The sequence below is a fragment of the Ornithorhynchus anatinus genome, chromosome 10 (genome assembly GCF_004115215.2).
Source record: "Ornithorhynchus anatinus isolate Pmale09 chromosome 10, mOrnAna1.pri.v4, whole genome shotgun sequence".
Taxonomy (NCBI): domain Eukaryota; kingdom Metazoa; phylum Chordata; class Mammalia; order Monotremata; family Ornithorhynchidae; genus Ornithorhynchus; species Ornithorhynchus anatinus.
Genome location: NC_041737.1, coordinates 56,902,956 through 57,138,773, shown reverse-complemented (window position 1 = coordinate 57,138,773; position 235,818 = coordinate 56,902,956). Strand labels below are relative to the sequence as shown.

General features: G+C 59.9%; 11 protein-coding genes across 18 annotated transcripts; 4 read left to right on the top strand and 7 right to left on the bottom strand.

Moving 5' to 3' along the window:
- Window positions 1–2,184: 2,184 nt before the first annotated feature.
- Window positions 2,185–4,777, bottom strand: MFSD5 (major facilitator superfamily domain containing 5). Its single transcript, XM_029072820.1, has 2 exons — window positions 4,713–4,777; window positions 2,185–3,686 (listed from the first exon to the last, which is right to left on the bottom strand). Exon 2 carries the CDS (start codon window positions 3,650–3,652, stop codon window positions 2,300–2,302), a length of 1,353 nt encoding a protein of 450 aa, XP_028928653.1. The 5' UTR covers window positions 3,653–3,686; window positions 4,713–4,777; the 3' UTR covers window positions 2,185–2,299.
- Window positions 4,778–27,100: 22,323 nt separating this feature from the next.
- Window positions 27,101–51,873, top strand: RARG (retinoic acid receptor gamma). 2 transcript variants are annotated; one of them, XM_029074035.2, is made up of 8 exons: window positions 27,101–27,306; window positions 42,854–43,002; window positions 43,108–43,249; window positions 43,561–43,736; window positions 45,241–45,417; window positions 49,981–50,185; window positions 50,505–50,663; window positions 51,410–51,873. In XM_029074035.2, exons 1-8 carry the CDS (start codon window positions 27,123–27,125, stop codon window positions 51,592–51,594), a joined length of 1,377 nt encoding a protein of 458 aa, XP_028929868.1. In that variant the 5' UTR covers window positions 27,101–27,122; the 3' UTR covers window positions 51,595–51,873. The 2 variants fall into 2 exon arrangements, with proteins under 2 accessions (XP_028929868.1, XP_028929869.1); XM_029074036.2 differs by lacking the exon at window positions 27,101–27,306 and adding an exon at window positions 37,471–37,767 and having other exon boundaries at window positions 51,410–51,872.
- A 2,830-nt stretch (window positions 51,874–54,703) lies between these two features.
- On the top strand, window positions 54,704–69,245 carry ITGB7 (integrin subunit beta 7). 2 transcript variants are annotated; one of them, XM_029072739.2, is made up of 15 exons: window positions 54,704–54,869; window positions 57,295–57,504; window positions 60,052–60,295; window positions 61,121–61,291; window positions 62,035–62,276; window positions 62,941–63,099; window positions 63,934–64,029; window positions 64,630–64,719; window positions 65,375–65,512; window positions 66,149–66,342; window positions 66,861–67,075; window positions 67,178–67,397; window positions 67,654–67,889; window positions 68,519–68,679; window positions 68,972–69,245. In XM_029072739.2, exons 1-15 carry the CDS (start codon window positions 54,798–54,800, stop codon window positions 69,092–69,094), a joined length of 2,571 nt encoding a protein of 856 aa, XP_028928572.1. In that variant the 5' UTR covers window positions 54,704–54,797; the 3' UTR covers window positions 69,095–69,245. The 2 variants fall into 2 exon arrangements, with proteins under 2 accessions (XP_028928572.1, XP_028928571.1); XM_029072738.2 differs by having other exon boundaries at window positions 57,292–57,504.
- Window positions 69,246–70,667: 1,422 nt separating this feature from the next.
- ZNF740 (zinc finger protein 740) lies at window positions 70,668–77,628 on the bottom strand. 4 transcript variants are annotated; one of them, XM_029074157.2, is made up of 7 exons: window positions 77,567–77,628; window positions 75,722–76,029; window positions 74,702–74,851; window positions 73,891–74,019; window positions 73,492–73,612; window positions 73,240–73,358; window positions 70,668–73,042 (listed from the first exon to the last, which is right to left on the bottom strand). In XM_029074157.2, the coding sequence occupies exons 2-7, from the start codon at window positions 75,728–75,730 to the stop codon at window positions 72,953–72,955; spliced, it is 618 nt and encodes a 205-aa protein (XP_028929990.1). In that variant the 5' UTR covers window positions 75,731–76,029; window positions 77,567–77,628; the 3' UTR covers window positions 70,668–72,952. The 4 variants fall into 4 exon arrangements, with proteins under 4 accessions (XP_028929990.1, XP_039769242.1, XP_028929991.1 ...); XM_039913308.1 differs by having other exon boundaries at window positions 73,891–73,977; XM_029074158.2 differs by lacking the exon at window positions 77,567–77,628 and adding an exon at window positions 77,411–77,488.
- An 8,653-nt stretch (window positions 77,629–86,281) lies between these two features.
- Window positions 86,282–95,451, top strand: CSAD (cysteine sulfinic acid decarboxylase). Its single transcript, XM_029072958.1, has 15 exons — window positions 86,282–86,374; window positions 87,048–87,179; window positions 87,279–87,405; window positions 87,499–87,589; window positions 87,714–87,823; window positions 88,250–88,365; window positions 89,823–89,902; window positions 90,185–90,239; window positions 90,889–91,005; window positions 91,149–91,213; window positions 91,855–91,936; window positions 92,686–92,885; window positions 93,331–93,382; window positions 93,818–93,907; window positions 95,199–95,451. Exons 2-15 carry the CDS (start codon window positions 87,054–87,056, stop codon window positions 95,370–95,372), a joined length of 1,485 nt encoding a protein of 494 aa, XP_028928791.1. The 5' UTR covers window positions 86,282–86,374; window positions 87,048–87,053; the 3' UTR covers window positions 95,373–95,451.
- Window positions 95,452–104,213: 8,762 nt separating this feature from the next.
- SOAT2 (sterol O-acyltransferase 2) lies at window positions 104,214–119,962 on the bottom strand. The gene is made up of 15 exons (XM_029072675.1): window positions 119,796–119,962; window positions 119,289–119,344; window positions 118,860–119,002; window positions 118,124–118,183; window positions 117,840–117,947; window positions 115,007–115,298; window positions 114,193–114,262; window positions 112,881–112,959; window positions 111,738–111,783; window positions 111,493–111,622; window positions 110,063–110,160; window positions 108,594–108,692; window positions 107,040–107,175; window positions 106,233–106,378; window positions 104,214–104,432 (listed from the first exon to the last, which is right to left on the bottom strand). Exons 1-15 carry the CDS (start codon window positions 119,905–119,907, stop codon window positions 104,382–104,384), a joined length of 1,626 nt encoding a protein of 541 aa, XP_028928508.1. The 5' UTR covers window positions 119,908–119,962; the 3' UTR covers window positions 104,214–104,381.
- Window positions 119,963–121,889: 1,927 nt separating this feature from the next.
- IGFBP6 (insulin like growth factor binding protein 6) lies at window positions 121,890–127,486 on the bottom strand. The gene is made up of 4 exons (XM_029073769.2): window positions 126,987–127,486; window positions 125,073–125,185; window positions 124,303–124,419; window positions 121,890–122,211 (listed from the first exon to the last, which is right to left on the bottom strand). The coding sequence occupies exons 1-4, from the start codon at window positions 127,291–127,293 to the stop codon at window positions 122,089–122,091; spliced, it is 660 nt and encodes a 219-aa protein (XP_028929602.1). The 5' UTR covers window positions 127,294–127,486; the 3' UTR covers window positions 121,890–122,088.
- Window positions 127,487–133,988: 6,502 nt separating this feature from the next.
- Window positions 133,989–151,002, top strand: SPRYD3 (SPRY domain containing 3). The gene is made up of 11 exons (XM_029073767.1): window positions 133,989–134,023; window positions 137,446–137,592; window positions 138,757–138,832; window positions 138,920–139,044; window positions 139,158–139,293; window positions 139,418–139,606; window positions 146,701–146,850; window positions 147,162–147,219; window positions 147,792–147,911; window positions 148,949–149,115; window positions 150,074–151,002. The coding sequence occupies exons 2-11, from the start codon at window positions 137,465–137,467 to the stop codon at window positions 150,206–150,208; spliced, it is 1,284 nt and encodes a 427-aa protein (XP_028929600.1). The 5' UTR covers window positions 133,989–134,023; window positions 137,446–137,464; the 3' UTR covers window positions 150,209–151,002.
- A 909-nt stretch (window positions 151,003–151,911) lies between these two features.
- Window positions 151,912–175,283, bottom strand: TNS2 (tensin 2). Its single transcript, XM_029072929.2, is given in 36 exon segments — window positions 151,912–152,224; window positions 152,320–152,349; window positions 153,209–153,277; window positions 154,452–154,620; window positions 154,795–154,872; window positions 155,482–155,559; window positions 155,663–155,755; window positions 155,867–155,929; window positions 155,932–155,991; window positions 156,141–156,230; window positions 156,409–156,795; window positions 156,852–156,856; window positions 156,992–157,163; window positions 158,474–158,840; window positions 158,842–159,074; window positions 159,076–159,307; window positions 159,309–159,692; window positions 159,694–159,716; window positions 160,245–160,263; window positions 160,265–160,362; window positions 160,650–160,779; window positions 161,860–161,935; window positions 162,122–162,183; window positions 163,836–163,873; window positions 163,876–163,946; window positions 166,385–166,468; window positions 167,728–167,792; window positions 168,495–168,617; window positions 168,715–168,765; window positions 169,186–169,357; window positions 170,117–170,166; window positions 170,268–170,306; window positions 170,438–170,476; window positions 171,366–171,403; window positions 171,806–171,914; window positions 175,195–175,283. Coding segments are annotated over 36 exon segments (4,014 nt in total). The 5' UTR covers window positions 175,270–175,283; the 3' UTR covers window positions 151,912–152,082.
- A 15,368-nt stretch (window positions 175,284–190,651) lies between these two features.
- On the bottom strand, window positions 190,652–207,084 carry EIF4B (eukaryotic translation initiation factor 4B). Of its 3 annotated transcripts, none has more exons than XM_029073849.1 (15): window positions 206,982–207,084; window positions 201,947–202,087; window positions 196,392–196,600; window positions 196,174–196,290; window positions 195,851–195,905; window positions 195,074–195,205; window positions 194,199–194,318; window positions 193,887–194,063; window positions 193,576–193,804; window positions 192,812–192,903; window positions 192,455–192,710; window positions 192,303–192,364; window positions 191,777–191,888; window positions 191,298–191,361; window positions 190,652–191,124 (listed from the first exon to the last, which is right to left on the bottom strand). In XM_029073849.1, the coding sequence occupies exons 1-15, from the start codon at window positions 206,992–206,994 to the stop codon at window positions 191,050–191,052; spliced, it is 1,854 nt and encodes a 617-aa protein (XP_028929682.1). In that variant the 5' UTR covers window positions 206,995–207,084; the 3' UTR covers window positions 190,652–191,049. The 3 variants fall into 3 exon arrangements, with proteins under 3 accessions (XP_028929682.1, XP_028929683.1, XP_028929684.1); XM_029073850.1 differs by having other exon boundaries at window positions 192,455–192,677; window positions 206,982–207,083; XM_029073851.1 differs by lacking the exon at window positions 193,887–194,063.
- Window positions 207,085–221,748: 14,664 nt separating this feature from the next.
- KRT18 (keratin 18) lies at window positions 221,749–231,120 on the bottom strand. The gene is made up of 7 exons (XM_029074168.2): window positions 230,617–231,120; window positions 225,354–225,436; window positions 224,965–225,121; window positions 224,367–224,531; window positions 224,125–224,250; window positions 223,427–223,650; window positions 221,749–221,932 (listed from the first exon to the last, which is right to left on the bottom strand). Exons 1-7 carry the CDS (start codon window positions 231,055–231,057, stop codon window positions 221,800–221,802), a joined length of 1,329 nt encoding a protein of 442 aa, XP_028930001.1. The 5' UTR covers window positions 231,058–231,120; the 3' UTR covers window positions 221,749–221,799.
- Window positions 231,121–235,818: the final 4,698 nt, after the last annotated feature.

Sequence of the window (235,818 nt, the reverse complement as noted above, 5' to 3'; positions counted from 1 at the left end):
CTTTTTTATGGTATTTGTTACTCAAACAATCAGTGGTATTTATTGAGCGCTTACTTTGAGCAGAGCGTTGTATTAAGCCCTTGGGAAGGTAAGACAGAATTAGACCTTTTTTTTCCCCAGCTCTTAATGAGCTTACAGTCTAGAGGACTAAGCTCTAACTGCATGTCGGGCCCTGGACTAAGCGCTAGGGTAGATATAATTTCATCAGGATGGACACAGTCCTTGTCCCACATGGGGCTCACGGTCTCAATCCCCATTTCCCAGATGAGGTAACTGAGGCCCAGAGAAGTGATGGGATTTCCCCAAGGTCACACAGCGGACAAATGGCGGAGCTGGAATTAGAACTCCCAGGTCCGGGATCCATCCGTCTCCCAGGCCATTTTGCTTCCCTGGTATAATGTATTTCAGTGTTGTCCTCCTCTGCGGCTTGTAAATTCCTCCGGGGCAGGATTCATGTCAACCGAATGTCTTAATCTCCATTTTACAGATGAGGTCACTGAGGCTGGGGGAAGTGAAGTGACTCGGCCTAGGTCACACGGCAGACAAATGGAAGAGCCGGGATTAGGCCCCAGCTCCATCCACTAGGCCATGCTGATTCCCACTACATCACGGGCTCGGAAAGTCCAAGAGGACAAGATACGTTCTCTGCCTGGGAGGGGCTGATGCTCCATCGGAGGCAGTGAGAGGAGCTGTGTCTTAAACACCAACAGCTGAGCCGGTGATGGAGACTCGGACGACCCTCCCCAGCGCTTAGCACAGCGAGGAGCGGCGTGGCCCGACGAGAAGCGGCTCGGTCAAGTGGCTTGAGCCCGGGCCTGTGAGTCGGGACCTGGGTTCTGATCCCGGCCCCGCCGCCTCTCTGCTCTATGACCTTGGGCAAGTCGCTTTGCTTCTCCGTGCCTCATGTCCCTAGTTTGAAAAATGGGGATCAAGACTGTGAGCCCCAAGTGGGACGGGGACCGTGTTGAAGCTGATCAGCTTGTATCTGGCAGGGAACGTGTCTGCTAATCCCGTCGTAGCGTACGCTCCCAAGTGCTTAGGACAGTGCTCTGCGTGTGGTAAGCGCTCAATAAACAGCACTGACTGATCTACCTCAGCGTTTAGTACAGCGCCTGGCACAGAAGAAGCGCTTGGCAAACACCATAAAAACAGTAAAAAGCGCTCGGCACGTAGTAAGAGCTTAGCGGGTCCCACGGTTATTATTACTATGGAGAGGGGAGGACCCAGGAGGAAGCCCGCCAAAGCCTCCTGCAGGACTTCAGGACCCAACCTCCTCCGGGAAGCCTTCCCAGCTTCACCCCGGCCGACTCCCCCGTGACCGCCGGTTTGTCCGCGCCCCTTGGCATTGAAGAGGTCGGGTGGGTTTTCGGCTTCTGCCCGGCGGTGAGGCCCGGAGGTGGGGCGGGAAACCCGGCTCCGCCTCGCCACCTCCCCGCCCCCCGGGCTCTCGGTCTCCCCGCCCGGCCCCCCCCCCGGGCCGGTGCCCCGGCCCCCGCCGCGCCCCGCGGAAGGCCGCCCGCCCCCGCATTCTCCCCGCGGGCCCGATGTTATCTCCGCTCTCAGGCCGAGACACGCCAGGGCCGGGGACGTGGGTCGGGCCGGGCGGTTGACACGGTGGGGGGAGCGGAGCCGGAGGGCCCCCCCGCCCGCCCGCACCTTCTGGACCTCCCGGGCCGGGGGCGAGAAGCGGCACCCAGAAAACAGCAGGACGAGGTCCCCAAGGGGACGGTCCCCCTCGCCCCTCCCCAGCCGGGCCGGCAGAAGCAAGCGCGGCCCAGTGGGCAGAACCCGGGCCTGGGAGTCCGAAGGATCCGAGTTTCATCTCGGCTCCGCCGCTCGTCCGCTGTGTGACCTCGGGCGAGTCGCTTCGCTTTTCTGGGCCTCCGTTCCCCGCTCTGTAAAACGGGGATGAAGCCCGCGAGCCCCGGGTGGGACAGGGACCGTGTCCAACCCGATTAGGTTGCATCTACCCCAACGCCTGGTTCGGCGCCTGGCACGTAGTAAGCGCTTAACGAGGACCGTAAGAAAAAAAGGAGAGCCCGCCGGGCCTAGGGAAGTGGGGACCCCCCCCCGGGCCCCGCCGGGCGGGAGGGGGATCCGCATTCGGCCCCCCTCCGAGGGAGAAGGGGAACCCCCCCCCCCCGACCCCGGGGCCCCGTCGGGGGAGGGAGGACGGACTCGACGTGCGGTCGCAACGGTTTATTGGAAAACGGGATTCCGCGGGAGGGGGCGGGGCGCGGCGGGCCCTCCCCCGCGCCCGCCGGTCCGCCCCGCGGCCCCCCCCGGGGTCCCGGGCGGCTCAGAGCTCGGGGGCGCAGGGCTCCCCGGCGGGCGGGACCACCCTCATCTCGGCGTCGTGGCGCACCAGGGTGAAGAGCCCGACGACGGCCAGCAGCGCCAGCCCCATGACGCCGGCGCAGGCGGCGAACATGTGGCAGGTGCCCGTCCCGCCGTCGCTGCCGTGGAGGACCAGGAGGCCCAGGCAGGCCAGGAGGTGCAGGGGGACCCGGAACCAGTTCAGCACCCCGGCCCGCTCCGCCTCGGGGATCACCTTCCGGCGCAGGAAGCCCACGGAGGGGAAGTAGAGGCCGCAGGCCAGCTCGATGAGCAGGAAGGCCACCAGGGACTCGGCGGGCCGCTCCTGGCCGGGGCTGGTGGAGAAGCTGAGCATGAGCAGCGAGAAGACCACCAGGAGCACGGCCAGCGAGAGCAGGTGGACCGGCTGCAGGTGGTAGCGCTTGGAGGTGGCCGCCCGGTAGAGCGAGGCGCCCAGCAGGCCGGCCGCCATGAAGCCGGAGAAGACGACGCCCAGCGGGGCCCCGTGGGGGTCCAGGACGGGCGTCCAGAGGAAGACGAAGATGTAGACGACGCTCTCGAACAGCGCCTGGACCGTCCCCAGGAGCAGGACGCGGCGGTCCGCCAGGACGCAGCGCAGGCCCCCCAGGCAGGTGCGGGAGAAGGGCCGGGGCCGGCCGTGGCTCTCGTCCCAGTCCCGCAGGGCCAGGCCCCCGGCCAGGGCCAGCAGGGGGACGGCCGCCACGAAGGGCGCCGCGGGCCCCAGGCCCAGCCCGCCGGCCGCCGCCTCGGCCGCCAGCCCGGCCCCCACGGCCAGGACGTGGTTCCAGAAGGCGGCCCGGGCGAAGGTGGCGGGCACCCAGTCGGGCGGGAAGTCGTGCCGCTCCAGGTGCTCGTGCACGTACCAGGCCTCGAAGGCCGAGCCCAGCAGGGCCGAGGCCAGGCCGCCCAGCGCCCGGCCCAGCAGCAGCACGAAGTAGTCGCGGGACAGCTTGGTCAGGCAGCAGGCCGCCGCCGTCAGGGACGAGAGGACGCAGGCCCGGCGGCGGCCCAGCCGGTCCGCCAGCGGGCCGGACACCAGGCCGAAGAGGACGGCGCTGGCCAGGCCGCAGACGTACAGGATGGCGATCTGGCCCTCCAGGAAGCGGTAGTGCCGGTACAGCTTGTAGAGGTAAGGGGCCTGGAGCCAGTCCGCCGCCAGAGCCGGGAAGTACACCCGGAAGAAGCCCCGCTGGAAGCGGACGAAGGCCGGGTTGCCGCCGGGCGGGCCGGGGGGCCGGGCCCCGCAGGCCCACAGCTCCAGGCCCAGGCAGGAGGCCAGCAGCACGGCCAGGGACAGGTAGGCCGCCACCAGCATGGTCGGTCAGAGCATGGCGCGGGCCCGGGAGGACCTGCGGGGGGGAGATCGGGAGGGGATCGGGGTCAGGCCGGCCCTTGGGCCCCGGGACGGGGCGGCGGCGCCCGGGGTTGGATTTGAGGGTGGCTCCGCCATCCCCAACCCTCCTGACACACAGGCCCGCGCGCCCCACCCCGCCCCCGCCCCCGACCGGAGGGACCAGTCAGGCTGGTAGGGAGGGGCGGGTACGAGGCCGGGGATGCGAGGGGGACCGTCTCCTTTGGGCGAGTCACTTCGCCGCTCTGAGCCTCGGTTCCCTCCTCTGGAAACTGGGGATGGAGACCGTGAGCCCCACGGGGGACAACCTCATCACCTCGCGCCCCCCCCTCCCCCCCCGCAGAGCTTAGAACAGTGCTTGGCACATAGTAAGCGCTTAACAAATACCATTAATAATGTTGGCATTTGTTAAGCGCTTACTACGTGCCGAGCACTGTTCTAAGCGCTGGGGGAGATACAGGGTAACCAGGTTGCCCCACGTGAGGCTCACGGTCTTAAGACCCCCCCTCCCAAGTCCCTTCCTTTCATCGCCGGGGCCCCCTCCCCAAGCCCCAAACACCCCCCCCCCCCGACACATACACACAGGAGCGGCTGGTGGGCAGGGCGGGTGCCCAGGGCAGGGGTGGTGGGGGTGAGCATCTCCTGGGGGAGACCCCCTCTCCAAGTCCCTTCTGTTCTTCCCCAAAGCCCCCTCCCCAAGCCCCAAACACCCCCAACCCAACACACAGACACACACAGACAGGACCAGCAGGTGGGGAGGAAGGGGTGCCAGGGCGGGGGTGGCATGGGTGGGCATCTCCTGGGGGAGACCCCCTCTCCAAGTCCCTTCTTTTGATGCCCAGGGCCCCCTCCCCAACCCCCAAACACCCCCCAACCCAACACAGACACAGACAGGACCAGCAGGTGGGGAGGAAGGGGTGCCAGGGCGGGGGTGGCATGGGTGGGCATCTCCTGGGGGAGACCCCCCCCTCCCCCAAGTCCCCTCCCCAAGTCCCAAGCCCCCCCCCGGGTGGATGCCATCTACCTGCGGGCCCGGGGGACGGTGAGGTCCGGTCCGGTCCGGCCCCGCCCCCCGCTCTCCCCCGGGCCACACTTCCGGGAGGCCGCTGCGGGCGGCGCCATGCTGGACCCCCGTCACGTGACGAGGGCGCCGCTCTTCAGCCCCACTTCCGGGGGGAGGCCGAGGCCGCCGCGGGGGCCGCCATGATGGACCCCCGTCACGTGACGGGGGCGCCCGCCCCGTAGCCCTGCCCTCATTCACTCATTCATTCACTCATTCATTCACTCATTCATTCACTCATTCACTCACTCATTCATTCACTCATTCATTCACTCATTCATTCCTTCGTATTTACTGAGCCCCCTCCTGGGTGCAGAGCGCCGCACTAAGCGCTTGGAAAGTTCGATTCGGCCACCCAGAGAGCCCATCCCCACCCCACGTTTGGCCTCCCTCACGGTCTAGAGGGGCAGACGGACGGGAAAACAAACCAAGTGGACAGGCAGCAAGAGCATCAGAAAGAGATACATAGAATTATAGGCACATCATTAATAAAATAAATAGAGCGATAAATACGTTCCAATAGCGCCTGTGGGGAGGGGAAGGGGGTGGAACAGAGGGAGGGAGAGGGGCGATGAGGAGGGGCAACCATTCACTCACTCATCTTGATTGGGCCTTGACTGCGTGCAGAGCACTGGACTAAACGCTTGGGAGAGGACAGTACCGCAATATAACAGACACATTCCCTGCCTTCCCTGACATTTCTTGAGCTCTTACTGTGTGCAGAAGGCCCATCTCCTCCAAGAGGCCTTCCCAGACTTAGCCGCCCCATAGTAACGGCTTAACAAATAATGTTGGTATTTGTTAAGCGCTTACTCTGTGCCGAGCACAGTTCTAAGCGCTGGGGGAGAGACAGGGTCATCAGGTTGTCCCACATGAGGCTCACAGTCCCCATTTTACAGATGAGGGAACTGAGGCACCGAGAAGTTGTGACATATACCATCTATATCATTACTATGACATTTTATTTATCTGTAGTTTTGTCTGTCTCCCTCCGCTAGACTGTAAGCTCACTGTGGGCAGGGAATGTCACCGTTTACTGCTCAATCTTAGTTTCCCAAGCCCTTAAGCACTGAACCAATCCAATTGCATGAATGAATGCAGAGCATTGTACTGAGAGCTTGGGAGGGGACAATACACAATAGAACAGACACATTCCCTGCAATCCATGGTATTTACTGAGCACTTACTGTGGGCACAGCACTCAACTAAGCGTTTGGGAGCTGGGAGCGTAAACACATTCCCCGCCTCGATGGATTGGTATTTATTGAGTGCTTACTTTCATTCAGTCACCCAATCGTACTTATCGAGCGCTTACTCTGTGCAGAGCAATGTACTATGTGCTTGCAAGAGTTCAATATAAAAATAAGCAGACATGTTCCCCACCCACAATGAGCTTTCAGTCTAGAGGGGGAGGCAGGCATTAATAGAAAAAAATAAAGGACGGGTATCAACATAATAATAATAATGGTGGTATTTGTTAAGCGCTTACTATGTGCAGAGCACTGTTCTAAGCTCTGGGGTAGATACGAGGTAATCGGGTTGTCCCATGTGGGGCTTACAGTCTTCATCCCCATTTTCCAGATGAGGTAACTGAGGCCCAGAGGAGTTAAGTGACTTGCCCAAGGTCACACAGCTGATAAGTGGCAGAGCCGGGATTAGAACCCACTCCCTCTGACTCCCAAGCCCGGGCTCTTTCCACTGAGCCACGCTGGAGCGAGTCAGGATGACACAGAAAGGAGAGGGAGAAGAGGAAAGGAGGGCTTAATTAGTGCAGAGTACTGTAGTAAGCGCTTGGGAGAGGAGAGCATAACAGAATTGCCAAACACGCTTCCCGCATCGATCGATTGGAATTTCTTGAGTACTTACTGTGTGCAGAGGACTGTACTAAGCGCTTAGGAGAGTACAAAAGAACGGAATTAGCCGACAGGTTCCCTACATCAGTCAGTGGTATATACTGAGCACTGGCTGTGTACAAGCAGAACACTGTACTAAGCGCTTGGGGAAGTATAACAATATAACAGACGCATTCTCTGCCTACATCCAGCTCACAGTCTAGAGGGGGAGACAGACGTTGAGTTGATAGAAATAAATAAATGACGGTTATGGACGCTGTGGGGCTGGGAGCGGGGATGAATAGAGGGAGAAAATCAGGGCGAGGCAGAAGGGAGCGGGAGAGGAGGAAATGAGGGCTCAGTCAGGGAAGGCCTCTTGGAGGAGATGGGGTTTTGAAGATGGAGAGAGGGATTGTCTGACAGATATGAAGAGGGAGGGGATTGGGGTTCCTCCATCCTCCAAGCCTGGGTCTATGGTGAGGCCCCCCAGTGCCTTGAGGGTGGGAGGGACTGGTTGGGAGTTGGTGGGCATGCCAGCCCCCCACAATGAGCTCCCTGGCACAGGACAATGGCAGACGGGGGTCATTAGGTGCCCCTCCCCTTCCCCTTGCCGGAAGATGGCATCCGCCTGGGTTCCCGAGCGGCAGAGAGCCAGGAGAAATAACACTAATGGTTTGGGTATTCGGTAAGCGCTTACTATGTGCCGGGCACTATTCGAAGCGCTGGGGGAGATCCAAGCTAATCGGGTTGGACACGGTCCCTGATCCACGTAGGGCTCACAGCCCCCACCCCCATTTTCCAGATGAGGGAACTGAGGCCCAGGGAAGTGAAGTAAGTCCGAGGTCACACAGCGGACAGGTGGAGGAGGTGGGATGAGGATCCAGGTCCTGCTGACTTCCAGGCCCGGGCTCTACCCACTAGGCCACGCCGGTGGAGCGGGCAGAGGGCTGGCCGAGGATGGAGTCTTGAGGGTTGGCCTTCAGCTCTGCGGGGCGAAACAGACAAAGGGATGAGAGAGAGCCCTCTCCCCACCTCATCTCCACTGTCCTGACTCTGTCCGGCGGTCAGTCAGCCAGCTGGTCGTATGTACCGAGCGCTTGCTGTGTGCGGAGCACTATATTCACTCATTCGATCGTATGTATGTATGATCTTGATTCTATTTATTGGTATTGTTCTTGTCTGTCCGTCTCCCCCGATTAGACTGTAAGCCCATCAAAGGGCAGGGACTGTCTCTATCTTGTTACCGATTTGTCCATTCCAAGCGCTTACTACAGTGCTCTGCACATAGTAAGTGCTCAATAAATACTATTGAATGAATGTATTGAGCGCTTACTGTGTGCAGAGCACTGTATTCATTTGATCGTACGTATTGAGCGCTTACTGGGTGCAGAGCACTGTACTCAGAGCAAGCGCTTGGGACAGTAAAATGCAACCACAAACAGACACATTCCCTGCCCACAACAAGCTTACAGTCTAGAGGGGGAGACAGTCATTAACAGAAATAAATGGTGGTTATAACGATAATAATAATGATGGTATTTGTTAAGCGCCTCCTTTCTCTTCTACGGCCCACCCCGAACGCTCCGCTCCTCTGCCGCTCACCTCCTCCCGGTCCCTCGTCCTCGCCTCCTCATCTCCGCCAAACTCACTCTCTTCCCCTCTTCAAAGCCCAACTGAGAGCTCACCTCCTCCAGGAGGCCTTCCCAGATTGACCCCTCCTTTCCCTCCACCTCTCCTCCCTTCCCCATTCCCCCTCCTCCCTCCCTCTGCTCTACCCCCTTCCCTTCCCCACAGCACTTGTGCATATTTGTATATATTATTTATTGCTCTATTGATTTTATTAATGATGTGTACAGATCTATGATTCTATTTATCTTGATGGTACTGATGCCCGACTACTTGTTTTGCTTTGCTGTCTGTCTCCCCCCTTTTAGACTGTGAGCCCGTCATTGGGCAGGGATGGTCTCTCTCTGCTGCCCAGTGGTCCATTCCAAGCACTTAGTACAGTGCTGGTCACACAGTAAGTGCTCAATAAATACGATTGAATGAACGAATGAACGGAGAAATTAAGCAATTTGCCCAAAGTCACACAGCAAGCATCTGGCAGAGGGAGTTTAGAACCCAGGTCCTTCTGACTCCCAGGCCCGGACTCTAGCCTCTAGGCCGTGATGCTTCCCGACCTGATTAGCTTGTGTCTACCCCAGCATTTATTAATAATAATAATAATAATAATGTTGATATTTGTTAAGCACTTACAATGTAACAAGCACTGTTCTAAGCACTGGGGGAGATACAAGGTAATCAGGTTGTCCCACGTTCGTTCATTCATTCATTCAATAGTATTTACTGAGTGCTTACTATGTGCAGAGCACTGTACTAAACGCTTGGAATGTACAAGTCGGCAACAGATAGAGACAGTCCCTGCCGTCTGACGGGTTTACAGTCTAATCTCACAGTCTTAATCCCCATTTTACAGATGAGGTAACTGAGGCACAGAGAAGTGAAGTGACTGGCCCAAGGTCACACCGCTGACAAGCAGCAGAGCCGGGATTAGAACCCACGACCTCTGACTCCCAAACCCGGGCTCTTTCGACTGAGCCACGCTGCTTTGACACTTAGATAGCGCTCAACAAATATCCAGAAGAAAATTTAAAAACAAAATCCCCAAACGAGCTTCTAGTTTAGACGTCTTGTGCTTTCCCAAGAGCATAGTAAGCACTCAATAGATCGATCCATTGTTTTTATTGAACGCTTACTATGTGCAGGGCACTGTACTACGCGCTTTGGAGAGCACCATAGAATTAGCAGACCCGTTGTCTGCCCACAACGAGCTGACAGTCTGGAGAGGGAGACAGACATGAGCAAAAGTAGCGTGGCCTAATGGGTAGAGCACAGGCCTGGGAGTCAGAATGTCCTTCATTCATTCAATCGTATTTATTGAGCGCCTGCTGTGTGCAGAGCACTGAACTAAGCGCTTTGCGTGATCTGGGGCAAGTCGCTTAACTTCTCTGGGCCTCAGTTCCCTCATCTGTCAGATGGGGTTTAATAATAATAATAATAATGATGGTATTTGTTAAGCGCTTACTAAGGGCCAAGCACTGTTCTAAGCACTGGGGGAGATACAAGTTTATCAGGTTGTCCCACGTGGGGCTCCCAGTCTTAATCCCTATTTGACAGATGAGGTCACTGAGGCCCAGAGAAGTGAAGCGGCTCGCCCAAAGTCACCCGGCTGACAAGTGGAGGAGCCGGGATTAGAAGACGGTGAGTCCCACGTGGGACAGGGACCGTGTCCAACCTGATTAGCTTGTATCTACCCCAGTGCTTAGAACAGTCCTTGACACATAGTAGGCACTTAAACACCATCATCGTTACTATTATTATTAATAAAGTGAACTCCAATATCATTGATTGACTACAGTGCTCTGCAAACAGAAAGTGCCCAGTAAACACCACCGATCGATCCTCACCAGCGGGAGTTGCGGAGGAGAGGGCTCTCTCGCCGGCCACTGCCACAACCGGCCGAAACGCAGCAGCCACAGGGCCCGCGGCAGCGGACAGACCTACGACCGCGACCTTGGCGGCCCTTCGGGAGGGGAGGGGAGGGGGCGACGGGGTCCCGGGCCCACGCGGGGGGAGGGCAGAGAGTCTGCCCGGCGGAGAGGGAAGGGGTAGGGGGGTGGCAGGAGGGGCAGAGCCAGGCGGGAAGGGGACGGGAGAGGGGGGCGAGGGGGCAGCCGGCGGGACGGAGAGGAGGGTGGAAGGGGGTCGGGGGGCGACAGAGGGGGCAGAGGCAGGCCGAAGCGGGGCAGACCGATGGGGCGCAGGCTGGAGGAAGACGGGTAGAGTAGGGGCAGGAGGAAGGGGCACACAGGGGGCAGCTGGGAGGGGGCGGGGGGCACAGGGGGCAGTTGGGAGGGGGAGGGGGGCACAGGGGGCAGTTGGGAGGGGGAGGGGGGCACAGGGGGCAGTTGGCTGGAGGAAGGGGCTGGTGGGGAAGGGGTTCCTTGACCCCGGGTCCCAAGCAGAAGCCCAGAGAGAAGTCCATGCGGTGGCTGGAGGAGGTGGTGGGGAGGGGGCTCGTGAGGGCGGGGGCGGGAGAAGAAGACGGGCCGGGAGAGGCCCGGAGGTGGAGGGTGGCGGGGGAGAGGGAGGTGGCCCGCTAGGGATCCGCAGGCTGAGCCGGGTAATCCCGGCTAATCCTGAGCAGGGCCCGGACCTTTCTCCCCCTCCCCTGCCAGGGAAGGCAGAACTCCCGGAAGGCGGGAGAAGCGGCGCGGCCTAGTGGGTAGAGCCCGGGCCTGGGAGGCAGAAGGACCTGGGTTCTAATCCCGGCTCCGCCGCCCGTCTGCTGGGTCACCTTCACTTCTCTGGGCCTCACTTACCTCCTCCGGAAAAGGGGGATTAAGACCGTGAGCCCTATGCAGGACAGGGGTTACGTCCAACCCGATCGGCTTGTATCCACCCCAGTGCTTAGTACGGTGCCTGGCACATAGTAAGCACTTAACAAGCGCCAACATAATAATAATAATGATTATAACTGAGGGAAGACTGAGGAGGTAGACCCTCTCCCCAGCGTTCCTCAGAGGGCTACGCCCCATCCATGTTGAGGAGAAGTCCATCTTTTTTTTTTCAGTGGTATCTGTGACACACGTACCGTGTGCCAGGCACTGTACTAAACCCTGGGCTGAGATACAATTTCATCAGGTATCCCTGTCCCACTTGGGGCTCACACTCTTCATCCCCTTTTTCCAGATGAGGGAACTGAGGCCCAGAGAAGTGAAGGGACTTGCCCCAGGCCACACAGCAGACAATGATCATCATAATAATAATTGTGGTATCTGTTAAGCGCTTAGTACGCGCCAGGCACCGTACTAAGCCCTGGAGTAAGAAACAAATTAATCAGATAGGACATAGTCCCCGCCTCACAAGGGGCTCACACTCTTCACCTCCATTTTCCAGGTGAGGCGACTGGGGCCCAGAGAAGTGAAGTCAGTTGCCTAAGGTCACACAGCAGATTAGAACCCACGACCTCCCCGAGCTCTATCCCTAAGATCACTCCTTTTCTCTTTGAGGACACAGTCCTCCTCCGACTGTGTGTATCCACCCTCTCTGATGACTTGTCCTCTCCCAAGCGCTTAGGGCAGTCCCCTGCACACAGTAAGCGCTCAATAAATACCATCGATCGATGGATCGATCGATGGGGGTGGGGAGTGGGCAGGGTTGGTGACAGGGTCACTTCACCGGGAGCGTCTAGAGACTGCAGGCCCTCCAGACACCAGCAGGGGGCCCCCTTTGTCGGGGGAGTCCACACAGTAGCCTCATTCGTTCACTGGAGGCTTATTGAGCGCTTCAGGTGTGCCCAGCACTGTACTAAACGCTTGGGAGAGTACACCACAACGATAAACGGTCCCATTCCCTGCCCGCAACGAGCTCACACCCAGGTGGCCACACACGGACACACACGCCAGTGTGGGCTCCACGGTTCATACCGGAGGCCAAATCAATCCATCGGTGGAATATACTGAGCGCTTAGTGTGTGCGGAGCCCTGAACTAAGCGCTGGGGAGAGGGCAACGGCATGGCAGAGTGAGAAGCAGCATGATATAGGGGATGGAGCCCGGGCCTGGGAGTCGGAAGGTCGTGGGTTCCAATCCCCACACCTCCCCTTGTCAGCTCTGTGACCTCCGGCCAGTCGTTTCACGCCTCTGGGCCTCAGTTCCCTCATCTGTAAAATGGGGGTGGAGACTGGGACCGGGACTGTGTCCAACCCCCTTTGCTTGTATCCACCCCAGCGCCTAGGTCAGTGCCTGGCACATAGTAAGCGCTTAACGAATACAATAATGATTGTTATTATTTCAACACATGGTAGAACAGACATATTAATAATAATAATAATGGCATCTGTTAAGCGCTTACTATGTGCAGAGCACTGTTCTAAGCGCTGGGTTAGACACAGGGTCATCAGGTTGTCCCACGTGAGGCTCACAGTTAATCCCCATTTGACAGCTGAGGGAACTGAGGCCCAGAGAAGTGAAGTGACCTGCCCACAGTCACCCAGCTGACAAGTGGCAAAGCCGGGATTCGAACCCACGACCTCTGACTCCCACACCCGGGCTCTTGCCACTGAGCCAGGCTGCTTCTCTAGACTGGGAGCTCACTGTGGGCAGGGATTGTCCCTCCTTGTGGTTGTGCCGTCCTCTCCCAAGCGCTTAGTACAGTGCCCTGGACGCAGTAAGCGCTTGAGAAACACCGTTGAGTGAATGAATTCCCCCACGGTGGCCCCACGTGCAGGGTCTGCAGACACACACACACACACACACACACAAACTCACACAAGGAGTCACAAACCCTTGCGCAGACACACTCCCTGCCTCCGAGGCTCGAGGGAGGGGGGGAACGTGTTGAGACTCGTTGGGCGGGAGTGGGGAGAGAGGCCCTCACCCTGGCGGGGCGGGGGAAGCCAATGGGGTGTCCATCGCCCTGTTGGAAAACGGGGTCCCCCCCCTTGTCCTCCTCACAGGGGGGACCCCATTTTCCCACCCACCGGCCTCTCCGGGCCTCCCCTCTAGGAGCTGAGGAATAGATCTGTTTATCGTTGCATCGTCCTCTCCCAAGCGCTCAGTACAGTGCTCGGCACACAGCCAGGGCTCAGCAAATAATTATGGTAGTTGTTCAACGCTTCCCATGTGCCAGACACTGTATGAAGCGCTGGGGTGGATCTGTTTATTGTTGTAGTGGCGTCTCCCAAGCGCTCAGTACAGGGCTCGGCACGCAGTTAGGGCTCAACAAATAATGATGGTAGTTGTTAAGCGCTTCCTATGTGCCAGACACTGTATGAAGCACTGGGGTGGATCTGTTTATTGTTGTATTGTGCTCTCCCAAGAGCTCAGTACAGCGCTCTGCACACAGGGCTCAATAAATAATAATTCTGGTAGTCGTTAAGCGCTTACCGTGTGCCAGACGCTGTATTAAGCGCTGGGGTGGAACTGTTTACTGTTGTATTGTCCTCTCTCAAGCGCTTAAGTACAGTGTCTGCACACGGTAAGGGCTCAATAAATAATAATTCTGCTAGCTATTAAGCGCTTACCGTGTGCCCGACACTGATATAAGCGCTGGGATGGAAACAAGCCGGCCACGGTCCCCGGCCCACGTGGGGCTCACAGTCTCCATCCCCAATTTACAGATGAGGTCACCGAGGCCCAGAGAAGTGAAGTGTCTCGCCTAAGGTCACACAGCAGACGAGCGGCGGAGCCGGAATTAGAACCCGTGACCTTCCGCCTCCCAGGCCCGGGCTCTAGCCACCGCGCCACGCTGAAAGGGGAGGAGCGGGAGCCGGAGGTTGGCATCACCGGGGGAAGCCGGCAACCCGTCGATCAATCCGGGGGATTTATTGAGCGCTTACTGTGCGCAGAGCGCCGTACCGAGCGCTTGGGAGGAAACAACGGACCCTTCCCTGCCCACGACGAGCTTCCAGTCTAGAGAAGCTCAGAGAAATTAATAAATGCCCGATAAGGCCGTAAGGGCAGGGGGGCAGGAAGAAAGGAAGCAAAGCCCGGGAGACTTTTCATTCAGTCCTGTCTATTGAGCGCTTGTGTGCAGAGCACTGTACTAAACTCTCGGGAGAGGACAATATCCCAATGAACTTGCAGGTGACTCGCAGGCCTGGGGATGGAGAGGTTGGTCCCGGGGGTCAACGTGGGGGTGAGGTGGGGTGGTCTCGGGGGCGAAGAAGGGGGTCTGCGGCCCCGGGGGACGGGTCGGGCCCAGGGGACCCAAGTGTCGCGGCCTGGGGCGGACGACACCGAGGGGGAATGGCCCCTTCCTACAAAACATGTTTTCTTCTCCGGTCCCCGGGCGCCTGAGCCTCCTGGCTTTAATGAAGCCCCTGGGGACCCCCGAGCCGCCCCCTCCCCCCCAGATCTGCCCCCCCCGGGATGTCAGCAGGTAGGAGGACCTGCTGGGGGGGGGAGGGAAGGAAGGGGGGAGACCCCCAGATTGACCCCCCCCACCCCACCCCGGCCTGCGCCTAGAGGGTCCTGAGGCCTGGAGGTCTAGGGGGGAAAGGGGAGGGGGCGTCCCTCAGAAGTCCAGGAAGGGCCTCTGAGCTGGACGACTCAGACGCCTGGGTTCTGGACCCCCCCCCCATGACGTCACCCCCAGGGCTGAGTCACCGGGCCGGGGTTGCCATGGTGAAAAAGGGGGGTGGGGGGGACCGGGCGAGGGGAAAAACAGGCGGGGGCCGGGGGGAGGGAGGGGAAGCCAAGCCTCCCCCAGGCGGTGCCCCCCGACCCTATTTGCTTTGACCCCCAGCCAAGCACATTCACACTCTACACATCCCCCTCACCGGTCCTGGGGGTGGGGGGGCTTCCCCGGCTCTAACCGGTGGGATAATGGGGGGGGGGGACAGGGGAGGGTCCCAGAGCCGCAGAGACAGGGAGAGAGGCCGTGTCCCCGTCCTGTCCCCTCTGTCCAAGGTGGGACTCCGGGGGGGGGGGGGCAAAAAAAGGGGGGGACGGTGGAGAGTCTGGGGGCAGTCGAGGGGAGGGGTGGGGGATAGGAAAGGGGTTTGGGGCTGGGGGGGTTGGGGGGGATCGCCCCGCCCATCCCAGGCCCCAAACAGCAGCCTCATTGACGGGCAAACTCAATGCAGATGTGCGGGGGGGAGGGGGCGGGGGGGGGGGGTGGGGCTGCTCCGCCCGGATCCCCCCAGCGTCGAAGGAGTTAACCCTCCCTTCCCCCCCCTTCCCTCCCCAGGAGCCAGGACGCCTGGGTCCTCGCCCTCCCCGAGGCCTGAGGCTCCCCGGGCAACCGTGCAAAGTCAACAACCGTGCGGGGGAGGGCCCCCCCCCCCCCCGGGGCAACCCGGGGCCCCGGCCGGCCCGGGCCCCGGCCCCCGGCCCCTCCCTCCTGCCCCGGGATGCAGGCCAGTGAAAAAAAGGATGGAAATCGAGTCGGGGGGGGGGGTCCTCCCCCCCCCCGCACCCCTCCCGGACCCCCTCCGGACCCCAGGGGTCCCCATGTCATCGACTGAGCGTTTACTGTGTGCAGAACGCTGGACTAGGGACGGAAATCAAATCAGGGGGTCCTCATCACCCTCCGGGACCCCTCCCGGACCCCAGGGGGAGAAAGGGGATGGAGACCCGGGGGTCCCCATGTCATCAACTGAGCGCTTACTGTGTGCAGAACGCTGGACTAAGGACAGAAATCAAGTCAGGGGGTCCTCACCCCCTTCCTCGCCCTCCCGGACCCCGGGAGGGGAAAGGGGATGGAGACCTAGGGGTCCCCGTGTCGTCGACTGAGCGCTTACTGTGTGCGGAACGCTGGACTAAGATGGAGATCGAGTCGGGGGTCCTCACCCCCTTCCTCCTCACCCTCCCGGACCCCAGGCAGGGAATGGGGATGGAGACCCCGTGTCATCGACTGAGCGCTTACTGTGTGCGGAACACTGGACTACGCGCTTAACCGACACCATAATTATTACGGGAGAAGCAAGGTGGCTTAGTGGACAGAGCAGGGGCCCGGGAGCCAGGAGGGCCTGGGTTCTAATCCCAGGTCCGACCCGTGTCTGCTCTGTGACCTTGAGGAAAAATTCACCTCGCTTCTCTGGGCCTCCGTTCCTTCATCGGTCAAATAGTGATTATTGGTATCTGTTAAAGCGTTTACTGTGCGCCAGGCACTGTACTGGGCGCCGGGATGGAGCCAAGGAAACGGGGCTGGACACGGTCACCTGTCCCACGTGGGGCTGACGGTCTCAATCCCGGCTTTATAGATGAGGTCACTGAGGCACAGAGAATAATAATAATAATATTAATAATAATACTAATGGTGTTTCTTCGGCGCTTACCACGTGCCGGGCATTGTGCTAAGCACTGGGGCGGAGGCAAGCGATTGGGGCTGGACACGCGCCCTGTCCCACATGGGGCTCGTTCTCCTCATCCCCATTTTACAGATGAGGGAACTGAGGCACAGAAAGGGAAGTGACTCTCCCAAGGTCACACCGCAGACAGGCGGCGGATGAAGGGTGTGAGCGCCATGTGGGACAGGGACTGGGTCCAACCTGATTAACGCGTATCTACCCCAGCGCTTAGAACGGTGCCTGGCACGTAGTGAGCGCTTAAGTCCCATAATTTATCATTATTAATATTAAGTGATTGGGAGAGGCCAATAGAGTAATAAACAGACGCATTCCCTGCCCACAGGCTGGAGCTGTGGCTGGGATCTGGGTGCGGATTCCCTCTCGGGTTCTCCCTCCCCGCTGCTATCGGGGAGTGGCACTTTGGGCGGAGAAGCAGCGCGGTTTAGTGGGCAGAGCCCGGGTTTGGGAGTCGGGGGACGCGGGTTCTAATCCCGGCTCCGCCACTTGTCCGCTGGGTGACCTTGGCCAAGCCACTTCACTTCTCTGGGCCTCAGTTCCCTCATCTGGAAAAGACTATGAGCCCCAAGTGGGACAAGCCGATTACCTTGTGTTTACTCCAGCGCTTAGCACGGTGCTTGGCACCTAGTAAGCGTGGAGGGGGGGCAGGGCCAGGCCACGTTGGTCCCGCCCCCCGGCCCACCTCGGTCGCTCTGCTCACTCACCCGAGGGATAATAATAATCATGTTGGTATTTGTTAAGCGCTTACTATGTGCAGAGCACCGTTCTAAGGGCTGGGGGAGATACAGGGTCATCAGGTTGTCCCCCGTGAGGCTCACAGTTAATCCCCATTTTACAGATGAGGTCACTGAGGCACAGAGAAGTGAAGTGACTCGCCCACGGTCACACAGTTGACAAGTGGCAGAGCCGGGATTCGAACCCACGGCCTCTGACTCCCAAGCCCGGGCTCTTTCCACTGAGCCACGCTGCTTCTCTAAAAATAAGAGGCATAGAGAAGTTAAGTGACTTGTCCAAGGTCACACAGCAGACAAGTGGTGAAGCTGGAATTAGAACCCACAACCTGTGACTCTCAAGCCTGTGCACTTTCCACTAAGCCACACTGCTTCCCAAGGGATGATTGATGGGAGGGACACACACACACACACACTCACACACACCCTCACACACACACACACACTCTCTCTCTCTCTTTCTCTCTCTCTCTCTCTCTCTCTTTCCTCCTGCTCCCGGAAACTGAGAGTTTGCAACTGGGATGGAGCTCTGGACACCCACCCAATCCCAGGCCTTCACACAGACAACCCCCTTCCCCCCCACCCCAAAACACGCACACTCACACAAACATACACTCCCACACAAACACACATGCTCACACCCACACCCACACCCCCAACACCCACACACCCACACAGAGTTTGCAGTTGGGATGGAGCTCAGGACACAGGCACAATCTCAGGCCTTCACGCAGATCCCCCCCCACTTCCCCCACCCCCCCCAAAACACATACATACACACACTCATACACACACACAAACATACACTCTCACACAAACACACACGCTCACACAAACACACACACAGAGTGAGAGTTTGAAGTTGAGATGGAGCTCGCGACACACACACAATCCCAGGCCTTCATGCAGACCCCCTCCCCCCAAACACACACACACTCATATACACTCACACATACACACACTCACACAAACACACATATACACACACTCCCTTTCCTCCTGCTCCCGGAAACTGAGAGTTTGCGGTTGGGATGGAGCTCGCGACACACACACAAAATCCCAGGCCTTCATTCATTCATTCAATAGTATGTATTGAGCGCTTACTATGTGCAGAGCACTGGACTAAGCGCTTGGAATGGACAATTCGGCAACAGATAGAGACAATCCCTGCCCAATGACGGGCTCACAGTCTAAGACCCCCCCCCCCTTCCCCCAAAACACACACAGACTCATATACACACATATACACACACTCACACCCACACCCACACAGACATAAAGACATATAGACAGGAAAGCTGCACGGCTTAGTGGCTAGAACCCAGGCCTGGAAGTCTGAAGGTCGTGGGTTTAAATCCCGGCTCCGCCACTTGTCTGCCGGATGACCTGGGGCAAGTCACTTCACTTCCCTGGGCCTCGGTGACCTGGCCTGGACAGTGGGGTTGGAGGCCGTGAGCCCCGCGTGGGACGGGGACCGTGTCCGACCGCATTTGCTTGTATCCACTCTAGCGCTTAGATCAGTGCCTGGCACAGTGTAAGCGCCTAACAAATACCATTATTATCATCATTGTTATCATAATCACATCGACACAGGGGCTTTCATGCTGCATTGTCCTCTCCCAAGCGCTTAGGACAGTGCTCCGCACACTGTAAGCACTCAATAAATACGATTGAATAAATGAATGAGTGAATGCAAGTCCCACAGAATCCTCTCGGGAAAACACAGACACACAATCAACCGCACAGACCCATGAACCCCCCCACAACACACAATCACTCACAACGGTGCAGAATCGCCAATGTAATCGTCCCTTGGCCCCCTCTCCTTCCCTCCTTCTCCCCATCTCTTGGGCCTCGGTTTCCCCAATTTCCAGCTCTGGTGGGGAAGGGAGGGGAGGGAAAAGGAGGTTCAGAAAGGTTCAAACGGAGAGGCGGGAGCTAAGACCCTTTTTGTCCGCTGAGCACATCACGGGAGCGGGGATAGAAAGCAGGGTGGCCTAGTGGCTAGAGCCCGGGGCCTGGGAGTCCGAAGGACCTGGGTTCTCAACCCGGCTCTGCCACCCCTCTGCCGTGTGAAATTAGGCAAGTTGCTTCACTTCTCGGGCCTCAGTTTCCTCGTCTGTAAAACGGGGAGTAAAATTGTGAGGCCCACGTGGGACAGGGACTGGGTCCAACCCGATTAGCCTGTATCTACCCCAGTGCTTAGTCCAGTGCCTGGCACATAGTAAGCACATAACAACTACCATAAAAAAAAGACAGGGTAGTCTGGGGGAGAGGGGCTTCAGAGAGGACCTGTTTCATTGCCATCCGCCCTCCTACAATCGGTCATTCGGTCAGTCGGTCGTATTTCCTGAGCGCTCACTGTGTGCAGAGCACTGGACTAAGCGCCTGGGAGAGGACGATAGAACAATAAACAGATAGGTTCCCTGTCCACAACGAGCTTACCGTCTAGAGGGGGATCGATAGAAATAGAGGGGGAGACCGATATCAACACAAATACATAAATAGAGGGGGAGACAGTTATTAATGTAAATAGAGGGGGAGACATAGTATAAATAAATAAATAAATAGGGGAGAGACAGATATTAATATAAATACATAGGGGGGAGACAGATATCGATGTAAATAAATAGAGGGGGAGACAGATATCACTGTGGGTGTACATTCCAACTGCTTAGCACATTGCTTTACACATAGTGAGCGCTCAATAAATACTATTGAATGCATGAACGAATATCAATATAGACACATAAACAGAGGGGGAGACAAATATGAGGGGGAGACAGATATCAATACAGAGGGGTGACAAATGTTAACATAAATTAATAGAGGGGGAGACAAATATTAATCTAGAGGGGGAGACAGATATCAATATAAATAGAGGGGGTGACAAATGTTAACATAAATGAAGAGGAGGAGGCAAATACTAATATGAACGGGGGGGAGACAGATATCAATATAAATAGAGGGCGTGACAAATGTTAACATAAATGAATAGGGGAGACATATTAATATAGAGGGGGAGACAGATATCAATAGAAATAGAGGGGTGACAAATGTTAACGTAAATGAATAGAGGGGGAGACAGATATCAATCTAGAGGGGGAGACAGATATCAATAGAAATAGAGGGGTGACAAATGTTAACGTAAATGAATAGAGGGGGAGACAGATATCAATCTAGAGGGGGAGACAGATATCAATATAAATAGAGGGGGTGACAAATGTTAACGTAAATGGAGGGGGAGAGAAATATTAATATAAGTGGGGGGGGAAGACAGATATTAATATAAGTGAATAGAGGGGGAGACAGGTATCAGTAGAAGTATATAGAGGGGGAGACAGATATCAATATAAATAGACGGGGAGACAAATGTTAATATAAACACATAAATAGAGGGGGAGACAGATGTTAATATAAATGAATAGAGGGGAGACGGATGTTAATATAAGTTAATGGGGGGGGGGGGGGGGACACGAATGTTAATACAAGTTAATGGGGGGGGACGACGAATGTCGATATAAATCGAGGGGGAGACGAATGTGAATATGAACGAATCGAGGGGGAGACGAATGTTAATACAAATGAAGGGAGGGGGGGACCAATATTAACACGGGGAGGGAGACAGAGACGAAGAGGAATAAATAAACGGAAGCGGGGAGACGGAGGTGAATAGGAGCGAATAAACGAGGGCATCACAGATCTCTCCGTCCCCCGTGGCTGCGGTGGTGGTCCCCCCCGCCTTGGGTGCCGCCCAGTTTGGGAATCTTTGGAGGGGGTGTCCGGCCGCCTGAAAGGATCCTGCCGGGATCTGCCGGCATCACCTGAGGTCGTCCCGTCCCCGGCGGGCCCTCCCGGGCCAGGCCCCTCCCCCGGGGTCGGAGGGGACGGACCCAGGTGTCCGGACGCCCCCTCCTCCTCCTCCTCCCCCACCATGGGGAGGGGCGGGCACCGCAGGGCCGGGCCGGGCCGGGCCGGGCCGGGCCGGGCAGGCGGTGGGCAGAGGAGGAGCCAGGGGAGGGGGCGGAGGAGGGACGAGGGGAGGGGAGGGGGGCGGGGAGAGAGACACACACACACACAGAGACAGAGAGAGACACCGAGAGAGAGAGACAGAGAGAGAAAGCAAGCAGCTTTTTGGGGCGTGTGGAGTGGTCGTGCGGTGCGGGAGCGATGTGCCGGGCATTTTCGGGGCGTCACGCGTCGGGGCAGCCTCCGGCGGGACCCGGGACGTCCAGCGCTTAGCCCCGTCCCGTCCCGTCCCCCCCCGCCCCCCCCCCGGTGAGTGCGGGGCCGCCGGGGGCGGGCACGGTGCCCGCCGGGACGGGGGGGGGGGACTGGCAGATGGGGGAGGAGGGGGGTCCCCCCCCCCGCTTCAGCCCTCGGCTGGGGAGGGGGCTTCAGCCCCAGGAGATCCCGGCCTCCCAGTCCTGGGGAGAGGGGAGGGGAGGGACGGGACCCCCGGCTTTCCCCCCGGGGTGCTGGGGGGACTCCCGGGAAGCCCCCGGTGACCCGGATCCCCCGCTCCCCTACAGCGGCCGCCTCGGGGACCCCCCGCCGCCCCCCCTCCCCGCCGCCCCCCGTCCAGTATGTAGGAGCGACGCCGTGGCCGCGGCCGGTGGGTAAGTCATTCGAGGGTGGGGGGCCGCGGGGCGGGCTGGACCCCCCGCCCCGGGGCCCCAGCCGGGCTTCTCTCCGCCCCGGAGCCAGTCCTGGGGGGGGGGGGGGCGGGGGGAGCACCCCTCCCCCTCCCCCAGGCCTGGAAGGGCAAAAGGAATGACGGGTCTTGGCCCCCTCCCCCCCCCCCCCCCAGCCTCCTCCTTCTCCTCCCCGGGCACGCCCCCCACCCCTGGCTCCAAAAGCCACCAAACTGGCACCTCCAGTTTCCTCTGTGCCTGCGGCCCGGGGGTGAGGAGGGGGCGGGGAGGGGAGCCGGGACGCCTGCCCCTCTGCCCCGCCCCTGCCCTCCCATGCCCACACACCCCACACCGCACACACACACACACACACACACACACATTCCTCGGCGGGCCCCGCCCCGGCCCCCCCCCCCGCCCCTCCCCCAGGTGGGCACCTGAGGCCGGGGGACCCCGGAGGGGGAGGCTGCGCCCAGGTGCCAGGGAGGGGCGCCGGGCAGGGGGAGCCGGAGGAGCCGGAGGAGGCGGGGACGCCTGGGTCCCGGCGGCCTGGAGATGGGGTCATGGAAAAAGGTGGTCGGGATTTAGACGGAGCAGGGGGAGAGGCGGACAAGGCCGGCTTTGTTTCTGGGCCCGGCCACAGACGGGCAGGGCTCTGTATACGCCCCCCCCGTCCCCTCCCCCCCCCCACCTCCCCCCACTTTCCCTTAGACGCCCCCACCCGGACCCCCCGCCTCGCCTCCAAAAGAAGCTTCATTGTAAACCCCCCCCCCCCAGACCCTCCAAGAGAAGCTTCGTTGTAACCCCATCCCGACCCCCCTCCCCACTCCGGCCCCCCTTGGGGAACGGGACTGGGGCGGCCCTGGAGGGGGTGGAAACCTTTCCCCAGGTGAACCCGGCCCTCCGGGATCCCTCCCTCCTCGCTAGGCCCCCGTCCCCCCTAGGCGGGAGGGAGGGGGAAACTGAGTCCCGGGGGAGGCCGTCTCCCCCGCGGCGTTCCCCCGTCGGGGGGAGAGAAGGGGAAATCGAGGCCCGGGCGGGGAGTCCCGTCTCCTGGGGTGGGTCGGGGGAGGGGAAGCCCCGGGCGGCGCCCAACAGGTTAACGCGGCTGGAATGTAACGGGGCCTGTCCCGCGGGACCGGGCCCCACCGGACCCGACCCGACCGGACCCCCGGAACCACGCCGGCGGCCGCTCCGACCCGGGCGGCCGCCCCGGACGGGAGGGGAGAGGAGGGCGTCGGGGGTTGAAGGTCCGGAGCTGGGAGGCCGAGGGTCCGGGGCTGGAGGTCAGAGGCTGGGGGTCAAGGGCTGGAAGTGCAGAGCTGGGGGGCTGAGGGTCTAGGGGCTGGAGGTCCGGAGCTTGGGGGCTGGGCGTCCAGCACTGGGGCTAGAGGTCCAGAGCTGGGGCGCTGAGGGTCCAGAGGTCTGGGGCTGGGGGATGGAGGTCCAGAGTTGGGGGTGGGGGGCCGAGGGTCCGGAGGTCTGGGGCTGGAGGTCAGGGGCCGATGAGGGTCACGGGCTGGGGGTCTGGAGCTGGGGGGCCGAGGGTCCGGGGGTCCGGGGCCGGGGGCCGCGGGCAGACGGAGGAGCCCGGTCTGTGGGTCAGTGCGGTTCGTGGGTCGGCCCTCCCGCCGGTCAGCCGGTCCGTCCGTCCCCCCGGCCCGGCTCCGGCTTCCCGGCGGCGGGGAAGGCCGGCTCGGAAACCTTGGGCCCTACCGGAGGGGAGAGAGACGCAGAGACGGAGGCAGGCGGGCAGAGACTTGGCGAGACTCAGAGACAGGCGGGGAGAGGGGAACGCCGCGACCCGGAAGCGGGATGGGGACGGGACGGGGCTGCAGAGACAGACCTGGAAAGAGACGGAGGGAGACTGGGAACCAGAGAGATGGAGTGGGAGAGAGACAGAGAGATGCGGAGATTCGGCAGATCCAGAGACGACAGGGCCAGGATGGGAGGAATCGGACCCAGAGACGCGGCGCCCCGAGACAGGCGGAGACTGAGAGATCCACAGAGACGCAGGGGCAGAGACGGGCAGGGACCGAGGGCGACGGGCGCACGGAGACACAGAGGAGGAGAGACGCAGAGATTTGCGGAGACCGGGGCAGGTAGAGAGGCAGAGACAGCGAGACAGAGAAATTTGGCGCGATCCGGAGACATGCAGAGATGGAGAGACAGAGAGATGGAGATGCGCAGGGGCCGAGAGGGCAGATGAGTGGAGGCGTAGAGACACAGAGACATGTAGAGGTTGAGAGACGGAGATGTGCAGAGATTAATAATCGTGGTGCTTGTTAAGCGCTTACTAGGTGCTAGGCTCTGTACTAAGCGGTGAAGTGGTTACAAGCAAATGAGGTTGGACACAGTCCCTACGTGGGGTTCCCCGTTTTACAGATGAGGGAACTGAGGCCCAGAGAAGTGAAGCGACTTGCCCGAGGTCACACAGCAGACGGGCGGCAGAGCCAGGATCAGAACGCTTGACCTTCTGACTCCCGGGCCGGGCTCTGGCCACCAGGCCGTGCTGCCTTCGTGGGGATGCAGAGACAGGGCCAGAGAGATGCAGAAAGCGAGAGATACAGAGACCCACTCACCGAGGTGCACGGAGGGAGAGACAGAGAGACTGAAACCCAGAGACACGCAGAGAATGAGAGGCAGAGAGATGGAGACGTGCAGAGACGGAAAGGGCAGAAAAACGACCCCCCCAGCCCCACAGCACTTACGTATATATCTGTAATTTTATTTATTTATCTCTCTCTATTGCCGCATCGTGCTTTCCGAGCGCTTAGTGCAGCGCTCTGCACACAGTAAGCACTCACTAAATACGATCGAACGAATGAATGTATTTGTTTTGACGTCTGGGTCCCCCCCTCTAGACTCTAAGCCCGTTGTGGGCTGGGAACGTGACCGTTTATTGCCGTATTGTACTTTCCCAAGCGCTTAGTCCGGTGCTCTGCACACCGTAAGCGCTCAATAAATACCTACAAAAAAAGAGTCCCAGAGACCTCTACCGATTGAGAGACACAGAGACTAAGATGTGTGAAGACCGAGAGGACAGACGTGCAGAGATAGCCAGACACAGAGACTTGCAGGGCCCGAGAGCCCCAGAGATACGCAGAGACTCAGAACAGACACAGAGAGGCCCCAAGAGACCAAAGACGGAGACCGAGATTCATTCAACCGTATTAATCGAGCGCTTACTGAGTGCAGAGCACTGGACTGAGCGCTGGGCGGGCACACGGGGAGGGAGACCGAGACCTGCAGAGATTGAGAGGGACAGAGAGGACAGACACACAGAGACTGAGAGACACAGAGACCGAGACACAGCAAGAAAACGATGCCAGGATGGAGGCTCGTCCAGAGATCCTCCCTGCCTCCCTCCTCGTCTCTCCATCCCGGCTGCTTCCTCCAACCCTTTGCCCCTGCTTTTTTTTAAAATGGTACTTGCCAAGGGTTTACACTAAGCTAAGCACTGGGGCAGATACAAGATCATCGGGCCAGATACAGTCTCTGTCCCACATGGGGCTCTCAGTCTAAGCAGGAGGGAGAATGCGTATTTTCATCCAAATTTTGCACTTGAGGAAACTGAGGCCCCCAGAATAATAATAATAATGATGGTATTTCTTAATGGTTTCAGCGCTTAGAATGGTGCTTGGCACACAGTAAGTCCTTAATAAATAGCATCATTGTTACTTTTGTTATTAAGCGCTTACTATGTGCCGGGCACCGTTCATTCAATAGTATTTATTGAGCGCTTACTATGTGCAGAGCACTGTACTAAGCGCTTGGGATGAACAAGTTGGCAACAGATAGAGACAGTCCCTGCCGTTTGACGGGCTTACTGGGGGTGGATCCAAGCAAATCGGGTCGGACACAGTCCCTGACCCCTGTTTCCATCCCCATTTTCTAGCTGAGGGCACTGAGGCACAGAGAGGTGAAGTGACTTGCCTCAGGTCACGCAGCAGGCAAACGGGGAAGCCAGGATTAGAACCCAGGTCCCCTTTACCCAATAGGCCACGCTGCTCCCCCTCCACCCCGTTGTTACCCCTCCCACCCCCGCCCCCTGGGGCAGCCTCCCCTCAGTCCTGCTGGAGACTGGTCCTCTCCTCCCCTCCGCAGTCTCCCCATTCATTCGTCCGATCGTATCTATTGAGCGCTCGCTGTGTGCAGAGCCCCGTACTAAGCGCTTGGAGAGTACGATTCGGCGCCGGATAGAGACCATCCCTGCCCGACAGCGGGCCCGCGGTCTGGGAGGGGGAGACGGACGGCGAAACGAAACAAACAGACGGGCATCCGTCGCACCGAATACCCCAACCCCTCCGTCCCCTCCTTCAGAGTGTTGCGGAGACAGAAGAGGTCCCGGGGCGAGTGCGGAGAAACCCCCGGGTGGGATGGCGGGGAGGGAAGAGGTTGGGGAAGCAGCACGGCCTAGCGGACGGAGCCGGGGCCTGGGAGTCAGAAGGTCACGGGTTCTAATTCCGGCTCCGTCGTGTGGCCTTGGGCAAGTCACTTCACCTCCCTGGGGCTCAGTGACCTCATCCGGAAAATGGGGATAGAGACGGTGAGTCCCACGCCGGGCAGGGACCGTGTCCAATCCGATTTGCTTGGGTCCGTCCCGGAGCGTAGAACAGTGCCTAGCACATAGTAAGCGCTTTACAAATGCCCAATTATTATTATTGGGGGAGAGACGGGGAGAGAGACGTCTTCGGGGATACGGCCGGAAAAGGGTCAGGGATGCTGTCAGTTGGGGTCCGGGAGGCATCCCGCAACAGGACCCTGATTCCCCCTACCCCTCCGATTCCGTCCCCCTTCCCCGCTCCCGGAATTCCAGCTCCCCGGGCAGCAGCTGGAGAGGAGAAGGCTTTGGGGCTCAGGGAGGGGCCGGGGAAGGACGGATCTGGGGCGTGGGGGAAGGAGAAGGGTTGAGAGAGGCTGCTCGAGGGGGCAGGGGTCACGACGAGCAGCCCGGCCTAGTGGAGAAGGCCCGGGAGCCAGAGGGCCTGGGTTCTAATCCTGGCTCCGCCATTTCCCTGCCCTGTGACTGTAGGCAAGCGGCTTCACTTCTCTGTGAAGCGGGGGTTGGAGTTTTTGTGGGGAGGGGTCCCCGGCTCACGCTTCCTCCTCTCTCTTTCTCTCTCTCTCTCTCTCTTCCCCGACCCCCACAGGACCTTCAGAGCCCCAGAGCCCGGGAAGACCCGGCCGGGTCCGGGCACGGAGCCCCCCGGGCTGGGGAGGCGGTTATGGGCGGGGGGCGCCGCTGAGGGTCCCCCCCGCCCGGCGCGGACCCAGGAGGGCCCGTCTCCCTGCGCCTCCGTCATGGCCGCCAACAAGGAGCGCCTTTTCGTGGCAGGGGCCCTGGGGCCCGGGCCGGGCTACCCGGGGGCCGGCTTCCCCTTCGCCTTCGCCGGGGGCCTCCGGGGGTCTCCCCCCTTCGAGATGCTGAGCGCCAGCTTCCGGGGCCTGGGCCAGCCCGACCTCCCCAAGGAGATGGCCTCGCTCTGTGAGTCCGCACCCGGGGGTCCGGAGGGTCCGGGAGGGGGACGGGGGTGGCCGGCCCGGTCCGCCGGGGGTCCCGGAGGGAGGTGGCCACGGGGGCGGAGGAGGAGGCTTGAACGCCCCCCCGGGTGGGAGGGGGAAGAGGTGGGTGGCGGGGGGCGTCACCGGGGCGGGGGCGGAGGCCGCTGGGAGCGGCGGGTACCCACCCGGCCGAGCCGGGGCGGCGGGGCTGGGCGGCGTGGGCTCCTCCCCGTCCTCATGGGGCCTGGCGTCGGGCCTGCCCAGGCGGCGAGCCCTAACACGCCCCCGCCCCCTCTTCGCTCGCTTCTACTTAACCCCCCGTGGGTGGATGGCGGTCCCCGCCCCCGGCCCCGAGCTCTCCCCGGAGACCCCGGGGGTCTCGACGGAGACACCCCCCGCAAGCCCCGTCGCCAGGCTCCTGCCCGCTCCCCCGGTATCCTTGCCCACCCTCCTGCCCTCGGGCCCGTGAGAGGCAGAGCCGGGCAGGTGGGCCGGGCGGGCCGGTGGCGGCGGCGCCCCGGTAGCCCCCCGAGCGGAGCGGGGAGCTGGGAAGGGGAGGAGGAGGAGGTCGGTGTGTGAGGAAGGGGCACCGAGAGGGAGGCAAGGAAGAGGAGGGGGGACCGGGCCTGGTTGGCAGTGCAGTTGGAAACAGTGAGATCATCTGGCAACTCTGTGTGTGTGTGTGTGTGTGTGTGTCTGGGGTGGGAGGAGGGGGGAGTTGTGCATCCGCGTGAGTGTAGGCCTGTGTAGGAGTGCGTGGGGGTCCGTGTCTAGGTAGGAAAGTGTGTGTCTGGGGGAGTGTGCGCCTCTCTGTCGGAGCGTGCGTGGATCTCTGTGAGTTTAGGCCGACGGAAGAGAGCGTCTCCGTGCGTCTGTGTGTTTCTGGGTGTCTGGGTGGGGGTGAGCTCACGTAGGAGTGTGGGGGGTCTGTGTGAGTTTCTGTCTAGGTAGGAAAGTGTGGGGCGGTGTGTGTGCCGCCATGAGTGGGTGGGAGTAGGATGGGGGGGGGTCTGGGGGACTTTATGGCTAACGTAGGAAAGTGTGGGTCTGGGTGTGTGTGGGTCTGGGTGTGACTGTGTGTGTCGGTGAGTTTATGCCTATGTAGGAATGTGTGTGTCTGTGTGACTGTGGGTCCGGGAGTTTATGCCAATGGAGGAATGTGTGGGTGGGTCTGTGTGAATGTGTGTGTCAGTGAGTTTATGCCTATGGAGGAGTGTGTGTGTCTGTGTGTGTGGGTCGGTGACTTTATGCCTATGTAGGAATGTGTGTGTGTGTGTGTCTGAGTGTGTGTGTCTGTGTGACTGTATGTCCGTGAGATTATGCCTATGGAGGAATGTGTGTGTGTGTCTGGTGAATGTGTGTGTGTCAGTGAGTTTATGCCTATGGAGGAATGTGTGTGTGTGTGTGTTGGTGACTTTATGCCTATGGAGGAATGTGTGTGTGTGTGTGTGTTGGTGACTTTATGCCTATGCTGGAATGTGTGTGTGTGTGTTGGTAACTTTATGCCTATGCTGGAATGTGTGTGTGTGTGTCTGAGTGTGCGTGTGTCAGTGAGTTTATGCCTATGGAGGAATGTGTGTGTGTGTGTGTGTGTTGGTGACTTTATGCCTATGCAGGAATGTGTGTATGTGTGTCTGAGTGTGCGTGTGCATGTGTCGGTGAGTTTATGCCTATGGAGGAGTGTGTGTGTGTGTCTGTGGGAGGTTGTTTATGTAGGAAAGTGTGTGTCTGTGTGAGCGTGTGTCTCCGTAGAAACGTGTGGGCGTCTGTGTGACTTTATGTCTACGTAGGAGACTGGGTGTGTGCGTCCCTATAGGAGTGTGTTTGTGCGTCTGGAGAAGTGTGTGTGTGCCTGTGGGAGCTTATGTTTATGTACGGAGTGTGTGTCTCTGGAGGAGTGTGCGTGCGTGCGTCTGTGTGAGTCTACGTCTACATAGGAGAGTACGTCTGTGTGAATGTGTGTGTCTGGGTAAATGTGTATCTCTGTAGGAGTGTGTGTCTGAGTTTATTTATGGAGAAGAGGGTGTCTGTGGGAATATGTCTGTGTGAGTGCGTGTCTATGTAGGACAGTATGTATTTGTGTAAACGTCTATAGCTGTGTGAGTGTGTGTTTCTAGAGTAGGAGTGTATCTGTGGGAGTTTGTGTAGGAGTTTGGTTGTGTGTGGATGCGTCTGTGAGTTTGCGTCTAGGTAGGAGGGTGTCTCTGTGATTGTGTGTCTAAGTTTACGTCTATGTAGGCCTGTGTATCTGTGAGCTTATGTCTGTGTGAATGTGTGTTTGTGTGTGTATGCATCTGTGTGTGTACAAGTGTGTGAGAATGTGTGTCCGTATATCACTGTATGTCTGTGAAGAAGTGTGTGTGTGTGTACGTGTGTACATTTGGGTCCCTGTATGTGACTACGTATGGGTATGCAGATCTGTGCATTCGTTTGCAAGTGTGTGTGCCTGTCTGTGTGCACCTGTCCGGGGGGGAGGAGGTGGGGGGTTTCTGTACACGCCCAGCTCTTTATTTCTCTGCTGCTGCTGCTGCTGTGAGGGGGCGAGGAGGCATGTAGGAGCATGATACGCTATGTGCCTGGCATGTGCTAGGGATGGCCCATTTGTGGCATGTGCGTAGCGTGTGGGGGCATGTGGCAGAGGCAACCATTCCCACCACACACACACACACACACACACACACACTATTCTGGACAGAACAGGCTAGACTGCTTCCCGGCCCCCTTCCCCTCTCCACCCCAGACCCACCCCCCTCAGCCCCAAAGCCTCCTTGGACCACCCCCTTCACCTGATCCCACCAGTCCATCGTATTTCCTGAGCCCTTACTGTGTGCAGAGCACTGTACTAAGCGCTTGGGAGAGGACGTTATAACAGTAGAACAGACACATTCCCTGCCCACAACCAGCTGAGAGTCCAGAGGGGGAGACAGACACAGCCCCCTTCTGGGGGACCCCCGAGGAGAGGGCGGGATTCCCCGTCCCCCCCCAAACCTGCCGGGGCAGCCGGATCGGATGGGAGGGAGTCCCGAGCTGGGATTCCGGCCTCGGCCTTCATTCGAGGGGTGGAGAGGAAGAAGAGGAGGTGGAGGAGGAGAACTTTTGGGTCTGGGGTCCCCCAAGCAGGGAGAATCCCCCTTCCAGCTTAGAGAAGTGTAGCTTTTCCTGTTACTGCCCACTCTTCTCCCAGGGAACGGATAGGACGGGGCAGGGGGCAGGACTACTTGGGGTGGGGCCCTAGGGGACAGGGCGCCTGGGTCCCCTCCTCAGTGGCTCCCTGTAGCCTTTCCTTCTCACTGGGGATGGGGTCAAGGGCGAGGTCACAGATCAAGTTGGGGTCAGGGGTCCCCGGCTGGGCTCCGGGGCTTGGGTTGGGGAGGGAGAGGGAGCTAGGGGAGTGGTGTGTGTGTGTGTGTGTGTGTGTGTGTTGGGGCAGGGTGCGGGTGTGGGGGGGCGGCAGAGGAGGAGGGTGCGGCTGATGGGGAGGCAGGCCTGGGCAGAGTGGCGATGGCTGCTGCGGCAGGGAGCGGGAGGTGGCGAGGGGGAGGGGGCCCTGTGTCCCAGCAGGTCTGGGTGGGGCCCGGGGAGGGGGCTCGGGGCGGGGGCTCGGGGGAACGCAGAGGTGGGAATAAAGGTGAGCGAAGGGTCGTGGGGGGGATGCTGGGGAACAACACGGAGGATCCCCCAGAGGGCCCGGGCCTGCAGAGACCTCCCCCCCCCCCAGAGGGGCACAGGCCTGTAGAGATCACCAGAGGCATAGGGCTGCAGAGACTCCCCCGCCCCCGGCCAAGAGGGCACAGGGCTGTAGAGATCACCAGAGGGGCCCAGACCTGCAGAGACCCCCCAGAGGGCACAGGGCTGAAGAGACCATCAGAGGGCCCAGAGCTGCAGAGACCCCCAGAAGTCGTAGGGCGGCAGAGATGCCCAGAAGGTACAAGGCTGCAGAGACACCCCCCCCCCCAGAGGGCACAGGGTGGCAGAGACCACCAGAGGAGCCCAGGCTGCAGAGACTGCCTTAGTGGCTAGAGTCTGGGCCTGGGAGTCAGAAGGTCATGCGTTCTAATCCCGCCTCCGCCACACGTCTACTGGGTGGCCTCGGGCAAGTCACTTCACTTCTCTGGACCTCAGTTACCTCATCTGCAAAATGGGGATGAAGAGTGTGAGCCCTACATGGGACCCCCAGAGGGCACAGGGCTCCAGTCTCCCAGAGGGCCCGGGACTGCAGAGGGACCCCCAGGGGAGCCCATCCTCCTGAGACCCCTTAGCTACCCCCATTCCTCCCCATGTCCCCCCAACCCCGAGGCTCCCTCTGCAAACATGCCCCCAATCCCCGTTTACCTTTCCACGGGTGGGTGGGCACGGATCAGTCAGTCAGTCGTATCCACTGAGCGCTTACTGGGTGCGGAGCTTTGTGCCGAGCGCTCGGGAGAGGACATTTTCCCTCCCCACAACGAGCTTACAGTCCTGCAGGGGAATGGCTGAGGTGAGGGAGAGTTTATCTCGACCGCTCTTATCCACATGTCACCTCCCCCACTCCTAAAGGCTTATAATAATTAATAATCATTAAGCACTTACTATGTGCCAAACACTCTACTAAGCGCTGGGGTTAGATACGGGCAAATCGGGTCGGACGCAGTCCCCGTCTCACGTGGGGCTCACGGTCCCCGTTTTCCAGATGAGGGAACCGAGGCCCAGAGAAGTCTAGTGATTTGCCCAAGGTCACGCGGCGGGCAAGTGGCGGAGCCGGGATTGGAACTCATGGCCTTCTGAGCTCCGGGCAAGGGGGTTGGGAAGCTGAGGGTTGGACTCCCTTTGGGACCGGTTTTCTCCGCTGTGGTCCCCGGCTAGTCCCAAGTGAGCCTGCCCTCCTTTAGGGAGCTGGCGGGGAGGGGGCTTGGGGGAAGTGGTAGAGAGGACGCAGAGAGCTTAGACTGAAGTCATGTTTGAATTTGGGGCGGGGGGCTTGTAGGGGCATGCGAGCGGGTGGGTGTGGGGCTGCGGATGTGTGTACATTCCTCAACCAGGGCATGTGAGCGCGATGGTGTGGCCCTGCGTAGGTCTCTGGAGGGGGGCTTCCGATAGAGCCGTGCGTGTCTGCCCAGGGGGTGGGGGTCAGAGGGCAGGGGTCAGAGGGCGAGGGATAAGGGCAAAGAGCCTGGGGGGGGGGGGATCTCCTCAGGCTCCGGGACCGAGGTGTCAATCAATCCATCCAGCGATCAGTGGTATTTATCTAGCACCTCTTACTGTGTGCAGAGCTTGGGAGGGCACAATAAAACAGAGTTGGTAGATGGGTTCCCTGCCCACGGGGAGCTGACAATCTAGAGGGGGAGACAGACATTAATAGAAATAAATTGATTACGGATGTGGACCTAAGTGCTGTAGGCCTGGGGATGAAAAAAAAGGGTGCAAATCCAAATAAAAGGTCTCAGCTCCCTTCTCTCCCCTCTGTTTTGCACACAGTAAGCGCTCAATCAATATGAATGAATGAATGTGAATGAATGAATCCCCCTCCCCCAAACCTGGGCTGGAGGCGGGAACGCCAAGGGGCAAAATACCAGAGATGGAAAGCCCCAGAGCCCTTGGATTTGCACCGTTTATCCTCCCCTCCCTCGGCCCCACAGTGCCTATGTCCTTATCCAAAATGTATTTCTATTCACGTCTGTCTCTCCCTCTAGACTGACAGCTCGTTGTGGGCAGGGAATGCGCCTACCAACTCTGTTATACTGCCTTCTCCCAAGCGCCTAGTACATCCAGTAAGCCGTAATACTACGGCTTGAATCAGAGATCCAGGGACAGGAAGGGACACAGAGCGGAGAGGCGTAGATGCAGAGAGATTCAGAGAGACAAAGGAAAGCCCAAAGAGACAGAGACGTGTCAGAGAGAAAGTCACCGGTGGAGAGATGGAGAGGCAAAGGGAGGAGGAGGAGAAGGGTCAGGTCAGGCGGCTAAGGAGTCTCTCCAAGAACAAACCGCAGCCACCTCCCTCCTCCTCCTCCTCCTCCCTTCCTCCTCCTCTCTTGATCCTCCTTCTCCCACTCCTCCCTTCCTCCTTCACTCCTCCTCCTGATCCTCCTCCTCCCGCTCCTCCCTTCCTCCTCCTGATCCTCCTCCTCCCGCTCTTCCCTTCTTCATCCTCCTGTTCCTCCTCCCTTCCTCCTCCTTCCGCACCTCCTCCTCCTTCTCCCACTCCTCCCCTCCTCCTCCTGATCCTCCTTCTCCTCCCGCTCCTCCCTCCCTCCTCCTGCTCCTCCCCTCCTGCTCCTCCTTCCCTCCGCTGCTCCTCCTCCTCCTTTTCCTCCTCCTCCTGCTCCTCCCGCTCCTCCCTCTCGGGCTCCGGTGCCGACGCCGACACAAACGGGGCTTTGATTGTAACAGGAAGCCAGGCCGGCGGGGCGGGGAGAGCAGGGGAGGAGGAGGAGGGAGGGAGGGAGGCTGGAGAGGAGGCCGGAGGGGAGAGGACAGGCCAGGCCAGGAGAGAAGGGAGGCCGGCGGGGAGCCGCCCCCACAACTGTCCCATCCCCGTCCTCCCCATCCCCGCCTGGGCCTCTCCCCCTTTCTTCCTCCCACCCCGGGGGTCCCCTTTCTTCAGTGCCCCTCCCCCCCGCCCCCCCCCCGTGTCCCGCAGAGACCCGAGGCCGAGTGTCGGCCCTCATCCGGGCCCCCCACCCCCGCCAAGCCCCCCGGACCTCTTGCTAGGGTGGTCCACCCTTCGTGGGCAAATCTCCCTGTCTCCCCCTCCCCCCATTCCTCCAGCCCGGGAGGCCCAAGCTGGGTTTTTTGGGGGGGGGGGGACAGGAGGGGGATGGGGGGTGAGTCAAGCAGCCCCCCCCCCCCCGGCCGGGCACATCTGGTTCTCATGAAACGCTAGAAGGTAATGGGCCTAATTGCCGCAATAAGGGCTGGGGGGGCCCGGGGCCAGGTCCCCCCCGCCCCCCGCCTCTCTTCCCTCTCTCCGCCCCCCAACCCTCCCCTCCCGGCCGGCTGTGCCAACCCCGGCCGGGGGGCGGGAGGGGGGGGTCGGGGATGCTGGGAAGGGGTGGGCACGGTGCCCCCCTCCTCCCTGGGAGTCCCCCTAGCCCCGGGCAGGGGGGCCGGCCGCTGGCCCGGCTTTCCCGGCCCCCACATACCAGCCCAAACCGCCGCCCCCTCCCCCAGTACCAGCTTCCGGCCCCCCCCCCCCACGGCAGCCCCCCACCCCCAACTCTGTGCCCTCCCCCTGCGGGCCCCGCCAGCTTCTGGTTCTAATTACCGGCTAGGCCGCCCGCCTTAATTGAGACCTTTTGGATTTCGGGGAGGGAAGTGTATGAGTGTGTGTGTGTGTGTGTGTGTGTGTGTCTGTGAATGCGCAAGTGTGTCTGTCGCCGCCCCCACCCCCGGACTCGAAGACCGCCAAGGGACGGGGTGGGTCGTTTAGGGCACATCAATATGTGTGTGTGTCTTGCCACCTCTTCCCTAGAAGCATTCATTCAATAATAGTACTTATCGAGCGCCGACTATGTGCAGAGCACTGGACTCAGCGCTTGGAATGGACAACCCGGCCCCATAGAGGCAATCCCTGCCCAATGACGGGCTCGCAGTCTCCGGCAGCGTGGCTCAGTGGAAAGACCCCGGGCTCGGGAGTCGGAGGTCATGGGTTCGAATCCCCCCGCTCCACCATCCCTGCGTCAGCTTTGTGACTCTGGGCGAGTCACTTCGCTTCTCCGGGCCCCCGTGACCTCATCTGTGAAAAGGGGGATGGAGACCGTGAGTCCCACGCCGGACGAGCTGCTTTCCTCGTATCCACCCCAGCGCTGGGCACATAGTGAGCGCCTAACAAATACCGCCGTTGTGATTATTCCCCGGGACTCGAAGGCCGCAAGGCGAAGGGGGTGGGGAGGGTCGTCTAGGGACCGTCAACCATATGTGTGTTTGTGTGTGCTTGGGTGGGCCGCGGCCCCCTCCCCAGAACGGGAAGGCTGTGAGGGGACCCAGCACTAAACAGATACCATTATTATTATTATTAATAATAATGTGGGCTTGTGTTGTTGTCACCGCCCCTTCCCCAGAACTAAAAGACCCCCACGCCCCCTCCCCAATCTCGACCCCGCCCTTTAGGCCCCTCATTCCTCGTCGCGTTCCTCCCGCCCATTTCCAGGCCCTGTCCCCGACCCCCCGACCAGCTCCAACCCCTTCCCCTCCCGCCCCCCAAGCAACCCCAGTTGCCCCCCCCATCCTCACCTGCCCCAACCCCTTTCTTTCCCCTCGTCTTCAGGCCCCGCCCCCAGCCACCCCAGAGCCCAGGCTTAGGAGTCAGAAGTCATGGGTTCTAATCCCGGCTCCATCACTGTGTGACTTTGCCCAAGAAGCTGACTTCGAGAAGCGGCGGGGCTCAGTGGCAAGAGCCCGGGCTTGGGAGTCAGAGGTCGTGGGTTCTAATCCCCACTCCCGCCGCTTGCCAGCTGTGTGACTTTGGGCCAGTCACTTCACTTCTCTGCGCCTCAGTTCCCTCCTCTGTAAAATGGGGATGAAAACCGTCACCCCCACGTGAGACCACCTTGTATCCCCCGGCGCTGAGCGCATAGTAAGCGCTTAACCAATACCACCATTTAAGTGACTTCGCTTCTCGGGCCTCGGTTCCCTCCTCTGTCCAATGGGGATGAAGACGGGGAGCCTCGCGCGGGCCAACCTGATGACCCTGCCTCTATCCCAGCGTTTAGAACAGTGCAGTGCACATAGTAAGCGCTTAACCAATACCAACATTATTAAAAAGGGGATGAAGACGGTGAGCCCCACGTGGGATGACTTTGTATCTCCCCCCAGCGCTTCGAACACAGTCGGCCCTTCAGAAATGCCTTCGATATTTGGTGCGTGTCTCCCCCCCCCCCCCGCCAGGTCCCGACCCCAATTCTTTTCCCAGGCCCCTCCCCCTTTCTTCCCCCCACCCCTCGGCCCGGCCCGGCCAGTTCCATTGCATCAGAGATTCTTAGAAGCGCCGGGGCCCCGCCCTGCTCCACCTCCCTCCTCCGGGGGTGTGTGTGTGTGTGTGTGTCCATGTGTGTGTGCATGTGTGTGTGCATAAGGTCTGTGTGCGTGTGCATGTGTGCAGGGCGTCGCTCCCACTCCCTGTCCCTCGGCGGCCCCGAGGGAGCGTCTAAGACAGAGCGGGGACGGACGAGAAAAGGATGGCCAAGGGGAGGATGGCCGAGGGAGGCCGAGGGTCCGGAGGGGGGCGGTTTCCGGGAGTGGCCGTCGCTGGCTTGCTGTCCCGGGGCTGGGCCTCCCCTCGTCCTCGTCCCGCCCGGGAAAACTCCTGACGTGGCCCGGCCTCACCTCCCTTCGGGCCTCGCACCCCCGAGCTATCTCAGAGGGACCGGGGAGGGGGGGAACACGCCTGGGTGGGGGGAAGCGCTCCCTAAATAACTATTGCGTGAAGGGGTGGGGGTCTCGGGGGCGGGGGGAGGACGAAGAAGGAAGTCGGTGGTGGCAGGGGGAGGCGGGGTGGGGCCGGGGAGCCGGTCCTGGCGGCGGCGTTGGGGCGGGGCGGGGTCAGGGGGAGGTGAGCGAGCGAGCGAGCGAGCGAGCGCGCCCGCCCGCCCTTCCTCCCTCCCTCCCGGCCCGAGGGGGGTTCCCGCAGAGTTCACCGCCGACGGCCGCGCGCACGCGCACGCGCCGCCCGGGGGGGGGGAGGGGCGGGCAGGGAGGGAGCGAGGGGGCGGCGCGCGCCCAGCCGCAGGAATGTGCCCCGGCTCCCCGTCTGCGCAGGCGCGCGGAGGGGCCGGAGCGGGGGGGGGGGGGGGAGGCCGAGCGCGCGCGGCGGCGCCCGGCCAGCCTCCGACGTGGGGGGGGGGGTGCGCGCGTGCGCGGGGGAGCGGCGGGCTGCCCCAGCGCGCGCGCGTGGGCCTGCCGCCCTCCCCGCCAGGGGGCGTCCGCGCGCACGGGCCTCCTGGCGGGGGAGGGGGGGGGGCAGGGCCGGCGGCCGCGCGCCTCCCGGCACGTGCGCGGCCGCCGAAAGGCAGGCGGGCTCGGGCGCGCCCGCGGGCCGGGGCGTGCACGTGAGCGGCGAGGGCGGGGGGGGGCGTGGACGCGCCTTCGGGCCCGCCCCCCCACCCGGCTCCACCCCTCCCCCCACCTCCAGCCCCTCCGGGATTTTTTTTTTTTTTTGGGAAGCCAAGGTCTCCCCGGTGCGGGCCGACCCCCGAAACCACCTCCATGCAGCCGGCCGCCTTGCGCTAGCCTCGCCCCCTCCCCAGGAGCGGGGAGCCGCTGGGGAGGGGGGAGGAGGAGGAGGAGGTCAGCTCGGCCCCGGGGGCCTCGAAGCCCCCCGGTGTCCCCGAAGCCCCCCGGTGTCCCCGGGCCCCGGGCGGCGCTATGTACGACTGCATGGAGGCCTTCTCCGGGACCGGCTTGCTGCGCAAGAACGGGGCCAGTCCTTGCTTCGCCGCCGGACTCGAACCCTTCTCCTGGCCGCAGTGTAGGTGGCCGGGGGTCACCCGGCGGGGGGGAGGGAGGTCTGGCCTTTAAATCTGCACCCACCTCCCCCGAAACGAGGGGCTGGGGGTGCTCGCCGAGCGGGGCCGGAGTTGGGGGGCAAATGGTGTGGGTGCGTTTGGGGATGGGGCGGGAGCGCTTGTGCGTCCTCGCATTTGGGGAGGGGGCCGCGGAGGCCCCCGTGTCGTGTGGCCCCAGGGCCTGACACCCCCCCCCCGCCCCAAACACACACACCGGGAGGTAATGGGGGGGGGGTCGGGAGAGTGACTTTGTGAACCGGGATGGGGGTGTCGTGGGTGGGGACACGGGGGAGGGAGGGGTTAATAGGTGCGGGGTGGCTCTAGGGGTGCGTGGGGGTGTTTGTGTGTGTTTTGGGGTGGGCGTCGGTGGCTCCGGGTTTGTCTGCGTGGCTCCAGACCCCTTTGGGGAAGTTTGTGTGTCCGCGGGTTGTGGTGGGGGGGGGGGTCCCGCTGTTGTGCGCGCGATTTGCTGTTGTGGATGTTTGTGGCGTGAGTCCGGCAGGGCGTGTGTGTGTCCGCCGCGGGTGGGGGCCGACGGGGAGGAAAGTGATGTGAGCCGACTGTGTGGGTGTATATCCTGTGCCCCCTCGGTGACTCTGGGTGTGGGTCTGTGTGTGTGTGTGTGTATGTGTGGGTCTGTGCGCTCACCCTGCTTGCAATTCTCGGGTGGAAGGAGAGGGGAGGAGCCGGGCCTGGTTTCAGAACTTCAGAGAGGAGGTGGGGGACGGGGGGGGGGGGGAGTTGTGTGTGTGTGCGTCTGTGTGTGTGTCTGCGTGTGTGGTGTGTGTGCCTCGTTTTTGCACGCCCGTGTGATCTCTGGAGGTGTAGGGTGGAGGGGTGGGAGGCCGGTGCCTTGGGAACTTTGGAAAGACAGAAAGTTTTTTGGGTGGAAAGTGTCCGAGCGTGCGTGTCTGTCTGTCTCTCTCTCTGCATCTGGAGAGGTGGCGTGGCAAGACGTGCTGGAGGAGGGTCCCCGGGGGGAGGGGGTGTCATCGGTTAGGGGGTGCAGGGTTGGGGGCTCAGGGGAGGGGGGAGGCAAGGACTTGGAAGCCGGTAATAAAAGGCCTGGGAACAGGAGGTCATAAAAACGGCAGCAGATGAGAGGGGCAGCTTTGAAGCGTGGGTTGGAGAGAGGCCGGGGGTGGGGGCGTGGGGGAGGAGGGACCAGGAGTCCGGATTTGGGGGTGTGGAGGGGGTCCCACCGGGGCCCGGCAGGAGGGAGCGCCCTGTCCCCTCCGTCTCTCTCCTTGGCACCCACAGGGGCTGTTTACCAGCCGAGGCCGTTTCTGGTTCCAGAGCAGAGCGGTCAGATCTAATGACAAGGGGGGGGGTGTGTGTGAGAGAGTGTGTATGTGTGGGGGGGTGGGGGTGAAGGAGCTGGGGAGGGGGTGGCCGTGGGGGCAGGGGCTTCTTTGGCAGGTGAGTTTGTCTCTAACGTGGGTGCGTGTGCCCATCTCTGTGGGCCGGGGGGGTGTGTCTGCTGGTGGGGGCTGCCAGCTGATTTTATGTTGTGTGTGTGTGTGTGTAGGAGCTGGGGGTGGTGGCCGTGTGGACGGGGGCTTCTTTGGCAGGTGACTTTGTCTCTAACGTTTGTGTGCGCCCATCTCAGTGTGACAGGGGGGGTGTGTGTGTGTGTGTGTGTGTGTCTGTCTGATGATTGGGAGTGCCAGGTGTTTTTGTGGTGTGTGTGTGTGTAGGAGCTGGGGGTGATGGCTGTGTGGACAAGGGCTTTTTTGGCAGGTGAGTTTCTCCCTACCGTGTGTGCCCATCTCTGTGTGATGGGGGTGTGGGTGTGTCTGCCTGAGGGGGGTACCAGGTGTTTTTGTGTTTTGTGTGTGTGTGTGTCTGGGGGGGGGTGGCTGTGTGGGCAGGGGCTTCTTTGGCAGTTGAGTTTGTCCCTAAGGTGGGTGTGTGTGCCCATCTCTGTGTGAGCGGGCGGAGGGGCGCCTGCGGGTCGGAGGGTGCTCTGTGTGTGTGTGTGTGTGTGTGTTTGGCGGGGGGCGGCGGGGGTCCCGCAGGGGCGGGCGGGCTGCGGGGCTGGAGCCGGGATCACAGCTGGGAGCGTTTAGGCGGTCCCGGAGTCCGTTTGAAGCTCGGCGGCGGTGGCGGCGGCGACCCGGAGGCCCGGCGGCCCGGAGGCCCGGCCCAGCCGGCCCCCGGCCAGGAATTTCCTCAATTTCAGCAATTCGGGCTTTAAAACCATGTCCCGGCTCCACCCCGCCGCCCCCTGCCCCCCGTCCCCCGCCGCCGGCCGGCCGAGCCCGGGCGGGCGGGCGGGCCGCCCCGACCCCAGCCCCGGGGAGGGACCCCGGCCGGGACGGAGGCCATCCCCCGCCCTGCCCGCCCCCCCACGACGCACACACTTAAAAATGCCCGGGTCCCTCTCCTGCCGCTCCGGGGTGCCCGGCTGGCACTGCCCGCGACCGCTCCCCTCCCCCTCCGCCCGGTGCCCGCCCCACCCGGCCCTTTCGCAAGAGAGGAAGCCGGGCGGAGGGCTGCGGACAGAGTGGACACCCCTGCCCCGCCCCCGGGCCCGGGCCGCCCATCACGGGGACCCAAGCGCCCTGCCTTCCCGGTTCGGCCCTGGGTCCCAAGTTAACCGCCCCAGCCGGAGGCGGGGGAAGAGACGAGATGGCGGCCCGGGCGGGGAGACGCCGACCCTCCGTTCATCCCCCCGGCACCCACCGTGACACCCCTCAGACCGACTCCCCCCCCCGTTGCTGGCCCCCCGGCCTACGGGGCTCGCCCCGACCCGCTCCCCGGGGCTCTCGCGGGGACCTCAGGTTGCCAACTCCCTCGTGCTGTTCTCCACCAAGCCTTTAGTCCAGTGCTCTGCCTATAGTAAGCACTCGGAAAATACCATCGATGGAGCTGATCCATCAGCGCGGCTTGGCGGACAGTAATAATAATAATGACGGCCTTTGTTAAGCGCTTACTACGTGCCAAGCACTGTTCTAAGCGCTGGGGGGGGATACAAGGTCATCAAGTAGTCCCACATGGGGCTCACAGTCTTCATCCCCGTTTGACAGATGAGGCCCAGAGAAGTGAAGCGACCGGCCCGAAATCACACAAATGGCGAGCGGCGGAGGCGGGATTAGAACCCACGACCTCCGACTCCCAAGCCCGGGCTCCTTCCACGCAGCCACGCTGCTTCTCTAGATAGAGCCCGGGCCTGGGAGTCGGAAGGTCGTGGGTCCTAATCCCGGCTCCGCCGCTCGTCTGCTGTGTGACCTTGGGCGAGTCACTACTCTGGGCCTCAGAGACCTCATCTGTAAAACGGGGATTGCGGCTGCGGGCCCCGCGTGGGACGAGGGACTGTGTCCGACCCGATTCGCTCGGGTCCACCCCGGCGCTTAGTACAGCGCCCGGCACTTGGAACGCGCTTAACGAAGACCGGGATTATAATTACAGACACCGTAATTATCATCGGAGGGAGACACGGGGCCACAGGTGGCGGACTGTCGATCAGTAGTAGCGATCGATGGCTTACTGTGCGCGGAGCCCCGTGAGCCCCGATTATCTTATATCTACTCCAGCACAGTGCTTGGCACATAGTAAGTGCTTAACGAATGCCGTTATTATTTAGCATTATCATCGTCGTCGTCATCGTAGGGGATTTAGGGGATAGGGGATTTAGGGGATAGGGGATTTAGTCAGCACCAACCCTGCCCTCAGGCCCGTAACATCTAATGGGGAAGGCGGACCCAGGTACTTACTGAGCACTTAGCGTGTGCAGAGCACTGTCCTAAGCGCTTGGCAGAGTGCACTTCCACAGAGTCGGTGGACGCGTTCCCTGCCCGCAACAAGCTCACCGTCTCGAGGGTAATTTCTGTGCGGAAAGAGCCGGGGCCTAGGAGTCAGAGGACCTGGGTTCAAATCTCAGCCCTACCGCTTATCCGCTGCGTGACCTCCGGCGCATCGCTTCATTCCTCTGTGCCTCGGTTCTCCTCGTCTGCAAGATGGGGGTTCGATCCCCGTTCTCCCTCCGGTTCCATGTGGGAGCTGATTATGTGCTCCAGCGCTTAGCTGAGTGCCTGGAACATAGTAAAGTTTGAACGAATCCCACAGTTACCGTGAATATTAGGAAGAGGTACGGTGTCTGGTACATAGTAAGCGCTTAAGTACCACAATTATTATTATCGTTATTACTGGGGGATGTACAAGAGAGCTACATTTGGGGGGCGGGGAGCAGGGCTCACCCCAAACCAGGATCCCCGTGTCCTGTCGGTCCCTGGCTCGCGGGCACACGTGTGCCCTCCCGGCCCCCTCCCCTCTATATGCCCGCTCTCCCGGACCCAGCCCCTCCCACGCCCAGTCGGAGCCTGGCTCCCACCCCGGATCTCCCCGCCCCGCAACCTTACCAGGCTGCCCAAGAGTGCTTTGAGATCCCATCTCACACCATACGGGGGGAGGGTCACAGGTTGGGGTGGCGGCTGGGTTATCGTGGGGTAATGATGATGATGGGCTTTTCTTCAGGGCTTACTAGGCACCAAGCCCTGTTCTAAGCACTGAGCACCCAGCAGGGGGTGATTTTTCCTTTGCTTCTCCGTTGTATCCGTTGAGCACTTACTACGTGCCGGGCACCGTACTGAGCACCGGGGAAGATACGAGCCCATCAGGTCGGACGCAGTCCCAGTCCCACATGGGGCTCGGAGTCATCACCCCCAGTTGACGGAGGAGGGAACGGAGGCCCGGGGCAGTGAAGTTCATTCGGTCCTACCTATTGAGCGCCGACGGTGCCAAGCGCTTGGGAGGGTGCGGTGTAACGACAGATAGACACATCCCTGCCCGCAGCGAGCTCACGGTCTAGAGGGGGAGACAGATGGTCATCTAAATGAGTGAATGGATAAATAAATTAGAGCTGTACACCGGAGTGACTCGCCTCGGGTCACCCGGCGGACCGGAGGCGGAGCGGGGATTCGAAGCCAGGTCCTCCGCCTCCCAGGCCCGGGCCGACTGGGTGATGGAGCGGGGCTAGAAGGGAGACGGGAGAGGCGGGGCGGGGGTCCCCCCACGAGCCCCCGGGTGGACGGCGCCTCCCTCCCGCAGCGGTGGAGACCCAGAGCACGAGCTCCGAGGAGATGGTCCCCAGCTCGCCCTCCCCGCCCCCGCCGCCCCGCGTCTACAAGCCCTGCTTCGTGTGCAGTGACAAGTCCTCGGGCTACCACTACGGCGTCAGCTCCTGCGAGGGCTGCAAGGTGAGAGGCTGGGGCGGGCGGCCCCTCGGTCCCCCCCCCCCGCCCCCGGGCCCCGCTTGGCCCGGGCGCGCCCGGGTGACCCCCCCCCCCGGCCCGTGCCCGCAGGGGTTTTTCCGGCGCAGCATCCAGAAGAACATGGTGTACACCTGCCATCGCGACAAGAACTGCATCATCAACAAGGTGACGCGCAACCGTTGCCAATACTGTCGCCTGCAGAAGTGCTTCCAGGTCGGCATGTCCAAGGAAGGTAGGAGGCCCCGGCCCTGCCCGCCGACCTCTCCCGCTCGGTCGGGTGCCCGAGGGGGGCCGGGGGAGGGTCCCCGGCGCCCCCCGGCATTGTGCCGGCCACGGCTATAAGTAGATATCCTGCCGTCCGCGTATCCTCCCCGGCTCGCTGGGGTGACAGGAAGGGCAACTGGAGCCGCCCGGGCTGGGGCGGGACGGGACCGGGGGGAGGGGAGGGTCCGGTCCCTCCCCCGGGCTCGGCGCGGACCCCGGGGAGGGGGGCGGGACGGCCGAGGCTCAGCCGGAGTGGGGGACTGTTCCCGGGGGTCCCAGCGGTGCGGAATGACCGGAACAAGAAGAAGAAGGAGGTGAAGGAGGAAGGCGGGGGCGGCGGCGCCCCACCGGACAGCTACCAGCTGAGCCCCCAGCTGGAGGAGCTGATCGCCAAGGTCAGCAAGGCCCACCAGGAAACCTTCCCCTCCCTCTGCCAGCTGGGCAAGTACACCACGGTGAGCGGGCACCCCCTCCGGGGCCGGGCTGGGGGCGTTGGGGCGAGGGCGGCGGGAAGCCGACGGGTTCCCGGAAAGGTTTGGCCAGGTAGACTCTAAGCTCTCTGGGGGCGGGAGACGTGCCTGTCGCCTTGTCCTCTCCCAACTGCTTAGCACAGCGCCCTGCACACGCTAAGCGCGGGCCCGGGAGTCGGAAGGTCGCGGGCTCCAATCCCGGCATCGCCACCGCTGGGGACCTCGGGCCGCTCACTTCATTTCTCTGGGTCTCAGTGACCTCCTCTGTGGGGGTCGAGACCCTGAGGCCCACGTGGGGCAGGGACTGTGTCCAGTCCGATTTGCTTGTAGCCACCCCAGCGCTTCGTACGGCCCCTGGCGCATCCTAAGCGCTCAACGAATGCCGTAGTTATGATTATAAATACGGCTGAATGAAAGGGGCAACCAACGGGTTGGAGCGTGGCGGGCTGAGGTTTTGCTAATGAACTTCCCCATTCGACTGCAAGCTCGCGTTTCAAACTCCGCTCTTCCCCCCGTCCCAGCCCCAGAGCACTTAGGGATAGATCTGTAATTTAATTTATTTGTATTAAGCGACTGTGAGCTCGCTGTGGGCAGGGATGGTCACTGTTTATTGTCGTATTGTACTTTCCCAAGCGCTTAGTACAGTGCTGTGCACAATAAGCGCCCAGTAACGACGACCGAATAATAAATACGACCGAATAAACGCAGTCCTGGCTCCAGCAGTATCACTGGTGGAGGGGCTTCATCCATTCAGTCGTGTTTATCGAGCGCTTACTGTGTGCAGAGCACTGTACTGAGCGCTTGGGAGAGCATGATATAACGATAAACGGGCACGCTCCCGGCCCACGGTGAGCTTACAGTCCAGGGCGGAGACAGACACGAACAGAAAGAAATAAATGGCAGATAGGGACGTAGGTCCAGCGCTTAGAACAGTGCTCGGCACATAGTAAGCGCTTAACAGATACCATCGCCGTCGTCATCAAGTGCAGCGGGGCTGGGGGGTGGTGGTGACCGAAACCGCTGTCAGACGGGGATTTCCACTGAGCAGAAGTGGGCTCGAGAGGGCCAGAGTGCGAGCTGGGGTGCGGTGGGAGACGCGAGCGGATCGGTGGGATTTGGGAAGGAAGGGGCAACTTTGGAGGTTTTAGGGGAGTCGGGGGCGGGAGGCGGGAAGATCTGAGAGGAGGCCCAGACCCCGTTAAGAAAAACCCCCAGGCTACCAACGATTCATTCATCCAGCCGTATTTACCGAGCGCTTACCGTGCGCGGAGCACCGTGGCCGGGGCTTGGGAGAGCCCGATGCAGCAATAAACAGACGCGTTCCCTGCCCACAGTGAGCTTAAGGCCTGGAGGGGGAAAGGATGGAAATGGTCGCGCCCTCCCGGGGCGAGGGGTGGGCGCCTCCGGAGCGATGACGGACGGGGCGGGGGAGCCCCTGGGGTTCGGAGGGCGAGGGGGCTGCTCACCCTCGCCCGCCCCCCACCCGCAGAACTCCAGCGCAGACCACCGGGTGCAGCTGGACCTGGGGCTGTGGGATAAGTTCAGCGAGCTGGCCACCAAGTGCATCATCAAGATCGTGGAGTTTGCCAAGCGGCTGCCCGGCTTCACCACCCTCAGCATTGCAGACCAGATCACCCTCCTCAAGGCCGCCTGCCTGGACATCCTGGTCAGAGCCCCCTCCCCCTCCACCCCCTGGCCCCCCGGCCCCCCGGCAGGGAGCCCCGCGGGGGACGGGGCCGTGTCCAACCCGCTCGGCCGGGATCCGGCGCTCGCCACGTCTTCATTCGGGCGCGTCCTTTTGAATGCTCACCGTGTGCGGGGTGCCGTACTGAGCGCTTGGGAGAGGACGATAGAACAATAAACGGACGCGTTCCCCGCCCACGAGGAGCTGACGGTCTCTCGGTGCATCCCGCCGTTCCGATTGTTTATGGTTCCTGGAATCCACCGTGGCCCAACCCCCAAATTCAAGGGCAGAGAGGTCCCGGCCCGGGCTTGGGAGTCAGAGGGTCGTGGGTTCTAATCCCGGCCCCTCCACTTGTCTGCTGCGTGACCTTGGGCGAGTCACTTCACTTCTCTGGGCCTCAGCGACCTCATCTGGAAAATGCGGATTGAGACCGTCGGGCCGGGACCGTGTCCAACCCGATTTGCTCGTATCCACCCCAGCCCTGAGTACGGTGCCTGGCACATAGTAAGCGCTTAACAAATGCCATCACCATTATTATTAGCGGGTAGAGCCCGGGCTTGAGAGTCAGAAGGACCTGGGTTCTGATCCCAGCTCTGCCACTTGTCTGCCGGGTGACCTTGGGCGAGTCACTTGACTTCTCTGGGCCTCAGTTACCTCATCGGGAAAACGGGGATTAAGACCACGGGCCCTATGTGGGTCAGGGACTGTGTCCAACTCAGTTACCTTGTGTCTACCCCACTGCTCAGTACAGTGCCTGGCACATAGTAAATCCTTAACAAACACCACAGTTATTATTATTCATATTATTATTAATTAATATTATTAATAAAGCCCAACTGGACCCTCGGACCCAGGGAGACCCCATCCTCTCCCCCCCTCCCCCTTTTCACCCAAGATCCCACCTCCAGCGCCTTGAGACTGTGAGCTCACAGTCAGCGCTCAGTCGAGGCGATTAATAATAAGATCCCGTATTGGGTGAGGGGAGCCGATGTGTTAACGATTTGTACATTCCAAGCGCTTAGTACAGTGCTCTGCACATAGTAAGCGCTCAATAAATACTACTGAATGAATGAATGAGCAAGAGAGGCGGGATGAGACGGACCCTGGGCGTCCATCCAGTCGCTAGTAATTCATCAATCAGTCGGTTGTATTGATTAAATAATTAGTAGTACTTATTCTACTAAGTCCCGGGGTAGATAGAAGATAATCAGATCAGACACGATCCCTCTCCCACTTGGGGCTTCAGAGTTTAAGCAGGCTCTTGATTTAAAACTAAAATTGAATCCCCATTTTACAGATGAGAGGCCCAGAGAAGTTAAGTCACTTGCCCGGAGCCAAACAGCGGACAGTCCGTCAGTGGTACTTACTGAGCGCCTGTGACCTTCAGAGCACTCTTCTGTTCTGATTCCCGGCTCTGCCCCTTTTTATATTATAAATTCATCCATTCGGTCGTTCGGTCGTATTGATTGAGCGCTTACTGTGCGCAGAGCACTGTACCAAGCGCTTGGGAGAGTACGTTGGGCAGGGATCGTCTCTATCCGTTGCCGAATTGTACGGTCCAACCGCTGAGTAGAGTGCTGTGCACATAATAAGCGCTCAATAAATACGATGGGATGAAGGAACAGCAAGCGGTCACATTCCTGCCCACAATGAGCTCACTGTTTGTGTTAATGTCTGCTCCCTCTCTGGACTGTAAGCTCCCTGGTGGGCAGGGAACGCGTCCACCAGTTCTGATATATTCTCCCAAGCGCTTATTACAGCGTTCAGGGCTCGATAAACACGGCTGATCGACTGCTCCCGCACAACGGAATTAGCCGACGGGTTCCCCGCCCATAACGAGTTTACAGTCTAGAGGCGGAGACGAACGCTAATAGAAATACACAGGTAATTTTTAATGTATGAAGTGGCAGAGGTGGGATTTAGAACCCAGCTCCTCTGGCTCCCGGGCCCGGGCTCTGACCGCTAGGCCACACTGCAGCTACACTTGGGAGAGTATCATACGATAGGGTCCACAGACGGGATCCCCGCCTTCAAGAAGCTTACAGTCTAGACGGGGAGACGGACGTTAAAATAAATCACAGATACACCTTCTGTGTGCCGAGCACTGTACTAAACGCTTAAGAGAGGGCAGTAGTGTGAATAGACCTGATCCCTGCCCACTAGGAGCTTACGGACTAAGAGGGGAGATCGAGGCAAAGAGTAAAATACCCAATCCCAGAAGTGGTAGACCTGATCCCCCCAGCTCAGGGAGTTTACGGTCTAGCCGGGGAGACTGATCTGCCCCGGTGGGGAAGGGATATTCCTAGTTCAGACATCTCCAACCCCTGATCTCTCTCCCCCTCTGCATTTCCTCTTGCCCTCAAGACATCTCGACTTGGATGTCCTCCCGTCAGCTCGAGCTTAACGCGTCCAAAACCGAGCTCCTTATCTTCCCACCCAAATCCTGTCCTCCCCTTGACTTTTCCCCTCACCGCAGACGGCACCCCCATCCTTCCCGTCTCCCGAGCCCGAGACCTTGGCCTTTTCCTCGACTCCTCTCGCTCCTTCGACCCTCGTATTCGATCCGGCGCTAAATCCCGTCGGCCCCACCTTCGCGACGGGGCTAAAATCCGCCCTTCCCTCTCCATCCAGACTGCTATCACGTGAATCCCATCACTCATCCTCTCCCGCCTGGATGACCGCATCAGCCTCCTTGCTGACCTCCCAGCCTCCTGTCTCTCCCCACTCCAGTCCGTACTTCACTCCGCTGCCCGGATCGTTTTTCTTAAAAAAATGTTCAGGACGTGTCTCTCCACTCCTCGGTGGTTGCCCATCCACCTCCGCATCAAACAAAAACTCCTCACCAGTGGCTTTAAAACACTCAATCCCCTCGCCCCCTCCTACCTCACCTCGCTACTCTCCTACTACGCAGCCCGCACGCTTCGCTTCCCTAATGCCAACCTTCTCACTCTGCCTCCATCTCGTCTGTCTCGCCGCCGACCCCGGCCCGCGTCCCGCCTCTGGCCTGGCACACCCTCCCCCCTCAGATCCCACAGACAATTCCTCTCCCTCCCTTCAAAGCCTTACTGAAGGCCCATCTCCTCCAAGAGGCCTTCCCTGACTTAAGCCCCCCTTTCCTCTTCTCCCACTCCCTTCTGCAGCGCCCTGACCTGCTCCCTTTTGTCATCCCCCCTCATTTATTTCTTTCTATTCATGTCTGTCTCCCCGCCTCTAGACTGTCAGCTCGCCGTGGGCAGGGAGTGTGTCTGTTTATCATGTATTGTCCTCTCCCAAGCGCCTAGTACGGTGCCGTGAACCCATTCTGCCCCCCGGTGCCCCCCGAACCTGTCTCCCCCCCGCTCCATCCCCAGGAGCCTCATGAATGAATGAATAAGGAATACGGACCTAAGAGAAAGTATTAAACAATGACGGCGCACTGGGGTTTGAGGAGTTGGCAAGACCGCGATAGGGAGGGGGGGAGAGTCAATCTGTGAAGGCTTCCTAGAGGATGTGGCTTTTTTAGAGGGCCTTGGCAAGGGCATCCTGTGGGTACAGAGTGAGAGTGTCAGAGGGGAGGGTCGAAGGCAGGGTGGTGACAGGAGTGAGGAGAAAGAGCGGTAGCTAGCGGCAATATATTTGACTGTGGGTCCCGTCCCGCTAGACCGTAAGCTCCTTGAGGGGAGGGATCATGTCGACCTATCCCGTTTGTATTATAATAATTGTGGTATTTGATAAGCACTTACTCTGTGCCAAGCACCGTCCTTAGCACTGGGGTAGGTACAAGAGAAGCAGGTCCCACGTGGGGCTCGCAGTCTAAAGAGGAGGGAGAACAGGGACTGAATCCGCGTTTTACAGATGAGGCACCGAGAAGTGACTTGCCCGAGGTCACGCAGCAGACGGGTGGGAGAACTGGAATTAGAACCCAGCTCCTCTGATTCCCAAGCCCGTCTCTCTTTCCACTAGGCCTTGCTGCTTCTCTGTTGTACTCTCCCAAGCGCTTAGCCCAGTGCTCTATACCCGGTGAGCTCTTGGAGGCCAGGGGTCAAATCTTCCTACTCTTAATAATAATGGTATTTGGTAAGCGCTTACGATGTGCCGAGCACCGTTCTAAGCGCCGGTGTCGTACTCTCCCGTGCACTTAGCACAGGGCTCTGCACCCCGTGGATCATAAGCTCTTCGAAGGCAAGGATCCCGTCTACCTACCTGGGCCTAGTGGATGGAGCAGGGCCTGGGAGTCGGAAGGACCTGGGTTCTAATCCCGGCTCCGCCGCTTGTCCGCTGTGGTGACCTTGGGCCAGTCACTTCTCTGGGCCTCGGCTCCCTCACCTGTGAAACGGGGACGAAGACCGTGAGCCCCGCGTGGGGCAGGGACCGTGTCCCACCCCATGACCTCGTAGGTACCCCAGCGCTTAGAACGGTGCCTGGCACGTAGTAAGCGCTTAACGAGTATCGCGATGGTTGTCATTATCCCTCTTGCGAGTGGTGGGCACCCAGTAGAGGCTGCAGCGTCCCTCCCCGGGTCCCCTGAGGGGTGTCCGCGGGGCTGAGCGGTCCGGCTGCCCGCAGATGCTGCGGATCTGCACACGGTACACCCCGGAGCAGGACACCATGACCTTCTCGGACGGGCTGACCCTGAATCGGACACAGATGCACAACGCCGGCTTCGGCCCCCTGACCGACCTGGTCTTCGCCTTCGCCGGCCAGCTGCTGCCCCTGGAGATGGACGACACCGAGACCGGCCTGCTCAGCGCCATCTGCCTCATCTGCGGAGGTAGCCGGGATGCCCCCGACCCCATCCCCAGGACCCCCTTGCCCCACCCGTGCCCCCCAAAACCGTCTTCCCCCCCGGCCCGTCCACGGGAGATCCGTCCTTCCGCCAGAACCCCCATCCACCTGTGCCCGCCTCCCCCCATCCCGTCCCCGGGACCCCCGTTTCCACACCGAGGACGCCCCGTCCTCCCCAGATGCCCCCGGTGCCCCCGGCCCGCATCGGTCCCGATAGCCGCCTCCAGCCTGCCCGCTCCCAAGAGGGGCGGGACCACCCCACCCCGTCTCCATCCCCCCCACCTCGTTGCCCGCCCCCCGCCCAGACCGCATGGACCTGGAGGAGCCCGAGAAGGTGGACAAGCTCCAGGAGCCCTTGCTGGAGGCCCTGAAACTTTACGCCCGGCGAAGACGGCCCAGCCAGCCCTACATGTTCCCGCGCATGCTCATGAAGATCACCGACCTCCGCGGCATCAGCACCAAAGGTGGGCGCCGGCCGGCCCCTGCCCGGCCCGCGGGTGGCGGCACCGGCAACCGGGGCCCGGCCTTGGGGATCCTACGTTTCCCCCACGCGAAGCGCACGGCGGGCTTCACGGCGTGGCGGAAAGAGCCCGGGCTTGGGAATCGGAGGTCGTGGGTGCCGATCCCGGCTCCGCCGCTTGTCAGCTGGCCGACTTGGGGCAAGGCGGGTCACTTCCCTGGGCCTCAGTTCCCTCATCTGGAAAATGGGGATGAAGACTGGGAGCCCCACGTGGGACAACCTGATTACCCTGTATCTCTCCCAGCGCTTACAACAGCGCCCGGCACATAGTAAGCGCTTAACGGATACTTATTATTCACAGCTCGGGTCTAGCGGCGTGGTCTAGGGGCCAGACCTGGGCCTGGGGGTCGGAAGGTCACGGGTCCTCATCCCGCCTCCCCCAGTTGTCCTCTGGGTGATCTCGGGCGAGTCGCTTGACTTCTCGGTGACCTCATCTGGAAAAGGGGGATTGAGATTGGGAGCCCCACGGCGGACAAGGGACTGGATCCAACTGGCCCAGGATAATAAGCGCTCAACCGATATTCTTATCAGATACCCTCGCTATTAGCGAAGCGCAGGATCCGATCGGCCAGAGAGGAAAGGGCAACCCTCGAGCTGGACCGGGCCGCGGGGCGGGGGGAGGGAGAGGCCGGGAGGCGGGTGAGTTGGGGGGTCCCCCGCGCGGGCTCACGCCGCCCCGTCCCCCGCCAGGCGCAGAGCGGGCCATCACCCTGAAGATGGAGATCCCAGGCCCCATGCCGCCCCTCATCCGCGAGATGCTGGAGAACCCGGAGATGTTCGAAGACAACGGCGACGCCAAGCCCGGACCCCCCGCCGACCCCCCCAGTGAGGACGACAGCCCCGGCGGCGGCGAGCCCGACGAAGACGCGCCCTAGGGGACCCCAGAGGGGGCCGCGCGGGGCACCGCACGCTCCGGGGTGGGGGCGGCTGTCGGGACCGGGCGTCAGACTCTGCCCACCCTCCCGTCCCGGCGTTGCCTTCGCCCCCCGCCCCCGGTTTAGGCCAAAGTTTCTAGCCCCCTCCCCGCTCTCCTCCACGTTGCACTTGTGACCTCCTCTCCCCTGACGCCCCCTCCGTGCCTTGGGGGACGGGGGACGGCAGCGGGAAGGCCCGGACGATAAACCTCGAGGTTTGGGGGGGGTGGGGGGAGCCTGGGGCGCCCAGGCCCCGGGGGGCTGGGTTCGGTGCTGAGGTGGTGACCTCCCGCCCCCACCCCCGCCCCCACCCCAGCCAGGTGCTTCTGAGACAGCGAGAACACTAGTGACCAAAATTGGGGGGGTGGGGGGAGCAATACAAAGGGGTCTTGGGGGAGCTTCCGGCCCCCCCCCCCGCAAATCCTTCGGGGGGCCCGGAGCGGGCCGGGGGCCGGCCCGTTCCGTCTCCCTCCGCCCCGCCCCCACGCCCTCGCCCCCCAAACTCCAAGCCATGTGCCTTGGCCCCCTCCCCCCGCCCCACATCTCAGCCGTCCGGGGCGGCTCCCCTCCCCCAACACTACAGAGGGGCCCGGGTGGGGGTGGGGGGGGTCCCCACCTCCTGCCCCGACCCCTCGTTCCCCAGTGCCTTGATCCCCTCAGAGCAGCTCGGCCCTGGGCGGGGGGGGGGCCGCTTGGCTGTCCCCCTCTTCTCCCCCTCCCACCCTCTCCCTCCCCCCCACCCCAAGACGAAGCCTCTATTTATTTATTAGCTTTTGTTTACATCCCGGACTTGCCCTTGACCTGTCCCCCCCCCAGCCAGCCCAGGGCCCCTCCCTCCGACCCCGCCCCCAGCCCCAGTTTGTATTTAGCTGCCAAATACGCCTCCCCCCCCCCCCCCCGCCCGTCCCCCCAATTCCCAGCCCCCTTCGTTTACACCCCCCTCCCTTCGCCCGCTGTATTGCTGAATCGCTGAGTTTTCTATTTTTGCAAAATAAAGTGATGGAAACTCGAGGGTCCCGGTCGGAGGTGGTGAGGGGGAGGACGTTGGGGGGGGGAAGGGGGATGGGGAACGGCGGCCGCCAGGGGGCGCTGCGGCGGGTGCCGCGGCCGATGCCGCCGCCAGGGGGCGCTGCGGCGGGTGCCGCGGCCGATGCCGCCGCCAGGGGGCGCCGCCTCCCCTGCGGTGCGCTGAAGGGCGGGGCCGCGGCAAGCGGAAGGAGAAAGTCAGACCCGAGAGGAAGCGGGTGGGGTGTCACCATGGCAACGGTGAGCCGGGTGGGGGCCAGGCCTCCCCGCTCCCAGATGATGGTTAGTAGTAGTGGTGGTAATTGTATCGATAATGATGATAGTCCTTGTTCAGCTCTTGCTTCGTGTCCAGCCCTGTCCTAAGCGCTGGGGTGGACATCAGGTTGGACGCAGACCCCCCTCACCCCCATGGGGCTCCCAGGCTTCATCCCTATTTTCCAGATGAGCCAACTGAGGCCCAGAGAAGCGACTTGCCCGAGGTCATAAAGCAGATAAGTGGCGGAGGCTGGGTTAGAACCCAGGTCCTTCTGGCTCCCAGGCCCGGGCTCTTGCCTCTAGGCCCCGAGGTCGCCCCGTCCCCAGGAGGGAGACTGCTGGGGGGGGGGGGTCCCTGGTTTATACCCTCCCTTTTCGGGGTCCCAAGGCAACCCCCTCCTCTGCGACCCTTCCCCACAGGCGCCCGTTTCCCTCCCGGGACCCCCCGGGGTCCCCACTCCCTTCGTCACCTAGTATCTCTGCGCTGAAGCCCCCCTCCCTGAAATTTATATATATATGGTATTTGTTAAGCGCTTACTACGTTCCGGTCACTGTAATAATGATAATAATGTTGGTATTTGTTAAGCGCCTACTATGTGCAGAGCACTGTTCTAAGCGCTGGGCTGGGGGAGATACAGGGTCATCAGGTTGTCCCATGTGGGGCTCACAGTCATCCTCCCCATTTTGCAGATGAGGGCACTGAGTCCCAGAGAAGTGAAGTGACTGGCCCACAGTCAGCTGCCAAGTGGCAGAGCCGGGATTCGAACCCATGACCTCTGACTCCCAAGCCCGGGCTCTTGCCACTGAGCCACGCTGCTTCCTGCTTCTCTGTATTAAGCCCTGGGACGATACAAGCTTATCGCGTTGGACACAGTCCCTGTTAATTCCTCTCAAACGCTCAGCTGATCTGCATATAGTAAGTACTCAATAAATACACTCGACCGAGTGACTGTCCCTCACGGGGCTGACGATCTGAGGCCCAGAGAAGTTCAGCGACTTGCTCGAAATCCCACAGCTGATGAGTGACGGAGCCAGGATTAGAACCCACAACCTCTGACCACAACCTCTGCTCTAGCCACTAGTCCACCCAGCTTTCCACACCAGATTCTTGCCCCTTCTTCCTCGGTCCCTCCCGCCCCAGCCCCTTCCCGCTGCTTCTTCCCCCGAACATTCCCCGAACTCCTGCACCCTCCCAGGACCGAGGCATTCCTTCATTCGATCGTATTTATCGAGCGCTCACCGTGTGCAGAGCACTGTACTAAGCGCTTGGGAGAGTTCAGTAGAACACTAAAAAGACACGTTCCCTGCCCACACCGAGCTGACCCGTCTAGAGGATGTGCAGTTCCCCCTCCCCCAGACCCTCGGCATTTTTTTGGTTCGTCGGTTTCTGTTAAGCGCTTACGGTGGTTTTTGTTAAGCGCTTACTACGTGTCGAGCACTGTTCGAAGCGCGGGCATCGGTGCGACTCAATCAAGTGGGGCCCGGGCTCAAATAGGAGGGAGAACCATCCCCGAACCCACGGGTTCTAACCCCACTCTGCTACTCGTCCGCTGCGTGACCTTGGACAAGTCCCTTCACTTCTCTGGGCCTCAGTCACCTCACCTGTAAAATGGGGATGAAGACCGTGAGCCCCACGTAGGGGAGGGATGGTGTCCAACCTCACTAACTTGTATCTACCCCCGGGCTTAGAACAGCGACTGGGACGTAGTAAGGGCTTAACGCCACAGTTATTAGGATTCTTTTACGGTTGAGGAAACCGAGGCCCGGATTAGTGACTCGCCCAAAGTCACCCAGCAGGCAAGTGGCGGAGCCAGGATGAAAATTCTGCTTTCCTCCCCGTCTCTGAGGCTTTGCCGCCTGTCCCCCCACCCCCTCCCTGCGGCATGTCACTTCCTCTCCTTTCTGCAAAGAACGGGGGCCGCAGAGGCAGCGGCCGGAGGAAAGTCACGGTACCTGTGAGTAGGACCCCCCGCTCCCCCCTCCGCCGAACCCCACCGTTCCTCTCCCTCTGATCCCTCATCTCTTCACCTCCGCCCCCTCCTCTGCCTCCCGCTTGCGCTCCGGCTGCCCCCCGACACCCCATCCCTGCCCCCCGAGATGCCCGAGCCCCCGGGGGTCCTGGCGGTGTTGTTCTTCCCCCTCCCCTCCGACCCAGCGCACCTGGGCCGGGGCTCCCAGGGGAGAAGGGAATCGGGGGTGCGGGGCCGCTGATTGACCCCCGCTTGATTCGGGGGCTCGGCCTTCCCCCTTCAAGCACCCCAGGTCGGAGAAGCCAGGCGTGGGCTCCCTTGGGGGTTCCTCACTCCCACTCCGGCCCATAGTGATAACTGTGGTTTTGGTTAAGTGCTTATTAGGTGCCAGGCACTGTACTAAGCGCTGGGGTGAATGTAAGCAAATTGGGTTGGACGCAGCCAAGCACATCACTCTCTTCCCCCCTTGACCAACTCCTCTGGGGGGGGGGAGGGCGGGGAGCTGGGACCCCCAGGGGGACGCAGACGCCTCCCAGCCCCTTGATTGTGACACCCCACTTCTCCCTCCCCTCCCCAGCGGCATGCTGACCCAGTGTGGGGACGGAGGGACCACCTGGGCCCCTGAAACCCGGGTGGGCTACCTGGAGGAGGGGGTGGGGCCAGGCAGGGGCTACAAGGGCCTCCTCTGCCTCTTTGGGGCTCAACTCAACCCCCACCCCCGCCGTCCCCCAGCTACTCTAGGGGTGCGGGAGGAACACGGGAACTGGTCCCAAAGTGGTTCGGTGTCGGGGGGAACCCAGGAGGGGAGAGTCGGTGGGTCTGAGTGCTCTGAGCGCTCACTGTGAGCAGAACGCTGTACTAAGCGGCTGGGAGAGTAGAACACAACAATAGAAGAGACGCATTCCCTGCCCACAACGAGCTTAGGGTCTAGAGGGGGAGACGGGCGTGAAGAGAAAGAAAGAAATCGAGGATCTGGACGTAAGCGCAGGGGGGCCGGGGGGGAGGCATGAATAAAGACGGCGAGAAAACGGGGTGGTGGGAAATGACTCAGAAGAGAGACAACCCTGTTTGTGGCTGAGACCGCAGCACCCAGAGATGAGGAGGGGAGCCGGGTGGGGCTACATCCCCCCCACCCCCAGACCCTCAGCCCGTCAGGCCGTCAGGGAATGCGTCTGTTTACTTGTTCTGTTGGACTCTCCCAAGCGCTCAGTACAGTGCTCTGCACACAGTGAGCGTTCAATAAATACGATCGGGTGAATGAATGAACCCAGGCAGACTGAAGGCCTGGCTGACCCCTCCCCACACCTTAGATCACTCCCACCCCAGGACCTTCCATCCCTTCCTCGGGGTGGGGGTGGGGGGTCCGTCTCTGAGGACCCCTCTAGACCGTCAGCTCGTTGTGGGCCGGGAATTATTATAATTAATTGTATTTATTGAGCGCTTACTGTGTGCAAAGCACTGTCCTAAGCGCTTGAGAGAGGACAGTGTAGCATCAGACACGTTCCCTGCCCACAACGAGCTCACAGTTTAGAAGGGGATGCGCCTACGAATTCTTCGAGGAGAGTACCTAGGGCTCCTCTCGCTGCCCAAGCTCCAGCGGTTCTATAGGTTGGAGGGTTAAAACCACTCTCGCCCAGGGACACGTACTGAGCGCCTACCGTGCCCCGAACACCGTGCCGAGCATCCCCTAGACTTAGCAGATCACCCCGCCCTCAAGAAGCCCACAGTCTAATGTGGGCGGGGGAATGTGTCTGTTTACCGGTCGGTCGTACTCTCCCAAGCGCTCAGTACAGTTGCCTGCACTCAGCGAGCGCTCAGTAAACAGCGGGGATGGATCGGCGGGTGTGTCCCCGGGTTTCCCCGGCCAGGAGGACCTCCCTGTCGGGACACCCGGAGAGGCTCCCGGGGGCAGACCAGTCCAGCCTCCCTCACTCTCCCCACCTCCCCGTCTCCCCGGGCCGCCCGCCGGAATTCCTTCCCGGTGTCTGAGCCCCATCCCTCCTGCTGCAGCCAGTCCGACCCCCACATCGGGCCCGCGGGGAATTGGGAGATGCCTCCCCGCCCCATCCTCCTCGGCCCCCTCTTTTTCCCCTAGCCCCAACGCCCCTTCTGCCCTCTGAACCCGCCCCAAGGCCTTCACGTGCCTCCCCCCCGCCACGCCCCAGCGCCGCTCCGACCCCCGGGATCTTTTCCGGCCCTCCGAAAGCATCCCGGGTCCGGACCTCGGGCTCGGTTCCGACTCTCTCGCTGCCCTTGCCCCGTCCCCACACGCGAACACACGCACACACCCTAGAGGGGGAAGTGAAACTGGGTGGGGAACCAAAGCCGGTGTGGGAACAAAGCTGGGGCGTCTCGGCTGACCTCCCCGTTGCCCCCACCCCCGCGACCCGCTCTGTCCCCGTTTCAGCAGGCCATGACCCCTGGAGCCGCGGCCCTGGCCTTCGGGCTCCTGCTGGGGCTGGGCAGCAGCGAGGTGGACCGAGAGGAGAAGGCGGCTCCCAGGAGCCTGGAGGAAGGGGACCCCAAAGCCAGGGTGAGGTTCCCCGACTCCTGCCCACCGGCGTCCTCCTGCAGAGAATGCATCCTTGCCCACCCGAGCTGTGCCTGGTGCAAACAACTGGTGAGGTTCCCCCGGCCCCGTTTCCCTCTCCCCACCTCGCGGTTGAATCTTGGCGGGGGCGAGCGGGGAGGAGAAGGGAGTGGGGCGAAGCCGGCGGGACGTCTGACAGCTCTGTCGCGGGCAGGGAGCGTGTCTACCAACTTGGTTGGGCTGTAATCAGTCGACCGTTATTGATCGAGCGCTCACCGTGGGCAGAGCACTGTACGGAGCACTCGCTATACCAGACGCATCCCCTGCCCACAACAGGCTTACAGTCTAGAGGGGAAGACGGTCACTGATAGAGATATATAAATGACGGACCTGGACATGAGCGGCGTCGGGCCGGGCGGGGGGGGTGAATAAAGGGAGCGAGTCAGGACGACGCAGAAGGGAGAAGAGGAATGGTGGGGTGGGGGGCTCAGTCGGGGAAGCCCTCTTGGAGGAGACGGGCTTTCGGCGAGGCTTTGACGGTGGGGCGAGTCATTGGTTTGAGGAAGGAGGGCGTTCCAGGCCAGAGGCAGGTCGGGGGCGAGGTAGACGAGAGAGGCCGTACTCTCCCAGGCGCTCAGTACCATACGACGCTCTGCACGCGGTAAGCGCTCAGTACCCGCGGTTGATCGATTGATAGGAGGAAGGAAGCAGAAGTAGGATGTGTGTGTGAGAGGTAGAGATGACGAAAGAAACAGCCCGAGAGACGGGCCGAGAGACAGCAGGCAGAGACTGAGTCAGCGGGGCCCAACGGAGACAGGGCCGGCCTCCCGGAGTCAGAGGACCTGGGTCCCGATCCCGGCTCCGCTGGGCGGCCTTGGATAAGTCTCTTCACCTCTCTGAGCCTCAGTTTCTTCTTCTGTAAAATAGGGACGAAAAACCCCTTGTTCCTCCCCCTTAAGGTGTGATGCCCAAGTGGGTCAGGGACCACGTCTGACCTGATTATCTTGTATCTGCCCCGGCGCTCAGCTCATAATCAGCGCTTCACCGGTACCCCGGTGGGTAGGATAGTAGTAATGGTATTTATTATTAAGTATTTAGTACGTGCCCGGCACTGTACTAACTGCTGGGGTGGATACGAGCAGATCGGGTTGGACACAGTCCCTGTCCCGCGTGGGGCTCACGGTCTCCATCCCCATTTTCCGGAGGAGGGAACTGAGGCCCAGAGAAGCGAAGTGACTTGCCCCGGGTCACCCTGCGGACGAGTGGCGGAGCCGGGATTAGAACCCGTGACCTGACTCCAGGCCCGGGTTCTATCTGCTACACCGGGATCAGAGAGACGGAGATGGGGTTAAAGGCGGCGTGGCCTGGTGGAAGGAGCAGGGGCCTGGGAGTCAGAGAACCTGGGATCTAATCCTGGTTCTGCCAAATGCTGGCTGTGTGACCTCGGGCAAGTCGCTGTGCTTCAGCTCTCCTGCTCTCCCTCCTGCTTAGACTGGGAGTCCCATGTGGGACAGGGACCTTGTCTGACCTAATTCACCGAACCAGAACAGAGTTGGACGTGGAGAAAGCGCTCAACAAGTACCGTAAACACAGGCATCTTTAGTCCCCGCTGCTCCCTAAGCACTTTAGCACCCTGCCCCGTGTCCAGGAGTTACTGACTGAGCACTTACTGTGTGCAGAGCACTGTACTAAGCGCTTTGGAGAGCACAATACAATGACTCTTCCCCCCCTTCAAAACCTTATTGAAGGCCCATCTCCTCCAAGAGGCCTTCCCAGCCTAAGCCCTTCTTTTCCTCATCTCCCACTCCCTTCTGCGTCGCCCCGACTTGCTCCATTTATTCACCACCCCCCCCCCCGCCTCAAGGCATTTATAACCATAGCTGTCATTTTATCTATTTAGATTGATGTCGAACTCCCAGGCTCTAGACTGTGAGCTCATTGTGGACAGGGCCCGTCACTGTTTATTGTTGTAGTGTACTTTCCCAAGCGCTTAGTCCGGTGCTCAGCACACAGTAAGCGCTCAATAAAGACGACTGAATGAACACAACAATGTAACGGACACATTCCCGGCCCAGGACGAGCTTGCAGTCCGGAGGGGGATGAAGCTGTCTGATGAGGGAGGTGATCAAGTACACAACAGATGTAATTGGGTGACCCCCGCCCCCCGCCCCAAAATGCTACAGCTGGGATGGGGGGGGCGGGGAGGCAGCTTGGGCAGGACCGGCTTCTGTCCAACCGTTTCCTTCCCCGCAGGTTTCTCACCCACCACCCTCCCCCTTTTTTGGTCTTTGAGGTGGAGGCCCGGAATTGGGGTGGGGTGGGGTGGGGAGGGAGGACCACCTGACAGTTTCCGGGGAGGAAGGGGATCGGGTCTGGGGGGCGAGGGGGGAGTGTGATGGGGAAGGGTACGGGGGAGCCCCCCTCCCCTTTCCTGTGCTGCGGTTCCCACGCTGGGACAGGAAGTGGGTGTTGCTGGGGGTGGGGGGGATGGGGGGATGCACCAAAAAGCAGAGGGGAAATGAGGGAGCAATGGGGGGCTCGGGGGTCAGACCGGCGTCCCTAGAGTAGGGGGTTCCGGGGGTGGAAGGGGGAGGGGGGAGGCCGTGCCCTCTGACCCCTTCCCTCGGCGTCCCGCAGGACTTCCAGGCGGCGGAGGAGTCGGTGGGGCGTCGTTGCGCGGTGCGGGCAGAGCTGCTGTCCCGGGGCTGCCGGGCCGAGGAGCTGCAGGAGCCGCGGGGACAAGTGCACGTCCTCCGGGACTGGACTCTGGGACAGGACCCCGGCCCAGCCGCCCGGGCCGGGGCCGCCGGGCCCGAGGAAGGCCAGGCCCGGCAGCCCACCCAGCTGGCCCCCCAGAAAGTCCGGATCCTGCTGCGGCCCGGTGAGGAGGGGCCGGCGGGGGGGGGGGTCCGTAAACCCGAAAGCCCGAGTTTACAGTCTAGAGGGGGAGGTGACAGCCTTAACCCCCATTTTACAGGTGAGGGAACTGAGGCACAGAGGTGCAAAGTGACTGGCCCTAAGGACGCGAGGCAGACGAGTGATGGGGCCGGGATGAGAAGCCAGGTCCCTCGGGCTCCCAGGCCCGGGCGCTAGCCGTTCGTTTATTCATTCAATCAATGGTATTTATCGAGCGCTTACTGTGTGCAGAGCACTGTATTAAGCATCTGGAATGGACAATTCAGCAATACAGAGAGACCATCCCGGCCCAGCAACGGGCTCACAGTCTAGACCGTAAGCCCGTCATTGGGCAGGGATGGTCTCTGTCTGTTGCCAAATTGTCCATTCCAAGCCCTTAGTACAGTGCTCGGCGCATAGTAAACGCTCGATAAATACTATTGAATGAATGAATAAATAAAAGAGGGGAGACACACAGCAAAACTAAACAAGGAGACAGGCATCAATAGCATCAAAATAGCCGTCAGGCCAAGCTGCGCCCTCTGACCTCATAACCCGCTGCTGTCCCCTGGGCTCCCCATGCCCCCTCCTCGTGACCCCCTCCCCTTATTCTGGCTGCCCCCTCCCCTCCGCCCCACCCTCCTCAGGTCCCAGCTTCCTTCTAGCCCCGTCCCCTACGTCCTTTGCCCGCCCCTGCCCCTGGGGTCCCTGGCCCGGCCCCTGGGGGTCCCGCCTACCCCCCCGGGGGGGGGGTCCCCGTCCCGTGTCCGGGCTGTGCCTGACGGGCTGCCCCCGTCTCTCCCGGGCCCAGGGGAGGAGCAGCGGCTGAACGTGTCCTTCCGCCGGGCGGAGGGCTACCCGGTGGACCTGTACTATCTCATGGACCTCAGCTACTCCATGAAGGACGACCTGGACCACGTCCGGCGCCTCGGGGACCAGCTGCTCAACGGCCTCGCCGAGGTCAAGGGCTCCGTCCGCATCGGTGAGGGCCCCCGGCCACCCCCTCGGGATCTCGGTTAAGCACCCGCTAGGCGCCAGGCGCCGTTCGAAGCATCGGGGTAGGATCGAGCTAATCAGGTGGGACCTAATCGACTCGTACCCATCCCCGCGCTTAGAACGGTGTTTGTCCCATAGTAAGTGCTTAACGAGTACCATAAAACAAACACACTGTCCCACATGGGGCTCACCATCGGTCGTATTTACTGAGCGCTGTGTGCAGAGCACTCAACTAAGCACTTGGGAGAGTACGATATGACGATATGACACATCCCCTGGCCACAATGAGTTTACCGTCTAGAGGGGGAAGTTACAGCCTTAATCCCCGTTTACAGATGAGGGAACTGAGGCATGGAGATGTTAAGTGACTTGCCCAAGGTCACACAGCAGAGAAATAGTGGAGGTGGGATGAGAATCCAGGTCCTTCTGGCTCCCAGGCCCGGGATTTAGACATTAGGCCACACTGCACCTTCTGTCCTCATAACCCACCGCTGTCCACTTGACCCCCATACCGTCAAAATCCCCGTTGCCCCCACGACCCTTTTGCCCCCCACTCCCCTGCCTCCCGGGAACTCCTTCTACTCTCCATCCTCGGGTCCACGACCCTCCTACCCACCACCCTTCGTGAAAAGCAGTACTTAACAAATGCCATCCTCCTTCTCATTATTATTATTATTATGTGACCCCTCCCCCGCCCGCCTCCCCCCCACACACCCATTCATCGCTCAGGTTTCGGTTCGTTCGTGGACAAGACGGTGCTGCCGTTCGTAAGCACGGTGCCCGCCAAGCTGCGCCACCCATGCCCGGACCGCCTGGAGCAGTGCCAGCCCCCCTTCAGCTTCCGCCACGTGCTGCCCCTCACGGCCAACGCGTCCGAGTTCGAGCTGGAGGTCGGGCGGCAGAGCGTGTCCGGCAACCTGGACGCCCCCGAGGGGGGCTTCGACGCCATCCTGCAGGCCGCCCTGTGCCAGGTAGACGGGGCCGAGCGGGGTCACCACACGGGGTGGGCGAGGGGGGCACCGGGGCACCGGGGCACCGGAGCGGGGGGCACAGTGGGGTCCCGTTTGAGGCATCGATTAGTCAATAAAAAGTATTTACTGAGCACTTAACTATGTGCAGAGCACTGTAACGATAATGATATCTGTTAAGCACCAGACACCGTATTAAGCGCCGGGATGGATACGAAGAAATCAAATTGGACACAGTCGCTGCCCCGCGTGGGACTCACGGTCTCGATCCCCATTTTACAGATGGAGTAACTGAGGCATAGAGAAGTGAAGTGACTCGCCCGAGGCCACGTAGCAGAACCGGAATTAGAACCCACGACCTTCTGACTCCCAGGCCTCTAACCGCTGTACTAAGCGCTTGGGAGAGTACAGTTCGAAAGAGTTGGCAGGCAGGGGCGACCTAGCCTGCTCTGTGACCCTGGGCAAGTCACTTGACTCTTCTGTGCCTCAGTTTCCTCATCTGTAAAAAGAGGACTCAATATCTGTCTCTGTCCCTCTAAGACCGTGAGCGCCGTGGGTGACCGTGTACTTACAGCATCCCCCCACCCTAGTGTTCTGTACGGCGCTCGACACAGTGTTTGAGAGCGATCGTCATGATTAATATCACCGCTATTATTACTATCATCAGAAGCAGATCGGCTGGAGGAACGTGTCCCGGCTGCTGGTCTTCACCTCCGACGACACCTTCCACATGGCAGGTGACGGCAAGCTGGGTGGCATCTACATGCCCAGTGATGGGCACTGCCACCTGGATGCCCAGGGCTTCTACCACCGCAGCCATGACTTTGTAAGTCTTCCCTTTCTCTCTCTCCCCCGTCCTTCTCCCTCTCTCTCTCCTTTCCTTTCCCTCCTTCTCCCTCTCCTTACCTCCCCTTCCCTTCTTCTCTCTCTCTCTCTCTCTCTCTCCCTCCTTCTCTCTCTCCCCTTCCCTTTCTCCCCTCCCTTCTTCCCCCCCTTCCCTCCCTCCCCTTCCCTTTCTTCCCCCCTCCTCTCCCTCCCCCTTCTCTCCCTCTCTCTCCCTCCCTCCTTCCCTCTCTCTCCTTTCCTCCCTGTCCCTCCTTCTTTCTCTTCCTCTCCCCCTCCTTCTCTCTCCCTCCCTCTTTCCCTCCTCTCTCTTTCCCTCCTCCATCTCTTCCCCTTCCCTTCTTCCCTCCCTCTCCCTCTCTCCCTATTTTCCTCCCCCTTCCCTTTCTCTCCCTCCTCCTTCTCTCCCTCCCTTCCTCCCTCTCCCTCTTTCTCTCCCCTCCTTCTCTCTCTCTCTCTCCATCCTTCCCTCCATCTCTCCGTCTCTCCCTATTTCCCTCCCTCCCTTTCTCTTCCCATCCCTCTCCCCCCGCCCCTCCCTTCCTCCTTCTCTCCCTCCTCCTCCCCCCGCCCCCCCGCAGCCCATTGCCACCACCCTTCCCGGTAGCCCGGTCCTTCGATGTCCCCAACCCCTGCCCCTCCCCACCCTACCATGCCCCGGCCCCAGCCCTTCCCCACCTACTGTACCTCAACCCCTACCCCATCACCGGACCCCAGCGCTCTCCCCCCGAGTCCCTCCCAGCCCAGGGGCCGACCCCCCGGTTCTCCCTCCCTCCCCTCCCCCCTTGCCCCCTGGGCTCACCCCCTTTGCCCTCAGGATTACCCATCAGTGGGACAGGTGGCCCAGGTTCTGTCAGATGCCAACATCCAGCCCATTTTTGCCGTCACGGCCACGACCCTGCCCGTCTACCAGGTGAGTCCCCTCTCTCCCCGGCCCCCCCAACCCCTCTACCTCCTCCTTCCCTCCCCACCCTCCTCCAGGGGCCAGGCCCACTCCAGGCCACCTCTTCCAAGGAGCCTGCCCCGATTCCCTCCTTCTGGGCAACCCAACCAGCCCCTTCAAACCCCTCCGGCCTCCTCCTGCCCCGACAGAGCTTAGTACAGTGCCCGGCACGCGATAAGCGCTTAACAGATACCGTAATTATTATAATTACCTCGCCAGTCCCTCCCCACAGACAGACAGGTTGGGATTGTCAGTCCATTACTCGGGAGTATTTATTGAGCACTTAGTGTGGGCAGAGCACAATAAGGCGGAGTTATCGGACACTCCCCTGTCCACGACGAGCTTCCACAGTCTGTACATCTGTCCCGGGAGCTCCCTGGAGGCGGAGGACGGGGTGGGGGGGTCTGAGCTCCTCGGGGCGGGAGAGGGGGTGGGGGTCTGCCCTCTGACCCAGGCCCTACACACCCGGATCCGGGCTCGGGTCCCGTGTGCGGATGTAAGGACTGCCAGGCCGGGAGGCCCAGGAAGCGGGAGTCTGATGGGCCTGCCTCTCCACACCCCCCTCCCCAGGAGCTGAGTAAACTGATCCCCAAGTCAGCAGTCGGGGAGCTGAATGAGAACTCCAGCAACGTGGTGGATCTTATCAAAAATGCCTACAATGTAAGGGCCTTCGGGTGAGGGGCAGGGGTGGAAAAGGTGGGGTCAGAGAGAGGGGCCGGCCGTGGGGACGAGCGGGGACAGGGAGGGCTCGTGGTGGGCTTGTGAGGGGGAAGGGACGGGGATTTGGGGGTGTTTTGGGGGGCGGATTGGTGGGCTGGGAATGGGGAATGGGGCAGAGGGGTGTCGAGGCAGGGTCTGGAGCTGATGGGGTACTGGGTGGGGGGCTACAGGGGCGGGCTGGGGAGTGGCTAGAGCCCGGACCTGGGAATCAGAAGGACCTGTGTTCTGATCCCGGCTCCGCCACTTGTCCGCGGCGTCACCTTGGGCAAGCCACTTACCTCTCTGGGGCTCAGTGACCTCGTCTGTAAAATGGGGGGTAAGGCTATGAGTCCCACGTGGGACCGCCCGATTACCTCAGGTCTACCCCCGTGCTTAGAACAGTGCTGGGCACATAGTAAATGCTTAACAAATACCATCATCATCATCATGTGGGACAGGGACTGGGTCCAACCTGATTAGCGTGTATCAATCCCAGGGCTTAGAACAGTGGCTGGCACACTGTAAGTGCTTAACAAATACCATTAAAAAGTTGAGGGGGGGAGGGCCACGTCCCCTCCAGACCTCACGTCCTCCCCTTCTCTCCCCTCTCCCCTAGAACCTGTCCTCCACCGTGACCCTGGAACACTTAGATCTCCCCCCCGGGGTCCACATCTCCTACGAATCCCGCTGCGAGGGCTCGGAGGGCACGGGGACCACCCGAGGAGAATGTAGAAACGTCCAGATCAATCAGACGGTGAGTCCAGGGCCGCGGGAGAGACGAGGAGGGATGGGAGAGACCGAGGGGATAGGGGAGGGACGGAGAGGAAATACAGATGGGGACAGGTGTGGGGAGAGAACAGAGGCGTGGGAGAGATGGGGAGAGACCGAGAGGCGTGGGGAGAGATGGCGAGAGACCGAGGTGTGAAGAGAGATGGGGAGAGTCTGAGAGATGTGGGGAGAGATGGTAGAGATGGGGAAAGACTGAGAGGAATGGTGAGAGACAGGCGCAATGGGAAGAAGCCAAGAGGCATGGAGAGAGATGGGAGACAGAAGGTCCTGGGTTCTAATCCCACATGTCTGCTGTGGAGCACTTCCCTTCTCCGTGCCTCACTTACCTCATCTGTGAAATGGGGATTATGACCACGAGCCCCTTGAGGCATGGGGAGAGATGGAGAGAGACTGAGAGGTGGGAAGAGACCAGAGACGTGGGGAGAGATGGGAGGAAAGGGGAGAGACCGAGAGGGGTGGCGGAGGGGCTTGCGGGGAAGGCCGGGGTGGGTGTGAGCCTGTCGGCCTGACTGTCCGTCTGTCTGTCTGACCCTTCGGTGTGTCCGTGTGCGTGTTTGCCCGGGGGGGGTGGGGGGGGCGGCGGTACATGTGTGTGTGTTAGGTGCAGTTCACAGTGACGGTGCGGGCGGACGGGTGCGTGGAGCACGGGCACACAGTGCGGGTGCGGGCCCTGGGCTTCATGGAGGAGCTGCACTTGGTGTTGGAGCCCGTCTGCGACTGCGCCTGCGGGGACCCCGAACCCTACGCCCCACACTGCGGACAGGGCAACGGAAGCCTGCACTGCGGGGTCTGCAGGTGACCGCCCCCCGCCCTCCTGACCCCTGAAATCCTTGATCCTCACCCTCTGAATCCCGGATAATCCAACCCGATTCCCCCCTCCGCCCCCGGTCTCCCGCCCTCCTGATCCCTGAACCCCGACCCTCACCCTCTGAACCCTGGACATACCAAACCCCGAACCTCCCCCATCCCCTGATCTCCCGCCCTCTTGACCCCTGCACCCTCACCCTCTGAACTCCAGATATCCAGACCCCCAAACTCCCAACCCTCTGAACCCCCCCACCTTCCTGATCCCTGAGCCCCGACCCTCACCCCCTGAACCCCAGATATCCCAACTGCTGAACCTCCCCAATCTCCTGGTCTCCCACCCTCCTGGCCCCTGACCCACTGACCCTCACCATCTGAACCCCAGATACCCAGACCCTTGACCTTCCAACCCTCTGAACCCCCTGACCCCCTGAACCCCGGACATCCCGCCCCCCGCGGGCCTCCCGGAGGGCAGGCGGGAGTCCGACGTGCCCCGTCCCCTCCCTCAGCTGCTACCCGGGCCACCTGGGTCCGTTGTGCGAGTGCAGCGCCGGGCTGTCGGAGCCGGCCGCCGGCTGCCGGGGCCACAACGGGACCGGCCCGGTGTGCAGCGGGCAGGGGCGCTGCCAGTGCGGCCGCTGCCGCTGTCACGGCCAGGCGTGGGGACAGTTCTGCCAGTGCCACGACGAGAGCTGCGAGCGGCACGAGGGACGTCTGTGCGCAGGTATCCGGCCGGGGGGACTCGGGGGTGGCGGGTGACCCCGGCCGGGGGGGGTCCGGACCGGGCGAGGCCGAGCCCCCTCCCGCTGCCCTCCTGTCGCCCCAGGCTTCGGCCGCTGCCGTTGCGGCCGCTGCATCTGCCAGGCCAACTACACGGGCAGCGCCTGCCAGTGCAGCCTGGACACCGCCGCCTGCGCCGGGCCCGACGGGCAGCTGTGCGGCGGCCACGGACGCTGCAGGTGCAACCAGTGCGAGTGCGCGCCCGGCTACTTCGGGCATCTCTGCGAGCGCTGCCCGGGCTGCCGTACCCTCTGCGAGAGGTTCCGGTGGGTGCCCGGGGCAAGGGCAGGGCAGGGCGGGGGAGGGGGACGCCGGAGGTCCAGGGGAGGAGGGCAGGGGCCTGGGGTCCTCGTCTTAAGAGCCTCTGGGGGCGGGAAGGGGAAAAGGGAGGGAGGGCCTCCTCCAGGATCCGGCCTACCGCCCTGGATCTGGGTTCCCCCCCATATTCCGGCCTCCCCCCGGATCCGGGATCCGGGATCCGTCCTCCCCGCCGGGTGGTGACGCGGCCTCTGGGCCCGACAGGGACTGCGCCGACTGCGGGGCGTTCGGAAAGGGTCCGCTGAGCGCCAACTGCAGCCTGGCCTGCCCCAACGTGACCGTCACGCTGAGCCCTCCCAGCCCCAACGACCTCCAGCAGGACGGCTGGTGCAAGGAACCCGCCGCCAACCACGACGACCAGCACAACCGCCTGCTCTTCTTCCGCGTGGAGGGGGACCAGGGCGGGGGCGCCATCCGGCTGCTGGTCAGGCTGCCCGACGGTCAGTCGGACCCGCCCGGGCACCCGGGGGGGCAGGGAGGGAGGGAGTCAAGGGCGCGGGGACCCCAAGGAGAGACCATTCGTTCATTCGATCGTATTTACTGAGCGCTTACCGTGTGCAAAGCGCTGTACTAAGCACTTGGGAGAGTACGGTACGCCGACAGACACACTCTTGCCCATACGAACTCACGGTCTAGAGGGGGAGATAGACGTTAATATAAATAACTAAATAAATTACATATAGAGGAAGATCCATATGTGCTGCGGGGATGGGAGGGAGGATGAATGAAGGAGCAAGAGCGGCGCAGAAGGGAGTGGGAGAAGAGGAGAGGAGGGTGCAGTCAGGGAAGGCTTCTTGGAAGAGATGGGCCTTCAGTAAGGCTTTGAAGTGGGGAGAGAGGAATTATCTGTCCCAGAGGAGGAGGGAGGGCGTTCCAGGCCTGAGGCGGGATGGGGGCGAGGGGTCGGCGGCGAGATAGGAGGGACCGTGAGACGGTCGGCCTTAGAGGAGCGAAGTGCCCGGGCCGGGTCGGAGTAGGAGAGTAGCCGGTTGAGGTCGGAGGGGGCGAGGGGATTGAGTGCCCCTGGAGCCCCTCCCCCCGTCAGCATGCCCGCCCGTCCTCCCCGCAGCCGGCCCGGACCGGGCCAGAGACATCGCGCTGGGCTGCGTGGGGGGCATCGTGGCCGTGGGGCTGGCGCTGGCCGTGGCCTACCGCCTCTCCGTCAACTTCTACGACCTCAGGGAGTTCAGGCGCTTCGAGAAGGAACAGATGCAGTCTACGTGGAGCCCGGTAGGCCTCGCACCCCACCCTCCCTTCCCACCCCTTCCCATCCCCTGTCCTTCCTTCATTGGAAGCTATTTATTGAGCGCTTATTGTGTGCAGAGCACTGTACTCAGAGCTTGGGAGGGAACACTCCAACAATCGCACAGTGACATTCCCCGGCCACCCCTTCCCACCCCCTGCCCTCCTCTTCCATCTCGGCCCGCCCCCGCCCCCCAGGGGTCCGGACCCCTTCCCCCATCGGCTCCCAGGGGTCCCCACCCTGGCTGACCCCCACCCCCCTCCCTCTCTCGCTCAACAGGAAAACAACCCCCTCTACAGGAGCGCCGTCACCACCGTCGTGAACCCCTACTTCCAGAATTCCACCGGGGACTCCCCGGCAGCCTCCGCCTCCTCTCCCGCCCCGGGGAGACCCCTGTCCTAGGCCTGCGGTGAATGAGTTGGCACAGACTGGTCGCCCCGGGGGGGCACAGGGGGTACCCGGCCGCCTGTGGACAGAGCGCGGGGCTGGGAGTCGGAAGGCCGTGGGTTCTAATCCCCGCTCCGCCCCTTATCTGCCGTGTGGCCTTGGACAAGTCACTTCACATCTCTGGGCCTCATCTGTGAAACGGGGATTACGACCTTGAGTCCCATGCGGGACGGGGACTGCGTCCAAACCGATTTGCTTGGATCCCCCCCGCCCCCCCAGCGCTTAAGACAGTGCCTGGCACAGAGTAAGTGTTTAACAAATACCAGAGTTATTTTGACAAATATTATCTACCCCAGCGTTTAGCTCACATTAAAACACTGCTTGTTATTACCTCCTAATACCTGGCTTCGTCCCACATACTTGTGTGTTTGTGGTTAGGCACCTCCCCCTGGCCCCTCCTACTGTTTGCACATCTGACTCCCGAAAAGGATGGGCTACCTCGAGGCGAGAGTGGCCTGGGGGGGGGGGGGGGGGAGGCGGGTGGGAAGGGGGAAACCCCTAGAAGAGGAGTAGCGTAGTGGCTAGAGCCCAGGCCCCGGAGTCGCGGCACCTGGGTTCTAATCCCGGCTCCGCCACTTGTCTGCTGGACGGCCTCGGGCGAGTCACTTCACTTCTCCGGGCCTCGGTTCCCTCATCTGCGAAAGGGGGATTGAGACGGCGAGCCCCAAGCCGGGCAGGGACGGTGCCCAACCTCATTAGCTTGTACCGACCACAGCGCTTAGAAAGGTTTGACACGTAGTAAGCACTTAACAATACCATTATTATTAACATGAAATCCAATGCCACCGAATGATAGTAAACACATAGTAAGCGCTTAAATACCATCATCATCATCATCACCTATCTCCCTCATCCCCCGCACCCCTCATCTTCCCGTTTCCTCCCAGCGCGCCCTTCCTCCTAAGCTCACTCCCACCTGCTGCAATAGGTTGGGTGGTCCCCTTCTGGCTCGGACTGTCCCCGGCAGGATGGTAAGAGCAGGGCAGGGATGGAGCTTGGTTCGAATCAGGCAGTGTGGCCTAGTGTGAGGAGCAAGAGCCTGGGGACTCAAGAGACCCAGGTTCTAATCTGGCCAAATGACTTGATTTCTCGGGGCCTCGGTTTCCCCACCTGAAAAATGGGGATCCGGCACCCGCTCTCCTTAGACCGTGAGCCCTCGGTGGGGACAGGGACTGTGTCCGACCTGATTATCTTCTATCTACTCCAGAGCTTAGAACAGTGACTGACACACGATAAGCCCTTATCGAATACCGTAACGATAACAAATACCATCAAAGTAAGCTGGAAGGCAGGGAACGAATCCGCCGACTCTTGTACTGACCTCTCCCAGGCGTGCTCAAGAGTAAGCGCTCAATAAATACCATAATCGTAGTAAGTGCTTAACGGATACATCAGTCAAGGAAGCAACTCTGCTCCTCGTCCAAACCCCTCTCTCCCCCCGTCACAGAAGTAGAGACACGAAGTAGAAAACCCCCCCCCGGACTTTTATTTAAATATCCTAACTAGGTCACAAAGGAACAGACGGTACTTCCATCGTAAAAAGATACAAGTTTATAACATCTTATAAAAACTACCATTTAAAAGGGTCCTGCTCCAGAGAGCTGGCAGCCCCCTGCCCCTCCCACCCCACCTCCCGTCCATAGCAAAATAAGTATATTAAAAAAAAGGGGAGGGGAAGGGGCCGAGCGACACCATCAGTAGCTGAGCAGGCGTGGGCCGGGCCTGGGTCCCCGGACGCAGAGGTAGAAGGGGGAGGGGTTGGGAGGATCGTGCCAGGCCCGAGGTGCCCCTCCCCGCCCCCCAATCGTAACAGCTTCTCCCTGGTGGTTTCCTGGGGCTGGGAGGGTCCCCGCCCCCAAAACCTCAGCACCTGCTCCAACGGCATGACCCCCGTCACTCCCCCGACCCCCCACGGCCGTCCTCGCTTCAGGACGGAGCTGAGGCCTTCCCCGCCGGGAGGCGGGGAGGCTCAGGGCTACCGGGACGGAGCCCCCCCATCTCCCCTCGAACCCTCCCCCCCAATCCTGCTTCTCCCCAGAGCTCCCGGGCCCGACGGGCCGACCGGGCCGTGCGAGAGCCCGCCTGGGGAGAGCCGGGGGCTGCCACCGAGGGGGGCGGATGTCGGGGAACTCCTGGGTTCACAGTACGGAAAGGCCCACGGGAGCAAACCTTTGTCGGGGGGAAGAGCGGGACGGTCTGTGACTGAATCCCCACCCCACCCCGGAGGGAGGGGGAGGGCACACCAGGGGTGATGGGTACGTGAGTGAATCCTAGGGGTGATGGATGAAGTATACGTGAAGGAACCCGGGGGAGGGGTGTGTGTGTGACCGTATGTATGTGTGCGAGACAGAGACAGAGAGAAAATTCCTGGTGTGACAGATGGTTTGTGTCTGTGAGTGTGAGAACTCCCGGGTGATATACATTGGGGTGTGGGGTGGGAGAAAGAGAGCCAACTCCAGGGTAATAGATATGCGTGTGTGAGTGTCTGTGAGAGACAGAGAGAGGAAAAGAGACAGAACTTCAGGGATGAGAGTGTGTAAGTGTGTCAGAGAGAACTTCAGAGTAAACGGGGGGGAGGGGGGGAGGTTGTGTGTGTGTGTGTGTCAGACACAGAGGAAGCGAGAGAGAAATCCAGATCTTTCAAGTACACCTCCGCCCCATCTCTGAGCGGTCCCTCCCCTAACAGTGCTAAGTAGCTCCCCGCCACCCTCCCGCCCCGGCCTTCCCGAGGGGGGTTTCCCCCAGTCTAAGCCGCGATGCCTACCGTCGCTCCCCCCCACCGGGCCCTCAGCATCTTGGGGGGACGGGGCGGGGCCGAGACGCACCCCCCGATTTGGGAACAGAGTCCGGCCCGCCGCCACCCAGGCAGGTCACGCACGCCAACCGTGGGAGCGAGGGCAGGGTTGGGGCGGGGGCCGTCTCTGACCCGGAAGACCAGACGCCATCTCTCAACCCCCACCCCTCAGCAGTGTCCCCGGGGTCAGGGAGCTGCCGGTTCCATCCAAAGACCCCCCCCCCCCCGGGGTGACCAGCGGTTCTCCCGGACCTCTGCTTCTGCCCACACCGGCGGCCCCGCTTAGCCCCGTGTGCCCAGGGGCGGGGAGGTGCCGGCCCGGGCCCCGGCCCCTCCCCGTGCCCGGTTTTGGCAGAAGGCACTTGAGCCGGCCCGGGCAAACCCAGTGGGACAGCCGGGCCCGGGGTCGAACCTACGTGGGCCGGTGGCCGCTTCCCAGCGGGACGCGGGGCAGGGGGTGGTCGGCCGGGTCCGGGCCCACCCTCTCCGCGAGCGTCCGGGGTCGGCTCCTCTCCCCGGGCGGCTGTGGGGGCGGGGCTCCGCCGCCGACCGCCGCGGGGGGCTGCCGGGGACGGATTCTGGGCCTCGACGGCTGCTGGGCGGCCCCGAGAATCCCCAACCCCGTCTCCCCCTGCCATCCCAAGATGGGGCTCAAATTGCTTTTGGATTATTTGAAATTTAGAAAAAAACAAGAGAGGAGGGAGGGGCAGAGAGGGGGAAAAAAAAAAAGGCAAGATCTGGTCCTCTCCCCTCCCCCTGCCCTCTTCATTTCTCCCGGGGGGTGGGGAGTCCAGGGCTCACGGCTCAGTCTTGCAGCCTCGTGGCGGTAGATTGCGGCGTCAAGGGAGGGGGAGGCCGGGAGGGCAGTCGTCCCCCCGGTCCTCGCCCGCTCCTCGCCCGCCGGCGCCGGGCTAGGGTGGGGGCTCGGGGTAGGAGAGGAGTCGGGGGAGAGACGTCCCGGCGAGGCCGGATCCGGGCGGCTCGGTCCCGTCCGTTCCCGCCGCCTCGGCCCCCCGCGCCTAGAGGGAGAACTGCCCCTCGGGGGTCTTGGAATGGCAACCCTGGCACATCCGCTTGTGTCTGAGCAGCCGGTCTGTGCGGGAGAAGCTCTGGGGGAGGGACGCCCAGAGACGCCGGGGTGGGAGAGAGAAAACGAGAGAAGCCGGTCAGCCGACTGGCGGCCGGCGCGCCCCGTCGCCCCAGTGACCGCCCCGGGGAGGAGGCGGGCGCTTGACCTTGGAACCCCAGGGACGGCGGCCCACCCTCCCCCTCGCCGGGCCCCTCCCCTGGGCCGGGGGCCGGGTACCTGCTGGCAGCGCTCACACTGGTAGGGTTTCTCCCCGCTGTGTACGCGTTTGTGGCGTTCCAGGTGGTACTTCTGGATGAAACGCATGTCACACTCGTCACACTCGAACGGCTTCTCGCCTGCGGCGGGAGGGGAGGACGACGGGGTGACTCTCGGCGGGCGGGCGGGCTTCCGTCCGGCCGCCCGGCCGTCCCCGCCCGGCCCGCCCGCGCGGCCCCCCGCCCCTCCCCGGGCCCCGCCGCCCCCGCTCACCCGTGTGAATGAGAATGTGCCGCTTGAGGTGGTAGCTGCTGCGGAAGGCGCCGAAACAGTGCTCGCAGATGAAGTTCTTGGGATTCTTGTGCTGGAACGAGCCGTTCTGCTCCACCACCACCTACGGAGCCGGTTTTGGGGGGTGGGGGACAGAGACGGTATGTGGGGGGGTGAGGGGGGAGCGGTCCGTCACCGGTCAGGGCCCATCGCCGCCCCCGCCCCGCTCCAGAGCCGCCGGGGACCCTCCCTGGGGGACAGCGCGGCCTCCACGCCGCGGAGGGATGCCCTCGATGACGCTGGTCGGGGGCGGGGGCCTCGAGCTGGAACCTCAGAAGCCCCCCGCCCCGCCCGCACCCACCCACCCCGCCCTCCCCCGGGGAGGGGGTCCCGACCACCTGCCTTTTTAAGGGACTTTTTCGAATGCGAGGCCTCGGCCGAGCTGCCGTCGTCCTTGCGGCTCCGGGACTTGTCCTCTTTCCGGTGTCCCTGGCGGACGACACCGGACCCTCTCTTGCTGACCATCTCTCCCTGCCGGACACACATCAGACCCTCTCCCATTGACCATCTCCACCACGCCGACCACCACCCCCTCCCACCCTCCCCGGACGCGTACTGGTCCCGCTCTTCCCGGGCGCCTCCCCCGAGCCCCCCGCCCCACCCCGCCGGGACCCCCGCCGCTGGGGTGTGTGGAGGAGGAGGAGGAGGATCTGGAGAGAGGCTCCGGCTCCTCCTTCAGACCCAGGAAGCCTCGGGAAGGGGATTGGGATCACTCCCCTGCCCCCCCAGCCCGTGCCAGGGCAGCAAGGTAACCATCGTAATACCGATAACGACAACGGGACTTGTTGAACGCTTACTACGTGCCAAACGCTGTTCTAAGCACCGGGGTAGATGCAAATTAATCCGGTCGGACACAGTCCCTGTCCCACGTGGGGCTCCCAGTCTTCATCCCCATTTTCCAGATGGGCCCAGAGAAGCGAAGTGACTCGCCCAAGGTCACGGAGCAGGCAAGTGGTGGGGCCGGAATCAGAAGCCAGGTGCCCTGACTCCCGGGCCCGGGCTCTATCCCCTCGGCCACGCGGAGGTCAGGCCGGGGGCGGGGCCGGGGCCCGGGAGAGGTGGGTGGGAGGAAGGGGGCGGTCGGGCCTGAGGCCGGGGCCCGGGCCGACCGAGCGCGGCGCCCCGCTCCGCCCCTGCCCGCAGTGGCCCCTACCTGGCCGGAGCAGCGCAGGGCGTCAGGCCCACCGGCGTGCTCGCCGTTCTCCGCCTGCTTGCTGGCGATCTGGCTCAGCATCATCTTCTTACTGGCGGCGGTGGGCACCAGGCTCACGCCCGCGAGGCCCGCGCAGGCCAGGAGACTCGCCTGGGGGCGGGCGGGGCGGGAGGCCAGAGGGGAGAGGGTCAGCCGCCGGCCCGGGCCGGGGAGGCGGACGGGCCCGAATCCGCCTCCGCTCCGGACCCCCCCTAGACTGGGAACTCGCTGTGGGCAGGGAATGCGTCTACCGCCTCAGTTCTATTGGACTCTCCCAAGCGCTCAGTACAGTGCTCTGCACACGGTAAGCGCTCAATAAATACCACTGATCTCTAGCTCAGAGCCTTATTGAAGGCCCATCTCAGACTAAGCCCCGCTTTTCCTCATCTCCCACTCCCTTCTGCGTCGCCCTCCCTCCCTTCGCCCTCCTCGCCCCCCCAAGCCCCACTGCACTTATTCATTCATTCAATCGTATTTATTGAGCGCTTCCTACGTGCAGAGCACTGTCCTAAGCGTTTGGAATGACTTATGTACACATCTGTAATTTTTTTTATTTCTATTGATGTGCCTCCCCCGCTCTAGACTGTGAGCTCGCCGAGGGCACGTCACCGTTTATTGTTGTATTGTACTTTGCCAAGTGCTCAGTACAGTGCTCTGCACACAGTAGCGCTTAATAAATACGACGGACTCAGATTGGCAGCTCCTCCGGGGCAGGAAAGGGATCTCCTCCCACCAATGCCCGGAACATTGTAAGCGTGACCCGTCTCTCCCTTTAGGTGTGTGTGTGTTGTTGCCTCCATCCTTTTGGCCGTCCTACAGTACCCTAGAGAGACGTGTGTGTACGTGTGTGTTGGGGGGCTGTGTTTCCATTACGCCCCCCGAGCCGCCCCACAGCGAACAAATAGCCCAGGGATCTGCGGGTGGGACGGGCTTCTCGCCGGGGGGCGAGTGTACGGTGCCAAATCGCCGCCCCCGACTCACCTGAGCCATGTTGTCGCCCCGCTTGCCGAAAGTCAGAGTTCAGTAGCCGAACGCTCCTGCCGTCACCGGGAACGCAGAGCGGAAGGTTCTTCAGGGATTCATTGCGACCGTCTCCCGCCGCGGGGCCTCCACCTGCCCGCCATGTTGGCGCCTGAGGATGCCAGCCAACTTCCGGTGGTCTCCAGGCCAGGGAACGGAAGCGGGCGAGGGGAGAGGGGCGGCGCGGGCAGACACTCCCAGATTCCTCTTCTCACACCTGCCCAATCCTCGCCCGGCCCGGGCTGCGCGATTCCTCTGGGTCCAAAGACCTGCAACCGGACATTCGTTCATTCGATCGTATTTACTGAGTGCAGTGTACCGAGCACTGTACTGAGCGCTTGGGAGAGTACGATATGACAATAAAAGGACACATTCCCTGCCCACAGCGAGCTTCCAGACGCAGGGGCCGCCATCAGCGGCGAGACGGAGTAGATTTAGCCTGAGGAGAAGATCTTCCTGGGGGCCGGCCACCATGGAAGAGGTGATAGCTGAGGGCTCTGGGGTCTCCATCCCCAGATGGACACTTTCATTCATTCAGTCGTATTTATTGAGCGCTTACTGTGTGCAGAGCACTGTACTAAGCGCTCGGGAAGTACAATTCAGCAACAGAGAAGCAGCGTGGCTCAGTGGAAAGAGCACAGGCTTAGGAGTCAGAGGTCACTGGTTTTCAGCCTGGCTCAGTGGAAAGAGCCCGGGCTTGGGAGTCAGAGGTCATGGGTTCTAATCCCGGCTCTGCCGCTTGTCAGCTGTGTGACCTTGGGCAAGTCACTTCACTTCTCTGGGCCTAAATTCCCTCCTCTGTAAAATGGGGATGAAGACCGTGAGCCTCACGTGGGACAACCTGCTGCCTTTCTATCTACCCCGGCGCTTAGAACAGTGCTTTGCACATAGTCAGTGCTTAACAAATACCACCATTATTATTATTCTCTGGACCTCGGTTCCCTCCTCTGTAAAACGGGGATGAAGACCGTGAGCCTCACGTGGGACAACCTGCTGCCCTTCTCTCGACCCCGATGCTTAGAACGGCGCTTGGCACATAGCGCTTAACGAATTAGACTGTAAGCCCGTCAAAGGGCAGGGACTGTTTCTGTTACCGATCTGTCCATTCCAAGCGCTTAGTCCAGTTTTCTGCACATAGTAAGCGCTCAATAAATACTATTGAATGAATGAATACCAATATTACTATTATTCTAATCCTGCCCCCCCCCCTCCTGCCACCTTGGGGGATGGGGGGGGCACCCGGTGACCACCGGAAGTCCCCTTTTGAGCTTCCCCGGCCTGTGATTGGACGAGCCCGGCGGGGGGGGGGGGGGGGGGGGGGGAGGGAGGGGGCGGGGCCCGTCTCCACCAACCCCCGGGGAAGCCGGACGTGAAGCCCCACAATGTGGGGGCCGGTAGGGGGCGCGCGCCCGCGGGGCGCAGGGGGCTGGGGGCGCGCGCGCGTTGCGTGCGCGCCCCCGCGGGGCCCGGGCGGCGCGCGACGGGGGGGCAGAGGGAGCGCGCGCCGCCCCCGCTCCTTCCCCCCTCCCTCCCCCAGAATGCCCCTGGCGCGCGCGCGCTCCCCCCCCGCCCCCCTCCCTGCGGGGCCCCCCGAGCGCGTGAGGGGCGCAAGGCGCCGCCCCCGCCCCCCCCCCCCGTCGGGGCTCCTACCTGCCGGCCTCCGCCTCCGCCCGCTCGCCGGCCACCCTGTTCCCCCCCTCCCCCCACGCCGGGACGGGGCCAAGTTTACAAACAGCAGCCCCGGGCCCCGCTCCCCCGGAACTACTCGCCCCCCCTCCCCCCCACCCCCTTCGCCGCCCCCCTCACCTCCGAACGGCCGCATCCACTTCCGGCCCCGACCGAGGGACCGGCCGGGGGAGGAGGTCACTGAGGGGAGAGGCGCCTGCGCAGTCGGGGCGGCGGCGGGCGCCGGACGCCATGTTGGAGCCGGGCAGGCGGGGTCACGTGGGGGCCCTGCGCATGCGCGCCGTCCCCTCAGGGACCCGCCTCGCGTCTCTGGCCGTCCGTCCATCGAATAATCGATCAATAAAGCCTATTTAGCGAGCGCTTAGCGTGTGCAGAGCACTGCACTACTCGTTGTGGGCAGGAATGTGGCTGTTGTTTTAGTGTATTTTCCCAGACGCTCAGTAGAGTGCACACAGTAAGGGCCTCAATCAATACAATCGAATGAATGAATCTCCCCCAGCGCTTAGCACAGTGCACTTAACAAATACCACAATATCAATAATTATATAATATTATAATATATAATTATATGATTATTATTTCCATCTAACAACCTTGGTGGACACATCGGCTTAAGAAGGAGGAGCAGCGGGGTTCAGTGGAAAGAGGCCCGGCTTGGCAGTCAGAGGTCATGGGTTCGAATCCTGGCCCTGCCCCTTGTCAGCTGGGTGACTGGGGGCAAGTCAGTTCACTTCTCTGGGCTTCAGTGACCTCATCTGGAAAATGGGGATGAAGACCAGGAGCCTCACGGGGGGCAACCTGATGAGCCTGGATCTCCCCTAGCAGCGCTTAGAACAGTGCTCTGCACATAGTAAGCGCTTAACGAATACCAACATGGTTCTAAGCGCTGGGGGAGATACAGGCTCATCAGGTTGTCCCTCGTGAGGCTCCCGGTCTTCATCCCCATTTTCCAGATAAGGTCACCGAGGCCCAGAGAAGTGAAGTGACTTGCCCACAGTCACACAGCTGATAAGTGGCAGAGCTGGGTTTCGAACCCATGACCTCTGACTCCCAAGCCCGGGCTCTTTCCACTGAGCCATGCTTTTATATAGAGCATTTGTTAAGTGCTTACTCTGTGCCAGAAACTGCACTGAGTGCAGGGGCAGATTCAAGGTAATCAGGTTGGACACAGTCCCGGTGTTAAATGGGGTTCACGGCCTTAATCCCCATGTTACAGATGATGCAACTGAGACCCAGAGAAGTGAAGTGACTGGCCCAAAGTCACAGAGCAGACAGGTACAACTGTGTGGCCAAATAGAAAGAGCCTGGGAGTCCGAGGAGCTGGGTTCTAATCCTGGCTCGGCTACCTGACTGCTTAATGACCTTAGGAAAGTTGCCCACCTCCAATTGCCTCACTTTCCTCCTCTGTAAAATAAAGATTCAATACCCATTCTCCCCCCTACTCAGACTATGAGCCCTGTGTGGAACCAGGACTGTGTCTGAACTAATAAACTTGTGTCTGCCCCAGTGCTCGACACATCGTAAGTGCCTAACAACTATTATTGTTATTATTATTGTTGTTTTTATCATTATGAATAGCTCAGTATGCAGAGAGGGAAAGTACCGTAAAGAGAAAGGCAAGACACACCTAAACACACAGAGACATATGAAGCAGAAGAAGGAAAACAAAAGAAACCTAAATTCCCAAACCTATAATCGCAATAATTTTAGGGGAGGTGTGGAGGGGTACCTGGGGGTGGAGGCGGAGAGAGGGGAGAATAATTAGGGAGAGAAGAGAAACCTGGAGCATTTTAGCAACAAGAAGCCAAAGACCCTGGGGATGGGGGAGAGAGAGAGAGAGTTTAGTGGAAACATGTGCCTGGTAGCCATAGGACCTGGATTCTAATCCTGGCTCTGCCACTTGCCGGCTAGGTGACCTCTGTGCCTCAGTTTTCTCAATGGCAAAATGGGTGTTCAATACCTGTTGTTCTTACTTGGACAGTGAGCCTCATGTGGGACAGGGACTGTATTTGGTCTGATTAACTTGTATCTACCCCAGTGCTTATAACAGTGCTTGACATAGAGTAAGTGCTTAGCAAATACCATAAAAAAAAAGAAGGCTGGGAGTGGAGAGGACAAATCTGTTCAAATGTACTTCAGGGCACAGCCTTTACAGTTATGATCATTATTATCAGTATCTATTGAGCACCTACTGAGTGTAAAATCCTGTATAAAAGAAGGGCTTGGGAGTGAAAGGATGCAGTTTTTTTAATGGTATTTGTTAAGAGCTTACTATATTCCAAGAACCGGATTAAGCTCTGGGATAGATACAAACTAATCAGGGTGGACACAGTCCATGTCCCCCACGGAGCTCACAGTCTTAACCCTCATTTTACAGATGAGGTACCTGAGGCCCAGAGAAGTGAACATTAATAATAATGAAGGTATTTGTTAAGCGCTTACTCTGTGACAAGCACCGTCCTAAGCACTGGGGTAGATACAAGGTAATCAGGTTGCCCCTGTGGGGCTCACAGTCTTAATCCCCATTTTACCGATGAGGGAACTGAGGCACAGAGAAGTAGCTTGCCCAAGGTTACACAGCAGACAAGGGGTGGAACTGGGATTAGAACCCATGTCCTCTGGGCCTCGGCTTCCTTATCTGTAAAAGGGTGAGTCAAAACCCGTTCTTCCCTCCTGCTTAGATTTTGAACCCCTTGTGGGACAGGATCTTTGTCTACCCTGATTAATTTGTACCTCCACCAGCCCTTTGTACAGAGGAGGCGTTCAATAGATAACACAATTATTAACAGTGTCTTCCTCTCTGTTTGAAAATCTCCACCTTCAAGCACTAGAGGGCGCCCTTCACGTTGGCATTCATTCATTCATTCAGTCAGTCAATCGGTCAGTCAGTCATTCATTCGTCTTTACTGAGCCCTTATTGAGTTCATAGCGCTTACTACGTGCCAGGCACTGCACTGAGGGCTGGGATCAAGGCAAGATAATGGAGTTGGACACAGGCCCTGACGCACAAAGGTCTCACAGCTTGAATCCCGCTGCCTCAATTCCTCTCTGCCAATTCTCTCCTTGACCCTCTCCAATCTGGCTTCCTTCCCCTTCGCTCCGCAGAAACCGCTCTCTAAAAAGTCGCCAATGATCTCCTTTTTGCCAAATCCAACTGCCTCTACTCCGTCCCAATCATCCTGGACACCTCACTGCCTTGGGCACTGTGGACCACCCCCATCTCCTGGAAACATCACCCAACCTCGGCTTCACGGACACCGTCCTCTCCTGGTTCTCCTCCTACCTCTCTGGCCGCTCATTCTCCGTCTTCTTCGTGGGGTCCTCCTCCACCTCCCACACCCTCACTGTGGGGGACCCTCAACGTTGAGTTCTGGGTCCCCTTCTACTCTCTGTCTCCACCCATTCCCTTGGAGAACTCATTCACTCCCAAGGCTTCAACTCCCACCTCTAGGCGGATGATTCCCAAATCTCGTCCATCTCGCCGCCGATCCCTCGCCCACGACCTGCCTCTGGCCCGGAACGCCTTTCCCCTTCATACCTGATAGACGATCGCTCTCCCCACCTTCAAAGCCTTGTGAAAATCCCATCTCCAAGAGGCCTTCCCCGACTCAGCCCTCATTTCGCATACTCCCTTTCCTTTCTGCATCACCCTTGCACTTAGATTTCCTCCCTTTATTCACCCCACCCTCAACCCCACGGCACTGATGTCCGTATCCATCGTTTATTTTGATGTCTCTCCCCCGCTCTAGACGATGATGATGGTATTTGTTAAGTGCTTACTACATGCCGAGCACTGTTCTAAGCAATGGGGTTGATACAGGGTCATCAGATTGTCCCACTTGGGGCTCACAGTCTAGACTATAAACTCCTTACGGCGAGAAGTATGTCTAGCAACTCTGGCGTACTGTACTTCTCCAAGTACTTGGTATGGTGCCCTGCACACGGAAAGTGCTCAATAAGTGCGATCGATCGGTTGATTGACTGATTGATCCTTCTGCATGTAGGGAGGACACCCCCCCCCCAATCCCCTCCTCCCCTCCGGTCCCCGGGGCCTTCTCCCATGAGACCAGCCTCTCCCAGCCCCTTCCATCCCATTTCCTCAAAGGCTCAGAGGGATTTTCCAGCTGTAAAGTCCCTAAGGTTTCCCTGCTTGGGAGCCTCCTAGGTCCCTGGGGCAACGAGCCAGGGACAGGACTCAATTCGGCTCAGCCCTCAGTGGCTTTGGGCCAGGTCTTTCCAGATGGAATATCCCCCCACCCCACTCCTGCCCCTCCAAAAAACCTTTCTCCCCCACCAATTGGTGTCTGCTTGGTCCTGGTGCTGCAGGGACCCCCTGCCCAGAAATGCACTAGAACCTGTTCTCCCCTGTTCCTTCTCCCCAACACCCTCCCCTCATCTTCCTCCACCCCACCTTCCTTCCCTAAGAATAATAAGAATAAGAATTGTGGTATTTTCACTCATTCATTCAATCATATTTATTGAGCGCTTACTGTGTGCAGAGCACTGTACTAAGCGCTTGGAGAGTACAATTCGGCACCAGATAGAGACAATCCCTACCCAACAAGAGGCTCTCAGTCTAGAAGGAGGGGAGACAGACAAAACAAGTAGACAGGCTTCAGTAGCATCAAAATAAATAAATAGCATTATAGATATCATTTGTTAAGCGCTTCCTATGTTTCAAGCACTGTACTAAGCACTGGGGTGGATACAAACAAATCGGGGTAGACACAGTCCCTGTCCCACAGTCTCAGTCTCCATTTTCCAGATGAGGTAACTGTGGCCAAGAGAAGTAAAGTGACTAGCTCAGGGTCACCCAGCAGACAAGTGGCAGAGCCGGGATTAGAACCCATGACCTTCTGACTCCCAGGGCCGTGATCTAGCCACTAAGCTGCACTGCTTCTCCCCCTCATTTTCCTCCTTCCCACCTCCCTCTCCCCACCTCCTTCTCCCCCCACCAACTTCCCTTCTCCCAACTTTCCTCCCCCACCATCCTCCCCCCACCTCCCTCCCTCCACCTCCCTCTCCCTGACCTTCCTCTCTCCACCTCCCTCTCCTCACCTTCCTCCCCCTGACCTTTCTCCCTCCACCCCCCCCCCTCAACTTCCCTCCCCTCCACCTTCCCCCCATCTTCCTCCCCCCCACCTTTCTCCCTGCACCCTCTAACCTGATGACCTCGTCTCCGCCCCCAGCGCTTAGAACAGTGCTTGGCACATAGTTAGTGCTTAACAAATACCATCATCATCATCATCACCCCCACCCTATCCTCCTCCCCCCCATACACACACCTCCCTTTCCCGGAACAAGGTTGGGGCAGCACTGAGGGGCTCCCCAGGAGAAGAGTGAGGAGGAAAGGAGGAACGGGACGCAGAAAGGAAGGCTCTCAGGAGCCGGAACAGATAGGGATTGCAGCGGGAGGGAGCTGGGTTAGACCTAAGGGTGGACTTCCCGATTTTCGGGGTGGGCAGGTGTTGGTTGGGAGGGCAGCCCTGAGTCGAGTTTCTGTCCCCTGGAGCCAGGAATGCCATCTGTGGGTCAGGCCCCGGGTGGCTCAGGACTTCCCCAGTCCGGCGTGGAGGCAGGGGGTTGGTCTCTGAGTCCCAACAGTTGGTTTCCCCCTTCCAGCCCAGGGGGGAGGGGAAGAGTTGGGGGCAGAGGGTGGGGTGAGGGGGTGGAGGGCCGTGGCTGACTTCTGGCCTATTTTACTTTTCCATGTTTTCTCTAGGAAAAAACCCATTGTGAAACTTGTTGAGGGCCAGGAAGGCAGTTTGGCTGGTCTCTGGGTCAGGAGGGCAGGTGGTGTTTGTGAAGCCAAGCTAACCGATGGAGAGAGATAAGCCCTTTGAAGATTACATTTCTTTTCAAAAGGGTGATGAGGTGGAGTCTATCAAGGTCTAAGCCGGCTATCAAGGCCACAGCCCGTCTGGCCTGGGCACTGACCTGGAGAAGATCTCCGATTGGGGGTGGGGGGTGTCTCTGCCTGTGGGGGTCTCGGACTGGAGGGGGTCTCTGAGCAGCTCGGAGGGGGTCTCTGACTAGAGGGGGGTCTCTGAGCAGTTTGGAGGGAGCACTGAGGCTCGGAAGGGTTAGAGGGTTTCGCCGTTTGTGGACTCCCTTCCTCTTGTCGCCACTGCTTATCGCAGTGAGGTCTCACGCCAAGCAGCGTGGTCTAGTTGGAAAGAGCCCAGCCCTGGGAGTCAGAGGACCTTGGCTCTAAGCCGGGACCTGCTGTGTGACCTTGGGCAACTCACTTTACTTCTCTGCTTCAGTTCTCTCATCTGCAAAATGGAGATTCAATACGTGTTTGAATTCTTTTTTTATGGTATTTAAGCACTTACTATATGCCGGGCACTGTACCAAGTACTGGAGTAGATAAAAACTAATCGGGTCCCATAGAGTCCATGTCCTACACGGGGCTCCCAGCCTTAATCTCCATTTTACAGATGAGAGAACTGAGGCCCAGAGAAGTGAAGCAACTTGCCCAAAGTCACACAGCAGGCAAGTGGTGGAGTCGGAATTAGAGCCCGGTCCTTTTAGCTCTCAGGCCTGTGGCTCTATCTACTAAGCCACATTGCTTCTCTCTCCTACTTAGACCATGAGCCCATGTGGGACCCGATGATCTTGTATCTACTCCAGTACTTAGTGCCTGGCATGTAGTAAGCACTTAAATACCACAATTAGTTTCATTTTTATTATTAATAATAACTCGTAAGGTGCAGGGCCTAGAGAAGCAGAATGGTGGGGAGGGTGACTGTCTGGGTGCCAGCCCAAACCCCTCACCATCGTCACCCATCCAAGCCCCTTCCTTCCCCGGGCCCACCGCTCCTAACGAAGCCCCCCGGTGAAGCTGATGATGACGACGATGATATTTGTGAAGCGCTTACTATGTGTTCTAAGCGCTGGGGTAGATCCAAGCTAATCGGGTTGGACACAGTCCCTGTCCCGCGAGGGGCTCACAGTCTTAATCCCCATTTTACAGATGAGGGAACGGAGGCCCAGAGAAGTGAACTGACTTGCCTAAGATCACACGACGCGCCAGCCATCTGACGGAGCCGGGAGTGTCGTGAACGGCCTTGACCCTCGGATCCGGGGCAGGGGTGAGTTGTGGCGGGCCCAGCCGGACTGGCAGAGGCCGACGGGCACCTGGGCCGGCTGCCACCCTGGCCCGAGCCGCGAGACCAGAAAGACCCACGGCCCCAACTCTGTCTCTGCTCCATCCCACAGCTGTCATTTATTTATTTGTATTAATGTCCGTCTCCCCCATCTAGACTGTCGGTTCGTCGTGGGCAGAGAATGCATCTGCTTATTGTTGTAGCCTCCTCTCCCGGGTGCTTAGTAAAGTGCTTGGCACATAGGAAGCGCTTAAAAAATTCCATTAGCAAAAAAGAGGGCCGGACCGGTGCTACTGTCCACGTGCTGACTGAGGCGGGGGTATTCTATTCACTCATTCGTTCAATCATATTTATTAATATGAGCCCCACGTGGGACAACCTGATCGCCCTGTATACCCCCCAGCACTTAGAACAGTGCTTGGCACATAGTAAGCGCTTAATAAACGCCATCGTTGTTATTATTAATAATAACAACTAATAACTGTGGTATTTGTTAAGTGCTTATTACGTGCCAAGCACTGTTCTAAGCACTGGGGTAGATACAAGGAGAAGCAGTGTGGCTTTGTGTAGAGAACACGGGCCTGGGAGTCAGAAGGTCATGGGTTCTAACCCCGGTTCTGCCGCGTGTCTGCCGTGGGACCTTGGGCAAGTCACCTCACTTCTCTGGGCCTCAGCGACCTCATCTGTAAAATGGGGATTAAGAGTATGAGCCCCGTGTGGGACAAGGACTGTGACTCACTTGTACCTACCCCAGTGCTTAGAACAGCGCTTGGCACATAGGAAGCGCTTAACCAGATCCATAAAAAGAATTATTATCCTACAAGTTAATGAGGTTGGACACAGTCCCCGTCTCACCGGGGGCTCACAGTCTTCCTCCCCATTTTACAGATGGGGTAACTGAGGCCCAGAGAAGTGAAATGGCTTCTCCAAGGTCACCCAACAGACGAGTGGAGGAGCCGGGATTAGAACCCATGACTTTCTGACTCCCAGGCCCGGGCTCTGCCCACTGGGCCACTCTGTTTCTCTCGCTTCTACTTTTGCCCAGCTGGACACTCCTTAACAGGGCCGGCGGGGGATGGGGCACGGACGGATGCTGGGAGCAGGGCTCGTCCTTGGGGGGGGGGTCTCAGTCAGAACTCGTGTCCAGCTTGCTATTCATTCAGTCAATCGTATTTAATAATAATAATTAACAATTACGGTACTTGTTAAGCACTTACTATGTGCCAAGCACTATTCTAAGCAGCGGGGTAGATACAAGTTAATCAGGTTGGACACAGTCCCTGTCCACTCACAGTCTCGACCCCCATTTTAGAGATGAGGTCGCCGAAGCCCAGAGAAGCGACTAGCCCAAGGTCGCCCAGCGGACAAGTGGCAGAGCCGGGATTAGAACCCGTGACCTTCTGCCTCCCCGGACTGGGCTCTATCCACTTCTCCGTGCTGCTGTTTGCTTGTGTGCAGGGCACCGTACTAAGCGCTCGGAAGAGTACACCACGACAGTAAACAGGCCCATTCCCCGCCGACCAGACCTGCCCTTGACGAGGGGGTGAACGGCCAATATGGCAGCCTTCAATTCTGACCCACTCTCCCTCCCTCCCTGACCGTTACCCCCTCTCCCCCGCCCCCAACTTTACCCCCCTCCCTCCCCGGGGCTGGTGTGCTTCCCCGGAGACTTATCTCACGTCCTCTAAATCAAATCCAATAAGTCCCATTGCTACCAAAGGTCAGCGGATAGGCTACTGTGGGCCATGTGACCCTCAACCTATACTTGGGCCCCTGGCCTGGGTCCTGCCCACTGCCCTGGCTCTGCTGCTCTGCCGAGGTAGGGTCCCAGCCTGCCCAGATTTGGTGGGGAGGGGGCAAGAGATAGGGGCTGGGACACGGGGGGGTACTTGTCGTGGGGGGGCACAGGGCTGGAAACCCTGGGAGGGGTCGGGGTCTTGAAGGGGCAGGGGCAGAGTTTGGGAACACTGGAAGGGGTGGGGGGTCACCCAGAGGGGGAGGGCCAGGGGCTGGGAACCCTGGGAGGGGTGGGGGACTTTTCAGGGGGAGGGCCAGAGTCTGGGAACCCTGGGAGGGGTGGGGGCCTTTTAGGAGGGGAGGGACGGTGGCTGGGAACACTGGGAGGGGTGAGGGTCTTTTAAGGTGGAGGGGCAGAGTCTGACAACACTCTGAAGGGTGGGGGGGGTCTCATAGAGGGGGAGGGACAGGGGCTGGGACCCCTGGGAGGGGTGGGGGGTCTTATGGGGGGAGGGACAGGGGCTGGAAATACTGGGAGGGGTGGGGGTCTTGTGAGGGAGAGGGCCAGAGGCCGGGAATACCGGGAGGGGCGGGGGTCTTGTTTGGGGGGGGAGGGACAGGGGCTGGGATTACTGGGAGGGGAGGTGAAAGGGCCCTGTAGGGGAGAAGGGGAGTATTCGGGGCCCCTGGGGGAAGAGGGTCAGGGTCTGGGGGCGTCTCTGGGGTGGGGGGGTGTCTCACGGTGTCTCCCCCAGATCCCGATGGCCGATCCGACTCTCCTGTGGCGGCGGGACGGGGACCCCGAGGCCGACGAAGCCTTGCTGCGGGCTGTCCTGCAGCTCCTCCTGGACGAGGCCGTGCGCCGGGGGACCGATGCCTCCGAGAAGGTGGGCGACCCCGGCCCGCGCGACCCCCGGTGACCCCTCCCACCCCCCTCCACGCTCTCCCCCCTCTCCCCACCCGACCCCCCGCTCTCCCCCTCCCAGGTCTGCGAGTGGAAGGAGCCCGGAGAGCTGCGAGGCCTACTCGACCTGGACCTGCGGCCCGAAGGGGAAGGGGACCAGCGCATCTTACAGCGCTGCCGGGACATCATCCGCTACAGCCCCAAGACCTGTGCGTCCCGGGGCGGGCGGGCGAGGGGGTCAAGGTGGGGAGGGGGGCGGCACCCAACCCAGCTGCAGCTCGGCCTTCGCCCCCTCCCCCCAGGTCACCCCCGCTTCTTCAACCAGCTCTTCTCCGGGCTGGACGCCCACGCCTTGGCTGGGCGTTTCATCACCGAGACCCTCAACACTAGCCAGTAAGGGGCGGGGGGTGGGGGGCGCCGGGGTGGGGGTGGGGGGGTGCCCTAGGAGGGGGAGGGGCTTGTCCTGCCTCTCTCCCCCTCCATCCCAGCCACGTGATGTCCAGCCTCTCCCCCTCAGGTACACCTATGAGGTGGCCCCTGTGTTCGTGCTGATGGAGGAGGCCGTTCTGCAGAAGCTGCGGGCGTTGGTGGGCTGGACCAACCCCGGGGGAGGGGTCTTCTGTCCCGGTATCCGGACTCTTCCCCCTCTCCGCTGTCCTTTGACACCCCCCCTTCATTCAAGGGTATTTACTGAGCGCCTACTGTGTGCAAAGCACTGTACTAAGCCCTGAGCATAGCGCTTACTGGGTGCAAAGTGCTGTACTAAGCTCTTAGCACTGTTACCAAGCGTTTAGCACCGTTACTAAGCGATTAGTACAGCGCTTACCGTGCGCAAGGCCCTGTACTAAGCACTAAGCACAGCGGGTACTGTGTGTAAAGCACTGTACTAAGGGCTTAGCGCTATATAACACTAGACAGGCCGGAGGCAAGAAGCGGGTAGGGTCGTCCCCAGCCCCTTCGACTCCTGGCGCCCCCTGCCGGTGCCCTGCGGTATATGTGGGTGGGGGTCGTGGGGAGGGGTCGAAGGTCAGGCCCTGTGTGCAACCCCTGCAGGCGGCTCCATCTCCAACATGTACGCCCTCAACCTGGCCCGGTATCGACGTTTCCCCGATTGCAAGGAACGGGGCATGCGGGCACTGCCCGCGCTGGTGCTGTTCACGTCGCAGGAGGTGCGGGAGCGACCCCGGGGGCAGTGGGGAGGGGGTCGATCTGGGGCCCCCGGCCCAGGGAGCTGCTCCAGACACCTCTAACTCCTCAGTGTCCCCCAGACAGTTATTTTCCCCCGCTGGGGAATCCCCTTGCTGGCCCCCTTGCCTTGCCCCGTCTCCTGCCCACCTTCCATCCCACCTCCTCAGTCTCCTGCCCCCCAACTCCAGCCTCAATCGATTCATTCAATCGATTTATTGAACGCTTACCGTGTGCAGAGCACTGGACTACGCCCTTGGAACAATAAACAGTGACATTCCTTGCCCACAACGAGCATACGGTCTGGAGAGGGGGAGGCAGACATCAATAGAAATAAATCAATGACAGACAGGGATATAAGTGGGGTGGGGCTGGGGGGGGGGGAAGAACAAAGGGAGCAAGTCAGGGGGACGCAGAAGGGAGTGGGAGGAGAGGAAGGGGGGGCTAAGTCTGGGAAGGCTTCTTGGAGGAGGTGTGGAGGAGCTCCACACACCCCTGACCCCTCGGTGGCCCCCAGAAAGATTTTTTTTCCAGGAGGAATCTCCTTGCTGGCCCCCTTTCCTTCCCCAGCTAGCCTCTTCCTCCCACCTCCTCCTGCCCCAAGACCCCCATCCTCGTCCCCACCCTCCTGCCCCCTCTAGCCCCCGCCTCACCAATCTCCATCCCCAGCCTCAAACAGTGGAATTTATTGAGTGCTTACCGTGTGCAGAGCACTTTACTAAGCTCTTGGGAGAATACGATACAATGGGCAGATGCACCCTCTGCCCACAGCGACCTTATAGGAGTCAGAAGGACCTGGGTTCTGATCCCAGCTCTGCCCCTCGTCTGCTGTGTGACCCTGGGCAAGTCACTTAACTTCTCTATGCCTCAGTTCGCTCGTCTGTAAAATGGGGCTGAAGACCGTGAGCCCCATGGGGGACAGGGACCGTGTCCAACCCCATTAGCTTGTATCTACCCCCACGCTTACAACATTGCCTGGACCAAAGTAAGGGCTTAACAAATGCCATTATTTTTATTTTACAATACAACAGATTAGACCGAGAGCCCCAGGCGGGACAACCTGATCACCTTGTATCCTCCCCACTGCTTAGAACAGTGCTTTGCACATAGTAAGCGCTTGACAAATGCCATCATTTATCAGACCCGTTCCCAGCCCAGAATGAGCTTACAGCCTCCTGCCCCTTCTCCCTCCCACCTCCTCAGTCTCCCGCCCCCAAACCCCAGCCCTTTTAATAATAATAATAATAATAATGATGATGGTATTTGATAAACGCTTACTATGCGCCAAGCGCTGTTCTGAGTACTGGGGTGGTTAAAGGCAAATCAAGCTGGACACAGTCCCTGTCCCGTGCTGCAGCGATGGCCCGCGCAGGGCTCGGCCCTCTCAGCATCCTCCAGGCTCGGCTCACCTCCCCTCCCCTCCCTCTCCCGGTCTCCCCAGAGCCACTACTCCATTCAGAAGGGGGCGGCTTTTCTGGGCCTGGGCACTGACAGCGTCCGGCTGGTCAAGGCTGACGAGAGGTAAAGACCTGGGCCCTGTGGTGGGCGGCCGAGCCGGCCCCGGCCCCCGTCCTCCCCCCGCCCCCAGCCCACGCGGCCTGCTTCTAGGGGGATGCCGCCCCGGCCCACCTCGCTCCCCTCCCCCGTCACTCTTTCCCTCGTGTAAGACCCCAGACCCCCTTCCCCATCCCCAGCCTGCTGCCCGCTCTCCCTCCCCGCTCCTCACTCTGTTATCCCCGAGCCCTTTTCCAGCCTCCAGGCCCTTCCCGCCCCTTCCTCACCCAACCCAATTCTCCTTCTTAGGGGGAAGATGATCCCCGAGGAGCTGGAGAAGCAGATTGAGCAGGCGGAGGCCGAGGTGAGCCGGGCAGAGGGTCCCGTCGCCCCGGACCGGGCTGCGGACCACACTCCGCTGACCGCTCTCCTACCTGACCTCCTCTTCTCCAGCCCAGCTTCCCTCTCCTCCCTCTGAGCCTGGGCCCGAAGCGCCTCCTCTCCTCCTCCCTGGGAGCGGTCTCTCCCTTCCTCCGGCCAACTCTAGGAAGCCTTCTCTGCTTTACACACACACATACCTATACATTCTCTCTCTCTGTCTCTCTCTCCGTGTCTCCGTGTTTCCGACTGTGTCTCTCTGTCTCTCTCCAACCCTCCTGCCCCGACTGTACCTCTCTGGATGACGACTGTCCGTGTGTCTGTCCTGCTCCCGCCGCTGCCTGACGACATGCCTCTGTCTCAGAAGCAGCGTGGCCTAGGGGAAGGAGCCCGGGCCTGGTAGTCAGAGGACCCGGGTTCTGATCCCGACGCTGCCGCTCGCCCGCCGGGTGAGCTGGGGCAATCGCTTCAGTTCTCTGGGCCTCAGTTCCCTGATTGGTAAAATGGGGATAAAGTACCTGTCCTCCCGTGAGGACCGCGTCTAATGGGGCCCCCCCAGATTCTAACTCACGGCTCCGGGCCCGAGCGTGGACTTGACCGAGTGTCCGACCCCCCGACCCCCGGCCTCTCCCCAGGGCACGGTGCCTTTCCTCGTCTGCGCCACCTGTGGCACCACCGTCCTCGGTGCCTTCGACCCGCTGCCCCCCATCGCCGACGTGTGCCAGCGTCACGGGTTGTGGCTGCACGTCGATGTGAGTGCCCGGGGGTCCCGGGGAGGTCTGTGGGGAGGGGCCGCGTGGGAGGGCCGCGGGGGAAGGCCCCCGGGGGATGCCCCCAGAGAGGCCGGGCTGGGCTGGCCCCACCCACCGTGCCCCTCTCTCCCCCTCCCCAACAGGCAGCGTGGGGCGGCAGCGTTCTGCTTTCCCAGGGGCACCGGCACCTCCTGGACGGGATCGAGAGGTGGTCGAGGCCCCAGGCTGGGGGGTGGAGGGGAGGGCAGGTGAGCGGGTGGGGTCACCGGGCCCCGGCCTGGCTGGATCGGACTCTGCCGGTCAGCCCCGGGGCCCGGACCTGGGGAGGGATGCCAAGGAGAGGGTGAGCCTGGCTGTCCGGGCAAGCGGCTGTAGCAGAAAAGGCTCGGGGTCGTGGGGTGAGGGGCGAGGCCCAGGCGGAGAGGTCGCGGATGGGGGCTCGGCGGCGGCTGAGGGAGAGGAGCAGGGGCCGGGGAGAGGAGATGGAGAAAGGAGGAAAGGACTGACTGGGGGCTGAGGGGATTTGGGGGGAGGAGGCGGGGGCCGGCTGGGGGTTTGGGGGAGAGAGAGGGTGGAGACCGGCCAAGGACTTAGAGAGCTCGGAACTAGGCAGGCGTGGGAGTTGGGCTGGGGGGGGCCTGGAAGTCAGATAAGGGAGACGGAGGGGTAAGACGGGGGCTTGGGGGTCAGGCTGCGGGGGAGAAGATAGGCGCAGTGGGAAGGAGCGGTGACCGCCAGGGCCTCCCGGGGGGGATTGGGCAGGGACCGGATACACCCCCCGCCCACCCAGGCTGGGGGTGGGCCCGATGCCAATGCAGCGTCCCTCTCCCCTGCCCTCCCTGTCCCCAGGGCTGACTCAGTGGCCTGGAACCCGCACAAGCTGCTGATGACTGGGCTACAGTGCTCCGCCCTCCTGCTGCAGGACTCCTCTGTGAGTGCTGGTCCAGACCCACTCCCCGCTGGCCGACCCGTCCCCCTCTGTCCGGCCGCAGCCCCTCAGTCCCCACTGCCTGGCCCTGGCCCCTTCAGTCCACCCCAGCCTGGCCCAACCCCTCCGTCCAGCCTCGGCCCCTCACTACCTTGTGCAGCCCGGTCCCGGGAGCCTGAGGGGTTCATTTATTCTTTCATTCTTTCATTTAATTGTATTTCATTTACTCATTAATTCAATCATATTTACTGAGCGCTTACTACGTTCAGAGGACTGTTACTAAGTGCTTGGGAAAATACAATAAAACAATAAATGGACACATTTCCTGCCCACAGTGAGCTCACGGACTAAGAGGGGAAGACAGATGACAGTACAAATAAATAAAATCACATTACACATATATACATAAGTGCTATGGTATTTACTGAGCATTTAACTGTGTGCAGAGCACTGTACTAATCGCTTAGGAAAGTACAATAAAACAATAAATGGACCCATTCCCTCCCCACAATGAGCTGGATAAACTAGATCTCCCATCTCCATATGCAGGCAGAAACTGCAGCAAGAGGGATGAAGGTCAGACACGAGGAAGGCCTTTCACCTACTGGGGTGGGAGATTCGGGGATGGGAGGCCGAGGGGGTGTTAGAGGGTCATTTCTTCCCGTCCCCTGCCCCCCGGACCTAAAGAGGGAAGAATGGCCTCTTTCCACCTCAGGATTTGGAGCTCACTGTTTCTCCCCGCCCCCTCCCAGGACCTGCTGAGCCGATGCCACGGGGCGCAAGCCACCTACCTGTTCCAGACGGACAAGTTCTACAGCCCGACGCTGGACACGGGTGACCGAGCCATCCAGTGCGGACGCCGCGTCGACTGCTTGAAGCTGTGGCTCATGTGGAAAGCCCAGGGCGGGCGGGGGCTGGGCCTCCGTGTGGACAAAGCCTTCGCCCTCGCTCGGTACCCGGGCCCCGGGCCCCGGTGATGCCCTCCTACCCCTCCCGTGCCCCGCCTCACCCACCAGTGTCCCCTTCTGCCCCTCTTCAGCTCTCCACCCGGGGCGGGTGGTCCCGTCCGTCGGTCCGACTGCCACCCACCGTCTCTACCCGCCTGGCTGTGATTCTGCTCTTCTCTCACGGTCTCCGTGAGACTGTCACTGTCACTGTCTGTCACGGTTTGTCTGTCACGGTCTGACGGTGTCTGTCAGGGTCTGTCTGTCCTGCTCTGTCACCGTTTTTGTCCGTGACACTGTCTGTCGCTGTCTCTGTCTCTCTGCCGCTCCTTGAGAGTCTCCTGGGAAGTGAGTTTGTCTGTCTGGGGGTTCTGTCTTCCCCGTCCGGCCTCCTGTCTCCGACCCGTGACCCCGGTCCCCCAAGGACCGACAACGCTCCGGCCTTCCCCGCAGGTACGCTGCCGAGGAGATAAAGAAGCGGGTTGGCTTTCAGTTGGTCATGGAGGTGCGTTTCCCCACTCTCCCCTCACCTCCTCCTTGGACGCCCTCCTCCCCCCCCCAGCTAGTGACGTCCAACCTTCTCCCCTCTTCTTCCCCCACGCCCCTGGATGGCCCCTTCTCCCTTCCTCAGACCCTCCCGCCACAGACACCCCCTCATCCCCTCCTCAGACAATTCCTTCTCTCCTCCTCTGCCCTCCCACCCGTGAATGCCCCCTTATGCCCTCCTCAGACCCTCCTACCCACGGACAGCCCCTTATCCCCTCCTCAAAACCCTTCTGACCCCGCCCCCCTCCTCTGCCCCCCCGACCAGACACCCCCTTCTCCCTTCCTCTGCCCTCCCACCCGTAGACACCCCCTTATCCCCTCCTCTGCCCACCCCCTGCCCCCTTGGACCCCTACTTCTGCCCTCCTTAGGCCCCCCTCCCTCTTTTCCCCCCAGCCCGAGTTCCTCAACGTGTGTTTCTGGTTCGTGCCACCCAGTCTGCGGGGGCAACAGGAGAGCCCCGACTACGTGGAGAGGCTGGCCAAGGTGGGCATCTCCGGGGGCGCCCCTCACCCTGCCCCCAAGCAGGACCGGGTCGGGCCGGGCCGGACCGGGCGGGCTGCAGGGCAGGACCCGGCCGCTGGGGGGCGCAGGCTTTGTCTGTTGCCGCCACCTGGTGGCGACTGGCGGGATGTCCCTGTGCCCAATTCCTCCTCCGAGTAATAATAATAATAACGTTGGTATTTGTTAAGCGCTCGCTATGTGCAGAACACTGTTCTAAGCGCTGGGCGAGATACAGGGTCATCAGTTATCCCACGTGGGGCTCACAGTCCTCATCCCCACTTTCCAGATGAGGAAACTGAGGCCCAGAGGTGTGAAGTGACTTGCCCAGAGTCCCGCAGCTGACAAGTGGCAGAGCCGGCATTCGAACCCATGCCCTCTGACTCCCAAGCCCGGGCTCTTTCCACTGAGCCACGCTGCTTCTAATAATCGTCGCATCTGTTAAGCGCTTACCGTGTGCCAGGCACTGTACTAAACGCCGAATACAAGTCAATTAAGTTGGACCCAGCCGCCGTCCCTTGTGGGGCTCGCGGTCTCAATCCCCATTTTACAGACGAGGTAACTGAGGCCCAGAGAAGTGAAGTGACTCGCCCGAGGTCACACAGCGGACAAGTGGCAGAGCCGGAATTAGAATCCAGGTCCCGTGACCCCCGGGGCTGGGCTCTTTTCTACTCGGCCGCGCTGCTTCTCAGGCAGAGGGGTGACCTCGGGCAGCTTCCACTCCCACGGTAGCCGACACCCCATCTGTAATTTGGAGATTAAGACTGTGAGCCCCACGTGGGACAGGGACTGGGTCCAACCTGATCAGCTGGAACCTACCCCCACTCTTAGGACACTCAGTACTGAGTGTTCACAATGTGCAAAGCACTGTACTAAGCCCCTGGGGGGCCCACAATATAACAGAGTTGGGAGACAGGTTCTCTGCTCACAAGAGCAGAGAGAAGCAGCGTGGCTTAGTGGCAAGAGCCCGGGCTTGGGAGTCAAGAGGTGGCGGGTTCCAATCCGGCTCCGCCACTGAGCAGCTGTGTGACTTTGGCGAAGTCCCTTGACTTCTGTGTGCCTCAGTTACCTCATCTGGAAAATGGAGACTGTGAGCCCCACGTGGGACAACCTGATTACCTTGAATCTCCCCCAGGGCTTAGACCAGCGCTCGGCACATAGAAAGCGCTCAAATGCCATCGTCATCATCATTATTATTACTGTACTTTCCCAAGCCCTTAATACAGTGCCCCGCACACAGTAAGCGCTCAATAAATCCGATCGACCGTCCTGCCAGGTGGCCCCCACTCTGAAGGAGAGGATGGTGAAGTCCGGCTCCATGATGATCGGCTACCAGCCTCGGGGGAGGCTCGCCAACTTCTTCCGCCTGGTCCTGGGCAACCCGGCCGTGACCCCGGCAGACGTGGACTTCGTGCTGAGCGAGCTGGACCGGCTGGGTCGGGACCTGTGACCTCGGCCGGCGGCCGCCCGCCCCTCCCCACGCGTCTCCCTTCTTTCCCTATAAAGTCTGAGCACCGATGAGAATAATAATAACACTGGTATCTGTTAAGCGCTTCCTAGGTGTCCAGCACTGTTCTAAGCGCTGAGAGAGATACGAGGTGATGAGGTTGACCCGCGCGGGGCTCACGGTCTTCATCCCCATTTGACAGATGAGGGAACTGAGGCACAGGGGAGTGGCTTGGCCAAGGTCACACGGCAGACGAGGGGCGGAGCCCGGATTCCTGCCACTACGCCACGCTCCTTCTCGCTACATCACGTACCCTCTTGGCTCTCGCGGGGAGTTACGAGCCAGATCGCTGGGGTCCATCTCATAAATTGGGTTGGGTTGATGGTTCGAGAGGCTCCCAGCCTGGAGTGAGGGAGAGGCAACAGACCCTTCCCTACTGGCACCAGAAAACATTCATTCAATCCTATTTATTGAGCGCTTACTGTCTGCGAAGCACTGTACAAAAATCTGGACAAACACCCTGCAAAACATCCTCTAAAAATTGGCAATCAATCGACGGTGTTGATGGAGCGCTTAAGGGGTGCAGAACACTGTACTAAGCGCTTGGGAGAGGACAAGCGGGACGGGAAGCGGCGTGGCCTAATGGATAGAACACGGCCTGGGGGTCAGAAGGATCTGGGTTCTAATCCCACACTCATCTGCTGTGGGATCGGGGCAAGTCACTTAATTTCTCTGTGCCTCAGTTACCTCATCTGGCCAAGTGGGACAGGGACTGTATCCAACCTGATTAGCTGGCATCTCCCCGCGGCGCTTAGAACAGTGCTTGACACATAGTAAGCACCTAAATTCCCTCATTATTATTATTATAATTCCAATGTAACAGAGCTGGTAGACCCGTTCCCTGCCCACAAGGATGACTTGTCTGCTGTGTGACCTTGAGCAAGTCGCTTCACTTCTCTGTGCCGATTACCTCATCTCTAAAATGGGGATTCAGAATAAGAGTGGCATTTGTTAAATCACTCACCATGTGCCGAGCACTGTACTAAGCGCTGGGGGGGGGGGGGAGATACAAGATCATCAAGTCCCACGTGGGGCTCACAGTATGAGGAGGAGGAAGAGAAAACAGGTATTGGAATCCCCATTCTGCAGATGAGGGGACCGAGGCACAGAGAAGTTAGCCAAGATTACACAGGAGATGAGTGGTGGAGTCAGGATTAGAACCCAGGTCCTCTTTCCCTTAGGCCGCACTGCTTCCGGTGGGTGACGCTAGTGGTAGAAATGACAGTAATTGCTAAGTGTCTACCTGGTGCACAGCACTGTTCTAAGCGTTGGGAAAGAGTACAGAGATAGGAATTAGACATGGAACGTGTATCTTGAGACGCTCAGTCTATAGGTCAGGGAGGGGACTGGAGACAAACACATCCGGAGCAACGAAACAATAAACCACTAAAACAGCATAAAGGACAGAGAAAAGCAGTGTGGCCTAGTGGAAAGACCTCAGGCCCGGGAGTCAGAGGACCCGGGTTCTAATCACAGCTTCACCGCTTGTCTGCTCTGTGACCTTGGGCCAGTCACTTCACTCCTCTGGGCCTCCACTCCCTCACCTGCCAAATGGGGATTCGATACCTGTCCTCCTTCCTCCTTAGTCTGCCCCCCGTGGGACCTGATTATCCTCTAGCTCCCCCAGCGTTTAGTGCAGTCTTTGATTCATAAATAAGCGCTTAAATACCTCACTCGTTATCATCAGAAAGGATGGGGACAAATATGCAATATGCAAAATAAAAACGGAAGTCAGTAAGGATCTGGGGTGGGAAGATCAGAATTCCAAGTCTCCTGCTGCAGATTGGTAAAAGTAAGAAGACATTTTTATTGAGCTGCCAGGAGGGATAACAGGTTGACTTAAACACTTAAGTAACATTGCCTGCCCACGTCTTTGGCGGGGACAGAAATTGTAAGAAAAGACACTTGATCCGTCACGGTAAAAAATACGGTTGGGGAAAAAAGAAAGATTTCCTTTCGGAAGATCCCAGCTTCCGCCGTCCTTCGCGAAGCCGTGTGACCTATCAGGATAAAGTCCGGGCCTGGGAGTCGGAAGGATCTGGGTTCTCATCCGGGCTCCGCCGGTTGTCCGCTGTGTGACCCTGGACAAGTCATTTCACTTCTCCGGGCCGCAGTTCCCTCATCTGTAAAATGGAGATCAGGGCTGTGAGCTCCACGTGGGAAAGGGACTGTATCCACCCCGATTAGCTTGTATCCACCCCGGCGCTTAGTACAGTGCCCGGAATATACTAAGTACTTAACAGATACCCCAAATATTATTGTTGTCTGCTGGGTGACCTTGGGCGAGCCACTTAACTTCTCTGTGCCTCAGTTCCCTCATCTATAAAATAGGGATTAAGACTGTGAACGCCATGTGGGGCAACCTGATGACCTTGTATCTAACCCCGCACTTAGTGCTTGGCACATAGTAAGCGCTTAACAAATGCCATCATTATTCGTTATTATGATGATTATCTGTAAAACGGGGATTAAGACTGTGAGCCCCACGTGAGGCAGGAACCGTGTCCAACCCGATTATCTCATATAATAAAGTATTTGTTAAGGGCCTGCTAGGTGCCGAGCGCTGTTCTAAGCGCTGGGGTCGATACAAGGTAATCAGGTTGTCCCACGGGGGTGGGCTCACAGTTTGAATCCCCATTTTACAGACGAGGTAACTGAGGGCCGGAGAAGTTAAGGGCTCGCGGTTTTAATCCCCATTTTACGGACGAGGTAACAGAGGGCCGGAGAAGTTAAGGGCTCCCAGTTTTAATCCCCATTTTACGGACGAGGTAACAGAGGCCCGGAGAAGTTAAGGGCTCCCGGTTTTATTCCCCATTTTACGGACGAGGTAACAGAGGCCCGGAGAAGTTAAGGGCTCCCAGTTTTAATCCCCATTTTACGGACGAGGTAACAGAGGCCCGGAGAGGTTATGGGCTTCCAGTTTTAATCCCCGTTTTACGGATGAGGTGACAGAGGGCCGGAGAAGTTAAAGGCTCCCAGTTTTAATCCCCATTTTACGGACGAGGTGACAGAGGCCCGGAGAAGTTAAAGGCTCCCAGTTTTAATCCCCATTTTACGGACGAGGTGACAGAGGCCCGGAGAAGTTAAGGGCTCAGACTTTTAATCCCCGTTTTACGCACGAGGTAACTGAGGCCCAGAGAAATTGAGGGCTCCCAGTTTTATTCCCCATTTTACGGACGAGGTAACAGCGGCCCACAGAGGTTAAGGGCTCCCGGTTTTAATCCCCATTTTAGGGACGAGGTCACAGAGGCCCAGAGAAGTGAAGCGGCTCGCCCAAGGTGACGCAGCGGACAAGCGGCGGAGCCGGGATGAGAAGCCACGTCCTCTGCCTCCCAAGCCCGGGCTCTTGCCACGAAGCCGCGCCGCCCCCAGGACCCGCCCCGGCGCCCCGTCCAGCGCCCGGCCCGACGGCAAGCGCGTAACAGACGCCGCCTTCTTCCCCCCGCCCCCCGGCCCGCCGTCGGTCCCCCCCCGGGCCCCGATACCCGGGTTGGCCGGTCAGGGCCGGTCCAGCAGCACGGCCAGGGCCTCGGGGTCCACCGGCGAGTCTTCCTGGCTGAGGAGACGGAGCAGGCGGGCGGGCGTGGCCGCGGGGCCCTCGCGGTTCCTCCAGAGCATGAGCATGGCGAAGACGCGGGCGCCGGCGGTGCCGTGGTCCTCCTCCACGCGGTCCAGCTGGTGCCGCCGCAGGTCCAGGAACTCCACGCCCACCTCCCGCCACTGCCGTCCCAGCTTCCGTGCCAACCTCATCAGCTGCCGCTGGCTGACCACGCGCTCGCCTGCCGGGGGACGGGGGGCAACCCGTCAGTCACGCCGTCCGTCGGCCGTCTCGAGCGCTCCGCCGCCGTGCCGGCGGAGCGCTCACTACGTACTAAGCGCCGGCCGCAAGCCAACAGGGTGGGAAGCGGTCCCTGGCCCGCTACCCAGAAGCGAAGTCGCTTCACTTCTCTGGGCCTCGGTTTCCTCAGTTGTAAAATGGGGATAATAATAATAATAATAACAATGTTGGTATTTGTTAAGCGCTTACTATGTGCCGAGCACTGTTCTAAGCGCTGGGGGAGATTCGGGGTAATGAGGTTGTCCCACGTGAGGCTCGCGGTCTTCATCCCCATTTTACAGATGAGGGAACTGAGGCACAGAGAAGTGAAGTGACTTGCCCACAGTCACACGGCTGACAAGTGGCAGAGCCGGGGTTCGAACTCATGACCTTTGACTCCCAAGCCCGTGCTCTTTCCACTGAGCCACGCTGGGGATGAAGCCCGGAAGCCCCACGTGGGACCGTGTCCAACTCGATCACCTCGCACGATAATAATAACGATGGTATTTGTTGAGCGCTTACTATGTGCAAAGCACTGTCCTAAGCGCTGGGGGGACACAAGGTGATCAGGTTGTCCCACCCGGGGCTCACGGTCTTCACCCCCATTTTACAGATGAGGTCACTGAGGCCCAGAGGAGTAATAATGTTGGCATTTTTAGTAATGTTGGTATTTGTTAAGCGCTTACTAGGTGCAGAGCACCGTTCTAAGCTCTGGGGGAGACACAGGGTCATCAGGTGGTCCCACGTGAGGGACATTTTACAGATGAGGCCACCGAGGCACCGAGAAGTGAAATGACTTGCCCAAAGTCACACAGGTGGCAGAGTCGGGATCAGAACCCATCCCGGCGCTCAGTCCAGTGCTCGGCACACAGAAGCGCTTGAAGCAGCGTGGCCTAGCGGAGCCAGCCCGAGCCGGGAAGTCGAAAGGAGCGGGGTTCGAATCCCGGTTCCGCCGCTTATCCGCCGTGTGACCTCGGGCAAGTCGCTTCCCTCCTCTGGGCCTCGGTCACCTCATCTGGAAAATGGGGATTGAGACCGTGAGCCCCGTGCGGGACGGGGGCTGCGACCAGCCCGATTAGTCTCTATGGGCGTGTGGGTGATGATAATAACGATGGTGTCTGTTAAGCGCTTACTATTCATTCAATACTATTTATTGAGCGCTTACTATGTGCAGAGCACCGTACGAGGCGCTTGGAATGTATAATTCGCCAGCAGATAGAGATAATTCCTGCCCAACGACGGGCTCACAGTCTAAACCTCTAGTTCGTGGCTCCGTGGGAAGAGCCCGCGCTTGGGAGCCAGAGGTCATGGGTTCGAACCCCAGCTCCGCCACTTGTCAGCTGGGTGACTGTGGGTGAGTCACTTCACTTCTCTGGGCCTCAGTTACCTCATCTGGAAAATGCGGACGAAGACCGTGAGCCTCACATGGGACAACCCGATTGCCCTGCATCTACCCCAGCGCTTAGAACAGTGCTCCGCACACAGCAAGTGCTTAACAGATACCAACATTATCGAGTCAGGGTGACTCTCCCCGGTGCTTAGCACAGTGCTACGCACAGAGTGAGCGCTCGGCAAATTTGTTCCCTTTTTTAACGGTATCTGTCAAGGGCTTACGACGCGGCAGGTCCCGAACTAAGCACCGTGGCACCGGTTAAGCGCTTACTACGTGCCAGGCGCTGTACTAGACGCTGGGGCAGAGCCAAGCTCATCGGAGAAGCGGCGTGGCTCCGCGGAGAGAGCCCGGGCTTAGGAGTCGGAGGTCGTGGGTTCTAATCCCGGCTCCGCCACCCGTGAGCTGTGTGACTTCGGGCCCGTCGCTTGACTTCTCGGTGCCTCGGTGACCTCAGGTGGAAAATGGGGATGAAGACTGGGGGCCTCGAGCGAGACCACCCGATTACCCCGTATCTATCCCAGCGCTCAGAGCGGTGCTCGGCACATAGCAGGCGCTCAACGGATACCAACGTTATAGGTTAGACGCAGCTCCCGTTCCACCCGGGGAAGCACGGTCTTCATGCCGCTCGCTCCGTCGTACTTTCCCGGGCGTTGGGTACGGCGCTCCGCGCGCGGCCAGCGTCCGAATGACCGAACCGCGGTGGAGGAAAGTGAGAGAGGTGAAGTGACCCGGGCCGGGTCGCCGGGTCGCCGGGTGACGGGGCCGGGATTGGAACCCGCGACGTCCGACTCCCAAGCCCGCGCTCTCTCCACTGAGCCACGCCGCTTCTCCGCTGAGCTTGGCTCTGCCCCGGCGTTCGGCACAGCGCCCGGCCCGTGGTAAGCGCTTAGCTTCTCTGTGCCTCGGTCACCTCACCCGCTAGGGCCCGAGCGCTCCATCGGCGGAGGCCCCGCCGCCCGACACCCGGGGTCCCGGCCCTTACCGCTTTCCGAGGTCAGCGGCGGGTCGGGGGCGTCCCCGGGGGCGGCGGCGGCGGCCTCTGGGGCGTCGTGCAGCCGGTCCAGGAGGTGGAGGGCGGGCATCTGGCGCAGGACCCGGGCCACCACGGCCAGGGCCCGGTTGGCGTAGTGGCCGGCCAGCAGGCGGGGGAGGTCCTCGCACGTGGCGGGCTGCAGGACCCCCCAGCCCGGGGGTCTCCCGCCCGCCTGCCGCAGGAGCAACTTGAACTTGCGGAGCTGCCCCTCGTCCAGCTCCTGCAGCACCGCGTAGATCCGCAGCTCCGGACACATCGCGGCTCACACGCTCACCCGCCGATGGACCGATGGACGGACGGACGGACGGACGGACGGACGGACCGACTGCCTGCAACGGTGGGGGTTGGAGATGTGCGGGGGACGGGACCCTCCCACACTCCTCCTCCTCCTCCCCTTGTCCCCCTCCCTGTCCCCTTCCTCTTTCTGCCCCCCCACTTCCCCCTTCTCCTCCTCCCCCAACTCCTGTCTCTCCTCTCCCTCCTCCTCTTTCCTCCTCCTGTCCCCTCCCTCCCCCTTTTCGTGCGCCCCCTCTCCCTCCTCTTGCCTCCCTCCTCTTCTCCCGCCCCCTCCTCCTCTTCTCCTGCCCCCTCCTCCTCTTCCCGCCCCCCTCCTCCTCTTCTCCTGCCCCCCTCTTCCTTCTCTTCTCCCGCCCCCCTCCTCCTTCTCTTCTCCTGCCCCCCTCCTCCTTCGTCCTCCTCTTCTCCTGCCCCCTCCTCCCGCCTCTCCCTCTCCCTCCGGCCCCGCTCCTCCCTGCTCCTCTTCTCCTGCCCCCCTCCCCCTCTTCTTGCCCCTGCCCCCCGACCGGCGGCCCCCGGGTCCGGCCTGTGCTGACCCCTCGGCCTGCTCCGCCGCCGTTGTCCGGTCCCGCGCTTTTGGGCCTCTCCGGGAGCCGTAACCCTGCCCCCACCCCCGTCCCGCCCCCATCCCCACCCCCTTCCCGCCCCTTTAAGTCACCGCTCTGCCCACACAATAAGCGCTCGGTAATAATCGTGTTGGTATCCGTTAAGCGCTTACTCTGTGCAGAGCACTGTTCTAAGCGCTGGGATAGATACGGGCTCCTCAGGTGGTCCCACGTGAGGCTCACAGTCTTCACTTTCATTTTCCAGATGAGGTCACCGAGGCCCAGAGAAGTGAAGGGACTGGCCCACAGTCACACAGCTGACAGGTGGCGGAGTCGGGATTAGAACCCACGACCTCTGACTCCTAAGGTCTTTCCGCTGAGCCACGCTGCTTGAGCGATTGATCGAGAGAGAGGGAGGGTTGGGGAGGGGGGCGCCGGGGCCCCCCTTTTTCCTCCCTCTCCACCTCCGGGGCCTTCGGGTCCGGCAGCCAAAAAAATGGTTTTTCTTTTTTCCCTTTCGTTTGGCCTTTGCTAGGCGCTTACCGTGTGCCAGGCACCGTACTAAACGCCCGGGGTGCATCAGGTGGGACGCGGTTCCTGTCCACAGTGGGACTCACAGCCTTAATGAATTGTCCGTTCCAAGCGCTCAGTCCAGTGCTCTGCACCTAGTAAGCGCTCAATAAATACTATCGAATGAATGAATCATGACCATTTTACAGATGAGGAAACCGAGGCCCGGAGAAATTAAGCGACTCGTCCAAGGTCAGCCAGTCGGGCGAAAGTATTCACTGAGCGCTTCCCGTGTGCGGAACGCTGGCCCAAGCGCTTGGGAGAGGGCAATGTAACCATAAACGGACACAGTCCCTGCCCACGGAGGGCTTACAGCCCGGAGGCGGAGACGGACGGGAACGGAGATGAATAAATTCGAGATATTAACCATGGTCTTTGTTAAGCGCTTATTATGTGCAACGCACTGTTCTAAGCGCTGGGGGATACAAGGTGATCAGGTGGCCCCACGTGGGGCTCACAGTCTTCATCCCCATTTTACAGATGAGGTAACTGGGGCCCAGAGAAGCGAAGTGACTTCCTCAAAGTCACACAGCTGACAGGCGGCGGAGCCGGGATTAGAACCCGTGACCTCTGACTCCCGAGCCCGGGCTCTTTGCACTGAGCCACGCTGCTTCTCTAGATTTGGGCAGAAGTGCTGTGGTGCTGGGGGGAAGGGGGCCTGATTATCTTGTAAGTATCCCCGTACTTAGTACAGTGCTTGGCGCACAGTAAATGCTTAACAAATATTATAATAATAATGTTGGTATTATTGGGCTTCAGAAGGTCTTGGGTTCTAATCCCACCTTTGCCACCTATCTGCTGGGTGACCTCGGCCAAGTGCCTTCCCTGCTCTGGGCCTCAGCGACCGCCTCTGTGAAATGGGGATGGAGACTGGGAGCCCCACCGGGCCTGCGTCCAACCGCGTTTGCTTGGATCCACCCCAGCGCTTAGTACAGTGCGTGGTAAGGGCCTAACAAATCACCATCATCATCATCATCATCATCATCATCTTCATCATCATCATTATTATTTGCAGGGATTTCAGCCCCCCGCCCCGGTGGCTGCAGGGATTTCAGGGTTCTACCGTGGCGCTCAGTCCAGGGCTGAATAAATCGGAGTGAAGACACGAACGTTTGGGGGGGTCGGAGTTTATTGGAGGTTGTCTGGGGGGGTCGAGGCCCGCCGGCCTTAGCCCCCTCCCCCGCCCCCGGACCCCAGGGTGGGATGGGGGGATGGGGGGAGCTCCCTTCGGGCCGGGGAGGGGCCCGCGCCGGAGAGGTCGGGGGTCGCAGCCGGTGGCGGTCGGGGGTCGCGGGTCCTAGACGTGGCAGGACCAGGAACGCGGTGTCACCAGCTCCCAGAAGGTGTCCTGCGGGGGGGGGCGAGGACATGGGGGGCGGGGACTCGTTGATTGATAATAATACTGGTATTCTTGAAGCACTCACTAAGTGCCGAGCGCTGTTCTAAGCGCTGGGGGAGATACAAAGCAGTGAGGTTGTCCCCCGTGGGGCTCCCAGTCTTCACCCCCATTTTCCAGATGAGGTCACTGAGGCACCGAGAAGTGAAGTGACTTGCCCAAAGTCACCAAGCCGACAGGGGGCGGAGCCGGGATTCGAACCCATGACCCCTGACTCCTAAGCCCCGGACTCTTTGCACTGAGCCACGCGTTGATGGGGAGCGGGGGCGGGGTCACGGGGAGATAATAATAACAATAATAATAATACTGTTGGTATTTGTTAAGTGCTTACTGTGTGCAGAGCACTGTTCTAAGCGCTGGGGGAGATACAGGGTCATCAGGTTGTGCCACGTGAGGCTCCCAGTCTTCATCCCCATTTTACAGATGAGGTAACTGAGGCCCAGAGAAGTTAAGTGACTGGCCCACGGTCACACAGCTGACAAGCGGCAGAGCTGGGATGTGGTTCTGGGGGCGGGGGTCGCAGTGGGAGGCAGGTCCGGCTTCCTTTTGGGCAGGGAACGGGTCTGTCACATTGTCCTGGTGTCCTCTCCCAAGCGTTTAGTACAGTGCTCTGCACACAGTAAGCACTCAATAAACTCGATTGAATGAATGAATGAATGAATGAATGAATGAATGGGGGCGGGGGTCAGAGTGGGGGGTGGCTCAGGGGGCGGGGTCGCAGGGCTACTTAGACCGTGAGCCCCATGTGGGACAGCGCTTATTACAATGCTCTGCACATGGTAAGCGCTCAAGAAATACGACCGAAGGAATGAATTGTTGCTGAATTATACTTTCCATGCGCTTAGTCCAGCGCTCTACACACAGTAGGCGTTGGATAAATACGATTGAATAAATAAATTGTAGCTGAATTATACTTTCCATGCGCTTAGTACAGCGCTCTGCACACAGTAGGCGTTGGATAAATACGATTGAATGAATAAATTGTAGCTGAATTATACTTTCCAAGCGCTTAGTCCAGCACTCTGCACACAGTAGGTGCTCAATAAATACGATTGAAGGACTGAATCGTTGCTGAATTGCACTTTCCAAGCGCTTAGTATAGCGCTCTGCACACAGTAGGTGCTCAATAAATACGATCGAAGGACTGAATCGTTGCTGAATTGTACTTTCCAAGCGCTCAGTACAGTGCTCTGCCCACAATAGGTGTTCAATAAATGCGATCGAAGGAACGAATCGTCGCCGAACTGTACTTTCCGAGCGCTCGGTACCGCGCTCCGCACACAGGAGGCGTTCGATAAATAGGATCGAAGGAATGGATCGTCGCTGAATCGTACTTTCCGAGCGCTTGGCACAGTGCTCCGCACACCGTAAGCGCTCAATAGATGTGGATGTGGGCGGGACCGGGGATCCGGGTTGGAGCGGGGGCGGCAGTGGGAAGCAGCTCCGGCTTCTTTTTGGGCAGGGAGTGGATCCGTTATATCGTCCTAGTGTGCTCTCCCAAGCGTTCAGTCCAGCGCCCTGCACACAGTAAGCACTTAATAAACACGGTTGAATGAATGAATGAATGCAGGAACGAATGGGGGGACGGGGTGGCAGGGCTACTTCTCCTGGGAGCCGTGTCTCACCTCGTTAACTTGTGCCTACCCCAGCGCTTAGGACCGTGTTTGACGCAGAGTAAGCTCTCGACAGATACCTTCGAGGAAAAGGAAGGAGAGAGGCAAGGGGGAGGGGGCGGACGGGGGAGGGTCTCACCTCCGTGGGCGGGCAGTGTCGCCGAGCGTACCACTCCTGGCAGTAGAGGCTGACCTGGATGCCCTGACCCACGAACAACATCGTCCACATCAGCACGTTCCACACCGGGCCTTTCCGCCTGTCGTTCATCGTGAAATTCAGCACCCCTGAGGGGGGAGGGAACGAGAAAGAGCACAAGCGTCGCGTCCCCAGTTAATCAATCCATCCATCGATTGCATTTCCTGAGCAAAACTCAGCACCCCTGAGGAGGAGGGCGTCATGTCCCCAGTTAATCAATCCATCAGTCGATCGTATCTGTCGAGCGCCCTGTCGTTCATCGTGAGATTCGGCCCCCCTGGTGGGGGGAGTCCCCGGTTCATCCATCCATCAATCAACGCGTCGATCAGTCGGATTTGTTGAGCACCCTGTCGTTCACAGCGAAATTCGGCACCCCCGAGGAAGAAGGGGGCGTCGTGTCCCCGATCAATCAATCCATCCATCCGTCCGTCCGTCAGTCGTATTCGTTGAGCACCCTGTCGTTCGTCGTGAAATTCAGCCCCTCTGAGGAGGGAGGGAGCGTCACATCCCCAGTCGATCAATCCATCCACGGTATTTAGCGGGCACCCCGTCGTCCATCGTGAAATTCAGCCCCCCCCCGAAGAGGGAGTGTCGCCTACTCGATCATTCAGGCGATCGTACTTATCGAGGGCCCCGTGGATCATCCCGAAATTCAGCCCCCCGAGGAGGGAGGCGGCGCCACGTCCCCGATCGATCGTTCCCCCGGCCCCCGAGGTCCCCGAGGCCCCCGAGGCCCGGGGCCTCGCCCACCTCCGAAGCCGAGGAAGAGCAGCAACATCACGGGGTAGAAGAAGCCGAGGACGAAGCAGAAGATGTACTCGTGAACCAAGGCCGAGAGCAGGAACACGGCCAGCATGGCCGGCCCCCGGGACCGGATCCGGAGCAGCTGGCGGGGCCGGGGGGGGGTGGGGGGTGGGGGGGAGAGCCCAAGTGAGGTCTCCCCTGCCTCCTCCACAGCCATCTCACCCCCTGCTCTTCCCCTCTCCCGCCCCGCCGCCGGGAACCACCGGGAAGGGAGCGCCGAGCGGAAGACGGTAGGAAATAGGCCTCGACCGCAGTGGTGGGGAGCGAGGGTAGACCGCGAGGATGCCTCTTGACAGGCGGAGGTGGACGACGTGTGGGTGGGGGGCGTCCCCTCCCCTCCGGCCCACCCTCTGTCCCGAGTCAGGGGTGCAGAGGCGGGGGGGAGGTCACCCATTCCCCGCCCCGGGGCAACCAGCGGACGCTCCCTGGTTGTCAGCAGGGCCGCTCAAACCACGCCGGGGGTCCCCAGGGTAAGTCGGGGATCGGGAAAAATAATAATCGTGGTATTGGTTGACTGCCAACTGTGTCCCGAGCACTGTACTAAACACTGGGGTAGGTACAAGATAATCAGGTCCCACGTGGGGCTCTAAGTAGGAGGAGCAACAGCTATTAGACGCCCCTCAGTGCAGGAGGGGCGTCTAAAGCCAAACCACTTGGAGCCCGAGACGGGGAGAGCTGAGAGGGGAGGGGGCCGAGGGCAACTCCGGTGGTTTTTACACTGCGAGACAGACCTGGTTATGTACAGCGCTTAGTACAGTGCTGGGCACTCAGTAAGTGCTTAACAAACCATATTATCATCATCGGGAGAGGAATCCTGCTGCTGCTAGTTAAGTGCTTACGATGTGCCAGGCACTGTCCTAAGCATTAGAGTAGTCATTCATTCAGTCGTATTTATTGAGCGCTTACTGTGCGCAGAGCACTGTACTAAGCGCTTGGAAAGTACAAGTTAATCAGGTTGGACACTGTCCCTGTCCCACAGGGGTCACAGTCTAAATAGGAGGGGGGACGGTCAATCGCCATTTTACAGACGAGGAGAGAGAGGGCCAGAGAAGTAAAGCCATTTGCCCAAGGTCACACAGCAGACAATAATAATTATGGTATCCGTTAAGCGCTTACTATGTGCCGGGCACTGTACTGATGTCAATATCTGTCATTTATTTATCTCTATTAACGTCCGTCTCCTCCTCGAGACTGTAAACCCGTCGTGGGCAGGGAAGGTGCCTGTTTATTTTTCTCTTGTCCTCTCCCAAGCTCTTAGCACAGCGCTTTGTACTCAAGAAGTGGCGGAGCCGGGGTTAGAACCCAGGTCCCCTGACTCGCGGGCCCGGGCTCTTTCCACCCCGGGCCCCGCTGCGTCTCCCGGAATCCCCTCCGGCCCCGAGACCCGCCCCCCCACCCTCGGGTCCGGGGCGGGAGGGACCCCCGGAGAGGGGCGCCCCCTTCCGTGGGCCCGTCCCACCGCCCCCGTGCCCTCGCGGCCGGCCCCCCTCGGCCCGGTACCCGCAGGCCGTCCTGGTAGATGTAGCTGTAGAGCCAGTCGTGCACGACCACGTTCCAGGTGCGGTAATAGTTGGAGAAAGACGTGGAGTTCCACCAATCCTGCGGGGGCCGGGGGGACTCGCCATCACTCGGCCGCCCCCTCCGCGGCCCTCTCCCCTCCTCCCCGCCACCGGCCCCGGGGCTCCCTCTCCCTCCACCCCCCTTCTCCCTGCCCACCCCTCCTCCCGGCTCCCCCTTTTTCTTCAGAGAAGCGGCGCGGCCTAGCGGGCAGAGCCCGGGGGTCAGAAGGACCCGGGTTCTAATCCCGGCTCCGCCGCTCGTCCGCCGTGTGACCCTGAGCGAGTCACTTCACTTCTCTGGGCCACGGTTCTCTCATCGGCCGAATGGGGATGAAGAGTGCGAGCCCAATGGGGGCCGGGGCTGTGTCCAACCTAACTTGTATCTATCGCGGCGCTTAGAACGGTGCCTGGCACGTAGTAAGTGCTTAACAAGTCCCATTATTATTATTATTCTCTGGGCCTCAGTTACCTCATCTGTAAACGGGCACTGTGACCGCGAGCCTCGTGCGGGACGGGGACCGTGTCCAACCTGACTTGCTTGTATCCACCCGGCCGCTTAGTATGGCGCCTAGCACAACGTGAGCGCTTAACAGATACCGCCATCATTATCATTATTATTGTCTTGTATGGCATCTGTTAGTGGAAAGAACCCGGGCTTGGGAGTCAGAGGTCATGGGTTCGAGTTCCCGCTCTGCCACTTGTCAGCTGTGCGACTGTGGGCAAGTCACTTAGCTTCTCTGTGCCTGAGTTACCTCATCTGTACAATGGGGATGAAGACCGTGAGCCTCACGTGGGACAACCCGGTGACCCTGAATCTACCCCAGCACTTAGAACGGTGCTCTGCACATAGTAAGCGCTTAACAAATACCCACGATATTATTATTACGCGTCCAGCCCTGTTCTAAGCGCTGGGGTAGACACAGGTTAATCAGACCAGCTACGGTCCCTGTCCCGCATGGGGCTCCGAGTCACAGTAGGAAGGAAAATAAGTATGGAATCTCCATTTTACAGATGAGGAAACTGAGAGAAGTGGAGTGACTCGCCCGAGATCACACAGCAGGCAAGCGGCGGAGCGGGGATTAAAATCAATTTTCTCTGGCTCCCGGCCCCGGGCCTTTTCCCCCACGCAGCTCACGATCTAAGTAGGAGGGAGAACAGGTACGGAGTCTCCGTTTTACCGACGAGGAAGCAGGCCCAGAGAAGCGAAGTGACTTACCCAAGGTCACAGAGCAGACGAGCGATGGAGCCGGGATTAGGAGCGAGGTTCCCAGGCCCGGGCCCCATCCATTAGGCCGCGGCCGCTTCCCCTCTCGCCATCTGCCCTTCCTCCCGCCCTCCCCCCCCCCGCCGTTCCCCCGGCCCCAACCCGCCAACCCAAAGGGACCCCTCCCCTCTCCCCATCCCTCCTACCCTGTAAAACATCCTGTCTGCGAAGCGCAGCATCTCGGCAAAAGCGTTGAGCCAACAGTGGAGGAACGCGTAGAACATCAGCAACAGCATGAAGATGCCTGCCAGCCACAGGAAGGTCAGAGGGCGTCGATCTGTCAGTCGATCACTCGATGGCATTTATTATCACAGTTATTATTGGTACTGTCGTTACTATTAATAATAAATCGCGGTCCTTGTTAAGTGCTTACTCTTCTAAGTGTTGAGGTAGACACAAGGTCATCAGCTTGGACCCGGTCCCCGTCCCACGTGGGGCTCACAGTCTTCATCCCCATTATACAGAACCGAGGCCCGGAGCAGTGAAGTGATAATAATAATAATTGCGGTATTTGTTAAGCGCTTTCTATGCGCCAAGCGCTGTTCGAAGCGCCGGGGTAGATACGGGGTAATCAAGTTGTGCCACGTGGGGCTCCCTCTTTGAATCCCCATTTTACAGATGAGGGAACTGAGGCACAGAGAAGTGAAGTGACTTGCCCAAGGTCACAGAGAAGTGGCGAAGGCGGGATTAGAACCCACGTCCTCTGATTCCCGAGCCCGGGCTCTTTCCACTAAGCCACACTGCTGACTTACCCGAGGTCATACAGCAGACAAGTGTTATTATTATTATTATTGTTATTATCTTGTGTCTACCCAAGCGTTGAATACTCAATGAGCTTGGCACATTATAAGTAACAGATACAATTATTATTATTAATGCCTGGCTCCCTCGCTAGATTGTAAATTTCTTGAGGGCAGGGACCCGATTGACTAATTCTAGTATATACCCGAGTGCTTAGTGCACAGTGTTTTGCACCTAGTAGGAGCTGGGTTGATTCGATAGCGCTCTGGACTGTAAGCTCGTCGTGGGCAGGGAAGGTGTCTGTCATACCGTCGTATCGTGTGAAGCAGCGTGGCTTAGTGGAAAGAGCCCGGGCTTGGGAGTCAGAGGACGTGGGTTCTAATCCCGGCTCCGCCACCGGTCAGCCGTGTGACTTTGGGCTAGTCAAGTCACTTCTCTGGGCCTCAGTGACCTCATCTGGAAAATGGGGATTAAGACTCCGCGCCCCATGTGGGACAACCTGATTACTCCCTATCTTCACCAGCGCTTAGAACAGTGTTTGGCAGATAGTAAGCGGTCAACAGATACTATTATAATTAATAATAATAATATCGTACTCTCCCAAGCGCTCAGTAGAGTGCCCCGCACACAGTAAGCGCTCAATCAATGCCATCGACTGACTGACCGACTCAGTGAAAACCGTGAACGTTAAATGGTCTTTTCGCTGCGCCCGGATGCTTTCCTGCGCCTTCCCACCCTCCCCCTGTTTTTTGCCCCCCATGCCAGTCTCCCCCAGGGCCTCCCCTCCCTCCCCGCCCCCGGGGTCCCCCTCCTGCCCGGCCTCCCCTCTCCGCACCGGGCAGGGTGGCGTGGAAGATGGAGAGGACCAGGGTTCGAGTGCTGAAGGGCTCCCGGCTCATGTTGGTGAAGACGGGGACGCAGAGGCGGCCCAAGATGAAGCAGGCGTAGAGGACACAGCCGCAGGCCTGGGGGAGGGGGCACGGACACCCCGACATCGCTTCGGGGGTCCCAGCCCTTCCCCCTCCGGACCCCCCAACCGCTCTCTCCCCCAGCCCACTTGCCCTCCCTGCAGGGTCTGACCTGAGCAATGTTCTTGGCTACGTAATTCCATCGGACGGAGGGCGTCCTGGTTGCGGGGAGGGAGGGGAGAGAGTCGTCGCGGCCGCCTCTGCCTCGAATCCCGCTGACACTGGTTTCTGGGGTCCCCCACCCCCGCTGGCTCCCCGAGTCACGACCCTCCCCCAGGAGAGGCCTGAGGGAGGCTTGGGATTCCCTGGACAGCACGGCCTGGGAGTCAGAAGGGCCCGGGTTCTAATCCCGGCTCAGCCGCCGGTCTGCCGGGTGACCTTGTGCAAGTCACTTCCCTTCTTTGGGCCTTAGTTTTATTATCATTTATTATTTATTATCATTAAGAGAAGCAGCGTGGCTCAGTGGAAAGAGCACGGGCTTTGGAGTCAGAGGTCATGGGTTTGAATCACAGCTCTGCCACTTGTCAGCCGTGTGACCGTGGGCAAGTCACTTAACTTCTCTGCGCCTCAGTGACCTCATCTGTAAAATGGGGATTAAGACTGGGAGCCCCACGTGGGACAACCTGATCCGCCTGTGTCTACCCCAGCGCTTAGAACGGTGCCGGGCACCGTTCTAAGCGCTGGGGTAGATGTAAGTTCATCAGGTTGCCCCACGTGGGGCTCGCAGTCTTAATCCCCATTTTACAGATGAGGGAACTGAGGCACAGAGAGGTTAAGTGCCTTGCCCGAGCTCACCCCGCAGATAAGTGGCAGAGCCGAGATTAGAACGCATGACCTCTGACTTCCCAGCCTAGGCTCTTCCCACTAAGCCACGCTGCTGCCCGTATTTCATTATTAGACTGTAAGCCCGTCACCGGACAGTTGCCGAACTGTCCATTCCAAGCGCTTGGTACAGTGCTCTGCGCATAGTAAGCGCTCAATAAATACTACCGAATGAATTATTATTTATTATCAAATGCCGTCGAGTCGTTTCCGAGGTAAAACGGGGGCGAAGGTTGTGAGCCCCCTGAGGGACAGGGACGGTGTCCAATCCGATTAGGTGGTATCCGCCCCAGCGCTTAGAACAGTGTTCGACACAGAGGAAGCTGCCATTAGCTTACTACCCTTCCAGACCCAGACGGGGCAGGACGGGGGGTGGTCCGGGGGTCACGGGGGGAAGGGGTCGGGGTCGAGGGGGGTGGGGCTGGACTCTTACCTGGGGTAGCTCTCCCTGTAGATGAGCGTGGGGCAGAAGAGGAAGTAGAGGTAGCTGGAAAAACTGGGGGCTCGTGACCCTTAATAATAATAATGGTATTTGTTAAGCGCTTACTATGTGCCGAGCACTGTTCTAAGCACTGGGGTAGACATAGGGGAATCAGGTTGTCCCACCTGGGGCTCACAGTCTTAATCCCCATTTTACAGATGAGGGAACTGAGGCACAGAGAAGTTAAGTGACTTGCCCACAGTCACACAGCCGACAAGTGGCAGAGCTGGGATTCGAACTCATGAGCCCTGACTCCAAAGCCCATTCTCTTTCCACTGAGCCACGCTGCTTCTCACCTGGAGGACCCTTCACCTGGAGGGGCGGGTTGGAGGGCAGGGGGCAGGGGGCAGGGGGCAGGGGGCAGGTGGGAGGAGGAGGAAGAAATCCTCCTGACCCTCTCGACTGTCAGCTCGCTGCGGGCGGGGAACGGATCTGTCATGTTGTTCCGTCGTCCTCTCCAAGCCCTTAGCGCAGTGCTCGGCACACAGCAGGCGCGCAATAAACACGACTGACTGACTGGGTTAAGTCGCTCGGCCTCTCTGGTCCTCGGCTTCCTCTTCCCCCTGAGACCGTGGGCCCCTCTGGGACGGGGACCGAGTCCTGTGATTCTGTATCGATCCCAGCGTGCGGCGCAGGGCTCGTTCAGCCCTCCGTCCCTACCGTAATTATCAGGGTGATTACCGTAATTACCCGGCTTCTACTCCAACCCGGGCCGCACACTTCGCTCCTCCAATGCCAACCTTCTCACCGTCCCTCCGTCTCCTCTATCTCGCCGCCGACCCGTCGCCAACGTCCCGACTCTGGCCCGGGACGCCCTCCCTCCTCAAATCCGACAACGACTACGTCCCGCTTCAAAGCCTTCTTGAAGGCCCGTCTCCTCCGAGAGGCCTTCCCGACTAGCCTTCCTCTCCTCTTCTCCCGCTCCCTTCTGAGTCGCCCTGACTCGCTCCCTTCTTCATCCCCCCTCCCGGTCCCACCCCGCTTATGTCCATATCGGTCATTTATTTCTTTCCATTCACGTCTGCTTCCCCTTCTACACCTAAGCTCGTCGTGGGCAGGGAATCCGTCTACCTATCGTTCTCTTGTCCTCACCCCATCGCACAGTCCAGTGCTCTGCACGCAGTAAGCGCTCAAGAAATACGATCGAATGAGTGACCGACAGAGAGGTTGGCATATATTGGGCAGACGGAGGAAGGGAGGGTGCCCAAAGGAGATTGGGGTCTGGGGGGGGGGGGCGGTGTCTGAGAGGGGTCTGGGCACTCACCAGCTTTGCTGAAGAGGATGTCGGGAGCGACCTCCCGCAGGAAAGAGTAACTTTTCATCAGAAACCGGACCTGGGACAGGGGCGAGGAGCTCTGAAACTCAGAAACTGGGGGGGCCGGGAGGGAAACTCTCCAACCTACCCACCCTCACCCCCAGATGTGGGGCTCTAGAGCCCAAAGATCCATTTTCCTGGCTCCTAAGACAATCCTCTAGACCGTACGCCCGTCGTGGGCAGGGACTGTGACAGGTTATTGTTGTACTGGACTCTCCCAAGCACTTAGTACAGTGCTCTGCAAACAGTAAGTGCAGCATGGCCTAGTGGCAAGAGCCCGGGCTTGGTAGTCAGAGGACGTGGGTTCTAATCCCGGCTCCGCCACTTGTCTGCTGTGAGATCTCGGGCAAATCACTTCGCTTGTCTGTGCTTCGGTCGCCTCATCTGTAAAGTGGGGACTAAGACCGTGAGCCCCAGGTGGGACAACCTGATTACCCTGTCTCTACCGCAGCACTTAGAAGAGTGTGTGGCGCACGGTCAGCACTTAAATGCTGTTATTATTATTATTCTCATCATTAATAAATGCAGTTGAACCCTCCTCATTTGCACGGCCCCACCCGCCACGTGTAAAGGACACCTCTGCTCACGTGCTTAGCTGCCTCCCCTTTGTGCCAAGAATTGAGTGTCGTTTGCATAGCCCTCCAATCACCTTGGTTCCCACGCTCCAGCGCCCGCCCCTCGAGCGCCCAGGACACGTCCCCAGGATGCGGGGGCGCGGGGGGGTCTTCCCGTCCGTGCCCCCAGATCAGGCCCCACTCCCTACCTGCTCGAAGACCAGGACGCAGCGGGAGGCCGGGGAGAGCTGGTACTCCAAGGCCACGTAGATGGGGAAGGCCACCAGCACGACGGCGTGCCCGGCCGTCAGCAGCGCCCCCAGCCCGGCCGTGCCCAGCAGCCTCCAGCGCAGGGTGGGCAGGGTGGGCAGCACCGCCACCCCCACCCTCAGCACCTGGTAGGGCACCAGCAGGGTGTACAGGAACATGGGGATCCAGGTGGCCAGGGCCAGAGGCAGCTGCCCAAAACTGAACATCAGGAGATCCAACTCCAGCACCAGCCTGAGAAAGAGGCAGGGAGGGGGGCATCAGGAGATCGGACTCAAGCGCCAGCCCGAGAAGGAGACGGGGAGGTTGGCATCAGGAGATCGGCCCCCAGCGCCAGCCCGAGAAGGAGGCAGAGAGACTGGCATCTAAACTCAATCCCTGACCCTCACGGAGGGCACGAATCGGGCACAGAGACCCAAACATATTCTTCCAAGATGAGAAGCAGCGTGGCCTAGCAGATAGACCCCCGGGCTTGGGAATCAGAGTTAAGCTCGTCATGGGCAGGAATTGTGCCCGCTTATTGTTATATTGTACTCTCCCAAGCGTTTAGTACAATGCTCTGCACACAGTAAGCCCTCGATAAATGACTGAATGACCGACTGAATGAATGACCAGGATTCTAATCCTGGTTCTTCCACTCGTCTGCTCTGTGACCTTTCATTCGTTCATTCAACTGCATTTACTGAGCGCTTACTGTGTGCAGAGCACTGTACTAAGCGCTTGGAAAGTACCTTGGGCGAGTCACTTCTCTTTTCTGGCCTCAGTTACCTCACCTCTAAAATGGGGATTAAAACTGTGAGCCCCAGGTGGGGCCTGCACTGTGACCTAATTCGCTTGTATCTAACCCAGTGCTAAGTACAGTGGCTGGGGCCTAGCCAGCACTTACTAAATATTATAGGAAATAACAACAATAATAATAATGATAAGGAAGCAGCCTAGCCCGGCGGAAACAACATGGACCCGGGTTTTAATCTCCGCTCCGCCACCCTGGGCGAGTCGCTTTTCTTTGTCTCAGTTATCTCATCTCTAAGATGGGGCTAAAATCCTACTCCATCCATCCATCACTCACTTATATTCAGCGCTTACTGGGTGCAGAGCACTGTTCTAAGCGCTTGGGAGACACATAAAAGACACATTCCCTGCTTGCGATGAGTTCACTGTCTAGACGGGGAGACGGACATTAATATAAATAAATGACAGATATGTAGAAAAGTGCTGTGGGCTGGGAGGAGGAATCAATAAAGGGAGCAAATCAGGGTGAAGCAGAAGGGAGTGGAAGAAAAGGAAGCGGCACGGCATAGCGGATAAACCCCGGGCCTGGAAGTCAGAAGGTCATGGGTTCTAATCCCGGCTCTGCCACTTGTCTGCCGGGTGGCCTCGGGTGAGTCACTTGACTTCTCTGTGCCTCGGTTCCCTCATCTGCCAAATGGGGATTAAGACCGTGAGCCCTCTGAGGGACAGGGACTGTGTCCGACCCGATTTGCTTGTAGCCACCTCAGCGCTCAGTACAGTGCCTGGCACATAGTAAGCGCTTAACAGGTACCATAATAATTGATAAATAGGAAAGGAGGACTTAGTTAGGAGAGGTCTCGTGGAGGAGATGCGCCAGCGATTAGGCTTCGAAGGTGGGGAGAGTGGTGGATGTGTTGGCTATGAAGGGGAAGGGTGTTCCGGGCCAGAGAAGTCGGGGGTGAGAAGTCGGAGGCGAGATAGACGAGATGGAGGCACGGTGAGAAGGTTGGCATTAGAGGGGCAAAGCGTGAGGGCTCGGTCGGAGTGGGAGAGTAATAACAATGATAATAATAATGTTGGTATTTGTTAAGCGCTTACCGAGCATGTGCCGAGCACTGCTCTAAGCGCCGGGGGAGATCCAGGGTCATCAGGTTGTCCCACGTGAGGCTCCCAGTCTTCATCCCCATTTTACAGATGAGGTCACTGAGGCCCAGAGAAGTGGAGTGACTTGCCCACAGTCACACAGCCGCCAAGTGAGAGTAGCCAGGTGAGGTAGGAGGGGGCGAGGGGATTGACCGCTTTAAAGCCGATTGAGGAGGACTTTCCGTCTGATGCAGACTTAGCCTTGGACTGTGAGTGCTACGTGGGACGGGGACTGTGTCCGACCCGATTATCTCGTACCTACCCCAGCACTTAGAACAGTGCCTGGCACATAGTGAGCACTTAACAAGCACCGCAATCATTATTATTACAGTGCCTGGCACATAGTAAACGCTTAACAAATTACCACGATTCTCATCATTCTTATTACTACGGTGCTTGGCACGTAGTAAGCGCTAAACAAAAACTACAATTATTATTATTATTACAGTGCTGGGCCTATAGTAAGCGCTTAACTTTATCCATTCAATCATATCGATTGAGCGTCGATTCATTCGTTCATCCGATAGTATTTATCGAGCGCTCACTGTGCGCAGAGCACCGTACTAAGCGCTGGGAATGGACAACTGGGCAACAGATAGAGACCGTCCCTGCCCAGGGATGGGCTCACAGTCTAATCCGGGGAGACAGACGGCAGAGCAAAACAGAACGAAACAAAAACAAGACAACATTATCGGGATAAATAGAATCAAGGGGATGGACACCTCATTAATCAAATAAATAACACAAGTGAGCACAGTGCCGAGGGGAGGGGAAGGGGGGAGGGGGAGCAGAGGGAAAAGGGGGGAGCTCAGCTTACTGTGTGCAGAGCGCTATACTAAACGTTCCCTGCCCACGACAAGCTTTCGGTCAACAAATAACAACGGCAGCCATCCCCCTTACCTGCCCTTGTCGATGAAGTCTATAGCCAGCGCGCTGATGATGAAGACGCACAGGGTAGCCACGAACATGTGATAGATGGTTCGGAAGTGCTCCACCTCCATCAGCTCACTGCGAGGGACGGGAGGAAGGGAAAAATCCATCCCCTCCCATCTGTCAGACCGATTCCTCCCCCGGGGGCTTTCTTCCCTTTCCCAGCTGGAGGCCCCGCAGGGCTGGGGAGAGAACCCAGGCATCCTGGCTCCGAGCGGGCCCCCCTCTCCCAAGTCCCTGCCTCCCGGACTCACTCCAGCAGCGACACGCGGTCCACAAAGACTTTCTGCTTCCACACGGAGGCATCCTTGGTCCTGGGAGGAGTAGAGGAGGGTAGGAGCAGGGGAGGGAAGGGATTAGGGTCGACCGGGGGGGGGGGGGGGGGGAGGGTCAAGACAGGAGCCGGGAGATGGGGTGGGGCCAGGTCAGAGCAGGGGCAGAGTGACGGGGTGGGACCGGGACACGAGGGGTGGGACAGGGCCCGGGGAATGGGAGCAGGGGGTCGGCGAGGGGGCGGGCCAAACTGGGGGATCGGGGGAGGTGCAGGATGATGATAATAATAATAATAATAGTATTTGTTAAGCGCTCACTAAGTGCCGAACACGGTTCTGAGGGGGTGGGGCTGGGACGGGGCAGATTTGGGGTCAGGGCCGGGGCAGAGTGACGGGGTGGGGTTGAGTCGGGGGCAGACTGGGGGTCAGGGTAGGGGCAGGATGATGGAGGGCTAAGGCAAGGTGATGGGGCGAGGCTGGGTTAGGGGCAAACTGGGGGTCAGGGTAGGGGCAGGGGGATGGGGTGGGGCCGGGGCAGGGTCAGATGGAGGTCAGGGTAGGAGCCGGGGGATGGGGCGGGGGCCTGGACGGGGGCAGACTGGAGGGCAGACCTGGGGCGGGGGGTAAGGGGCAGGGGCAGGGGTCCGGGCCGAGGCAGGGGCAGGGGCAGGACTGGGACCAGGGTCGGGTTTCGGGGTTCCCCCGCCCCTCTCGTCACCCGCCGTGGTTCCGGGGCAGAGCCGGGGCCGGCAGCAGACCCCCTCCGCGGGTCGGGCAGGACCGGACCCCTTCTCTCACGGCTCGGTCCAGCAATTCGGCCAGCTGCAACTGCGCCTGTTCCAGCAGCTCCGCCTTCACCTCCTGCGGGGTCGAGGCAGGCTGACCCCTGACCCCCGACCCCAGACCCTCAGCCCGTTACCCACCGCTCCGGCCCCTCGCCTCTGTGTCTGTGACACTGCTCTGGCGTCCTCTCTCCAGCGCTTAGTACAGCGCCCTGCTCACAGCCAGTCGATAGTATTTATCGAGAGCTTACTGCGTGCAGAGCGCTGTACTAAGCGCTTGGGAGAACCGATAGAACACTAAACGGGTAGATTCCCTGCCCGCGACGAGCTGACAGTCTCACGGGGGAATTTACACCCAAACTCACCTCCATGTGTCGAGTCCACTGCAGCAGGTCGGGGGCTACCTCCTGTCTGGAGTCTTCTGTGGGGAGGAGGGGAGGTCCCCGAGTGGGTGAGGGGACACCCTGGTCTCCCGTCACCCTCCTCCCACCAACCCCCATTCCTCCCACCCGCCGTGCCCAGGGATCCGAAGCCACCCCGGCGCCCCTCTCCGCTCCTTTCCCTTCCGTGGGCTCCGCCCAAACCAGGCCCTCTGCCCCCCCGGAACCACTGACCACCGAGAAGGGTGAGGATTGGGGAGGGGGATCCGGGGCTGGAGGGTTGCTGGGAGAAAGGCAGGGATTTGAGGGGGGCGGGGTCCGCACCCGGGCGCCGGCCTCCCCTCTGATCTCCCCCCATCCATCCGTCGAGCGATCGATCCACCGTATCGATCGAGAGCTTACCGCGCGCAGCCCTCGGGCGAGTCCGATACAACAGAATCGGCAGACGGGTCCCCTGCCCCATAAGGGGTTTTGGACCCTGCCCCAGCTCACCTGCGAGGGTCCCCCCGGCTCTCTGTTCCCCACTCCGCCCCCGTCTGTGCCGGGGCCCGGGGCCCTGGGGGCCGCCAGACCCCCCGGGACTCTCCTCCTCCTTCGAGGCCATGGAGGGTGTGAGCAGGCCGCTGGGTCCGGGCCGCCCGATGTTCTGCCCCGGGTTGCCAGGCTGGGTTGTCAGCTGACGCCGGGCAAAGGCGGGGGCGAGGGGGAGGGGGTTAAAGTCCTTCTCCTGTGGGCTGGGGTGGCCGCTGATTAGATTATCTTATCTGCGGGGATGGGGGCTTCTTCCGGACTCTGCACCCCCACCTCCGCTGTGCCAGTGAGTGGGTGGCGCGGGGCGTGGGTACGGCGGGCATCACCCTCCTCCCACCCCACGAGCCCCCGGCTGGGGCTCCCGGGTTCCCGCCCACTGGCTCTTGTCTCCGTCCCGGCCCCCTCGGCACCCTGTCCCAGGCCCCCCTACCCAATTCCCCCCCATTGCCTCCCACCCCGACCCAGGCCCCCTTTCCATTCCACGCCCGTCGTTCCCCAGGGACGGGGACCGTGTCCGACCCCATACGCTTGTAACCGCCCCAACTGCTTAGTACAGTGCCTGGCACATAGTAAGCGTTTAACAAATGCCATCAATATTATTATTATTACAGCCCAGGCCTGGGAGTCAGGAGGCCGTGAGTTCTAACCCCGGCCTCCGCCACTTGTCTGCTGTGGGACCTCGGGCAAGTCGCTCACTTCTCTGGGCCTCGGTTCCCTCATCTGAAGAACGGGGATTGAGACTGTGAGTCCCCACGTGTGGGACAGGGACTGTGGCCGAACCCGATTTGCTCGCATCCGCCCCGGCGCTTAGTACGGTGCCTGACACATAGTAAGCGCTTAACAAATGCCACAATTATTATTATCATTGGTGGTTGAACTGGCTTGGGCCTTGCCCACCTTAGCAGCTCCATAATCTGGGGGTTGGGGCAGCAACCCAACCTCATCCCTGGGCATCTGAGGCGACACCTCCCCTCCCTCCACCCCCAGTCAGACCCGGCACGGCCCCAGCTTTCCCTCCTGGGCCACGGGAGAGGAATACGGAGGTGCTTGTGGACATGGACATGGGTGAGCTGTGCTCTGGGAATGGGGTGTGGGGGGGGGGCGTCGCCTCTTTTCCCCACTTCTCCATGAAGAAAAATCCTCTCAGATCCCCATTCCCCGGGTACGAACGCCACCCCGGGGCCGGGGAGGAGGCGAGGACCGGCCGGTGAAGGACAAAGATCGGCACCCTCGGGCTGCCCCTTGCCACCCGGGTCTCTCCGGATTCCTGTTTGCAGCAGGAAGGATTGAAGTTAGACTTTAGAAGGAACGCCCGGACGGGCGGGGTGTCGCCCGGCCCCATCTCGCCTGCCCAGGCTGGTACGGGGCGGGGAAGCCAAGGATGGGAGTGGGGAGGGGACAGCCGGGCTGGCATTCGCAAGCAGTGTGAGTGATATTATGGTATTTGTTAGGTGCTTACGATGTGCCAGACACTGTACTAAGCGCTGGAGTACACTCCCTTCTGCGTCGCCCTGACGTGCTCCCTCTGTTCTCTCCCCCCAGCCCACAGCCCCGACGTCCCTATCTGTCATTTGATTTATCTGCATTGATGTCTGTCTCCCCCCATCCCCCCTCAGACTGTGAGCTCACTGCGGGCAGGGAACGTCGCTGTCTATCGAACTGTACTCTCCGAAGCGCTTAGTACAGTGCTCTGCGCACAGTAAGCGCTCAATAAACACGATTGAATGGATGTGAAGGGGAGCAGGAAGCAGGGCGCAGAGACCAGCACGCGGACATAAAGACCCCCCCCCCGAACTTTATTCCCAGCAATGCCCTGTTACAATACCATTAACTTAATGACCACCCACCCCCTCGTCCCCTCCCCCACCCCCGGCCCCCCCCGGCGTCTCTCTCCATCCCCGTCAGCTCAATCAGTCACCCAGGGGCATTTGTTGAGCGCTTACTGTGCGCAGAGCACTGTCCTAAGAGCTCGGGAGGGTCCGGTACGATAGAGTTGGTGGACAAGACCCTGGCCCACAAGGAGCTCACAGTTTGGAGGGGGCAGCCACTCATTCATTCAGTCGATCGTATTTATTGAGTGCTTACGGTGTGCAAAGCGCTGTACTAAGCGCTTGGGAGAGTACAATCAGGACCCCTCTTCTGGCAATAAATAACTCACGCGGGCCCTTCGCCACAGCTCTGCCAGGAGGTGCCCCCGGCCGTGGGGAGGGGGGAGACCCGCACGCCCTGCCGCCGGCCCCCCCGGCCCCCCCTCTCAGCTGGAGGGTCCCGGCGGGCACGGGGAGGGGCTGTCGGGGCCCGCCGGACTGGGGAGAGGCTGACCCTTCCGGTCCACACACCAACATGGGCCTCGACGCTGTCCCGTGGAAGATTTACACTGCGGAGAGACGGAGACAGAGACGGTCGGGGGTGGGGGGCCGGAGGCGGGGATGGAGACGAGGACGCAATCCGAGAGACAGGCACCCCAGAGATGGAGACGAGCTGAGGGAGACAGAGGCGGTCCGAGACGCGGAGACACAGGCGCACGCAGAGGACCGTCCGATCGAGTCGGGGGCCGTTGAAGAGAAACGGAGTCGGTGAGTCGGTCAGTCGTATTTATTGAGCACCTACTGGGTGCAGAGCACTGGACTAAGTACTAGAGAGAGGACAGCACAACAATAATAATAATAACGTCCCCCGAGAGGCAGGGCCGGAGACATCTCGATGGCCGTCCCCTTCTAGACCGTGAGCTCATGGCGGGCAGGGAGAGTCACTGTTTATTGCTGGATTGTACTTTCCCAGGCGCTTAGTACAGTGCTCTGCCCACAGTAAGCGCTCAATAAATACGAATGAATGAATGACAGAGAGAAACACTCCTACAGCGACGGAGAGTGACTGAAGCCATCAGAGAGTGGCAGAGACAGTGCAACAGAGACAGGCAGAGAGATATGCTCGTACTCAGAGAGAGTCTGAGACAGAGATAGACAAGCGGCAGAGACAGTCCAAGAGATACACAATTACAGAGACATTCAGAGACAGAGAGACACATGTTTAAAGACTATAAGTTAGTTGTGGGCAGGGAATGTGTCTCTTTATATCGTTAGAGGGTACTCTCCCAAGTGCTTCTCTCTGTATTCAATAAATATGATCGATTGATGGAAAGGCAGTGTGAGAAAGACATCGATCGAACGTATTGATTGAGTACCTACTACGCGCACAGCACTGTAGTAAGCCCTTGGGAGAGCATAAGCAGATATGATCTGGGGCCCATAACGAGCTTACAGTCTAGAGGGTCAGAGAGACAGAGATATGGGGACAGAAAATCAGAAACATTCGAAGATAGTCAGGGAGAAAGAGGGAGAGAGAAAGAGAAAGAGGAAGAGAAAGAGAGAGGGAGGAAGGGAGAGAGAGAGATGATGATGTTGATGATATTTATTAAGCTCTTCCTCTGTATCCAGCACCGTACCGGCGCTGGGGTAGATATAAGATAATCAGCTTGGACACGGTCCCTGTCCCACGTGGGGCTCACAGAGATTAATAATAATAATGTTGGTATTTGTTAATTATGTGCAATAATTTGTTGTTATGTGCCAAGCACTGTTCTAAGCGCTGGGGTAGACACAGGGGAATCAGGTTGTCCCACGTGGGGCTCACAGTCTTAATCCCCATTTTACAGATGAGGTCACTGAGGCACCGAGAAGTTAAGTGACTTGCCCAAAGTCACACAGCCGACAAGTGGCCGAGCCGGCATTCGAACCCATGACCTCTGACTCCAAAGCCCGTGCTCTTTCCACTGAACCACGCTGCTTCTCTATTCCATTCCCCTTCTCTCTCCCACTTAAACTGGGAGCCTCATGTGGGATTTGATTGTCTCATATCTACCTCAGTGCTCAGGACAGTGCTTGGCACATAGTAAGCACTTAATAAATGCTATTATTAGCAATAATAATGACGACGATCATCAAAAACACCGATTGACTGAACCAGAGAGGAAAAACAGAGACAGTCACAGACGGAGGATGAGAGAGAAAAAAACCAAGGAAGTTTAAGTGGAAAGAGCCCGGGCTCGGGAGTCAGAGGTCATGGGTTCTAATTCCGGCTCCTCCGCTCGTCAGTTGTGTGACTTTGGGCAAGGCACTTAACTTCTCTGGGTCTCAGCGACCTCATCTGTAAAATGGGGATTAAGACTGTGAGTCCCACGTGGGACAACCTGATCGCCTTGTATCTCCCCTCCCCAGAGTTTAGAACAGTGCTTCGCACATAGTAAGTGCTTAACAAATGCCATCATTATTATTATTTAAGCTCCAAAGACCCCCAGAGACCCATAAAGGTGCAGAGACAGTCAGAGAGAGATAGAGAGAGACCCAGAAGGCAGAGAGAGGGGGAAACTGAGTCGGGGGGCGAAGGCAGAGAGAGGCCGACGGGAGGGGGGTCGGGGGTGACGGGCCCGGCCCTGGGGCGGGGGCGGGGATGGGGTGGGGGTCCCGACCTGTCTCCGGCGGTAGTGTCCGCGGTGGTCGCAGTTGGGGATGTAGATATCTCCCCCGCGGAAGACGGCGGCCTGGAGCCGGCGCAGCACCGCGTCCAGATGGCGGCGGCACGGACCCTGAGCGGGGGGGACAGGGAGAGGCGGGCCGGGGGGCTGAGCCGGGGGGCCCGGGAATTGGGGGAGGGGGCCGGGGGCTGGACACCTGCGGGGGAGGGGGCTGGGGGCCCGGGACTTGGAGGGGGGGCTAGGAGCTTGACACCTGGGGGAGGGGGCTGGGGGTTTGACACCTGGTGGGGGAGGGTGGGGCTGAGGGCTTGACACCTGGGGGAGGGGGCTAGGGTCCGGGGCCTGGGGGCTTGGCATCTGGGGAAGAAGGAGGGGCCTTGGGACCCGGGCCTTGGGGGAGGGGAGGGGGCTAGGGTCCCGGGACCTGGGGGAGAGGAAGTGGTCTGGGGGCCCAACACCTGGGGAAGGGGGACAGGGCTGGGGGCCCAGGAACTGGGGGAGGGCGAGGGGGCTGAGTGGTCGACACCCGGAACAGCAGGAGGAGAAGGGGGTTGGGGGTGGGGTTGGGAAGACGAGGCGAGGGACTGGGGTCTCCTGGGGTCTCCTCAGGTCCCCCCAAACTCAGAGTCTCATGGATGGGGCGTCCGACCGTCCCTGCCGGGTGGGGGCTTAGGCCGGGGGGGGAGGGGGGGACCCCAGAGCCCGAGATCCAGCATCAGGGCCGCTTTATGGGGGACGGTCGCGATGGAAGCCCCCGCACCCACCATCTCGGGGTCCTTGTCCCCCGAAGTCCCGGCTCCTCCTCCTCCTCCGGGCGCCGCCTCCCTGGCCCGGTCTCCCCCCTCGTCCTGAGGCCTGGTGGGCTCGGGCCCCTCTCCTGCGGACAGCCGGGCGGGGGTGGGGGGCGGGGGGGCGGGGGTCGGGGGTCAGGGGTCAGGGTCCCCCCCGGGCAGGGCTCGGACACGGGCGCCCAGGGGCTCCCTCCGGCGGCCGCGAGGGGGCGCGCCGAGCCCGGGCCCGGGGTCTGGCGGGGGGCGGGAGAAGGAATCTGTGTCCCTGCTCTGACCCCCCTCCCCCTTCCCCTCCCCCTCCATCCCATCCCATCCCATCCCACTCCATCCCTTCCCTTCCCATCCCAACCCAGCCCGTGACTCACCCCACACAGGCCCAAAAACCTGCCGCCTCAGTCCCCCCGGGCCCCGCTCCTCTTTATTTTCCGGGGGGGGGGGGGGAGACCCCCACGGGGACCCCCCCACAAACCCCTTTTCTGGCCTTTTATTAGGCCGTTCTCCCTCCTCGTCCTCCCCACTCTTCTCTCCTCCTCTTCTTCCTCTCCTCCCCTTTCTCTCCTCCTCTCTTCATCTCTTCCTCCTCCCTTTTCTCTCCCCTTCCTCCTCTTCTCATTCTTCTCCTCTCCTCCCTCTTCTCTTCTCCTCTCTTCCCCTTCCTCTCTCTTCTTCCTCTCCTCCTTCCCTTCTCCTCCTCCTCCTCTTCCCTTCCTCTTTTCCTCCATCTCTACCTTGGAACTCTCTTACCTTCTAACTCCCCGTGACCCCGGTGACCTCTTCGTCTCCCCCAGCCCCCACCCCAGACTCTCCCCCCCCCCACCCCAATCCGGCCTTTCTCCTCTGAGATCTCAAAGCGCAGGATGGCCCTGCTGGGAAGGAGGGCGGGCGTAGGGTGGGAGCGGAGTAGCAGGCCCAGCCAGGGTGGGAAGCCCCCCTCCCCAGCCCCCCCAGCCCCCCCGCAGCCCCGTCCTCAGCCCGTTGCCCGCCGGCCCCGCTCCCACCCCTCCGACCAGGGCTCCAGGGCCGTGTGGCGGTTGGCCGTGCCCAGGGTGGGGCACCGCGGGCTCCTCGCCCTGCCCAGTGTTGGCACCCCGGTGCCCCCCACCTTGACTCACTCCTCCGCCCCACCCTCTGAGTCACCCCAGCCCCCCGGCCCTCTCTGACGGCCGTCCCCCGGGGCCGGGGTGGGGGGCGGGGGGGTGGAGAGGGGCGGCCCTCGCCCCGACCTCCGCCCCGACCCCTGACCCCTCGACCCCTCGACCCCCGACCCCCTGGGTCCCCGCGGGATTCTCTGGCCCGGGTAGCGGCTCCAAACGGGCTCTCGTTGATTGTCCAAACGCGCAGAGTTGTCCCGGACCCCTCCCGTCGCCCGGAGGCGACCCTCTCTCCCTCGACCCCGACGGGGGTGGGGGGGGGGTGTCTCCAGTCCCCCACCCACGCCCCCCAACAGGAAAAACTGGGAGCTCGAACTCTTGGACTTCTTTCTCCTCCCCCCAACATCCCCTCACTCCTCCTCCTCCTCCTCCTCCTCCTTCTCTTCTTCCTTCCCCTCCTCTCCTCCTTCTCCCTCTCCTCTTCCTCCTCTTCCTCCTCCTTGCCTCTCCTCCTCCTCCTCCTCCTCCCCTTCCTCCTTTTCCACCTCCTCCCCTTCCCTCGTCTTCCACCCCATCTTCCTCGTCTTCCATCTCATGTCCCTCCTCCTCCCCTTCGTCCTTTTCCTCCTCTTCCATCTCCTCCTCCTGCTGCCCCCGCCCCAGATTCGGCCCCCTCGCCCCCCTCCCCCCGGGTCCCGGCCGCCCCCCCGGCCCCCCTTGTCCCCCGGCCCCCCGGTGGGGCGGGCGGGGGACGTCCCTGGGGGGGTGGGGCCCCGGGGCTCGCGGGGTCACTCACCTGGAGGAGCGGAGCCCCTCCTCTGTGCGGCCTGGCAGCGGCCCCTCCCCAGGAGCAGGGCTCGAAGGGGCGCCCCGTCGTGGGTCGGGGGCTGGCACTGCAGGCCGGGGGCGCAGCTGGGCGTGTAGACCCCGCAGGGCTCGCCCAGCCTCCGCGGGCAGCCGCACTCGCCCGCTTCCTCGCCTCCCCGGCAGCCCCCCGAGGGCGGGCAACCCTGCCCGCAGGCCGGGCACGGGGCCAGGGTGCCCAGCGCCCGGCCCGCCAGCGCCAGCGCCAGCCACAGGGGAAGGACCCACGGCGGGGGCATGTCCCGACGACGATGTCCCGACGACGACGACGACGACGACGACGACGACGACGACGACGACGACGTCCCGACGACGATGATGTCCCGGCCTGCCCGGAGCCGCCCGGAGAGAGACACCGTCTCTGCCGCCCCACTCCTTAAGAACCAGGTGAAGGGGGGCGGGGGGGCCGGGGCATCCCCCGAACTGGGTGGGACCGAAGGGGTCCCCCCCCCCTCCTGGGTCCACCCTCCTCTCCCTCCTCCTCCTCCTCCTCCTCCTCCCCCTCCTCCCCATCTCTGTTTATTTCCCATAAAAGATCATTCCTCATTCTCTCTTTCCTTTCTCTCTTTTCCCCTTTTTCCTCTCTTTCCCCTCTCCCTGTCTCTCTTTCTCTGTCTCTCACTTTCCCTTCTCTCTCTTTCCCTTCTGTTTCTCCCTTTCCCTATCTTTCCCTTCTGTTACTCCCTTTCCTTTCTCTCTCCTTCTTTCCCTTCTCTCTCCCCCTTCTCTCTCTTTCCCTTCTCTCTCTTTCCCCTCTCTTTCCTTCTTTCTCTCCCCCCTTCTCTCTGTCTTTCTCGCTCTTTCCCTTCTCTCTCTTCACTCTTCCTTTCCCTTCTCTCTCTTTTCCTTCTCTCTCCCCCTTTCTCTCTGCCTCTCTCTTCCCCTTCTCTCCGTCTCCCCTTTTCTCTCTGTGTCTCTCTCTTTCCCTTTTCCTCTCTTTCCCTTCTCTCTCTTTCTCTCTCTCCCCCTTCGGTCTTTCTCACTTTTTCCCTTCTCTCTTCACTCTCTCTTTCCCGCCTCTCTCCCTTTCCCTTTTCTCTCTTTCTCCTTCTTTCCCTTCTCTCTCCCCCCTTCTCTCTGTCTCTCCTTCCCTCTCTGTGTCTCCCTCCCTTTCCCTCTCTCCCTCTCTCTCTTTCCCTTCTCTCTCTCACTTTCTCTCTCTTCCCACCCTGTCTCTCCCTCTCTGTTCCCGGGAAATCTGCCCGGAATTTGGGCAGATACCTGGGGACGGGGGCCGAGAGGACGGGAAGGGGGAAAGGGGTCTCCTGCAGGGATGTGGGGCTGGGGCTGAGGGAGGGAGAGGGCCAAACCCAAGGCGGGGGCTCCGGGGAGGGGGGAGAAACAAATAATCGGGGCTGAGGAAGAACTAGGGGGAAGCTGGGGAGAGGCGGGAGACTGGTGGGAAAAAGCAGAGGGGAGTAGAGGGGCGATTTGAGGGTCCTGGGGGGCGGGGGGCGGCTGGAAGGGGACGGAGAGGGGAGGAGAAGGAGATGAGGAGGGGGAAATGGGAATTGGGGCGGGGGGAGAGGCTCGGATTCCCTCCGGTCCCGTCCCCCGCCCCGGGAAGTTCTAGAGGAAACAACCTTCTTCCTCTCCCCTCCCTTCTCGGCCCGGTACGAAACGCAGTCTCATTCTTTCCTAGAACTCGGGCTCCGAGGGGCTGGGGCTCGGGGGGGGGGGGTGTTTGGGGGGGGATGGAGACATGCACACACACACAGGCACACACAGACACACACACACACACACACACACAGAGGCAAGCAGCCCCACCCTGGGACCACGAGCTCTGTCCTGCCCCTGACCCGAGGCAGGCCAGGGCGGAGAGGATTCTCACGCCTGGCTAGCCAGGGCCCGGCCCCCTCCCCTTTTTCCTCCCCTCCCCCCCCACCCCCAACAAAAGGACCCTCGAAAATGAGGCTGGGGTCCTTTGGCATCTCATCGGCCTGGCCCCCCCAATCCCTCCCAACTCTCTCGACTCCCCCCCACACACACCTTATTCCGAGGTCTTTGCAACTGGACACGTCCCTCCAAGTGACCCCCCAGCCCCTGCTCGTCCCCCTCCCCCCCTCCTGCTCCTCCATCCCTTCCCCCCCAAGCCCCCCCTCCCCTTAGCCCCCCTCTCCCACTGCAGCCCCTGCTGAGTGCCCGACCGGGCCGGCGCTGCTAGGGACAAAAAAATAATCCTGGGTTTTGGATTCCCGTCGACGTTCCCGGCTAAGACCCCCCATCCCTCCTCCTCCCTCCGGTGTCCCCCCCCAGCCCCATCCCCATCCGGCCCGGACGCCCCCCACTCCCACCCCGCCCTCCCATCCCACCCCCCCGAAACCCCAGGCCGCCCTCTACGGCGGGGAAGGCCCATCGAGGGTCGGGAGAAGCCAGATGGGTTAGGGGAGGAGCGAATTCGGGGGGATCCAGGGTCAAGGAAAGGAGGGTAAACAAGGAGGGGAGGGGAGGGGCGGGATCCCAAGCAGCCCAGCCAAGAGGCTGATTGAGTGGAGAGGGAGGTCACGGACATTATTTTCCTTCGCCCAGCCCAGCAACTCCACCGTGAACCCAGCCGGGCGGGCTCTGTGCAGCCCCAGGCCATTTTGGCCAGGTCCGTCCATCCATCTGTCGTATTTATTGAACGCTTACTGTGTGCAGAACATTGCGTCGCTCTGACTCCGCTCCCTTTGTTCATTCCCCTCCACCCTCCCAGCCCCACGGCAATTATTCATTCCATCGAATTTACCGAGAGCTGGACCAAGCGCTTGGGAGAGGACGAGTCAACGATAAACAGACACGTTCCCTGCCCGTGACGAGTTTACAGTCTAGAGGTTGAGCTGACGCTTACGTCCGACGACTCTAATTCATTTATTTATATTAACGTCTGTCTCCCCGCACCTCAGACTGTAAACTCGTTGTGGGCAGGGAATGTTCTGTTATAATGTTGTACTGTACTCTCCCAAGTGCTTAGTCCAGCGCTCTGCGCACGGTAAGCGCTCGATAGATACCATTGGCTGCCTGACTGACCGAAGCTTGGGGCCATCCCTCCTTCGGGTCGAGGGAATCTTGTAGTGGAACTCGGAAGTGGAGTTAAGCTCCTGATCGATCAATCGATAGCATTTGTTTATTTTTTTGATGGTATTTGTTAAGCGCTGGTTAGTAGTGGGGCTGGGGTGAATATCGAAATGCTCAAGGGATACCCAAAGGGGAGGGTGGCCTAAAGGAACGAAAGGGTTCAAGCAGGGAAGGCTTCCCAGAGGAGATACGATTTTTTCGAGCTGTGACATCTTGAAGGCGGGGAGAGTGGTGATCCATCTAGGGGTCCCGGTCTCGGCAACCATCCGGTCAATCAGTGTCCTTTATCCAGTGCTTAGTACAGTGTTTGGCCCATAGTAAGCGCTTAACAAATGCCATCCTTCTTTATGGAGCAGTTACTGGGTGCGGAGCACTCTGCTAAGCACTTGGGCAAGTCCAACAGATCCCTGCCTTTTAGGAGTTTACAATCTAGTGGGAGACACGGACACTTCGGTAACTTACAGATGAGAAGAAGTAATGGAATATAAAGCTATGTGGCGAGGAGCTAGGTTGGGTGAGGGGTTTGTTCCCACTTAAATACTCAGGTGGTGCGAAAGTGCTGACGTGGGAGTTGAGGGATAGAAAGTGGAGATTAGAAATGAATCGGAGAAGACCTCCAGAGGAGATATGGTTTCAGGAGGGCTTTGAAGACGAGGAGAGCTGTGGTCTGGAGGTTGTGAAGGGGGGAGGGAGCCCCCGGCCGAGGGGAGGGTGTGAGCGAGAGAGAGAGAGAGAGAGAGAGGAGAACGAGGCACAGTGAGTAGGTTGCCTTGAGAGGAACGAAGAGGGCAAGCTGAGGTATAGTGGGAGAAGGGAGATTTCAGGGGGGCCTAGTGGAGAGCGCACAAGCCTTTTGGAGTCAGAAGGACGTGACTTCTGATTCTGGCTCTGCCACTTGTCTGCTTGGGCAAGTCGCTTAACCTCCCCGTGCCTCACTTCCCTCATCTGTAAAACGGGGATTCAGACTGTGAGCCCCAAGTGGACCTTGGACTATGTCCCACCCCATTAGCTTGCATCTACCCCAGCGCTTAGTACGGTTCCTGGAACGTAGTAAGCGCTTAACAAATACCATTTAAAAAAAAAAAAGATTTGGCTGGGCGCTTTAAAACTAATAGGAGTTTCTTCGACATGCCGAGAAGAATGAGCTGTCCCTGGGAGCTTTGGAAGAGAGGGGAGATGGGTGCGGAAGGGTGTTTTAGAAAAATGATCTGAGAAGGGGGGGCGAAATGGACTCGAGAGGGGAGAGCCAGGAGGCAGGGAGGTCAGGGAGGAGTCAAGCTAGAATATCAGAAGTGCTTGGTCCGGTCGGTGGTGGCCATTTGGATGGAGAGGAAGGAGAAATGTTGTGGTGGATCGTACCAGGAGATCTGGCGACAGGCTGAATATAGAGGTGGCGTTGAAAGAGTTTCTTACCCTCATGAGGTGAAAGTGAGAGGCTCTACAGCGGGCTGGATTGAGGACACTTCCTTCGTTCGATCGTATTTATTGAGCGCTTACAGTTTGCAGAGCGCGTACTAAGCGCTTGCGAGAGTACAGTACAGCAATAAACAGGCACATTCCCTGCCCACAACAAGCTTACTATCTAGAGGGGGCAGGGGATGTGTCTGTTTATTGTTATATTGTCCTCTCCCAAGCGCTTAGTACAGTACTCTGCCCACAGTAAGCGCTCAATAAATATGATTGAACGAATGAACGGCTAGAGGGGGAGGCTTCAACCCATGGTAGTTATCCTGTAGTCACTCCACTAAGCGCTTGGGAGAATAGAACACAACAATAAACAGAGACAGTCCCCGCCCACAACGCATTTACAGTCTAGAGGGGAGACAGACATTAATAGAAATAAATAAATTACGGATATGGACATGAGCGCTGAGAGGCCGAGGCCGGGGTGACCATCAAGGGATTAAAGGGCAGAGATCCAAAGGCTTAGGTAACGCAGAAGAGAGAGGGAGTGGGGGAAATGAGTGCTTAGTCAGGGAAGGCCTCTTGGAGGAAATGTGCTTTTTAACAAGGCTTTGAAGGAGGAGAGAGTGATTGTCTGTGGGATATGAAGGGGGTGGGCGTTCAGGGCCAGAGGGAGGACGCGGGAAAGGGGGCAGGGGGCGAGAGGGACGGGATGGAGATACACTGAATAGGTTGGCATTAGAGGAGCAGAGTGTGCGGGCTGGGCCGGAGTAGGAAATCGGTGAGGTAATAATAATAATGACGTTGGTATTTGTTAAGTGCTTACTATGTGCAGAGCACTGTTCTCAGCGCCGGGGTAGATACAGGGTCATCAGGTGGTCCTACGTGAAGCTCACAGTCTTCACCCCCATTTTCCAGACGAGGGAACTGAGGCCCAGAGAAGTGAAGTGACTTGCCCACAGTCACACAGCTGACAAGTGGCGGAGCCGGGATTCGAACCCATGAACTCTCAAGCCCGGGCTCTTTCCACTGAGCCACGCTGCTTCTCGGGTAAGGTAGGAGGGGGTGAGCTGATTGAGTGCTTTAGAGCCAATCAATCAGATTTATTGAGCGTTACTTTGTGCAGAGCACTGGATTAAGCGCTTGGGAGAGTACGAAACAACAGACTTGGTAGACACATTCCCTGCCCACGGTGAGCTTAGGGTCTTGAGGGGGAGACAGACATTGATAGAAATAAATAAATGACGGATATGGACACGAGCGCTGTGGGGCTGGGAGAGGGCGACTCAGAAGGGAGCGGGAGAGGAGGAAAGGAGGGCTTAATCAGGGAAGGCCTCCTGGAGGAAATGGGCCTTCAGTAAGGCTTTGAAGGTGGGGAGAGTAATTATCTGAGAAGCAGCATGGCTTAGTGGAAATAATAATAATAATAATAACGTTGGTATTTGTTAAGCGCTTACTCTGTGCAGAGCACCGTTCTAAGCGCTGGGGGAGATACAGGGTCATCAGGTGGTCCCACGTGAGGCTCACAGTTAATCCCCATTTGCCAGAGGAGGGAACTGAGGCCCAGAGAAGTGAAGTGACTCCCCCACAGTCACACAGCTGGCAAGTGGCCAAGCCGGAATTCGAACCCATGAACTCTGACTCCCAAGCCCAGGCTCTTTCCACTGAGCCATGCTGCTTCTCTAATAATAATAATAATGTCGGTATTTGTTAAGCGCTTACTCTGTGCAGAGCACTGTTCTAAGCGCTGGGGGAGATCCAGGATCATCAGGTCGTCCCACGTGAGGCTCGCAGTTAATCCCCATTTTCCAGATGAGGTCACTGAGGCCCAGAGAAGTGAAGCGACTGGCCCACAGTCACACAGCTGAGAACCGGACTTGCGAGTCAGAAGTCGTGGGTTCGAATCCCGGCTCCACCACTAGTCAGCTGGGTGACCTTGGGCCAGTCGCTTCACTTCTCTGGGCCTCAGTGACCTCATCTGGAAAATGGGGATGAAGACCGGGAGCCCCACGGGGGACCACCTGATGACCCTGCATCTCCCCCAGCGTTCGGAACAGTGCTCTGCACAGAGTAAGCGCTTAACATATACCGACATGATTTATTATTATTATTAATAAGCACCGTCATTATCATTATTATCGCAAATCCGACTGATTGATTGATGGAGAAGGCCGCCAGCAGGGACGGTGGAGCCGCCCGGGCGCCTCTGACGTCACGGCCGCCCCACGGGGCGTCACGTGACACCGCCCCCTCCTCAGCGCGCACGCGCAAGGTCGGGGGGGGCGAGGCGGCCCGCCCCCTCCCGCTTTCCCGCTCCCCTATTGGCCGCGGCGGCTGCCGGTCGTCCGGGCCGCGGGCCGGCGATTGGCGGATCCGGGGAGGGGCGGGGCCTCGGGGTGGGGAAATCCCCGGATGTGGGCGCTGGGCGGCGGCGGCGGCGGCGGCCAGGAGCGGCCCGGCCCGGGGAGGCCCATGGAGGAGGAGGAGGACGCGCCGGCCGCCGGGGTAGGAGGGGCCGGGGGCGGCGGGGGGGGGGGGTCCTCGTCGTCGTCGCCGCCGCCACCTGGCCGTCCAAGGACAACGGGGCCCGGAGCCTCGAACCTGGTGCCCGGGCTCCAGTGGGCAGCGGGATCGGGAGCCTCGAACCTGGTGCTCCGGGTGTGGACCCCTTGCTCTGCCCACACTCTGGGCCCCGGGAGCCTCGAACTTGCTGCCCGGGCCGTGGGCACCTTGCTTTGCCCACACTCTGAGGCCCGGGGTCCAGTGGGCAGCAGGGATCGGGAGCCTCGAACCTGGTGCCCGGGCTGTGGGCCCCCTGCCTGGCCTACATTCTGGGCCCCGGGATCCAGGGGGCAGCAGGGATTAGGAGCCTCGAACCTGGTGCCCGGGGCGTGGGCGTCTTGCTTTGCCCACACTCTGGGCCCCGGGGTCCACTGGGCAGCAGGGATCGGGAGCCGCGAACCTGGTGCCCGGGCCGTGGGCCCCCTGCCTGGCCCCCATTCTGGGCCCCCGGGGTCCAGGGGGCAGCAGGGATTAGGAGCCTCGAACCTGGTACCCGGGCCGTGGGCCCCCTGCCTGGCCCCCATTCTGGGCCCCGGGCTTCAGTGGGCAGCGGGATCGGGAGCCTCGAACCTGGTGCTCCGGGTGTGGACCCCTTGCTCTGCCCACACTCTGGGCCCCGGGAGCCTCGCACCTGGTGCCCGGGCCGTGGGCACCTTGCTTTGCCCACACTCTGAGGCCCGGGGTCCAGTGGGCAGTAGGGATCGGGAGCCTCGAACCTGGTGCCCGGGGCGTGGGTACCTTGCTTTGCCCACACTCTAGGCCCCCGGTTCCTGGGGCCCGGCGTCCGGAGCGTGGGCACCTGCCTCGCCCGCACTCCCCGGACCCCCAGGGTCCACCAGGCGGCCACAGATTGGGAACCCTAGAGCGGGGGCCCGGGGCCCGGGCACCCCTCCTCGCCCTCCCCCGGGCCCACCGGGCAGCCGGGGATCGGGAACCTCGGAGCTGGGCCCTGGGAGACGGAAGTGCCACGTGGGCCCGGCGGCCCTCGGGCGATGCCGACCTGCGTGCCGGGGGTAGCAGCCGGTCTGGTCTCATCTCTGCCCCCCCGGTCTCCTCGGGAATCTTCCGCGCAGGTTGGCCCGGCCGCCTTCCTCCCTTCCACAGCGGGGGACGGGGTGGGCAGGGCACGGGGGGCCCACGGATGTGCGTGTGACTGTGTGAGCACCTGGCGGGGGCCTTCGCTGATAATAATAATAATAACGTTGGTATTCGTTAAGCGCTCACTACGTGCACAGCACTGTTCGAAGTGCTGGGGGAGATACAGGGGAATGAGGTGGTCCCGGGTGAGGCTCACGGTCTTCACCCCCATTTTACAGATGAGGGAACTGAGGCCCAGAGAAGCGAAGTGACTTGCCCACGGTCACACGGCTGACAAGGGGCAGAGTCGGGATGAGGAAACTGATGGCCCTAGCTGTCATTTCCTTTAATTTCTGTCTCCCCCTCCAGACTGTAAGCTTCTCATGGGCAGGCAAATGCGTCTCCCAACTCTGTACGTTGTACTCCCCCAAGCGCTTACTACAGTGCTGTGCACACAGTGAGTGCTCGATAAACACCGTGGATTGATAGAACGCGGGGCGGTACGCGAAGTGACTCCCAGGGCTTCAGCCGTCTCCCGATCCTGATGATGATAATGATGATACTTGTTAATAATGTTGGTGTTTGTTAAGCGCTTACTATGTGCAGAGCACTGTTTTAAGCGCCGGGGGAGATACAGGGTCATCGGGTCGTCCCACGTGAGGCTCACAGTCTTCATCCCCATTTTTACAGATGAGGTCACCGAGCCCCAGAGAAGTGAAGTGACTCGCCCACAGTCACCCAGCTGACCAGTGGCAGAGCCGGGATTCGAACCCATGACCTCCGACTCCCAAGCCCGGGTTCTTTCCGCTGAGCCGCTTACAATGTGCCAAGCACTGTTCTGAGCATTGGGGTCGATACGAGCCAATCAAGTGGGACAGAGCCCCCGCCCCACGTGGGGCCCACAGTCTTAATTTCGTTTTACAGTGAGGGAACTGAGGCACAGAGAAGTGAAGAGGCTTGCCCCAGGTCACATTTGCAGCCATGAGGGGGAGCGGGGATTAGAACCCAGATCCTTTGACTCCCCGGCCCGGGCTCTAGCCACAAATCCCCGCTGCTTGCTTTAATCATCAGCTTCTAAGTTACTTCCACTCTCTCCCCAATTTCCCCACGTGCCCCCATCACCCACGCTCTTAGGGCTTCCCCCCGTACCGTCGCCCCTCAACTCTCCCACTTCCGATTTCCCTTTCCCGCTGTTCACCCATCCCGGAACTCCCTCCCGCTTCCCAGCCGCCAGCTCTCCCCAGCCTTCCTGAAACCCCACCTCTTTCAGGGAGCCTTCCCCGATTAATCCGCAGGTGAACCCCAAACTTGCCCCCATACAACGTATGGGAGGGGCATCGTGGCGTAGCGGCACGGGCCCGGGAGTCCGAAGGTCCTGGGTTCCGATTCAGGTTCTGGCCACTCGTCTGCCCTGGGACCTTGGGGAAGTCACTTCCCTGGGCCTCCGTCACCTCGTCTGGACAACGGAGATTGAGACTGTGAGCCCCAGGGGGGACGGGGACTGCGTCCGATCCAATTTGCGTGTATCCACCCCGGCGTTTAGTACAGTGCCCGGCACGTGGCGAGTGCTTAAAAAACACGACAATTATTATTATTATGGGTGGATTGGCTCCTCGCCCCTCTGGTCCATTTGGTTATCAGTTCATCTTCGCCGCCCGTTCTGTCCCCGTCCTTCCTTCCGCTGTCTTCGTAAATAATATCCGTCAGGTCCCCCTTCTTCTCGTGTCTGCTGGGGAACGTTCTCTCGAGCGCTTAGGACAGGGTTGTGCTTCCACTAGGTGCCCTATAAAGACCAATCGGTTGATTGATTGGCCCGGAATCCAGCCGGTGTGTCCACTGAATTCCCGACGGCAGGGACGGAGGGAAGAGGAAGAGGAGGAGGAGGAGATACAGGTGTCCTTGCCCTCGAGGGGCTGCCAGACAGACACGCACACTCCCACACTCCCACACACGCTCATCCGGCGACGTCCCAGATCACCGGGAGCCCGGCCACCGCGGACACCCGGACGGACACGCAGCCGTCCGGTCTGAGGGCCATGGGAGGGATTATAATGACTTTAGACGTTAAGCGCTCACTATGCGCCCGAGCGCCGTTCTGAACCCTGGGGTAGATGCAAGGTGATCAGGTCGTCCCCCGCGGGGCTCACGGTCTTCATCCCCATTTTGCAGATGAGGGAACTGAGGGGTGGGAGCCGGGCCGGGGGCCGGGGATCTGGGAGGGCTGCCAGGGATGGGGAGCCACGGCGGGTGCCCGTGCAGCCCCCTTTCTGCCTCTCCCCCGGCTCCAGGTGGGCTGGCGCAGACGAGATGGATGACCTCAACCTGCACTACCGCTTCCTCAACTGGCGACGGCGCATCCGGGAGATCCGGGAGGTGCGAGCCGTCCGCTACCAGGAGCGCTTCAAACACGTCCTGGTGGACGGGGACACCCTCAGGTGCCGGCCGGACCCGCCCCCCGGGGGCGGAGGAGGAGGAGATGGAGGGAGGGCGCTGGGGAAGCGGGGCCCGGAGGGGTCGGGGGGCCGGGATGGGTGGGGAATCCCAAATCCTCCTCTGGGTCCCCGCCGGCTCTGGGAGCGGGCTCTCCCTCACCTGTGGAGAGACGTGGGGACGGAAAGGGTTTGGCCGGAGCGGGGGTGGCGTAGCGGTGGAGGGGAAAGGGTGTCCCGGTCGTTCCCCCGCTCCGAGGCTGAGCCCGGACCCTGCAGTTGACGGGAAGCTCCGCTGAGGGCCAAGGGATTTAGGATGCGGCGAGGGAGATGATGAGGATGATGATGATGGTCGTCATTAGCATTCTTCTTGTTATTTTATGTCATTTTGGTATCTGTTAAGCCCTTACTGTCCTTCACGAGAAGCGGCGTGGCCGAGTGGAACGAGCCCGGGCTTGGGACTCAGAGGTCGTGGGTTCTAATCCCGGCTCTGCCGCTTGGCAGCTGTGTGACTTAGGGGAAGTCGCTTTTCGGTGCCTCGGTGACTAAGAATGTGAGCCCCACGTGGGACAACCTGATAATCTTGTATTTACCCCACGGTGCTTGGCACACAGTAAGTGCTTAACAGGTACCTCATTAAGGTACCGGGCATTTGAGCCTCTGTCACTGGTGGCCAAAGCCACACACTACTCATTCATTCAGACCTATTTATTGAGCGCTTACTGTGTGCAAAGCACTGTACTAAGCGCTTGGGAGAGCACAATAGAACAATAAACAGACACATTCCCTGGAATAGTAGTAATAACAGTAATGATGATGGCATCTTTTAAGCGCTTACTTTGTGTCAAGCACTGTTCTAAGCGCTGGGGTAGATACAAGATCATCAGGTTGGACGCGGTCCCTGCCCCTCTCGGGGCTCCCAGGCTTCACCCCCATTTTACAGATGAGGGAACGGCGGCACGGAGAAGTGAAGTGACTTGCCCAAGGTCATACAGCAGACAGGTGGCGGAGCTGGGATTAGAACCCAGGTCCTTCTGACTCCCAGGCCCGGGCTCTGTTGAAGCCTCCCGGGCGCCGGAGGCCGGGGGAGGGACGGGTTGACCCCAGAGAGGGGGAGGATCTTGGGTACCAGCTGATGGCCCCCTCCCCGTCTCCCTCCTCCCGTCCCAGTTACCATGGCAACTCGGGAGAAGTCGGCTGCTACGTGGCGCCCCGCCCGCTGACCAAGGACAACTACTACTTCGAGGTGATGGGGCGGGCGGGGGGGGAGTGGGCGGGGGGCAGTCGGTCCCTTCCTCCCCAGCGGGGCGCGTAACCCCCGGTCCTCCCGCAGGTGTCCATCGTGGACAGCGGGGTGCGGGGTACCATCGCCGTGGGGCTGGTCCCCCAGTACTACAGCCTGGACCACCAGCCCGGCTGGCTGCCCGACTCCGTGGCCTACCACGCCGACGATGGCAAGTGAGTGCGGGCTGCCCTCCGACCGCCCTCTCCCCCTCCCCGGCCCCAGCGCCTGCTTCCGTCCGCCCCCCTCCCCCCCACTCACCCACTCGCCCCCGCCCCGCTCTCCGCAGACTGTACAATGGCAGGGCCAAGGGCCGCCAGTTTGGGACGAAATGCAGCTCCGGCGACCGGATCGGCTGTGGCATCGAACCCGTGTCCTTCGAGGTGCAGACGGCCCAGATCTTCTTCACTAAGAACGGGAAGAGGGTGAGCGTGGGCGGGGCCGGCCGAACCCCCCCTCCCCCCCCAGCCCCGCCCCCATCCAGCGCTCCCTGGTGTCACTCACTCTCCGCCGACCGGGGATTCGGGGGGCCGCGATGTGTCCACACAGGTGGGGTCGACGATCATGCCGGTGTCCCCGGACGGGCTGTTCCCGGCGGTGGGCATGCACTCCCTGGGCGAGGAGGTCCGGCTGCATCTCCACGCCGAGCTGGGCAGCGAGGAGGACGACAGCGTCATGATGGTGGACAGCTACGAGGACGAATGGGGGCGGCTGCACGACGTCAAAGTCTGCGGGACGGTGAGGGGCCCGGCCGGGCCGAGGACCCCATCTTGGGCTACTCTCCAGGCCTCCCTGTCTCCTCTCCTCTCTCCTTGCTCCTCTTGCCTCTTCTGTCCTGTCTCCTCTTTGCCGTCTCCTCTTTCCTGTCACGTCTTTCCAGTCTCCTCTGTACTGTATATCCTCTCTCGTCTATCTGTTTCCTCTCTCCTCTACCTTGGAGAAGCAGCGTGGCTCAGTGGAAAGAGCATGGGCTTTGGAGTCAGGGCTCATGAGTTCGAATCCCAGCTCTGCCACTTGTCGGCTGTGTGACTGTGGGCAAGTCACTTAACTTCTCTGTGCCTCAGTTCCCTCATCTGTAAAATGGGGATTAAGACTGTGAGCCCCACGAGGGACAACCTGATTCCCCTATGTCTACCCCAGCGCTTAGAACAGTGCTCGGCACATAGTAAGCGCTTAACAAATACCAACATTATTATTACCTGTCTCTTCCCTCCTCAGCCTGTCTCCTTTCCCTTGTCCCTTCTTTCCTGGCTCCTCTTTCCTGTCACATCTTTCCTGTCTCCTCTCTCCTCTATCTATCTCCTCTCTCCTTTATTTTTTTTCCTGTCTCCTCACTCCTGTCCCTTCTTTCCTGGCTCTTCTTTCCCGTTAATGTCTTTCCCGTCTCCTCTTTCCTGTCCCATCTTTCTTGTCTCTTCCGTAGTGTATCTTCTCTTGTCTTCCCATCTCCTTTCTCCTGAATCCTCTCTCCTGTCTTCTCTCTCCTTTACCTATCTTCTCGCTCCTGTCTCTTCTTTCCTGGCTCCTGGCTCCTCTTTCCTGTTATGTCTTTCCTGTTTCCTCCCTCCTCTGTACTGTATCGTCTCTTGTCTGTCTGTCTTCTCTGTCTTGCATACTCCCTCCTGCCTCCTCTCTCCTCTAACTGTCTCATCTCTCCTCTCCTCTCTCCTGACTTTTTTTTCTTGTCTCCTCTCTCCTGTCCCTTCTTTCCTCTCACATCTTTCCTGCCTCCTCTGTTCTGTAACCTTCCTTGTCTATCTCCTCTCTCTTGCATACTGTCTCCTGTCTCATCCCTTCTCTACCTGTCTCCTCTCTCCTGTCTTTCTTTCCCCCGCCTCCTCTCTCCTGTCTCTTCTTTCCTGGTTCCTGTCTCCTCTACCCTGTTAGATCTTTCCCATCTCGTGTAGTGTATCCTCTCTTCTCTGTCTTGTTTCCTCTCTCTTGCATACTCTCTCCTGTCTCATCTCTCCTCTACCTATCTCCTCTCTCCTGTCTTTTTTTTCCTGTCCCTTCTTTCCTTGTTCCTGTCTCCTCTTTCCTGATATGTCTTTCCTATCTCCTCTGTACTGTATCCTCTCGTCTACCTGTCTCCTCTCTCCTCTACCTATCTCCGCTCTCCTGTCTTTATTTTCCTGTCTCCTCTCTTCTGTCTCTTCTTTCCTGGCTCCTGGCTCTCTTTCCTTTTGTCTTTCCTGTCTCCTCTGTACTGTATCCTCTCCTGTCTACCTGTCTCTCTCTCCTGCCTACTCTCACCTGTCTCCTGTCTCCACTACATGCCTCTCCTCTCCTCTGCTTATCTCCTCTACTTATCTCCTCTTTCCTGTCTCCTTTCTCTCATCTTTTTTTTCCTGTCTCCTCTCTCCTCTCCCTGTCTCCTCTCTCCTCTACCTGTCTCCTCCTCTCCTCTCCCAATCTCCTCCTCTCCTCTACCTGTCTCTTCTCTCCTCTACCTGTCTTTCCTCTCCTTTCCCTGCCTCCTCTCTCCTCTGCCTGACTCCCGTGTCCTCCCTCCTCTACCTCCCCTCCCTCCCCAGGCAGGGGCACCGAAAGGCCACCGAGCAGAAGCTAAATAGTGTGGAGTGAGGGATGGAGTCAGGAACGAGGTGAAGAGAAGCAGCATGGCCTAGTAGGTAGAGGAGTCAGAGGACCTGGGTTCTAATCCCTGCCCCGCCACTTGTCTGCTCTGTCACCTTGGGCAAGTCACTTCACTTCTCTGTGCCTCAGTCTCGTCTGTAAAATGGGGATTAAGACCGGGAGCCCCACGTGAGACACGGATTGTGTCCAACCTGATTAACTTGGATCTGCCCCAGTGCTTAGTACAGTGCCTGGCCCATAGTAAATGCCTAACGGATACTCTGTCCCCTCCCCCGCAGGCTTGGTTCCCCTCCCCGGGGAGCCCAGATCCCCCCCGCCCCCCGCCAGCATCCTCCGTCCCTCCCCACGACATTTGGCAAGCGCCGAGGTCGTGGCCGTGCTTCCTGATCCGTCCCTGCCCTCCGTCCGGTCAGCGAGTCCACCCCCAGGGCCTGGGAGCCGGTCCCCCCACCCTTCCTCCCTCCCGGACATCCCCCCCGCCTCCCGCCCGTCCCTGGCAGCGGGCCCAGTTCCTGCCGACGACACCCTTCAGTCAGTTCGTCCTCACCTCCCCTCGCTCCAGGACGCCCTGTCCCCCGGGGGGATGGGAGGGTGGGCGCACCGGGCCCAGAGGGGAGCGCCTCGTCCCTTCCCCATCCCTCCCCTCACCCAGCTCTGGGGCGGGGACCCCGGCAAGCTCCTGTCAGAAAGTCCCTCCCGGAGTCCCACCTCGAGCCGTCCTCCTGCGGCCCCAGCCCCATTCCTCTTGCCTCTTGTCCCCCAACCGCCAGTAGTGGAGGGTGGGAAGTCCCACCTCCCATCCCCCCACCTCCCATGCCCTCAACCTCCTCTCCGGGGACATCCACGCCCTTCCCAAAGCAGGTCCCTCCTCTCCGTCGCACCCAGGAGCCCCGAGGGCAGCCATTCGGGCCTTCCCTCCCGCCACCCCAAGCTAGACCTCGAAGTCCCCCGCCCCAGGCCTCAGTCTCCCCCTCCGCAGCTCCCGGCGGCGGGAGGAACGCCCTCTGACTGGCGGCCCCCCGGGGCCGGCGGGGAGGACAGGGTGAGGTCACGGGCGGGCACGGGCGGGCAGGCGGTGCCCTGCGGGCGAGCGAGGCAGCTGGGCGTTGCCCACTTCAATTCAACGGCAGGGGAGGGAAGGGCAGGTGGGCGCAGGAGTCTCCTCCTTAGAAACAAGCCCAACCTTCAGCTACACAACAGGACAAGGCGGCGGGACCGGGCCGGCCCCGGCCTTCCCGGAGACCCAACCCACCAATCCGAACTGCCCGGGGCCGGCGAGGGGCGGGAAGGTCGAGACCTACTTGGGTTCCGGTCCCGGCTTTGCCACTCGTGTGACCTCGGGCGAGTCACTTAACTTCTCCGGGCCTCAGTTACTTCCTCTCTAAAACGGGGATTAAGAACGTGAGCCCCACGTGGGACGGGGAACGCGTGCAACGTGATCACCTTTTCTCTACCCGAGCGCTTAGAACGGTGCTTGGCACGTAGTGAGCGCTTAACAAATACCATGATTATTATTTCGGTTGATACCTGCCCGCAGAGTCGGGCGGACCCACCCGAGAGAGGAGGAGGAGGCGGGAATAGGGGAGGGGAGAGCGAGCGGGTTGGGCTGTTACAGCAGGGAGGATTGAGGTGGGATGCAGAGAGGGACTCCCTGCCATATTCCGGTTTGAAAGCCAGGAGCTTGGTGTCCGGGGGGCAGGCGGGACCCCATCCAGAGGCAGGGGGCTGGAGGCATTGACCTCTCAGGGCGACCCTCCCCCTCTCCCCAGGAATGAAAGCAAGTCCCAGGGAAGCAGCAGCCAGACCTGTGGCCCCTTGGCCAGGGAGGCGGTGAGGCCTAGCGGAAAGAGCCCGGGTCTGGGAGTCAGCGGACCTGAGTTCGAAGGTCGGCTCCACCCCCGACCGCTCTGTGTGACCTCGGGCAAGTCGCTGCACTCCTCTGGGCCTCGGTCTCCCCATCTGTAAAAGGGGGATTGAATCCTACTCCCTCTACTTCAGACTGTGAGCCCCACGTGGGACTGGGTCCAGCCTGCTTGTCCATCCCAGCGCTTAATACAGTGCCTGGCACATAGTAAGCGCTTGAGAAGCGGTGCGGCCTAACGGATAGAGCCCGGGCCCGGGAGTCAGAAGGATGTGGGGTCTGATCCTGGCGCTGCCGTTTGCCTGCCGCGAGACCCTGGGCAAGTCACTTCATTCCCTGGGCCTCAGTTCCCTCATCTGTAAATGGGGATTAAGACAGTGAGCCCCATATGGGACAGGGACCGCGGCCACCCTGATTTAGCTTGTACCTCCCCCGGGCATTTAATACGGAGCCTGGCACGTAGTAAGTGCTGGACAAAAACCATAAAATTAGAAAAGCGCTTAACAAGTACCATGATGATGATTATTAAGGAAGGGGAGGAAAATTCGACCGAGCTGGGGGTGGTCGGCCGAGGACTCGGTGTGACGGGAGGGGCGAGGGAGTGAGGTTAGACTGCCCGCTGCCAGCTGAGACTCTGGGGAGGGGGCTTCCCTGGGTGCCGAGACAGTCCCCTCCCCTTTGTGGATGGAGGTCTTGAGTGAAAGAGGGAGGGGGTTGCGAGTGCTCATTACAAAGGGATCTGTTCTGCCGGGTGGGGGTATGAGTCACGGCCCCTGTATCACCAGGGTAACGGGGCGAGACGCCCATCTGGGGGCGGTGCCCGTCGTGCCCGGGCAGTGCCAGGCGGCCGGCCGCCCCGCCGATCTGCCAGGTGTCAGGAGCGGGGCCGGGGTGGGCAGGGGCGCGGCGGGGGATGCGGGGGACGCTGTCTGGGCCCCTGTTGAATCCCGCCCTCGGTTTAGCTTGCGGTTGAGTCAGGCTTCCTGCCCAGTTCCGAAGGCCTTTATCTTCCACCCGCTCGGTCCCAGCCGGAGCACCCGCACCCTAAGCCGGGCCACGCACACCCCCTTCGCTCAACCCGGGGCCCCTGCCCTCTTTCCAAACTCCACCAGAACCCTTCTCCCTCCTTCTCCTTCCCTTTCTTTCCTTCCCTTTTCTCTTCTTCCCTTTTTCTCGTTTTCTCTCCTTCGCTTTTTCTTCTTTTCTCTCTTTCCCTTTCTTTTCTTCTCTTCCCTTTCTTTCCTTCCCTTATTCTTCCCTTTCCTTTCTTTTCTCTCCTTCCCTTTCTTTTCTTCTTTCTTCTCTTCCCTTTCTTTCTTTCTTTCCTTCCCTTTTTCTTTTTTCTTCCTTCCCTTCCTTTTCTTCTTTTCTTTCCTTCCCTTCCTTCTTTCCTTCCCTTCCCTTTCTTCTTTCCTTCCCTTTCTTTTCTTCCCTTTCTCTTCTTTCCTTCCCTTCCTTCCCCTCCCTCTTTTCCCTTCTTTTCCTCCCCTTCCTCCTTCCCCTCCCTTCCTCCTGATCCGTTCCCAGCCCGGCTTTGTGTCCATGCTCGTGTGCGTGTGGATTTGTCTCAGCCTGTGTATGTGCACGCGCGCATACGCGCCCTGTCTCCCCATCAGACGGGCGGCCCCTTCCCGCTCCTCCTGCCCCTCCCCATGGTGCCCAGCACAGTGTGTGTGCCTGCATGTTGCAAATCAGTCAGTAAAGGACGGTGTGCAGAGCACTGTACTATTCCTACTAATGGTACTTCTTAGGAGGCATTTACTCTGGGCCGAGCACTGTACTGAACGCTGGCGTAGAGACAAGATCAGCGGGTCAGATACAGCCCCCGTCCCCCATGTGGATCACAGACTTCTTGGGAGAGAGAACAAGGATCAGATCCCCATTTGATAAGGAGAAGCAGCATGGCTCAGTGGAAAGAGCCCGGGCTTGGGAGTCGCGGAGGTCATGGGTTCAAATCACAGCTCCACCTCTTGTCAGCTGTGTGACTTTGGGTAAGTCACTTAACTTCTCTGTGCCTCAGTTACCTCATCTGTAAAATGGGGATGAAAACCGTGAGCCCCACGGGGGACAACCTGATTACCGTGTATCTACCCAGTGTTTAGAACGGTGCTTGGCACGTAGTAAGCGCTTAACAAATACCAACATTATTATTGTTATTTTACAGTGAGGAAATGGAGATCCAGAGAAGTGCAGTGGCTCGCCTAAGGTCTCAAAGGAAGCAAGGGGCAGAGCCGGGATTAGAACCCAGGTCCTGTGACTCCTCACGGGCCTGGGCTCTTTCCACCAGGCCACGCTGCTGCTCCTCTTGGCAGGGTCAAATGGGGGAGACAGACATTAGTATAAATAAATACGATCGATCTGAGTCCAGTAGAATTAGACAAAAACCCCTGCCCCCAAGGATTTTGCACGTTTCGGCGGGGAGGGGGAGACAAAATAATTACAGACAGGAGGGAGAAGGCCGAGGGGACAGTGCGTTAGCAAGGGGCCAGGGCAGATGTCTGACCTAATTGACCTGTGATAATAATTGACCTGTAATCATTATAATTGTGGTATTTGTCAAGCACTTACCGCGTGCCAGGCACCATACTAAGCGACGGGGTGGATTCAAGCAGACTGGGTTGGACACAGTCCCCCTCCCACGTAGGGCTCGCAGTCTCAATCCCCGTTTTCCAGATGAGGTAACTGAGGCACAGAGAAGTGAAGCGACCTGCCCGAGGTCACACAGCAGACAAGTGGCTGAGTGGGGATTAGAACCCAGGACCGATTCCCAGGCCCGTGTTCTATACACCGCCCCATGCTGTTCCTACCCTAGTGCTTAAACAGTGTTTAACACGAAGTAAGCACTTGACAGTTACCATAAAAAAAAGGATGTATCCAGCAGTGGAGAGGGATTTGGGAGAGGGTGGAGGGGGGAGAATTAGGGATGACCCGGGGAAGTCTCCAGAACCGGAAGGATCTGTGGTCTTCTCCTTCCATCCATCTCCCGGCACCGGCACGGATTCTTTTCTCCTTTTTTTCTCCGTAATGGTATTGGTTAAGTGCTTAACGGCCAAGCACCGTTCTAAGCCCTGGGGTCGCTCAAGCTAATCGGATTGGACACAGTCCCTGCCCCAAGTGGGGCTCCCAGCCTTAATCCCCATTTTCCAGATGAGAGAACCGAGGCCCAGAGAAACGAAGCGACTTGCCCGAGGTCACACGGCAGACGGGCGGCGGAGCCCGGGATTAGAACCCAGATTGCTAACGTGTTCCCGCCTCCCCCGGCCCACCCGAAAGGCAGGGGAAGGGGCGCTGGGGGCCGGCTCTGACCCGGCGTGTCTCCGTCCCCCCCTCCCACCCTTTCTGCCCCCCCCCCTGCCCCCGCTTCTCCCTCCCCCAGCTCCTGGAGTACGTGGGCAAGGGCAAGAGCATCATCGACGTGGGGCTGGCCCAGGCCCGGCTGCCCCTGAGCACCCGCAGCCACTACTTCGAGGTGGAGATCGTCGACCCGGGGGAGAAGTGCTACATCGCGCTGGGCCTGGCCCGCAGGGTGAGGGCCAAGGGGTGAAGGTGGGCCCGTGGGACGGGGGTGGGGACGGGGGTCCCGGGTTGGGGGACGCGTGGGGCCCGGGAAGCTGGAGTTGGGGCGTCCCGGGTCCGTGGCACAGAAGACCGGGGCCCCTCCCCAGCCCGGCACCCGAGAGGAGCGGGCACCGGGGTTCAGCCGGCGGCGCCCGGGCCGCGGAGGCGAGCCGGGCCGGAAGCCCAAGGGGGCCGTCCGAGTGGGCGGATCGGGGGGGTCCCGGGGCCGCCCGCCCGAGCCTCCCCCGACCCGCGTGTCGTTCTCCGGTCTCCCCCCAGGATTACCCCAAAAACAGGCACCCCGGGTGGAGCCGGGGCTCCGTGGCCTACCATGCAGGTGTGAACTCGGGGGCCCACCTCTCGGCGCGCGTCGGCGTCCCCCCCTCCCGGCCCCTCCCTTCCGTCCCTACGTTGGGGTCCTACCCCCCGACCCCCTCCACTGCCGCCGTGCCTCAGGCCCGGGGTCGGGGAAGGGACTCCTGCCCTCCCGGTCGCTTCCGCTCGCTCCCGTTCCCCTGTGGGTTCCCCACTGGAGTCTCTTCTCCAGGCGTGGCCATTTTGCTTTCTGCACGGGTGGGTGGAGCCCCGCCGGCCCCCCGCCTCCCGGCCCCCATTCCGGTCTCCTGCCTCAGTTTACCGGGCCGCCCCGGCCCCTGGGGGAATGGTATGAACTCGGGGGGCGGGGGGGGCCCAGTGCCAAAGGCAAGTCCTGCATCCCGTTCGCCGGCTGCACCCCCCCCCCCCCCGTCCCATCGTGGCCACGACCCTGCAGGAGGCCCAGGGAGGGCCAGGCGTCTCCCTGGAATCACCCAGCACCCGGGTCCCACCCCAGCCCGGGCTTGGGGAGGCGGGCGCGAGGAGACGAGGGGGCGACACACCCCCTCCCCACGGCTCTGTCGCCTCCCCCAGATGACGGGAAGATCTTTCACGGCAGCGGAGTGGGGGACCCCTTCGGACCGCGATGCTACAAGGGGGACATTATGGGCTGCGGGATCATGTTCCCCCGGGACTACACGCTGGACAGCGAAGGTGCGTGGCTGGGCCGGGGCAGCAGTGGAGAGGAGTGAGGTTAGAGCGACCGACCCAGTTTGGCGGGGAGGGGAGGGGGCGGGAAGGAGCCGGGCAGGACCCCGGCTCATAACCCCTGTAGACTGAAAGCCCGCTGTGGGCAGGGAATGTATCTTTTTATTGTCCTTTTGTCCTCTCCCAAGTGCTTAGTACAGTGCTCTGCGCACAGTAAGCACTCAATACGATCGAATGAACCCTGTTAAACTGCGCCCTCCAAAGTGCTTAGTTAATAATAATAAAGATGGTATTTGTTAAGCACTTACTCTGTGCTGAGCACTTTCCTAAGCGCTGGGGTAGATACAGGGTAATCAGATTGTCCCACGTGGGGCTCATGTTTTTTAATCCCCATTTTTACAGGTGAGGGAACTGAGGCACAGAGAGGTTAAGCGACTCGCCCCACGTCACACAGCAGACAGGTGGCGGAGCCGGGATTAGAACCCACCACCCCTGACTCCCAAGCCCGGGCTCTTCCCCCTGAGCCGCGCTGCTTCTCTGAGTGCTCTGCACGCAGTAAGCATTCAATAAATGCAATTGATGGATTGTCAAGTCGGTTAGTTGTATTTATTGAGCGTTCACTGTGTGCAGAGCACTGTACTAAGTGCTTGGGAGAGGACAATAAAGCAGTATAACACATGCATTCCCTGGCCACCACGAGCTTACAGTCTAGAGGATATATATGTATATTATATATATGTATGTATATATGCATGTATATGTATGTGTGTGTTTATTTATATAAATCTATCTATATATATTCGGTCCCCATCCCACATGGGGCTCACGGTCCAAGTAGGGGATAGGATTTAATCCCCACTTACCAGTTGAGGAAGCCGAGGCAGAGAGAAGCAAAGTGACGTGCCCCCGGTCACCCAGCAGCCACGTGGCAGAGCTAGGATTAGAACCCAGCTCCCCGGACTCCCAGGCCCGGCCCCTTCCCCCCGGAGTCGCGCCGCCTCCCGCCGGATAACCTCTCCTCCCTCCCTCCCCTCCACGGGCAGGCGACAGCGACGACAGCTGCGACGGGGTGACCCTGTCCCCCACCCCCCGCGGGCTCCGCAACGTCCTCTACCTGCACCGGGAGCCGGAGGAGGAGGAGGAGGAGGAAGAGGAGGAGGAGGAGGAAGAGGAGGAGATGGAGCAGGAGATCGAGGGCAGGAAAGTCGTGGTGAGTCGGGTCGGGGGAGGGGGATCCCGGCTCTGTCACTTGCCTGCTGGGCCACCTTGGCCAAGTCACTTGACTGCTCCGGGCCTCCGTTCGTCTCATCTGTAAAATGGGGGATTCGTTCAGGGAGCCCCTCGTGGGACGTGGATGGGGTCCACCCGGATTAGCCGCCGGCGCTTAGTACGGTGCCCGGTGCTTAACGAATACTACTATTATGAAAAACAAAACAAGAGGAAGAGACCCCCCTCCCCAGCAGAGCCGGCCGGCGTGGGAGGGGGGTGGGTCCGGCCGGCCCGCGCCTGCGTCCCGGCTTCAGGACGTCCCCCTGGGGTTTCTCGACTGCCTCCCTTCCTCCGGGGAGCCCCCCGGGACTTGAAGCGCCATCTGGGTGCTATTTGTTAAGCGCTTACTACGGGGGACGATACAGGATAATAATGATAGTATTTGTCAAGCGCTCGCTATGTTCTAAACGCCGGGGGAGATACAAGGTAATCGGGTTGTGGGGCTCCCGGGCGTAATCCCCATTTTACGGAGGAGGGAACTGAGGCACAGTGAAGTGACCCAGCTGACAGGCGGCGGCGGGATCAGAACCCACGACCTCCGACTCCCAGACCCGGGCTCTTTCCACTGAGCCCCGCTGTCCCACGTGGGGCTCCCGGTCTCGATCCCCATTTTACCGACGAGGGACCTGAGGCTCGGGGAAAGCGAAGCGACTCGCCCGAGGTCACAGCGGAGAACGTGGCAGACGTTCTCTGACTCCCGGGCCCGCGGTCTCTCCTCTGGGGCCACGCTGCGCTCGCCGTGTGCAGAGCACTGTACCGAGCGCTTGGGAGAGAACGGCGGGACGGTTTCCCGCCCCCCCCACCCCCCCCGAGCTTCGGTCCAGAGGGCAGGTGGCATGGGAACAGGGTGGCAGGAGCACGGCGCAAGCCCCCGTGTCACCGCCCCGTCCCCCCCGCAGGTCTTCTTCACCCGCAACGGGAAGATCATCGGGAAGAAGGACGCGGTGGTGCCCGCGGGTGGCTTCTACCCCACCGTCGGGATGCTGAGCAGCGGGGAGAAGGTCAAAGTGGACTTGCACCCGCTCAGCGGTTAGGACGCCCGCCCCGCGCCCCCCTCGCCGGGCGGCCGGACCGGCCGGGCTCCTGCCGTCCCGTCCGACCCCGCCCGCCCCGCGGGACCGGGGGCCGCCGCTTCTCGTTGCCCGAACGTTTGCCCAGCCGCCCCTCGCCCGCCCCCGTCCGGGGGTCCGTCGCTCGAGCCGCAGCGCCCACCCGGGCGGCGTCTGCGGGCCGGAGGGGCCCGCGTCGCCCCACCTTCCTTTCCCGCCCGTAGCGAGCCTGGCGCGCGCGCGAGAGACCGAGGGAGCCCGACGGACCGCGGAGCCGTCGGGGAAACCGAGGGCGCGTGGGCGTACGCCCGGGTGTCTGCGCATGTCAGCGTACGAGCGTATTTGTGCGGACGCGTCTACGCCGGTCCCCTGCCGCTGCTTTTCCCCCCCTGCTGCTGCGTCGTCGTCAGGATGCCAAACGTCCCCGCCTTGGTGGGGGATGGCGGGGTCGGCTTTGCGTCTTCTCGGGGGGCGGTGAGAGGGAAAAGGACCCCGCCCCCCACCCTCCCGACCCCCCTCCTCTTCCTACCGTTGTTGCTGCTGCTGCTGCTGCTTTGTTCCGCTTCGTTGTTTGAGCTGCGTCTGGGCCGGTGCGGCCTGCCCGTACGGGGCGGGGGCCCGAGCCGTGGGGCCGCTGTGCTGCTGGGGGCCGGGACACCCCCCCCCCCCCTTGACGATTATTTCCCCCTCCCCAGCCCCCCACACTCTGTTTGAAATGTATGTACAGACCAGAGCCCTTTATACAGACAATAAACAAAGACTGGCCCTATTTATCCGAACGGGCACCGTGCCCGCTTGGGTTCTTCCCGCCCGCGGCGGGGGGCAGGTTCCCAGTTGGGGGGCCGGGGAGAGAGGTCTGCTCGGGGTGGGGTGGAGGAGGTAATAATAATAATGTCGGTATTTGTTAAGCGCTTACGATGTGCAGAGCACTGTTCTAAGCGCTGGGGGAGAGACAAGGTAATCAGGTTATCCACGTGGGGCTCACAGTCTTCATCCCCATTTTACAGATGAGGGAGCTGAGGCCCAGAGAAGTGAAGCGACTTGCCCACGGTCACACTGCCGCCAAGGGGCAGAGTCGGGATTCGAACCCACGACCTCTTGACTCCCCAGCCCGGGCTCTTGCCACCGAGCCCCGCTGCTTCAAGGTAGGGGCTTGAGTCGAGGGAAGCCGCAGCACGGGCTGGGGGGGCAGAGCGCAGGCCTGGCCGCCGCTCGTCTGCTGGGTTGGCTCAGTGGGTAGAGCCCGGGCTTGGGAGTCAGAGGTTGTGGGTGTGAATCCCGGCTTCCTCGCTCGTCTGCTGTGTGGCCTTGGGCAATGCACTTCTCTGGGCCTTAGTCACCTCATCTGTCAAATGGGGATGAAGACTGGGAGCCCCACGTGGGACAGCCTGATCACCTTGTAGCCTCCCCAGCGCTTCGAACAGTGCTCTTGCCCATAGTAAGCGCTTAACAAATACCAACATATTTTTAAAAATACCAACATTATTACTTCTCTGGGCCTCAGTTCCCTCATCTGTCAAATGGGGATGAAGACTGGGAGCCCCACGTGGGACGACCTGATGGCCTTGTAGCCTCCCCCAGCGCTTCGAACAGTGCTCTGCCCATAGGAAGCGCTTAACAAATACCAACATTATTAAGAAAGACTGTGCAAAAGCGGGGGGAGCGAGGAACAGGTGCGAGGGTCCCGCTGCGGCTCATATATAAATCTTTATTTTTAGACAAAAATAGACTTTCTCTTCTCCGTCCCCGCGCCCCGCCCCCCGCAGCTCTCTCCCCGTGACGTCACGGCCGCCCCTCCCCCCGCGGGAGGGGGGCGCGCGGCGGCGGCGCCCCTCGCTTCCGGCGGAGGCCCCGCCCCCTCACTTCCGGTGGGCGCCCAGCAGGACCTTGGTGATGAAGGCGGTGATGGCGGCGGCCGGCTGGTCGGGGTCCAGCTCGGCGAAGAGGTGGCAGACGTTCTCCGCCGGCGCCCCCGCCTTCCGCGCCACGAAGCCGAAGACCCTCGGGGCGGCGGGGGGGAAGGAGAGGTTCGATCGGCGACCCCGGCGCGGCCCGCCCCCTTCCCTCCCTCCCCCCACCCCGGGGCTGACACTCACTTGGAAGTGGTTCCGTCGGCGTTGGTCCACCTGGGGGCGGCAAAAAGGGGGGGGGGGGGTGTGAGGCGCGCTTCTGCGCCTGCGCAGACCCCGAGCCGGGGCAGAAGGGGGTGTGAGGCCGACTTCTGCGCCTGCGCAGAGCCCTTGCTGGGGGCATGAGGGCTGAAGCGGACTCCTGCGCCTGCGCGGAACCTTTGGCAGGGCGGAAGGTGTGAGGCCTGCGCAGAGCCCTTGCTGGGGCGTGAGGGCTGAGGCGATTCCTGCGCCTGCGCAGAACCCTTGGCAGGGCAGAAGGTGTGAGGCCTGCGCCTGCGCAGAACCCTTGCCCGGGGGGGGGGGGGGTATTAGGACTGTGAGGCGGACGCCTGCGCAGAGCCCACCCGAGGGCAGAAGGGGGTGTGAGGCGGCTTCTGCGCTTGCGCAGGGCCCGAGGCGGGGCAGAAGGTGTGAGGCGACTCCTGCGCCTGCGCAGAACCCATGCTGGGGGCATTAGGGCTGTGAAGCTGACTCCTGCGCCTGCGCAGAAACCCGAGCCGGGGCACTAATAATAATAATAATAATGATGGTATTTGTTAAGCGCTTACTATGGGCCAAGCGCTGTTCTAAGCGCTGGGGGAGATACAAGGTAATCAGGTTATCCCACGTGGGGCGTACAGTCTTCATCCCCCTTTTACAGATGAGGTCACTGAGGCAGAGAAGTTAACTGATTTGCCCCAAGTCTCACAGTTGCCAAGTGGCGGATCCCGGGATTCGAACCCGCGACCTCTGACGCCCAAGCCCGGGCTCTTTCCACTAAGACACGCTGCTTCCCAGGGGCGTTGGGTGTGAGGCTGAGCCCTTGCACGGGCGCAAAGAGCCCCAGGGGGTGGGGTGGGGGTTATGGACTAACCGTCGGTCCTGGGGGTCGACGCTGCAGAAGGTGATGCTGCTCACTGGATAGTGCCGGCGGAAGAAAAGCCTGGAGGGTCAAAAATCGTGCTTTTACATGGTATTTGTTGAGCGCTTACTATGTGTCAAACACTGTTCTAACCAGTGGGGGACAGACTAATTAGGTTGGATGTGGTAAGCAGTCGTATTTATTGAGCGCTCATTGTGCGCAGAGCACTGTACTGAGCGCTTGGGAGAGCACAATATAACAGAGTTTGTAGATGTGTTCCCTGTTCGCAACGAGCTCGCGGGCTGGAGGGGAGGTGGGCATGAATATAAATAAATTACAGATATGGACATAAGGGCTGTGGGGCTGAGGGAGGGGTGATGTGTTTATTATGTGCCACGCATTGTATTAAGCGCTCAGGGTAGATACAAGATGGGATGCAGTCCCTGACCCGCAAGGGGCTCAAAGTCTAAGTAGGAGGGAGAAGAGGAGAACTGAGGCCCGGAGAATAATAATAACTGTGGTATTTGTTAAGCGCTTACTGTGTGCCAGGCACTGTACTTAGCGCTGGGACGGATAATAATAATAATGGTATTTGTTAAGCGCTTACTTGTGTGCCAAACACCGTTCTAAGCACAGGGGTAGATATAAGGTCATCACGTTGTCCCACGTGGGGCTCACAGTCTTCATCCCATTTTACAGATGAGGTCACTGAGGCACCGAGAGGTAAGTGACTTGCCCAAATAATAATAACGTTGGTATTGGTTAAGCGCTTACTATGTGCAGAGCACTGTTCTAAGCGCCGGGAGAGATACGGGGTCATCAGGTTGTCCCATGTGAGGCTCACAGTTAATCCCCATTTTACAGACGAGGTCACTGTGGCACCGAGAAGTGAAGTGACTTGCCCCAAGTCACAGGGCCGACAAGTGGCAGAGCTGGGATTAGAACCCACGACCTCCGACTCCCAAGCCTGGGCTGTTTCCACTGAGCCACGCTGCTCTAGGGTTGGGGACGGTCCCTGTCCTAGCGGGGGCTCCCAGTCTCAATCCCCGTTTTGCAGCTGAGGTAACTGAGGCACAGAGGAGTCAAGGGACTTCCCCAAGGTCACACAGCAGAGAGGTGGTGGAGCCGGGATTAGGACCCAGGTCCTCTGATTCCCGGCCCTTCCCCTTGCACCGGGCCCGCCACTTCTCAAGAGTTCGGAGGGAAAACCTGGCTAGCGGGGTGGGGGCTCCCCCTCCCTCCCCCTCGCACTCACTTCCGCTGGCTGTCGGTCAGCGTGATGCCCTGGGCGGTCACTTTGAAGTGGACGGGGGTGGCCGGGGGTCGGGGGCTGCGGTCCAGGGTGGCGGCTCCGGCCCGGGCCACGGCCTGAGGCCCCGTCAGTGACTCGGTTTCCACCGATCCCAGATAGAGCACGGAGCAGGCTGGGAGGGGAGGGGGTGGAGCGGCCTGAGCCGGGCGCAGGTCCGCGGCCCCCGCGGCCCTCCTCCTCTCACCTCTCCCCGCCGAGCCCCCCCCCCCTCCCACGACCCTGGAGGGGGTCCGGACCCCCGCCTCCCGCGGCCCGCCGCTCCGGACAGGCGGGGGAGGGTTCCTACCTGCCCCCTGGCGCAGCAGGTCAGCGGCCGTGCTCACGTTGGTGGCGGCCGGCACCTCGGGGCTGTCGTCCAGGGGGTCTGGGGAGGGAGGAGAAGTGGGTGGCCGTGAGCAGGGGACGAAGCGGGTGCGGGGGAGGTTATTACGGTATTCGTTAAGCGCTTACTATGTACCCAGGCACCGTACTAAGCGCCGGGTTGGATACAAGCAAATGGGGTTGAACTCAATCCCTATTTTCCGGTCACCCTCCCCAACTGCCCCCGTCCCCTCTAGACCGTAAACCGTTACGGCCAGGGAACGCGTCTGATAGATGATTAATACTAATAAACGGGACGATGATGACGGCGGCATTTGGGAAGCACTTGACTAGGCGCCAGGCCCCGTACCGAGCGCTGGGGTGGACAGAAGCAGATCGGGACGGACCCAGTCCCGGTCCTGGGTGGGGCTCGCCGTCTCAATCCCCATCTTCCGGATGAGGTAACTGAGGCCCAGAAAAGCGACGGGACCCGGGGCGAGCGACTCGCCCGCGGCAGGCGGGTGGCGGGGACGGGATTAGGACCCAGGCCCGGGCCGTATCCACTCTGCCGAGCTCCTCCTGTCGTTACGTTGTCCTCTCCCTAGCGCTCAGTACAGAGTCAGCGCCCGCTAGATAGGACCGAGTGGGGCGCGTGGGGGGAGAGGCCTCTGACCTTTGCTGGGGATGCGCAGGCGGCAGGGTAGGGAGATGGGCGAGATGCTGTGCTGGGAGACCAGGGCCGGCAGGGAGCCTGGGGAAGGGGAGCGGGGTCAGGGGGTCCGCGCGGACCTGCCTGACCCCCCCGCCCCTCCGGCCCCCGAAGGCCTCCGGGTCAGACCGCCCCGGGCGCTGACCGAAGTACGGCTCGCTGGCACAGCCCTTGATCTTCACGCCCCGCGGCCCCGTCTCGATGAGGAAGTGGCGCACCAGCTGCTCCAGAGGGTCCCCTGGGGCGGCGGGGGTCAGAGGTCAGTGCCCGCAGTGGGGGCGGGGCCCGTCCCCCCGTCCCCGTCCCCGTCCCCCGTCCCCTCCCCGTCCCCGCCACGCGCGCGTCTCACCGCGTGGGGCCTGGGCTCCCGGCGGGGCGGTGGCCACCCTGAGGGCCAGGCCGTAGGCGCCTGGAAGGAGTGGCTGTCCGATCAGGAAGTCCGCCCGGCTCCCGGCCCTTTCAGCAGAGAGACGGCTGGGGGGGCACACACAAGGGACCCAGCCCACCCGGCCTCAGGACGCGGCTCCCACGCCGCCCACCCACCCCGTCGCCCCGGTGGTGTCCCCCCCCCCCGCACTCCGGGGGTCCGCCCCGTCCCCTCCGTCGCCCCCGCGCTCCCTCACTTGCTCCCGCGAACAGCTGTGGTTTGTACCAGAACTTGGTCGTGTCCTGGACGAACTTGACGTCGCTCTGACCTTCGGGGGAAGCGGGCTCTGGAGTGGGGGAGGAGAACCCACCGGAGACCCGTCGGTCACTCCTCCCCCTTGCCCTCCCCGATTCCGGTCCGGCGGGCGGCGAGGCCGGCCCCCACCCCTTCGCCCGCCGCCTCGTCGCCCGCCGCCTCCCCGACCCTGTCCCTCGGGGCCCGGCGGGGGTCTCGGGGGCGGGTACCTGGAGGGGCGGGGGGCCCGTCCGTGGCCAGCGGGGCGAAGGTGACGTGGTGGGGGGCGGGAGGGGGCCCCGTGGGAGAGGGAGGCTGTTGGGCGGGCGGGTGGCGCTTCTCGGGCAGCGGAGGCTGGGCGCGGGGCGGGGAGTCGGGGAGGGGGAAGGCGGGGGTGGGGGAGCCCTGCGGGGGCGGGGGACGGCACCCAAGCCAGGGACCTGGGCGGGGCACGGGGGTGAGGGGCGAGCCGTCGGGGCTGTCGGGGGGCGGCCGGGGGCCGGGCCACGGGGCCTGGCGCAGGCCCGGCAGGCTGGCGGGCACCGGGGCCCGCGGGCCGGAGTCCCCCGGGCTCCTGGCTCGGGGCCATTCGGTCGCCGGGGGGGGTGGGGCCGTCGCTCCTCAGAGGGGGGCCGGAGCCCCGGCGGGGGCCGGGGGGCCGGGGCTCCGGGGCCGCGGCTGCGAGACATTCGAGGCCGGGCCGGGGGAGGGCGTCAGTGACGGACGCCTCCGCCCCTGCTCCCCCTGGCCCCCGGGAGGCCGTGTGTCCCCCTCTCCCTCCCCCCCCCCCGCTCGGGCGCCCCCGCCCCTCGCCGGGCGTAGTTACCTCTCTTTGTCTGCACGGGGCTGCTGGTGTGCAGCGGATGGGGGAGCCCCGCCGGGTCAGGGGGAGCCGGGCCCCCCCGACCGGGCCTCCCGCGGTTGGCGCTGGAGGCTGCCGTGCCCCGCCGGGGACCAAATGCCAACTGTGCCAGCTCTGCGGGGTCTGGAGGGGCCGGAAGGGAAGGGGAGGGTCGGGGTGACGGCGGCCCGGGTGCCGGGGCTCCAGCCCCCGCCCCTCCCCCAGAGCGTCCGTCAGCTCCTTACGAATAATAATAATCGTGGTGGTGCGTTAAGCACTTGCTACGTGCCGGGCACTGGCGTAAGCGCTGGGCGTGGATACAGACAGGTCGGGTTGGACACGGTCCCTGTCTTCACGTGGGGGCCCACCGTCTCCATCCTCATTGTACAGATGAGGGAGCTCAGGCAGCGGGAAGTGAAATGACCCGCCCCAAGGTCACCCAGCTGACCCGTGGCGGGGCCGGGGGATTAGAACCCACGACCTCCCGGCTCCCGGGCTCTGGCCACTAGGCCGCGCTCCCCCGTGTACATAGCCTTCCTTTCCCGCTGTGGTTCCCCAGTCTTCCCCCTCTAGACTGGGAGCTCCTTGGGGGGCAGGGGCACATACCGAGCCGCTCGGAAGAAATCCGACTGAATAAATACGCTCAGATAAATAACGAGTGAACTTAATCCTTGAAGCCCCCCAAGCGGCCTCCCCCCGTCCTGCCTCACTCTGCTGCTCTCCTACTCCACCCGCTCGCCCGCTTCGCCTCTGATGCCGACTTAATCACGGGACCTCGACGGCGCCTATCGCACCGCCGGCCTCCGGCCCGGGACGCCCTCCCTCCTCAATGCCACAGCGGCGACTCTCCCCCCCGCCGCGTCAAAGCCTTCCGGAAGGGCCGTCTCCTCCAGGAGGCCTTCCCTGACTCACCCCTCCTTTCCTCTTCTCCCGCTCCTTCGCGCGCCCTGATTTGCTCGTTTGTTCGTCGCCCGTCGCCCCCCCCCCCCCCCCCCCGCTCCCAGCCCCGCAACATTTACGTCCGTAGCTATAATCGTTTATTTCTATAACGTCGTCTCGGCTTCTAGGCTGCCAGCTCACGGTGAGCCGGACCGTGTCCACCGACTCCGCGCTATCGTCCTTTCCCCGCGCTCTGCACACAGGGAGCGCTCAGCAAATACCACTGATTGCTTCCCCAAGCGCGGAATATAACGCGGCAGGGAATGTGTCTATTTATCGTTCTGCCTCCTCTCCCGAGCGCTCGGTAGAGCGCTCTTCACACAGCGGGCGCTCGGTAAATACAACCGAATGAACGAATACGGGAACCCGATAATAAACCGCCGATGGATCGGTGGACTCGGCTTCCTTCCGAGAAGCCGGCCTCCACCGCCTCCCGGGACTCCAGGGGTCCCGCCCGGGCCCGCGGCGGCCCCCCTCGCCACCCGGGCCCCCAGCACCTCCCGCCACGGACTCACCTACAGCTGCCGGGCCTCCCATCCGGCCCAGGTGCCCCGGCGGCGGGTAGCCCTCGCCGCCCTCCTCTGCCATCTCGTAACCGAGCCCGCAGGGCGGCGGGTACGGAGGGCCGGCGGGCGAGACGGAGCCCGACGGCGGGGGACCGGCCCCGGGCGGGTAGCCCCCTGCCCCCGCCGGGCGACCGCAGCTCCGGGGCACCCGCCCGTAGGCCGGCCCCCCGCAGCAGGCGGGCACGGCGCCCCCGCAGCCGTAGGCCACGACCGGGGGGTACCCGGGCGGGGCGAGGCGGGCGCAGGGGTAGCCGGGGTCCCCGGCCTTGGGCGGTTTCAGGTAGCCGTAGTCGGGCCCGCCGCGGGCGTGGGCGCCGTAAGGCGGGCACCAGCAGGGGCAGCGGGTGCAGGAGGGGCTCCCTTGGCCCACGTCGGCCGGCCACAGGTCGGCGGGGAGCGCTCCGCTCCAGCCTCAGCCCGTAGAAGGCGGCGGTGGGCAGCCCCAGCTCCTTCTCCTGGCACGCGGGGCACGGGCCACGGGGGGCGGCCAGGCCCGGCTCTCCAGGATGAGCACCTCCCGGTAGCCGGGGGGGCCTGTAGCCGAAGTCGCCGGGTCGCGGGGGCCGCCGCGGGGGCCCGGCTCCAGCCGGTAGGGGTAGGGCCCCTCGACAGGGAGCGGTAGAGCCGCCTCTTCTCCGTCGTCCCGTCCCCGTAGGCCTCGTAGGCCCCGCAGGCCGCCCGCCTCCGCTCCAGGGTGCCCTCCGGCCGGTAGTAGCCGCCGTCGTGGGGGCCGTAGGGCTCGCGGTAGCCGTGGCGACAGGAGCAGTGCCGGACCAGGCCTGGGCCGGGCCGCCGGGCGGGCCCCGGGCCGGCCGCCGGCCCGGCCCGGCTCTTCCTCGTCGTCCAAGATGGCCGTCTCCCGCCCGCCGGCCGTCTCCGCCGCGGCCGAGGCCGGCGGGGGCCGGGGGCCCAGCCCGCAGCCCCCCAGGAGCCGGTCCAGCTCCTCGCGCTCGGCCGGGGTGGGCGGCGGCCGGCCGGGGGACGAGGGGTCCTCCGGACGCTCGGTCAGGGTGGACCAGTGGCCCGAGTCGGTGCTGGACGGAGAGGAGGGGGCGGGCGGGGAGGGGCGGGCGGGCCGCCGGGGCGGACCCCCCGCGGGAGACGGGACGGGGGGTTCCGCCGGCGGGCGCGGGCGCTGCACTTGGGCGTAGAGGCTGCCGTCCAGGGGGGCCCCGGGTGTGGGAGGGGGATCCTGCGGGGAGAGGGAGGGAAGGGGGGCCGGGGTTACGGCGGGAGGAGGGGGCAGCCTGGGCGCTGCCGGCGCCGACCCCGAGACCCCCCCCCCCCCCCGTCCGCCCGCCCCTCTGATCCCCGCCCGCCGATCCGCCGGCCGCCTCCGTCCACACCTTCCGACGCCTGCGCCGTCCCACCCGCCACGCTGCCACCGCACCTCCGTCTCAGTGACGTCGGTATTTGCGAAGCGCTCACGTCTGTGCAGAGCACTGTGCTAAGCGCCGGGGAGCTGCGGGGTCATCAGGTTGGCCCGCCGAGGCTCCCAGTTTATCCCATTGTACGGATTGAGGTCACTGAGGCCCAGAGAAGTGAAAGCGACTGGCCCAACCGTCACCCAGCTGACCAGTGGCAGGAGCCGGGATTCGAACCCGTGACCTCTGACTCCCGGGCTCCTGCCACCGAGCCACCCTGGCCTCTCTGCCATCCCTACCACCCCCTCCGCCCCTGCCGCCTAACCCCCCCCCCCCCGGGCCACCTCCCGGCGTACCGTCCACGCTGTCCTCGTGGCCGCCGGTTGAAGTTCTCGTACGAGTCCCAGCGCACGGCCGGCTCGACGTGTTGTAGTCCACGGGAGACGGACGGGTCGTTGCGCGGAGAGTCCCGGCCTGGGGGGCGGCGACGGAACGCGGGTCGGGGGGACGGGGGACGCGACGGGGGGGCGTCGCTCGCGGGGAGGCAGGGATCAGGGTGTCTCGGTGCGGCGGGGGCGGCGGGGCCGTCTCCACCTTCATCTTCTCTCCGGGCCGGAGGAGAAGACGAACGTCCACCGCGGCTATCGAACGGGGAATCGCTCATCTGGGGGTGGCGGTGGGGGGGGGGGGGCCTTCAGCCGCGACCCCCGACTCTCCCTCGGCCCCCCCGCCCCCGTCGCCCGCCGGGCCGGGCCCCTCACCCTGCCAGGCCTGGTCCGCTGGTCCTTCCCGCAGCGCAGGCGTGGGCGTGCACCCGTGCACGTGTTGGACGTGAACGCAGGAAGCGGAGGCCCGGCTCTGGCCCCCCGACGCCCGTGATAGCAGGTTCACCTGTCAGCGGGGAGACGCGGCGCCGCCGCGCGGTGAGACGCGCCCGGCGAGCGGGGCCCGCCTGGGCGCCCGAGGACCCGGGTTCCAATCCTGACTCCGCCGCTCGTCTGTTGTGCGAACCCCGGGGCGACCACTTTCCTTTTTTGTGGTATCCGTTAAGCGCTTACTACGTGCCAGGCACCCGTTCTCGAGCGCGGGGGGGGGTTGGGGGGGGGACATGGGAGCTGATCAGGTTGGACGCGGACCCTGGCCCACGTGGGGGGAACGCAGCGTGGCTCGGTGAAAGAGCCTGGGCTTCGGAGTCAGAGGTCACGGGTTCGACTCCCGGCTCTGCCACTTGTCAGCTGCGTGACTTCGGGCGAGTTCGCTTCGCTTTTCTCTGTGCCTCAGTGACCTCATCTGGAAAATGGGGATTCACTGTGAGCCTCTCGAGGCCACACTGCCTCTCGCTTCTCTCTGCCTCAGTTCCCTCATCTGTCAAATGGGGATGAAGACTCTGAGCCCCACGTGGGGCAGGGACCGTGTCCAAGCTTGGATCTACCCCAGTGCTTAGTACAGTGCCTGGCACACAGCGAGCACTGGAAGCTTGTTGAGAACAGGCAAAGGATCTACCTCTCTTGTTTTCTACTCTCCCAAGTGGCCTGTTTCTACCAAGCGCTTAGAACAGTGTTGTGCACATAGTAAGCCCTTAAACACCAACGTTATTATTATTATTATTACTACCTGGGTCCGGCAGATTTAAGGAACCCCATCCGGTCGTTCAGTCGGACCACCCTGTATCTACCCCAGCTCTGAAGGTGACCTCAGACTCCAAGCCCGGGCTCTTGCCACCATCCTTATGACTATAATCCCACCGAGCGCTCAGCACCAGTGCTCTGCACAGGGTGAGCGCCGGAGGAAATACCACCGAGGGGTTGGCTGGTCGGGGAGACAAACAGCACTGAAATCGTGAAGAGAGAGAAAGAGAGAGCGTGCGTGCGTGTCCCCCCCCCCCCCGGGCCCCGCCCCCTCGATCGGGCCCCGCCCCCTTTTCCATTAAACCCCGCCCACTTTCCCTTAAGCCCCGCCCCTTTTCCTCACCATGACGTCACCCTTGAGCAGCAGCGCCGGCTCCAGGCTGATGCACAGCTGCTGCGGGCCCGGGCCCGTTAGACGGCTGCGAGGGCGAGAGGGCCGTCACCCGGGGGCTGTCAGTCACCCGGGGGGCTGTCAGTCACCCGGGGGGGCTGTCAGTCACCCGGGGGGCTGTCAGTCACCCGGGGGGCTGTCACCTGGGGGGGGCCCCGGGGGCCGGGGCGACCGTCGTCGCAGGGGCTGGGGTCCCCGGGGTCCCGGCACTCACTAGATCCCGGAGGTGTACACCAGTTGCATGGCCTGATAGATCTTCAGCAAGGGCTGGAAACCCTGCGGGAGGATGAGAGAGGGGAGGAGCGAGGTCGGGGGTTCGAATCCCGCCTCCGCCACTTGGCGGCTGGGTGACTGTGGGCAAGTCCCTTGATAGGGTATTTGTGAAGCGCTTACTGGGTGCACAGCACCGTTCCAGGCGCTGGGGTAGATAGAGGGCCGTCAGGTCGTCCCACGTGGGGCTCACGTTTTTTAATCCCCATTTTTCCAGATGAGGGAACTGAGGCCCAGAGAAGTGAAGCGACTTGCCCAAGGTCACACAGCTGACAAGTGGCGGAGTCGGGATTAGAGCCCCGAACCTCTGGACTCCCAAGCCCGGGCACTTTCCACTGAGCCACGCTGCTTCTCTGACTTCTCTGTGCCCCAGTTACCTCATCTGGAAAATGGGGATTAACCGTGAGCCTCAGGTGGGACAACCTGATGACCCTGTATCTACCAAGCGCTTAAAACGGTGCTCTGCACATAGTAAGCGCTTATCAAATACCAACATTATTATTATTATTACCTGGGTCCGGCAGATTTCAGGAACCCCATCCATTCGTTCTGTCGGATCACCCTGTATCTACCCCAGCGCTTAGAACGGTGCTCTGCACCTAGTAAGCGCTTAACAAATACCAATATTATTATTATTATTATTACCTGGGTCCGGCGGATTTAAGGAACCCCATCCATTCGTTCGATCGGATTACCCTGTATCTACCCCAGCGCTTAGAACAGTGGTCTGCACCAAGTAAGCTCTTTAACAATGCCATAATTATTAGTATTATTATTCATCGAGCACTTACTACGTGCCGAGCACGGTACTCGGCGCTTGGGCATGGACAGCTCGGCAACGATAGAGACATCCCTGCCCGACGACGGGCTCACCAGTCGAAAAGTTTGTCAACCGATGGTATCGATTGAGCTCTTTACTACGGCAGAGAGCGCTGTACTGAACGCCTGGATCTGGAACAGCGTTTGACACGTGATTAGTGCTGACAGACCGTCACCCTGCCCACCTTCAAAGGCTTATCGAAGGCCCGCCTCCTCCAAGAGGCCTTCCCTGACTAACCCCCTTTCCTCCCGCTCCTTCTGCGTCGCCTGACCTGCTCCCTTTATTCATCCCCGGTCCCAACCCCCGCGCCACTTAGGTCCACATCTGTCCTTTATTTAATATCTATTAAAATCCGTCCCCCTCTAGACTCGAAGCCCGCTGCGGGCAGGGAACTTGTCTGTCATAGAGTCATAGGAAGCAGCGTGGCTCGGTGGAAAGAGCAGGGGCTTGGGAGTCCGAGGTCATGGGTTCGAATCCCGGATCCGCCACTTGTCAGCTTGTGGGACTGTGGGCGAGTCACTTCACTTCTCTGGGCCTCAGTGACCTCATCTGGAAAATGGGATGAAGACCGCGAGCCCCACGTGGGACAGCCCGATGACCCCGTATCTCCCCAGCGCTTAGAAACAGTGCTCTGCACATAGTAAGCGCCTAACAAATACCAACATGATCATTATTATAACGTACTCTCCCACGTGCTTAATCCAGTGGGCTCCGCCCACAGCAGGCACTCGATACGACTGACAGTAATCGCTTAGCACAGCGTTGGGAACACGTCAGTATCCTGGTCGGTAGCGAACCGAGAGCCACGCCTGCCGGTACCAGTTCCCCCCCTTGCCACCTGTGCAGGTTCAAAGGCGGGCAGAGCGGGCACACACCTGCTGCAAGGAAGAGCGGGCTGCTGTTCATCTTGATAGCTCCCGAGAGCAACCCGCTGAAGTAGTCGATGTACCTGCGGCGGGAGGAGGAGGAGGAAGAGGAGGAGGACGGGGGGGGGTTGGTCATCGCCTCCATCCCCCTGCCTCTGCGCCGCCCAGCAGGCCTTGACCGCCCCCCCCCCCCCCCCGAGCCACCCAACCGCCTCGGAGCCACGGGGCTGAGCGGAAAGTGTGGGAGTCGGCAGACTGGGGGTTCTCATCTCACCCGGGGCAAGTCACTTCACTTTTCTAAGCCTCAGTTTCTTATTCATTCCCTGAACTCTGCCTTGTCAGCTGTGTGACCGTGGGCAAGTCACTTCACTTCTCCAGTGCCCTCGGTTCCCTCATCTGGAGAAGGGGGATGAAGACTGGGAGCCTCCGTGGGACCCCCTCATGACCCTGTATCTGCCCCAGGGCTTAGAACAGTGCTCTGCACAGAGGAAGCGCTGAACAAATACCAACATTAGTATTTATTGAGCGCTTACCAGGTGCAGAGCACTGCACTAAGCGCTTGGAATGGACAACCCGGCAAGACAGAGACGATCCCTGCCTGGCGCTCCGCGGTCTAATCGGGTTGTCTATAAAATAAAGATCCGCTCGCTGCTCTCTCCCCCCCCCACCAGACTGTGAGCCCCGAGTGGAAGGGGAACTGTGCCTGACCCGATCGGGCCCGTCTCTTTTAGCGCTCAGCACAGCGGCTGGGTGCGGAGGAAGCGCTCGTCAACGGCCCAATTAACTCACCTGTCAGCGTCGTTCTGTGGGCAGGGAATGGGCCTGTTATACCGTTCTACCGTCTTCTCCCAAGCGCTTAGGACAGTGCGCCGCACACAGCAAGCGCTCGATGAATACGATCGATCGGTTGACGACGGCCCCGCGGAAGGACTGCCCCGGAGTTACAGAGGGGAGGGCAGGGACGGGGGATCCCGGCGGGGGACGGACAAGGTGGAGGGCACCAAGCATTTGGTTTGGGGGACGGTGGAAAGAGCCCGGGTTTGGGAGTCAGAGGTCATGGGTTCGAATCCCCGCTCCGCCGCGTGTTAGCTGTGGCGAAGTCGCTTCACTTCTCTGTGCCTCAGTTCCCTCATCTGTAAAATGGGGATTGAGACTGTGAGCCAGCTGATTACTCTGTTATCTCCCCCAGCGCTCAGAACGGCGCTTCACAAATACCGACGTTATTAAGCCCTTACTATGTGCCGAGCACTATCCTAAGCAACCACAATAACAATGTCGGTGTTGGTTAAGCGCTTACTCCGTGCAGAGCACCGTTCTGAGCGCTGGGGGAGATAACAGAGTAATCAGGTGGCTCACAGTCTCAGTCCCCATTTTACAGATGAGGGAACTGAGGCACAGAGAAGTGAAGCGACTTCCCCACAGCTAACAAGCGGCGGAGCGGGGATTCGAACCCATGACCTCTGACTCCCAAGCCCGGGCTCTTTCCACTGTTCTAAGCGCTGGGGTGGATACAGGGTCATCAGGTTGTCCCGCGTGAGGCTCGCAATCTAAATGCCCATTTTACAGATGAGGTAACTGAGGCACAGAGAAGCGACTTGCCCACGGTCCCACAGCTGACAAGCGGCAGAGGCGGCATTCGAACCCATGGCCTCTGGCTCCCCAAGCCCGGGCTCTTTCCACTGAGCCACGCTGCTAATTCAGTCATATTTATTGAGCGCTTACTGCGTGCAGAGCACCGTACTAAGCGCTTGGAAAGTAAATTCGGGAACGAACCAGTAGGCCAGGTTCCACGTCACACGTGGGGCTCCCACTCTTAATCCCCATTTTACAGAGAGGGTAACCGAGGCACCTCGAACCTAATCCCCATTTTGCAGAGAGGGTAACCGAGGCACCTCGAAGCGAATCATAATAATAACCGTGGTATTTGGTAAGCGCTTACTAAGCGCCCAGCCCCGTTCCAAGCACCAGGGTAGATACAAGATAATCGGGTTGGACACCGTCCCCAAGGGGGCTCACAGTCTCGAGCCCCGTTTTCCGGACGAGGCGGCCGAGGCCCAGAGAAGTGAAGGGACCGGCTCAAGGTCACACAGCGGCAGAGCCGGGATGAGAGACGACGTCCTCTGACGCCCAGGCCCGGGCCCCGGCCGCTAGGCCACGCTGCCTCTCTCTGCTGCGGTTTCCGCCGGTTGTCTCCCGCCCCCCGTCCCGTCCCGTCCCCTGCTAGACAAGCAGCGGGGCTCAGCGGAAAGAGCCCGGGCTTTGGAGTCAGAGGTCATGGGTTCGAATCTCGCCCCCCCTCCGGTCAGCCGTGTGACTTTGGGCGAGTCACTTCACTTCTCGGTGCCTCGGTGACCTCCTCTGGAAAATGGGGATGAAGACTGGGAGCCCCACGGGGGGACAACCTGATTCCCCTGTGTCTCCCCCAGCGCTCAGAACGGTGCCCGGCACAGAGTGAGCGCTTCACAAGTACCAACATTATGATGGTTATTATCCCGTCCCATCCGGTTCCCGTCTGACTCACCTGCGCTGGGAGGGCTGCAGGGCCGCGGCCACCTTGTCCTCACAGAACTTGTGCATCGCCAGGGTGCCCAGGGCTTGGTCAGCGCTGTTGGGGGAAAGGGAGAAGCGGGAGGGAGCGGGGCAGGACAGAGCCGTCAGAGTCGGGGGCCGTGGGTTCGAATCCCAACTCTGCCCCTTGTCAGCTCTCTGACTGTGGGCGAGGCGCTTTACTTCTCTGGGCCTCAGTGACCTCATCTGTAAAAGGGGGACGAAGACTGTGAGCCTCACATGGGACAACCTGATGACCCTGGATCTCCCCCAGCGCTTAGAACAGTGCTCCGCACAGAGTAAGCGCTTCACAAATACCGACATTATCATTATCGGGGTGGGGGGGCCTTCCCCTGCCTCTCCCCCCAGCCAGAGGGGAGGACGCCCTTCATTCCCTGCGTGGCCTAGTGGCTCGAGCCCGGGCCTGGGAGTCAGAAGGGCACGGGTTCTAATCCCGGCTCCGCCACTCGTCTGCTGGGTGACCTCGGGCATGTCACTAAAGTTTTCGGGGCCTCAGTTTCCTCCTCTTCAAAATGGGGATTGAGACTGTGAGCCCCACACGGTCATTAAACTTCTCTGTGCCCCAGTTTCCCCCTCTGCAAAACGGGGATTGAGACCGTGAGCCCCACGTGGGACAGGGACCGCGTCCGACCCGATTTCCTCCCGTCCCCCCCCGCCAGCGCTTGGTACAGTGCCTGGCACGTAGTAAGCGCTTAACAAATACCCTAATTATCAAGTGCTTAGCACAGTGCTCTGCACCCAAGAAGCGCTCGGTAAATAGGGTTGAATGAATTCCTCCCCTCTCCCAGCGCCCCCAAGCACCTCTCCGTCATTTCTTTCTTTCTCTTTAGGTCTGCATCCCCTTCTGGACCGTAAGCTCGTTGTGAGCCGGGAAGGTGCCTGTCTGTTGTTACGGCGCACTCGCCCAAGCGCTCAGCACAGCGTTCTGCACACCGGAAGTGCTTGGTAAATACGATTGAACGAACGAGAAGCGCTGCGGCCTAATGGATAGAGTCCGAAGGACCCGGGTCCTCGTCCCCGGCTCTGCCAACTGCCTGCCGAGGGACCCTCAGCGCCTCGTACAGCGTCTGGCGCATAGTAAGCGCTTAACAGATTGTTATTCTTCCCCTGGGCAAGCCCTTCTTCCCCCGGCTGTGGCGGGGGAATCCGATCCCTGCCCGCCTCGGAGTCCCAGGGAGGACGAGGGACAGTGTCCGGCCGGATTGGCCTGGAGCCAGCCCAGCGCTCAGCCCAGCGTCTGACACATAGTAAGCGCCTCTCGAATACGGGGGAAGGAGGGAGGGGAGGGTGGGATACCTGGCGGAGATGTTGCTGTAGTGCATGTAGGCGGCCACGATGACACCCGTTTTCCCCTTGTTTCCCTGGCGAGGAGAGGAGGGAAGGGCGCGGATTGGTAAAGGGGATTGTCTCGACCTGCTGCCGGACTGTATATTCCAAGCGCTCAGTACAGTGCTCTGCGCCCAGGAAGCGCTCAGTAAATGCTATTGAATGAATGAATGACATGGGGCACTGGCCACGTCCCCGGCCGGAACCAGCCGCCCCCGCTCATTGGCTCCGCCCCCCGCCCATAAGGCCACGCCCCTCGAAGGGCCCGCCCCTGCGTCTCTTAGGCCACGCCCCCGGGAGGATCCGCCCCTGTTCATTGGCTCCACTCGGGCCCCGCCCCCCGCGAGGACACGCCCCTGCATCTCATTGGCCGCCCAAACCACGCCCCCCGTGAGGACACGCCCCCGACGGCTCGTGGCCACGCCCATTGGCTCCGCCTAGGCCACGCCCCTATAGGACACGTCCCCCAAACGCCTCGAAGATCCGCCCCAATCATTGGCTCCGCCCCGACCACGCCCCGATGAGATTCGCCCCCGCTCATTGGCTCCGATCCGACCACGCCCCCCAAGACTCACAGCCCCGCCCCAATAAGATCCGGCCCCGCTCATTGGCCCCGCCCCCCCACGACTCGTGGTCACGCCCCCAACAGGATCCTCCCCGCTCATTGGCTCCGCCAGCTCCCGCCGCCCACGAGGCCCCGCCCCGGCGCTCCCGAGCGCCGCCTCGCGGCCGCGCACCTTGCAGTGCAGCACGGCCACGCGCTGCGGGTGCCCGCTGAGCCAGCTCTCCATGGCCTTGCAGATGGAGCAGATGCGGTCCAGCGGGGGCGCGTGCAGGTCAGGCCAGCCGAAGTCCTGCACCTGGGGGGGGGGGGGGGGGGCAAGCTCAGAGGGAGGGGGGCGGCTCGGGGAGACCCCCCCCCAACATCACCGTCCCCCTCCCCCTCCCCGCCCATACCTTGGGATGCAGCCGGCTCAGGTCGTGCCGCTTCTCCGACAGGTTGAAGAGCTGCAGCCGAGATGGGAGGAGGGCGGGACGACAACAACAATAATAATGATAATAATAATAAATGTTGGTATCTGTTAAGCGCTTACTATGTGCCGAGCACCGTTCTAAGCGCTGGGGGAGACACAGGGTTGTCCCACCTGGGGCTCCCAGTCTTCATCCCCATTTTCCAGATGAGGTCACTGAGGCCCAGAGAAGTGAAGGGACTCGCCCACAGTCAGCTGACAGGTGGCAGCGGCGGGATTCGAACTCATGACCTCCGACTCCCAAACCCGGGCTCTTTCCGTCGAGCCACGCCGCCTCTCTGACAAGGCGGGGGATGAGTCCGCTTGAGGAAGGGTCCCCTCCCTAGCGCTCAGCCCAGCGCTCGGCAGGCGCTCAAGCGGTGCAAGCGGACGCCACCTCCCTCCCCCGGCCGCTCACCAGGTAGTGGTGCTGGTGCTTGGCCTGCAGCATGGCGGCCACCTGGCGCAGGCCCCCGCGGTAGCGCTGCTCGTCCAGCCGGGGCGGGAAGCAGACGGAGATGATGCGCTCCGTGATGTAGGTCACGTCCAGCTCCCAGCGCCGCTCCATGCCCGCCTCCAGGCTGAAACTCCTGGGCACGGGGTGGGGGGGGTGGGGGGGCCCGGGGGTCAGGGGGCACCCGGCGGGGCCGGCACCACGAGGCGAGCCCCTGGCCGGCGATCGTTACCACCAGTCAAATAAACGGTGGGATTTGTTAAGCGCTTACTCTGTGCGGAGCACTGTGCTAAGCGCTGGGGGATACCAGGAGATCAGGCTGTCCCACGGGGGGGGCTCACACTTGTAATCCCCATTTGGCAGATGAGGGAACGGAGGCCCAGAGAAGCGACTTGCCCAAGGTCACACAGCTGACCAGCGGCGGGGCCGGGATCAGAACCCGTGACCTCTGACCCCCAAGCCCGGGCTCTTTCCGCCGAGCCACGCCGCTTCTCTACTGTGAGGGCATCGATCAGACCGCGCGCCCGTCGAAGGGCGGGGACCGTCTCTCTCTGTGGCCGATTCGTCCAAGCGCTTAGCACAGCGCTCTGCACGTAGTAAGCGCTCAATAAATACTGTTGGACTTCCGAAAGCGCCCACCGTGGGCCAGGCGCCGTCCTCAGCGCCGCGCGCGACCCCGGCGGGCCCGGCCTCGGCCCCCGGCCCGCGGCGGGGCTCACCCTCCCGACGCCCGTTTTCCCGGACGAGGTCGCCGAGGGAGGGCAGCGACCGGCCCAAGGTCACCCGGCCGACGAGGGAGGCCGGGACCCGACGCCCAGGCCCGGGCGGGGGCGGCACGAGGTGGGCGGGCCCTCCGTGGGGTGGGGAGGGGTCGTCGGGGGGGGGGGGGTCTCACCTGGGCAAGGTGCTCCGTTGCTTGGACTGATTCAGAGATTTCGTCGACCCCTAAGTGGGGTGAGAGGTCAGGGGATGGAGGGGGGACGGACTGCGGGCTCATCCTCCCCCGCCCGCTCCCCAGAAGACCCCCGACCCCCTCCCCCGCTCACCAGATGCTCTATCCTCCGGACGGGAGCCGTGTTCCTCCTCTGCGGGCGAGGGGGGAGAGAAGGGGCCTGGACGTGAGTCTGGGGGTCGGAACCGGGCGGGGCGACCCTCCCCCTGCCCCCTGCCCCCTGCCCCCTGCCCCGTCCCCGGGGCACAACCCGGGCACACTCACCAACTCGGCGGGGGGCGCGGCCTGGCACGCCCAGGTCACCTGGAAGGAGAGGGCATTTTGCGGTGGGGGGGGGGGGGGAGGGGGCGTCCGCGGCGTGGAGCCCCGGCCTGGGAGCCGGCCTATATAGGGGCTCGGCCGCCCGCCCCCTCCCCTCTTGTTGCTGTTGGCCGGCGCCCCCCCCCGCCCCACACAGACCCTCATTCTTCCCACCCGCGGGGACCGGGGCCTAAATATAGAGCCGCCCGAGCGGGCGCTGCCCGGGACGGACACTGGCGTCTTTGACGGGGCCCGAGCCCCGCCCCCCCCCCCCCCGCTCCCCCTCCCCCAGCCTCCCCAAATCCTCCCATCTCACCGTCGGGATCTCAAAGCGCTCAAGTCCCCTCCCGGCTGGGGCGCCCTCTCCCGGCCCTTCCCGCAGGGGTGGGGGCGGCCTGGGTCCCCAGATGCCCCCCCCCCCCCGGGCGCCCCTCCCCACCCCCCTCCCCATCTCCGCTCTCCTCCCCTCGCCAGCTGCAGACCTGGGCTTGGCGCCAAGACAAACTCCCTCTGCCCCCCCCCCCGCCCCCCGCCCCCAACCTTCCTCCGGGCCCGGCGCGTGTCCCGCCCCCGCGTGGGGGTGGGGTGGGCTGGAAGGGGAGGGGGCGTCTTAAAGGGCCCACCAGGAGCGCCTCCCCCTTCCCCCCCCCCCCCGGCCTAGTCGACGCCCCCCACCCCGACGAGGCCCGCCGTGGAGGAAACCCAGGAGGCCTTTCCCGGAAGGCGAGACCGGGCGCCCGTCGTCGGGCAGGGACGGTCTCCGTCGGGGGCCGGACCGGACTTTCCGAGCGCTTGGGACGGCGCTCCGCACACCGCAAGCGCCCCGTAGATACGACCCGATGAACGGAGGGGGGCCCGGCGTGCGGGCGGGCCGGCCGGGCCGGACCCTCACCTTCGCCTCGCATTTCCGGTGTGCGGCCACCTTGCAGACTGTGTGGGAAGGGAGGAAAAAGAGGAGGAGGAGGACGACGACGATGACACGCGCCGTGTGCCGGGCACTCTTCTAAGCGCCGGGGTGGGTACGAGCAAATCGGATTGTTCACGGTCCCTGTCCCGGGTGGGGGGGGGTGTCCCGGTCTCGATCCCCGTTTTACGGAGGAGGTCGCCAGGTCCAGAGGGGTGAAGTGACCCGCCCGAGGTCCCGCAGCGGAGCCGGGATTAGAACCCGTGACCTTCCGACCCCCAGGCCCCGGCTCTATCCGTTAGGCCGTGCCCGTCGGGGCCGGGGGACCCCGGGGAGAGATCTGTGAGCTGGGGAAGGGGCGAGTGGAGGGAGAGGCGGGGGGATCTTCGGGGGGGGGGCGAGTGGAAACGGGGAGGGGGGTTTCTCACCTCGACAGGCCAGTCCCGCGCCCTCGATGACGCCCTTACACGCGGCGCAGGCCGGGGGCTTCTTCCGGAAGGCTTTCTCCCGAAAGCTGTGAGGCTCGGCCTTCCCCGCCTGTGCGGAACGACAGACGGGCGGGCCGTCACCTGGGGTGGGCGCTGGGGCTCATCGTCCCCCTCCCCGTAATTAATCCGGGGACCACCGGGAGGGAGGAGGGCGGGGGGCGCACCAGGCTCAGACTTCCCCGTCCCGACTCCTGGGGTCTCTCCCTCACACGCCCACACGCACGCGTTCATAGACACAGGCGCGTTCTCCCATACAGCCACACACACACACACACATCCTTATAGAGACACACCCTCACGGTCACGTAAACACACGTCCATCGACGTAACACAGTCACGCCAACGCGCAGGCTCGTACACAGACACAGTCACCCGAACACACGTTCTTAAACCGACGCAGACGCGTTCACACGGTCACGTCGGCGCACATCCGTGGACACGCTCGCGCACGGTCACCCTCAACTCACGTCGGGCAGGGCCTAGAGGATGGGCGCCGGACCCGGGAGTCAGAAGGCCCCGGGTTCTGATCCCGGCTCCGCCACCTGCCTGCTCTGTGACCGTGGGCGAGTCACTTCATCTCTCTGGGCCTCAGTTACCTCATCCGTACAAGATGGGGATTAAGAGCGTGAACCCCCACCGGGATCGTGTCCAAGTCAACCCGTATCCGCCCCGGGGCTCCGGACGGCGCTCGGCCCACGGCGGGCGCTTGACGAGTATCGTTCGTTATCATCGTTAGACCCGTTCGCACGATCACATAAGACGCACATTCACACGCGATCACAGACGCACATTCATATAGATACACAATCACGCTCAGTCCCCCCCGACCGCACATTTATATATTTAGACCCATTCACCCACGGTCACATAAGCCCTCGTTCATAGCCCCGTTCGCCCCGAAACACACACGCATCCGGACACACTCACAGCCGCACGCAGGCCGACACGGACTCGACATCCACCACCACGCGCGGATGGAAACGCCCTCCGTCCCGGCACGCGTTCGGAGGCGAAGGGCCGTCGCCGGACGGACGCTTTCACCCGCGGAAGCCCGGGAGGCGGCCGGCCTGGAGGAGGCCCAGCGGCCGGCCTCGGCCGGTGAGGACGCCCGGGTCCTTCCTCCCCGCGCATCTCCGGGGGAGGCGGAGAAGCCGGAATGCGGCCGGAATCCGCCCCCCACCCCCTTCCGTGGCCAACTTGCGTAACCGGGGTCGGCCGGGCCCCGGGAGCACACGCGTGGGTCATGGGAACGCACGTGAGCGACGGCCTCGGAGCCTCCCGGGCCTGCCCACGCCGGCCCGACCGGGGCGCGGGTTTGGGGAGGGGGCGGCCAGGAGGACGGATTTCGGGGCCCGGCTCTTTCCGGGATCTCGCCCTCCTTGATGATCCTGCCTTAAACCCACCTTAGAGCGGGAGGGAGCGGGGACCCCCCCCCACCCCCCCACCCCGTCCCCCTTCTCCCGCACGTGCCGGGAATGGGGGACGGCGGGGAGGGGGTGGGTGTGCGGGGGGAGGGGTCGGCGGCCTGTCCCCCCCCGCCCCCCCCCCGGGGGTGGTCTCTCCCCCCCGCCGATTCCCCCCACCCCCAGTGTCCACGGGGCCACGGCCGGGCTCCGGGCCTAGACGCCCCCAGCCGACCCCGGAGCCGCACAGGGATGGGGATGATGTGGAGCCGGGGGCTCGAGGAGGCGGGGGGGCACCATCCCCACGTCCCCTCCCTCGACATCCCGTCCCCCCGTCCCCCGTCCCCCGTCCCCTCCCGCTACCCGGCCCCCACCCCTTCACCCCCGCTCCGACTCTCAGGCCACACGTTCTGGCAGGGCAACTTGTTTACTCCCGGCCGGCGCTCAGGCTTCCAGTTGTGAAAGGGGGACGGAGAGGTGGGGACAAACACAAACCTCCCCCCCCGCCCCCCTCCCCCGGGACACGGAGACGGAGAGACAGAGACCCAGAGAGACACCAAGTCTGGGGCGGAGAGCCGGAGAGAGTGGGAGTTAGGGGCAGGGGCATCAGACGGAGGGAGACCCAGAGACAGAGGGGTGGGGACCCAGGTCGCAGAGACACAGAGACCACCGGCCCCAGAGACCCCAGGGACGGGCAGATGAAGAGATGGAGATCGGGATGCAGAGACAGGTGCCCCGGGAGGCAGAGACAGATCCCCTAGGCCCCCGAGTCAGAAGTAGAGAGACGACAGGCGAAGCGAGAGCCGGGGGGCAGAGAGCCGCGGGAGGCAGAGAGCCCCCCCAAACCCGCTGACCGCTGACGGCGGAGGCGGAGAGACGGACGGCCACCCCCGGTCCGGCCCAGCCTCTCCTCCTGACCATCTTGGGGTCGTCCCCGCTCTCGATCCGCTGCCGAGGCCGGCTCGGATCCCCACCCTGCCTCCCCTCGGCCTTCCCGCAGTCCGTCTAACCAAGCTTCCTCCCTCCCGCCGCGGTCGCCATCGAGGGGGGCGAGGAAAACTGCCCATTTGGCCCCGGAGCCGAGCGACAGGCGCCCTCACGCGAGCCCGGATTCGTTTCCTCCCCGCCCGTCCGGGGGCATCCCCTCCGCCGCCCGCTCTCCCGCCGGCCTCCTCCGGGCAGCCCTCTAGACTCGAGCCGGGGCGCCGCTCGGCCGCCGCCCTCCTCCGCCCCAGCCGGCGGGGCGGAAAGCGGTCAGCGTGCGGGTGGGACCTTGCGGTGAGGGGGTAGCCGGTGGCCGGGGCTTCCAGGGGGAGAGGGCCCGGGTGGCCCGGGCCGGGGAGTTCCTTCGGCCTCCCCTCCTCCCCCTCCCTCTCTCCGGGGGCCGGGGGGCACCGGACGGGACCGGACGCGGGAGGTAGGGGAGGCTGACGGGCGAGACCCCCCCGCGGCCCCGTCCCACCCTAAACATCCGGCGGCTGCCCCGGTGACAAGGAGTCCTGGGAACGGGACCCCGGGCCCGGCCCCGGCCCCGGCCCCGGCCTTAGGCCCGGTCCCTGCCCCTGCCCCGGCCCCGGCCCCGGCCCCGGCCCCGGCTTTAGGCCCGGGCCCAGCCCCGGGTCCAGCCCCCACCCCGGCCTCGGGTCCAGCCCCCGGCCCAGCCCCCACCCCGGCCCCAGCCTCGCCCTCTGCCATCCAGAGTCTGACCCCTGCCTACGACCTCCCGCCCGGTCCCTTCCCTCCGCTGCCCAGCCGTGCCCCCGTCCGCCCCCGCCCCCGCCCCGCTCTGCCCCTGTGCCCCCTCCTCTGCCCCCAGCCTCTGCCCCCATCCGCCCCCTGCCCTGCCCCGCTCTGCCCCGCGGCCCTCCCCTCGGCCGCCCGGCTCAGCCCCCCGCCCCTCCCCTCCCCTCCCCTCCCCGACCCTACCCTGCCGGGTCCCCGGGCGCTGTCCCTCCCGCCCAGGGCCTTCAGGAGCCTCTCCACGGGGCCACTGGACTTCATGGCGGGCGGCGGGCGACGGGCGACGGGCGGCGGGCGGCGGGCGGCGGGCGGCGGATGGCCGGCCGGGGGGCGGGGGGGGTCTGGAAACAATGAGGACGGCGGCCCCGGAGTCCAGGGCCGGGCCCGGCTTCCAGGAAGCAGCGGGGCGACAGGAGGAGGAGGAGGAGGAGGAGGAGGAGAAGCGGGAGGAGGAGGAGGAGGACTAGGGAGGAAGGGGAGGAGGACCAGAAGGACCGGGAGGCGGCCTTGGGTCGGTCCCGGGGTCGGGCCGGCGGCCCGGGAGGAGGGTCCGACCGTCTCCGGTAGTCTGGGGGCTGGGAGACCCCGGCCTCCTCCCCGCCCGCCCCCCCCCCCAAGGCCCCCCTCCCCCGGGACCCCCGGGGATCCGGTGGGCGGGGCCGGGAGAGCGGGAACACGGTGTCCGGCCGGACTGAGCTGGACGCCCCGTCCCCGTGGGCAGGGCGGGTCACCTGGGAGCGGACGCCCCCCCCCCCTCCGCCCCCTCGGTGACCTCCCCTCCCCTCCCCTCCGGCCCCGCCCCCGCTCAGTCCTGTGACCGGCCAGGGAGGCGCCGGACGCCCGGGTCCTCGTCCAGAGGAAGGGACCGGGGAGGGGGAGGGAGGGGCAGCTTGGGGCGGGACGGGATGCCGGCTCTGCCCAACCGCTTGGCGACCCCGGCCTTCGCCCCCCAACCCGAGTCCGGGCCCGGGGGTGGGGCGGGGGGCGAAGGGGGCCTCCTCTCTGTCCATCCTTGCTTAGCACCCCCTCCTCCTTTCATCTCCCCCGTCCTCCGGCCCCGATCCTGCCCCGTCCTGCCCCTGCTGACCCCCGGCGACCCCCCACCCGACCGGCACGGGCCCCCTGAGACCGGGGGGGGGGGCGGGGGGCTCCGCCGGACCCTGCAGTCCGGGCCCGGACAGGACAGGACAGGACAGGACGGACGGTCCCAGCAACCGCCCAGCCCAGGCCTCGCCCCCTCCCGGGCGGCCCGGACTCCGGGGTCCTGCAGGATTGGGGGGACGGGGGACGGGGGGAGGACAAGGGGTTAACGACCCCTGGCACAGGGAGGGGCCCGGCCCGCCCCCCGCCCCGCCCCCAGCCCCAGCCGCCCTAAAGAGCCGGAGATTCTCATGCGCACTTGGTTGGTTTCGCAGAGGACGCAGCACCGGGCCCCGTTATTTTCTCCCCCCGGAATAAAATAATAACGATAATGGTATTTGCTAAACGCTTACTATGTGCCAAGAGCTATTCTAAGCGCTGGGGTGGGGGGTGGGGGGGGATACAAGGTGATGAGGTGGGGCTCCCAGTCTTCATCCCCATTTTCCAGGCGAGGGAGCTGAGCCCCAGAGCAGTGAAGCGTCTGGCCCGAAGTCACCCAGCTGACAAGTGGCGGAGCGGGGATTAGAACCCACGACCTGGGACTGCCGAGCCCGGCCTCTCGCCCCTGAGCCACGCTGTTTCCTGCCAGCCCCCTCCCCGCCCCCCGCCCCCTCTGCCGGACCCCACCTCCCGACTTTGGCCAGGGAGCAGGACATTCCGGCGGTGGCGGTGGCGGCCCAGAGCGGACAGCGGGAAAACCCGAGGGGGCGAAGGTCAGCCCGTCTCCCCTCGCCCCTTTCCAGGCTTCTCTCCCCCTACCCTTTCTTCCCCCAACGCTCACCTTGTCCCGCCTGCCTCCGATCTCCATTAATGATACTTATTACGGTATCTGGTAAGCGCTTACTACGTGCCAGGCACCGTTCTGAGCCCTGGGGCAGATACAAAGTAGTCAGGTCGCCCCGTGTGGGGCTCACAGTCTTCATCCCCATTCTACAGATGAGGTCACTGAGGCACAGAGAAGTGGCTTGCCCAAGATCACACAGCAGACAAGAGGTGGAGGCGGAATTCGAACCCACGACCTCTGACTCCCAAACCCGGGCTCTTGCCACCGAGCCATGCTGCATTGGTGCCCCGCTCATCCATGCCCATCTTCCTGACGCCCCTTCCTCCAGTTTGCCGCCCCGTCACTATTTTTTTCATCGTATCTGTTAAAAACTTCCGATGTGCCAAGCACTGTATTAATAATAATAATTACAATACGTGTTAAGCGCTTACTGTGTGTCAAGCGCTTTTCTAAGCGCTGGGGGGGATCTAAGGTAATCAGTGGGACTCACTGTCCTAATCCCCACTTTACAGATGACATAACCGAGGCACAGAGAAGTTAAGGAACCCGCCCAGAGTCACCCAGCTGACAAGTGGCGGAGCCGGGATTAGAACCCGCGACCTCTGACTCCCAAGCCCGGGCTCTTTCCACTGAACCGCGCTGCGGTAGATACGAGTTAATCAGATGGGATACAGTCCCTTTCTCCTATAGGGCTCACCGTCTTAATCCCCGTTTTACAGAGGAGGTCATCGAGGCCCAGAGAAGTGATTTGCCTAAGGTCACGCAGCACACAGGCAAAGGAGCCGGAATTAAAATCTAGGTCCTTCTGATTTCCGGGCCCGTGCTCTACCCACCAAGTCAAGCTGCTTCTCCGTTCACACCGAAACTCCGAGCTTCCACCCACCCCCCGCAGAAACCCCCCGCCTCCCTCCAGCTGAGGAGATCTGTTCTCGCCCCCACACACAAGCCTCTCGACCTCCTCAGCGTCAGGGCACATACTCTTCCCCCGCCTGGAATGGCCTCCCCATCCCTGGTCCCTACGTCCCTTCCCTCCTCCCAAATCGCCGTTTAATTTGAGCTACCTCCCAGATTGGCCTTCTTCATTCATCCATTCAATTCAGTCGTATTTTTTGAACGCTTCCTGTGTGCAGAACACTGGACTAAGCGCTTGGAAGGGACCATTCATCAATGGAGACAATCCCTGCCCAAACGGGCCTTAGAGCCCGGGCCTGGTTGCTCCACTCTAGACTGTGAACGCGTTGCGGGCAGGGAATAGATCTGTTTTTGTACCCTGCTCTCCCAAGCGCTTAGTAGAGTGCTCTGCACACGGTAAGCCCGCGATAGATACGATTGAATGAATGAACGGTGTACATGCCCCCACGCGCTCTCTCCCACCCAACCAGTCGCTGGATCCATCAGTGGTATTTATGGAGCGCTTACGCTGTGCAGAGCACTCTACTAAGCGCTTGGGAGAGTACGGTAGAGCAGCGTTGGCAGACACATTTCCTGCCCACCGCGATTTTACAGTCTCCCTGAATTCACCACCCACCCCGACCCCCACACCACTTATAGCCATATCTGGAATTTATACGTTTCTATCGATGACCTTCTCCCCCTCCAGAGTGCAAACTCGTTGTGAGCAGGGAAGGCGTCTATTTTGGGTTGTACTCTCCCAAGCGCTTAGCACAGTGCCCCGCACGTTAAGCACTCAAGAAATATAACCAACCGATTCTCATCTAAAGGTGCTAACAAACTAGCCGCACCTCTGAGGACAAAGTCTGTGCCTTCCATTCGGTTCCGCTCCCCACCCCCCAAAGGCGCTCACGACAGCTCGGTTTTCTCTCAGCTTTCGGTTTATCGATCGGTATTTATTGAGCGCTTCCTGTGTGCAGAACACCGTACTGAGCGCTTGGGAGAGACCAATACGACAGAGTTGGGAGACACGTTCCCCGCCCACAACGAGTTTACAGTCTCGGGGGGAAAAGGGGAAATCTAATATCCCTGCAGATCTGGAACACACCCCCACCATACTGGTGGGATTCATGAATCGATAATTCGATAATATTTAGGGGGCGCTTACTATATGCAGACCGCTGTGCTAGGTGCTTGGGAGTGCACAGTATAATAGAATTAGCAGACACGTTCCCGGCCCATTAACGAGTTTACACTGTTCACTTGGTGTCCAGCACTAGATTAAATCCTGGGGCACAGCTCAATTAATCACTCACTGATTCTCAGAGTGCTAACAGTTTACGATGGAGGGAATAATAGTAATAATAATAATGATGATAATCATAATATCTGTTTACCACTTAGTGCCAAGCACTACCTTAAGGGCTGGGGTAGATACAAAGATAACCGCATCGGACAGGTTTTTTTCTTAGGGTATTTGTTAAGCTCTTAACTCTGTGCCAGACACTGTTCTAAATGCTGGGGTTGGCACAGTCCCCATCCCACGCGGGGCTCCCAGCCTTAATCCCCATTTCCAGGGGAGGAAACTGAGGCCCAGACAAGCGAAGTGATTTGCCCGAGGTCACCCAGCGGACAAGTGGCAGGGTCGGGATTAGAACCCAGGTCCTGCTGCCTCCCAGGCCGGATTCTATCCACCAGTCCACGCTGCTTGCCCTGTGGGGCTCACAGTCTGAGCGGGAGGATGGGCGGCTATTTCATTCCCATTTTACCTAGGGGAAAACTGAGGCCCAGGGAAGGACCTCGGGCTTTGGAGTCAGAGGTCGTGGGTTCGAATCCCGGCTCCGCCACTTGTCAGCTGTGGGACTGTGGGCAAGTCACTTCACTTCTCCGGGCCTCAGTTCCCTCGTCTGGAAAATGGGGATGAAGACTGGGAGCCTCACGTGGGACAACCTGATGACCCCGTATCTACCTCAGCGCTTAGAACAGTGCTCTGCACAGAGTAAGCGCTTAACAAACGCCAACATTATTATTAAGTCATTTGTCTAAGGTCTCACAGCAGGAAAGTGGCAGGGCCGAATCTAGCATCAGGGTCTCCTGACTCCCACTCCTGGGCCGTATCCACTAGGCCGCACTACCTCCGCCTGGGTCCTCGTCCCCCTCCCCTGGGGGCAGAAGGGGGGAAAGGGGACGAGGGGGAAGGGATCCGAGTCCTCCTAGTCATTCAATCGTATTTATTGAGCGCTTACTGTGTGCAGAGCACTGTACCAAGCGCTTGGGAGAGGACCGTACCACAATAAACGGATACATCCCCTGCCCACAACGAGTTTAGAGTCTATCGGCTCTGTAAGCGCTTTGAGATCGCCAAACGTCTGAGCGTGGCGGAGCTGGGATTCGAACACACGACCTCTGACTCCCGGGTTCGGATCCCCGGCTCCGCCACCTGTCTGCTGCGTGACCTTGGGCAAGTCCCTTCACTTCTCGGGGCCTCAGATCCCTCACCGGGGAAATGGGGATCGAGGGTGGGACAGGGACTGTGTCCGACATGATTGGCTTGCATCCACCCCAGCGCTTAGCACAGCGCCTGATACCTAGTAAAACGAGAGACTGTGAGCCTCATATGGGACTGGGATTGGGTCCAACCAGATTGGCTTATATCCACCCCGGAGCTTAGCACAGTACCTGGCACCCAGTAAGCGCTTAACGGGTAGCAAAATTGCTATTATTAATAATAATAATAATAATAATAATAATAATAAATGCCATTAAAAATCGGAGCGCAGACTTCTCCCCACCCTCGCTCTCTAGCGCCCCCTCGTGTCCGTTCCGGCTCTCCGGCTGCCCCCTCCCCACTCCCCTGCCCCATTCATTCATTCATTCATTCATTCACTCATTCATTCATCCAAACGTATTTATTGAGCGCTCACTGTGTGCAGAGCACTGTACTAAGCGCTTGGAAAGTACAATGCAGCAATAAAGACAACCCCGTCCACGCCAGGCTCCAACCTCAAGCTTCTGATCTCCCCTCTCCCCATTCCCACCCCAAGCCCCTGCTCTTCCCCCTCCCCTCCCCCATTCATTCATTCACTCACTCATTCATTCATCCAATGGTATTTATTGAGCGCTTACTGTGTGCAGAACACTGTACCAAGCGCTTGGAAAGTACAATGGCGCAATAGAGACAATCCCTGCCCACACCGGGCACCACCCTCAAGCCCCTGCTCTTCCCCCTCCCCAGCCCCATTCATTTATTCATTCATGCATGCATTCATGCATTCATTCATTCATTCAATCGTATTTATTGAGCGGTTACTGCGTGCAGAGCACCGTACTAAACGCTTGGAAAGTATAATGCAGCAATAAAGAGAGACAATCCCTGCCACACCGGGCTCCATCCCCAAGCCCCTGCTCTCCCCGTCCCCAGCCTCGCCCCCAAGCCCCCCCACCCCCCGCCAGGTCCAGCCTCTCCATCCGCAGCCCCCTGTCCCGCGTCCCTGGAAGGGGAGGGGGCAGTGAAATAGCCGCCAAGGTCAGAAAGGGGCCTTGGGCCTGGGCAAGAACCGGGAGGGGGGAGAGGAGGAGGTGGGAAGGGGGAGGGGGGGGGCCACACTGACCGGATGGGATGGAAGAGGATGAAGGAGAGGGGATGACGGCGGGGGGAGTTGGAAGGAACGACTTAATAATAATAATAATAGATAATTGTGGAATTTGTTAGGCGCTTACTATGTGCCAAGCATGGTACTAACGCTGGGATGGATACAGGCAAATCGGGATGGACCCAGCCCCTGCCCCTCTTCGGGCTCACACTCTCAATCCCCATTTTACAGGTGAGGAAATTGAGGTGCAGAGAAGTGAAGTGACTTGCCCAAGGCTACACAACAGATAAGTGGTGGAGCTGGGATTAGAACTCATGACCTTCTGGCTCCCAGGCCCGGACTCTATCCACTAAGCCCCGCTGCTTCTCAGTTGGGTGGGAGATCGGGCCCACAACCCGGGGGAGAAAGGAGACAGGATAATAGTGATAATGATACTACTTGTGGTATTTAAACGCTTACTTTGTGCCAGGCACTGTACTAAGCGCTGAGGGAGGTGCAAGCTAATCGGGGTGGACACAATCCCGGTTCCACACTACGTTAATCCCCATTTTCCAGATGAAGGAAAGTGAGGATCGGAGAAGTAAAGTGACTCGCTCAAGATCACACAGCAGCCCAGTGGGCTTGGGAGTCAGAGAACATGGATTCTAATCCCAACTCCGCCTCTTGTCTGCTGCTGTGACCTTGGGCAAGTCACTTCACTTCTCTGGGCCTCAGTTCCCTCATCTGGAAAGTGGGGATTAAGACAGTGAGCCCCAGGTGGGACAACCTGTTTACCTTGTATCTCCCCCAGTGCTTGGCACGCAGTAAGCACTTAAATACCACAATTATTATTTTCTGTGCCTCGCTTCCCTCATCTGTCAAATGGGGATTAGGACTGTGAGCCCCACGTGGGACAACCTGATTCCCTTGGATCTACCCCGGTGCTTAGAACAGTGCTTGGCACAGAGTAAGCACTTAACAAGCACCATCGTGATTAGTATTCTCTGTGCCTCAGCTACCCCATCTGTGAAACGGGGATTAAGACTGTGAGCCGCCCGTGGGGCCACCTGACTAGCTTGTATCGACTCCAGCGCTTAGAACGGTGCTGGCCACCAAGTAAGCGCTTAAGAAACACTCTCATTATTATTATTATTATTATTAAGTGGAGGAGGAAGGATTAGAACCCAGATCCTCGGACTCTCCGGCCCGGGCTCTTTCCACTAGGCCACGGTGGGAAGGACGGGGAAGACCGACCCTCCTCCCCCCCCCTCAACTCCGCCCAGCGTGTCTCCTGGGTCCCCTCCCCCGGCGGAGGATGTCACCGAGAGCACGCGCGTTGTGACGAATGCACGGATGTGCATCCGTGGGTGTCTCGTGGGCGTCATTTTGGGGCGCGTGTCAAGCGGGACTGTGAGGTTCTGGGAGCGAATCCGGGTGGGTGGGGGCGCGTGACGGGCCCCAAGTGCGGGGACGGGCGGTGGGGAGGGGGCCGGGGCCACGGGGGGCCGGGGGGGGGGGGCCACGGTGTGGGTCTGTGTGCGTGTCACCGGTGTCCGGGTCCTCCCCTCGACGTCACTCGGGGAAAACTTTCCCAGTCCGAGTGTCCCTCCGACCGGTCCGGTGCTGTCCCGTCCGGTTTTGTCCTGTCCGGCCCTGTTCGGTCCGGTCCTGTCCTATCCAGTGAGGTCCGGTCCGGTCCGGTCCGGTCCCGTCCTGTGCTATTCGGTCCGGTCCTGTCCGGTCCTGTCCTAGACGGTGCGGTCCGGTCCAGTCCTGTCCTGCCCAGTCCTGTCCGGTTCTGCCCGGTCCGGTCCAGATTCCCCCCCTCTCCCCCCCACGGCAGACCCGGTGGGAGCCGAGCCGACCCCTCCCCGGGGTCCGTCCCCCGCCCCTCCCGCCTCCGAGGGTCGTGACGCAGCTGCCTCCGTCCCCTCCCCTCCCTGCCCCCCGGCCCGGCCGCCTCCGCCCCGCAGCCCTCCCTCCCTCCCTCCCTCCCTCCCTCCCTCCACCTCCCTCCCGGACCCCGCACCTTGGCCAGTCTCCTGGTCCCGCGTGGGGGCGGGGGCGGCGGGGCGGGGGCGGCGGGGCAGCAGCAGGAGGAGCCCCCGGCCCAGCCCATCCGGACGCGACCGCACCGGACCGCCCAGGACCGGACCGCACCGCACCGCACCGCACAGCACCGCACCGCACCGCACCGCACCGCCCAGGAGCCGGGAAGTCGGCTCCGCCGGCTCCGGCCTGCGGCTCCTCGGGCTCCGGGCCTCCGGGGCTCCGGCTCCGGCTGGGGGTCGGGGGTTTGGGGGTCGGGGGGCCGGGGGTCGGGGGGCCGGGGCTCCTCCCGCTTCCCGCTCCGCTTTCCCTCCAGACCCAAACCCCGCCCCTTCCCGCTCTCCACACTCCTTCTCTCCCTCCCTCCCTCCTTCTTCTTCCCTCCTCCTTCCCTCCCTCCTCCCCTCTTTCCCTTTTCCCTCCCTCCTTCTCCTCCTCCTCCTCCTCTCCCCCTTCCTTCTCCACTTTTTCCCTTCCCCCTTCCCCTCCTCCTCTCCCCCTTCCCTCTTCCTCCTTCTCCTCCTCCTCCTCCTTCCTCCTTTTCCCCCCTCTCCCTTCCTCCTCCTCCTCCTCTCCTCCTTTCCCCTTCCTCCACCTCAGACCCCCACGTACCCCCTCTGACACCTCCCACACACATCTGGCACGCACACACCCCCCCCCCCCGACCCACACGGATATCCTGGCGCACACACCCAGGAACACTTTGGCAAACACACACACATGCCCAGAGTCAGGCCGGCTGACACAGAAAACGCACTCACACCCTCAAGGGCGCACACAGACACACGAGGGATCCACCCATACAGAGGCCTACTGTCAAGGGCGTGCGAGCACACGTACGCGGACTCACACGCACGTTCACACACACACTCTGACACACCCGGATACCCTGGCAAACACAAGCCAGGAACGCTCTGGCCAAACACACACACGCATGCCCAGGCCCAGGCCCCCTGACCCACGGAACACCCACCCTCAAGGGCGCACGGAGACACGCACGAGTGCTACGGACACGCGTAAGTGATAGAGACACACACAAGTGATGCATCCACTGTGAAGTGCGTGCATACCACCCTCCCCCCCCCATACACACCCTCAAACAAACACACAAACACACACAAACATCTACCCTTCCCTGGCTAGCCTGGGGATAGGGATGAGGGACCCTCGCCCCCTACTCCCCAGGCATCTGCTCAGACTCCCCACCCCCAGTGGGTCAATCCCCTCCTCCGCCCCCACAAGACCCCCCCCCCCCCGGCCCCAGACACCGCCCCCCACCCCATTTCTTGTTTCCAAACAGGTCGGGTGTCCCCCTCCCCGGGGGGAGTCGGGGGCGGGGGGCGTCCTGCAGCACCACGGAGAGAGACAGAGTCGGAGCCAGGGAGAGAGACAGGCAGAGAGACGGGCAGAGAGACCAGAGAGACCTTCGGGGGCAGGGGTCATCAGGCCCCCCACCCCCCAAGTCCATCCACAGAGGAGCAGCGGGGTTAGCGGCAACACCCCGGACTTGGAAGTCAAAGGTCGTGGGTTCTAATCCCCGCTCCGCCACCTGTCCGCCGTGTGACTTGGGGCCAGTCGCTTCACTTCCCTGGGCCTCAGTGACCTCAACTGGAAAATGGGGATGAAAACCGTGAGCCCCACGGGGGACAACCTGACGACCTTCTATCCGCCCCTGCGCGGAGAACAGTGCTCGGCACATCGTAAGCGCTTAACAAATACCATCGGTATTATTATTATTATCCACTCCCGGAAGACGGGTGACCTGGAAGATCGGGGGCCTGCAGGGAGACTGTGAGCTCGTTGTGGGCGGGGAAGTTGCAGGGTGTTAGATTGTGCTCTCCCAGGCGCTCAGGACAGTGCTCTGCTCACCGTAAGCGCTCGATAAATACGATTAATAATAATAGAAGAACCACCTGGCTAATTTGCATCAATTCTGCACATCGTCCAACGGCCTAGAGCTGGTCGCTCCTCCTCCCTCCCCTCCGCCCCCTGCCCCCCCCCCCCCCAAAAAAAACATTCCGGATCCCGGGAGGACAGGCCCGTCCCCCCCCGCCCCACCCCACCATCCGACCTTCCCGTCTCCGGGGCGTGGGAGCGACCCGGCCGGGACTCTCCGCTAACCCCCCCGACGTCATCCCCCCCTCCCCCCCTCTTCCCCGGCGTGAGTCAGAGCCCCCCATCCCCCCCCCAACCCCCCCGACAACGTCACCGGCTCCAACCCGCCCCCTCCTCGGCCTGGAAGCCGGGAATTCTTCATTCACTCCATTCATTCAATCGTATTTATTGAGGGCTCACTGTGTGCAGAGCGCTGTGCTGCATGGACCCCTCCCCCCCGGAGGTGGAGAAGCCGCATGGCCTAGTGGCTAGAGCCCGGACCTGGGAGTTAGAAGGTTAGGGGTTCTAATCCCGGCTCTGCCTCTTGTCTGCTGGGTGACCTTGGGCAAGGCACTTCGCTCCTCTGGGCCTCGGTTCCCTCATCTGTTAAATGGGGATTAAGATTGTGAGCCCTGTGGGGGACAGGGGCTGTGTCCAACCCGATTAGCTCGTACCTCCCCCAGCGCTTAGAACAGTGCCTGGCACATAGTAAGCGCTTGAACAAATACCATTATTATTATTATTATTATTTAACCCCGCCCGGAGACCGGGGACTAGCCAACAGGGCCTCCCAGACTTTTCCTAGCTTAAGCGGGGGGGGCCTCGGGGTCCAACCCCGCCCCTCACCCCCTCCCACTGCCCCTCCCCCGGGGCTTCTGGGGGGTCCGGGCTGGTGGTCTGGTGGTCTCCGCTGAGCCTCTCCAGATGTGCGGGGGGCGAGGGGGCGGGAGGAGGAAGGGGAGGAAACAGCTGGGCCTGGGAAAGCCGGAGGAGAGAGCTGGGGCCCGGGAGGGAAGGAAGGAGAGAGGGGGTTGCAGGGCGAGGGGGGGCTGGAGGGGGTGCCGAGCAGCAAGGGTCGGGGGGACGAGGGAGGAGGGCAGGGGCAGTAATATTAATAATGGTATTTGTTAAGCGCTTACTATGTGCCAAGCACTGGGGTCGAGACAAGGTCACCAGGTTGTCCCACGTGGGGCTCACGGTCTTCATCCCCATTTGACAGAGGAGGCAACTGAGGCCCAGAGAAGTTAAGTGACTTCCCAGCTCTGCCACTTGGCAGCTGTGTTACTGTGGGCAAGTCACTTAACTTCTCCGGGCCTCAGTTGCCTCCTCTGTCAAATGGGGATGAAGACTGTGAGCCTCATGTGGGACAACCTGATGACCCTGTATCAACCCCAGCGCTTAGAACAGTGCTCTGCACATAGTAATCGCTTAACAAACACCAACATTATTTTTACTGCACAAGGTTACCCAGCCGACGTGGGGGAGGCAGGATTGGAATCCACGACCTCTGACTCCCAAGCCCGGGCTCTTTCAGCTAAGCCACGCTGCTTAAGTTGAAGGGGCATTTACTCGGGGCACAGGGGAAAGAGGGTAGGGCAGGGAAGGAGGGAGCGGTGTGGGTGGGGGGAGGAGGGCAAGGATTTTGGGGTGCTTTATCCCTCCCCAAAAGCCCCCGATTTGCCCACCCCCTGCTTCAAACCTCTAGCCCTGCACAGTAAGAGCTCAATAAGTAGGACCGAATGGATGAATAAATGAATGAAGCCTTCGAGATCGGTCTGCCATCCGCTCCTCCCGAGCAAAACCGGCTAGAGACCGGAGGGGGAAACTGAGGCAGCGGGGATCCCTTGCTTGGGGGGGGGGGGTCCCTCCCCCTGAGATTTTTGGGGAGAAATCTGAGGTGGCGGGGGGGGGGTCGTCGTCCCCCACCCCATGTCTCACCTTGGTTCCGCAGAGGCCTCGCCATCTGGGTCCTGGGGTGGCCCGGTCCTTCATGGCCTCCAGCCCCTCTTCACTCCTGGCTTTTTGGGGGGCGGGGGGTAGAGAAGGGAGAGTCAACCGCGGGAGACCCCGAGGAGCTGCTTCGGGGGGGTGACAGAGAACCGTGTTGTAAGTCCTCCCGCTCCTCCCGGGAGGAAGGGTCTCCCCCATCCCCCTTGGCCTGCTGCGATTGCGGGGTCTGGGAGGCGGGGGCGGGGACCCCTGGGACCTCGGCGTTGCTGGGAAACGTGAGTTTATTTGTCAAACTCGCTTCCTGGGAACAACCGGCCCGCCCAGAAACTCATATGTTCCCCTAAAATCGGATTTATTAATAATAATAATAATAATATAGTATTTGTTCAGCTTTTACTGTGTGCCAAGCACTCGGGTCGATTCAAGGTAATCAGGTGGTCCCACGTGGGGCCTCAGTCTTTACTCCTCTTGAACAGATGAGGTCACTAAGGCACAGAGAACACTGTACTAAGCACTAAAAAAAAAGGAAAAAAACTCACAACCCTCATGTCCCCTTCCAGATGGGGGCCAGGACTGGCGGCCAGGGCCAGATGGGGGGTCCGGCGTGGGTCAGACGAGTCCTAGAAGTGCCCTCTTAAAGTCACTTGACCCTTCTCCTAGAGAAGCAGCGGGGCTCAGTGGAAAGAGCCCGGGTTTGGGAGTCAGCGGTCATGGGTTCGAATCCCAGCTCTGCCACTTGTCAGCTGTGTGACTGTGGGCAAGTCACTTAACTTCTCTGGGCCTCAGTTCCCTCATCTGTAAAATGGGGATTAACTGTGAGCCTCACGTGGGACAACTTGATTATCCTCTATCTCCCCCAGCGCTTAGAACAGTGTTCTGCACATAGTAAATGCTTAACAAATACCGACATTATTAGACACCCTCCCACCCATCGCTTTCTTCTTCTTAATGGCATTTGTTAAGCATTTATTGTGTGCCAGACACTGTTCTAAGCACTCAAAAATAAATAAAAAATAAATGTTGGTATTTGTTAAGCGCTTACTATGTGCAGAGCACTGTTCTAAGCGCTGGGGTAAACACAGGGGAATCAGGTTGTCCCACATGGGGCTCACAGTCTAAATCCCCATTTTACAGATGAGGGAACTGAGGCACAGAGAAGTTAAGTGACTTGCCCACAGTCACACAGCTGACAAGTGGCAGAGCCGGGATTCGAACTCATGTGCCCTGACTCCAAAGCCCGTGCTCTTTCCACTGCGCCACGCTGCTTCTCTAGTAGGTCCAAGTTAATCAGGTTGGACTCAGTCTTAATCCTCCTTTTACAGATGAGGGAACCGAGGCCCAGAGAAGTAAAGTGAGTTGTCCAAGGTCACGCAGCAGACAAGGGGCAGAGTCTGCACTAGAACCCAGGTCCTTCTGAATCCCAGGTCCGCGCGCTAACCATTAGACGACGCTGCTTCTCTAGCTCCACCTTGCCAAAACGTGGGGGTCCCAGGAAAAACGGGAGCCACCCGTATTTAATTTGCATCCCTCTTTGAAGACAACTACCATGGCTTCCTCCCCCGTCCCGACCCCCACCCTCCTAATCTGAGTTCTCTGCAGATCCCGGTTCCCACTTCCAAGGAGCCTCCGACCTTCCCTTCTCTACCACAGGAGGGTGAGGGAAGGAGAAATAAGGCTGCGGGGAGACCCACGCTTCCAGGACTTTTTTTTTTTTTTACTGTTTTTATTATTATTTTGGTATTTGTTAAGGGCTATGTGCCAGACACTGTACTAACCCCAAAGGTGGGAACAAATCAGGTTGGATAGAGTCGCCATCCCACCTGGGGCTCAGTCTCCATTCCCATTTTACAGATGAGGGAACTGAGGCCCAGAGAAGAGACTTGCCCAAGACCACCCAGCCTTGGTGGAGCAGAATTAGAACCCAGTTCCTTCTGACTCCCAGTCCCAAGCTCTATCCACTCCGCCACGTAGCCTCCAACGGGAGCCTGTCGGGTGATTTTGGTCGGGTCATGATCTTCCTGGGCCTCACTTTCCCCCGCAGTGGAATGGGGATAAGGCTTGTGCTTCTCGCTGTCCTCCCCGTTCCCTTCCACCCAAGGCTCCCGCAGCCCTGAAGGTCATCTAATCCAGTCCCCTGCCTCCTACCCATCAATCAGGAAGATGCCCACCCCCTCTCTGAGGGGTTAGGGGGACACGCTCCACCTCCCGGTTCGGTCGGCGGTCCACAATCGGCCGGTTAAGTCCTCCCTCAGTCCCTCCCGCTGCAGCCCAATCCCGATTGGACTGGCTCTCCGCCTCTCTGCGGGAGCGGAGAACAGGCGTCGGCCTCCTCCGCCTGGGATACCCAAGGTCTGAATTTTAATTCCAGCCCTGCCCCTTGCCTGCTAGGTGATTTGCCCAAGGCCACGCCGCTTCTCTGAGCCCCGTGCTCATTTGTAAAATGGAGATTAAAATACCTGTTCTTCCTTCTTCGAGCGTAAACTCCATGTGGAATGGGCTGTGTCACACCTGATTATCACATCGCCCCCGGCGCTTAAATACCACAATTATTATTCTCTTCCCAGGGCTCGCCGCCTCCACCCACCTCCTTTTGCTAAATCCGCCAAGGTTGCCCGGAACGGGAACGGGGAGGAGGGGCCCGGGGTTGGAGACTCGGTTTCCTGCGCTGGGTTTTCGGACATTACAGGTGGCACAAAAGCCGCCTGTGTCCTTGCCCTTCTCCAACTGGGGGAGGGGAGGGGGGCGGGGGGAAGGCGGAACCAGGAAACCCAGAGGGAGCAGGCACTTAAAAGACAAAAATTTTATTTAGGGGGAAATCTCACCATAAACCAGCTCCCAGTGCTCTAAGACATTGCCAAGGATGGTGTCGGATACAAGTTTTACCAGCTTTGGGGAAGGGCCCGGCCGGATCGGGATGAGAGGCGGAGGGAAGCGGGGCGTCGGGGAGCGGCCCCGAGCTGCGGCGCTCCCTTGGCCCCACGGCCGGACAGCTCCCTGGTCCCCTTTGACCTTCACCCGGTGGCCGGATCAGGTCGTGTGCACGGATGCGTGTACACTTGTGAGGGAGGGGACGGACCCCCCCCCCTCGCTCCCTGCTAGGGCCTTCCGGTCCCCTCCGAAGCGGCCGCCCCGAACCAGTGTCCTCGAGAGCCACACGGGTGGCCTCCGGGCAGGGAGGGGGCCGGCCGGAGCCGGACCCGGACGCCCGTGGCCGGCCGGTGAGGAGGCCGAAATCCACCGGCGCAAGCAACGGGGGAAGGGAGGGGCAGGGACCGTGTCGCGTCGGGGAGGGTGAACCCGGGCGGCGGGCACCGGTGGGGTAGGAAAACCCGCCGACCCACGTGACGTCGCCGCCCCCTGAAAGAACCCGACGCCGTCAGCCTCGCCCTCAGGGTGGTGGCTTTATTCAGATTTACCGTTCACGATTCACGTGGGCCGGGAGCGGCGGGGCCGCTACCGGCCGCGGTCCGGCTCCTGCGGCGTCCCCGAGCCCGCCCCGAGCCCCGGCGGGCCCGCTGAGGAGCCGGCCTCCCCCTCTCGCTGGCCGGCCGGCCGGGCCGGCGGACCCTGTCCGGTGAGTTCGGTACCTTAAGGGCCGCAGCGGCATGCAACAGAATTTCAAAGGTTTCCTTGAGAAAGAAAGTGGAGAAAGGCTGCCAGGAGACGCTGAGTTTTATTTGCCTTGTCTGGGTAGGTGGGAGCCGCCGGTGTCCTGGGGAGGGCGGACCGGGAGACGGTGGGGGGGTCGCCGTCCGTCCGTCCGTTTACCCGGCCGCCCATTTACTCGGCCGCCTCCTCCCCTTCGTCCTCGCCGTCCACGGACAGGGCGGCGTACTTGCTAGCCGAGCTGAATTTCTGCAAGAGACGGGGATGGGTGGGCGGCTGCGGCCGGGCCTCGGCTTTCCCGGTCGGGATGGCCCCTCCCCCTCCGCGTTGCCCAACTCCAGGGGGAAGCCAAGGGGGAGACCGGGACAGGGAATCGGGCCAGGGATTGCCCGGGCCCCCCTCCCGCAGCCCGGGATACTCACAGAGGCAGGGCTTCCCTCAGCTTTCTTGGGCTCAGATGCGGGCCTTGAGTCCTTGCCATCTTTCCTGTAACGATACCAATTACGATACCTGTTAAGCACTTACTATGTGCCAAGCACAGCTCTAAGGGCCGGGGTGGATATAAATTAATCAGGTTGGACACGGTCCGCGTCGCGCAAGGGGCTCACGCGCCCCATCCTCACTTTACGGATGAGGTAACCGAGGCCCAGAAAAGTGAAGAGACCTGTCCAAGATCACCCAGCCGACAAGTGGCGGAGTGGGGATTAGAAGCCAGGTCCTTCTGACTCCCAGGCCCCAGCTCCATCCACTACGCCACGCTTTCGTGTTGCTGGAGACGACGGGCGGGCCCCGTCGACGCCCGCGCCGAGACCAGGGCTTCCCTGGCGGCGTCCGCCTTGGCTTGGGGACCCTGATGGAGGGAGAGGGTTCGCTGGGCCGCCCGGCCCGGATGGGCACCTACCTATCGGGATCTTTCCAATGGTCTTTGTTGGTGCCTTCTCCGGGGCCGCGGCCCCCGCTCTGGCCCTTAGGGGCGTTCTTCTCGTTGGCCCCGTCCACCTTGTTCTCGTCCGCTGGGAGGGAAGGCCAGGAAGTGGTCGGGGGGCCGCCGCCAATGGGGGCAGGCAACTTTAGGTTCACCCTCCCCGGACCCCCAACCCGCCTGCCGGGATCAAGAAGCCCAGGAGACCCGAATGGGCATGGGCGCCCTTGGCTGCCCCGTGGGCACGGCCACTTCCTGCCCACAGGCCGCCCTCGGTTTCCCCTGCCTATATGGGTGGCGGGCTCCGATCCGTGACCCCTTGTTTCAAGTGAGTTGGTCCACACCCTCCCCACCCTAAGGGCAAGGCTGAGGGCAACACCCACTTCCTCCGGGAAGACCCAGCCCCAGCCCACCCCATCCGGACAAAGTCCTCCTCTCCCTCAGCGGGGATCCCGGGGGCGGGCAGGCTGCGGGCACCGGCCACCCCGCCCAACCTCCCACCTACCTTTCCTGGGGGCCGCGGAGGGGGCATCCTCGGCCGGCGGGGACGGGGCAGCTTTACTACCGCTGTGAGAGACGGAGACGGGCCGGTCAGACGAGGCGGCGGTGGTGGCGCCCGAGGCCGGGCCCCTCCCCGCCCCCGGTCCCCGGACTCACCCGGCCGGCGACGGCGGCTCCGAGTCCGAGCTCTGGGAGCGGGCGGCGGGCGGCGGGTTGGAGGAGCGCTTGGCCCAGGCGTTCTCCTTGGGCGGGGGGGCCGGCACCACCTTGAGCGGCGGCTGTTCCGCTCTGGGGGTCTTGGAGGTGGGAGACGGGGAGTCGTCATCCTTGTTGAAAGCCTCGTTGTCCAGGGATTTCTCGCTTTCCCTCCGCCGCGTGGCTGTGGGGGGCGGAGGAGCGGGGCCGTGAGGGACTGGAGAGAGAAGACGTCTGGACTCCCTGCTCCCCGCCGTTCCCCGCCCCATCCCCGACGGCCGGACGGCCCTCTCCGGCCTCCCCGGGCCCCGCACTCACTCCTGCCCGACGGGGCCGTGCTGCCGGTCTGCGAGGATTCGCTTCCTGTCCGTGACCGTTCCTGGTTCTCTTCACTCCGCCAGCTAGGATGTCTGTGGGCGGGAGAGAGCCAGGCTACCACCTAGGTCACCCAGTGCACACCTCCACGATCGTCATCCTTCCTCTCCCAGCGGGCTGGCCTGTCTGGGGATGCCCACTCCAACGCCCCCAGAACACGTGTGTGTTTGCGTGCGGGCGTGTAGGGGTGGGGTGGGGTGGGGTAAGGTACAAGGACTCGAGACCTAGAAAAGGTCCCCAAAAGCCACCGGCCTGCCTAAGCCCCCCACGGGCAGTGGCTTCTCTCTCAAGTCCTTCCTAATAACAATAACTGTGGTATCTGTTAAGTGCTTACTAGGTGCCAGCCACTGTACTAAGTGCTGGGGTGGACACAAGCAAATCGGGTTAGTCTCTGTCCCACGTGGGGCTTCCAATCTCAATCCCTGTTTTCCAGATAAGGGAACTGAGGCCTAGAGAAGCAAAGCGAGTCGCCCAAGATCACAGAGCAGCCAAGTGGTGGAGGTGGGATTAGAACCCAGGTCCTCTGACTCCCAGGGCCATGCTCTGTCCCCCTCATCATGCTTGCGGGATTGCGGACCCTCTTCCAGGGAGGGACGGGACCATTCCGTGCCCCCGGGGCAGACCGAGGGCTCTCAGACGGGCCCCAACCCGGCGACCGGTCTGGCCGTGGGGGCCCCCCTCCCCCCCAGCCCCGGGCTGCCGCTGACCTCTCCCGGGGCCGCCTCTCGAGCTTGGGCTCGTCCAGCTGGCGCTGCAGCTTCTCCTGCTCCTTCTGCAGCCGCTCCTCCACCTCGCGCTCGCGGGCGGCCGTGTCCACCGGCTTGGCGCCCCCGAAGATGGAGGCCGCGCGGCTGGACTGCGAGGTGCTGGCCGAGGGGTCCTCGTCCTTGGGGGCGCTCCGGGGCTTCAGGTTCAGCTTGGGCCGCTGCATGGGGCCTGGGGAGAGGGACCCACCGCCGTCAGGGCCCCCTCCCCGCCCGCCGGCGGTCCCCGCCCCCGCCCCGGTCTCCGCCCCCACCTCGGTCGTCGCGCCGGAAGTCGTCGCGGGAGGAGTAGTCGTCGCGGGGGCCCCAGGAACGGTCGTCCCGCCGATCGTAGCGGTCCTCGTAGCGGTCGCCGCCACCCCGGTAGTCGTCGTCCCGCCGGTACCCGCTGCCGAACGCCCTGCGGCCGCTGCCGATCCGGGAATCGAATCCTGTGGCGGTGGGCAGGAGGGAGAGGTGTGTCTGCTGGGGGGCGGGGGGTCAGAACCGGCGCCGGGCGGGTGACCCCGGGTCCCCTCACGTGTCCGGTGAGGTCGGCGGGGCGGGGCCCCGCGGGGCGGCCGTACCTCGGTCGTAGTCGCGACTGCCCCGGTCGTCGTAGCGGTCCCGGCCCCCGTAGCGGTCCATGTCGCGGCGTGGCCCGTCTCGGTACCGGTCCGAGTCGTAGCGGTCTCGATCGCGATATTCTGCCGGGGAGCCGGACGGAGGGCGGGGCTCAGGGCGCCGTTGCTCCCCGGCCCCTTGACGACAGGCTCCGGACGCCCCCCCCCCCCATTCGCCCGAGCCTCCCCGAGGCCTCACCGACCATCCCGGGTGGGGCCGTGACCCGCGTAATACCCCCTGCCCCAGCCCAACCCTCGATGTGCCCACCCCAAAAGGACCCCCCACGTGCTATGCAAACTTGGGGGGCCCCACGGACACACGCGGGACGCAGGTTCTCTTTCTGCTGAACCCTGGGAGAAATCCCCGCTGTCCAGTTTGCAGAGCTGGTCGGCTTGCCCTATCCTGCTCTGGGTTGCCCAAGCTAATCCGGGCCAGTCTGAAGGTGGAGAGAGGAAGTCAAGGCTCCCCCTGATTTAATATTAATAATAGTAATAATACTACTTAAGTGCTTACTACGTGCCAGGTACTGTTCTAAGCACTGATTTAGATACAAGTTAATCGGCTTGGACCCACTCCCTGTCCCACGTGAGGCTCCCAGTCTTAATCCCCATTTGACAGATGAGCGAACTGAGCTCAAGCGAACTGAGCACTTCAAGAGAAGTGAAGTGACTTGCCCATGGTCGCACAGCAGACACGTGGCGAGCTGGGATTGGAACCCAGATCCTTTTGACTCTCAGGGACGTACTCTCTCCACTAAGCCACGCTGCTCGGGCCGGAGCCCGCCAGGCGCACCCCCCCCCCGGCCAAATCCAGGCCCGCCATTCCGTGGTGCACTCACTGTCCCCGAAGCTATCATCCCGGCGCGGGGGGTAGTCGTCGAAGCTGTCGGTGGCCGGCCGCGCCCTCCAGTCCGTGTCGGTTTTGTCCGAGTCCCGGTTGCGGTCTCTGCCGAAAGAGCGGTCGTCCCTGTCTGGGGAGAAGGAGACCCGGGCTGGGATCCGGGTGGCCCCACCCAAGGCCACCCAATGCCTCTCCCTCCCTTCAAAGCCTTATTCAAGGCTCATCTCCTCCAAGAAGCCTTCCCTGACTAGCACCCCCCCCCAATCCTCCTCCTCCTCCTCCCTTTGGCGTCGCCCTGACTTGCTCCCTTTAATAACGACGGTATCTGTTAAACGCTTACTATGTGCCAAGTGCTCTTCTAAGCACCGAGATACATACAAGGCAATCAGGCTGTCCCACGTGGGGCTCACCGTCTTGCTCCCCATTTTCCAGATGAGGGAACTGAGGCCCAGAGAAGTTAAGTGACTTGCCCCAAGTCACCCAGCTGACAAGTGGCGGAGCCGGGATTAGAACCCACAACTTCCGACTCCCAAGCCCGGGCTCTTTCCACTAAGCCACGCTGCTTCCCTTTATTCATCCCCCTTCCCGGCCCCAAGCGTTTATGCCCGTAGCTATAACTTATTTATTTATATTAACGTCTGTCTCCCCTTCTAGACTGTAAGCTTGTTACGGGCAAGGAATGTGTCCGTTACATTGTTCTCCCACGCGCTTAGTACGGTGCTCTGCCCAGACTAAGCGCTCAATAAATAAGCCCAAATGAATGGAGTCGCCTTACCTTTGTCCTGAGCTTGGTCGGCCACATCCACACGTATCCGCCTGTTCCCTAGGGACTGAGAGCATCGCCCAGTGTCAACGAGCCGCTCTGTCCGCGAGTCTCCGAGACCCCCCACCCCTGACCCGCCCCTTTACAAAGACCCCGGCCCTGAGACAGAGCGGGGTGACCATGACCCCGGCCAGTCCTGCCGCCCTCTCAACGGCAGGACGAGCTGAGGGGAGTGGACTGAAAAGCGGGCCCCCAGAGGCTCGCGCACCGCCCCTCCCTGACCCCCCAGGCCCAGTGCCCCCCGAGACGAGCCCCTCTCCCCCACCCGCACGCACCTCTTCGTTGAGGTTCAGGGCGCTGAGCAGCGAGTCCAGGTCCTCAAACTCGGCGTAACCAAAGCCTTTCAACCGCTCCGGGTTGCTGGGCTCCCGTGGCAGGCGCACCGCACTGATCTGTGGGGACAGGGACACGGAGGGGTCACCCGTCACCGCCCCGGCCGAGGGGGAGGAAGAGGAGGAAGGGAGGGAGGGCCCGGGGCCCCCGGGGCACTCACGTTCAGGCCCCGGAAGAAATCCTTGATGGACTCCTCGGTCACGTCGTACGGCAGGTTGCCCAGGAAGGCGGTGTAGGGCGGCGAGCGGGGCAGGCGGCTCCGGTCGATGTTGGGCTCGCGGGCGGCCCGCGGGGCCGTGGGCAGGATGGACCGGTCGATCGGGGCCACCCGGTACATGTCGTCCTCGTTGCTGTGCCAGGTGGTGGAAACTGCGGGGGGTGGCGGGATAAGGCGCCGTGTTAGAGGTTCCCCTCTTGGATGGGGCTTGTCCCACCAGGGAGGAGGGACGATAACGATAAATAATAATAAGTACCACCACGTGCCAGGCGCTATACTATTGCAGTAGTAATAATTATGGTATTTGTTAAGCACTTATTACATGCCGGGCACTCCAAACACTTTGTACAATGCTCTGCACACAGTATGCGCTCAGTAAGTGCTCTGAAAACTAAACGCCGGGGTGGATACAAGCAAATCCGGTTGGCTGAGGAAGGGGTGAGTAGATGGCCCGGTGCTGGGTGCCGGGAGACCTGGGTTCTACTCCCAGCTCTGCCATGTGAGAAGTGACGTGGCCTAGTGGAAAGAGCCCGAGTCTGGGAGTTGGAGGAGCTGGGTTCTAATCCCGTTCTTCCACTTGCCTGCTGTGTGAGCTTGGGCAAATCACTTCACTTCTTTGTGCCTCAGCTGCTTCCTCTGCAAAATGGGAGTTCAGTACCTCCTCTCCCTCCTACTTGTAACTTCCCCAGTACTCGGCCCACAATAACTGCTTAACAAATGCTTCAGCATCATTAACCTGGGCCTCAGTGCCCTCATCTGTAAAATGGGGGAGATTTTTTCCTTTTAGGTATTTGTTAAGTACTTACTATGTACTCGGCACTGTACTAAGTGCTGGGGTGGATAATAACTATGGTATTTATGTATTTACTACATGCCAGGCACTCTACTACGTTCTGGCGTGGATACACGCAAATCAGGTTGGGCACGGCCCCTACCTCACAAGCTTAATCCCCGTTTTACAGATGAGGGAACTGAGGCCCAGTGAAGTGGCTTGCCCTAGGTCACACAGCAGACAATTGGCAGAGCTGGGATTAGAACCCAGGTCCTCCTCTCAGGCCCGGGCTCCATCTACTAGGCCTTGCTACTTCTGATTCCTGACTCTCCTTTCTGCAGGGGATGGGGGCTTCTCTGGCTAACAGTCCTTTTCCCAGTGTGAGCCCGTTGCTGGGAAGGGATCATTCATTCAGTAGTATTTATTGAGCGCTTACTATATGCAGAGCACTGTACGAAGTGCTTGGAATGTACAAATCGCCTCTATCTGTACATTCCAAGCGCTTAGTACAGTGCCCTGCACTCGGTAAGCGCTCAATAAATGCGACTGAATGAATGAATGCTTGCGCAGGGTAGGATGGGGACAGACATTTCAGGGCTCTGCTAGCTGGGGCTGGTCGTTACTTAGTGTTCAGCGCAGTGCTTTGCCCACAGTAACCCTTCTCTCTGGAACCCTGTCATTGGGCAGGGAGTGTATCTGCTGCCGAATTGTCCATTCCGGGCGCTTAGTACAGTGCTCTGCACCTAGTGAGCGCTCAATAAATACGACTGAATGAATGGGGTGGCCATGCAGTGACATCCCATTGGCCACCAGAGGGTGCTGCGAGAATGGCCACCTCAAGTCAAGTCAACTAGCCCACCGGGGGGGCCAGAGGTCGCGGACCTGGCCCTCTCCAATTGCCCGGAGCTGCCCTGGGGCACCTCCAAACTCCCCCCCGGAACGCACTGCTGCCCACCGGGACTACTGCGAGGCCCTCCCTACTGGCCGACAACTCGGTAGACCCCAGAGAGGCCAGCGTGAAGCAGGGTGGCCCAGTGGACAGCGTGGGCCTGCAAGTCAGGAGGCCTGACTTCTCATCCAGGACCCGCCTGGGCGACTCTGGGCAAGTCCCTCTCCTCCTCCGCCCTCCCCCAAAGCCCATCTCCTCCAAGAGGCCTTCCCTGACTGAGCTCTCCTTTCCTCTTCTCCCACTCCCTTCTGCGTCGCCCTGACTCGCTCCCTTTACTCATAATAACGTTGGGATTTGTTAAGCGCTTACTATGTGCAGAGCACTGTTCTAAGCGCTGGGGTATACAGGGTAATCAGGTTGTCCCACAGGAGGCTCACAGTCTTAATGCCTATTTTAGAGATGAGGTCACTGAGGCACAGAAGTGAAATGACTTGCCCACAGTCACACAGCTGACAAGTGGCAGAGCCGGGAATCGAACCCATGACATCTGACTCCCAAGCCGGGGCTGTTTCCACTGAGCCACACTGCTTCTGTACTCACCCACCCCTCTCCCGGCCCCATGGCATTTATGAACGTATCTGTAACTTATTTCTATTAACGTCCATTTTCCCCTGTAAGCTCTTTGGGGGCAGCAGCTTAGTGGAAAGAGCACGGGCTTGAGGGTCACAGGTCAGGGGTTCAAATCCCCGCTCCGCCATCTGTCAGCTGTGACTCTGGGCAAATCACAACTTCTCTGTGCCTCAGTTCCTTCAACTGTAAAATGGGGATCAAGACCATGAGGTCCTCCCAGGACAACCCCATTACCTTGTAACTACCCCTAGGCTTAGAACAGTGCTTGGCACATAGTAAGTGCTTACCAAAAAGCCATCATCGTCATCGATAATTACTGTACTCTCCAAAGCACTTAGTGCAGTACTCTGCACACAGTAAGCACTCAATAAATATGATCGATTTACCGACCGATTTCACCTCATCTGCAAAACTGGGATTACGACTGTTAAGTCATATGTGGGACGGGGACTGCGTCCAACTCAATTACCTTGCATATACCCCCAAGTGGCACAGTGCCTGCATACAGTAAGCACTTAATACCACAATTATTATTCTCCGGGCCTCAGTTCCCTCATCTGTAAAATGAGGATTAAGGCTGTGAGCCCCATGTGGGAAGTGGATGGTGTCCAATCTATCACATTTACTCCGGTGCTTAGTACAGTCCCTGTCACAGAGGAAGTGCTTAAGCAGCGTGGCTTATCGCAAAGAGCACGGGCTTGGGAATCAGAGGTTGTGGGTTCTAATCCCCGCTCCGCCACTTGTCAGCTGTGTGTCTTTGGGCAAGTCGGTTAACTTGTCTGGGCTTCAGTGACCTCATTTGTCACTGAATGGGGATTCAGACTGTGAGCCCCGTGTGGGACAACCTGATTACCTTGTATCTACCCCAGTGCTCGGAAGAGTGCTTGGCAAATAGTACTTAACAAATACCAGAAAAGATGGGGTGTAGGCCTTCTGGATGAGGCTTGGGCTTTCTCAGCCTCCCTCTCCTGACTCTTCTCTGCTGGGACTGTGCCCTTTGATCAATTTTCAGAATTCCTTTTCCACCCGGCTTCGCGGTCGCCCCGCTGCTCTCCCCACCATCTGCCTCCCTCTCCTGCCACAACCCTGGAAAACCGCGCCCAGAAGCAGCATGTCCTCGTGGATAGAGCCTGGGCGTCAGAAAGACCTGGGTACTAACCCCCAACTCCACCACCTGTCTGCTTCACTCGGGCAAGTCACTTCACTTCCCTGGGCCTCAGTTCCCCCACCTGTCCAATGGGAATTAAGACTGTGAGCCCCAGGTGAGACATGGACCAACCTTCTTGCCTACCCTGGCGTTTAGAACAGTGTCTGGCCCACAGTGAGTGCTTAACAAATACCATAAAAAAACCAAAACCTCACAATGGCAGAAGGGAACAGGGTTTTGCGGGATTGAGGGGATCCAGCGAGGACCCGGGTGGGCAACTGTGTGCTGATGGCCACCCCCCGAACCCAAACTGCTCCTAGAGCCCCTCCCACATTACCCAACCCATCGGGTAGACACCCCCCACCCTTTATTCACCCCCGCGTCAGGCCCACATTATTATATTAATATCTGTCTCCCCACTAGACTGTACGCTCCTTGTGGGCAGGGAATGCATCTGTTTATTGTTATTCTGTCCTCTCCCAAGCGCTTAATACAGTGCTCTGCACACAGTAAGCCCTCAATACGATCAGCCGACTCCCGGCACTCTGTCCACCTCTCCCTACTGCGCCCTCCTGTCCGGAAGCTATTTCGTCGACGGTCTTCCCCCTCCGGAGGGGAAGCTCCCCGAGGGCAGGGATCACGCCTACTAACTCGACTGTCCTGTCCCAAGAGCCCGGTGCAGTGCTCAGCAGGTGTTTGGACTCTACTACTGACCGGACGCCTCCCGGCTTCGGGCCACACGGGTGGTTCGGGGAGCCAAGCTCAGGGCTGGTGAACCTCGGGTGGACGGATGGTCGGACGGGGGTGGGGCGGTTCCGACCCCGCGGCAATCAATCAACCAACCGATCAGTGGCATTTATTGAGCGCTTACTGTGTGCGGAGCACTGGACTTGGGAGGGTCCAATAACAGAGTTTGTAGACACGTCCCCTGCCCGCGAGGAGCTTACAATCTAGAAGGGGAGACAGATGTTAATATCACTTGTAGACACGTACATCAGTGCTGGGGGAAATACCGAATCCGAGCAGTGTGGCCTAGCGGACAGAGCACAGGCCTGGGAGTCGGAAGGTTCTGCCGCTTGTTTGCTGGGTGACCTTGGGCAGGTCACCTCACTTCTCTGGGCCTCGGTTCACTCATCTGGAAAATGGGGATTAAGACTACGAGCCCCATGTGGGGGGCAGGGACTGAGTCCAGCCCGGTTAGTTTGTATCTAACCCAGCTCCTAGCGCGGTGCCCAGCACACAGTAGGTGCCTAAGAAATACCACTGTGAGGGGGAGGGAGCGGGAGAAGGGAAACCGTGGGCTTAGTCGGAGAAGGCCTCTTGTCGATGTCCCACTTTAGACCGTAAACTTGCTGTGGGAAGGGTATGTGTCTCCTTATTGTTGTCTGTACTCCCCCAAGCGCTTAGCACAGCGTTCCGCAGGCGGTAAGCGCTCAATAAATGTGACCGAATGAAAGGTGGGGGGAGTGGTGGCCTGTCAGATAGGAAGGGGGAGGGCAAGGGAAAGTGGTTGGGACTGCGGTAGGCAGGATGGTGGTGGTGAGAAAGTTGGAGCTGGAGGAGCGAAGCGTGCAGGTTAAATGGGAAGAGGCAGAGGAACAGCATGGCGTAGTGGACAGAGCACAGGCCCGCGAGTCAGAAGGTCATGCTGTGTGATCTTGGGCAAGTCACTTCACACCTCTGTGCCTCAGTTCCCTCATCTGCAAAATGGGGATTAAGACCGTGAGCCCCCTGTGGGACAAGGACTGTGTCCATTCTGATTAGCTGGTATCTACCCCAGTGCTTGTGCGGTGGCTGGCACATAGCAAGCGTTTAAATACCATAAAAAAAAACCCCAACGACAAGTGGTTTTCCGGGTGAGCTTCTGTTGACCCCCTTCCAGCCTCTGAAACTCTCCACCCCGGCCGAGGGGGCCCTCCGGCTTCCCGGGACCCCGAGGAGTGTCGGTTTCCCTGCCAATCCTCCCCGAGGGTGCCAATCCACAGTGTTTGTGACAGTACGTCTGGAGCAGCCCAAGGCAGCCAAGGGTGAGGGGTGGGGGGGGGTGGGGGAGCCATTACCATCTCCTTCCAGGTCATCCGTCTCATCGGCCCAGCTGACGGGCTTGGGGACGAAGGTGGTCCCGCCACCACCGCTGCCCCCATCTTCGGCGAGGAAGTCCGTCAAGGTGAGGGTCTTCCCCTTCTTGTTCTTCTTCTTAGCTGGCAAAACGGGACACAAAGAGACGCTCAGCAGGCCTCTTCCTCCCGGAGCCCGGACAACACCGGGACCGCTGACCCGCTGGGAGGATCCCGGGGGCCCCCACCACAGGGAGGGAAATCAAGGCCGCCCGCCGCAGCCCAGTCCCCGGTTCCCATTAACCACCCCGGACCTTAGGACTGCACTTGGCACGTAGTAAGCGCTTAAAAAATACATTATTATTTCTGGAGGCAGGAGACCGGGCAGGGGAGGAGGAAGTGCAGCAGACCGGCGGGTGGGCGAGCCCGGCTGGGGTGGAAGCCCCTTCTGGCCAAGGGGTTCCTGTAGCCCTCACGCCCAGCCCCCATAACGCAGACCACAGGCCCCTACAATGCATGCGATCCCCAGCTCATTCATTCAATAGGATTTATTGAGCGCTTACTATGTGCAGAGCACCGTACTAAGCGCTTGGAACGGACAATACGGCAACAATGGCAATACGGCAACGGTGGCTCCTTCCTCCACCGGACACCGAGGAGGAGCAACGAGGTGGAGGAGACAGGGAGATGCTCTGCCCCCCCTCCCGCCGCCACCACGGAGCCAGCTGAGGCCGCCGGGCCCGGGTTCTAGGTCCGACCCTCTGCGGGACCTCGGACAAGGCGCTTCGCCTCTCTGGGTGGCCCCACCCATCCCGCTCCACGACCACGGTCTCTGGGAGGAGGAAACCTAGCCCTCGGGCAAAGGAAAGTGGGGAAGCCGTGCCCCTCCCACACCTACTAGAGGAGGCCAAAACACAGCACCCTTGGGCCCATCTCGTGGGCCGCCAGGAGAGTTGGGAGAGGCTGCGGGCAGGGAGGAAGCGGGCTCAGAAATGCCCGTTAACAGAACATTAGTCACTCCTCGATCAGCCCCGAATCACCGGGCCGTTAATGGCACAACCAGCCTGGAACCGCAGCGGGTTAAAGGGAAGGCCATCCGCCCGTGGGATGGGGGTGACTCTCCTCTACCTACCCTTCCGGTAGCCCGGGGTCACCACTCCGCCTCCCTGGGGACCGGCACCGTGTCCTTCCCCTCCTACTTTGCACCACCCCGACAGGAGAGACCAGCACTTGCAGCGGGAGATCTCCTAACCTCAGGGAGGGCTAGCCGCTGTGGAAGCCGCGGCCGTGGCTGGGGGTATCCCGTGGACTCTGAATCACGAGGAGCCTGAAATTCTGCCCCTCCAGCCTCTGCTTCCCACTGACTTATTCTGCAAATCTCTCCCTGCCCCTGATGCCGTTTTGCGCTTTCGTTTCTTTGCTCCCAACATGTCTGTCTCCAGGCTTCTCCCCTAACTATAATCACAGATCGTGAGCCCCTCTTTCCCAGCACTCAGCCCAGTCCTCCTCACCCATCAAGCGCTGAATTTTGCTACTTCTCCTATCCCGCGATTCCCCGGTCCCGACGACACCGTGACCTGACCCAGGACCCCGGGCAGCCAGCGTGCCAAATCGGCCGCCCGAGGGACCAGGCCCCTGAGTTGCCAAGCTGCGTCCTGCCCGCGGACGGTTGGCCGCTTGCTGCCTGGCATCCGTCTCCCGTTCGCACAGACCTCCCTCCCTGACCTCTGGCCGGGTCGGAAGGGCACTCTGCTCCCGGTGGTACGGGTCGAAGTCCGATGGGACGAGATTAAATCTGGAGGGAGGACTGTGTCCGGTGGGATTGGGGAGGACTCCTCCCCTTCCCCCAATCAGCTACTCCACTCATTCAATAGTATTTATTGATCGCTTACTATGCGCAGAGCACTGTACTAAGCGCTTGGAATGTACAATGGAAGCCAGGGGAAGGGTACAGCTCCACCATGTTGGTTGTCTTGAGGGGGGCGGACCCTGACTCGTGGCCCTGGGACCACTGGTCCCCCACTGGGTCCCGCAGGACACCCGACATGCAAAACGGCCAGCTCTCGGACAGGGCCGGGCTTGCGGCTGCCTCTGGGGAGTCCTCCGGCCTCTGAGGGTTAGAAGCACGAACGGAGGGGGGTGGGGGGGAGGTGTAGCCCCCTGGACACCGGCCACCCCGGGAATCAGATCGATCCATTCCAAAGGGCGGCCCTGGGTAGCGACCTGTAGGAGAAACTGGCCAGGAAAGTGATCTCGGACCCCGCTCGGGATCCCCCCACGCCAATCCTTTCCTGCTGGGAGCTCCAGCAAGGCAGAGGTCCCCTGGGGCTCTCACGCTCACTGAGACCCCCTCCCTGGGGTCGGGGAGGCCACCGCCCCCCTTTCGGGGAAGCAATGTGGCTAAGCACGGGCCCGGACCTCAGAAGGATCTGGGTTCTAATCCTGGCTCCGCCACATGCCTGCTGCGTAAAGTCGCTTCACGTCTCTGGACCTCAATTCGCTCATCTGTAAAATGGGGATTAAGAGCGTAAACCCCACGTGGGACAGGGACTATGTCCCATCTGATTAATTTGGATCTACTCCAGCACTTAGAACAGTGCTTGGCACATAGTAAGTGCTTAACAAGTGTCACGATGATTATTATGACTTAACATTATCTCTGCATAAAGTTGGATGGCGAGAAACTGGTGGGGAGCAGGGAAGGAGACCTGGCTGCTCAAGGGAAGTCACCCGAGACAGCCCCGAAGGCTCAGCTGTGCAGGTTTCGAGGTGGAAGTGGTCCTGGTGTATCTGGTCTGTCGTGAGGGGGGAGGAATGGGAGGAGGAGGAACCCAATGCAAATCAGGGGATCAGCTGTAGCTCTCTCGGGGCAGATGGATCACAGGGCCAGAGCTCAGGGAGGGGGACGCTAGCTCCAACAGCAACTTGCCCTTCCTGCGGGAATCCACCGGGCCTCATCCTTGGGAGAAGCAGGTCCCGGTTCCAACCAGGACTGCTACGCTCTGCACCACCACTAAGGACTGAAGCCTATCTGGGAAGCTGCAGGGAGAAGTTGGAAGTCCAAGAAAATGCCAGGAGATGGGACGCCGGCGTTTGCCCGACACCCACCCTGTCTCCAGGGTATCATTGGGGTGGGGGTCCCCGGGCCCTACCGTGAAGTTGGCTCCCGTGAGAGAAGACCCGGGCTGGGAGTTGCTCAGATGGCAGAGCTTGGGGTGGGGCAGCACTGGATCATATTGGAAAACTCCCTCTCCATCGCCTTTATCATTGGGGCTCCTCTTGGGGGGAGCAAGGAGCCAGCAAGGGCACGTTGCCCTGTTTCCTACCTGGCCTCCCTGCTCTGTTTGGAAGACCCAGACCCCCTTTTCAGAGCACGCTTAGGCCTCTGGCCTGGCCCAACGGCACCCGCAGAGAGGGCCGATCCGAGCTGCACGCCCCTTGCATGATCCGGGACGGCGGCTCCCAGCTGCGGCCTGGTCCGGCCTGCTCGGGGTCTGGCTGGGGATCCTGGGGCGCTTGGGAAGACCGGGAGATTAGACTACTAAACTCATTACGAGCTAAGAAAGTGTCTATCTCTGCTGTATCGTCCTCTCCCGAGCGCTTAGTCCAGCGCTCTGCACAAAGTAAGCGCTCACCACGTTGAGAGGCAGCGTGGCTTAACGGCCAGACCCCGGGCTTGGGAGTCAGAGGTCGTGGGTTCTAATCCCGGCTCCGCCACTTGTCTGCTGGGGCACCTGGGGCCAGTCACTTCACTTCTCTGTGCCTCAGTTCCCTCATCTGTAAAAACGGGGATGAAAAAGATGCGAGCCCCCCGTGGGACAACCTGATCACTCTCTATCTACCCCTGCGCTCTCAGGAGTGCTCAGCACATAGTAAGCGCTTAACACGCACCATTATTATTATAAACGCCCCCGACCGAAGGCTTGGGTCGAATGGGCAGTGCCTGTGCGCCCGGTGGAGGCAGGGATTGTCTTTGTAGCTGCATTGCACTTTCCAAGCGCTTAGCACAGTGCGCAGCACATAGTAAGCGCTCAATAAATGCGATGGAATCGATTGGATGGACGGATGGGGGGGGGGAGGGGAAGGATGCAGCTCCCGCCCCTCCCCCTGCGGCGCCCGCGTGTCAGCCCCGCACGTGGACGCTCCTCTCCCAGGGCGCGCGCCCGTGCGCGCGCCCCTTCCGCGCATGCGCGGTGGCGCCGGGCAGCAGCGCGCGCGCCCCCTCCCCTTTTCTCGCGCGCTCGCCCTGCGCGGAGCACTGCCCTAAGCGCTGGGAGGGGGAGGACGCTGTTTCAACGACCTCCCCGTCTCGAGGGCGCTCGGGGCCGGGGGTGGTGAGTTCGAGTCTCACCCGGGGCAGTTTTTTTTTTTTCTTCCCCCCACAAGCGCTCAGTCCAGCGCTTCGCGCAGAGTAAGCGCTGGATAAATGCGCCCCGATGAATGGGGGGGGGGGTGGTGGAGGGGAGGAATGATCTCAAGCTCCTTCTGGGTCAGCAAAGGCGCCTGGTTGTTGCACTGGGTGTCCCGGCAAGCGCTCAGGACAGTGTCCAGCACAGCATAGGCGCTCAGTAAATACCGCTGAGTGATTGATGGGGGGGGGCTGGCTGGGTCGCCCCCCCCCCACCGCGCACGCGCACCCCCAGGCGCACGTTCCCCCCCCCGCCCCCCCCCAGGCGCACGCGCGCCTACGCACCACCCCGCGTCAGCGGCCTCGCGGGTCCTCAGCGCGCACGCGCGGCGCCTCGCGCTTCCCCCCCCACCCCGCGCGCGGCAACCGCTCCCCCCCGCGCGCGCGCGCGGGCGCGCGCCGCCGCCTCGCGCCGACGGAACCCGGCGTCGCCCGCGCGCCCCCGGCCAAGCGCCGCAGTCCCGTCCCCTCGCCCTCTGTCAGCCGGACTCCCCGCGGGGGCGCGGGGACGGGGGCAGCGTCGCCCCGCCGGGGAGCCGAGGCCGCCCCTCGCCTCCCGGGGATGGCGGGGGAGAGCCGGAGAGGGGGTCCGGGGGACCCGGCCGTCGCCGCGCTCGGCCGCTCACTCACCTGAAGCCGCCATGTTGGGAGAGGGAGAGAGAACGCAAAGGACCCGGATGGGGCGGTCACGTGATTATAGCGGGCGCGACGGGGAGAGGAGACGCAGCGCGGGGAGGGGCGGGGCTTCCCGGGCGTGATGACGTCGCACGTCGGGGGCGGGGCCTCGCCGAGACCGGAAGGGGCGGGGCCAAGAGGCGGGAGGGCGTCATGCTGTGCTTCTCCACAGACAATGGCGGCGGGGGCCAACTCATTCACTCAGTAGTATTTATTGGGCGCTTACTAAGTGCAGACCATTCGTTCACTCATTCAATAGTACTTATTGGGCGCTTACTATGTGCAGAGCATTCATTCATTCAACGGTATTTATTGGGCGCTATGTGCAGAGCATTCATTCAATAGCATTTATTGGGCGCTGACTATGTGCAGAGCATTCATTCATTCATTCAATAGTATTTATTGGGCGCTATGTGCAGAGCATTCATTCAATAGCATTTATTGGGCGCTGACTATGTGCAGAGCATTCATTCATTCATTCAATAGTATTTATTGGGCGCTATGTGCAGAGCATTCATTCATTCAATAGTATTTATTGAGCGCTGACTATGTGCAGAGCATTCATTCATTCAATAGTATTTATTGGGCGCTTACTATGTGCAGAGCATTCATTCATTCAATAGTATTTATTGGGCGCTTACTATGTGCAGAGCATTCATTCATTGATTCAATAGCATTTATTGGGCGCTGACTATGTGCAGAGCATTCATTCATTTAATAGTATTTATTGGGTGCTGACTATATGCAGAGCATTCATTCAATAGTATTTATCGGGTGCTGACTATGTGCAGAGCATTCTTTCACTCATTCAATACTATTTATTGGGTGCTTACTATGTGCAGAGCATTCATTCAATAATATTTTTTGAGCGCTTATCATGTGCAGAGCACTGTACTAAGCACTTGGAATGGACAATTCAGCAACAGATAGAGACAATCCCTGCCCATTGACGGGTTTACAGTCTAATCGGGGCAGACAGACGGACAAAAAACAAGATAACTTAATCATGATGAATAGAATCAAGGAGATGGACGTCTCGTTAACAAAATTAATAGGGTAAAAAAATATTTGCTAATGAGAACAGTGCTGAGGAGAGGGGGAGGAGCAGAGGGAAAGGGGCGAAGCATCAATAACATCAAAATAGATAAATAGAATTACAGAGATATACACAGGTCGTGGGACCTGCTGGAAAGAGCCTGGGAATCAGAGGATCTGGATTCTAATCCCGGCTCTGCCTCTGACCTGCCGCTTAACTTCTTTGTGCCTCTTCATTAAAATGAGGATTAATGATTATTATTATCCTATTTGTTAAGTGCTTACTATGTACCAGGCGCTGGACTAAGTGCTGGGGTGGATACAAGCAAATCAGGTTGGACACAGTCCCTGTCCCATGTGGGGCTCACCATCTCAATCCCCATTTTCCAGATGAGGGAACTGAGGCCCAGAGAAGTGAAGTGGCTTGCCTAAGGTCACCCAACAGACAAGTGGCGGAGTCTGGATTCGAACCCTGGTCCTTCTGACTCCCAGGCCCGGGCTCTAGCCACTAGGCTCCATTAATTGATTAATCCACTTTGGGTTTTGTTTGCCTCAACTGTCGTCCTTTGGAGGTTGGGGGGAATCTCTGCAGCTCAGGGTCCCCCATTGGCAGGTGGGGGGACCAGGTCCTCTCGGAAAGCAGCATGGCTCAGTGGAAAGAGCCCGGACTTAGGAGTCAGAGGTCATGGGTTCGAATCCTGGCTCCTCCCCCTGTCAGCTGTGTGAGAAGTCGCTTCTCTTCCCCGTGCCTCAGTTCTCCCATCTGTCAAATGGGGATGAAGACTGTGAGCCCCATGTGGGACAACCTAATTACCCCTGTATCTACCCCAGCGCTTAGAACAGTGCTCAGCACATAGGAAGCGCTTAACAAATACCAACATTATCATTATTATTATTAAATCCGTAGGCTTTTCCCCTGAGTCCCTCTAGTCTGTAAGCTCACTGCGGGCAGGGAATGTGTCTGTTTATTGTATCGTCTTCTCCCAAGCGCTTGGTACAGTGCTCTGCACACAGTAAGCGCTCAATAAATACGATTGAATGAATGAGTTCTGCCCAGCTCCCTCGTCTCCGGAGGAAGGAGCTGGGTTTGTTAGTCCAAGGAGGGGCTAGGGAGGATTTTGGCTTTCCACACCCCTGAACAGGCTGGTGGGTTGGGGAAGATGGCAGGGAGACCCGAGATTGTATCCACGCTCCTTCAGGAGCCAGGGGAGAACAGAAGAGAAGCCGTCTGGCTTAGCAGATAATAATGTTGGTATTTGTTAAGCGCTTACTATGTGGAGAGCACTGTTCTAAGCACTGGGGAAGATACAGGGTAATCAGGTCGTCCCGCGTGAGGCTCACGGTTAATCCCCATTTTACAGATGAGATAACTGAGGCACGGACAAGTTAAGTGACTTGCCCACAGTCACACAGCTGACAAGTGGCAGAGCCGGGAGTCGAACTCATGACCTGTGACTCCGAAGCCCAGGCTCTTTCCAGAGCCCGGGGTCTGCGAGTCAAAAGGACCTGGGTTCTAATTGTGACTCCTCTATTTGTTGGCCATTGTGCGACCTTGAACAAGTCAATTAATAATGTTGGTATTTGTTAAGTGCTTACTATGTGCAGAGCACTGTTCTAAGCGCTGGGGTAGATACAGGGTCATCAGATTGTCCCACGTGAGGCTCACAGTTAATCCCCATTTTACAGATGAGGTAAGTGAGGCCCAGAGAAGTTAAGTGACTTGCCCACAGTCACACAGCTGACAAGTGGCAGAGCCGGAAATTGAACCCATGACCTCTGACTCCGAAGCCCAGGCTCTTTCCACTGAGCCACGCTGCTTCTCTGGACCTCAGTTCTCTCATCTGTAAAATGGGGGTTAAGACTGTGAACCCCATGTGGAGCTTATGTGTCTACTTATTGTTTTCTTGTACTCTCCCAAGCGATTAATACAGTACTCTCAGAGAAGCAGCGTGGCTCCGTGGAAAGAGCACGGGCTTGGGAGTCAGAGGTCATGGGTTTGAATTCCGGCTCCGCCACTCGTCAGCTGTGTGACCTGTGGACAAGTCACTTCACTTCTCTGGGCCTCAGTGACCTCATCTGTAAAATGGGGATGAAGACGGTGAGCCCCAAGTGGGACAATCTGATGACCTTGTAACTTCCCCGTTTCGACTGTGAGCCCGTCGTTGGGCAGGGAAAGTCTCTATCTGTTGCCGAATTGTCCATTCGAAGCGCTTAGTACAGGGCTCTGCACATAGTAACCGCTCGATAAATACGATTGAATGAATACCCCAGTGTTTAGAACAGTGTTTGGCACAGAGTAAGTGCTTAACAAATACTATTCTTCTTTTCTGGGGCTCAGTTAGCTCATCTGTAAAATGGGGATTATAATTATGGTATTTAAGCGCTCACTATGTGCCAGGCACTGCTCTAAGCGCTGATTAGGGCGGAGAGCCCCATGTGGGACAGGGACCGTGACCCTAATAACCTCGCAATAATAATAATAATAACTGTGGTATTTGTTAAGCGCTTTCTGGGTGCCAAGCGCCGCCCAGGTCCCTGTAGCCCCTGGGGCTCACACTCTTGCCCCCCATTTTCCATCTTCCCCGGGGCTTGGAGCAGTTCCTGGCAGTTTTTCCTAACGATCATTAAAAACTAAATCAGTGAAAGGTCCTTCCCAGCGGGGCCGGGGGTTGTCCGTCGGTCGGGGGTCGTGAGGGATGAGGTCGGGGCCCCTGACGCTCTTCTCAGAGGCTAAAATGGAGGCCGCCGCCGCCGGCGACGGGGACTGCGGGATGGAGGCGGGGGGGGGGCGCCGGGACCTGCCCGGAACAGCCACCAGGGGGCGCCAAAACCGCAGGCAAGTGCACTCGGGCGGGGCCGGGGCTCGGCCTCCACAAGGGGGCGCGCGCGCTCTCTCTCTCTCCCTCTTTTTCTCTTTTTCTCCCTCTCTTTTTCTTTCTTTCTCTCCTTTCTCTCTCTCTTTTCTTTTTCTTTCTCTCCTTCCTTTTTCCTTCTCTTTCTCTCTCTCTTCCTCTTTTTTCTCTTTCTTTCCCCCCTTTTTCTTTCTCCCTCTTTCTCTCCTTTCTCTCTCTTTCTTTCCCTCTCTTTCTCTCTCTTCCTCTCTTTTCTCTTTCCTTTCTTTCTCTTTCTCTCCTTTCTCTTTCTTTCCCTCCCTCTCTCTCTTCCTCTCTTTCTCTTTCTTTCCCTCTCTCTTTCTTTCTCTTTCTTTTCCTATCTCTTTCTCTCCTTTCTCTCTCTCTTTTCCTTTTCTTTCTCTCTCTTTCTTTCTCTCCTTCCTTTTTCCTTCTCTTTCTCTCTCTTCCTCTCTTTTCTCTCTTATCTTTCTTTCCCCCTTTTTCTTTTTCTTTCTCTCCTTTCTCTCTCTTTCTTTCCCTCTCTTTTTTCTTCCTCTCTTTTCTCTTTCCTTTCTTTCTCTTTCTTTCCCCCCTCTTCCTCTCTTTCTCTCTCTTTTTCTCTTTCTCTTTCTTTCCCTCTCTCTTTCTTTCTCTCCTTTCTCTCTCTCTCTCCTCTCCTTTCTCTTTTTCTCTCTCTTTCTCTCTCTTTCCCTCTCCCTTTCTTTCCTTCTCTTTCTTTCTCTCTCTTTCTCTTTCTCCCTGTCTCCACCCTCTCTTTTTCTCTCTCTCCCCCCTCTTTCTTTCTCTTTCCCCCTCTCTTTCTCTATTTCTTCTCTCTCTTTCCTTCTCTCTCTTTTTATCTCCCCTCCTCTTTCTTTCTCTTTTTCTCTTTCATTCAATCGTATTTATTGAGCGTTTACTCTGTGCAGAGTAGTTGCAATAATAATAATGATGGTATTTGTTAAGCGCAAACTATGTGCCAAACACTGTTCTAAGCGCTGGGGTAGATACAGTAATAATGATGGTATTCATTAAGCGTTTACTATGTGCCAACTGTTCTAAACTCTGAGCACTGTTCTAAGCACTGGGGTAGATACAAGGTGATCGAGTTGTCCCACGTGGGGCTCACAGTCTTCATCCCCATTTTCCAGATGAGGTCACTGAGGCCCAGAGAAGTGAAGTGACTTGCCCAAAGTCACACAGCCGACAAGTGGCGGAGTCAGGATTAGAACCCACACCTCTGACTCCCAAGCCCATGCTCTTTCCACTAAACCACGCTGCTTCTAGGGCTTAGAGTAGTGCTTGGCACATAGAAAGCGCTTAAGTTGTACTAAGCGCTTGGGAGAGTACAGTACAATAACAGACACGTTTCCTGTCCATAGCGAGCTTACAGTCTAGACGGGGGGGGGGGAGGGGGAGACTGACATCAATACAGATAAATAAAATTACAGATATAGATACGGATATAGAGAAGCAGCGTGGCTCAGTGGAAAGAGCACAGGCTTGAGAGTCAGAGGTCATGGGTTCGAATCCCGGATCTGCCACTTGCCAGCTGTGTGACTGTGGGCTAGTCACTTTACTTCTCTGTGCCTCAGTGACCTCATCTGGAAAATGGGGATGAAGACTGTGAGCCTCATGGGGGACAACCTGATTACCCTGCCCAGCGCTTGGAACAGTGCTCTGCACATAGTAAGCGCTTAACAAATACCAACATTATTATATATATATATATATAAAATATGTATATATATATATATGCCATGGGGTTGGAGGGGAGGTGGGGGCAGACAAGAAAAAAGGGAGCAAGTCAGGGCGATGCAGAAGGGAGTGGGAGATGAGGAAAAGTGGGGCTTAGTCGGGAAGGCCTCTTGGAGGAGGTGAGCCTTCAATATGGCTTTGAAGGGGGCGGGGGGAGAGTCATTGTCTGTCGTATTTGAGGAGGGAGGCACGTTCCGGGCCAGAGGTAGGACGTGAGCGAGGGGTCGGCGGCGAGACGGGCGAGATCGAGGCCCATCGAGAAGGTTGGCATTAGAGGAGTGAAGTGTGCGGACTGGGTTGGGGTGGGAGAGCAGTGAGGTGAGGTAGGAGGGGGCAAGGGGATGGACGGCTTTAAAGCTGATGGTGAGGAGTTTTTGTTTATTGCGGAGGTGGATGGGCAACCACTAGAGTTTTTTGAGGAGTTGTGATGTGTCCTGGACATTAGTCACTTCAGTGGTGGTTAAGACTGTGAGCCCCATGTGGTCAGGGACTGCGTCCAACCCGATTTGCTTGTATCCACCCCAGCGCTTAGTACAGTGCCTGGCACATAGTAAGCACTTAACAAATACCACAGTTATGCTTATTATTGCAGCGGACAAGTGGCGGAGCCGGGATTGGAACCCAAGTCCTCTGACTCTTTCCACTAGGCCACCTTACTTCCTCGTCCCTCCTCCCACCACTGTCCCTCTCCCACGGCTTGCTGGAACAGGCTGTCCCGAACCGAAGGGCTGGAATTCGTGTCCAGGGTTCGCTTCCGTAATGTTTCCCGTCCGCTCCCCACTTCCCGTCTCTGGTTTCTCTCTCCCTCCTTCTCTCTCTTCGCCCCTAAGCCACAGGAGGCAGGAGAAAAGGACAAGGGCTGGGAAGGGTTTGCTTTTATTTAATGGTATTTGTTAAGCGCTTACTATGTGCCAGCCATCGAACTAAGCACTGGGGTGGATACGAGCCAATCAGGTTGGACACAGTCTCTGTCCCACCTGGGGCTCACAGTCTTAAACCCCATTTTACAGAGAAGGTAACTGAGGCACAGAGCAATGAAATGTCTTGCCCAAGGACACACAGCAGACAAGTGGCAGAGCCGGAATTTGAACTCAGGTCCTTCTGACTTCCAGGCCCGGACTCTAACCATTAGGCAACATTCAGGCCTCCTTTCCCGGGTGCAAGGCCAATGTGGCACTACCAGTCTGGGGGGGCCCTTGACAGGGAGAGAAGCAGCGTGGCTCAGTGGAAAGAGCCCGGGCTTGGGAGTCAGAGGTCATGGGTTCAAATCCCAGCTCTGCCACTTGTCAGCTGTGTGACTTTGGTCAAGTCACTTCACTTCTCTGTACCTCAGTTACCTCATCTGTAAAATGGGAATTAAGACTCTGAGCCCCATGTGGGACAACCTGATCACCTTGTATCTTCCCCAGTGCTTTGAGCAGTGCTTTGCATATAGTAAGGGCTTAACAAATGCCATCATTGTTGTTATTATTATCATAGAGAATGCAGAAGAGAGTGTGAGGCTGGGACTGTTTCTGACCTGATTATCATTATAATAATAATAACTGTGATATTTGCTAAGCGCTTACTATGTGCCAAGCACTGCCCTAAGCACTGGGGTAGTTACAAGTAATTCGGATTGATCACAGACATGGGCCTCATCCCCATTTTACAGATGAGGGAACTGAGGCCCAGAGAAATGAAGTGACTTACCCAAGGTCGCACAGCTAACAGGTGGTGAAGCCGGGGTTAGAACCCAGGTCCTCTGACTCCCAGGCCCGGGCTCTGTCCGGCAGGACACTCTGCTTCCCAGTCTACCCCAGGGCTCAGCCCAGGGCTTGGCACACCGTTAGCGCTAAACACCAAACGCCTTCCAAGGGAGAGGATGAGCCTGGGCTGGGGAAGAGAAGGAGGCAGCTGTTTTCTTCTGATGTAACCTCTCTTTCCCTCCCCCACTCCAGGCACCGAGAAGCTGGAAAACATTTTGCTGGCCTTTAGGGACCAACAACATACACACAGGGCGTTCAACTAGCTGCCGAGCCGTGACAGGTAATAATAATAATAATAATAATTGCGGTATTTGTTAAGCACTTCCTATGTGGCAGGCACTCTTCTAAGCGCTGGGGTGGATGCAAGCAAATCGAGCTGGACACAGTCCCTGCCATCTTAATCCCCATTTTTCAGATGAAGTTAACTGAGGCACAGGGAAGGGAAGTGACTTACCCAAAGTCACCCAGCAGACAAGTGGCAGAGCTGGGATTAGAACCCAGGTCCTTCTGACTGGCGTCCCGGGCTCTATCCACTAGACCACACTGCTTCTCTGGGCTTCAGCCCTCTGCCCTGGCACTGGCTCGCCCTGGTCATTGTGAGCAGGGAATGTGTCTATTTATTGTTGTATTGTCCTCTCCCAAGTACTTAGTACAGTGCTCTGCACCCAGGAAGGGCTCAGTAAATACGATTGACCGACTTTCTGACTGACTGCCAGGCCCACCATGCTCCTTCATTGGCATCAATCATATTTATTGAATGCTTACTGTGTACAGAGCGCTATCCTAAGCGCTGTGGAGAGTAGAATACCACAGTAGAACAGACAAATTCCCTGCCCACAACGAGTTTACGTTAGATGGCATCAGATGGATGCCGCTGAGGGGACCCGTTTTTTTTTCTTTTTTTTCTTTTTAAGGGTACTTATTAAGTGCTCACTATGCACCAAGCACTGAACTAAATGCTGGGGTTGCTGCGACTAATTTGATGGGACCCAGTCCCTGTCCCACATGGGGCTTACAGCCTAGTTAAGAGGGAGTGAGATTTAATCCCCATTTTACAGATGAGGGAACTGAGACACAGAGAAGTTAATGAGAAATAGTGTGTCCTGGAAGTCAGAAGGACCTGGGTTCTAATCCCGGCCTCTCCAGTTTTCTCCTGTCCGGAATTGATTTTAATGTCCGCCTCCCCTTCTAGACTGTCAACTCGTTGAGGGCAGGGAATATGTCTGATGATTATTATATTGTACTTTCCCACGTGCTTAGTACAGTGCTCCGCACACAGTAGGCGCTCAATAAATCCCACTGGTTAATTCTGTTGTACTCTCCCAAGCAGTTAGTACAGTGCTCCGCCCACAGTAAGCACTCAATAAATCCCATAGATTGATTAATTCGGTTGTATTGTACCCTCCCAAACATTTAGTACAGTGCTCCACCCACAGTAAGCGCTCAATAAATCCCACAGACTGATTGATTAATTCTGTTGTATTGTACCCTCCCAAAGATTTAGTGCAGTGCCCCGCCCACAGTAAACGCTCAATAAATCTCACGGATTGATTGATTCATTCTGTTGTATCGCACCCTCCCAAGCATTTAGTACAGCGCTCTGCCCCCACTAAGCCCTCAATAAATCCCACGGATTGACCGATTAATTAAGTCTGTTGTATTCTCCCAGCATTTAGTACAGTGCTCTGTACACAGTAAGCCCTCAATAAATACCGTGGATTCATTGATTGAATGAAATTCCCCCGTTCTCTTTGCTCAGTTAATGAGGCGGAAAGGGAGCGGGCAGGTGCCGTTTCCTGTCTTGCTCCGAAGAGTCCAGGGAATCAGAGAAAGATCAAAGTCTCAGCCACCGCTTCCCTACCCCCTCTCCCCACTCCCATACCTTTCTCTCCCCCCCTCCGGCCCACCCCCTCCCAGCTGGCTTCATCCTTTCTCCTGGCCGGCTGGCAGTCTCTGGGCGTCTCTCTCTCCGCCTCACTGGGCTTTTGTGTCTGTCTCTGCGTTTCACGAGTCTGTCTCTGTGGATCGCTCCGTCAGTTGGTGGGTGTCTGTCTCGGCTTCGAGGTGACCGTCTCACTCAATGTAACTATCTCTCCCTGCCCCTCTGTCTCTGGGAGGCTCTCTGTATCTATTTGTGTCTCTAAGTGTCTCTGTGTGTCTCTCTCACACACGCAGGCAGTGTGGACTAGTGGAAAGAGCGCAGGCCTGGAGTCAGAGGGCCTGGGTTTTAATTCCGGCTGTGCCGTCTGCCTCCTGGGTGACCTTGGGCGAGTCACTCCGCTTCTCTGAGCTTCAGTTCCCCCATCTGCAAAATGGAGATTTCACTACCTGTTCTCCCTCTTACGTGGCCTGGGAGCCCCATGTGGGACCTGATTATTTTCTATCTACTTCCCCCTCTCAGGATGGCACCTGGAGAGTTTCCAGCCCTCTACCAGTCTTGGCTACGGCTGAGGCCACCCATTGCGTGCCTAGCTTGGGCAGGGGCTAGTAAATGGCAGGCGATCTGCTACAACTCAAAACTCACCCGTGCTGGGCCGCAGGGGCGGCGTGGGAGAGAGTCGAGAGCGGAGGCGCAAGTTTATTGCACGGAAGAAGGCAGGGGTCAATAACTTCCGTATTTTTACCAAGAAAATTCAATGGATCCACAACCAGACCGATTGCAGATAGAAGTGGGGGTTCTGGGAGGGATGTGTCTGTGGGGCCCCTCTGGTCGGAGACGGTTCGACAAAATAAGGCAATTCCCCAGAGCTTAGTACAGTGCTTGGCACATAGTAAGTGCTTAACAAATATTATTATTATTAGGAGAGGGGCTGGGCCCCCATACCCATCCCAGCTGGGTTAATGATTGACAGACAGTTGGACCCTGCTCCAGAGAGGAAGTGGGATGGTAATTTGATCAACATACCAGCAGGTTTTGGGGGAGGGGGAGGTTAGGTGGGCCACGTCTCACTCTGGGACTCCTGGGGAGGCCGAAGAAGGCCCAGAGATCAACTGGTCCAGCCGCCTGCCTCCAAACATTTGTCTCCTCACCCTAGGGGCTCAGCTTTTCAAGCACCCACTGTCCTAACTGGATTCCCAGACACACTTTAGACTGTCAGCTAGCTGTGGGCAAGGAATGTGTCTGTTATATTGTTCTCTTGGACTCTCCCAAGTGCTTAGTACAGTGCTCTGAACACGGTAAGTGCTCAGTAAATGCACTCTACTCCCTGGGACTCCAGGTTGTTGTCTATCTGCCCTCCCGTCCCTTCTCTGCCCTTGGGAAAGAGAATCTACCCCCTCCAGCCCCCTCCCCGGAGGTGAATCATGGGGGAGATAACCTTGAGCCAAACCCTGGGATCCCGGCCAGTTAACAAAGGCCTTTTGTTCAGGGTGCTGCGATCAAGTGTGCCAGCGTCCTGACAAACTACCCGGGGCCCAGGCCCCTGAGTCCCTCACCCGGTAACGGAATCCTGAAATCCTCCACCCCACTCCACCTTTTTTTGTTTTTTTAAGAAAAGGTATTTGTTAAGTCCTCACTATTGCCAGGCACTGTTCTAAGCTCTGGGATGGATTCAAGGTTGGGCACAGTCCCTGTCCCACATGGAGCTCAACAGTCGTCATCTCCATTTTCTAGATGAGGTCACTGAGGCCCAGAGAAGTGAAGTGACATGCCCGAGGTTACCCAGAAGACAAGTGTGGGAGCTGAGATTAGAACCCAGAACCCTCGGACTCCCAGACTCGGGCTCTATCCTCTGAGCCATGCTGCTTCTTGTAAAATAATTTCAGATCTCCCGTTTGAGGATCTTTTCTTAAAGGCTCAGCCTCGCCCTCTTAGCAGGACCTCACCTGTAAAATGGGGATTAAGACTGTGGGCCAAGCACTGTGCTAAACACTGGGGCAGATACAAGGGAATCTAATCACTGTCCCGGTTCCACATGGGGTTTACATTATATGAGAGAAGGAAAACCGAGATCTCAAGAAGCCCTCCCCGATTAAGCCCTATTTCCCTGACTCCTCCCTTCGGCATCATGGCTTGCCCAGGATCACACTTCATTCAACCGTATTTATTGAGCGCTTCCTGTGTGTAGAGCACTGTACTAAGCGCTTTGGAGAGGGCAATACAGCAATAAACAGACACATTCCCTGCCTACAATGAGCTTACAGTCTGGGCCGGGGGGAGACAGACGTCAGTAGAAATAGATAAAATGACAGATCTGGACTTAAGTGGTGTGGGGCTGGGAGGGGGGAAGAGTAAAGGGAGCGAGTCAGGGGGGCGCAGAAGGGAGTGGGAGATGAGGAAAAGTGGGGCTTAGTCTGGGAAGGCCTCTTGGAGGAGATGGGCCTTTGAAGAGGGGGAAAGTCATTGTCTGGCAGATTTGAGGAGGGAGGGTATTCCAGGCCAGAGACAGGATGTGGGCTAGGAGTTGGCGACGAGATGGGTGAGATAGAGGCACACTGAGAAGGTTAGCACTTGTAATAATTATAATATATTATGGTATTTGTTAAGCGCTTACTATGGGCCAAGCACTATTCTAAGCGCTGGGGTAGTTACAAGGTAATCAGGTTGTCCCACATGGGGTTTACAGTCTTAATCCCCATTATACAGACGAGGAAACTGAGACACAGAAGTTAAATGGCTTGCTCAAGGTCACCCAGCAGACAAGTGGCGGAGTCAGGATTAGAACCCACATCCTCTGACTCCCAAGCCAGTGCTCTTTCCAGTAAGCCAGATCAGGGCTGGAGATGTAGATTTGGGTGTCATCTGCATAGAGGCGGTAGTTGAAGCCAAATGAGTCCTCCAAGGGGAGGAGTGTAGGCTGAGAATAGAAGGGGATCCAGAACTGAAGCAGCGTGGCTCACTGGAAAGAGCATGGGCTTTGGAGTCAGAGGTCATGGGTTCGAATTCCCACTCTGCCACTGGTCAGCTGTGTGACTTTGGGCAAGTCACTTAACTTCTCGGTGCCTCAGTTACCTCATCTGTAAAATGGGGATTAAGACTGTGAGCCCCACGGGGGACAACCCGATTCCCCTGTGTCTACCCCAGCGCTTAGAACAGTGCTCGGCACATAGTAAGCGCTTAACAAATACCAACATTATTATTAACTGAACCTTGAGGGGTGGGAGACAGAGGAGGAGCCCGAGAAAGAGAGAGAATGAACGGCCAGAGAGATAGGAGGAGAACCAGGAGAGGACGGTGTCCGTGAAGCCGCGGTCGGATAACGTTTCCAGGAAAAGGGGGTGGACGACAGTGTCGAAGGCAGCTGAGAGGTCGAGGAGGATCGTGATGGAGTAGAGGCCTTTGGATCTGGCAAGAAGGAGATCATCGGTGAACTTTGAGAGGGCGGTTTCTGTGGAGCGAAAGTGACGGGAAGCTGATTCGGATGGGATCCAGGAGAGAAATGGAGGAGAGGAATTTGAGAAAGCGGCTGGAGACGACTGGCTCAAGGAGCCTGGAGAGGAATATGGTAGGAGGGAGATGGGGCAGTGCCTGGATGGAGCCGTAGGGTCAAGCGAGGATTTTGGGGGGGATAGGGGTGACATGGGCATGTTTGAAAGCAGTGGGGAAGAAACCACTGGAGAGCAAACAGTTGAAGATGGCTGTCAGGGAGGGGAGAGGGAGGAGGTGAGAGTTTTGATAAGGTGGCTAGAATTTTGATAAGGTGGTGAGAGTTTTGATAAAGTGACATAAAAAACATACACAAGGGTGAGGAAGTTCCTGGCCAGAGGTAGGATGAGGGCAAGGGTTTGAGGTGAAAGAGGTCAGCCCTGAGGTGAGAAGCAAACTTATGATAATGAAACTAATTGTGATGTTTGTGAAGTGTTTACTAGGTGCCAAACACTGTAATAAGCCCCAGGGTAGATGATACTCAATCAGATCTGACACAGTCCTTGTTCCTTATGGAGCTCATAGTCTAAGGGAAGGGGAACTTATCAAATCCCCATTTTCCTGATGAGGAAACTGTAGCCCAGGGAAGTTAAGGGACTTGCCCAAAGTCACATGGCAGCCAAGTGGCAGAGCCAGAATTAGCACCCAGATCCTAATAATAATAATGATGGTATTTGTTAAGCACTTACTATGTGCCAAGCACTGCCCTAAGCACTGGAGTGGATGCAAGCAAATCAGGTTGGACCTAGTCCCTGTCCCATATGGGGCTCAGTCACAATCTCCATTTACAAGATGAGGGAACTGAGGACTAGAGAATAATAATGACGATGTTGGTATTTGTTAAGCGCTTACTACGTGCCAAGCACTGTTCTAAACTCTGGGATAGATACAAGGTTATCGGGTTGTCCCACTTGGGGCTCATAGTCTTGATCCCCATTTTACAGATGAGGGAACTGAGGCACAGAAGTTGTGACTTGTCCAAAGTCACACAGCTGACAGGTGGCAGAGCTGGGATTAGAACCCATGACCTTTGACTCCCAAGCCCGTGCTCTTTCCACTAAGCCATGCTTCTTCTCTAAGTGACTTTCATTCGATTGTATTTATTATCGTATTTATTAAGCGCTGACTGGGTGCAGAGCCCAATCCGGGGGACCCGAGGGTCAGCAGGGAGCTGGTGATTCAATCAGCTCTCCTTGGGGGGGATTAAAGATCCCCCCCCAAGAACTCTGGCCTCAGGGAAATCCCCGGACTACTTGTTTCCAGAATGGAGGTTCCGGGTGTGAAAGACTAGGGTGGAGGCACAGGTACCAGGGAAGGCTGCCCGGTCACCCCGACCCTGTGGTGCTCAGTAAATACCATTGCTCGATCGATCAGGGAGGGTGGATTCAAAACAAAAGGAAACCCAGCTTCACGGCATGCAAATCGGCTCCTTCAGGAAGTTTATGCACGTCCTGGCAAGGGCAGGAGGGGTTGAGTTTATTCAAAATCAGGTGGCTTGTACCTGGTCGGCGGACCAAAATATTTCAGTGTCTGTGTCTCCCCGCCTAGATTGAGCAGGGATTGTATCCACCACCTCTATTTTCCTCCCCCAAGCGCGTAGTATAATCAATCAGTGGATTCTAATCGAGCGCTTACTGTGTACAGAGCATGGTACTAAACGCTTCGAAGAGTAGTTAGGTGCTGTTTAAGCGCTTGCTATGTGCCAGGCACTGTACTAAGCGCTGGGATCGGCACAAGCAATACAGGATCGATGGGGTGGAGGTAGGGTATTGCGGGGGGATTTTAGCCTACTCACTTGGGGAGTACAGGGGATCCCACCCCCACCCGAGATTAGGAAGACCTCCCATCCAGGGCAGACAGGCAAAGGAAGGGGAAGCAGAGGGAACCCTGCCTCCCCCCTCCAACCCAAAGAGACGACTGGTGGTGTTTCCCCCCAACACTAGGCAGGAGGAGGAGGGGAAGAGGAAGCATAGGAGACGTGGTTCATCCCATTCGAGCCTTTATTGGCCGCCACACGAGGCCCGTGGCGGGGCCTAGTGGCGGATGACCTTGGAGTCGCTGGTTTCGGACACCACCTTGCCATCCACGACGGTCCGGGTGGTCTTGTGGAAGCTATGCACGATGCCAGGATTGCTGTTGCTCTTGCTGTCCAGGGCGTCGCGGAGGCTGAAGAGGGCACAGAGGGGAGGAGAGGGGGACACTGAGGCGGGGAGCACCCTCAGGGCTACCCAGACCGGGTTCCCCGGCCTGCCCGACTGTGTCAGTTGGTTCCTGCATGCCCGCTACAGTGTGAGATTATGATAATGGTGTTTGTTAAGCGCTTACTATGTGCCAAGTACTCTTCTAAGCGCTGGGGGAGATACAAGGTTATCAGGTTGTCCCAGGTGGGGCTCCCAGTCTTAATCTCCATTTTACAGATGAGGTAACTGAGGCCCAGAGAACTGAAGTGACTTGCCCCAAGTCACAGAGCTGACAAGTGGAGGAGCCGGGATTAGAACCCACGACCTCTGACTCCCAAGTCCGGGATCTTGTCTTTAAGCCATGCAGGGAGAGATATCGCACAACTCCCTCACACAGACACACCACAGATCCCTCCCCAACACATACACACACACCAGACCTCCCCCCCCCCCCCCGCCCGACCAACTTCCAGCCTCACCCATCACTCCACATTCACACACTTTCCCTCAGCTCCTAAACCCACACACCCCCTCCTCACAAACACCCATTCCGACAGCCTCAGAAATACTCACCCTCAGAAACAACCACACACAGATGTGACCACACAAACACCCTCAGACCCAATCACACAAATGCACATCCCCCTCCAGCCCACAGCACTTATGTCCATATCTGTCATTTTCTTAATGTCTTCCCCCTCTAGACTGCAAGTTTGTTGTGGGCAGAGGATGTGTCTGTTTATACTGTTGTAGTGTCCTCTCCCAAATGTTAAGGTCAGTGCTCTGCACACAGTAAGTGCTCAATAAATATGGTTGACCGATTGCCTACACAACCCCCCAGCCACAGTTACATAGACAGCTGCCGACACAGACGCACCCCCGCACAGACACACATCACAGACACAATCACACAAATACACATCCCCAGACTCCTAGAAACCATCAGTTTACACCCACACAAAACGTCAGGCCACTACACACAGCTGCACCAGACACAATACACGCACAGCCCCCCCGACACCCAGGTCCGGACATGCAAACAGGACCCCTACTGAAAGCCCACCTCCAGGAGGCCTTCCCAGACTGAAACCCCCCTTTTCCTCTGCTCCTCCTCCCCTCCCCATCGCCCCAACTCCTTTCCTCTGCTCTTCTCCCCCAGCCCCACAACATTTGTGTATATTTCTCCATATTGATTATTCTATTTATTTAATTAATGATGGGTATAGATCTATAATTTTATTTACTTGTTTTGATGCTACTGATGCCCGTCTACTTTTTTTGTTGGCTTGTCTCCCCCCTTCTAGACTGTGAGCCCACTGTCGGGCAGAGATCGTCCCTCTCGGTTGCCGAATTGTACTTTCCAAGCGCTTAGTACAGTGCTCTGCACCCAGTAAGTGCTTAATAAATATGATTGAATGAATGAAGTGAGTGACCCCCGGCCCCCACATCGGGGCGGGCGAGGGGGGCCCCCCCGACGCACCTGAAGTCGTCGTTGCCGTCGAGCAGCTTGCGGTACATGTCGATCTCGTTCACCAGCTTGCTCTTGACGTCCAGCAGGGCCCCGTAGTCCTGCGCCTGCTGCTGACACTCGGCCCGCACCTTGGCCAGCTCCGCCTCCAGGTGCATCAGCAGCGCGTTTTGCTGGTCCAGCTGCAGCCTGTAGCGCATCTCCACCTCCTGCAGGTTGGCCTCCAGGTTGCCCTTCTGCATGGGAGAAAAGGGGCAGAGAGGGTGACCAGCAGTCCGGGGCTGGAGTCAGAGGAGACAACAGGGGTGGGGTGGAGGAGGCGGTGGTGAAACTGAAGGGGCAGAGCCAGGGGAGAGAAGCAGCATGGCCCAAAGACAACAGCCCGGGCTTGGGAGTCAGAAGACATGGGTTCTAATCCCGGCTCCACCCCCCCGTCTGCTGTGTGACCTCGGGCAAGTCACTTCGCTTCTCTGTCCCTCAGTTCCCTCATCTGGAAAATGGAGATTAAGCCTGTGAGCCCCACGTGGGACAACCTGATTACCTCGTAGCTACTCTAGTGCTTAGAACAGTGCTTGGCACATAGTAAGCACTTAACGAATACCATTATTATTATTATTTGAAGGGGTGGGGCGAGGGAGCAGTTGGCTGAGGTTTGAAGAGGTGGAAGGAAGGCCCGGGGGGGGGGGGGGGGTCAGATTGTAGGGTCTCACCAGGTTTCTCAGGGTGTCCAGCTCGATGTCCAGGGTTTGGAGGCTTCGGCGCAGGTCGGTGACCTCGCCCCTGGCCTTCTCCACCTCTTCACAGCGCGAGGTCATCACGATCGTGCTCTCCTCGATCTGCCCGGGACGGGGAGACGACACCGGCGTCCGCGCCCAGTCAGGGTCCGCCGTCCCGAGGCCCGCCCGGGAAGACCCTCCCCTCAACCCCCGCCAGCCCCTCTCACGGGCCTCACCTGCTGGGACCAATACTTGTCCAGCTCCTTGCGGTTCTCCTCGGCCAGCGCTTCGTACTTGGCCCGGAGTTCGGCCATGACCTGGCCCAGGTCCTGGGTCTTGGGGGCGTCCACCTCCACCGTCAGCCCGGAGCCCGCGATTTCTCTCTGCAGGCCCTCCACCTCCTGTGGGGGAGAACGAGAAGGGTCACTGTCGAGATTCCGCCCCACACCTCGCCCCTGGCCCCTTCCCCTAATAAGTTCATTCAGTCATATTTATTAATCACTTACTGTGTGCAGAGCACTGTACTAGCTGCACACAGTAAGCGCTCAGTACGACTCAATGAATGCCCACAAGGAATTCACAGTCTAGAGGACGAGCTCACAGTCTTCAGCGCTTACTCTATGCCAAGCACTGTTTCAGCGCTTAGAGCCCCACGTGGGACAACCCAATTACCTTGTATCCCCCCCAGCTCTTAGAACAGTGCTTGGCACATAGTAAGCGCTTAACAAATACCATTATTATTAGTTTATACTCTGTAAAGATAAATCCATAAGCAAAGAACGCCCCTCCCGGGGGGACAGAGCTGCCCGTCCTTCCCCCTCGGCAGGTCCTCACCTCCTGGTGACTCTTCTTCATGTAGAGCAGCTCCTCCTTGAGCGTCTCGATCTCGGTCTCCAGCTGCATCCGATTCATGTTGGTGTCGTCGATGACCTTGCGGAGCCCATGGATATCACTCTCCACTGACTGGCGCATAGCCAATTCCGTCTCATACCTGGGGGAGACGCCCCGGCTGAGGCTCGGGGGTGTCCAAGACCCTCCCCAGGGACCCCCAGATCCATATTCATTCCATCCTATTTATTGAGCCCTTACTCTGTGCAAAGCTGTGCAAAGACCCAGGCCCCAAAGCCCCCCGATAGTGGGGGCTGGAAGGCACAGCCCTCCTGGGGCTTCTTGCCACTGCCTCCCACCCACCTACCCCACCCCACCCCTGCCCCACGTCTCACTTGATTCTGAAATCATCGGCCGCCAGCCTGGCGTTGTCAATGTTGAGGACAAGGTTGGCATTCTCCACGGACTTGGCAAAGATCTGCAATGGGGAAGAAAAGGGGCATCACCGGGTGCCATGGGGTGGGGCAATTAGCCAGGGGGCATCCAGACTGCAAGCTCTCCGAGGGCAGGTATTGAATCAATAATCTATCAATGATATTCACCAAGCTCTTACTATGTGCAGGGCACTGTATTAAGTGCTTGGGAAGGTTGTAATAAGAATCGTGGTATTTGCTAAGCACATACTGTGTTCTAGGCACTGTACTAAATGCTTGGGAAGGTTGTAATACTACTACTAATAATAATTGTGGTACTTGCTAAGCGCTTACTAATTTTCAGGCACTGTACTAAGCGCTGGGGTGGATAGGGGTAAAACAGGTTGGACACAATCCCTGCCCCACTGAGGCTTACGGTCTTAATCCCCATTTCGCAGATGAGGGAACTGAGGCCCAGAGAAGTGAAGTGACTTGCCCAAGGTCACGCAGCTGACAAGGGGCAGAGCTATACTCTCCCAAGTGCTTAGTACAGTGCTCTGTACATAGTGAGCACGCAATAAGTAACCTTGAAGGATCAATTCAATACAATAGAGTAGGTAGGCATGATCCCTGCACTCCAGGGGTTTACAATATAGAGCGAGATGGTGGGTGAAAATCAGATGGGTCTGTACATCAGGTCATGGGTTCTAATCCCGGCTCTGCCTCTTGTCTGCTGTGTGGCTTTGGGCAAGTCACTTCTCTGTGCCTCCGTTACCTCTTCTGTAAAATGGGGATTGAGACTGTGAACCCCACATGGGGCAGTGATTGTATCCAACCTGATTTGCTTGTATCCATGCCAGCGCTTAGTACAGTGCCTGGCACATAATAAGTGCTTAACAAATACCATCATCATCAGGGTTGTGGGACTGACAAAGGATTGAATATCAAAATGCCTAAGGGTACAGATCCGAGTACACAGGCAACCCAGAAAGGTTTAGATAGAAAAGTCTCAAAAAAAATGGTACTTGTTAAGTGCTTACTATGTTCTAAGCACTGGAGTATAAGCTAGTTCTTGAGGTAGACACAAAGTCTTGGAGGAGATGTGATTTTAGGAGGGTCTTGAAGATGGAGTTGGATATCTCTATATCTGTACTTACCTTTAAATGACATTTTTTTTATTTCTACTAATTTCTCCCCCTCTAGACTGTAAGTTCATTGTGGGCAAGGTGCCTGTCTGCCAATTCTGTTGCATTATATTCTCCCAAGCGCTTAGCACAGTGCTCCGCACTCAGTAAGTGCACAATAAATACCATTGATTGAGCAGGTTGACGTTAGAAGAGTGAAATGTGCGGGCTGGGTTGTAGGAAATCGGTCAGGAGGGGGTGAGCTGATGGAGCGGGAAAAAATTGTGGTATTTGTTAAGCGCTCACTATGTGCCCGGTGCTGTTCTAAGCACTGGGGTAGATACAAGGTAATGGGATTGGACAGCATTTTAAAGCCCGCGGTCGGGAGTTAACTTTCGATGCGGAGATGGAAGGGCAACCACTGGAGGTCTGAATGGAGATGTGGACCGAGCACTTTAAGAAAAACGTTCCAGGCAGCAAAGTGAAGAAGGGACCGGGGAGGGAAGAGGCAGGGAGGTCAGAAAGGAGACCGAGGGTGTAGTCAAGGTGGGATGGGAATAAGTGCTCGAAGCAACGTGGAAGCAATTTGGATGAAGAAGAAGGGGTGAAATCTTGAGATGTCCTGAAGGTGGAAGGAACAGGATCTGGTGACAACCTATTTATGATTGGTTATTAATTGACTCCCAATTGCCCAGTATAAACACTCCACCCCTAACAGTGCTCTGGACTTAACGGCGATGATTATCAGCACTGTTTATTGCTCCTTATGGTTGGAGAACGGGTTTCACTTTCCCCAGGTGTTTAGCACACTGCTCTACAACCAAAGATATTATTACGCTAGAAGCAGCATGGCGTAGTGGATAGAGCCCGGGCCCTGGGAGTCAGAAGAAGGTCATGGGTTCTAATGCTGGCTCTGTGAGACCGTGGGCGAGTCACTTCACTGGGCCTCAGTTACCTCCTCTGTAAAATGGGGTCTATGAGCCCCTCATGGGACAGGAACTATGTCCAATCCGATTTCCTCGTGTCCACCCCAGCGCTTAGCACACTGCTTGGCACATAGTAAGTACTTAAACACCACAATTACACCACAATTATTATTATTACCACCCTGAATCTGGCATTATACTAGGCACTGATTGTGTAGGTATTGTGCTGAAAGTACAGTGCTTTGCACACGGTAAGCGCTCAATAAATACGAACAGACCGTAAGCCCGTCAATGGGCAGGGACTGTCTCTGTTGCCGATTTGTACATTCCAAGCGCTTAGTACAGTGCTCTGCACATAGTAAGCGCTCAATAAGTATTATTGAATGAATGAATGAAGAAATACAATTGAATGAGTTGTGTATGGCACTGTTCTGTGGAGAGCACTGTGCTGGGAGCCTACATTGTGCAGAGCACTGTACAGAGTGTCCACTACGCGCAGCCTGGTACTGAATGCTTACTAGGTACAGAGTACTGTATGGGCCACTTCCTATGTAGAAAGCACCATACTAAGCCCTTGGGACCCTACAGTAGAAGTAAAAGATGTTAACATTCACAATCTAATGGGGGAAGGTGGGGAGAAGTGGGTTATTCATTCAGTTGCATTTATTGAGCCCTTACTGTGTGCAGAGCACTGTACTAAGCACTTGGAATGTACAATTCGGCCACAGAGACAATCCCTGCCCAACAACGGGCTGGCCCAAGAAAAATCTAGACCAGGAAGAGGCCAAATCTAATTAATGAACGAGTGGAATGAGCTGGCGGTGGAGGCGGGGAGAAAAAGAGAAAGATAGAGGAGCGATAAAAGGGAAAAAATCTTAGCCTCAAACCCTCCCCATTTTTTTTTTAAGTGGTATTTGGTAAGCACTTACTCTGTTCTAAGCACTGGGTAGATGCAAGTTTGATCAGTCCCTGTCCCATATGGGTCTCACACTTTAAACAGGAGGGAGTAGGATTGAATCGCCATTTTACGTTGAGGAAATTGAGGCACGAGAAGTTAAGTGACCAGCCCAAGGTCACGCAATCGGCAGAACCAAGGATCAGAACCGAGGTCCTCTGATTCCCAGGCCTGGGATTGTTCCACTAGGTCACGCCACTTCTCCTAGAACACGATAATTGCTCTTTCCTACAATTCCTGTTCAGGATAGAGGCCCACGCAGGTGTTTTTACTGCCTCCCCCCAACACCTTGTCCAGCTGGCTGTGTGAACTCCACCTCCTCCACCTAGCCGTCCCCTACTTGTCCCTCTCCACTGGTGCCATGTCTATCCAGCCTCCCCCAGGAGCAGTCTGGATCATTCCCCCATCGCCCCCACCCCTCCTTTCTTGGACTGTAAACTGCTTGAGGGCAGGGGTCTTGTCTACTGTCAAGTAGAAGCACTATGGTTTAATGGAAAGAGCCCGGGCTTGGGAGTCAGAGGTCGTGGGTTCTAATCCCGGCTCCACCACTTGTCAGCTATGTGACTTTGGGCAAATCAGCTAACTTCTCTGTGCCTCAGTTCCTCATCTGGAAAATGAGGATTAAGACCATGAGCCCCGCGTGGGACAACCTGATTACCTTATATCTACTCCAGTGCTTAGAACAGTGCTTGGCACTTCACAAATACCGTCATTATTACTATTAAGTGCACTCTGCCGTCCCAAATGCCCCTTTTCCTCTGCTTTTCCCCATCGCCCCAACTCGCTCCCTCTGCTCCACCCCCCTCCCCGCCCCACAGCACTTGTGTGTATATGTACATATTTATTAATGTATTTATTTTAATGAGGTGTATAGCTCTCTAATCCTATTTATTCCCACTGATGTATATCTCTCTAATTCTATTTATTCCCATTGATGTCCCCGATGCCTGTTGACTTGTTTTGCTGTCTTGTCTCACCCCTTCTAGACTGCGAGCCCGTTGTTGGGCAGGGATTGTCTCTATCTGTTGCTCCATTGGACTTTCCAAGCGCTTAGCTCAGCGCTCCGCACACAATAAGCGCTCAGTAAATACGATGGAACGAATGAAGGTACAGTGCTGTCCAGGTCCACGGTTGATTGTCAGGGCACGGATCCCGCCTTTTAGCTCCAGTGTGTTCTCCCAAGTGCCCAGTACAGTGCTTTGCACACAGTAGTAAGTGGCCAATAAATATTATTGACTGATTGGGGATGGGAGGTAGGGGGCTCCTGCTTTCAGTTATCTCCCTCCTCCCCTCTGGCATTTGAGTGGCAAACTGCCTCCCCCCCCCCTCTTTTTTATTTACTTTTTTTTACACCCTGCGGTGACTCACTCCATCCGTTTAACTCTCCGGAGCCCGAGGGGCTGGGGGTAGCTGGACTCCTGGGTGTCCCTCCCCCCTCCCCTGGGCCGGGATGGGTGATTTGGGGAGGGGTCTCTGCTGCTCCCCTGGGCCTGGAAGGGGGGATTTGGGGTGGGGCCTCCGGCCTGATTATTGAAGTTTGGGTGTCGGGTGCAGTTTTCATTGGTCTGGGCCTGGCGGGGCGGGGCAGGGTCAGCTCGGGGATCTCCCTCCTCTCCTTCCCCATGGAGAGTCGTCCGGATAAAGCGATCAAAGGATCAAACGGGCCCTTCGGGAGGAGGAAGGGGGAAAGAGGAGGGTCTCTGATCCCACAGCTCTGGGGACAGGGTCCCGTCTGGTGGTTTTATCGCACCCTGAGGGGAGCAAGGGGGGGGGGGGGGGAAGGGAGCAAAAAGGAGAGGGAGGTAAAGGGGAGAAAAGAGGAGGGGAGGAAAGAGGGGGAGGAAAAGGGGAGAAAAGAGGAGGGGGAGGAAAAGGGGAGAAAAGAGGAGGGGGAGGAAAAGGGGAGAAAAGAGGAGGGGAGGAAAAGGGGAGAAAAGAGGAGGGGGAGGAAAAGGGGAGAAAAGAGGAGGGGGAGGAAAAGGGGAGAAAAGAGGAGGGGGAGGAAAAGGAGAGAAAAGAGGAGGGGGAGGAAAAGGAGAAATGAGGAGGGGGAGGAAAAGGGGAGAAAAGAGAAGGGGAGGAAAAGGGGAGAAAAGAGGGGAAGGAAAAGGGGAGAAATGGGGGAAGGGGTAAAAAGGGGGAGAGAAGGGGAAAGAAGGGGAGAAAAGGGGAAGGAAGGGAAGAGGGAGAGAGAGGAAAGGGGGGAGATGGCCCCGGGTGGGTCGCGCCCCCTCGATCACCTCGGCCCGGAGGTCCTCGATGGTCTTGAAGAAGGGCGTCCAGTCTTGGGTGTGGGGGGCCCTGTTGTCCAGGTGCTGGCGGATCTGGGCCTCCAGCCGGTGGTTGTCGGCCTCCAGGCCCCGCACCTGCTCCAGGTAGCTGGCCAGCCGCTCGTTCAGCCCCTGCATCTTCTGCTTGTCGTTCTCCGGGCCGCCGGCCAGGCCCAGGCCCAGGCCCGGGCCGGACCCCAGCGCGCCGGGCCGGGGCTGGAAGCGGGCCGGGCTCCCCGGGCCGGACACGAAGACCCGGGACACGCGGCTGCCCGAGCCCCCGGCCCCGGCGTAGATGCTGGCGGCGCTGCTGGGCCGGGGGCCCGACGACCCCGACGACCGAAAAACATTCGACGACCGATAGCTGCTCGAGGACCGGTAGCTGCGGGCCGACGGGGCGAAATTCATCATCGGGCCGAGGAGGGAGCGCACAGGGCGAGCTGAGAGGCGGCCGGGCGAGTGGGAGCGGGAAGGACCTGCAAGGCCACTTTATAGTCCGGCGGGCAGGTTGGGGCGGGCCCAGGTGGGCAGGGCCGGGGGGAGGGGGTGGGCTAGCTCCTCCCCTGGCAACCAGGCCCCGCTCCGCACCTGCCGCTTTCCCGGGACCTTTAATAATAATAATAATAATAATAATAACGTTGGTATTTGTTAAGCGCTTACTATGTGCAGAGCACTGTTCTAAGCGCCCGGGGGAGATACAGGGTCATCAGATTGTCCCACATGAGGCTCACGGTCTTCATCCCCCTTTTACAGATGAGGGAACTGAGGCACAGAGAAGTGAAGTGACTTGCCCACCGTCACACAGCTGCCAAGTGGCAGAGCCGGGCTTTGAACCCATGACCTCTGACTCCCAAGCCCGGGCTCTTTCCACTGAGCCACGCTGCTTTAGGCCGTTATTGGGCGGGGACGGTCTCTGTCCGTTGCCGAATAGTCCATTCCAAGCGCTTAGGACAGTGCTGCGCATCCAGTCAGCGCTCAATAAACATGCTGGAATGATTGACTCTCTTCCTCCTCCTCCTCCCCTTCGAGGCTGAGAGCCCATTCCTTGCCGAGTGGTCCGAGCCCATTGTTGACTCTTTCCTGTGCAGAAGTTTCTTGCCGAGTTGTCCTCTCCCAAGCGCTTAGCACAGTGCTCTGCACACAGAAAGCGCTCAGTAAACACGATGGACTGGCTAATGATAATTAAATGCTTACTCTGTGCCAAGCGACGCACTAAACGCTGTGATTGACACGAGAGATTGCCTACTTGCTTTGTTTTGCTGTCTCCCCCTTTCTAGGCTCTGAGCCCGTTGGTGGGCAGGGATGATCTCTATTTCTAGTCGAGTTGTGCTTTCCAAGCGCTTAGTTCAGTGCTCTGCACACAGTAAACGCTCGATAAATACGATTGAAGAATGAAATAAATAATGGACACGAGATGGCCTGTCTACTTGTTCTGTTGTCTGTCTCCCCCGTTCTAGGCTGTGAGCCCGTTGGGGGGCAGGGATGGTCTCTATTTCTTGCCGAGTTCTACTCTCCCAAGCGCTTTGTACAGTGCTCTGCACATAGTAAGCACCATAAACACGATTGACTGACTAATAATTACTTAAGTGCTTACTCTGTGTCAAGCAATGTACTAAACGCTGTGGTGGACACGAAATTGCCTTGTCTACTTGTTTTATTTTGATGTATCTCCCCCTTCTAGGCTGTGAGCCCGTTGGTGGAGAGGGATTGTCTCTATTTCTTGTCAAGCGCTTAGTACAGTGCTCTGCACACAGAAAGCGCTCAATAAATACGATTAGTAAGCACTCAAAAAATACGATTGAGTGCTCTGCACACCGTAAGCGCTCAATAAATACGAATGAATGAATGAATCTCCCGCCCCCCTGCGCCCCCAACCCTTCTCCGGGGGGCAGAGGGAGAAGCCCCCCCGCGACAGCCACATATCCCATAAACATAAAGCCCACCACACACATCACAGCCTCCTGAAAACACACAAAGAACAGGAACACAAACTGGCACACACACACATTCACACACTGGAATACACCCAAGAACACCGTGACACACTGGAACACACATTGACACCCACAGGGGATTAAGACTGGGAGCCCCAGGGGGGACAACTTGATTACTTTGTATCTACCCCAGCGCTTAGGACAGTGCTTGGCACATAGTAAACACTTAACAAATACCATTATTATTGTCACTGACACACTGGAATACACCCAAGAACACCGTGATGCACTGGAACAAACTTTGACACCCCAGCACGATTTGACACACTGGAATACACCAGAGAACACCATGATACACAGGAACACACATTGATACACACAAGCACACAGTGATACTAGAACATACACATTTAGACACACACAGGCACACAGTGACACAGGCATACACAGTGACACCCCGGAACCCACACATTTTCACACACGCAAGTACACAGTGACGCACTGGAACGCACACATTTAGATACACATCTCATCTACACACACGCCGACACAAACCGACACCTATGCCACACAGACTCGCACACTCACACACTAGCTGACCTATACCACTACACAATCACACACACGCACACGTCTACACATTAACACAGGGATTGCGACTAAAATTCAAAACTTCACACCCTGTCCCACAACGACACTCAGCCCTCCCCTGCCACGCCCCACCCTGTCCCTTTCCCCATTCATGAATTCGTTCGATCGTATTTATTATAATAATAATAATTATGGTATTTGTTAGTAATAATAATGTTGGTATTTGTTAAGTGCTTACTCTGTGCCAAGCACTGTTCTAAGCTCTGGGTAGATACAAGGTAATAATAATAATAATATTGGTATTTGTGAAGCGCTTACTATGTGCAGAGCACTGTTCTACGTGCTGGGGGAGATACAGGGTAATCAGGTTGTCCCACGTGGGGCTCACAGTCTTCATCCCCATTTGACAGATGAGGTCACTGAGGCACAGAGAAGTGAAGTGACTTGCCCACAGTCACAGAGCTGACAAGTGGCAGAGCTGGGATTCGAACTATGACCTCTGACACCCAAGCCCGGGCTCTTTCCACTGAACCATGCACATGGGGCTCACATTCTTCATCCCCATTTGACAGATGAGATAACTGAGGCAGAGAGAAGTGAAATGGCTTGCCTAAGGTCACCCAGCAGACAAGGGGCAGAGCTGGGATTAGAACCCACATCCTCGGACTCCCAAGCCCGAGCTCTCGCCACTGAGCCACGCTGCCTGAGTGCTTACTGCGTCCAAAGCACTGTACTAAGCGCTTGGGAGAGTCCAATATAAGACGGTGTGGATCCCCTGCCACCCTTCCCTCTCCCCAGCCTTCCCTCCCTCCCCCCACCCATCCCCTACCAGACTGCAGGGCTGCTAAACCTCTGTCCTGAGACGCCTCCTCTAGGAAGCCCAGCTTGATTTCAAGCCTCAGCTGCTGATCCCACTCCCCTCCCTACCCCTCGGTCCGGCTCCCAGACCCAATTGGGAGAAGCAGCGTGGCTCAGTGGAAAGAGCCCGGGCTTGGGAGCCAGAGGGCGTGGGTTCGAATCCCAGGTCTGCCACTTGCCAGCTGTGTGACTGTGGGCAAGTCACCTCACTTCTCTGTGCAACTATAAAATGGGGATGAAGACTGTGAGCCTCACGTGGGACAATCTGATTACCCTGTATCTACCCCAGCGCTTAGAACACTGCTCTGCACATAGTAAGCGCTTAACAAATACTATTATTATTAATTGGGAGGGGATGGTCCGTGGGGTTCGTCCCCGGGGGCCGGACCCTGAGCCGAGACGACCAGGGCCCTCCCGGCTGCCGGGTCCATCGACCTTTGGCTCTACCTGCTGAGCGCACCCCTCGGTGCCCGGCCCCCACCATCGGCCTTGTCCCCGGCTCGGGACGTCCGTCTATTGGCCCCGGGCCGGGGAGGGAGGGGACAGGCCGGCCGGGCCTAGCAGGCGACGTGAACGGGAAGAACCCCGGAGAGCCCGGCTGACCGCTCGCTGACCGCTGGCTCGCTCCTCCGAGGGGGCTGGGCCGACCAGAAGGTCGTGGGTTCTGATCCCGGCTCCGCCACTTGTCTGCTGGGTGATCTTGGGCAAGTCGTTTCACTTCTCCAGGCCTCAGTTCCCTCATCTGGAAAATGGGGGTCAAGACTGTGAGCCTCACGTGGGTCAAGGGACAGTGCCAACCCCATTGGCTCGTATCCACCCCGGTGCTTCGTACAACCTGATGGCCTTGTATCTACCCAGCGTGGCTCAGTGGAAAGAGCCCAGGCTTGGGAGTCAGAGGCCTTGGGTTCGAATCCCCACTCTGCCACTTGTCAGCTGTGTGACTATGGGCAAGTCACTTCACTTCCCTCTGCCTCAGTTACCTTGTCTGTCAAATGGGGATTAAAACTGTGAGCCTCATGTGGGACGACCTGATTACCCTGTATCTCCCCCAGCGCTTAGAACAGTGCTCTGCACATAGTAAGCGCTTGACAAATACCAACATTATTATTACCCCAGTGCTTAGAACAGTGCTAGGCACCTAGTAAGTGCTTAACAAATACCATCGTTATTATTATTACAGTGCTAGGCACCTATTAAGCGCTTAACAAATACCATCGTTATTAGTATTATTATTATTAAAGTGCCTGGCACATAGTAAACGCTTAACAAATACCATAAAACAGTGTGTACTCTATTCTATTGTATTCTCCCAAGCGATTAGTATAGTGCTCTTCACACATTCAGTGCTCAATAAATACCATTGTTTGATTGATGACACACAGCTTCACTTCCAGGCTTACCTCATCTGGAAAAAATGGGGATTAAGAGTGTGAGCCCCACGTGGGACATAGACTGCGTCCACCTGATTACTTTGTCTCTACCCCAGCGCTTAGTACAGTGCCCGGCACATAGCAAGCGCTTAACAAATACCATAAAAAAGCCACCTAATAATAATAATAATTATGGTATTTATTCATTCAAGAGTATTTATTGAGCACTTACTCTGTGCAGAGTAAGCTTGGAATGTACAATTCTGCAACAGAGACAATCCCTGCTCGTTGACGGGCTTACAGTCTAATCTATTTATTAAGCGCCTGCTATGTGCCGGGCACTGTACTAAGCGCTCTATGCTACTGTACTCTCCCAAGCGATTAATATAGTGCTCTGCACACATCCAGTGCTCAATAAA

What these genes read in the sequence shown, in the direction of transcription:
- IGFBP6 (XM_029073769.2), bottom strand. Translation starts at nt 127,293, where the DNA reads ATGCCCCCGCCGTGGGTCCTTCCCCTGTGGCTGGCGCTGGCGCTGGCG. An exon ending in GAGGGGCTCCGCTCCTCCAG is followed by an intron (nt 125,186 to 126,986) that starts GTGAGTGACCCC and finishes GGCTGTCCGCAG; the next exon opens with GAGAGGGGCCCGAGCCCACC. An exon ending in GACACTACCGCCGGAGACAG is followed by an intron (nt 122,212 to 124,302) that starts GTCGGGACCCCC and finishes GTCTCTCCGCAG; the next exon opens with TGTAAATCTTCCACGGGACA.
- EIF4B (XM_029073849.1), bottom strand. An exon ending in CACGGCCCCGTCGGGCAGGA is followed by an intron (nt 192,711 to 192,811) that starts GTGAGTGCGGGG and finishes TTCTCTCTCCAG; the next exon opens with TCCCTCACGGCCCCGCTCCT. An exon ending in GAGCCGCCGTCGCCGGCCGG is followed by an intron (nt 192,365 to 192,454) that starts GTGAGTCCGGGG and finishes CGTCTCTCACAG; the next exon opens with CGGTAGTAAAGCTGCCCCGT.
- MFSD5 (XM_029072820.1), bottom strand. Translation starts at nt 3,652, where the DNA reads ATGCTGGTGGCGGCCTACCTGTCCCTGGCCGTGCTGCTGGCCTCCTGC.
- ZNF740 (XM_029074157.2), bottom strand. An exon ending in CCCTGCGCTGCTCCGGCCAG is followed by an intron (nt 74,020 to 74,701) that starts GTAGGGGCCACT and finishes TGTGTCCGGCAG; the next exon opens with GGAGAGATGGTCAGCAAGAG. An exon ending in CGAAAAAGTCCCTTAAAAAG is followed by an intron (nt 73,613 to 73,890) that starts GCAGGTGGTCGG and finishes CCGGCTCCGTAG; the next exon opens with GTGGTGGTGGAGCAGAACGG.
- CSAD (XM_029072958.1), top strand. Translation starts at nt 87,054, where the DNA reads ATGGCCGATCCGACTCTCCTGTGGCGGCGGGACGGGGACCCCGAGGCC. An exon ending in CCGCTACAGCCCCAAGACCT is followed by an intron (nt 87,406 to 87,498) that starts GTGCGTCCCGGG and finishes CCCTCCCCCCAG; the next exon opens with GTCACCCCCGCTTCTTCAAC. An exon ending in TTGAGCAGGCGGAGGCCGAG is followed by an intron (nt 90,240 to 90,888) that starts GTGAGCCGGGCA and finishes GCCTCTCCCCAG; the next exon opens with GGCACGGTGCCTTTCCTCGT.
- KRT18 (XM_029074168.2), bottom strand. Translation starts at nt 231,057, where the DNA reads ATGATGAATTTCGCCCCGTCGGCCCGCAGCTACCGGTCCTCGAGCAGC. An exon ending in TCGAGGACCTCCGGGCCGAG is followed by an intron (nt 225,437 to 230,616) that starts GTGATCGAGGGG and finishes TCCCCATTGCAG; the next exon opens with ATCTTTGCCAAGTCCGTGGA. An exon ending in ACAAGTATTGGTCCCAGCAG is followed by an intron (nt 224,251 to 224,366) that starts GTGAGGCCCGTG and finishes CGTCCCGGGCAG; the next exon opens with ATCGAGGAGAGCACGATCGT.
- SOAT2 (XM_029072675.1), bottom strand. Translation starts at nt 119,907, where the DNA reads ATGGCCTCGAAGGAGGAGGAGAGTCCCGGGGGGTCTGGCGGCCCCCAG. An exon ending in CAGACAGGATGTTTTACAGG is followed by an intron (nt 108,693 to 110,062) that starts GTAGGAGGGATG and finishes CGGCCCCCGCAG; the next exon opens with GATTGGTGGAACTCCACGTC. An exon ending in GACACTGCCCGCCCACGGAG is followed by an intron (nt 104,433 to 106,232) that starts GTGAGACCCTCC and finishes CCCCCCCCGCAG; the next exon opens with GACACCTTCTGGGAGCTGGT.
- ITGB7 (XM_029072738.2), top strand. Translation starts at nt 54,798, where the DNA reads ATGTCACTTCCTCTCCTTTCTGCAAAGAACGGGGGCCGCAGAGGCAGC. An exon ending in TTATCAAAAATGCCTACAAT is followed by an intron (nt 64,720 to 65,374) that starts GTAAGGGCCTTC and finishes CCTCTCCCCTAG; the next exon opens with AACCTGTCCTCCACCGTGAC. An exon ending in ACCCTCTGCGAGAGGTTCCG is followed by an intron (nt 67,398 to 67,653) that starts GTGGGTGCCCGG and finishes TGGGCCCGACAG; the next exon opens with GGACTGCGCCGACTGCGGGG.
- SPRYD3 (XM_029073767.1), top strand. Translation starts at nt 137,465, where the DNA reads ATGGATGACCTCAACCTGCACTACCGCTTCCTCAACTGGCGACGGCGC. An exon ending in TCACTAAGAACGGGAAGAGG is followed by an intron (nt 139,294 to 139,417) that starts GTGAGCGTGGGC and finishes GTGTCCACACAG; the next exon opens with GTGGGGTCGACGATCATGCC. An exon ending in ACGTCAAAGTCTGCGGGACG is followed by an intron (nt 139,607 to 146,700) that starts GTGAGGGGCCCG and finishes TCCCTCCCCCAG; the next exon opens with CTCCTGGAGTACGTGGGCAA.
- RARG (XM_029074035.2), top strand. Translation starts at nt 27,123, where the DNA reads ATGGCCGCCAACAAGGAGCGCCTTTTCGTGGCAGGGGCCCTGGGGCCC. An exon ending in AGCTGGGCAAGTACACCACG is followed by an intron (nt 43,737 to 45,240) that starts GTGAGCGGGCAC and finishes CCCCACCCGCAG; the next exon opens with AACTCCAGCGCAGACCACCG. An exon ending in CCGCGGCATCAGCACCAAAG is followed by an intron (nt 50,664 to 51,409) that starts GTGGGCGCCGGC and finishes GTCCCCCGCCAG; the next exon opens with GCGCAGAGCGGGCCATCACC.